This window comes from Marmota flaviventris, chromosome 2 (genome assembly GCF_047511675.1).
Source record: "Marmota flaviventris isolate mMarFla1 chromosome 2, mMarFla1.hap1, whole genome shotgun sequence".
NCBI lineage: Eukaryota > Metazoa > Chordata > Mammalia > Rodentia > Sciuridae > Marmota > Marmota flaviventris.
This window is the reverse complement of record NC_092499.1, coordinates 152222333-152510690: the sequence shown is the minus strand read 5'-3', so window position 1 is coordinate 152510690 and position 288358 is coordinate 152222333. Positions and strand designations below refer to the sequence as shown.

At 38.4% G+C, this 288358-nt stretch overlaps 5 protein-coding genes across 9 annotated transcripts; 3 read left to right on the top strand and 2 right to left on the bottom strand.

Moving 5' to 3' along the window:
- Positions 1-81345: 81345 nt before the first annotated feature.
- LOC114108316 (transient receptor potential cation channel subfamily M member 1) lies at positions 81346-88748 on the top strand. Its single transcript, XM_071607363.1, has 5 exons — positions 81346-81429; positions 82715-82928; positions 83970-84094; positions 85067-85238; positions 88313-88748. The coding sequence occupies exons 1-5, from the start codon at positions 81427-81429 to the stop codon at positions 88489-88491; spliced, it is 693 nt and encodes a 230-aa protein (XP_071463464.1). The 5' UTR covers positions 81346-81426; the 3' UTR covers positions 88492-88748.
- A 70777-nt stretch (positions 88749-159525) lies between these two features.
- Positions 159526-211707, top strand: Mtmr10 (myotubularin related protein 10). Of its 2 annotated transcripts, none has more exons than XM_027955953.2 (16): positions 159526-159741; positions 160316-160376; positions 171253-171389; positions 172980-173052; positions 173684-173826; positions 180388-180478; positions 186898-187072; positions 188936-189023; positions 189106-189194; positions 191883-192013; positions 193106-193175; positions 193763-193833; positions 199206-199375; positions 200111-200281; positions 207221-207403; positions 208524-211707. In XM_027955953.2, the coding sequence occupies exons 1-16, from the start codon at positions 159682-159684 to the stop codon at positions 209118-209120; spliced, it is 2310 nt and encodes a 769-aa protein (XP_027811754.1). In that variant the 5' UTR covers positions 159526-159681; the 3' UTR covers positions 209121-211707. The 2 variants fall into 2 exon arrangements, with proteins under 2 accessions (XP_027811754.1, XP_071464782.1); XM_071608681.1 differs by lacking the exon at positions 159526-159741 and adding an exon at positions 164374-164458.
- Positions 211708-212500: 793 nt separating this feature from the next.
- Positions 212501-245826, bottom strand: Fan1 (FANCD2 and FANCI associated nuclease 1). Of its 3 annotated transcripts, none has more exons than XM_071608679.1 (14): positions 245791-245826; positions 243833-245230; positions 241724-241864; positions 239386-239587; positions 237564-237797; positions 232825-232956; positions 230815-230923; positions 229243-229362; positions 226121-226285; positions 225394-225544; positions 220771-220874; positions 220339-220533; positions 219671-219799; positions 212501-212820 (listed from the first exon to the last, which is right to left on the bottom strand). In XM_071608679.1, exons 2-14 carry the CDS (start codon positions 245076-245078, stop codon positions 212683-212685), a joined length of 3066 nt encoding a protein of 1021 aa, XP_071464780.1. In that variant the 5' UTR covers positions 245079-245230; positions 245791-245826; the 3' UTR covers positions 212501-212682. The 3 variants fall into 3 exon arrangements, with proteins under 3 accessions (XP_071464780.1, XP_027811748.2, XP_071464781.1); XM_027955947.2 differs by lacking the exon at positions 245791-245826 and adding an exon at positions 245437-245738; XM_071608680.1 differs by lacking the exons at positions 212501-212820; positions 219671-219799; positions 220339-220533; ... (5 more) ...; positions 232825-232956; positions 245791-245826 and adding an exon at positions 245437-245738 and having other exon boundaries at positions 237598-237708.
- Positions 245827-251144: 5318 nt separating this feature from the next.
- Mphosph10 (M-phase phosphoprotein 10) lies at positions 251145-266570 on the bottom strand. The gene is made up of 11 exons (XM_027956004.3): positions 266225-266570; positions 265153-265831; positions 264083-264234; positions 263253-263421; positions 260709-260850; positions 259281-259348; positions 258101-258238; positions 255442-255552; positions 253521-253628; positions 251816-252046; positions 251145-251386 (listed from the first exon to the last, which is right to left on the bottom strand). The coding sequence occupies exons 1-11, from the start codon at positions 266311-266313 to the stop codon at positions 251237-251239; spliced, it is 2037 nt and encodes a 678-aa protein (XP_027811805.2). The 5' UTR covers positions 266314-266570; the 3' UTR covers positions 251145-251236.
- Positions 266571-266591: 21 nt separating this feature from the next.
- Positions 266592-286118, top strand: Mcee (methylmalonyl-CoA epimerase). 2 transcript variants are annotated; one of them, XM_027956016.3, is made up of 3 exons: positions 266592-266882; positions 274767-275104; positions 285733-286118. In XM_027956016.3, exons 1-3 carry the CDS (start codon positions 266690-266692, stop codon positions 285883-285885), a joined length of 684 nt encoding a protein of 227 aa, XP_027811817.1. In that variant the 5' UTR covers positions 266592-266689; the 3' UTR covers positions 285886-286118. The 2 variants fall into 2 exon arrangements, with proteins under 2 accessions (XP_027811817.1, XP_027811827.1); XM_027956026.3 differs by having other exon boundaries at positions 266839-266956.
- The last annotated feature ends 2240 nt before the right edge of the window (positions 286119-288358 follow it).

Below are 288358 nucleotides of genomic sequence, written 5' to 3'. Positions count from 1 at the left end.
TCTGTTGGATAAATTGGTCTATACTGTTGTTCAAATCTTCAGTTTCCTTATTAATTTTCTGTCTGGTTGTTCTATCAATTACTGAAAGTGGCATTAAAATCTCATCTAGCCTTAAAGTTGTGATCCTCCTACCTACATGTGCCCTGAGGTATGAGCCAGGAATTGGCCAACTTTCTCCTGACCAGGACAGGATGCACCAGGAGGTGCAAGGAGGTGGGGCAAGGGCAAGCAAAAGCATCATAAAATCTCCTACCATTTTGAGTGCATCTTTGCCTTGGTTTGGCATTTGCTGGATTGCTTTAGCTCTTAACTATTTTCTAGGATTCTCATCGAAGGATATAGAAAATAGCAAACCCCAGGGAGAAAAGGAAAAGAATGGACTCTTGGACTTTTACAATTTCTAGTATCTACAGCTGTTCCTTTTACTGCCCAACCGACACATTCTGCTATGACTCAGTCTCACTGAACCCTGTAAAACTCAGACCCCTATTGTAACCAGTTGCCATTTTCCTCTTGAAAATGTGCCCCTCTGCTGCTTAATAAAACATCGCTGATCCATTGAGGTCCATCTCCGTTACTTTTTCTTTCTCTTTCGTTTGCTTTCACTCATAAGTTATTTTAGTATATGTGCTGCTGTTTATTCAGTATTTTCTTGGGGAATGAGGACCTAGATTGCCATATTTTTTGTCACCACTGTTTATTGCCATATTTTTGTAACCATTTTTTTTAATTTTAGATATTCTGATAGGTGTATAGTACTATTTCACTGTGATTTTAATTTGCCTTTCCCAAATGGTTGATGTTGAGTGATATTTTCATGTACTTATTTGCTACTGTCAGCCCCACTCTTTCTCTTCTTTTTCTGGGACTCTCATGGTACAAATATTGTTTCTTTTGCTATATTCTCATAAGTACCTAAGACTTTATTCATTTTTTCCAGTATATTTTCCCTCTGGTTCTCAGATTGGGTCAATTCTATAAGTCTGTCCTCAACTCATTGCCTGACTCTGTCCTTGGCCATCTCTACTGTTGAATCTGTCCAGTGAATTTTTCTTTCTTTTATTGTACTTTTTTCCTTTGTGTACAGTGTTTTATTTATAGCAGTCACTCAAAAAGCATTTTCTAAGCAGTACTAATTATTATTCAAGTAGATTAGATAAAGGGGACTGAAAGGAAGGAAGGTGGGATAGGAATAGGAAAAACAATAATAGGTGAAACCCACCATCGTGCCCACCCACAAGAATGGGGTCCTATTTTTATTGTATTTTTTTCAGTTCTATAATTAACATTGGATTCTTTCTTTAGCACTTCTGTATCCTTGCTAAGTTTATCTATTTTTCATTTGCCTCAGAATTTGTAATTAATTATTGAATCATTTTCATCATGGTTGCTTTAAAAATTTCTGTCAAATAATTTCAACATCTGATTCATCTCAATGTTAGCATCAGTTTTGTTTTTCTCAATCAAGTTGCAATTTTCCAAGTTGGTATGATGAATGATTTTTCTATGGTGGCCTGGAATTTTGGCTCTTATGTTAGGAAACTCCAGGTTCTATTTAAACTTCTTATTTTAGTAGGCAGCCACCCTGTTTAGGTTTAGCAAGGCAGGTGTGACCTACTTTTGTGGGCTGTGGTTGCAATGACATCTAATTTTCAGAGCCTTTGCTGTGCTTTTTTTAGTCTGCTTGCTTTTCCTCATATTACTGAGTCTCCTATTGGTTTCTGCAGGTGCTGCTTGAGGAAGTAGAAAGAACTTCCTCAGACCAACTGTCTTGTGCCTCTAGGTGAGGAAAGGGAGTCTCCAGCCCCTAGAAGCCAAGCATGCTTCTGGGGCTAGACTCTTGTGATGGTGGGATAGCACTTGCCTTGTGGCTAGATTCTCTCTTGATAGTTCCACTCACTGTCTGGATGTATTTATCTCAGTCTTAGGGAGGTGAGAGGTTCACAGCAACAAAAACGTTTCCCGGGCTGTGAAAGGAGAGTCTTGGGTCTGGTAGGAAAGGATACCCTTTCCCTTGGCTACTGATAGATCAATCCACCCTACAATTCTGTTGCACTTGCCTGGTATTTCCAGTGGGACTCTACCTCCAACTGGAGGAGGAATGAGTTTGCCTTGACCACCTTGTATTGGCAGTGGAAACACTTGGCCTGGGTCCTGTTTTTACACATAGCATGAAGCCCAGCTCTATTCTACGTGTCCAATCCTGGAACCCTAACCAGTTCACTTTCATCTTACTACCTTTCAGAGTTCTCCTTTGGTTGTCTTTTGTTTGGGGTTATTTCCAGTGTTTGCAGTTAGAGTACATTTTGTTATTGTCAAGCAATTCTCTGTTTTCTTTAAGTACCAAATTAAGTAAGATCAACATCACTGAGTGTGAAGGGTTGGGCTCATTATATCCCTCTGAGGTGGCCTGTTTTGTGAATTTTTCTCATATTGTCCAAGAAAACCGCAAGTGGGAATTATTGGTTAGAATCTCATTTGACAGCATATAAAGAAACTAACAAGTGAGGTACTTTTCTCAGGTAGCTAGAAGCATGAAGGCGTTTGGCTTGGGATGGAAACAAGAGCTCTGTGACACCCTTGGGGGCCCAGGCTCCTACTGGCTCTTCACCCCACCATGTCTAGAAATTGATTTTCATTTTCATGCTTGAAAGTCAACCTCCCCAGGTGCAGATACTGGATTGAGTCTGTTCTTCAGGCAAGCCAAAAGGAGAGGAGGAAAATGAAAAAGTAACAAAGAGGAAGAAGAACACTTCACCACCCAGCAGGGGAAATAGGCACCTGCTTCTCCAAAGGAAAGCTCCAAGGACGGGAGCAGAAGATGAAATCCTGAGGTGGTTAGCAGTGTTCACATACCTGGCCTGACAGTCATGATGACATAGTCAGCCCTGGGTCCTTCTGGTCAAAGAATCATTGGGGTTCTTATCACTCAATGTATGGTCTGAGAACCAGCAGCATTGACTCCCCAGGAGTTTATTAGGAACTGGGTGTTAACATCCTTAGGAGACTGCCATGTACTACCAATTGAGATGGGCAGGCCTATTTCACATCTCTTACAGAAGACATCATGAGAAGGTCATGCCATTCCGGGGTCCAGGTAGACTGCAGACCAAAAGCCCCTGCCTCTGGATGCCCTAGCTTTCACAATTCTCTCCCTAATGAGCCTTGTTTGAACACTCTGGTGTCCACATTGGGGCTCAAGAGGCAAGTATAGACAGTCAGGTATTTGTTTGAAATAGTTTCACTATAGCCCGGATTGGCCTTGAACTTGTGATCCTTTTGCCTTCCAAATAGGAGGGATTACAGTCATGTACCACCATGCCCAACTGATAGTAGAATGTTGATAGAGAAATGCAGGGAGTAGGTGTAGATAGTAGGGTGTCACTGAGTGTCACTGTAAAGGGAAGGAATGATACAAATGCTGAGAACACAGATGGATGTCAATTCTGGACTGTTTATCATATCTTTGCCATATTTTAAGTTCATGATCATAAATAAAATTTTAATAATTAAATTAAAAAAAACAAATAAACATTTTCTCTATACTATTGTATTTTTCTCTCTCCCCTCTTAAGTAACCAACTGAGTCAGCTCAGTGTGTTACGTTGTGTATTGGATTCCTGGTTAATTGCCTAGGGTATTATTGGCTAGGACTGTCACCAAATACTGCTTCCTAGAATAGTACTATTACCCTCCTTAGTTATCAATGTCAGCTGGTAAGATTGATGGGTCTTATTAAATAATAAAACGATTTCAGAACCCAGTTCTTCTTCTCTTATACCTCAGAGTCACCCACAAATGTGCCCTAATGCCCTAATTACTAAGACCCCTTCTTCTGGCCTTGACCCAGGGTCCTTCTCAAAGCATAAAGATCCCAGAGATAATGAGAGCTAACCCAGCCTGGCACTTGTGCCAGGGTGAGGACAATGGTTAATCCCTGGGGCCAAGACCTATAGCTCCTCCTTGGGTTTCTCCAAGTTCCTCCACAAAGGGAAGCACCCTACCGCTTTCTTCAGGCCTGGCAGTACCAGTTGAGTAAGGAGGTGGGCCCACTGAACAGAAAAGGGAGTTACTATGCCTCCCATTTAAGGCTGCCTTGCTGGGGGGATTAAGAGGCCCCTGCTATCACACATAGAAGATATTCACTCTTCAGTGAATCCTTGGTCTGCCCAAACCACAGCCCTGATCATGGCACACCTGCCACTGGGATTCTTTTTCCTCTTTCTATCAGGGTCTTCATCTTTTCAAAGTTTAATGCTATTTCTGTAATCCTGAGTTTTGGAGGGTTTTGGTCTTCACAGCCAAGCATGGGTTCCCCAGTGCATTAAACAAAGTGAGTCCACCAAGAGTATTTCTTCTCTGAAATTCTCATCTTGAGAACCTTCTAGAATTTGATTTAAGATTGAATGAAGAACATTGGGCAATGTATCAAAAATCAGAGATTTCAAGGAGTTCATTTGAAGTATGTTGTGCTTTTAAGATGAGTTCATCTGCTTGCTCTTTTGTTAATGGAGAGAGCGCAATCACTAGATTCTGTCAAATTTAAAGGTGGGTGGTTCTTAGATTTTTACATACAAAAAGTGTGGTTTCTTTTTAACTATACAAGCCTTAAGAAGGAGCTGAAACAGAGAGATGAGATGATGAAGCAACCTTTAGTTACTCACTGCAAATGTCACCAAATAGCAAAAAGGATCCTGCAATGCCTGCTGTGGGCAAAAAGTGAGAAAATAAAGAAGAGGTGACTCAACAACTCAGCAATAGTAAACTAGAACCAAAGTCCCTGTAGTGGCTATAGGGGAATTCTCCCCTCTGCAATCCCAGCTCCTCTTTCTTCTACAGAGATAGGAGAATGGGCTTGGAAGGAGGCCAAGGTCCACACTATGGAGGGGCCATTAGCCATGGCGGCTGGGCCAAGCTGGGTGTGTTCTTTACCCACCACTCCAGGCTTTGCCTACTTTCCAGCCCAGCTTGCACATGTAGGAAAACACAGTTGTGAATGACATCTTCACAGCCACCACCTCACTCACCTGCTCACTTTTGGGCAGGTTCTGAGCCCCCTCATGCCTTGGGCTAGGCCAAACACACCCAGAGCTGATGCCACATGGACCCACCAGGAGTTCCTCTAGAAACTCATTTTGGCAGAGCAGCAAATGGGCATCATGAGAAACTAAGGGGTGGGAAGCAGGAATGATTCTTGGGACATTGGGAGCCAGAGGGAGACACACAGTGGGATTGGGGGTAGGAGAGTACCTCCTTCAGGGGTATATGGACAAATTTATATCCCCCCAAATCCATTCTGTTTAGGCCCCAACCTTCAAAACAATTGAATTTTAAAAGATAATGGCCTTGAAAAAGGTAAGTAGGTTACGATGAAGTCTGGGGCCCTGTTCCATTTTGTCCTTATAAGAAGAGGAAATTAGAACGCAGACACACAGAGGAAGACCATGGGAACACAGAGAGAAGGTAACCTCAGCAAGCCAAGGAGATTCGCCTCAGGAGAAACTAATCCTGTTGACACCTTGCTCTCAAGACTTCCTGCCTCCTAGAACTGTTAAGAAAATAAGTTCTCTTGTTTAAGCCACCGAGTCTGTGGTATTTTGTTATAGTATGGAGTTAACTAATACAAGAGATGCTTCAGGAAGGTTGTCATATGGTTCCAGGGGAGGGATTAGGGGAGAGGCCTGGAGTAGGAGTGAGCCTCACCCCCATCTTACCTCTCTAGACACATCTGTCCATACGGATAGACACAGGCCCTCCTCAGTGCCAAATGAACCAATGGTTCCCTGGCCCTAAGTACTGACCATCTTCTTTTTCACTCTGGATGTGGTAACCAAGGCCCTAGGAGTCACCAACACAACCTAAGAACCATGGTGAGATCACTCCCTGCTCACTTCTTTCTGAGAAGTCCCTGAATATCTCTTGGGGAAATGACTTTTTTAATATTTGCAAATATTTATTTGTAGTCTTAGTACATGGTTATAATTGCCAAGTAGGAATGTGTGTTAGTCTGCTTTCTGTCACTGTGACAAATACCTGAGATAAAGAAACTTAATAAGGAAAAAGATTTAATTTGGCTTATGGTTTCAGGTGTTTTAGTCCATGAGTAGCAAAAAGAAAAGAAGGGCCTAAGATTCCAATATCCCCTTAAGGGCATGTATCCCCCAATTACTTAACTTCCTCACACTAATCTCATATCTTAAAGGGTCTACTACCTCCCAATAATGCCAAAGAGTGATGACCAAGTCATTAATACATAGGTCTTTTGGTGACATTCAAGATTCAAATATAGAAGGATATCTCTGTCAAATCCTGACTCCTGAACCCCTCAAACTGAAGTTGGTCATGTCCCAACCTCAGCTCTGGGGGAGACATGCTGTCTGTGGGGAAGTTCTGAATCATGGCAGCTTCATGGTGTCTCAAGATATGCTTGGGAGTGTGGACAGAACTTGGTTGTCCTCAGCCTGCTAGAAGGTGTGTTTGTGGGAGTCCTTCCATACACATTTCCTTTGGGGCTAAGATGCAGTGACGGGATTGGCGAGCTCATCCCACAGAAGTAAAATGATGGGCACATGACACACTGTCCCCTGAGGCCTTACAAGTGCAGTCTCCAGTCTCTGGTTTGTCCTTGGACTTAGGAGTAGGAAGGGAAGGGAGAAGAGACCCAGGGTAAGATACAGCAGATGTGGCACCGTGCAATCAGAGTCTAGAGGAAGCCAGAGGCTGAGGGAAAGAACTTCTGTGAACTCTCCTGCAGAATACAGTTCCCTGGATGGCCTTGGATGAACCAGATCTTCTTTTGTTTCCTGTAGTTTTCAGAACGACTGCAGAAATATACTGAAAATGCCATGTCTTGATGTAAGAAGGAACTGGCCAGAAGAGCCTGGACAACGTTCTCCTCCCTCCTAGAACAGGATGGACTACAATACTGATCTCAGTTACCCCCAGGGTATAAAACCCAAGGAAGAGCATTTTGACAGTTTCTCAGCTGCAGTTCAATGCAGGCCACACAAACAAGACTCTATTTTCTCTGTGCAGCTTTCCTGAGTCCTGGAAGACTGTCTCACCAATGAATGCTGGCAATGAACTCTGTCCTTTGCAAATATCACGACACTTGACCAGTGAATGTTAGATGAAGCAACATATGTCTATAGATGCCAAAGTTGGTCACAATAAAAATGGCCAGTCTGTTAGCCTCAAACCTTGATCATAGCAGTCATATTTCACACCTTAAATGATGGAACCTCCTACAGTTTACAAAGGACTTTTATACTTATTAGGACTTATCAAAAACGAAGAGCTACATGGGGCTTTGACAGCTATCAGGAAGTAAACCCTCCCAAAGCCCCACAGCTCCAAGTGGCAGGACCTTTGCTGAGCCTGGGTACTCTCCTAGCACAGAGTACATGGGTTTTTGAGCAGCCTCCTATCTCTTGTCCTGTGACACAGGGGCAGGAGGGCAGCCAGATGGGTCACAGAGATGAGGAGACTTCCTCTCTCTGTGCTATGGGATAACTTTGGCTATTCTCTCAATACAGGTGCTCTCAACTTCCACTTAGGGACTCAAGCCCTACAGGCTTGCCTTTAATCCTGATTTAGGATGCTTCAACATGCAGGAAGCTTAAGCCTAGGGAACAAAGCAAGAGTAATAACATTTAGGCTTAGCATGAGGTTAATTCTTTTCACTATTTGGGGTCTGGAGATTTCTAATGGCGCACTTAATGGCACATAAGCTCTTGTCATCTCTGTTTCTGCAGGAGATTCCAGGCCACTGACTTTTAGAAACAGCTTGCTCCCATGTGAGAAAGAACCCTCCTGCCAAAGTCTCCCAGCCCTGACTTTTCTTTGGATGCTGTTCCTATAAGACTGTGTTCTTCATTGGCCCCAAACCCGCAAAGCCTTTCTATGTCCTGAAAAACCAATCATGGAGAAACCAGTTGTTTCTCCATGTCTACAGTTGTTTCTCCATGTATTTTCAGTTGATTGGTTGAATCCACAAATGCAGAACTTGTGAATATTAGTGTTAGCTGTACATGCATTTGCAAGATAGATTACAGGTCATCTGGAAGAAGGAGAAGGAAGAAGAGAGCCACACAGAGGCGGAAAAAGAAAACAATAGATAGATGCAGAGGAGGAGATTCAGGCACTCATAGCAAAAATGACGTCCTTAGAAAAATCAGTGGCTCCTACCACTATATTTGAGGTGATGAATGCACAGCCTGAGCTGCAACACTCAACCCTGGCACACAGAACCGACCCATTGCGCAGTTCTTTATATACTGTCTGGGTTTCTTCAATTGTGTTTTCAGCACAGAACACCAGGCAACCACAACCACAGTCAGCCCTCAGTACAGTTCTGCACCCATGGACTCAACAAACTGTGGATCAGCAATATTTGCACTGAACATGTACAGACTTTTTTCTTGTGATTATTCCCTAAACAATACAGTATAAGAACTATTTACATAGCATTTAAATTGTATTAGTTGTTAAATTCATCTAGAGACGATTTAAAGAATGCAGGAGGACGTGCATAGATTCTACGCAAATAATATATCATTTTACATAACTGACTTGAGCATCCACAGATTTTTGTAAAAGGCAGGGCAGGGAGGGGGGATCCTGGAACTCATCCTCCAGGGAGACTGAGGGATGACTGATTTTTGGCAGGTTGAATCAGAGTCGTGATTTTATTCTGCCTGGTTAATATTTACAAGTACTTCTTCCTGGCCAAAGGGACACTCTCTGGTGGTCAGGATTATGTTTTTCAGAATGAAAGTGAGCCGACAGTTTCTAAAATGGATGTCATCAATCATTAGAGCTCATGCCCCCTGAATCAATTCCTCCTGTGCCTTATTCCCAGGTTCAGCAGCTCAACCCACAGTGTCCTGGAGTTGAAAGGTAAAAAGCTCCATCAGGAGACCCTGGTTCTTCTTTGTCCATAATTCTGGGAAACAGAGCCAAGGATAAATTTTTTTTAACAAGTTGGAAGGAGAGTCAGCAAGGACTCCAGGAAGAGTTGGATGGGGTTGAGGGAAGAGTCAGATGAAGGAAGAGAAGGATCACTTCCAGTTCCATCTCAACCTAAAGGATGCAGGCAGTATCTATATGGAATGATTCAATAAATGCAGCTGATAGAGTACTGGAATGGGGCCTTCTAAACCAACTACTGGTTGAAGTTTCCCCAGACTAATGTTAATGTAATCCCCAACTTAAAATGGTTCAAATTACTTTTCTACTTTTTGATGGTGCTAAGGCTACATCACTCGATAGAACTATACTTCTAATTTTAAATATGGATCTTTTCCCCGTAGTAGCGTTCTCTCTCCAGTGCTAGAGAAAGGATCAGTAAGCCACAGCCCAATGCCATCACTGGGGATGCCTGCTCTGATCTAAACACAACCCTGTCACCCCAGGAATTCCAAGAAACTGAGATGAACTTGCATCTCATCCAGTTTGTCTGTCTCAGTCCAGCACTCAGGGGGGTCCAGGTCTTGGTAGAGGCCCAAGATTCCTACAGGGGCCTATGGCATTCCTACACCGACTACTGACCTTGCCCTGTTCCCCATCCTCCTGGCTCTGCTCAGCCTGGCTCACACCTATGTTATCACAAGGAGTGGGGAAAAGTTCCTCTGGTTGTGAGCTAGGAGACTGACTCTGTCAGACACATGCGTTCCTCCTTCATCATGTTCTTCTTGGCCTGGTGTGACCTGTACAGTCAGGTCTGTGGGAAACTTCTCCAAGGAAGAAGACCTGACATAATTTTGGACTTAACATCTACAGTCAGGGTTGGATTAGGTCTAGATTTCAGTGACAAGAAAGACCCTAAATTTATAAATAAGGCATAAAATATAGGGAACAACAAAGCATGAGTCACATGACTAATCGATTCTGATCGACAGTTCCCTGACCATGCAGCCCTATATGGGCTCCATGGTGGCACCTATTCAGAAAACAGGCGTGAGCAAGGCACCCAAACCAGGACAGAGAGTCCATCCCTGGGCATCCGCCTCTTCATCCACAGGAGAATGCCAGTCTCAGGAGCCAAGGCCTGAGCCCACGTGCCAAAGATGAGATTGGGGAGAGATGGCAGAAAGGCCAAGACCCAGTCACGTGCCAAGGCTGTCTGTGTTCTCGCCTGGTTCAAGGTGAGTGCTTCTGGCTTGAACCAGAAGAAATGTACAAACATACAGTGTGTACACAGTACACAGTGTCTGGTTAAGCAGAATGTCCCATTTCTTTTTAAAGGAAGAGAAACTACCATTTAAGCAAAAGAGACCAGTTCCTTCTCTGCCCAGTGAAAGCAACCAGGCCTTTTGGAGCACATTTTCTTTGTTCCTGAGGGACTCTCTTTACTAGCAGCCCTGGAAGGAAGTTGAACAAAGGCCGTGTCTGCCAGAGTCTCTTCAATATGCAGAGCTCCAGGGCTGCTGGAAAGGTATGCAGGCAAACTAGAAGGGAGCCAGGAAGGACACTGAAGAAAGGGAACTACAATCCTGCCCCCTTTTCTTATAAAAGAAAAAATAAGAAAATGAAAAGATTAAATTTGTAATTCACATACGCATATAATTATATACATATCTAATTATAGTCATTACATAAGTCCTACCTTAATACACTGCATTTGTGTAAAATCAAGAAATGCACAAAAAGCAAAAGTCTACCCTGCCCCACCCCCACCCCCATCATCCAATCCCAGCTCCTCTTGCCAGCTCCACTCTTCTCAGTTGTTTTGTCCTTTTCTGACTCTGGGCCATGAATTTATAAGAGAAAGCATCTGGACGGACACATAAACCCAAGGAGGATGTGGTTTGTTTGGGGGAGGATTTCTGGTCTTTTGCTTTTGTTTTGTATCACTGGTATCGTAACATATGTACTGCGTGCAACTTTCAGCTTCCACTTAACAATATGTCTGTCTGGGAGATCTTCCAAGCCACGGCACAGATCCACCTCATTCTTTCAAACAATGGCCTAATATTTCTGAATATGGATGCACCTTTGTTTGCATATCCTTCCCTCTACTAATAGACACCTTAAGTTGTTTGGTTTTTTTCCCCACTACTATACTTCATTGTTTATCATATTCATATATTTTTGCCTCTATGTACAACTGTCTCTCAGAGGTAGATGAACAAGAAGTGCATTTGAATATTTATGGTTGCGGCTATTTTCCTTCTGAACTAGTAGGCAAAAATTCTTTGCACATTTAATGTTTTCCCTTTATCTAGAAAATTTTGAAACAGAAAATAAATAGCACCTAAAATATCATCACCCCGAGATAACAAACATTACCATTTTTTGTGACCATCTTTGCTTTTATTTCACAGTACGCATGCATCTATGCACACGGATTTCTGGTAACGGGACTGTAACATACATGCATTATATAAAAGTTTAAACATGTTTTTAATGCAGTCATTTTTCTTTTAAACTTCTCTCTCTCTCCCTTCAACTCCCCACCTCCCCCAAGCACTAATCTTTTTAATCTATTATGGACTTCTGGTTAAGCATAGTGGATTGAAAATATGCATTAACCTCTGCTCCCTCTCAAAACCCCACTAAAATGACAGCAAATGGATGACAAAGGCATTATCCCTAAAGGACAAAGGGATCAGCAGAATCCTGGACAGCACTCGGGAAATGCTGCGACACTAAGGAAACTGGAAGCAGATGAGTTGACCTGTAGTTGCTGGTTTGGCAGGGCAAGCAGAACCAGAACCTGACTGCCTTCAAAGGGAAGCTAATAAGACACAAGCAGATTTGTAACTGATGATCCCAGAAAGCTTCAATATTTAAAGGCATCTGAAACTCCTCAGGAAAATATGAAAATGAGAGCAGTTGCAAGTCAGCTCAATAAACAAGAAAATCTCCAGATCCCTCGTCACCCCACCACCTCCAAGTGACTTCCCTGCCCTACCTCACTGGAACATAAAATCTGCTACCTGGAAAGGTCTAAATCTAGGTCTGTGATGTGGGAACACCAGGCACAGGCTAGGAAAAAAAGGATCATTCTTAATACAGGCACAGTTTGGTGTGAAATGCTTGGCTCAACTTCTTACACTTGGGAAACCTGGCAGACAGACATCTTCCAAGGAGGCAAAAGCATTCTTCTTTGCAGGATCTACTTCATAGATAAGTGTTAGGCTGCTTTCTGTTGCTATAACAAATATCTAGGAAAATAAATTTATAAAGAAAAAAGGTTTATTTGGACTCACAGTTTTAGAGGTTTCAGTCCATAATAAGTTAGCCCTGGTGCTTTGAGCCTATGGTAGGACATCATGTTGAGGGCACATGATGGAGTAAAAATGCTCACCTCATGATCAGGAAGTGAAAGAGAAAAAGAGGAAGTGTTTGGAATCCCAATATCCCCTTTGAGGGCATGCCCCAATGACCTGAAGACCTTTCACTAGGCCCCACCACCTAAAGTTCCCACCACCTCAGGAGAGCACCACCATAGGGACCTTTGACACTTGGGCCTCTGGGGAATGTTCCAGATCAAATTATAACAACAAAATATCCAGATAGTAGCAGGCCCCCAAATACCAGGTTCATGACCTGCCCTTTATCACTGATATCATTGGTCAGGTCAGAATTCCTGTTCTTAAAAAGAACTAAGAAGAGTCCCTAACAGGAAAAAACAGAGATGGAAAAAAAATCAAGTGAAAACAAACTAAAAAAAAAAAAAAATAGAAATGAGGAGTAGAAGGAAATCATATAGAATATAATTAATATCTTCATAGAGACAAGAGAGGTGCTGCCTCTATGACACATTTCTAGACAGTTTCTAAAAATTAGAAAGCAAACAATAGCTCTTGAAAATTAAATAATTCAATAGCTAAACTCAACCTAACCATTGGTTGAGTGCCCCTGAGTTCAATCCAGGAGGAGGAGGAGGAGGAGGAGGAGAAGAATTATTGAGAAAACTGAGGAAGGGGGAGGCAAAAATTTAAGAAATAATAATAATATTTCCTAGAACTGAATAACATGATTTTCTTTCATGTATCCACCACAATAGACCAAAAACAAACAAACTAGGCATGGTTGAAATCTCAGATTCTTGGAAGGCTGAGGTTGGAGGATTGCAAGTTTAAGGCCAGCCCTAGTAACTTAGCAAGAACCTCTCTCTAAAAAATAAAAAAGGCTGGGGATGTATCTCAGTGGTAAAGCACCCCTGGATTCAATCACCAGTATTTGGGGGGGGAACAAACCAAGGGACATCATATTGAAATTTTCATACACAAGAGAAAGAATGTTAATCTCTAATAGAGAGAGAGAGAGAGAAACATTCACAATATCCTGGCACTTCTCAACACAACATGGGAGATAAACTTGATGAAGCTTGGTGTTCTGAGGAAAATGATTTCAAGGCTGACATTTTATCCTAGCCAAACAATCTATCAGAGATGAATGGAGAATGAAAACATTTTCAGACATGCAATATCTCAAAAAATTTATCTCCCATAGATTCTTTATCAAAAAGATATTGAGCATCTAATAAGGTAGCAAATCAAGGATGAGGGTTCTTCCTCAGGAGCAAGGTGAAGGGAAATCCCACCATGATGGTTTATGCGAGTCATGGTATTCCAGTTGTGAAGAAAGACTTGCAAGCCATCAGAGTGAATCAATCTGGTTTCAATGAAGAAAATGGAAGACATGTGTCACCAATTTGACAGTATTAAGAGTAATATTATAGATAAGGCACAGAATTCAGTAATTAGTTCATAATGAAACACAGAAAACTGATTAAAGAAAGGAAAATTCAACAAGTGTCAACTTCAGGCAAAACAAAAGGCTGGAAGGAAATAATAGAAGCACTATGAATTATACATTAATAATCTCATAATCAAAGCCATGAAAACACTATATATTGACTTAACTCTAGAACTATGTTATCACCCCACAAAGAAGACTTCAGGAAAAGCATGGATGGGGAGTGGTGGGGAGAGCTGATGCAACATCTTTCTCTTCCTTAATAAAAAGTCAGTATATCTTTAACAATGAAAAATAAAAGAAATTTAAAACATGTTAGAATATGAAGGTAAATATCAAAGAAACAGATAAGTGAATTAAAAATTATTATCTCTGAGCCTGGAACTGCAAGTTTTCATTTGCAGGTCATGTAACTGTTTAGTACACATGTATCATTTTGCTAAATATTAATACTAGAATTAAAACATCCACACTTTTTTTCAGAGTTTGCATAAATATTCACTAGATGGATAGACCAGTAGATACATAAGCACATCTGTATCCATATGTGTGTTTTTTTATAAAAAGAACTACATCATATTATATACAACCTTCTCCTTTTTGCAACTTGTTTTCTGTAATCATATATTATGAAAGTCTTTCCAAGTCAACTGGTATGGAACCACTGTTTTTGAAGGTTATATGTTATTCCTTATGTACCATGATTTATTCAATTATTTCTTTGAAGGGCACTGATTTTGTTTCCAGGTTTGTTTTTCCACTACAAACAGTGCTACAGTTAACATTCTTAAATACATATGTATATATTTTAATATGTTAGAGCTTGAAGTTCTCCTATGGGATCAATTCCCAGGAGAGGGTCAATGATCAAAGATTATGTGTACTTTATTTTATTTATTTATTTATTTTTGCAGTGTTGTAGATTGAACCCAGGGCCTTGGGTCTCCCTGAATGTGGGTCAGGCTCCCTACCACTGAGCTACATTCCCAGCCCCTCGCAGATTTTAGTTTAACAGATATTTCTCAATTAATTTCCAAAAAGTGTTCCAACAATGAAAGAGAATATATCTCTTATTAAGGCCATCTTCTATATTCTTTAGTAAACGTTTGTTGTTGTTTTCCTCACGTAGATCTGACAATGCTTTTTTGCTAGATTTTTTATATTTTTTTTCAACTTGATGAAAATTATTATCTAATCAAAAATGCTTGAGAACAGGAGACCTAGTCCTCTTTTCTGATTTGACCTTGTATCTGGCCATCTGGCTGAATCTTCTTATTAATTTGAATAGCTTATTTGCTGGTTTTCATGGCTCTTCATGGACAGATTTTTAAAATTCTTTTCCTATACTTATACTATTTCTCTCTTGCATGATTATGATCTCTGGAAAAATGTTGAATATTATGGGGACAGTGGACATGTTTATTCTGTCCTTGACATTTGTGAGAATATTTCTAATATATCACCAATTAGTCTGATGACTCGAGAATACCTCTAATTTCCTGCTATGAAAGGTTGCTAAGGTTTCCAGTTGTTTTTGTTTTGACAAGGAATTGTCAAATGTGTTTTTTGGTTTTTTTTTTTTGGTGTTGGTGGTTTGAAGTTGTTTCTCTCTGCCCCCTTTATCTTTCGTTTTATTTTTCTTTCATCCTCTCTTTCTCCCTTCCTCCCTCCCTTCCTTCCTTCCTTCCTTCCTTCCTTTCTTTCTTTCTCTCTTTCTTTCTTTCTTTCCCCCTATGGAGATGTATCATATGACTTTGGCATATACCAAGATGACCATAGAAAATTTTTTGTCAATTTGTTAATAAGCTCAACTATGTGAATGAATTTTCTAGTGTTGAGTCATCTTGGTATTCCTAAGAATAAGGTGTAGCCGTGCGATCATGTGGTATTGTTCTTTTAGAACTCCAGTAGATTCAATTTGTTACCATAATCTTCATGAGTTTTATATCTAGTTTCACAAGTGACCTGGCCTAAGAGGACTTTTCCTTGTCTCATTTTGATGTTAGGATTGTGCTAGCTTCAAAAAACAAGTTGGGGACATTTCCACACTTTCTCCATGCTCTGAAAATTATAAATATGATAGAACTAGGCCACAGTGAGTCTAACAGATCCAGGATGGGCCCCAAAGAGTCCCAGAGAGGGAGGTACATGTTAACCAAGTGATGCTATAGACCTGGGTGCAATGGTGGTGTTTTAGTACTGCTGAGAACAAGAGAATACAGTGATGTCCAAGGAGCATGGCAGGTCTATTGTGAAGCAAAACCAGACGCTGGAGTAAAGGGGAGGCAGGCAGAGGCAGGACCCCCAAGGTAGAAGAGGATTTGGGTCAGTCTAAATCCCAAGGAGGGCGTGGTTAATCAGAAGCAATATGTGACCAGATCTACAGTTTTAAATGATTACTCTATATTGAATAGTTGTAGACCATGTTGATCTTCAAGCTGTCCAGGAGACCACAATGTGGAAGTGGTTAGAATAGGGACCTCAGGGCACAAAAGTCATATTAGAGTCTCCAAGGCCTCTGGCTTCATATCTTCCTGATGAGATACTCATCACTGAGATGGGAACCTGGAAGAAGACCAGGTCTGGGAAACAGACCAGAGAGCAGTCAGGGAAATGCTGAGTTTAAGGCACATGGCTTTGAGCTGTGCAGATGAGGAGTCAGCTCAGAAAACAGGCACAAAGTACAAAGCCCAGTGGGGTGGTCTGGGTTGGAGGGTGCCACTGGGGAATTATCAAATGTTAATAAAGCTGAGCGCCAGGGAGAAGTCACCTAAGATTGGGGAAAGAATAAAGGCTTGCACAGAGGCTTCAGGAAGAGTTACAATTTAGATACAAAAGGATAGACCATCCAGGGTGTTGAGGACTTTTGGACCAGGAAGAAAACTAGGACAGCCTGATAAGAAGGTATCAGCAGGGTCCAGTCCTTCTTGTAAGGCCACAGAAAATAGGACTAAAACTATACTAAACACAGCAACACAGAAGTCTCAAATCATCCCTGAAATCTGCTCCACCCACAGCCTTCTCCATCTTATTTGAGGTGACTCCATCTTTCTAGGAGCTCTGGCCTAACACCTTGCTGTTTCCTGACTTATGTCTCCTTATACCCCACATCCTTTGGCAAATTCTCTTGGCTCTACCTTTAAAATACCACCCATGACACTGCTGCCAGTTCTGCTCCAACTACCATCACACCACTGAGTAGGAGGCTCCCTATTTCCACACTGCTCTCTCTAGCTAGTCCAGCCCAGAAACCTCCATGATCTTTCACACTACAAATCAGATCATGAATTGGGAACAAAACCCTAGGTCCTTCCAGGCGCAGTGGTGCACACCTGTAATCCCAGCAATCTGGGAGGCTGAGGCAGGAAGATCTCAAGCTTAAAGCCAGCATTAGCAACATATCGAGGTTCTGTCTCAATGGCTTCTAGGGCCTGCATGATCATCCCCCTGTGAGTCCACCCTTATCCCCTCATGCAGCTTCCAGCCACCTGTACCTGCTTAGTTTTTTTTTTTTTTTCAAACATGCCAAGAACACACCCTAGTCAAGTTCTTTGCCCAGGCCATCCCAATTCCTGCTCAGTGTGCTCCTTCACCACATACTCATCCCCGATCATTGCTTGAAGGTCTTCTTCTGAGACTTTTCCTATTTAAAATTGCAACCACTCCCACTCTGCCCCTTCTCATTGCTTTCTGACCTCATGGACACTCACCAGCCTCCAGCATGCTGTATATTTTATTGTTTAAGGTGTCAGCTCTCCACAATGAGATTGGTTCCAAGAGGACAGCGATTCTCACCTTCAGTTCACCACTGTGTCCCCATCAACTGGCAAATACAATATGTGGCTCATATTAGAAGCTCAAAATATATGGGTTGAATGATTGAAAGAAGCAGTAAGAAGCAAGGGCTGGAAAATGGAGGTCCAGCTCTGCCCAGTTGGGGGATATGTTGTAGAGAAGGAACCCTCCCCAGCCCCTAACCCAGACTCTGAATGGTGGAGGCCATGCCTCTACTCTCTCTGAACCTCCACAGTTGAACAGACCCCTTGGATTAAAAAACCAGACACTGAGATGGAGAACCCTAGTTTGTGGATTGTGTGGTCCCAGCAACTTATCTTTTATTTATCTTCAGCCTGTTCATCCTTCAAAAATTTATCTATGCCAGTAGGAATACACAGCTCTGAGCTTGTCTGCTCCTCTGCACATTGGAAGTGATGCATTTGCCTGAAGGATGCACAAGAAAGGCCAGCAACAAGAATGACACTCAGGGCAGGTTGGGGTGACCTGTGAATGTAGCTGGGCCTGCCACATGCCTACAGCAGAGAAGTAGGCAAAGAGCTACTTTGCCCTTTAGAGAATCAAGGTAGGCACGCCTGAAATAGGAAATGATGAAGAGCTCCCCACATGAAGCAGTATAGAATGGAAATAAAACTTGATGCAGGATATACATAAAAATGCACATCAGTTCTCCAAAGTAACAGGGAGGAAATACACAATAATGACTTGCAGGAAGGATTCTTGACCCACAGCCTGGGCCTGGTGCAGATCCTTCCAAGATCTGGGGTCACCCAGGTGATCTCTAAGACTCCATGGGGTCTGGTTGCTGCCCTCCAAGGGATTGCCAGCCATGGAGGGCTCTCCTCTTTTGCGATGTGCCTTTCTGGATGCCCAAATCCTTCCCATTTGGCCACCCTTTGCAGCCACCACTTTCTCAAAGTAGATTTACTTTCAATCGCCATTTGCTAAATCTGTCCGCTATAAACCTTTGGGGGAGGCCGAGATTAATCCTGATTACAGATGTTATAGAAGAGAGTCCAGGAGCATCAGCAGGGCGGGAGTCAGGCAGGAGTGGCCAGCAGGAACCAGTCCCTGCTCCTCCTGGACTGACCCAGCTGCCTGCAGGCCTTACCCCAGGCTTGGGACGCCCTTACCTACCAGCAGAATGTGGCTCTGTTTTGCTTTGCCTCTGCCCACAGGGTGAGGGGGCAGCCCCTTGCAGTGGGCCTGCTACAAGGGGGATGCGGGAGGCTTGCTCATGGGCTCCCTGAAGAAGATGAGCAGCTCATTCAAGCGGGGCTCACTCAAGAGCTCCACATCTGGGTCCCAGAAGGTGAGTAAGCCTTGTGGGGGGCCTGCGGGCAGAAAGACGGAAGGACAGAGGGACACAGGGTTCCAACTCTGTGGTCTCAGAATGCTGCATCAGCAGACGCCTGTTTTTCAGACTGTGTGGAGGTGGGCATGAGGGGGTTGAGCATTTAGATATCCAGCATCAGACTCTCTTCTTGAGAGATGGCCCATATTTCCTGCCACTGTGCCTGATGCCTGTTGTTTCAGCAGCTCCCATTTTTGTGTGGCTCACCACACCCATAGGAGGTGTCAGGTGGATGTGAGTCATGCAGATCCTTTGTCCTGCATGGGCAAACACATTCTTGAGTCAGTATTTGTGGGTTTTGCATAGCTCTATTGCCCATGATGGGGACGCACCCTTAGCCCTCCATGACTAAACTTTGCTTGCCCATCCCTTTTTTTTTCCCTTCATTGGATATTTGTAGGAGTACTGTGTGGTCTCTTGAGGATCCAGGATGATCAGGGTGTGGATCCCACCCTCAGGTCAGAGGAAAGGAGATGGTCATTTGCTTCTAACAGAATGGAGGGCCCAAGTGACCCCTAGAGAAGTTCTCAGGAGAGCAAACCTTTATGGAAGGGTCTTTATTTGTCCTCTGGACAGAGCTATAGTACAGTGTGTGCCAATGTGAATCTTAGACTTGCTTTTCCCAGATGACTGTAAGTCAACCATGGATATGGTGACCCCGAGCACCCAGGCTGCAATAAATGACTCTTTGGGCCTAGGTGGCCTGGAGAGATCACTACCTCACCTTGCTGCCTTCAAGTGGGGGGCAGGCCAAGCAGGATCTCAGTCCAGGCCACACTGGAGGCCCTTGGGTACCTCTTGCCAAACCCCAGTGGCTCAGAGGGAATCTCAGCTTCTTCGGGGCTGTTGCCCATTGTGTTTAGAAGAGGGAGCAGTATAGGAACATGCCTTGTGTGGTCAGAGAAGAAGCTTCCCTTCAGGAACACTTTCTGAGCAAGGACACGCTAGTCAGTGCCCTGGCATTGGGGAAAGAAGCTGGTGAAGCATGAACCAGGTGAATACCTGGGCCAGGCAGAAAGCTCAGCAGGCTGCAGTCTCCTTATCCATTAACTGGGGTATGGCAGAAGTCAGGCCAGGTGTTTGCAAGACTCTGACACTCCAAAACCTAAAATGCAAACAGAAACAATAAAAGACTTTCTTCTTAAAGAATTAAAGCTTACCCCTGTTTCAAGGATAGGAAAGATCTATCCCGTGACGGGGGTGGGGGCTCCGAGGCAGGCAGGCACATCTATCTGCTTTCCCATGCATGAGTGAGAGTCAGCATTATTTTTAGAGACAGTGCACACCAACTGTCTTGTGTAAATTAACATTCACGAATCTACCGCCGCATTTGGCAGGAACAAGAGACTGACTAGCTGTGCAGCCAGGGCCACATGCCTCCGTGTGACCCCTCCCTCCCCAAACACAAAGCCAGCCCACACTGTTCTTGCTGATAAGCTCTGAAAAGGAGCAGGCTTTTGTTGTTCTTGAATTTGATGTGTCCTCTTGACCTCTTCCTGGTATATTGCTTTATGAATAGTCACCCCCACAACACACACAACCAATAGGGTCTGGGAGCAGGGAATTCAACTAGAGGAAAGAAGCACTTAGATTTGGGTCAAGATTGAAAAACAGCACCTCATTTACACACTCACACATGTGCGCACACACACACGCACACACGCACACATGCTCATAACCATTCCTCCAGGTCAGAACACTAAAATTTACTTCAAATCCAGGAGCAAGGATGATCTTGCCCTTTCCAAGGGGACCTCATCCCCTGGTGCTACATGCCAAACTCCTACAAATGGACTGGCAATGTAACTCAGTGATAGAACATGTGCATAGCATACATGACGACCTGCGTTTAATCATCAGCATCACAGAAAAAAAAATCATAAATCCCAAACTTCTACAAAAGACAAAAGCACAGCATAGTTAAAAGTCTTAATGGCATAGTTGGCCCTAATGCCTATTTATAACAACCTTCAAGCCACAAATTAAATTTACTGATGGAAGAATGAAAGATAATACCTATAGTTTGTCCAGGAGCTATTCTTTAAGGAGGTGGGTACTAGGAAGCATTCACAAAAATCACACAGGCACAAACAGATTGTTTTTCACAATTTTCTTACATACTTGGCCCTCCTTTGACCTCTTGGTACCAGTTCCCTGTTTCCTAACCAAAAGCTACACCTTCTGCCCAGTGTTTACTAAAACACACCAGCTGCCCCATGGGAAGAAACAAACACAAACTACACTCTACTAGTTTTCTGAGGGTCGTTTCGACTGGCCCTGATTTAGTAAAAAACTGACTTGACCTTTTGTCCTTGGCTGGTTGGCTCTCCCCAACTGGGAGTTCTTCTCTTGGTCATGACCCACAAGGGTGCACCTATGGAGTCCTAAGGCAACGAACAAAACCCAGTCACCTCTGGGGCTCCTGGCGCTCCAGCCCTCAGCAGCCTGCTTGCTGGGAGTCCCCACTGGCAAAAACAATCCCTCTTCCAGGAAAAGCCTCCAAGCGTTCATACGGGAAATGGAAAATGTGATTTCTTGTCTAGCACTTCCATCCCTGTTCACATTTTATTTTGCTAAGAGATGCATTTAAAGTTTAGAGTTGAAGATCAAGATCCTAAACAAAATGAAATAATAATAGAACCTAGCAATTCTACCCTAGATTCTATCTTGGAACAATTCTGGCACATGTGCTCAAGGAAATATGCAAAACCACTCATGTCAGCATTGTGTGCTACAGAAAACCAGAAGCAACCAAATAGCCCAGCTATAAGGGTATGGATAGGCTTTTGTTCATTCAAACAATGGAATACCATACATCACTTAAAATGAATAAACAAGCCACCTGTATCAACATAGATAAATCTCAGCACACTCTGTTGAATAAAAAATAAGCCCCCAAAGCACACTACTTATAGAAAATATAAAACACACAAGGAAATCCTAAATAAAGACATATATTTCTGCAGGGTAGAGATGGTTGGCTCTATCTGTAATGTTCTTTCTTTTTCTCCCACCCTTCCTCCTTCCCTTCTTTCCTTCCTTCTTTCTTTTGAAGAGAGTAAAAAATGTAAGCACATATGGAAAGTTATTCCATCCGTAAAACAGGATGTGAATCTTCACCTGTTCTGTCTATGATTTTGAAACGAAAGGAATGTTTTCATAATTTAGAATTGTTTTCACACTTTTAAAGCAAACCATGGGGAGAGTGAGGGTCAACCAGTATGTTCTGGGTTGGGGGCTGCTCTACCTGCTACAGCTCAGCCTCAGGGTCATTCTGCCTAAGGCTGAAACCCATGATACACTGTTGTTGAGAAAGGACTCCCACAAACTTGGCCTGGCTTATCTGAGTTTCTTTCTCTTAGTAAGTACAGCTTTGCTTGCTCTAGAGCTGCCGTCAGGGGTCTTGACCACAGAGCTTACCCTCTGCAGTCCACTGCCCTATGGCACAGCTGTAGCAGCAGGCATGTACCCAACTAGGATACAGGGGACTGTCATTCACCTCAATAACTAGGCACTAGGACCACATCTGGCTCCTCTTGAGGTTATGTCACCCCACTTCTCAGAAGGTGTTCCTGAAATTGTGGGAATTTCCATGTACATCCATGCAATCTGTATTTGGAATCAATTGAATGCAAAATTCCACACAAGTCGAAAAAATTCCCATCCTGGAGAAGGAGGGAATCCTGGTACCCCTGTCCATTCCCTACTCATTGGTAAAGGCCTAGAAGGCAACAGACCCATCACACCCTCGCCCATCTCTCTAAGGCTTCATATTACTCATAGAATAATATCCAAAAATCCCGTCGTGGTGATGGGCCAGTTAATTGTTCTGCTGAATTCTCAGTCCACTGTGCTTTCATACAATGCAATAAAGTGGGTTGCTAAAAAAATGAAATTAAAAAAAAAACCATAAAATCCAAGCCGTAAGGTTTTTTAAAATTATGAAATCAAATATTTTTGATTCCTTCAAATTGCTAAAATCATGTCTAAATAAAGGATCTCGCTTTCTCCTCCCTCCTATTATGGCCAGCAGTTAAGTTTGCAGTCCTTGCTTAAAGCACACCTTGAGTAAGAAAATCTCGGGGGATCTGGACATCCCATTCAATCCTCCCCATTGAATAAACCAAGTCACCTGTATTAAACCCTGTGAAGCAGGGACTCTGGTCCTCTTTCAAGCTGAGGAAGAATCTCAGAGGTAGGGTGCCTGGTCCAAGGGAAACACTGGACTCCATTTCCCCCAAAGGTTCTGCAGTCTGCTACTTTGGAAGACACAGAATCTCCCAGGGCAGTGGCTCCTGGAGCTGCTGAAGATATCTGCACCTAAGCCTGGGGAAACTCCTGCAGCCAGCTCCTGCTGACCCATGGACTCCAAGTTGAGCAGGTGGCCCCACATCTGTGGGAATACAGGACTCTGGCAGGCACTTACCCCCTAGGAACCATCCCCAGCCCCACACACCAGAACAAAGCTGCCCAGGCAACTTCCCTTGGGTGAAGGGGCCCGGAGCCTGAGCGATATGGTCAAGTCCCTTGAGTTGAGGTGGGGGTGTGCCATAGAAGACAGACCAGTTGGTTGCCAACTGTCCCTTCAGCCACATGACAGCAGGCCTTCCCAGGGCCACCATGTCCAGCACCCTCTGGTGTAGCCCCCACCTACCATATAGGCATGAACCCCATTCTCTTGGATTTCCTGCTCTTCTGTGAGCCTTTCTTTTAGCTGAGCAGCAGGAAGGTACTTTCCTGGTTCTCTGACCCCAAATGACCAAGGTTTCAAACTAGGTTAGAGGGATGGGAAAAAGGTATGGAATGGGCCAGGGTCATTTTTTCCCTAGGCACATAGCCCTTGGAGAGCCAGAAAAGCGGACGAGAAAAGAATCTATGAGGGAAACATGAGGTGGGGTAGACTGTCCCAAAGGACAATGTTCACTAGGGTTGAGGAGGTGGCACAGGTGACAGAACTGGTATGGGGTGAGCAGGTTTGACAGAGCTTACAAGTACTACCAGATTGGCCAGGGCTGAGATACACCACTGGTCTGGACTGTGCTTGTGGCTGTTCCTAGTTCTGCCCTGATGGAGCACTCCCACCCCCAACACACCTGCTGAATTGCCAAGGTCTGGAGACCTGTAGGGGAAAATGCTTAGAAAGGAGAAATATGTGCCAAGGAACTGTGTGACCCCAAACGGGCCACCCTGCAGGCTGCAGGAGAAGAACACAAGGGAAAACTCTTAGAAAGGGACTGTGCAAGACAGAAGGCAGCCTGTGAATTTTGGAGAAAGGTCTGGCTGGGAGAACCATAAAACATTTGGTTGCTTTGTTTAGTTGGCGTGAGAAATAAGGGGGAAGGGTAAGAGGCTTAAGTAAAAACCCTGATTAGTTGGGACTGGCTTAAACAATTGAGGCATCTCCCTCTTCAGGGCCCCACAAAAGTCCCTCAAGAACTTAAATGAAATGCACCCTGGGAACACCAGCCCCAGGGCATGCCCAGTCCCAAACCAGGGAAAGCAGAGTCCCCTGTTAGAGTTCTGCAATGCACAAAGCACCTAAGGACTGTTAAGTCTTGCAGAAGAGAAACCTCCATTTAACTCAGAGTTCCCTGCAGAAACTCTTTCCATGTAAAGTTTATATGACCATTTCTGGGTCTCAGGCCAGGAAACAGCACATTAGGCTACAGGAAACACGAGACTGAGAGTTAGCTCTTGAGGATGAAGTGGAAAAACAGCTCCACTCCTGACTTTCTGCACAATAAGAGAATGGGGCTCCTCGCTTCACCCTCAGGCTCTGCCCCAGAGGGTGCAGCCAAGCAGAGGATGTCAAAATGTTTAAGAAAGACAAAAATGAAAAAGATTTTGCTGCCAAAAGTTATTACCAAATCATCAAAATTCACAATAGAATTGTTCAAATTTCAGTATCAACCAACTTGGCAGAATATCAAGACAGAAAAGACATTTAAAGATGCACATGACACCATGGCACAGTAGTCAGTGCTTCCAAGAGATCCAAGTAGTTCTCAATTTATTCTCAACAACCCACAAGGGCAGCTTTTGGTTCTGATGCAAGCTACATTAAACATAGAAGTATGCAATTGCTGAAATATTTGAAGCACTTGGTTTTCTTAAAACCAGTCAGAGAACACACACATACCTGCTCCCTCATCTGAACTGGGGTGCTACCTTCTTGGGAACAGAGCTAGAAGTAACTCATCAGAGACCAGGATAAACTCTCAGGAGTGGCAGGGACTTCTGAAATACAAATCTTCCACCCATATCTACCTCAAAGCCAACAGGAGCCTTTGACTTCCCTTCTCTGTCAATTCATACATTTCCAAACACAGCCTAGAGTATCTCCAAGGCCCAGGGAGCTATAACTGCACCCTATGCTGTTGGCAACCTGGAACAATGTCCCCCACCGTGAGCCAGGGCCCTTGGCAGGAGGTCTTTCCTCCAGGCTCTCTCTGGATTCCTATCTTCCTCCCTGGTTCAGAAGCAATTATAAGAATTGCTCCTGGCCTGGCCTCCCCAGTCCTTCTCTGGCATCCTGGTACCTGTCCCCATTCACCCTCAGGTCCTTCCTGGGCACAGCTGTGATGTGGCTATCAGGCTAACCAAATATTTTCTGCCCTGGTCTGTCCAGACTGGTCACGTCATCCACGCAGGGACCATTCCCATCGAGGGTCCAGCCATTCTCAACCTCAGGGATGGCCCTTGCACTCGGGGATTTCATTTCCTGAGTGTGTGGAGAGTTTTGTGCTATTTCCAGGGGTGCTGTACAGAGCATCTGTAGATTGTCCCAGGACTGCAAGAGGGGAAGCAGGAAACCCCTGGATGCTCACCCTGGCTGTTGGCTCCCAGTAAGCTCTGAGGAGCATCAGGCCACCCAGCTATCTTACAGACAACAGAACTGAGACCATTCTAAGGTAGTGTCCATGTGCTGATTAAAAGCAGATAGCCACCTCCTGCTTCTATGGTTTCTGGGGCGGATTAAACACTTTTGCTATTGGAGATGGAGCATCTTGCCCATGAATGTTCTTACCTAGGTGGAATGACAGGCTTCTGAAATTGCCATGTGCACAGCGCTCACTAGCTGCTCTTTTGTCTTTTTTATTGTCCCTGGTGAGGCGTGGGAGCTTTATGATGAAGCATTTACTTTCTTTCCTTTCACAGAACAAAGCCACTCCTCCACTGAGGGAGGTCTTGACACCCCATTGAAATTCACACCCTCACAGCTGACTAATTCATTTCTAGTGCATAATGTGGATGGTTGGACTTTGATTTACATAATCAGAATGAAACCTTCTCTCCTACACAACCCAGGGTGCAGCTGTGTCAGAGTCCCTTGCTGGAGCTGGAGGGTTGTAAATGTACAATCTCACTGTTCACCTCTAGCTGATGAACACATTTCCAAAGATCAAGAGCCCGGATTGTTGCTATATTAAAATGCTGAGACTGGGTAGATTACAAAGGAAAGAAGTTTATTTTGACTCATAGTTTTGGAAGCTAGAAAGTCCAAGATCAGGCAGCTGCATCTGGTCAGGACTTCGTGCCCCTTCAGAACATGGCAGAGATCAGAATGGCAAGCTGTTGCATGCAAAAAGCAACAAAACACAAGAGGCAGTCTAGTTTTATGACAATCCATTCCCTTGAAAAAGGCATTTATCCCTCTTAAGTCTAATCACCTCTTAAAGGCCCCACCTCCCAATTCTGCCACAATAACTATCAAATTTCAACATGAGTCTCAGACGGCTCAGATTACATTCAAATCACTGTCTCTACTATTGGATCCATTTCCCTTGAGGAAAAGTTGTCTTATGGCTTTCTCCCTTTGATAGATCCTTGGGGTTTGCTCCTCTCCCTTCAAAGACACATTGTTTTGAAGATCTTAAAGACCGAGGTCCTGAGACAGGCTTAGTGGTCTCTGTCCCTTCCCATTGTCCCTCTTTGGCCTCTCTCTTCCTGGACACATTTCTTGAATATCAGCCCCAGACAAGATGTCAGCAGACCAAAGGTCATAAACTGAAGCCATCTACCAGGCTGCCACCCCTAGGAGGCAGTTTGACAGCTACCCACTTCCATGGGAATTAGCCCTGCTCCCTTGGCCCCTTTCAAAACAGAATCTGTCCCAGGAGTGTCTTACCTGCTAAGAAAAGTTAGAGTCTCCCAGCCCCCATCAGTTTATGTGTATCCTTGGAAATATTCCCTCCAACCAATGAATGCAGGATGGGAAGATCCAAGTTACTCTGAGTGGCACCAAAAGACTGACAGTGGACCACATGTGCACTGAGGCTCACCAGTGCCCCCAAGGCTCAGCTCAGAGACTGCCCCAGCAGCTAATCTGAGAGCCATGTGCAATGGTGGAAAAGAGATGCTGGAGACTCTCATCCTAGTCTCAGTTCAGCATTGTGGCCCTGGGAAGTCATTCAACCTCTCTGGTACTCAGTTTCCTCATCCATAAAATGAAATGGTTATTAATTTGCCTTTCCCTGGGGAAAAAAAAACTCATTTTCTACATATTCTATGCCATTTTAAAGACATTTTTTAGCTGTAGATAGACACAATACCTTTATTTTCTTTCTTTATTTTATGCCACGCTAAGGATCTAACCCAGTGCCTCACAAGTGCAAGGCAAGCGCTCCACTGAGCTGCAACCCCAGCCCCCTATGGCGTTTTGAAAACACCCTTGTAACAAGTCACAGATCTACTGTTTAGAATACCAACTCATAAACAAACCAAGACCCCCTGGTCAGCTAGCGAGTTGTTCCTGGAACCGTGGCAACCCCACCATGTGTTTTAATAAAGGTACATGTTTGTTATGGTTCACTCAACAAGCACGTCTCAGCACTGCTGTGTGCCCGGCAGCTGGAGGCCAGGTCTAACGATGACAAATGAGAAGACCCAACCCTCCTGGAGCAGACATCCCCGTGGGGTCCAACAGAAGATGAGCAACTGCTGTGGAGAAATACAGAGCAGCAGAGGAGCCAGACATCCGAAGAAGGGTTACATTGAGCAAAAGCCTGAAGTGGGTGAGGGCGGGAGCCAGGCAGACACCGGCAGGAAGAGCATTTAGGCCGAGGGAGCAGCCAGGGAAAAGGCCTGCCAGCAGGTGTGGGTCTTGGGAGTTCAAGAATTGAGAGAGGGGCAGAAGCAGAGTGGAGAAGGGAAGAGTAGAGAGGGGTGGGGAGGGGAAGGCAGGGAAGGGAGAAGTCATACAGGCCTTGTCCACTCCCTAGGTCACTGTAAGACTCTTAATGCACTTTGCTTTGACCTATGATGAAGTTTCTGGATTCAAGAGTTAAAGGGGTTTTGTCAGGAGAAAGCAACTTGGGATTTATTTTTTTTTAGGAAGTTGAGCTAACTATCCACCTGGGAACATTGCTTCAGAAGTGTATGATGATGGCAGATGAGTTACCTGGTAGAGATTGAAGGCTGGATTTACATTGAAGGCTGGACATTCCATATGCTTGCAGGATAATAAAGTATTAGGAATGCCTTCTGATTTTAAATAGTGCCGGGATGTATATTTTGTAGTCAAAGATAATAGTTCTTTTGTTCATATGGCTAGCATGGAAGGGGCGGGTGGGGGGGAGGCACAGTCATGTGGAGTCATGGAGACAAGGTCTGGGTCACTGGGTGCCTCCGGCTCCCTTGGAGAGCCTAGGAAGCCTGGCTTGGAGCTGTTCTCCCCATCACCCACCCAGAGGAAGGGTCACAGCTCTCCAACCCTTATCCTCCCACACTGCCTGGAGAGACCCCATGGCCACACATTATAGGCACAGAGTAAAAGGGATTTACTGGCAGCCTTGTCTTTATTAAAACAGAATCCCACATTTTCAACTCTGTAGCTTTATTATTACTTCACTTATTCTTTCAGGAGTCTTCCTACAAATTAATAGATGTAAATCTAACTCTATCTTACATTTCTGGTTATTTCATCTACACATAAGTCCTTGAGTGCAATAGAGTCTTCTTTTTTTAATTAAAAATTTTTATTTAGCTTTGATTTTTTTAAATTAACATTCAACATGACTTTCGAAGTATGTTAATGGGATCTGTCTTTATACTGTTTGGCTTTCTTCTTTCTTCCCAGGAAGTCTATATTAGCTTTGGGGGTGTGTAATGCACCTTAATTCTCTGATTAAGTAAACTTGTATGTGTGTATGTAGAAAGTATACATATGCCTAGGGTTTTCAGCTGTGTTTGCTTCTACAGATGGGATTATGGAGAAGGAAAAATCATTTTTCCCTTCACCCTTTATGATATCTTAGCTGAGACTCCCTCTAAGAAAAAGCTGATTGACACAAGAAAAGCAAACAGTTTAATACTATGTATTCCTCCTGTATACATGGGAGATAATCCAGAGAGAAGAGTAGTTTCAAGAGCAGATCTCAAACAGTTGTTTTAAACTTCGGGTTTAAATACAACTGCTCTTGAAATGAAGAGGGTGCAGGGAAAGACTTGTAAAAACAGGATAAGTCTTGTTATTCAGATTTAGGTTGGCGCTTTCTCCCCTGACTGTATCTTGTGGTTTAGAGTCCTCTTCCTGGCACAGGGAAGAAGACACTCTTATAAAATGGAGATTCATTTAAAGACGTAAATTTCCCTTACAAAAGGGTCACATCTACTCTGTTTTCCGAACTTTTCTTGTGTTTGCGATTTCCCAAAATAACTGGTTCAAAATAACTATTAAGCCAAAAAGGCATATTTGGTGTGGCCTATTCTGGTCCCCTATATCATATATTGAGGAGGCATGTCCTGAACCTTGTTGGGATCATAATTAGCACACACGTCTGCATTTTAGAACACAGATGATTTAAGATTCTTAGAAGCAGCCCAAACCCTTCATTTGGGGAAACTAAGGCTCAGAAAAAGACGTGCTGAACTTGGTTGGGCCTATCCCTGCCCTACAAGGCCCATCTCAACCTGTCCTAGGCCTGCTCCTGCCCATTTCCAGCGTTCCAACCACATGGGCTCCTTCTGCTCCTGCTCTTGCTCCTGAGAGAGGCTTTTGTACCCTCTCCCTAGTGCCCTCATCTCAGACAGCCACTGGCCCACTTATTCCACTCCACAGGCCACCCTCATCTGAATCAGCCTCTCCCATGACCTATATTTCCCCTCAAAGCCCTATCACCACCTTATGTGATGTACCTTCTTGATTCATTCTCAGGCTTAGTAGAGTAAAAGCTCCAGAAAACAGGACCTGTCTGGTGTCCTAGCTCAGCAAACAAGGTTACATTTGCAGGTCTCACAGGTCTGAGAATTTGTCTTCCATGAGGCCCTGTGCTGGGTCAGGCCTTTGCACAATGTTCACTGTTGCTCTTTCCCCTCATTTCCTAATTGCTGCCTGACTCCCAGGGATAGTCTCTCCACATCTCTCCATGGTCAAAGAGAATCTCTGATTAGGATAGGAAAAGGAGTGAATGCATGTGCCCTCCAGTTCACCGGCCCAATGCAAGAAACCAGGTGATGTTCAAAGATTTTAGAGGTCTCCAGAGGATTCTCTAATCCAGGGAGAGCTTCCTTCCCTATATTCCCTGAGTCTGCTGTAGCAAATGTGCTTTTTGGCAGTAGTTATCATGGTTACTAACAAAAGGAACATCATCAGCTGGAAGCATTCAGGGGCTCTCATTTTGTTGTGTAGCCAGTGGCCTCTCCATTACCATATTAGGGCTCCTTGGGTAGCATGTGAAAGAAGTGGACTATGCCTGGCCATGTATGTACTGGAATTTGGGGCCAGAGTGCTGAATTAATGAGCTAAGCACATGCAGTGCCATTGCATGGTCACTATAGACTGGGCTGAGAAGCCTTCAGGGCTAAGTTCGCTTTGCACACCTGCACAGCCTTCAGAGGGTCTGGGCTCAGCTCACTGCCTGCAAGGCACTGCCCACTCCGTCCAGCCTTGGGGCCAGCTGAGCATCTACTAGACTTGTGCTTCTCTCCGGTTGGGCTCACAGGTCCTTTCCCACCTGGCCTTTACACAGGAACTTGTTATCCAGGCCCCGCCCAAAGGAGCGCCTCCTTCTTTCCACAGACTGCCAGGGTGACCCCACCCTTCACCAACCCCTCCTGACTGCGCTCCAGGTCAGGTGTGGATGGTGGGGAAGTGACCTGGACCTCTTCAGGGAGATGGAGGCCCCTCAGTCAGGAGATAAAATGAGGAGCCTCTTCCAGGGCCTCCCTGCAGAGGGCGGGAAAGAAGAGCATGTATTCAGCCACGTGGTTGTTCCAGACTGCACCCTCTCAGTCCCACAATCCCAGGACAATGGGCACTGGGAGCTGGCGCTCAGGGAGGGTAATCCTCATAATGGCCCAGGCAGTGGTGCAGCAGCTGGCTCCGGGTAATGCTCCCTAATATCTGCTTTCATGTGATTAACGGCTGTGGATAAAACCTTGATCCTGGGAAAGCAGGCCCGACTGCTAAACCCAGCCACGGGTATCACTTGTATTGTGCTGGGAGCCTGGAGTCATTTCAGTGATTTACATTTTAACCAAGCTATCATTTTAACATGTAAGGAAAATAAACTAAGAAGTAGAGAACTAAATTCATAGACAGCCTAGGCACGGGGCAAGAGGGAGATGGGACTGTGCCTAATATTGGAGATGGGAAACAGCTGGGGCCCAAGGGTCCTCACACTTAGCCAGCCCAATCAGTGTCCCCTACTCCAATTCCCCTTGGACTCATAATATTTCTCGAGGCCTGTCCTTGACCACTCCAGGATAACCAGTAGTCTTACCATGAGCTGTACCACGTGTTATCTGTCCCTATATAGTTTATACATCTTTTCTTTTTTCTTTTGGTACTGGTGATGGAAAGCTCTACTTTTGAGCTACATTCCCAGTTTGTTCTTTCTTTCTTTCTTTCTTTCTTTCTTTCTTTCTTTCTTTCTTTCTTTCTTTCTTTCTTTCTTTCTTTCTTCCTTCCTTCCTTCCTTCCTTCCTCTCTCTCTCTCTCTCTCTTTCTTTCTTCCTTCCTTTCATCTCATTATGTTGTGAAGGCTTGCTTACCCTCCTATCTCTCAGCTTCCTGAGTTGCTTGGATTTCAGGTGCCCAGTCACCTGGCCTGGCCCAGTCAACACATTTTCTGCTACAATGTCATTTCTTCCTCACCTCAAGTCTGTGATCAGGGGAATGGGTACAGAAAAGTCAGATGCCAGATAGGAGCCCTGTGGCAGATCTTGGAGGCTCTAAATGTGACTGGAATTAACCTTTGGATGCTGAGTCATGGAGCTGTGCCCAAGGACCCCAGGGATCCCAGAGAAGGGCTCAGGCAATCCAGCAGCTATGGCAATGGTTGCTTTCTGACCTCTACAGAAACATCCTGATATATAATTGACCCTTTATATCTATAGGTTTGAATCTGTGGGATTCAACCATCTGTGATTCAAAAGTATTGAAGGAAAATATTGTGTCTGTGGTGAACATATACAGACTTTTTTCCTTGTCATTATCCCCTCAACAATATAGTATAACAACTGTTTATATAGCATTATAATGCACTGGATTATGATTGTAATTAAATAAACTGGAGATGATTTAAAGGATGTGTACAGGTAATTCAAACATTACATTTCATATAAGGGACTTGAACTTCTGCAGATTTTATCCTTGGGAATCCTAGAATCAAATTCCCTTGGATACAAAGGAACACAGATATTGTACCCTACCCCCAAAATTCCATCCTTGCCAAAGACCAGGCCTTCCTGGGACATAAAGGAGGTAGGTGTTTGGGTTCCCAAATACAAGTAGGAAAACTAAGGCTTGAGGAGCTTGACAAATCTGCAGAATATCCCTGACAGAGCCAGCCACTGGCTGCATTTCAGTCAAGGAAGCGTATGGGAGCCTAAGGCCATTACACTGTGTTCCCCAGTGTTCTTTAACCTCTGGGAATCACACACAAGTGTCACATGCCCCCAAATGGACCACAAACCACTGACACACACATCTGGGTTATCTTTAATTTACACTAAAACTGTATTTTTGGATTGTAGAATACACATGTCTTTTACTCCTTTCTGTCCCTCAACCCCTTATAATGCCCTTCTAACTAGTAGTATTGGTTTGAACCATTTTAAGTTGCTGTTTGTGCAAAGTCAAAGATAGTCAAATGGCAGCGATTTCTTTTCTTTCTTTCTTTCTTTTTTAGAAAGTTAGCAAACTAGAGCAAATTATTGCAGCTGAGTGACGAGTTGGGGACCAGGACAGTTCTGGAGATCACCAGATGGGGGCAGCAGAGAGCTGAGCTGGCTCACAGGCAGGTCTGTCAACAGCACTGCAAGAAAAGTGGCCCATTAGGGTATTAGCAGATGACTCAAAGTGAAAATGAGCAGGCTGCCTGAGTACTTTAGCTGGACAAACTGACCAATAAGCAAAAGACTGGGCACTGTTGCTCTGACACTAGCACCAGCAGCTCATGGCTTGGTGTCTCCTGCCCAGTTTAATCTGCCAAATTCTCAAGGCCAAGCCTCCTAGACAGGACCTACCAGCCTCTTCCTGAACACAGTCCACAGTAAAGAGAGACAGCCAAAGAAGTGCCACATAATACTCCAAAGGCTAATCACCACACTAGTCTTTGTGTCTGAGACACTGAGCCCACATTTAACAATGTGTCTCATGCAGCTTTCCTTCCCAATCCTGAAAGCTCCCAAGGAGCCTTGGGTGGCTTCCAAATTTGTCAGGTTCCATGAAAAATAAAAATGCTAACCTTATTGTTTAAAATAAGGTTACTGAAAGCAGAGAAGCCCTGGCCAAAAGAGTGGAAAGGGGAGGCACAGATTGGAGTCCACAGACAAGGGCCTTGTGACAAAGATATGACTTCAGTCCTAGCTTTGCCACAGACCAGCTGTGTGATATCAGCCAAGTCACCACCTCCTGGGCTCAAAGCTTCTCATCTGCAAGACAGAAGAAAGGATGCCAACTCTTTCTTCCTTACAGGATTGAGAAGGACTCCTGGAATAGATTCCAGTAGCCACCAGGGCCCCACTAGGCATCACTTTCTTTTAGCACATCAATCGTATTTATGTCCTTGTATTCTACCACCTGAGAGGCCAGCACCTGCCCTAAGACTTCAGAGGATCCTCAGGTTATATTTTCCATGGTTGCTACCTATTCCTCTGAGTTCTTGATGTCCACCCTCTACTCCTTCCCTGCAAGGCCTCCTGAACCTTCTGCAGCTCTTAACACCCTATCCTTGCCCAAGTGCAGAACTGAATGCTTTGTGACTTCCACCCCCAAACTCACCCTCAGTCAAGGCAGTTGAAGGAGGCCAAGTCCTAACAAAGGATGGAGAAGAACTACAGGATCTACATGAAGTGTTAGCATCACCATCTCCCTGTCCTGGGCTGTCCCCAGTATCTGTCTTTCACTGCCCTAGAGCTCTGGCCCCTCTCCTACCTTCCCCTCCGAACCCATGACACCTCTTATCTCTTATACAACTGTGTTGTTGCCATTGTTCTGAATTCTCCCTTCTAAGCTCTATTCCTCAGAATTTTGTCTTCCACAGAAATTCAACTATTAAGATGCTTTTCTGTAGGCTGGGAGGATAGAGCAACAGTATAATACTTGTCTACTATGAATATGGTTCTAGGTTTGGAAAAAAAGCGGGGGGATACTTTTCTGCTAAACTAAAGGTCATCTTCCCTTGGGGCCTGGTAAACCTTGGGCAACTCTAAATTGCAGCCAGATGGCAGTTGTCCACACAAGGCCCCAAGTGGCAGAGGTTTGGAAACATGTAACTGATGAGGCAACTGAAGAGATCTCCTTAAGCTATGCTTTGCAGTGGTCCCTTGTCCACTGCCAAGGTCAGGAGTTACTCAGAAACACAGGAGAAGTGGGTAAACTTAGGGCCTCAGCTTCAGGTATTCATACACCAGTTCCTTGGGCAAATCGCTTAATTTCCTCATCTGAGAAGTATAAATGTTGGCACTCTTTCCACTAACTTCTGCAGTTGCAGTTGTGAAGATTGTGAAGATGGCAAGACAAATGCATTTGTAAAGTGCTTTGAAATTAAACCATTTCCCCTCTGATTAATGCTTGGTTAAAATCTGCTAGCAACTCACCCTGCCAGAGTTGGCTCCCTCCTCTCATTTCCTGGCTTCCTGGCCTCCTCAGCAAACCCACAATAAGGAACCATAGGTACTTCTGGGATTTTGTTCTCTTTCTCTCTCTCTTTCAATCAAACCCAGGGACTTACTCATGCTAGGAAGGCACTATATCTCTAAGACTATAGGTACTTCTGACTCTACTGAGGGTTAGACAATTATGAAAGGAAGAGGGGTGAAGGGGAGAAGAAGGGAATCTTTACTGAGCCCTTGAGTCCTAGTACACATGCACTAATCACAAGAGTTATCCATGAGAGAACAACACACTCCCACATGTATTTTTCATTAGCCTTCTTGCAGCTGTTGAGTGTGATTTTCTATGAATTCAAATCTGTATCCATATTGATTTTTTTCTCTGTTTATTGCAAAGCAAGATGTGTTTAAATTTCTCATTATAATTTCTTCTGTGATCTGCTAATATTGGCTTTGTATGTTTTGAAGCTATCTTATTAGCTGTATATTCATTTAAAATCCTGATAACACCTTGGTGAACTGAATCTTTCCACTTTTCTCTGCATTTTAGTTACTTCTTTTGCTTTAAGGTCTATTTTACTTGAAATTGATTTTATCTTTTAGCATCCTTTTGGTTTCAAGCTCACTATATCTTCATATTTTAGGTGGACCTTCTTTAAATAAAATGTGATCGTTTTTTAAAAAAAATAAAGCATAAATATTTTAGACTTTTATTTAGAACATTTTATTGCATTTACATGTAATATAAATTCTATCAAGGTTATATAAATCCACCATCTTACTATGCATGTGCTTTATATTTGTCCCATTTGTTCTATATCCATGTTTCTCTTCCTTTTTGACTTCTTTTAGATTGGCTGAATAGTTTATTATTATGTTGTTATGGTTTGGATGTGAAGTATCCCCCCAAAAGTTTCTGTGTGAGACAATGCAAGAAGGTTTAGAGGAGAAATGATTGGGTTACAAGAGCCTTAACCCAATCAGTGAATTAATCCCCTAATGGAATTAACTGAGGGCCAAGTGAAAGCAGGCAGGGTGTGGCCAGAGGAGGTGGGTAATTGTGGGTGTGCCTTTGGCAAGTGGAATCTCTCTCTGCTTCTTGATCATTGTGTGAGCCACTTCCCTCCACCACATCTTCTGTCATGGTGTTCTGCCTCACCTCAAGTCCCAAGGAATGGAGCTGGCTGTCTCTGGACTGACCTCTGAAGCCATGAGATCCCAAGTAAACTTTTCCTTCTCTAGGATTGGTCTTGTCAGTCTTTTAGTCACAGAAGAGAAAAATCTGACTAAAACATATGCTTTTCTCTATTGAATTGTAAGTTTTGCACTCTTTTCATCACCAAATCCAAGTCCTCCTTGATTTTCTATGTTCTCTTCTAGATGTTTTATAATTTTGTGGCTTGCATGTAAGTTCAGGGATCTACTCTGAGTTAATTTTTGTGAAAGGTGTAGGGTTATTGACTGATTTAATTTATATTTGCATATGGTCTAGTTGTTACAGCATTATTTGTTGAGAAGACCAATGCTTCTCCATTGGATTGCCTTTTCTCTTTTATCAAAGATCAGTTGATCATATTAATGTGTCTCAGTTTCTGAGTTCTCCATTCCATTCCATTGATCTTTTTGCCCAGTATTTCACCAATACCATAGTGTCTTAATTACTGTACCATCATAGGAAGTCTCGAAATTGAGTAATATCAGTCCCTTTTGTCTTTCTTCAAGTATTTGGGTCAGCTACTCCAGATCTTTTGCCTCTCATTAGTTTGTCAGTTTGTGAATATCCAAAAATAACTCGTTTGTTGGGAATTTGAATTTATAGATTATGTTGGAAAAAATTGACATCTTAACAATATTGAGCTTTCCTATCCATGAACATAGAATAGCTCTCCATTTATTTAAGTCTTTAATTACTTTCATCACAATTTTGTAGCTTTCTTCATGTTGCACATATTTTATTTGATTTATTACTAAGTCCTTCATTTTTTTGGGGGGTGGTGCTAATGTAAATGGTATTATGTTTCTTATTTCAAAGTCCAATTATTCATTACTAGCACATAGGAAATCAATTGACTTTTATCTATTAACCCTGTATCCTGCAAATTTCCTGCTATTGCTTATTAGTTTCAAGATCTTTTGTGTTAATTCTTTAAAGACAATCAATTCATCTGTGAGTAAGAAGTTTTATTCTTTCCTTTCCAACTGATGTACTTTTCATTTCCTTTTTAATCTTATTATGGAGGCTAATTTCAATGTATGCCAAAAAAGAGTGATATCCTCTAGAAAGGAGGGGGAAAATCTTCGCTTCATTCCTGATCTTAGTGGGAAAGAGTAGTTTCTCACCATTCAGTATAATTTTAGCTGTAGATTTTATTGTAGATAATTTTTATCAAGTTGTTGAAGGTTCCTTTATTCCTAGTTTTCTGAGAGTTTTTAATCATATGTGTTTATTGAATTTTATCAAATGTTTTTGCTGTATCAATTGATATGATCATGTGATTTTCTCTTTTTTTAAAATTAAATGATTTTCTCTTTTTAATCTATTAGTGTAATAAAGCATATTGTCTAATTTTTGAATATTGAACCAGTCTTGCATACCTGGAATAAATCCAACTTCATCATTTTTGTATTGCTACATTCAATTTTTTAATGATTTGTTAAGGAATTTTTGCATTCATGAAAAATATTGGTCTATATTTTTCTTATAGTGTCTTCATCTAGTTTCAGTTTTAGAGTACGATGACCTCTTAGAAAGAGTTAGAAAGTGTTCATTCTTCATCCATTTTCTGGTAGAGGTCGAAGAGAACTGGTGCATTTTCTTCCTTAAATAAAGTATATAATTCACCAGTGAAACCATCTAGGCCTGGTGCTTCCTGTATTGGAAGTTTATTAATTATTTACTTATTAATTTTCTAGATATGGGACTACTCATACATCTACTTCTTTTTATGTGAATTTTGATAGATCTTGTCTTTCAGAGGATTGGTTCATTTCATTTTAGTTATCAAATTTGTGGACATAGAGTTGTTTGTAGCATTCCTTTATTATATTTTTAATGTTTATGGAATCTGACTTATACTTCTCTTTGATTTCTAATATTAGTAATTGGTCTTCTCTCTTTTTTCTTGATTAGCCCTGGGTTTTATCATTTTTATTGATCTTTTCAAAGAATTAATTTTGGTTTTATTTACTTTTTCTATTGATTTTCTGTTTTATTTTTATTGATTTCTGCACCATTTTTAATTATTTTTTTTCTTCTGCTTACAAAAGATTTAATTTTCTCCTCTTTTTCCAGTTTCTTAAAGTGAAAGCTTAGATGATTGATTCTAGATCTTTCTTCTTTCCTCATATATGCATACAGTATGATAAATTTCTAAGCACTGCAGTGAAGTACATCCTAAAACTTTGCTAAGATATTTCATTTTTATTTAGTTCAAAAAATTGTGAACTCTTCTTGAAATTTCTTCTCTGATCATGTGTTATTTGAACTATGTTGTTTAATCTCCAAGTATTTAGAAATATTTCAGTTATCTTTCTTTTATTTTTTTCTGGTTTTATTATGGTCATAGAGCATATTTTGGATGGTTTCTATTCTTTTAAATTTGTTGAGGTATTTTTTTTCCTCAGAATGTGTTATCTTGTGGTGAATGATCCCTGTGAACTTGAGAGGTATGTGCGTTCTGCTGTACCTGAATGAAATATTTCATAAGTGTCAATTAGATCCAGTTTATTGATGGTGCTGTTTATTTCAATTTTATTCTTACTGATTTTCCTGTTAGGTTTATAAACTACTAATAGAGATGTTTTGTAGTCTCTAACTAATAGTGGATTTGATATTACTCCTTGCAGTTTTGTCAGTTTTTGCCTTATATAGATTGACACTGTGTCTTTTGGTACTTATACATTAGGGATTATTATGTTATTTTGGAAAGTTGACCCTTTTATCATTATGTAATGTACTCTTTATCCCAGTAAGTTTTCTATTCCTGAAGCCTATTTCTCTGGAATTAATATAGATACTGTAGCTTTCTTTTGATTAGTGTTAAAACATGGTACACATTTTTACTTTTAATCTATCCATATCTTTTGTAATCAAAATTGACAAAATATAGCTGAGCCTTGTTTTTATTATCCATTTTGACAATCTGTTCTTTTAGTTAGTGTATTTATACCATTCACATTTAGAGTGATTAGTAATATAGTTGGATTATTATCCACCATATTTGTGATATTTTTCTAGTTATTGAATTTTTCTTTCTTTCCTAATCTCCTTTTTTTCTTCCTTGACTCAGTTTTACTGAGCATTTTATGTGATTCCATTTTCTTTCTTCTTTTAGAACATCAATTGTCACTTTAGTGGCTGCCCTAGAGTTTATAGTATACATTTACAGTGAATGTAAATCCACTTTCAATTTATACTATGCCACTCCATGGGTAGTGAGTGTAAGTACTTTGTAATGGAGTATTTCTACTTCCTCCTTCCTGTCCCTTATAAATAACATTGCTGTCATTTGTTTCAGTTACCTGTGGGCTGTAACCACATGATATATACTGTTGTTGTTAATAGTTTGAAATTATCCATTAAATCAATTAGAAATAAAAAAAGATTTTATTTTGCTTTCATTTATTCTTCATCTAACACTTTCTTTATGAAGATATGAGTTCTTGACCCATATTCTGAAGATTTCTTTTATTTATTTATTAATTTATTTTTGACCAAGCAGTTGTAATAGTGACAAATTCATCTAGTTCTGTGGATCTGAGCAAGTGTTTATTTCTTTTTTTATTTCTGTAGGACATTTCTCTGGATATAGAATCTGGGTTGTTGGTTTGATTTTTCAACACTATAAATATTTCATTCAAATTTCTTCTCTCATACAAGAATGCTGATATAAGTTATGTTTTTATTTGTTTATGGAATTTTAAAATTCTTTTGTGCAATGGACCAAATGTTTGTGTCCCATGAACATGATTAGGATTGTTGATCTTATAAGAACCCAGAGAATGAGTTAGCTATTTTTCTAGCCTGTGAGGACACAATTGGAAGTTGCATGCTACAACCCAGAAGAGAGCCTTTATCCAACCATGAGGCACTCTGATCTCAGACTTCCAGTCTCCATAACTGTGAAAAATAAATTTCTGCTGTTTATAAGCCACCCAGTCTATGATATTCTGTCACAACAGCCTGAGCTAAGATGTGCTATTTCCCTCCACTCTTTTCTGGAAATTTCAATATGAAATGCCTACATTGTGTTCTCCAACTTCCTTGGGTCTGTAGTTTGGTGTCTTCCCTTCATTTTGCAAAATTCTCAGCCATTGTTACTTCAAATATTTCTTTTATTCCTTTTCCCTGTTTCTTCTCTAGTATTCCTACAATACTATGTTACACTTTTTGTAATTGTTCCACTGTTCTTGGATATTATGTTGCTTTTTTATTATTCTTTTTTTCCTTTGCACTTGAGTTTTAGAGGTTGTCCTTGTCTCTTCTAACTCATTGATCCTTTTCTCAGGACTGTTCAGTCCACAGGCAAGTCCATCAGAGAGACTTTCATTGCTCTCATAGTGTTTTGGATATCTAGAAGTAACTTTTGATTTTTTTCTTAAAGTTTTCATCTTTCTGATTGTGTTACTTAACTATTCCTGAACATTGTCCATTTCTTTCATTAGAGCCCTTTGCAAAGTTTGTCATTTTTTGTTGAAAGGCAGACACCAAGTATGGGACAATAGGAAATGAGGTAAATAGGGCTTCAGGATGAGGGTTGTGTTTATCTGACCAGGAGTTACACACTGTGTTTACTGTTTATTGTGGTTGTAGTTTGGGGCCTTGCTTTTCTTTATAATCTTTTTCCCCCTCCCTGTTATTTTTAGGTTCCCTACAAACTCACTAAACAACCTGAGTTGTGATCTTTAGTTGTGGCAATGCTAAGTCATTGGGGGTGGGGGGTGTAGAGAAGCATCCTGGAGTGTTATGACTAGATCTCAGTCTTTTTGAGAGTACATATCCTCAGGCTATGGCTTTCACAAGTGCTTCTCAGATCTCGCCCCAGCTACAGAAGATAGAAAGCCTACAGGGAGCTGGTGTTGGGTATATTCCTTCACCCACATCAATTAAGTTCCACTCTGGTCTGAATGTTTATGTCCCCCCAAATTCATGTGTTGAAACCTAAATTCCAAAAGTGCCCTTTAAGAGGTAGGTATGTCATGAGGGTGGAATCCTCATGAGTGGGATTAGTATTCTTATAAAAGAGGTGTAGCCAATTTGGAAAGCAGTATGGAGATTTCTTGGAAAGCTGGGAATGGAACCACCATTTGACCCAGCTATTCCCCTTCTCGGTCTATTCCCTAAAGACCTAAAAAGAGCATGCTACAGGGACACTGCTACATCGATGTTCATAGCAGCACAGTTCACAATAGCAAGACTGTGGAACCAACCTAGATGCCCTTCAATAGACGAATGGATAAAAAAAATGTGGCATTTATACACAATGGAGTATTACTCTGCATTAAAAAATGACAAAATCATAGAATTTACAGGGAAATGGATGGCATTAGAGCAGATTATGCTAAGTGAAGCTAGCCAATCCCTAAAAAACAAATGCCAAATGTCTTCTTTGATATAAGGAGAGTAACTAAGATCAGAGTAGGGACGAAGAGCAGGAGAAGAAGATTAACATTTAACAGGGATGAGAGGTGGGAGGGAAAGGGAGAGAGAAGGGAAATTGCATGGTAATGGAAGGAGACCCTCAGGGTTATACAGTGGAGGGGGTAGAGAGAGAGGAGGGGAGGGGAGAGGAGAGGTGGGGAGGGGGGAGGGGGGAGGATGAGAAAGGCAGCGAAGCACAACAGACACTAGTATGGCAATATGTAAATCAATGGATGTGTAACTGATGTGATTCTACAATCTGTGTATGGGGTGAAGGTGGGAGTTCATAACCCACTTGAATCAAAGTGTGGAATATGATATGTCAAGAAATTTGTAATATTTTGAACAACCCACAATAAAAAATTAAAAAAATAAAATAAAATAAGTTAATTAGCTGGATGTGTGTAATCCCAGCTACTTGGAAGGGTGAGGCAGGAGGATCGCAAGTTCAAGGCTATTCTGGGCAATTTAGTGAGACCCAATGTCAAAATAAAAGATAAAAAGAGGTGGGGATATAACTCAGTGGTAGAGTACTTGCCTAGCATGTACAATAGCAATAATAATAATAATAAGAATATAATTAATTTAAAGTTCTTTTATGAGTATTGTTATGGTTTGAATCGAAGATGTCCCACAAAGGCTCAGGCTTGAAGGTCTGGCTCCCAATGCAGCAATGTTCAGAAACGGTGCTTTTGTGAAATGATCATGAGGGCCCTGACCTCATCAGAGGAGATTTATCCATTGATGGATTAATAAGGTGATGGCATTATTGGAAGGTGATGGAAATTGTAGTGGGGTACCCAGTTGGAGGAGAAAGTAGATCACTGGGGGTAATCTTGTCCCTGGTCCCTTTCTCTTCCTCTGTCTCTCTGCTTCCTGGTTGCTGTGAGCTGAGTGGTTTCCTCCACCATGCCCTACTGCCATGATAGTCTGTCTTACCTCAGGCCCGAAACAATGGAGCTAGTCAACTTTGGACTGAAACCTCTGGAACTGTGAGCCAAAATAATCATTCCTCCTGTAACTGTTCATTTGATCACAGCAAGGAAAAACTAGCTAACACAAGTTTAAAAAATGTTGACCATTTTTAGCCATTCTGAGTGGAGATGAAGAGGACTACAATTTTTCATAAAGGAATCTCTGGGCTTGTTGAACATGTCATGGAGAAGCCACTGCCTTCTCCTCATCCTGTCTCTTCTCCATTCCCAGGTGGAAGTCCAGCCCAGACCCCAAAATTTCCTAAATCCCTGTCTTTGGGCAGTGTTCCATTCCCCACACCCAAAGCTGACCTGACATTAAGGCAGTGGTTTCCAGAGTGGGTGAGAAGAATCCCCAGAAGTATTTCCAGTGCTAAACATGTCATCATATTTGTGTGTACACAGAGAAAAATCTTTGGATGGTAACAAAATAAACCAAACCACTTACTACCAAATTTAGACATGTGGAAACTGTAGAGAATTTTCTTATGTGGGAGGGAGACTTCACTATAAACCTGTGTGTGTTTTTTTAAATGTTTGTGACATGTGAATATATAAATTGTTAAAAAATTAATTACAAATAAAAATTATTTTTATTTGCAACTTTTACAAACAAGAGCAAGATATTACATTGGATCACATTTGAGCTGCAGGTTGGGGCTGGCATCTTCACTTGGTCTACAAGGCTTAGGTCTCCCTGTGGGGTGAATGAAGCACAGGCAGAGGGGAGGTGTTGACTTTCCAGCAGACTTGTATCAGCAGCTACTAGGAGAGGCAGAGATGAGAGCCTGAAGCAGGAAGAGGTGGCCCAAGAAAGCCAGGTGGCCCACAGTGAAGCAAGCAAAGGTAGGGAGAGGAAACTTGGAAGAGCTTTGGCATCATGGCAGCCAGGTGAGAGTGAATGGGAACCTCAGGAGCATACAACCAGATACACCAGGTGTGTCACCCTATGGGGACTGTAGCAAGCACAAGAGCAGAGATCCCAAAGAGAGGAAGCTCAGAGTGTGCAGCCACAATCCAGAGTGGACATCAGCAGGGAGAGGTCTAGGGCACGTAATGCTCTGTTGCATATTTACAGAGTGCCCTCTAGGCCAGGCCCCTGGGGACACATGCACTGTGATGATGCCTCAGGGAGGTCATGGTCTGGTGTGGAGCACAGGTGAGGACACCAAGGTTCCTATTTATGGAAGCAGGTGCTAGAACAGAGGTGCTCAGGGAAGAGGCATGGTCCCCAGTCTGGGTACATTAGGGAAGATTTCCTGATAGGGATGCTGCCCTTTGTGCAGTATGAGTGGGCCACAGAAAGGGAAGCCCAGGCTTAGCAAATATGCTAGATAAAACACAAAGGCCAGTAACAAGAAAGATAAATCCATAGGGGATGTTTGAAGAGTTCTGCAGGGAAAGTGGGGGCAGCTGGTTCCATGGCTGTGGGAGTGGAACAACTGAGGCTGGGTTTGCACAGCATACCAAACACAAGTGGCCCTTCAGAGAACTGGTGGCCACAGGAGAGTGACCAGAGCACCCCCTGACATTGGTTCTCTCCAGGTCACCCCAGGATCTCAGAGGGGAGAGCTCAGGAAGCAGCCTTTCTCCCTGGAGCTTGAGGTGGGAGGGGTCGGGAGTCAGGGAAGTGTGTCTCCCCCTCTCCTTCCTGCTGATTTAGTTGAGAGACTAGGACCCATCAAGTACCATTCCTTAGGTAAAGCAGACAAAGAGCAGAGAGTCTCAGTGGGAACATTTCTCATTGAGCCAACACTGGGAAATGATCCCATCTCACCAAAGCCAAGGGAGCCTTCAATAGGGACTATCAGAAACTTTTTCCAGAACTTCAAATAGGTCCTCAAAACAGCCAGTGGCACCTCAGATGGTTTAAGCTCATGGCTACCCGAGGATAAGTCTCTGGAGTCTTTCCTTGTGCCACTGTGGATCTAAGTGATAGTCAGAGGTATTCCAAAATAAAAGGAGATTCCAAAGATAAATGAGTTTTGAGTGATGCTCTTAGCCAAAAGTAAGGATTCTTCTTCATTGAAGAGCATTTAATATCCTATTATGCACTGTGGATCTCTAAGAGGAAAATACAGTATGCTGAACTGCCCAAATTCAGTTCACTGAGGAATCATTATAGGAGAATGCCCAAGCCCCCAAGGAACCCAGTTTAGAGAATATTGGAGAATGTTTTCCCTGGGATGATACAATACTACAGGGGAGACCGTTTCTGAGCTAGGAAGCACTCAAAGTAGACACCACTCCTCTTCATCCTGGCCACTTGAAAATAATATAAAAAAGCTAATTGATTTCTTGGGAAGAAGGAACTGGCATAATGGAAAAGAGAAACTACTGCTAGGCAAAGAACTGGGAGAATTTGGGACTAATTGCTAATCTGTTTAACCAGGTTGTCTTATTTGTTCACTTCCTAAATCAACTGGGAAAGAAAGAATAAGCTTTAACAAGTATGTCAGAACCCCTCCTGCTGCTTCCCAGTCTTGTAGAACTTGCCTTTATCCACTGGATGCTCTGTGAACTCACACTTTCTATTTGTTTCCCTAGCAGCCTCCCCTTGGCCTGTGTTTTAGAGAGTTTTTCAAATAGTCAAATGATTAAAATACAAAATCTTTCTACTAGTTTAAGCAGAAGATTCAAATAACACAAGTATTCTGAGAACTTTTTGTTTAAACTTTTTGTATAAAGTTTTTTCTAAGATTTATGGCATGTACCCCACATTTTCTTTCTCTTTGGGGGTGATTTTCTTCTTATGGATCACTGTCACTAAATTGGGCAAAATCCAAATTTTAGTAGTGGTGAAGCACTATTCAAAAGAGATGAGACCAGTAGGTGATTACCTTGATTATTATGAACTCTCAGGTTCCCACAGGGCACAATGTATGAAGTAGAAATGGTCATTTGTGTGCCAGGTGCCAAAGAGGAGCACAATGTGCTGAACCCTCACAAGAACTCTGAGACATCTTTCAGGGTGATCTGTGAGAAGACACAGCTGGCTGAGTGGAGTTCATGCTCGTCGTTTTGTGCCCCAACGATTCTGTTCTTTTCCTGCGGTCAGCTGCTATAAACAAAAGAAATTTGCAGTCAGACTTGATTTAAGCAAAATAATCTCTCATTATGGTTCCTGCCCAAATTTCTTCTAAGGAACACAGACGTCTTGAAGAAAGAAAAGTTTGAGTTGACTTGAATGTAATTAGATCCACATTTTGGGAGGTTCGCCATGGCTCCAAAGTGAAGATTTAAGAGGCATTAGTCACGGAGTTTGAAAGTCCTCCATTAGGTCCCACCAGAGGGCAGAATGTTACTCTCAGGCTTGCTTGGATTCCAGCACAGTGACACACTGGGACTTCTGACATGTGGATGGTGGAGTTGTGGATTAACGGGATGTCAGGAATTTAGTGAGGAGAACCAGCTCAGCTAAAGCTTCCTCCTTGGAACTTCTGGAAGCTCCAGCTGTGACCCTTCATCATGGCAGGGCCCAGGACATACCCACATGACTACACCAGTTCTTGACACTCGTACTATCATGAGACATCTACAAAACTTTAACATAATGTACGATCTCCACTGCAAAGCTGCCAGTTTTATTTTCATTGTAGGTCATTCTAAAAATTAAAAAGTGTTAAATGATTGGCAGGTTCTTTTCACCCATGTGTTTGTTATTCCAGCACACGTCATCTGACAGCATTGCAACATAACCCACTGAGGAGCAAGAAAATAAAGAAAAAAAGAGCAAAGAAAAAAAATGTAAAAGAAAACTCTTCTAAGCAGATAGGAAGTCATTGCCCAATTCAGGTGTTCCTGTAGATATCTCCATGGTTGATTCTCACAAGTCTGTGTCTTCCCCTCAGGAAAAGGGGCACACTGGAGCTTCTAGCTCCCATCAGCCTGGAGCTGCGTGGAGTGGAGAAGTGTGGTGTGGGAGGATGCTGCCAATGTTAAATTACTGATGTGGCCTGGAATCCTTTGAAGAGTAACCAGCATGTTTGGGCTAGCAGGGCCCTTGAGCTCTGTCCTCATACTACTTAGCTAAACTGGTCTTCTCACTAGCAAGACCCTGTGCCTCTGGACATCTTAGATGAGGGGCTTCCAAAGTCCACATTCCAAATGCCCAAAGACCTTACTTTCCCCCAGGCAAGAAAATTTAATTTATTTACATTACTTTTTTCTCAGTCTTTGGAGAAATGCAGGCAAAATCCATGGCAATCGAAGGCATTGGTAGTAAACCTCTTGATCTTTGCCTCCTCTAGATACCCATGTATTTATTTTTATAATTATCTTTTGTAACAACAGCAACTATTTAAGTTACACTCTGGCCTTCTTCATTCACAGAAGCATTGTGAGAAGACGTATGATGTCAATTTACAAAGCCAGTGTATGTTTTTTAATCTTCTATTTCAGCTTCTTTATTTAAGAGAGAGTCTGCCAATTGAGTCATTTGTAAGTCAAGTCTATCTTGTTTTAAAATATAAGTAAATAACTCAGAAACATGGAAAGCAGAAGCCTACCTCTGCAGCCAATCCCAGGAGCAATTTAATATTTGGCACTGACATATCTTATCTCAAATAAGATTTTGAAAAGGAAAGTGTTTGGATTTGGACTTCCAGGCCAGGATTTCTTAGCCAGTGCCAGCCTGAGACTCGCATTTTTCAAGTCTCCCTCAACCTGCCTTCTGTTCTTAGTTTTGCCTTTGGTCTTCCCTACTATTGCCTCTTATGGCCCCGGAAACCATGCTCTGATTTTGTATGATGCCCTGCAGTCTTCCACCTCCTGCTCTTTTGCCTAAAGTGCCTCCATTCCTCAAATCTGCCCCCGAGTGTCCCACCCAAACTACATGCCCAGTCGGAAAACATCTGTTACAGTTTGAAATGTTCCCCCAGTGGCTCCTATATTGAAGACTTGGACTCCAAACTGCAGTGCTATTGAGAGTTGAAGGAAACTTTAGCGGGTGAGGCCTGGTTAGAAGAAAGGAATCACTGAGGACATGCCTGTTGTCCCCAAACCTCCCTCCCCCACCCCCCACCTCCCACTGCCTGCTTCCTGGCCACCATGAGGTGAGCAGATTTTGGGGGAAATGATTAAAGCAACAGTAAGGAAAATAACTGCTGTGGATTGTAATGCAGTGAATATGTTCAAACTCACGAGTTCGTACTGACATTCTGAAAAAAGAAACACATTCGTCATCATGGGATGATGCCAAGAAACCAACTCATTACACTGGAAACTAAATTCACTTCCCTGCCCTTTCTATGCAAACTCTACATCAGAGTAACCAAATCCAACCAGCGCAACTTTCTCTTTTGAGATGAATTCCAGCCAAAAGCTGAAGAAGACAGCATCAAACTAGAAGATCTCCATTTTACAAGTCCTAGTGGTGGTATAATGTCTCTAGACAATCATCATTGAATTCTGCTGATGTTACAAAAGGGACAACTAGACATTTTATGTCTCTCGATGGAAGGAGAGTATCACCAATGAAAGAATCTAGTGGCAAAATCCACCTTGAATCTGAACAAGCTTTGACTGTTGGTCAGGAAATTCAGGGAACCAAGGAGCATGAGAAACATCACTGACTTTCCTCAGAGTCTGCTTCCAGAGCGACCTAAACCCAGGCCCCCTGGGTTTCCATCACCATCCCCTGCCAAACAACCTGGCTCCCACTACCTTCTCTCAATGGTAGTGGAAGCTACCTTCACTTTCACATGAGTGAGTGCACAGGTGACCATCCCAACACCTCTCACCAACTGTGACCATCTTCTTAACTCTTATACACATTGTCCTTATTCCTTACCCATGACAAGAAGGATGCCCACCTCCAAGGCTGGATGTGGATCAAGTGGGTTAGTATTCAAAGAGCAGGTAGGACAGGACTTGCACACCATTACGGCTCAACACACATCCATACAGTTAGTTAGTGCTTTTGCTGATGGTTCAGTTGCCCACTGGACACATAAGGATTCTCTGACACTAACAGCATCTCTCTATGGTTCTCATACATGGTTTCCATGTACCAGTTCATCCAGGTGACATGCACAGAGGATGGTGCCTCTAGGGTGTAGGCATTCTGCTCAGGATCTGCTCCCACCAGTGCCTCCAGCTCAGTGCTGTCCAACAGAAACATAATGTAAGCCACAGATCAGATTTGTCATTTTAAATTTTCTAGTAGTCCGTTTTTAAAAAGTAAATAGGAGCAGGTAAAAAAAAATAATAACATTTTATTCAACTTGATATAGCCAAAATATTTCAATATGCAATAAGCATGAAATTTTCATCAGAAGTCTTGGTAATCCCATGTTTCTTTTCTACTCAGAACCTACCTCAGTTCAGGCTGGCTTCATTTTGAGTACTCAGTAATCACGTGGTTTGTAGTCCTATGTGGGACATCACAAGTCTCAGTTTTTAAGCTTCATCGTGCATGACATGGGGAGGAGAGATGACTTCTTTGGGAAGCCTGGGGCACCCTTTTTTACATATTATATGAGAAAGTCCTATTTGTCTAGGAATAGGTCCACTCCCCAGAGAAAGACTTACTGTCAGGTGACAAGGATGGGACTAGTCATTGGTATTGACCACTGTAGTACTCCAGCTTTCTGTTACTGCAACAACAAAATGCTTGAGATAGGCCACTTACAAGGAGGAAAGTTTTGTCTCATAGTTGGAGGTTTCAGTCCATGGTTGGTTGGGCCCACTATTTTAGGCCTGTAATGAGACAATATCTCATGGCAGTGGCATGTGATAGGACATAACTGCACATCTGGTGGTGGTGGTGAAGCAAAGAGAGAGACAGAAGAGGAGGGATGACGTTCTAATAGTCCCATAAAAGGCATATCACAAATGACCCAACTTCTTTCTACTAGGCTCTGTCTCCCAACAGTGTCATGGGCTAGGGACTAAATATGTCTCTTTTGGAAGACATTCAAGATTCCAAATTATAGCAACCATCAGGTTACCATGCTTTTCTGCCATGACGGGCTGACCTTTGGCTTTAGTTTTCCATGAGCCCTTCTCTGGCATCTCCCAGGCTGATTACTGATGTCCCAGCAACACTCTGCCTCCAGAACTGCCTCTGCCTGTGCCGTCAGAACTATAGCCACTTACCACCCTCCTTCTGACTCTGAAAGGAGTCTGCTACAGCCATGAGTCTATCAGGTCTCTGGAGCCAAACACGAGTTGCCAAGAAGGATGGCCCAAGAGTTGGGACAAGGTTGACACTGTGCAGTCTTTTGTGTGGCTAACTTGCCCAGAGGGCATGTGAAGTGGAGCAGGATGGGCCCAGATTGTCAAGTTCACTCCCTGAGCTCTGGGGGACACAGTCTGAACCTGGGACCACCCTCCCAGACCCTAAGTTTCAGGAGGTGACACCTGACCCTATCCATCCTGAGATCATATACACCCCAGCACAGCGTGTGGGAAGTCAAGCTTTGCCCTCCCACATACCCGTGTGTGCCCATTCTGTTTGGACTAGCTTGTCAACCTTTGGTAATCACAGACCTAAGAGAAGCTAATGAAAGAAAGGACAGACCTTCCTTCCCAGAAAATGGCCCGGCTATGTGCACAATCCTGCATCCATTATGGGAGTTCAGACACTTCCTGAGCCCCCTCAGTGTCCTTCTGGGTCCGTTGTCACCTCCTGAAACTTTGGGTCTGGGAGTGTGGCTCCAGGTTCAGTCTGTGTCCCCCAGAGCTCAGGGACTGAACTTAACTATCTGGGCCCATCCTGCTCCACCTCACATGCCCTCTGGGTAAGTTAGCCACTCATAAGCCTCAATGTCCTCGTCTGTGGACATCTCTAACTGCTCTTTCGTCTGAGCCATCTGCATCTCTGCCAGCTCCTTTTTCAGATGGTGGAGGCAGCCCATGCCCAGAAAACTTCCAGATGTTTGGGGAAGACACAGCACCCCCCACCCCAAAAGAGAGAGAGGTAAAGGAATATTTCAAGATTGGTGTATTTTCCTTATAGTTAGGTTGAGAAAACTCACTAAAAGCTGAAATAAGAATTCACATAGCAAATACAAAACTCCCACCATGGTGGTTTTGGGGTGACTCTGGATATCAGTCAAGCAGGCTGCTGGTAGAGTGGGGATTGTGAGCATTTAAAGCATCCAGACAGAGATAAGAGTCATGTGGGGCTCAAGCTGCATTTGCAGCTGTGTTCACCTCGACCTCTGGCCCAACTTCAGATGGCTTATAAAAGGATTAGCAATAATTAGTACCATGTGCCTCCTTTTCCCAGTTCACCAGGGCCTGGGCACTGCCCTCCTGATGAGGGGCTTCTGGAAGAATGATTATGTCCAATTGTCTCAATTATGCAAACCAGGCTGACATTTCTAGCAGGGGAAGGTCTGGCTGGGGTGCAGGAGGAGGTAGGGGAGCCACTTCAAAGGGAATGCTCTAGCTGCCCCGTATCTCTCAGGTCCCAAGGCTGCTTTTGTGGGATCCCACACTGAGTGGCCTGAAAGTTTGGAGCCTGGTTTCCTTTTCTGGCCTGGGAGCTAAGTCATGGGGCCATTGCCTCACAGAGATCATGAGGGCCAGTGCACAAGCGCTCACATGCTCCTCATGTGGATTGCTCCTCTTAAAGCGTGGGCCCCCCCTCACCCAACTTCCTGCCCTGGCCCAAGGAGGAGGCTGGAGGACACCAGGCTGCACCCTTCACCCTCCATTGCTGTGGCAGGTAAGCTCAGACGTGGGCAAGCTCCTGTTCCCATATCGCAGGCTTACTTCCCCGGGACTTCTTGTTCCTCTTGTGCAAAGGGAATGGGTGCGAGATCCGTGCTCAGCCTGAATTCCAAGAGGTTCTCAGCAGGCTAGGTCCACCAGGTTGATTGGCTGAGGGAAAAATCTCAGAACAGCTCAAATACTCTGAACTTCCCTCGGGGCCAGTTTCTAAAGGCAGGTGCCAGGGATTCGCTCAGAAGCTCCAGCTCCAGGGTCAGGTGTCTTGCCTATCGTTTCTCAGCATCTTACTTCCACATTCCTTCCCTTGGAATCTGCATCTTCCTTAAAACCTCCCTCTGCAAGGAAACTCAGAAGTGGGCAAGGTGGAGTTTATACCTGTAAGCCTTTATCCCATGATAATTTTAACTATGAAAGCCTTGGGGGAAAGATTGGATATATTACACTGGGTTTTGAGGGGAGACCTGTGGTCTCTCTCAGTGCCAGTGGGAGCATGATTTTTTTTGAAATTGGTGTTTGGAAGGCAATTCAGCGGTATGTGCCAAAGACCAGCAATTCCTTGTCTAAGAATCCACCCAAAGCAAATGATCCTGAAAGTATGCCAAAATTTACATAGCATTGTTTACCACCATGCAACATGTTGAACAATCCAAATGTCCAAAAATAGAAGATTTGGCACATGAATCATTGTCTGCCCTTAGGATAAAAAATATTGAGCCACTTTTAAAATGACAGAGAAAAAAGCACACTGATTATGTGCAAAGTGACCATATTTTTTATTCTATGCACATGTACATGTCTAATCTATTCATAGGAAAAAAAGCCTAGGAATACATGAAAATGTTATTGGTTGTTATTTTAAGACGGAGGCCTTGGAGAAATATTTATTTATTTATTTATTTATTTTTACATTTCTCTTTCTTTCCCTTCTTCTTTAATTATTTTCTATGACTAATACATTTTCTTCTTTAACAAAAAAATACCTTTTTTAAAAAAAAAAACTTAGCAAAATTCTCATAAATAGTGGGGGAGGTAAGGGACAAGACAACATCTGCAGGAATTATACTTGGGTTGACAAGGGATAAGAATTGAAAAATAAAGGTGAGAAAAGGAAGATGAGAAAAATTTGCTCAGTCTGAATTAAATATGTAGAGAGGATTTAAGAAAGGAGCCCAGCCTCTCTGTGAGTGGACTTGAAGAATATGGGTTTGATTTTTGGGAAGAGTTGTATCTGCTAATGTTCACCAAATACTATTTTTGGACTATCTAGCATTAGTTTTAACTCAGGGCATTGCAACTGTATTTGTAGCATAAATTGGTCACTTTGCAACTTTTTTGAGGTCCCAGAAAATGTCACTGGAAACACCAACTAGTGTTGAATGTGTTTGCTGTAATTGTTTATGTTTGCTTGATTATTGTCTAAAAGAATTCAGAATGTTGTTTGGTTTGGGTCTTTGAAACCTCATTTATTTGCTTTGCAAAGTTGATAAATAGTACAAGAAATGGAATAACAAATTTACTTGTCATCTTCCTTCTTAACTGAGTGAAAATAAAACAGATTTTCTAAAATCTGATATCCCCTCACTTAAGGCATTAGAGTTTTTAGAAAATTCTTTTATTTTGGTTAAAAAAAATGTTTTCAAGATGCTCTATAATTTGTGTGTGTGTGTGTGTTGTGTGTGTGTGTGTGTGTGTGTAAATTCTGAACCTGGGAAATGAAAGACTTCAGCCAGAGAAAAAATAAGTCCCAATCCCTATTGCCTTCCACAACTTAGAGGTTAATGGAATTCAATGTCTAAAAACTTCCATTAAAAAGACAATAGTCAGGGGCTGGAGCTGTGGCTCAGTGGTAGAGTGCTCGCCTAGCATGTGTGAGGCACTGGGTTTGATCCTCAGCACCACATAAAAATAAATTAAATAAAGGCATTGTGTCCATCTACAACTAAAAAAATTTTTTAAAAAGTCAGTAGTCAGAGACACATTACTATTAGTGATATGCAAAGGGAACTGACCAATCAGTATCTACCATATCTCTCCTTTCCTAGCTCCAAAGTTACATTTGGCAATTGGTGAATGAATTACAACATCCACTGGGAGTAGCCAGGGTCCAGGAAACTGGTTGATCTATTGTTCTAGACACACATCACACAATTTTCCCAGGCTCCTGTCAAGAGCATCTTTTGGTATTGATCTCACTGGTTTCCAGAAATTGTCTCCAGTTACTATCCAACTGGGAAAAAATGCATTTACAATGCTGGAGATGACTTTAAGAAAAGAGGCTAGGACTGGAGCTGTAGCTCAGTGGCAGAGCACTTGCCTAGCACATGTAAGGCACCAGGCCCAATCCACAGCACCAAATAAAAATAAACAAATAGAACAAAGATATTTTGTCCATCTATTAAAGGAAGGAAGGAAGGAAGGAAGGAAAGAAGGAAGGAAGAAGGGAGGAAGGAAGGAGGAAGGAAGGAAGGAAGAAGGGAGGGAGGAAGGAGGAAGAAGGAAGGAAGGAAGGAAGGAAGGAAGGAAGGAAGGAAGGAAGGAAGGAAGGAAGGAAGGAAGGAAGGAAGGAAGCTAATGTCAACCACAGGATTTCCCTCTGCCAGAGGCCTCTTCACTTCTGTGCATTCCCCACTATCCCTGGCCTCCACCCCACCTGGTCTTCCCCCTCCATGAACATGACAAAACAGTTGTTCTCTTCCCTCAATGCAACTTTTCTGTCCCATGTTCATTCCAGCAGGGTTAGGACTTCAAGGTAAAAGTGACGCCCATGGCAGGTGGCTTCTTTCCGTGGCCATAGGCTCTTCCTGCAGATAGCATCAGGACACGCAGATTCCTCTAGCATGGAGTGGTGGAAAGCATGCAGGTCAGGAATCAAGGCCAAGGGTCCTTTTTGCTTGTTAATCATTGTAAACATAATGCATGAATATGTAATGTAAAACCAGACAGAAGAGTCAAGTGAAAATCTTTCTTACGTGGTTCCCCTCTTCACTGTCTCCCCTTGCTGCTGACTGTGCTTAATGGTTTGATGGGTATCATTCTAGTCTAATAGAAATAGCACGTGAGCCACCAACTTAGTTTTAAATAGCATAGTATCCAGGTTAAAAAAAATTAAAAACAAATAAGTGAAATTGACTTTAATTCTATACTTTGTTGAACAATATATCCAAAATATTACCAGGTCAATATGTAGTCTATATCAAAACTTATTAATGCCCCTTTTTGTAGTAAGTCTTCAAAATCCTGCCAGATGCATTCTTAGGCTCTCATTTAAGTACAGTGAATGGTATTTTGCCATCTTACACTTTCACTCAGAGCATATCTCAATTGAGACCACATTTCAGGTGCTCAACGGCCACATACAGTCACTGTCTACTTTGTTGGACAGATCAGCTCTAGACTTTTTCATATCAGGAAGCTTGTCCTGTCACACTACACTAGGTCCTATCAGACTAATCTTAAAAAAATTAATAATAGAGACATTTTATACTTTTAGAATGGTTCTATTTTACTCTTTTTAATGATTTCACAGTTCACCATTTGGTACGTCATTATTGGTCTAACAAGTCCCTAATGTTAGCTAATGAGAGAAAAGAAGGACTGGCTATGCAAATATTAACACCTCACAGGTCTAGCCCCTGGCACTACGGTGCAACAGTTTCCGGAGTCCTGGGAACTCTTAGTGAGGAATCCCAGAGATGGGGACCTGAAGGGGTGGCAAAGGTCAAAGAGCACTGTAAAGGAGAGATTGCCCATGGAAGCCAGGTGGTAGAGGAGACTGGTCCTGGACTCTGTTCTTCTCTCCCGTAAGCACTGAACTGCACCCTCCTAGTTCCTGAAGACCAGGCTGGCACTTAGGAAAAAAAAAAAAAGCATTCAGGAATATAGTCATTTGCCACAAAATGACATTTTAGTCAATGACAGACCATATATATGACAGTGTTCTCCTGAGATTATAATGGGGGGATAAAAATTCCTATTGCCTAGTGAAGTCACAGTCATGGAAATATTACAGCACAACACATCACTCATGTATTTGTGGTGACGATAGTGTAAACAGATCTACTGCACTGCTGGTGACATGCAATTATGGATAGTGTATAAGACTTGACAATGAGAATAAATGATTAGAGAGTAGTTTCAATATTTACTACATAATACTTTTTATCATTTCAGAGTGTACTCTTATTTCTTAAGAAATTTACTGCAACAGTGTGCCTGCCACGTTACACTAGAAGCAGCCTCATATATCTAGTATTTGTGTACGTACACCGATGTTCACAACAAAATTACCTCGTGACACTTTTCTCAGAATGTGGGATTGCACTGAGTGATATAGGACTACAGTGTGTGAAATGTCTGCATGATGTTTAAAGAATAATAAAACAGGTCCTTGTGTATTGCCACCAGGTCCTGCTCTTCTGATTGCATTCCTTGCCTCCCAGAGATAGCATTGCCCAACCTTGCAGTGCTTTGTCCCTTGTTCTTATCTTCTGCTTTGAGTTTTATTTTTTTAAATAACTTATTGAGATGAAATTTATAAAATAGGAAATTAACCACTTTAAATCGAACAGTTCAATGGTATTTCTTGCATTCACAATGTTGTGCAACCACCTCTATCCATCCAAAACACTTCCATTGTTGTTAAGTACAACCCTGTATCCATGAGCAATTTCCCCCCCTTTCTCCCTTCCTGCTCCCCACTCCCAGAAATCACAAATCTGTGCTGTGTTTCTATGGAATCATTCTATTCTAGATGTTTTAATTTAAATGAAAGCTGACAATATGTAACAGTCTGTGTCTGGATTCTTTCACTCAGCATAATGTTTCCAAGGTTCACCCATGTTGTAGGATGTTTGAGAACCTCATTTATGACTGAATAATATGTCATCGTGTTTATGTACCACAATTTGTTTATCAATTCATGCGTCCATTGTTGGACATTTGAGCCATTTCCACCATTTGGTTATTGTGAATAGTACTACTATGAACATGTACTTGTCTGGGTTCTGTTTTCAATTATTTGGGAATATACCTACAAGTAGAATTACTGGGTCATATAGTCATTCAAATTTAACTTTTTGAGGAGCTGCCATCTAGTTTTCCAAAGTGGCTACAGCACTTTGCATTTCCACAAGCAATGTATGAGTTTCCAGTTTTTTCACATCCTGGCAAATACTTGTTACTGTGTGGTAGTTTTTTGGAGGGAGTGAGAGGGCAGTTATAACCATACTAGTAGGGGTGAAATGGTACCTCATTGTGGGTCTTAATTTGCATTTCTCTAAAGACTAATGATGTTGAGCATCTTTTCATGTGCTATGGGCCATTTGCATTTCTTAGAAAACTGTCTATTCAAGTTCTTTGCTTACTTTTAAATTGAGTTGTCTTTTTGTTGTTGAGTTGTAAGAATTCTTCACATATTCTCAGTACTAGATCCTTGTCAAATATACAATTTGCAAATATTTTTCCCACTCTATAGGTTGTCTTTCCACTTTCTTGATAGTGTCCTCAGATGCGCTTTTATGCAGTTTTTAATTTGAATGAAATCCAGTTTATTTTTTCTTTTTATTTTGAACTTTATCTATATTCCTAAACAATATGTTGTTCAACTTTACTGCTTTTTGTATCATATTGAAATATCCACTGCCAAATCCAAGGTCATGAAAGTTTACCCTTATGTTTTCTTCTATGAGATTTATGATTTTAGCTCTTACATTTAGGTCTGATTCATTTTGAGTTAATTTGTGTAAGTGACATGAGGTAGAATTTCAAATCCACTGTTTTGTATATGGATATCCAGTTTTCCCAGAACCATTTGTTGAAAAGACTGTCTTTCCCATATTGAATGCTTTTGGTAACTTTGTTGAAATTCATACGTGGATTTATTTCTGAACTCAAAATCCCCCCATTAGTCTATATGTCTATTGTTATATAAGTTCCACACTGTTTTGATTACTGGAGCTTTGAAATTTTAAAATTGGGAACTTTGAGTCCTTTAACTGTTTTCCTGTTTTTTTAGATTGCATGGTCCATTGAGCCATCTGCAATTCCTTATGAATATGAGAATCAGCTTTTCCATTTCTGAAAAGTAGGCCACTAGAATTTCGATAGAAATGGCATTGAATCTTCAAATTGCTTTTGGGCAGTCCTGCCATCTTAAATTGTCACGTTAAGTCTTCCAGTCCAAAAACACAAGATTTGGGGGTGGGTGGTGGTGGGGGAAGCGAGGGGGCAGTTATAGTGTGTGCCTTTTTAATTTCTTTCAGCAGTGCCTTAAGAGTTTTCAGTGTACAAGTTTTTCATCTCCTTGATTAAAATTATTGGTAGAATTTTAAAATGCTATTATTAGTGAAATTGTTTTCTTATTTTCCTTTTTGAATTGTTTGTTACTGGTACATAGAAACATAACCAATGTTCTTGTAATAATCTTGTATCTGGAACCTTTGCTAATTAGCTTCTGCAGTTTTGTTTTGTTTTATTTATTTATTTTGTGTGTGTGTGTGTGTGTGTGTGTGTGTTCTTTGGCAACTTTCCTTATCATTTTATTTTGAACTTTATCTATATTCCTAAACAATATGTTGTTCAACTTTACTGTCATTTGAACTTAACATAGATGGGATCACATTGTATATGTCTTTGGTGACTTGTTTTTTCTGCTTTGTTATGTTTTGAGAATCATCTGGGTAGTAGTTATAGTTTGTTTTCATTGCAGAATGATATTCTCTTGTGTGAATATAAATATAAAGTACTTATAGATATTACCACAGCTGCGCATCTAAATTGCTCTTCATCAGGGCTCTTATGAATGATGCTGCTGAGCTCATGCTCACGAGGTCTCTTGATGCACATACGCACACATTTGCTGGGGTAAACTTCAGTGTGGAACTGTTAAGCTATAGAGCATGTGACTGCTCTGCTTTCTGAGACAATGCCAAAAAGGATTCTGTCCTCCTTCAGGGGAGGAGCTCAAAATAAAATGTCCATTCTGGAGAAAACATTTTGAATCTGCCAGAGACAGTTATGTGATGAGGGACAGGACTGTGGATGGGGGTCAGATCCAGCTGTCTGGACATGCTGAGGGCTGGGGCTGGGGCTCCCCAGTAATAGTCTATCTCCAAGAGCATATAAACCTCCTCAACCTCAGTTTCTCTGTCTGTAATACCACATTGAGGGAGCTCATGATCTTTGTAGACCACCTCACCTGCCCATACACTCTACATCTCCATTCTGTGGGGTAGCCACAGTGACCAGCACAGTAGAGAAGTGAGATACAACATTCAGCCTTGTTCCTGCTGGCTCCACTTCCAAGAGCACCTTTCCCTATGGCTCCTGCCCTGGCCATTTCTCTTCATCCCATAGAACGCAGTTAAATGTCCTCTTCAGCCCACCCCAACCCAGAAGGGCCTCCCCAGACTTCCAGAAATACCTGCCCCTTCCCCGGCCTCCTCCCAGCCCACTGTACTTACCTTTATGGGGTCCTGAGGGCTGGCCCACTCAACACATCTGGAACCAGCAAAGCCCAACATGTGGGGAGCTTCCTGAGTTAATAGAGGGGACCATGTGAACGCAGGGCTTCTTTCATGGCCCAGGCTACAAAGGTCCCACTGACCTTCTAATGATAACTTTTTTTTTTTTAACATAACTTTCCTGTGTTTTAAATGCTGAGTAGTGTGTGGGAACATCTATCTATAAATATATGACCAGCTCAGACCTTGAGTCACTGGTCATTTCAGAGCACTGTGGTCAGGACAGCCCTAGAGGAACATAGCACACACATATAAATCTGTTTGGGACAGCTTACCTCACTCAGCCTCCTCCATACCCAGGCTCCTGCTGTTTTCCCACAGCCTCCACCCCGGGCCCTGCCTGCCAGAAGTTCTTTCTCCCTGCTGCCCCCAGGATTGGTCCCTTTAGGAGTACCCAAAATGCCACTTTTCCAACTTTTCCTCAAATCAGCCCCAGCCCCATTCTCTAGACCCCACAATTGTAACTTGACCAATCTACTAAACAAAAGCTGAATAGGACAGATGCTGCTGACTTTATTCATGTGCCCTGGATCCAGGAATCCATTTAAAATGGATGATGACAACATCCTCACAGGACAGAGTAGGCAAATACAGTCATGTGCTGCTTAACAACAGAACTCAATCTCCAAAATGCCCTGCTACACAATTGTGTCATTGTGTGGACATCATAGAGCGAACCTACACAAACCTAGGTGGTACAGCCTACTACACACTCATGACATATGTGTGGTTTAGCCTATTTTCCTAGGGCCATGATGAACGAAACAGCATGAATTAAATGAAGCACAAGAAGAAATGATGTAGTCAAAAAAATGCAATCAAGAGATGCAGTAAACATGAGATGTGAAAGGCTAGGGTGGCATGATATAGCATGCTGTTTTACAAGAAACTTTCTTTTTAAGTACAAAAAGAACACTCTAAAATAACAATTAAAAGTATAGTATATAATATTTAAACATTTTATAGAATCTGACATTATTAAAATAAATTCTTTATAATTTCATAAAGTATATAATTACATAATTGCATAGCTACAATAAAACAGTATGAGGTATTAAAAAGCATGGCATAGTAAATACACGAACCAGTAACATAGACGTCGATTATCATTATCAAATACGTAATACAGAGTTGTATTTTCTACACTTTTGTACCACTGGCAGTTCCATAGGTTTGTTTACATCAGCATCACCACAAACACAAGTAATGCATGACGTTATGCGATGTTAGGGCTGCAATGACTTCACTAGGTAACAGGAATACTTCAGCTCCATTATAATCTTACAGGACCACAGTCATATATGTGATCCATCATCTGCTGAAATGTTGTTTTGTGGAGTGTGATTGTACTTGTCGTGGGAAAACAAGCCAATTGTGTTAACTAGCTTCCCCTTGCTGTGACAAAAAAAAAAAAAAAAAAAACCGACAAGAAGTTTATTTTGGCTCACAGCTTCAGAGGTTTAGTCCGAGCTGAGTCAACACCCTTGTTCCGGGCCCAAGGTGAGGCAGAACATCATGGCGGAAGGGAATGGTACAGGAGGACTGGCAACAGGGGAAGCAGAGAGAAAGGGAAAGGGGCTGCAGAGAGGACGCAATCTCTCCAGGGCACATCCCCGGGGACCCACCTCCTCTAGCCAACCCCACCTACCTACAGTTACCACCCAGATAATCCTTTCAAACCAGGATGGACTAATTAGGTTGCAGAACCCATAATCTAATAATTCCACCCCTGAATATTTCTACATTAACACAAGAGCTTTGGGGGGACACCAAATACCCAAACCATAGCAATAAGATTGACATCTGATATTATTAAAACTTACAAAGGAGCTGTGAGTTCTGGAGGGAAAGGTCTCTGTCTCATCTTGGTGTCTCTGATGCAGGCCTCAGCTTGACTCCTGGCTCCACCAACCCACTGGCCTGCTGTTCCTCGGCCATGGACTAGGGACTGAAGACAGTGTATTCAGAGTCCACCCAACCTTTAGATTCTGAGTATTTAAACAGAAGCTGAAATCTGATCCCATTTCTGTTATATCAGTTAAAGCTTATTTAAGAAACTTGAAAACTGTTTACTGAGCACCAATCACTGCCAGACATTGGACTCTTAAGTTTTACACACTTAATTATAAATAATCCTTACAAAACCCATGGAAAAGTCAGCATAATTATTCCCATGTTACAGATAAACTAATCAAGGCTCAGAAAATTAACCTGGCCAAGGTCACAAAGACAAGAAGAAATGGCAAATCGGGCACTGACTGATGTCCAAATCCAAAGTCCTCCTCTGTCCATCACACTATTTACTGTATTTTTTATAGCAGGGTCACCTTCAAAGCCTTATCCCAAAGAAAGTAACAGTAAAGCTTTTAGGTACCAACCAGACCCCTTGAGAAGATTTTTTCCAGGGTGTAGTTTTATGCGAGAAATACCTCATGGAATCAGGCCAAGAAAACAAGAACACCTGGTACAGGCACACATGGGAATCTAAGCAGCTGATAAAAAACGGGGAGGGGACTCTCCGTGCAATGGTTCAAAAAGATGCTCACAAATCTTGCTAAAGTCTTATTTCTAAAAAGTTTTGGACAAAAGTAAGTGTGTTTGAATAAGAAGGAGGAAATATCTGAAGGGCACAGGTCAAACAGTGATCAGGGGTTACTACTGAAGGATAGGATTAGAGGGGGAAGGAATAAGAATTACTTTCAGTTTGAATATTAGTATAGTTGTTCCTTGATATCCTCAGGGGACTGGTTCCAGGGCCCTGCTTGGATACTCAAATCCTTGGATGCTCCTGTACCTTATATAAAATGGTGCCTGCAGTACTTACATGACCTATGCACATCTTCCCATATACTTCAAGTCATCTCTAAATGCCTTATAATAACTAATATGATGTAAATTGCTGTGTAAATCATGGTTTTACTGTATTATTTAGAGGAAGATAACCAAAAAAACCCTGCACATGTTCAGTATAGTTGTATATTTTTTCATATATTTCCAGTCTAAGTTTGGTTGTATTTGTGAATGCAGAACCCACAGATATAGAGCCAACTATATTCACAATACATTTTACTGAATACATATGAGTTTAGGGCGTTTTGTTTGTTTTTAAGCAAAAAGAGAAAACACACACATCCCATACCTGCCACAAGTGGCCCCTCTGCCCTTGGACAGACCAGGTGTCTCCTCCATCAAAAGGGGCAACCGGAAGTGCATCCTATAGCACTGTGGGCTATAGGATGCACTTACACATTTTGAGAACACCTATTTAATGAAAAGGAGAGATTAGGAGTCCCTAATCAATTTCCAGTCCTTGGAGAACTAAGGCTCCTCCCAGATTTGCAGTGAATCATCCTATGGGGGCTTCAGCTCTTCATATCCTGGTGTTACAGAACCCAGGTTGATTCTCAAGCTGTCCCAGCCCTCATCCACCACTGATCCTGGAATGTGACATTCAACACAGACTATGTGTCCTCACTGATCTATGTATAAGTTTTGGGGCTCCACAGTGTCATCATATACATGTACCAAAATATTCTTATATAATTTGAACCAAGTGGGAAAAGTTAAGAGTTCTACAATCAAAATCACGACTACCCATAAAGCATCAAATTGCCCAAGATGTTGGCATAATATCCCCAACCCTCATCAGAAAGCCACCAGTGAGGAAAATGCTGCCCACATGATCCAGAAACTAGGAGCTGATTGGCAATTAAATTTTCTGTTGCACAATAAGGCAAAGTCATGAAACAAACATCAGCCTGCCTCTGAAATTTTAATAATATTTACATCATGGATTTTTTTGATATTTATTTTTATTTTATTTTTTAAAATGACATTAAATGGTGTTTATTTTAAATATTGAATTTTTGGCCCATAGGTGAGTGCTTCAATCCACCTCACCCTAACCCCATCCCTGCCCATCACCCAGGAAAGCCCAGGAGCCTGATGGCATCATGCCACTTGGCAGCCTCCAAGCATATCTACAATCAGACTTTTGGTTGGCAGATGCAGATTTTCTGTCCCACTATTTTGCCATCAGAGTCCTCTCCTCTGACTCATTGCCCCAACACTATGACTTGAAATTCCTGGAAAGGCCTCAACAGATGTCAGGAAGTTAAGCATAGCATGTGCAGTGGATCTTTCACTGTGTCTCCAAGTCCAGGGTCTGCAATGGAGCCCAGAGTTCTGCCATTTTTTGTGTATGATGCTAGGGATCAAACCCGGGGCCTCACACATGCTAGGCAAGCACTCTAGCACTGAGCTACACATCAGACCCTGCATTTTTAATTTTTAAATTTTTTATTGTTGTAGAATACACATGACATAAAATTTACTATATTAGCCATTTTCCATTGTTTGCTGGTGTTAAGTGCATTCAAATTATTGTACAATCAAGTTCAAGAATTATTTTCATCTTATGAACTGAAACTCTGAACTCCTTAAACAACAATTCCTCCAGTTCCTGGCAACCACCATTCTACTTTTTGTTTTTATGAATTTGACTCCTATAAGTATCTCATATAAGTAGAATCATATAAGATCTGTCCTTCTGTGACTGACCTACTTACTTTACTTGGTGTAATGTCTTCAAGGCTCATCCGTATTGTAGTCTATGTCAGAATTTCCTTCTTATTTTTTTTTAAATCTTCCATTGTATGAATATACCACACAGTGTTTACCCATTCTTCCATCAACAGATGCTTGGATTGCCTCCACCCTTTGGCTACTGTGAATAATGCTGCTATGAATACAGGTGTTTAAATACCTTTTCAAGACCTGTTTATAATTCTTTGATACAAGGGATAACCAGGAGAGTGCTTTATTACTGAGCTACATTCCCAGTTCTTTTTTTTTTTTTTTTCAATTTTGAGACAGGATCTCACTAATTTGATGAGGATCTCTGTAAGTTGCTGAGGCTGGCCTCCAACTTGCAATTCTCTTGCTTCAGTCTCCTAAGTCACTGGGATTACAGAGGTATGCCTCTGTGCCCCTGTTTTTTAAGTCTTTGGGGCATGAACTCAGTAGAATTGGTGGATATTTGCTAATTTTATGCTTAATCTTTGAAAATCACCATGTTACCACAATGGCTATACTATTTTATATTCCCACCAGCAATGAGCAAATATTCCCATTTCTCCATATTCTTTCCAACAATTATTACTTTCTTGGGATTTTTTTTCCCTCAGAGTATCCATCCTAATGGGTGTGACATGATATATCTCATTTGTGGTTTTGACTTGTATTTCCCTCATAATTAATGATTTTGAGCATCTTTCCATGTGCTTACCCATTTGTATTTCTTTGGAGAAATGTATACTTGAGTTCTTGGCTCATTTTTAAAATCACATTGTGTGTTAATCAGCCTCTGTTATGATAAGAAAATATCTGAGTCAATTAACTTATAAAGAGAAAATGATTATTTTGGCTCATAGTTTTTGAGAGTCCAGTCCATGATTGGTAGGCCCCTTTGCATTTGAGCCTGTGGCAAAACAGCCCAAAGTGTGTGTGGCAGAGCTCACCCACTCACCTAATAGCCAGGAATAAAAGAGGAAGGGGGCTGTCCCACTAACATTGTCTAGGGCACACCCTAGAGATCTCCACTAGGCCCCACCTCTTAAAAGTTCCCCCACTTCCCAATATCACCACCCTGGGGACCAAACCTTTAAAAAATGAGCCTCAGGGGCCACTCAAGATCCAAACTATAGCAGGTCATTTATTATCATTGTTTGATTGTAGAAGTTCTGTATGCATTCCAAATATTAATTCCTTATCAGATATATGATTTTCAAATATTCCTCCCATGTCATAGATTGCCAGACACTTGCATTTTAACAAACTCCTCCTCAGGTATGCTAGCACAGAATCTGTAGACTCTTCCTAGAAGCAAGTTTCTGAGGATCAGGACCTGCAGAGGAGCAAGACCCCAGCTGGAGAAGATGCTGACTCCATTCCGCATTTTGGGTCTATTCCAGGAAAGGCAGCAACACTGACCTGAACACCCAGAGACACAGGTCTCTAGAGAGAGAGAGAGAGAGAGAGGAAACCTGTAAGAATCATGCAGGTTCTAGCACCCAGAAACTGGTGACTTTCCCCAATTCCAGGGTGAGGCATCACTGGGCACCACCTCTAACAAAAGCATGATACCAAAGAGTAGGGGCTACCCAGCATCCCATCCTGTGATGGCAAGAGGGGCTGCTTGTGTCTATAAAGTGAAATTAGGATTAGCAGTGCCTGCCTGGCTTATTTGTATGTGATCGAATACATGGGATCAGAGAAGTCTAACAGTTCCCTGAAATCAGTCTCCCTCAGATAACAAGGGAAAACTGTATTTGCATTTGATCAGAGCTAATTAGTAACACCCTGTATTCAACCCAAAAGTTCAATAACTCCACACTCATGGCAAGACCAGCCTGGCAAAGTATGACAGGTACTCTTGGCATCTGGCCAGAAACACCTTGAGTTAGAGCATTATCTTACATGATTGGCCTTTGAATCACATAATAACTCCAAAAACAAATGGGCATGGACTCACATTTTAGATAAGACCCAGATAATTTTTTTAAAATCTATTGTTTAATTCTTATAAGACTTCATTTTGTGATATTTTCACTGCTCTGAATTAAACTACTATGTAGCATTAGAAGCACATCCTATGATTCCATTACTTACAATTGTAGATTAAAATATGCATAAGTCCAAGACGATGGACCAGAAACCAGCAGCACTAGTGGAAAATGATAATTTTAGTGATGCCACAAATACACCCAGAGTGTGACTGTAAAGCTGGACATCAGAGTTTGTTGCAGATGGGGAGACCCTGGATTCAGGAGCATCCTCATATTAACAGAGAGACTCTTGGCACAGTTTATTTCTCCTCCCTTTTAAAACAAACTATGTTTTCTTAGAAAATTCAGAATATAAAATATGGACAATAGAGAAATTAAGAAAAATTCTGCATCCCCTATCAAAACCACAAGGTGAATAGTTAATGAATTTCCTTCCTTTCTTTTCCTCTTGTTCTATATTCTCTTTAAAAAGAACAATGTCTTCATAAGAACACTATTGACAATAACTAAAAAGCGCAAACAACTCAATCAATTGATGAATCCTTGCAATTGATTATTACTGAGGCATAGAAGAGAATGAAGTTCTGACATGTGCTGCAACATGGATGGAGCTTGGAAACATTATGCTCAGTGAAAGAAAGCCAGGCATGAAAGGCCACATATTGAATGATTCCGTTCATATGAAATATTCAGAAGAGGTAAATCCTTAGAGACAGAAAGATTAGAGATTGCCAGGGGCTGGGTGCAGTGAGGGAGGAATAGGAAGTGATTGCTAATGGGGACAGGAAGTTTTTTTTTTTTTTAGGGGTCAGAAAAATGCTCTGGATTTAATAGTGGTGATCTTTTTTTAAATATATATTTTTAATTTGTTCTAATTAGTTATACATGACAGTAGAATGCATTTTGACACATCATACATAAATTGAGTCTCACTCCAGTCTACAGCCTATAACTATGGGCCACGTTGTAAAACACTCATCAAGGTGAGGAGCTGCTTTGCCATTCGTCTGGTTATACATGATGTAGAGATATACAGGTCATGTAATCATACATGCACGTAGGGTAATAATGTCTGATTTATTCTACTAACATGCCCCCTCCCCTCCCTTCAGATAGTGGCGATCTTTACACAACCTTGGGAATATACTAAAAGCCGCCGAGCTGCACACTTTAAAAGGTGAATTTCAGATATTACGGATTTTATCTCAGTTTTTCAAAAGAGAAAGTGAAAAGAAAAATATCCCTTCCTTGGTTCAAAGATTGAGCTCTGGTTTCTAGGACTCCAGTCCACAAGATTATCTCAGTGTCCCCAGAGCAAGGCTCCTGGAATAGAAAAGAACTGAAGACCTGGAAAAGGGAACTGTGACTCAGGGGAGGGGTTGTCTGTGACAGCATCTGACGTTTCTTAAAAGCTAACTCTGTCATATTCCCAGGGACTATGAAGGTAAAGCACAGGAAATCTAGTCTATCAAGAACTATGTCATTTGGGTCTCACTCCAGTCTACAGCCTGTAAATATGGGCCACGTTGTAAAACACTCATCAAGGTGGGGAGCTGCTTTGCCATATGGTACAGAGAGGCTGAATTTGACCTGAGTGTGTCCCTAAGGGGAAGAGCAGGGAGTCTCAGCCAACATACCAGAAATGGCCTGCTGGACCCAGGCCATGACCTCCAAGGGCAGTGGTGGTAAGTAGGCGGGAGGGTGGAGCAGGAAGGAATGATTGTGGGTTTTCATCCTTGTGCCCATAAGGAAGGGAGATTTGTGCCAGTGCTTTAGCTGGGGAGTTTGTTTAATTCTCTGCAGTGGAGAGTTTCCAGGCATGCAGGTGCTGCCTCAGGTGGGGCCCACAGGTATCCCTAGGAACCAGGCCAGGGCAGATCCCAGAGAGCTATCAGTGCAGAGATGGGGACCCACAGCACCTGTAGCTGTGGAAGAATACCAGCCATTGTTTCTACATGGAGAGGGCTCTCAAGAAAAGCCAGATATCATAATCTCCCTCTTGGTTAATAATGACAGCTAATTGTACTTTATATACAAGGGTCAAACCAAGCTCATGTGTGGGCCATATGCAGCAGTGGGTGAGAGTTTGAGTCATCCACTTTAAATATACACATGAAACAAGTGGTTTCTTCTGGCTAAACTGGTCCACAAATCAGTCATTTCACTGTAGGGTTTGCTGTTAATTTTGGCTCAAGAAACAGCGCCATTGAGTAAACAGAGACTCATCTAGAAAAAGAAAAAAAAAAAACTAGTTTTTATGTTTGGAAGCCACTTCCCATGGTCCTATCTTCCCAGACCAAAGGTATACACTGTCTTTACAGCAGACCCCCAAGCCTCACCCTTGTCCCTGCTCCAGCCTACTTTAGAGTGTGCCCCACTGCCTCCTGTTCTCACCTCACATGGTGTAAATATATTTTAGATGGTCAGATTGTTAAGTCTCCCCCATATCCCCTCATGCCCCCTGGCTTCCCACCACCACCCATTTCTCAGCTCCCTTCACAGAAAAACTTCTCACAGAGTGACATTTGAAGCCCACACTTCCTTAGCCCTTTCATTCTAAATCTACACAAATCTAGAGAATGATGACAACATGTACCTGGACCACCATCCATATTATACAGAAGACAACTTGGATGTGTTGTAGCACATCTCCAACTCCCCCCACCTCAAGGTTCATCACAGACAGGTGGTACCCAGCAAAAGGGTCATTTAGTGATAACTAAGATTCCCACTTAATTCCAGTATCTCCCAAATACTACACTAATGGTATCCCAGGTGAGGCTCTTAAAACATTCAAAAGCATTTCCATTTCAGAAATGAGAAAAATCATAGCTCAGAGGACCTGAGAGTTGTGGTGGTGATGCTGGTGTTTTGTCCCTAGTGTGACCTCCTCTGTGCCTTCACTCAGGTAGACAGATATCACAGCTGGGATGAACATCCTCAAGGGCAGATTTTAATCCCCAATACAAAGCATTTCCATCATCTCTCACTAAGGCTTTCAAAATGACCATTCCTGGTGAATAAGAATATTTCACAGGATGGGGCATATCTCTCCTAAGGTAGAGGGATCCAAAGGGGCTTGTACATGAATCACGGGAGGCCCTGCCCTCCTTCCTTTCACAAGGACATGTTTTGCAAGAATGAGATGGGTGATGCTTACAAAGTCCAACCTGCAGTGGGACACTGTCACTCTAGAACTTGTGTGACTGATTTCTAAGCAGTTGGGAAGCATCAGTTCAACAATTTTGTGGCTGTTGGTTACAACCATGGCATTTATTCAGCACTGGAGTGTGACAAGAGGGGAAGAAGGAATGTTTGACTAAGGGGGCCCTCCACCCATTGCCTTTCACCTACCTTAGCCTCTGAGCAGCATTCAGGAGCTGAGCTCCTCCCCAGGTGAGCAAAGACTCATTGAGCACCCCAGGTCGGCTCCCTTCTGTTGTGTGTTCTCTGCTGGGCAGGTGTGAGCTCTAGGGATAAGGCTGCTGTACACAGCATCAGGGCTGAGAAGCACGGCAGTGGTCCATCAGATGATTCATTCATTCAATCATTAAAAGGCATCTAGTGGCTGGGGTTGTGACTCTGTTAGTAGAATGCTTGCCTAGAATGTGCAAGGCTCTGGGGTCCATCCCCAGCACTGCTGGAAAAAGAGAGAGAGAGAGAGAGGAGAGAGAGAGGGGAGAGAGAGAGAGAGAGAGAGAGAGAGAAGGCATGGAGTATGGACTGTTCATCAGGAACTCCTGGAGGCACGGGTAATATGGCAGATCACTGAGAAGGGAAGAGATGTGTGAAGGACAAGGAAGCAGGAAGCCGGGGTGAGATGAAGAGTCAAGGGAGCCTGACTGAAGAGAAGACATTTTGAACACAAGCTGGAACAAGGGGAGAGCATGGTTTGTATGTCTTGCTTCCGGAAAAAGAGTCTGCAGGCAAAGAATGGCCCCCATCCCTCTTTTTATCCTCAGAAAGTTCTATGACATTTCTAGAGACTCGGTAGTAACATGTCGTGTTGAATTGAAGATATTCTCCTCAACCAAAGTTTAAAAGAAAACAAAGGTTAATATTAAAGCAAAACACTTCACTCCTCAGGGAAAATATGTTAGTCACATTCTAGAACTTCTGTGGGAGGAGGGAGAGGATTTTCAGTGAAGCAGAAGGACTGTAGATGCCAGCTGCACTTGCCCAGAGCCACAAGCAGTGGCTGGCACTCTGCATCCTGAAAAGCCCTCCTTTTCAGAGTTTGGAAGGCAACATGTAAGGCCAATGCCCTGCTGAGAAGTCGCAGATATACTGCACAAGCAAGATAAGGAGGAGACAGGGACACACTTCTTATGATGGAGGTATTTAAACGTCAGCCGTGACAGAACAGACTTAGTAATAAGAGCCAGGGGCACAGTACTGCTCCGGGAGCTTCTTCCTTAATTTCATGGCACAAACCCTGGAGGACAAGAGCCCTGTGCTCCCTTTGATCATATGGAACGCGAACCTAGGAGCTCAGGGGCAAGACTTAGGTTTTCTAAATTACCAGTGTTGACACGGGTTTCCTTGGCCATGCCTCTTGCTGGTACCTTATCCTAGGGTGACTGAAAAGGACAGAAAGGAAAGAGTCCATAGGGCGGGAACATAGGACAGGGCTAAGAAAGCGGGCCCCAGAGTGGGAGCTGGCAGCGGGAGATTGAGTGACAGAACTGAGGAGAGGCACAATAGGGAACGGGCAGGAGGGGGCAGGGCCGGTGGGCGGGGCGGGCAGGGGCCAGCTGGTAGTGCTCCTGTCCTTTGAGCCTCTGCTGTGCTTCCTTAGTCTTTCCTTCTTTCACTGGCTTCACATTTTTTAAGGGCACAGGTCGGTTATTTTGCAGACTCTCTCTCAATTTGGGTGGTCTGACGTGTCCTGATCAGATTTAGGTTATGCATTTTTATTCTTCTCAGTACATTTCCTCAGGAGCCTCGTGGACTTTGTTCCATTACTCGTGATTCGAGTTGTGTGTTAGATGCTGTTCACTGTATTTCTTTACTATCAAGTTTCTAACTCCTTCTTTGTAATTCAGTCGCACTGAGAGCAAACTTATGACCTTTGACTTTCTGAGTCTCACTTATTTAGCATAATGCTCTCCAGTTCCATCCATTTTCCTGCAAATGACATGATTTCATTCTTTTCCATAGCTAAATAAAACTCCATCATCTGATTCAAATGTATGATATGTCATGATCATTGTACTGTCATGTGTATCTAATTAAAACAAATTTTAAAAAAATTTAAAAAGAAAGAAATCAAACTACTTGAATTCATGTAAAAATTAAAAGCAAAATGCAGCCTGTAATTGAGTTTTTGGATTAATTAAAAAATATTGGAGAATTAAAAAATAAAATAAAATAAAACTCCATGAGTATATATACCACATTTTCTTTATCTATTCCTGTGTTGACAGACACCTAGTCTATTTCCATAATTCAGCTTTTGTGAACTATACTGCTATAGAGATGGGACATGGGTGTGCATGTATCACTCTAGTGTGCTGACTTCACAGACATATCTTCTGTCTCTGTGGCAGAGTAACCTACTAAAGAGAGTTTGATATTTGTTTAGAATTCTTATTGTCTTTAGTTGGCATATAGTCCAAATAGTATGACCCCTGTGTTTTTATAAACAAACACAAGTATGCTCTCCCAGTTTCTCTGGGAAGTGAGGCATGAAATGCAAAAGGGGAACGCATATTTCCTTTCAGTCAGAGAGCGCTCTGCTTTGCTATTTGAGCTGGGCTGCTCTTATATTCCACATGAGAAGAGTAGGCCGAGGACTTCTGAGGCTCACTTCTCTGCACTTTATCCTCTGAGTGGACGCTTTCCTCTCTTTAGTACAAATGTTTAGCACCAATGACATAGTGTTCAAGCAGTCATTATTTGGAGGGAAATAATAACAGTGTTGCTTTTGAAGGTCCCTGAACAAAGTTTTATATTATAATCATTCCAGTTATTCAAAAAGAAGCCAATTGATCAGCTGTTTCTGAGATCTCCCAGAAAGGCTCTCCAGGGAGGGACCTGAAGATTCTACCTGTAAGACTGGAAATGGCTCTTGTGAAGCAACAGTTGGGTATCAAGTTCTTGACCTGGATCATGTCAGGGGGCCTCTGTGACATTGTGTTGTCACTAGGAGGCAGCCTCCGAAGAGACAAGGGAATCTCCAGATCAGCAGCTTTGCCCTGTGGTGAGGCAGCAGGAAGGCAGCACTGAGGCCAATTCCACTAAACACCTCACGTCATACCCTCGTCTCAGATCATACTGTGATTCTGCCCAGGGAGACTGTGGGCAAATTACCAAGGACATCAGACTGTGCTGGCCATAGATTTTCTAAGATCTGACTCAGGATTTGTATGCTAACCATCTCCATTTCCAAGCATCTGCCAAACAGTCCACTACTGCCCCCAGAGACATGCACACAGACACAAATACCAGACACATACGCATACCACACATGTCATACACAAACCACACAATACATTGTACACATACCACATACATAACACATACCACACACTTACACCACACAAACACATATACCCCATAGATGCATGACACACATATACATACCACACACATAAATACCCACTCACATAAACACTCATCACACACCAGCGTACACACATTCATTCACCAAGCATACATCATACACACACATACATAGACTCAAATACATCATACAACACACATGCCACAAACACACAAAAACCACAAATGCACTCTGAGCCTGCCTTCCACCCTACTCTGCCAGGGACTTCTGGGTTCCTGCACCTTTGCCTGCTGGTACACCCTGCCCTCCCTGAGAAGGCTCTTCCCCCTCTCTCCACCTACTGACTCCCACAGTCCTGGGAGACTGTTGGAATCACTTTCAGTTTACAGCTAGCAGCTAGAAGCTATGAGCAGCTCGGAGTGCTTGAAGAATCTACACTCATTCAGGCCTGATAGGAATGCCTGCAGGATGGGATGCTCTGCTCTAGCAAGCCGTTAGTGAAACCTCATCCTTAGCACTTGTGGTTAGTGTTGCCAAGCTGCCAGGCCAGGAAACTGATAGCCAGGAGCTTCAGGCATGAAACTCCTAACTTAGAAAACCCTCTCCCCTAGGGACAAGGACCCTTCCTGATGATAGCAATATTTGGAGCATCCTCATAGAGCGGTTACATTAGGCAGAAGATGATTAGCTTATGGATACTGGCACGCCCCACTCGAACCCTATAACAATTGTATGCATTCCAAAAATAAACTGAGCTACTGGACGACAACTTGAGGATTGTCTCCTGCCAGTTCTCTCACCAGCTTCCAGAGTCTGTGTGTTGATTCCGTGTCTCTACCCCACCCCCACCTCCCCACCCCACCCCCTGCGACTGAGGTAGCAACTAACTGACCACACAGTGCCAAGAATGTATGCAGGCGAGAGAAAGGGATTCAGTTTCATTTTGTTGCATATGGATTTCCAGTTTTCCCAGCACCATTTGTTGAAGATGCTATCCTTCCTCCATTGCATGCTTTTAGCCCCTTTATCAAATATAAGGTAGTTGTAGTTTTGTGGATTGGTTTCTGTGTCCTCTATTCTGTACCATTGGTCCACCCGCCTGTTTTGGTACCAGTACCATGCTGTTTTTGTTACTATTGCTCTGTACTATAGTTTGAAGTCTGGTATCGCTATACCGCCTGATTCACACTTCCTGCTTAGAGTTGTTTTTGCTATTCTGGGTCGTTTATTTTTCCATATGAATTTCATGATTGCTTTCTCTATTTCTACAAGAAATGCCGTTAGGATTTTGATTGGCATTGCATTAAACCTATAGAGAACTTTTGGTAATATCGCCATTTTGATGATGTTAGTTCTGCCTATCCATGAACAGGGTATATTTTTCCATCTTCTAAGATCTTCTTCTATTTCTCTCTTTAGGGTTCTGTAGTTTTCATTGTATAGGTCTTTCATCTCTTTTGTTAGGTTGATTCCCAAGTGAATTCAAAATGGATCAAGGAGCTTGATATCAAATCAGAGACGCGCCGTCTGATAGAAGAAAAAGTTGGCTACGATCTACATACTGTGGGGTCGGGCTCCAAATTCCTCAATAGGACACCCATAGCACAAAAGTTAATAACTAGAATCAACAAATGGGACTTACTCAAACTAAAAAGTTTTTTCTCAGCAAAAGAAACAATAAGAGAGGTAAATAGAGAGCCTACATCCTGGGAACAAATCTTTACTCCTCACACTTCAGATAGAGCCCTAATATCCAGAGTATACAAAGAACTCAAAAAATTAGACAATAAGAGAACAAACAACCCAATCAACAAATGGGCCAAGGACCTGAACAGACACTTCTCAGAGGAGGACATACAATCAATCAACAAGTACATGAAAAAATGCTCACCATCTCTAGCAGTCAGAGAAATGCAAATCAAAACCACCCTAAGATACCATCTCACTCCAGTTAGATTGGCAGCCATTATGAAGTCAAACAACAACAAGTGCTGGCGAGGATGCGGGGAAAAGGGTACACTTGTACACTGCTGGTGGGACTGCAAATTGGTGCAGCCAATTTGGAAAGCAGTATGGAGATTTCTTGGAAAGCTGGGAATGGAGCCACCATTTGACCCAGCTATTCCCCTTCTCGGTCTATTCCCTAAAGACCTAAAAAGAGCATGCTACAGGGACACTGCTACATTGATGTTCATAGCAGCACAATTCACAATAGCAAGACTGTGGAACCAACCTAGATGCCCTTCAATAGATGAATGGATAAAAAAAATGTGGCATTTATACACAATGGAGTATTACTCTGCATTAAAAAATGACAAAATCATAGAATTTACAGGGAAATGGATGGCACTAGAGCAGATTATGCTAAGTGAAGCTAGCCAATCCCTAAAAAACAAATGCCAAATGTCTTCTTTGATATAAGGAGAGTAACTAAGAACAGAGTAGGATCGAAGAGCACGAGAAGAAGATTAACATTAAACAGGGATGAGAGGTGGGAGGGAAAGGGAGAGAGAAGGGAAATTGCATGGAAATGGAAGGTCCTTCAGAGTTATACAAAAGTACATACAAGAGGAAGTGAGGGGAAAGGGAAAAATAATACAAGGGGGACAAATGAATGTCAGTAGAGGGGGCAGAGAGAGAAGAGGGGAGGGGAGGGGAGGGGGGATAGTAGAGGATAGGAAAGGCAGCAGAACACAACAGACACTAGTATGGCAATATGTAAATCAATGGATGTGTAACTGATGTAATTCTGCAATCTGTATATGGGGTAAAAATGGGAGCTCATAACCCACTTGAATCAAAGTGTGAAATATGATATATCAAGAACTATGTAATGTTTTGAACAGCCAACAATAAAAATAAATAAATAAAATTAAGAAACCAAAAAAAAAAAAAAAGAATGTATGCAGGAGACAAGAATAACAGAGCCTTTTGATATGATCACTTCCCTCCTTTGAACCTCCATGTGAGGGTGCTCCTGATGACTGAGGATAAGAAGACACACACAACAAAGCCAGCAGAGGCCGTTGTGGCATCCGGCATGGGTGCGGCCACTGCTCTAGGACCCAGCCCCAGCTCTGCTGTCCCTTTAGCTTGGTGTCTCCTCCACCCCTCATTTGCCATTTCCAGATGGTGAACAACACTTGTCCTGTAGTTCATGTCCTCAGAAGTCCCCACAACACCTTGCACAAAAAATATCTTCAACAGATACGGGTGCTTAGGTTCAGCAAATGGGAATCATATATAATATGTTCCAAGCCTTATTACTAGCAAGGCTTAAGTCCACCTTGATTGGAGGTGACTATTTAGACATATGCCTGTTAGTGTCATATTAGTTTTATAAAAGTAAAATAATGAACTCTGTCGATGGTTTGTGGATAGATCAGTCTAATTTTTATTTCTTTCTCTTTCAGGGTCAGAAAGCTTGGATAGAGAAAACATTTTACAAAAGGGAGTGTATTTTCGTAATTCCCAACACCAAAGACTCAAACAGGTAAGTTGGGATCCATAGTTAAGATATTATTCAGACCTGGGAATATCAACTATTCTCCTAGTATTTGGGGGAAAGGAGGAGATGAATCAAATAGGGTGACCAGAATCTAGTCCCCAAATTAGTCACTAACAAGGCAGTCACTGAGCTAATAAGTTTCTTTGTTAAGATATAAATAGCCTTAGAAAAAAGTGTCTATCACTTTCTCTAATATGAACTCTCAAAACCAGATGGTCCTACAGTGTTCCTCTTACCCTTAATGAGATCAAGAACTTGAGAATTTTGGACAAATGTCCAGGGTATCTTCTGGGCTTCCTCAATAATTTCATAATTTAGATGAAAAGGAATTTCCATCACAGGACAATATGGGTGGTTAAGGTAATTAGATATAATTTTCTTAAAGGGCTTAACTTGTACACAAATGTCAAACAATTTCATTCACATATATGAAATTTCATCTGTTATTAGCTGAAGATAAGGCCTTCTGAAGTCATGCAAGAAATCAGAGATGGATTTAACTAAAACATTTCATTTCTGAGGGAAAAAAACTTGTAAGGCTGAGTTTAGGGATGGGAGAATTGATTTATCCATATATTAACCATGAAATCCATCTACCTAACTGATTTTGAAGTGCACAGACTCTTAGAGATCACCTGGATCAAATTTTACACATGCAATCACAGTTTCCCCAAGAAGTCCCCAAGCTCCCCTGCCCCACATACTACCCTGCACATTCTTCTTCCTACTTGAACCCCAGTGATTGTCCCTCAAGATAGAAATGCCATTATGGTACAATGCCAGTGATCACACAAGTCTTTTCTTTATTGTCCCTCTTTATTTTGTGGCACCTAAGCTCTCCTTAATAGTAACTATCCATGCTAGCCCCTGTTAGCACCTGCCAACATGACAGCCTGCCACACAGCCAAGTGGTCAGGCAGCAGAAGAGGCAGAAGAGCTTCAGGACTCACACACATATCTCCTCTGTGAGCTCTATGCATTCTCTAGCATGGACTCCTAAAATCTAGAATTTAAACAAACAAAAACTATTTAAAGCCCCTGTGAATAGTCTCAAAGGCAAACAACAAAGGGAGAAAAAAGCTTATTCAAGGAAATCTACTGAAGTTTGGTAGAAGAAATCTGTGGAATTTAAACAAAGAGAGTTTCCCCAATCCCAGCTCAGCAAGGTGGAGACTCTACTCTGTTATAGCCTAGAACACAGGACTCCCTCTACCCTCAGCTCCCAATCAAAACTCCTTTGTCCAGAGAGGAGCAGGACTCTGGCATTTCTCACTCAGTCCTCTGCTACCTATTGTTGAGGCTAAGTCCTGGGTGAGAGCAGTTGAGAGGTGAGAGCTCCCTTCCATCCAAATCCCATGTACATGAGCAGCAGCCAGAGAAAATAGGAGTAATTATACTGATTTTTGGAGAAAATAGACATTAAGGCAAAAAGTGTTGCTAGAGATAAAGAGGATTTTTTTTTTTTTTTGGTACCAGTGATTTAACCCAAGGGCATTTAACCACTGAGCCATATCTCCATCCCTTCTTAAATGTTTTATTTAGAGATAGGATCTGGCTAAGTTGCTTAGGACCTCACTAAGTTGCTGAGGCTGGCTTTGAACTTGTGATCCTCCTGTTTCAGCCCCCTGAGCTGCTGAGTTTATGGGCATGCATTAAGAGGAATATTTTTAAATGAAAAAGGGGTCAACCCACTAGGAAGTTATATGCAATTGTAGACATATATGTGCCAAAATAACAGCATTCCAAAATACATGAAACAAAATAACAGCATACCAAAATACATGAAGCAAAATTGACAGCAATAATGGTAGATGTAAGTAATTGAACAATAATAGAGTCTTCAAAAATCCCCTTTTCAATAACAGAACCCTTGGAAGATCAACAAAGGAATAAAAGACTTCAGCAACACTATAAAGCAACTAGACTTAACAAACATCTATAGAACATGCCACCCAAGAACAGAATCCACATTCTTCTTAAGTGCATGTGGGAAGATGCTCTGAGCTATGTTCCAAAATAGACCATATGTTAGTTCATAAAACAAGTCTCGATAAATTTAAAAGGGTAGAAATAATACAAAATATGTTCTCCATCCATAATGAAATTGGAAATAAGAAACCAATAAGAATGAAAAAGTTGGGAAACTCATAAATATGTGCATATTAAAGCCACATACTCTTAAATAACCAATTGGCTCAAAGAAGAAATCAAAAGTGAAATAATGAAAATGTCACAACATGCCAAAACCTAAGGAATGCAGCTAGAACAGTGCTGAGAGGAAAAAAAAAATTGTACTTGTAAATACCTACAGTAAGGAAGAAGAAAGTTTTTAAATAAATAACCTAACTTTTTACCATAAGAGACTGGGAAAATAAAAACCAACTAAGACTAAAGCAAGAAAACAAAAAAATTCATGTTTAAATTGGACTTCACTAAAAAGAGAGAATAGAATAGATAGTCTATTCTATTCTGTTCTATTCTATTCTCTGCCCTCCATACTGGAGAAAAGAGAATTTTTGATAGAGAAAATCGATGCCATCCAAAACTGTTCTTGGAAAGGATCAAATAAACTGACAAACCTTTAGCTAGATTGATGACAAGAAGGAAGACTGAAGTGACTTGAATAAGAAGTGAAAGGTGAGACATCACTACCAATTTTATATAAACAAAAATGAGCACAAGGAATATTATGATTTGTACACCAATGAATTGGATAATTTTCATGAAATGCACAAATTCCTAAAAAGACCAAAACTAACACAAGAAGAAATACACAATCTGATTAGACTTATAATAGATAGAGATAGAGGATAAGTAATAAACAACAACCACCAAAATTCCCTGCTGGTAGTTGACTAGTAATCAATAAAGTACAGGTTCTGGTGACTTCTCTGCTGAATTTTAAAAACCATTGTAGGAAGAGTTAAGATCAATTCTTCACAAACTCTTTCAGAAATAAAAGAGAAGAGTATATTTTCCAACAAGTTCCATGAGGCCAATACTATACTGATACAAAAAGTACAAAACATTATTTAAAGAAATTAATAGAGACTTAACTAATTGTGGAAACAAAAAAAAAAATCACAGATTGGAAGATGTATCATTGTTAAAGTGGCAATACTGTCTAAATGATATGCAGATTTAACTCAATTCCTGTTAGAATCTCAATTAATTTCTTTGTAGAAACTAACAATCCGAGTGTAAAGTTCACACATAATTGTACAGAACCCAGATAGTGGAAACAATATATATATATATATATATATATATACATATGTATATATAATATAAATTTTGATATATATATATATGATTATATCAAATATATATGACTTTGATATATATATATATGAATATTTCAAATATATATGAATATATATATATATCACATGTGCGTGCACACTTACATAAGGGATTTATATCCAGGACATACAAAGAATTTTTACAATTCAGTGATAAAATAGGTAAATAATCCAAGTTTTTTAAGTGGAACTTGAAAATGTTCAGGTGGAATGTTCAAGTTGAATGGCAAAGACTCTGAATAGACATTTCTCTAGGAAAGATATTCAGATAACCCAAAAACATATGAGATGCTTAACATCATTATTCATGAGGGAAATGCAAATCAAAACAACAATGAACTCCTACTGCACACCTGGTAAGATGGCTAGAATAAAAATGTCAAATAATCAACAGTGCCGGAGAGGGTATGCAGAAATCAGAAGCCTCATACACTGCTAGTGAAGATGCACAGTGGTGCAGTCCTTTTAACCTGTGTGGTGGCTCTTCAAATGATTAAACATAATGTAACCATATGATCCAGTATTTCCACTCCCAGTAGAAGAAAAAGTATGTGTTCCCACAAAAACCTGTATATAAATGTTCATAGCAGCATTATTCATGGTAGCCAAAAAGTTAGAACAACTCAAATGTCCCTCAAAGTACAATAAAAAGTTTATCCATCTATATATTGGAATATTATTCAACCACAAAAGGGAATAGTACTGACATGTGCTTCAACACGGATGAATCTTGAAAGCATGCTAAATGAAAGAAGACCTCTCTCCACAAAAACTTCATCTTATATGACTCTACTTATATGAAATATGTAGAAATCTGCAGAGATAGATGTATGTAATGTAAAAAGACCGAAAGTAGATTTGTGGTTAATGTTGTCTGTGGGAGGGAAGTTCACATGTAGTTGGGGATAGAAGGTAGATGTTCAAGTGGAATGGTGATTTTCAAAATGTACAATTTCGGAGGTGCTGAAAATGTTCTAAAATTGACTGTGGTGGTGATTGCATATATCTGTTAATACTAAAATCCATTAAATCATACACTTTAAGTGAGCAAATTGTGTGGTATATGAATTATACATCAATAAAGCTTTATTTTGCTGGGAGTGGTGATACATGCCTGTAATCCTTGCAATTCAGGAGGCTGACACAGGATGATTGCAAATTCAAGGTTAACCTGGGCAACTTAATGAGGCCCTGTTTCAAAAAATAAGAGATAGGGCTGTGCCTCAGTGGTAGAGTGCCCCTGGGTTCAATCGCCAGTCCCCTCCACCACCCCCCCCATGCACACACACACAGTTTAAAAAGAAGGGAAGGTTGGGAAGGAGTGGGGAGGAAAGGAGGAAAGGTGAGGGGGAGGGAGAAAGGGAAGAAAGGAGAAAGGTGAAGGAAAGGAGGAAAGAGAGACAGGGAGGGAAGGAGAAAGCGAGGAATAGGAAGAATAGACATTTCTCTAAGGAAACCTGGAATGGTGGCTCATGCCACTAATGAATTATCCAGAAGGACAGGAAGAAAATTCCAAGGCTGCCAGCATGAGTACAGAGAGCACATGCACGTGCTCACACATATCGTCCAATAAAGACATCCTCTCTTGTCCCAAGCCCACGTTTCCCCAGATCTCCCAGTCCCTGGCTCCCCCACCCACTTGCTGGTGTGCATGACTGCCCTCAGGAAGTTCCTCATCCCAGAAGCAGACCTCCCCTCCCTTCTTTCCCATGTCACTTACCCCTGGGTCCCATCTGCAGCAAGACATCACTCCAGGCTACTGCTTGGAATTCTGCTGTTCTTCCAAGCAGACATTTCAAGTTTTGGTGGATCTAGTTCACATAAATACGTGGCAGCTGAAAGTGACTGAGTGACAAAGGAAACCCTAAGCTAGGCTGCTAGGAAAGGAAGCTACACAAGAATAAGGATCCTGCACGGAGAAAGCTGGAAGAGAGAACACCATGAGAGCACACAAGGCTGGCTGAGTCATGGAGAGATGCTATAGAATGAGATCCCTGAAGCCAGGAGGTTATTGCCCAATGGGACAGCTGCACAGGGCAGGAAAAGACATACTGGTGCTTATTGGAATACTTCCAATATTACCGGGTAGAGAAATGTTTTACTAAGTTCTGGAAGGTCAGAACTTTTACTAAGTTCCTATGTTCAGAGGGCATGATTGCATTATATCACAGAATATTCAGTAATGTCCAGAATGTTAAGCTCATATGAATGTCATCAAGACATCAAAAATATTTAAAATATGTCCAGCAAGGAAAGGTAGTCATCCAATATAAATAGAATAGTATATGAATAGATAAGCATGGATTATCTATCTGGATAAGTACCTCTGATTGGGCCCAACTCACCTATTCAGGTTAATTTACTTTTGCTAATAGAAGGGAAAGGAGAAAAATGTTTTTGAAAGACTCTGCTTTACCCAGCGTGGTGACACACTCCTGTAATCCCAGTGACTTGGGAGGATAACAAGTTGGAGACCAGCCCTGGGCCACTGAGCAAGACCTGTCTCAAAAAATAAAAATGAATTCAGTAATAGAGTGCTCCAGGGTTCAATCACCGGTACAAAAAAAAACCAGAAATGACAACAAGTAAAAGACCTTTCTTTGCTTTTTTTTTTTTTTTTTCAGGTGTTGCTGTGGTCAACTAATCAACCAGCATATCCCCCCTTTGCCTAGTGCAACACCCAGCAAAAATGAAGAGGAGAACAAACAGGCGGAGACTCAACCAGAAAAATGGTCTGTCAGCAAACACACCCAGAGCTACCCAACAGATTCCTATGGGATTCTTGAATTTCAGGGTGGCGGATACTTCAATAAAGCCATGGTAAGGGGGGGCATTCGGACATGATGCCATGGGAACCACAGCTTTCATCAGAGGCCTGTCCCCCAACTCCCAGCTACAGATACCTTCATGGGTTGTGTGGTTCAGTTCCTCCTAGATATTTCACTGCAAAGCCAAGGAATATATCTGTGTTCATGGATTTTTAGCAATGAGACTTGGAAACTGGACATCATTGTATAGAACATGCAGTATCTCAAAGATTCCAGGCGTGTGTTACCTTTCAGTCAATTTGGAATAATACTCCATGTGCCCAGTCAGACCATTTTTGAAATTTCATTTTATTTCACTAGTCTGAAATCATCACTAAAATAAAATTCAGATGTATTCCAAATACCACAATACAGGGTCTTCTGGAATAGGGACCCTCTACATATTAGCAAGACATGAAGAAGCAGCTTATAAAGACTAAGGTCTCTGATCATTAACTCCTTCACCTTGAAGAGGTGGTCATATTCAGATGTGGGACCACAATCTTCTTTCCCACTCACTCAATAATATCCTTGTCCAACTTCTTGAATCATTGTTCTAGCTAAGCTAGCTTTGGAATTAATTCTTCCAAGGTTACTGTTGCCAGATAAAATACAGGATACTCAGTTTAAATTTCAGAAAAGCAACAGATTATTTTTTTAATACAAGTATGTCCTAAATATTGCATGCTTTATTGCATTTAGTAGAAATATTAAAGTATTTTTCATTATTCATCTAAAATTCAAATTTAACTGAGTGAATTAGTCTGTTCAGTTGCTATAACTAAATATTTTAGACTGGGTAATTTATAAACAACAGAAATTTATTGCTCACAGTTCTAGAAGCTAAGAAGTCCAAGATGAAGGTGCCAGCATATTTAGTGTCTAGTAAAGTCTCACTCTCTGCTTCATAGAAACTCACAAGAAAGAAGGAGTAAACAAACTCCCTTGGACCTCAGGGCATTATTATTTAGCTTTTAGGAGGTGAGTTAGTCACTCCTGTAAGTTAATCTATTAATATTTGCATTGGGGATAAAGTTTCAATATATGCGTGTTGGGGAAAGACAAACATTTGGACCACCGTATTGAGTATCCTGTATTTTTATTCATTAAACCTGACAACTCCTCCCAAAGTTGCCTTTAGTCACTCAGCTACAGACCCACATAGGGGTCCCTGGGACACAGAGAGAGACAGACAAGACAGACAACTCCTACCTGGACATGAGCAAAAACCCTGCAACCCCTCTGGCAAGAGAAGCAAAACCAAGAACAGGTGCTGAGCATCACACACTCTTTTACAGTATATCCGTGTATCCTATGACACCAAGCCAGATTCCCTGCTTCATCTCATGGTGAAAGATTGGCAGCTGGAACTCCCCAAGCTCTTAATATCTGTGCATGGTGGTCTCCAGAACTTTGAGATGCAGCCCAAGCTGAAGCAGGTGTTTGGGAAAGGTCTGATCAAGGCCGCCGTGACCACAGGGGCCTGGATCTTCACAGGGGGCGTCAGCACTGGTAAGAGCAGGCCCTTCCTTCACTGTAAATGTACATACCCAGAACTCACTGTGGACCCCCAAAAGCTTCCTAGTAATAATGGTCAGAAGACAAAATATGTTGCATCTTGATGTTAATTGTGACAAAAGTGAAGTCTTTATTCCATAGATTAAAAAAAAAATTTAGTATGATGCATTTTGTTTAAACAGCAAATGTCATAATTCTGTTAGCTTTCTGTCACTACAATAAATGCCTGAAACAATCAACTAAAAAAGAGAAAAAGTTTATTCTGGTTTACAGTTTTAGATGTTTTAGTCCACAGTTAGTTGGCTCCATTGTTTTGGTCCCGTGGTAGTGTATAGGTTCAATTCATGGTGGGAATACATCAAGACCAGCAACAAAAAAGAGAAGAAGAATAGACTGGAGTCCTGCAATCCCCCTTAAGGGCACATCCCCAGTGGCCTAAAGATTGTACACTAGGCCTCACCTCTTAAAGTTGCCACCACTTTCCAACAGCACCAAGTCAAGGGCCAAGCCTTCAACACATGGGTCTTTGGGGGACATCCAAGATCCAAACCACACAATAATAATAGTAACAAAAGTAATATCTCTGGGTCAACTACTATGCACATTTCCTTGAACTGAGCCCTGGGTGAGCATCATATTCAATTAGACTGTTAAAAACCCTTTCTCCAGTTCATGGTACAGTAAACTGAGGCATAGAAAGGTTAAGGAACATGCCAGGTGGTCTGGTTCTCACCTTTAGCTGAATACAGTCAAGGACTGTGAAAAAAGACCCCAATGACATTCATCTTTAGGTTTTAGAAACATGTACAGTAAGTCCCTGGCCAGTTGCTTTGGTTTGTTTTTGTTTTCCCTTTTCAAGGAGAGAAAGCAGGACTAGCAGTTAGTATAAGCTCTGATAAAGAGAACTATGTCTCATTCATCCCTGTTCCATAGGGAATGTAGGGGTTCATAGAAGTTGTCTCTGAAGTTCATGACTGGTGGTGTGATGTGAGGGGAAGTAGAAGTGACTAAAATGTGACTCATGGCTGCTCACAGGTGTCATCAACCATGTGGGGGATGCCTTGAAAGATCATTCCTCCAAGTCCAGAGGCCGGGTCTGTGCTATAGGAATTGCTCCATGGGGCATGGTGGAGAATAAGGAAGACCTGGTTGGAAAGGATGTAAGTGTGTTCTCTGAAGACATTGATAATTTTTAAAAACTGAAGTCTGTATTTTTCAATAATTATAGATTCACATGCAGTTGTAGGAAACAAAAAAGAAAGCTCCCATCCACCCTTTGCCCATTCCTCCAGGTTTTGCATCTTGCAAAGCAATAGTACAACATCACAGTCAGGACAGCGACATACACTCAAGGTACAGAACATTTCCATCAACACAAGGATCCCTTCTGTTGCCCTTTAATATCTATATCTAATTCCTTCCCACCTCCATTTCTTCCTTATCTCCTGGCAACCACTAATGTACCACACATCTCTGTAATTTTATCAGTTCAAGAATATTACATAAATGGGATCATACAGTATAAAACCTTTGGAAAATGTTTGTTTTTTTTTTCCACTCTGCATAACATTCCTCCAGATTGTCATATGTATCAATAGTTCCTTCCTGGGCTGGGTGTGGCTCAGTGGTAGAGCGCTTGCCTGGCATGTGTGAGGCACTGGGTTCAATCCTCAGCACCACATATAAATAAATAAAGGTATCATGTCCATCTACAACTAAAAGTATCTTTAAAAAATAGTTCTTTCCTTGTTATTGCTGAGTGCTAGTCAAAGGTATGGACTTATCACAGATGGTTTGCCTATTTATCTGTTGAAGGTCATCTGGGTCATTGCAGTGGATCAATTATGAATAAAGTTTCCAAATACATTTGTGTTCAGGATTTTGTGTTAATATGAATTTTCATTTTTCTGTAATAAATAGCTAGGTATACAATTGTTGGATTGCCATTATCTAAAAATAATTATGTTTTTGCTGTCTTAATAGAGCAATTGGAAAAAAACTTGAATAAGTAGGATAGAGAAGTGAGAATGGGTTTAAGTGTAGTCATTACAAGCACATGTATTCCATTTGCTTCCCCATTAGTCTTAATATTAAAGTTCTGCAGCTCTGATTCATATTGTGCATTTTGTCAGGTAACAAGAGTGTACCAGACCATGTCCAACCCTCTGAGTAAGCTCTCTGTGCTCAACAACTCTCACACTCACTTCATCCTGGCTGATAATGGCACCCTGGGCAAATATGGTGCTGAGGTGAAGCTGCGGAGGCAGCTGGAAAAGCACATCTCTCTGCAGAAGATTAACACAAGTAAGTTCTAGCCAAGACCACAGTACCACCATTGGACTGACACCACGATCATGAAAACCAAGCTGAGAAGGAAATTGCCCAAGGCTATTGAAAGCTTTAACCTTGATTCTTGCTAGATCAATAGAAAATGACTTATTTAGACCTTATGTCTTAGCCACCTGCCAACATGAATTCACTGAGCTCCATGTGATGTTTTGCTCCAAGTTCACATGTTGGTGCAAGAAACAACCTTGCTGTTGTTGTCATGGTGATGGCAGCACTCATCATTTTGCCCTGTGGTTCTTTTTCCCTGTAATTACTGTCATTATTTTTTAAACGTTTTAACAGGAAAAAAAACAATTCTCACTCAAAGATTTAGTATGATTTCTTACATCAAATAGTAAGTGTTAAACATTATTAAATATCTCTATAACTCTGAGTATCTGACCCAGACTAAGATGACCAGAAGGGAAGACCTATAGAGAGGGCTGCAGGGGCTATTTGCTTCATCATCCTTGCTGTTCAGGTGCACATCCCTAGGGGGAATAGCCACTGCTGGGAGACATTGGAGCTCAAACTAGAGATAAAAGAAATGAATCCAACCAGAAGAAACAATAAGAACTGGTTAGAATTAAAATAACTGGTGTACTCTTTTTGGACATGCCCCTTTTCCAACAATCCTTACTGTCAAACAATTGCTAAAGGATCCTGAAGAATATTCTGTTTTTACCATAACTGGTGAGGTTTTTGTGCAAGGCAATCTAGGCCTGTTAAATGATCTTTGTAGAGCATAATTTAAAGGATTGTGATACTGCTTAAGTAGTTAGAATGGGGATGACCTACTGCAAAAACTTGTAGGTTTCTGAGCAACAGATCTTGATGGATAAATTGGTTGAATTGGTTTTTGTTCTTAACATTTTTAATTTTTCTGGACCTGAAAGTTTTCGTGTTGGCCAACTTCACTTGGTCATGTGACTTGTGGGCTTCCCTTTGTCATCCTTTGCCTAGGGCTTTGAGTGGGGCAGGGACAGCAAAGGGGTGCTCAGTCGTCACCTCCCACAGCATGCAGCTTCAGGAAGTCCAGCCTAAGCCAAGAAGAACCAGTTCCATTATTTTTCTAGAAAAGAAGGTGATTTGGCCACCATATTTCCTAACTTGGGTTGGAAATCTCAAGGGCAGAGTTCATGCCATCTCAATCCATTTTCCAGTATCTCTTATTTAGGACTTGGTATAAAACAGACTTTCATTGCTTATTTGCTGAAATGAACCTAACTGTAATTATTCCTGTACAAGACAGAAAAATATCTCAAACTATTTAAGCATCCTGACATAGAAATGCACTGTGAAAGCAAACCACAAACTCTGACTTCACCTACTTGAAACTCTCAAATCTTCTCATAACCTTTGCTAGAAGATTTTATGTGAAGCTCTTGAGAACTGTGGCATCAAGGATACTTTTCTTACTTGTTGTTTGCTAACGTTAATCAATTAATTCACATCATTAACAGACATCTGGTGAAACAGTCTCAGAGTACAGCCAGCCCTGCATATCCCTGGGCCCTGCCTCCAGGGATTTGAACAACTACAGATGGGAAATATTCAGGAGTAAAAACTGCATCTTTACTGCACATGTACAGCCTTTTTTTCCCTTATCATTATTCCCTAACCAATACAGGATAATAATTATTTACATAGTATTTGCATTGTATTAGGTATTATAAGTCAACTAACAATGATTTAAAGTGTATGGGAGAATTGTGTAATTTTGATACGATAGTATAACATCTTATATAAAGGGACTTGAGTAGCCTCAGATTTTGGTATTCACAAGGGGCAAGTCCTGGAACCACTGAGGGACAACTCTATAATTAGTCCTGGTCAGTTCTTTGAACATTGTGGAGAAGGCATATTTGTCACTCTTACTATCCACTCACTCAGAATTCCAGCTTCCTAGAATTCCCTGTCACTTCCTGCTTCCTAGAGCCCATTCTGCTGGTTTTACAAGTTATTAGCATGCAACTATTGTGTTCTTAGAGAGTCCTATTATCAGATAATAGGTTTTTTTTTTTTTTATGGGAGAGGGAATACTCAGGGAATAATCCTTTAATCAATGAGCTAATAGTAGTCAGTGTGTTTGTTTCTAAGATCATTTATGGGTTGATTATCCCTAATCTGAAATTCTCTGGACCTGAATTGTTTCAGATTTCAGAGTTTTCAGATTTGGGAATACTTGCAGAGACTGTACTAGGTGAGCATACCTCATCCAAAATTCCAAAATCTGAAAGTTGAAACATTCTCCATATGGGCTTTCAGATTTTCAGATTAGGGTTGCTCAGCCTGTACTGCCATATTGTAGGCACTGAAGGCAGAAACAATAACAGCAACATACCATATTTACATGCCACTTAAAGTTTGCAATATACTTTGATAGCCAAAGATTTTCTTCCATTTTGGATCTCTTGCTCCTTCAAGAGAGAAGGGGGTCTTAGTAATTATTCACCTTTTACAAATGGTCATCTAAGTCTCATGGTGGTTTGGTAATTGGCCCAAGGGTGTTTTTGTTTTGGTTTGTACTGGGGATTGAACCCAGGGGTGTTTAACCACTGAGCTATATCCCCAACTTTTTATTTTTTACTTAAGACTAATTTGGGAAAGACCAGGGACTGAAGTGAGCTCTCCTGTTTCTGGCCTAGACCCTCCTTTCACTGCTTCATTCTTTAAGGGAAAGCCAGTCAGGTGGGAATTTCAGACCCCTAGGGCAGGACAGAGAGGGCAGAGTATAGTCCAGTGCTTCTCAGGGCTCACCTGTATGCCAGGTGAGTTATACATGGAGTTCAACCACAGGGGAGTCAGAAAGTTTAGGATTTTTGAGTTTCTGGGTTTTCCAGTGAGACCATAATACAAGGTTTGAATGCAAAAATGAAAACAATCACGATATTCCTGAATTCCTTTCCACCTCAGGGTAAATACTAATACCACCTGGAGCATCTGTCAAGTTGCAAAGTTTGTACTCTTCACCATGTTTCAGGAATTAAAATGAGACTGTAAAAGGTGCTAAATGTTGGTCCGAACAGTGAATGTGGTTTGTGTTGCAGGACTGGGGCAGGGTGTGCCGGTCGTGGGCCTCGTGGTGGAAGGGGGCCCTAACGTGGTTTCCATTGTCTTGGAATACCTCCGAGAAGACCCTCCAGTCCCCGTGGTGGTCTGTGATGGCAGTGGACGAGCCTCGGATATTTTGTCCTTTGCACACAAGTACTGTGAAGAAGGAGGGTAGGATTTCTGATGTGTGTTGAAGGGTGGGTTCTTAATGCCTTGTTAGGCCAAAGAGAACATCTGAAGTGATCTGCTTAGACATTCCAAAAATGCTTAACCGAGGAAGATTTGCTAGATCTCCTCTCCCATTCCTGTCAGGAGCATCTTGTTTCTGATAGAATTCTCTCTCTGGAAGAATACTCTCCTTTCCAACTTCATTTTCCTTATAAGGTTTACAACAAGGCTGGAATTTGAGACAAGTGTGAATGCATTTTTTGACCACGGTGACTTTTTTTTTTTTTTTGTCTTCTATGCAGAGATACCCTCCTCCAATAGTTTCAAATAAAAATTACCAGATGAATATAGAGATGTCTGATTGATTAAAAAATGAGTTGAACTTGCTTTGTTTTGTTCTCTTTTGCATTTCCTTTGAACAGGATAATAAATGAGTCCCTCAGGGATCAGCTTCTAGTTACCATTCAGAAAACATTTAATTACAGTAAGACACAATCACATCAGCTGTTTGCAATTATAATGGAGTGCATGAAGAAGAAAGAACTCGTAAGTGTCTTGAATTTATTTCCAAACAATCTCCACAGAGAGAATTATGTTTCCTTTTCTAATTCTGCCCATGTGTGCTTGATGGAGTTGTTCATATTTTAGTTCAGCCTCTTCCAAGAGGCAGTTTACAAATCCACACTAAATTGATGGTTGTGTCCAAGTGATGGAAGCAAAACAAGCTCGCACAGCGGCAAGTCCCAGGTGCTTTCAGACGTTAGCAAATATGAGGTGACATCACACAGCTTAGTGTTTCAAAATATGAATCAGATTTAAAGACTTGGGGGAGAGCAGCATATAACACCCTTAGATGTGCTTACAAAGTTGAAATCATTTCACTTTCCAAATGTCATAATTGTTTCCCACTTCTTACTTCCTGTGTTCATAGGAAATGAGAACTCCTTGTGCAAATAAGGCATCTTTAAATTTTTTAATTTAAAAATTTCCTATAAATATGTCCTATTAGATTAGATATTCTTTTATCATCTCAGGTGGCTATTTGGATATTGGAGTGTAAACCCTGAATGGGCTTCCCCTTCTCAAGGGCTGGAGCAGATCACATAAATCCAGGCAAGCATTCACAGTCAGTAAGAGCGAAGTTGTAACTCCTGGAAATCAAAAAGACTTGATTTGGAATTGTTCAGTTCTCTGAATCATCTCATCACACATCAGTCTCTATGGTTGTTTTTTTTTTTTTTTTTTTTTAAAGCACCTCTACCCTGACTCTTGTTTTCAACTCTCTCTCTCACTTTAACTTTCTTCACAATGCACTTATTTGCAGGTCACTGTGTTTAGAATGGGTTCTGAGGGTCAGCAGGACGTGGAGATGGCAATTTTAACTGCACTGCTCAAAGGTGAGCTCTCAGGAAATGGTGATTCCTGTCCTTTCAATGCCAGGCTGCCCTGGGGCCATCTCTCTCTTCTCTAACTGGGGATTGTGTCTGTTGGTTTCAGAACGCTGAGCCAGCCATGCTGTCTGGAGTAATCTCAGCACAAAACCACACTAGAATAAGACTCCAAATGGGTTTCTGAAGAGCAGGGGTCTGTAGGTGCCCATGGACCATGGTGGGATGAAGTCAAAACCATTTCCATTCGTAACTGCTCCATTGAGGGCTTCTATTCACAGTGTAAACATGAACTGGGGTTTCTTTGCATTACTGCATTCTGCAGGGCTCTGTTCAATTTCCCTATCCCGCCTATAATGACAGGCTTGGAACAGGCACTTGTGAGACAGCTTCTGCTCTGGGATGCATACTTCCTTCCTGCCTCTCAGCTAGACTGGGGCCATGAGCAGGGGGTCACTGTGGGCTGGCTGCCTGGCAGTGCCACACTGGTCTTCATGTGGGCCAAAGGGCTGGTACTCTTGAGAGGGGTGTTGCCCCTTGGCCTGGCCTGGCAGATATCTGGGCAATCCCAAAGTCCCTGCCCTTTTGCAGATGTTCTCTTGAGTTACTAGATTCTTCCTCTGTTCCTCCATGGAGATGATACAGAGCTGACTTGGGAAGAAATTGGCTCCACCTTCTTCTCAGGAAGCTCTTGGAGAATGTGGAGTGCTTAGCCTGGGCCTTAGTAGTAATCAGGAGTGAAAGCAAAGGCAGCAATTAGTTCCAAAGGGCACATCTGCTCACTGCCCAGCACCTGCCTAACCCAGGTGATCCCAGTCATGGAGTGAAAAATCACTCTTACTTCTTGCCTTTCCAGGAACCAATGCATCGGCTCCAGATCAGCTGAGCTTGGCACTGGCTTGGAACCGTGTTGACATAGCACGAAGTCAGATCTTTGTCTTTGGGCCCCACTGGCCGGTGAAACTAAGTGTTTTCAATCCTTATCATTTATTGTGACTTTGTAAAGATGATATTAGTACGTTCCCCTTTGTGACATGGATCTCAGGAAATAATCTGGGGTTTCTAATGATCTGATGGGTGATCACTAAGATTATTAGATGCTATTTAACTTCAAAGAACAAAAATGAATTAAGAGCTATGAGCACTAATTTCAGATTCAAACTGATCTTCTTTGAGGAAACTAACCAAAAAATCTTTTATCATTGTTGGTCAAAGTGGGTCTTTACCCTTTTAAAAAGGAAAAAAGGAAGAGAGAGAATAGCTCATTAAAATTAAATACAATACTTCCAACCATGGCATTGATTTTTCAATTATGTTCCATGAAACCCTGGAGGCCTAGAGAACTATGTGTGTGAGTTGTGTATGTGGTCTTTCTGTGTAGCATTTTTAGTGTTTGTGGTGTGGTTTAATTATTGTATGCCACATATGTGTGGGCTGTGTGAAGGTGTGATGTGTGGTGTGATGCATATGCAGTTTAGTGTGTGATGTCTGTGTATGTGTGTGTAAAGTATGGGGGTGGGGGTTTAGCATGGATGATATGTAATATGTGAAGGAATGTCTGTGTGTGAGATAAGTTGTGGATATGTCATGTGAATAAGGGGGTGTCTATGTGATATTATGACATATTAATGAGTAATGTATGGGGTATGGATGGTATAGTGTGTGTGTGGTTGGGGGATATTTTGTTTGTTTATGATTGTGGAGATGTATAGTGAGGAGAGACAGAGTGTGGGGTAGTTGGAAAGTACAATAAGTGTGTGTGATGTGATATGGGACAAGCTGTGTGTGGGGGTGGGTGTACATGGTTGGGGGATATTTTGTGTTTGGCTGTGAGTGTTAAAAGTGGGGATACATATATATGAATGTATGTATATATGTATATAAATGCATACAGGGGCTGGGGTTGTAGATCAGTGATAGAGCACTTGCCTAGCATGTGTAAGGCACTGGGATCAATGCCCAGCACTACATAAAAATAAACAAATAAAATAAAGGTATTACTACAACTAAAAGAAAAGCTGATTTTAAATAAATAAATGCATACATATAAACATACATATATATTGATTTTGTGTATGTATACATACAGGTGGGATGTGTGTGTGTATGTGTGTAAATAATGGCCATGTGTTATAAGCAGTTCTGGGCCTCTTATTTCTTTAGTCAAAGCAGCTTCTTTGATCTGTTCTTCAGATTTGGTTTCAGAGTGAATTTTGGTTTGCAAAGGACTCTCCTGCTTATACATGAGGGTAGGGTATTTAGAGGATTCATGTCAGGCTTTTTAAAATCATATTTCTCAAAACATGCCTAGAATTTTGCTGTACAAATGCACTTCACTTTTTACAACAATTTTTTTAATCAAACGGGTATGAACAATTTATGAATAAGTCTGTTAAAGAAATAAGGTGTTGGGAAAAGGGGTGTTTGTGCATGTTGCTTATTGAATTACCTAAATTAAGAAAAATGGTATGATACCTTAAACACTTTAATTTCTTTCTAATATTTTGGTTTCTCAACTCTTGGTAAAGGAATTCAAAGCAAAATGAATTATTTCATGAATGGCTATGAGACAGAATGCTGTGGCAGAGAACCTAGAAGATTCCAGAATGAATTGCAAAGGAAGGGCTTGATACTCAAGAATATCTTGAGAATTTCTGTTTAGGAGGAATGTCCCCCCATCCAGTATCTTTGATTTATTATTATTATTTTTTGAGAGAGAGAGATAATTTTTTAATATTTATTTTTTAGTTTTTTCGGTGGAAACACATCTTTATTTTATTTGTATGTGGTGCTGAGGATCGAACCCAGCACCCCGCACATGCCAGGAGAGCGCACTACCGCTTGAGCCACATCCCCAGCCCCACTTTATTATTTTTTCAGGCAGCTTTCCAGGTCATCTACAGAGAGAGAGAGGAAGAACTATGTTTTCCAAATTACAGAAAGAGCTAACCAGGGATCAGTCGGAGCACTTGGTGACTTACTCTAGAAAAATGGACCTGCCTGGCCTAACTTGACTGCCTGCATCTGATCCTCTCGAGACAAAGGCAACAAGTAATCTGAAGAAAGTATCTAAAACTCAGACAAGCAATCGTTCATGCCCCCACCATAGAACTAGAAAATCCACAATACTGTGTTTGTTTTATAACTTTTTTCCCCACTCAATATTATTAGTGTTAAATGTTTTCCAGCCATCTTTCTAATGCTACTTTAATAAGACTTGGTATTCTTCACTTTCTATTTTTCAGTTAATATATAAATATGGTTTTAAAATCAAATAATGAAAATGAGCATACAACCACAAACAGAAGCTTCCCTGCCCCACCTCCCAAATAATTTAACTGACTCTATTGTTTCCTGGCAGTTGCTTGTGTACATCGACAAAATACGTTTTATCATTGTTTCTTGATTAATTACACATATAGACATATCCGCCAATTCTTCGTTTGGAAATAGAAGGATGAGACTCTCTTGCACTGCTTCCACCTCTCCCTGCTCCTCCTGGATTTGACGGTTACCTGTTTAATTGTTTCACTGGTCACCTTTATAAAAGTAAAGAATACATGACACCCTCCACTTGTTTCATCAATTTCAGACTCTCATTTTGTAAAATGAGGAAATCAACTTTATATTTCTCCTTATACCATCAGCCTTCCTAAAATCAGCCTTGCTGTTTATGTGGCCAATAATGTTTACAAACCATTCTTTAATCATTATTAAAAGTTCTGTCAATATCTTGCTCTGTAGTCATCATGGAGCTTTCATACTTGGCCTCTAAAAATGGAGACACCAACAGATTTTACATTGTCCTGATTGCTGAAAGATTGTTCACTACTGAACCTCATAGTAAACTTGAACTCAAAGATAAGGAAAGGCATTTCTAGTTTTTCTTTGCATTTCTAATTAATTCTCTTTTTATCTTCTTAATTTGCCTTCACATCATTAAGACTTTTCTATTGTTTTCATCATTACTGTTCATTTCTTAGAGAATCTTTCAAATCCTATGATTTCAAACCCAGCTGTCCTGGATGCTCTTGAAGTCTATTGCACCACTGTTGGCTTCAGATATCCCTTTACTTGTCTATTCTTTTCAAGACTCCATATCTTTCTCCCCTTCAGATTTTTTCTTTTCATTTTTCTAGAATAAATCATCAAGTAGTTTTTTCATAGATACGGAAAGAGTATTTTTCTGTGTCTTTACATGTCTGAAAAAGTCTGCCACACTCAAGACTGATGATTATCTTACGATTCTCATTTGATTATAGATGAACCATTGGTTTCTCTCAGATATACTTGAAAACTTGCTCTTTAATTCTTGGTGCTTTGAAATTTCACAAGGATATGTCTTGCATTTCAAACAAATGCAAATGGAAGTGTCTAGAGAATACAATTTCAAGCACTCACATCTCCAATCATGTATGCATTCATTTTGTTTGACTGTCAAAGTCCCGTTTTTACTGAAGACCCAAGTCAGTTCTGTGAAGTTTTCTTCTAATGCTTCTTTGAGTTTTTTCCCTTCATTTCCTCTCTCTTTTTTCATCTAAAATTCTTGTTAGATAAACATTTAGTGGTGCCTTCCTCCTGGACTGATCTTTCATTTTTTCATTTCCATCTCTATCATATTTCTATGTGTTTTTTGAAAACTACTCAGTTTTTTATTTAACTTTTATATCAAATTTTAGGCAATTGTATTTAAAATACCCAAGAAATCTCCATCTCATAGATGCATATCTGGGGATACAAATTGGATTTTAAAAGTTCACTTTTTTCCCCTGAATGATTTCTGTCTTATCATTAGTCAGTAGCTCCATTTGTTCATTTCCCCCCCTTTCTGTTGTGTTATTGACTTTCTTAAGTGTTGTAGACCCTTGGTTACCTATTCAGAATGGGGGATGGGATTGCTGAGTTAGTAGGGGAACCTATTTTGCTAACAGGGCTTTTCTCATCCCTGAGGGGATTGAAATGGAATTCCTCATCTAGGAATGATGTGTACTCTTAGTATAACAGAGAGTTTGTTGTAGGAAGGACTTAAGAATTCCAACACAACAAACCAGTCCTGGTCTGATTTGTTGCACTTTACTAGTCAAATTTCTTCATTTCATATCTTCTATTATTTAATGCAAAAATAAAAGCTTACTGAGAGTATAATGGTGGTTACTAGGGGTGAGAGTGTGAGGGATAGAGAGATCCTGGCCAAACAGTATACAGTTTCAGTTAGATGGAGAAATCAGTTCTGGAGATCTATTGTACAGCATGGTGTCTATAATTAATAATAATATATAGTATATTTGAAAATTGCTGAGAAAGTAGATTTAAAATTTTTCATCACTAAAGTATAATAAGTATGTGAAGTAAGAGGTACATTAATTAGCTTGATCTAATCATTCTACAGTGTGTACATCTATGAAAACATCACATGTATGCCATACATATGTCATTTGTCACTGGTAAATAAATAAAAATAAAATGAAAGGTGCCCCAATAAAGCCCTTTGTTAAAACACGATTTTAAACATAGCAACAAAGAGAGAGAAATGTTTGATAAATACAAATAATAAAGATTTTTATGTATTTATATTGAATCATAAAAAAAATTGGGTTAACAATTATTGAAGGAAAAAAGTTACATTTGGTCTGAGCAAAAAAGAGGGAGGTCTGGAAACATCATGACTGCTGGACACTTTAAAGACAAAAACTATCTGAGTCTTTTTAGTCACCCTCTCTGAGGTTTGGGGAACATGAAGAAATGTCTTCTGACTTTTCAGGACAAGAATTATTTCCAGTTGTGGACATGAGGCCTGCCCTGATAGAACTGTGAACTCAAATTATAAAAACTAATATAAAAGATATTAGGTAATTATAAAAACTAAGATAAGAGATTCTATCTTTCATAATTATTGATAATATCTACTGATGATGTTTGAGTCATACACTGAGTTTTATCCCATGTATTTGAACATTACTGGATTCACCCTCCCAATTCTGAAGCAGCTCTAAATGTCTTCATTTTATATTTGGGGGGATGAGACCCAAGAAGTTAAGTGATTTTTTCCGTATGTTTGCTCAAGAGACTTTTAAATAGTACACACATCAAAGAATTCCAAAGAGAAATTTTTAAATATTTTGAATTAAATAAAAATGTAAGTGCAACTTATCAAAGTTTGCAAGATGCAGAAAAAGCAGTGGTTTGAGGGAAATATCTAGCACTTACATATCAGAAAAGAAGAAAGTTTCCATCTATAGAAATTGGAAGAAGAGTAAATTAAATGCAAAGCAAGCAGAAGAAAATAAATAACAAAAATTTGAGTAGAAATCAACAACATTGAAAATAGAAAACCAATTGAGGAAATCAACAAAATAAAAATATAGTTTTATTAAAAGATCAGTGAAATTAATAAATTTCTATCCAGGCTAATTAAGAAAAAAAAAAGAGAAAAGACTCAAATTAGTAATACCAGAAATGAAAGAGGAGACATCACAAAGATTCCATGAACATTAAAAAATAAGAAAAAAAATATTATAGACAATATCTCTAGCAAGTGATTGTTCAACCCATATTTGAGGTTGTAAAGGAGTAATTCCTCTCTCTGGATGTGGTTTATGCCATCTCACATTCTTTTTAAAGTATGGCATTCACAATTTAACACTCTATGTTAGGTGCAATCTCACCTGCAGCCCTGAGGACGGTCACCTGCCTTGTGCTGTCTCTACACTTTGGGAAATATAGAAACATACCATCTTTTCACACAATTTAAGTTTTATCTGCAGAAAATCCAAAGAATTTTCTCATGTATACCACCTACTAATCCACATGTCCTTCATCCTGGAGTTAGCTGTTCTTGGATCAGATAGTGATGTTGTATTTAAGCTTGCTAGATTCAGTCCATCATGATAGCCTGTCAAGATATTTAAAATTCTAATTATATCTTCCTTCTTACTTTCCTCAGGACTAAAGAAATGACTTAAGCAGCCTGTCCCTCTTTCCAGTCTATCCCTCTTACTCTTTGAGATTCCTCTAGAAGCTTCACTTACAAGTTATTTTTGTTGGAAGAGCCATTTCTAAAAGTGATACCTAGTACTCAGTCTCAACATATAAAACAGATGAGAAACAAGCTCAGTTCATTTTATAAGCCACCTTCCTCCTAGAACCCCCTGAAACCCCTCCTCAGAACTCAAAGCTCTGCTGGCCCAGACTCAAAGCTACTCCTATGAGGTTACAACAGTGCTTTTAAAATCCTGGACATGACCCATGAAGGCAGAGAAGGTGAACTTACCTGGGAACTCTCTTCCAATGCCTGACCACATCTTTTCCGTCTTTTCACTCTCCTCAATAGCAAAGTTAGAAGCCACAGAGAAAAGGAATTCTGATGATTCTCATTTGCTCAGCAGCAGCAAATGGTGGAACCAATCTCTTCTTTCATCTTCTTGAGGCAAATCAAACTTGTGTTAAAAAAATTCCGCGTTTTCACTCATTCATTTGTTTAGCAAATGTTGGTTGACTACTTCTTGTGTGTCAGGTCTTTGTTCCAGATGCTGCAGACTCAAGGGTGAATAAAACTGACCTGCTACAGCCCTTATTGAACTCTCCACAGGATCTTGGGACTGACTTGAGGGTGGGGAATGGGCAAGAAGAGGGAGGAAAATGTGAAACAGGTAATCAAATAAATACTGGATTACAAATTGTAGCGAGTGTTGACATTGAAAATGCATGCTGCATTTTTAGTCAGCTTTTTCACTGCTGTGACTAAAGGAGCAGACCAGAACAATTGTAGAGGAGGAAAAGTTTATTTGAAAGCTCACAATTTCAGAGGTCTCCATTCATAAACAGTTGGCTTCATTCCTCGGGGCTCGAGGTGAGACAGAACATCAGGGCAGAAAATGTGTCAGAGGGAAGTAGCTCACATGGATGATCAGAAAACAGAGAAAGATTCCACTCTCCAAATAGAATATATATATATATATATATATATATATATACTCTACAGCCACACCTCCAATGAACTACTTCCTCCAGCCGAACCCCATCTGCCTCCAGTTCCCATTCAGTTAATCCCATCAGGGATTAATTCACTGATTATGTTAAGGCTGTAGCCCAATCATTTCTCCTTCAAACCTTCTTACATTGTCTTACACATGAGCTTTTGGGTGTTGGAAGGGGGCTACTTTGTATTGAGGCACCAGGGAAGGGCTCTATGGGGGAAAAAATGAATGAACACTGAGAACCGACAGGTGAATAAATGTTGGAAGTGAGGGGTGGGCACCTTCCATGCAGAGGGAAGGGCATGAGAAAAGGCTAGGACAAGGAAGAGCCCCAGGCATTTTCAAGAAAATAAGAAAGAAGGAAAAAGGCCAGGGTGGCTAGAATGCAGAATGATAAAAGAATAACTCAGGGTAGGCTACAAGCTGGCTAGCATCTGTGCACTGCAGAGTCCTGCAAATAAGATCCAGGCCCGAAAGCTGAGATCTCCGGGCTTGGAGATTCACTTCAGGGCTTTTCCTTTTTAAACAATAAACATTTATTGTTTCTGAGGGTCAGGAATTTGGGAGTGACTTAGCTGGGTAATTGTGGTTCAGGGGCTCTCATGAGATTGGAGTCCAGCTGTAGGCTGGGGCAGCAGTCATCTGAAGGCTTGACTGGGGCTGGAGGACTCACTTCCAGTGCAGGTCACAATGGCTGGCACATTGACGTTGGCTGTTGGATAGAAGCCTCAGTTTCTCCCCATGTAAACTCTCTGCAAGGTTCCTTGAATGTCTTCACAATATGGTGGCTGGAAACTTTTGCTTTTCCTTTTAGTCTTTCCTCTTTGCTTCCTTCTATTGATGTTATTTTTGTTTCCTTTTTCCAATTTTTTTTGTCATAATAAAATACACCTGATAAAATGTACCATATTAGCTATTTTTAAGTGACGGTTCTGTAGTATTAAGTACATTTATATTGCTATGCAGCCATCCCCAACATCCAACTCTAGAAACTTTTCATCTTGCAAAACCTATTAAAAATAACTCCTTGTTATCACCATCATTTCCTGGCAACAAACATTCTACTTTCTGTTGTGAACTTTAATACTCTATCTGGATAAGTGAAAATTCACACAGTAATTTGTTTTTTTGTAACTGGTTTATTTCACTTGGCATAGTGTTCTCAGGGTTCATCCATGTTGTAGTGTGTGTCAGAATTTCCTTCTGTTTTAAGACTGAAAAATGTTGTACTTTGCATATATACCACACTCTACTTTGTTGGACAGTTGTGTTACTTCTATATTATGGCTATTGTGAATAATTCAGCTATGAACATGGGTGTATAAATATTTCTTTGAGTACCTGCTTTCATTTTTTTTGAGTACATACCCAAAAGCAGAATTGATGGGTCATATGGCCATTCTATGTTTAATTTTTTTTCTCCCTCCACCCCCAGTACTGGAGTTAGAACCCAGGGCTCCACACAAGCTAGGCAAATGCTCTACTACTGAGCTACAGTACCCAGGCCTTTTTGAATTGTTGTTTTGAGACAAAGTTTTGCTGAGTTGCCCAGGCTGGGATTGTAATCCTCCTGCCTCAGCTTCTCTGGTAGCTGGGGATTATAGGCATGTGCCATCATGTCAAGCTTCTATGTTTAAATTTTTGAGGAATATTCTTTTTCATAGCAACTGTACCACTTTATTTTTTCACCACAGTGCACAAGGGTTTCTTGCCAATTATTGTTGTTTTTTGTTTGTTTGTTTTTTAAAATAGTCCTCCTAATGGGTGTGAGGTGATTTAAATTTGAATTTCCCTAATATTTACTGATATTAAGCATTTTATTAGACATTCGTATATCTTCCTTGAAGAAATAGCTAGTCAAGTTCTTTGCCTATTTTTTAATTGGATTAGTTTTTGTTGATGGTGAATTTTAAGAGTTCTTTATATATTCTGGATATTAATCCTTTATCATATACATAATGTAAAAAAATGTATTCTCTCATTTGTGGGATGACCTAGTTGATAGTGAGGTTTTGTTGTTGTTTTGTTTGTTGTGGTGCAGGAGATAGAATCCAGGGCCTCGTGTATGCAAGGCAAGCACTCTCCCACTGAGCTACGTCCACAGCCCCCGTTGATAGTATTTTTGATGCACAAAACTCAATTTTTTTGTGTGAAGTCCAATTTGTTTAATTTTCCTTTTCTGCCTTTGGTGTCATATTCAAATCAAGCCCAATATTGCATGGTTTTACCCTGCGTTTTCTTCTAAGAGATTTGTAGTTTTAGCTTTTATGTTGAGGTCTCTATTCATTTTGAATTATTATTTGATATTTGTTTATGGTGTAAGATAATGCTTCAACTTCATTCTTGTGCCTGTGGATATCCACTCTCCTAGCACCATTTGTTAAATTCTGTGTCACTTTTTATTCAAGACCATGATAGTCTTACTTACATGACAACAGTTAAGATACTCTTTCATCCACATCTCTATGTTGACCAGAAGCTACACAAATGCACACACACTTCCCATAATGTAATCTCTACTACTTCATACTACTTAGGAATTTCAAGCAGGAACATTATGTGCTTCCTTTTATATATTTAAGGATCTCTCTGGAAAATGCACTGGGTGGGTACAATAGTGGATATGCAGGGTCTTGTTAAGGGTCTATTAGAGTAATTCAGGTGAAAGATAGCTCTTGGGACTAAAGCAGAGGCAAAGAAAAAGACAAAATTGGACAGAATCGAGCAGCATTTAGCATGTTTCATCATTGCATAGATTAATCATGAGAAGGGCAGTAAGGAAGAAGCAAGATGTCAGCAATGACTGACAGTTTTCTGACTTGCACAACTGGTAAATTATGGTACCACATGACTGAAATGAGGGCCACTGAAAGGGTAACAGGTTGGAGGGGAGGTCTCCTGAGTGTGGTCTTGTACATAATAAGCTTTGCTCTGTTTTGAATAAGATTTGTCCCCCATAACTTCATGTGCTAGAAGTTGCCTTGGTGTGGCAGTGATTAGGTATCTATAGGGTCCTATTTCAAGGTAATTGAGTCACAGAAGCATTTCTATCCAAAAGGACCAATGTGGTTCTTGCAGGGCCCAGATTAGCTCCTGTTAAACCAGGTTGTTATAATTAGAAAAAGACTGGATCTTCCCCAGTCTCCAGCTTCCTGATTTGCCTGTGATTGGTACCACTAGCAAGCACTCCCACCACGGTGCCATCTACCATGATGTAATGCAGCCGGAGGGGCCATCAAAAAAGCTAGTGCCTTGGTATTCAGACTTTCAACCTTCAAAGCTACAAGCTAAAATAAACCACTTTTCTTTTATTAAGTATCCAGCTTCAGGCACTTTTCTATAAAAGCAACAGAAATTTGGCTTAAACAAACTTGAAGAGTCTATGAGACATGCAAGTAGAGATGACAAGTAGGCAGCAGAAACTCTTGGGGGTGGGGTGGAGACTGTATCTAGCCAGGATAGGTTGTTTACAAATAAATGATGGCTGGTGGTGTGGTCAATGAGGTCACCAAGGGACAGAGTAGAGTGAAAGGGAAGGGGATTGAAGACAAAAACCAGAAGAACTTTGCCACTGTGAATCAATGGCCAAACAAAAAAGAGGAAAGTTGGGAGCCTGTGGAGCTCAGGAAATCAAGGGAAGAGACTCAGCAAGGAAGCAGGTGGTAGAGCCAGATGCTCTGAAAACCCAGCACAAGGAGGACAGGAAATGCTAGACACAAGCACAGTCATCAGTGACCAAAGTCATAGCTGTGGACAGACAGGGAAGAAGAGTGGAGCAAGTGGAGGAAAGAATAGAGGGAGAGAATGTCCATGGGCAAAAAACTCACCAGAAGAGTTTGGTTGGAGGAGAAAGCAGGTGAGGTCATCATCAGGAAAGTCAAAGTTCTTCAAATGCTGACTGTGTGTCTGCAACAGGATATAATCCCATGTTTCTCACATAGCCAAGGGCAAGGTCAGGGTGAAAGTCCCACTTCTGTTCTCCCTCTGTTCCCTTGAGTCTAGAGCACTCTGTGCCCTTGATGTCTCCAGTCTAACACCACATTGTATACAGCTCCATGACACCTGGCAAAGCTTCTTTACCCAATCAGTAAGTGCTCTGGTTCATGTTTATATCCTGACAAACATCTGCAGTTATATCCATTGTCTCTGGCCCCTTCACTATCAGGTTCTATCATTAGTCAACCATGGGAACATCTCTTCAGTGCCTTTGAACTTAATTCTAAGCACCCTTTCCTTTGTGTAAAAATACATGTCAGTCAAATATGTCAGCCACTTCAAACACATAAAACCATTGCATCAAACCAAGTATGTATTGGTGCACGTGAGCAACAGTGGTTCACAATCAGGACCATCTCCATCAAATAACCAGGCCTGCCACATTGGTTGTGTAAGTGTATACACAGGTGTATATACATATTTGCACTCATATACATGTTCATGAGTGCAGTGTGTGGGATGTGTGCATGTTTGCTGTATGCATGGGCATGCACTGTGTACATATGTGAGTGTATATGACTGTGCACATGTATGCCGCCTTCATACATGTAGGTTTATGTGAGTTTGTGTGTACACATGTGCCATGTGTGAGTGGGCATGCTTATGTGCTCTGTGTGTGTTTGAGCATACACAGGTGGGGTGGGTCAGGATGCTTGATATAGGACAAGGGTCAGCCTTAATACCTTTTTCCAACTCTGCTTGCTGTGAACTGCAGCCCCTTGGAAGTCTGGCCCCTCCGGTGGATACTAAAGCCACAGAGAAGGAGAAGAAGCCACCCACAGCTACCACCAAGGGGAGAGGAAAAGGAAAAGGCAAGAAGAAAGGGAAAGCAAAAGAGGAAGTAGAGGAAGAAACTGACCCCCGGAAGATCGAGCTGCTGAACTGGGTTTGTGGAAAGTCCTTGCTCTTGATTTTTGGGATCCAGGAGACTGGAGTTGGCATCACCTTACTTCTCCAGTGGTAGGGGCAGTTCTTGTCGCCTTTGTTTTAGTTCTGTGAGGGCCCAGAGTCCCAGGAGGCAGGGATAAATGATTGATGGGAACATGTCAATATTTCAACAGAAATGACATGCTCACTGTGATGCAGATGTCAGCTGTCAAAGACACCACACATTTCTGCTTTGGGAAGAAAATGCCACTAGGAGAAGTGGTGCTGGTCATCTTAATAGTGGCTGTCTTTTCCTAGCCGACATGCAGATGCTTGATGCATGGAAAATAAGCCAATTATTACCACATAATCCCAATTCACACAGTAAAACCTTCTTGAAAGATAGAGCCTGTGATGGGTATGTGAGGGCAACTGTAGCTGTCTGAGCTGGAAGGCCAGAGCCACATGTGCATGGTGGTTCTCCAACTTGCTGCTGCCAGGATATAGTCAAAACAGGGCCTCTGCAGGGGCATGTCCTTGCCATTGTCATGGTCCTGTGGCTGCCACGAGGGTATATGTCAGTCAAGAAAACAAATGAGAGAACTGAACAGAGCAACACCAAGATGATGTTGAATTTTCAAATCTCTTCAGTTCATTTTAAAAGGGAGAGAATCCTTTGTAGGCTTTGATAGGACACATAGGAGTCAAAGTGAGAAGAAAAGAGAGGAGATGAGGCCGGTTTACTCAAGTCAAAGAGCATGGAGAACTAGGGGCTAGGAACATAAGCACATTGGTAGGGCAATTGTGTAGCATGTGTGGGGCCCCCGGGTTCTATCCCCAGCACCATAAAAAAAAGAGAGAGAGGTAGAAAGGGGTGGGGGAAGAGGGAGAGAAACACAGAACCACATTCTGAATATTCCAAAATCTTGAGGTTTCGAATACTCTTTCCATGATGTTTCCAATTGTTCTGCCTGGTGTCTCTCTGAGAGGCCATTTATGGGCTCTCCTTTCTGGATTCATACAGGTGAATGCTCTAGAGCAAGCGATGCTGGATGCTTTAGTCTTAGATCGAGTTGACTTTGTCAAACTCCTGATTGAAAATGGAGTGAACATGCAACACTTTCTTACCATTCCGAGGCTGGAGGAGCTCTATAACACGGTGAGTGTTCTAGAAAAGGGGGTCAGAAAAGAGCTAGCCCTATGAATATTTTTATCACTGGTGTATAATATGCATAAATGTGTTCAAATTATCAACTAGTGCTGTGCCTAGCCAGACATTCTCTTCTGGAGTGGTGAAGATGCTTCTTGACTTACAATGGATTTATGTGCCTATAAACACATCATGTTAAAAATATTATAAGTAGAACATGCATTTAATGTAGCCATCCTACCAAATATCATAGTTTAGCAACATCGAATGCTGTAGAGTCTTGGTTGTTTTCCTGTGGTCATGGGGCTGTCTGGGAACTGTGGCTCACTTCCACTACCCGGTATGGAGAGTGGAATAGACTGCACATGACTAACTTGAAGAAAAGATCAAACTTCTAATTTCAGTTTCCACTGAATGCATCTGTACCACTTTCACTCTATTGTGAAGTCTCACAATTGATGACAAACTATCTAAGTCAGGAATTCTCTGTATGAACTCTTATTCATATTCAGGAGATGAAAGAACCTAGCTTCCTAAAGTCATTAGTAGTCTGATAAGCTACCAGGGGTCATTAATCACTCTTCCCTTGGGACCTTCACATTTTTATCAGGCTTTGGTGAAAAATGTACAACTAAGTTTTCATACAAGGAGCTCTGCTGCATTAGAATGGAAGTGTCTGAATGAAGTCCCCTTGGTTTTGTGTATATTGCAAGTTTTGAGAATATATATTCTTCCCCATTCTAAGATTTTAAGTGGCAGAAATAGTCCTCAGCAGCTGCTTGCTAAAACTTAGTGAATCTTTAATGCTATATTGGGCACTGTAATATATTCTTTAAAGTAATTCAACAAAAAGTATCTTACGTACCTTTGAAGGTGACAGATACTTCCTAACCAAAATCAGTTCTATCTCCTAAAACAAATAGGCTGATAATGGGTTATACTCCAACTCTCGCAGGTCATTAATTCTATACAATAGAGCAGAATTTTGTTCTAAGAATGAAAGAAAAACTTATTTAATATGCCTAAATGCTTCTCTTTCAGAGACTGGGTCCACCAAACACACTTCATCTGCTGGTGAGGGATGTAAAAAAGGTCAGTCCATCCACTGTTTTATAATCCTTACCTATTGTCATCTTTCACTAAAACAAATTTCTTAAAAGTGGGTTTTTAAATTTCCAAAATGTGTTAGCTTCTTGTTATTGGATGCATGGGACATAACAAATATCTTCATAAACTAAAAGAGAAAAGGAGAAGCTTTTTCCAAGTTGATTGTGCATCCCCACATGATAGGAATGTGCTGGATGGCTGCTTGACTATGGATGGTGCCATGGCCAAACCAGGGGCAGCAGCCAGCAAGGACCTTGCCTGCCCTCCCCTGAGCACCACCATCCCCAGGGCAGCCTTATATACCTACTTTGGGATCTCTCACTCATTCACTATGCCTCTTTCCATATGTACCAACAGGAGGTCCTTCATTAATTCTGTGTGTCCTGTAGATTGCAGCAGATGTCTTTGGGCCTTTCTGTTCCCTCATTGTTAAGCTATAGCTGCTCTTCTCACTTTCCACCGTTTCTGACTACTTGCAGTCTGTGTTCTTATACAACATCCCTCTCTTGGTATTCTAGTGTGGTATTTCTTGTGCCCTCTTGCCATAGGTTATAGGATTAGATTAGGTTCAAAGGAGAGTGATTCATTTTGTTAAAATGCCTGGCCCGCAGATTTTGTAATATGTACTTGTTTTCTGAGCAATAGAAAATAACTGAAATCAAAGAATAGGGTTTTCAGCCAGAGTCCTAGATAGTTTTCCCAGATTTAATACAAATATTTGGTTCCAATAATATATGAGAATGTGACTTCTACAGAGATTCATGAAGCAAAACAGAATCAGTGGATCTGGGAACTAAGAGGGTCCTCCAAGATCCTCTGACTTACAGCCCTGTTTTCCACATAAGGATTCTGATTTTTCCCCATAGAACCCAGCTGGAAGATTGATTAGGAAGGTCAAACTTTCAAAAGTGATAGTTACCCTGGTTCAGGCCCAACAATTTCCCAATTGAACGGCTTCAATAATCTCCTTCTACCCTCTATATCCAGCTTAAAGTCGTCTGAAGTTTCTCAATGGGCCACAACATGAAACTCAAGCTCCTTCCAAGGAACATGCACCCCACTGGGCCTGGACATGTCCACATCCCCTAATCTAACCTATCACATCCCTACCATACTGTATACTGACCCCACCTAACTCTCTGGTGTCTGAGGAGTCTGTGTTCTGTCCTGCACCACACTGTGCTCACCTCTGCAGCATTCTTCTACCTTCTCACCTGTTGTCCCTGCTCCACCTGCTCCAAACTGCCTTAGAAGTTCTTCCTGGAACGCTTACTCACCCTTACAACACCCACCTAAGCAGACTCCAGCCACTCCTGTGCATTGCATATTCTACTGCATTGGGGCTGTTGACAGTTTTGCCACACAACACCTGGCTCCCTAGAGTTCTCATCACTAATAAGAAATGTGGTCAAGGATCACAATAGGTGGGGAACAAATTTGTAATGCATGAGTGAATTTTTTAGTTAATGTGGCCTGTCCTATTTTAAAGGAAGTATGTTTGGAATGAGTAATGGTCACGTGATGGATCCCAAGATACCACCATCATTTCAACCATATGAAATTAACCCATCAATAAATGGCACAGAGCAAAAATTCCTATACATCTGGTTAGCTCTGCTCCCTGAATAAGTCAACCAGCCCAGGATGTGAATGAGTGACTATGAGTACCTGGGGCACCTCTGTTCTGTCTATTCCTCCTCTCTCCCACTGACTCTGTCTTAACAGACTCTCTTCCACATTGATACAAACTGTTCCCTTCACCACTCCCAGACACACCAGATGGTATGTAGTGTTTGTATTATTGGGTTTCCCTAGAAATAGACTGGACACCATGAAGGCTTTCACAAGAAAATTCCAGTCCCTGGGGAAATTCTGACCTCCCATGGCCTCCCATGAAGTCTTTCTCCTTTGCATTAAATCTGGCCCCTGCCCCATGAGGCTGGGCTCTTCTCTACAGGCAGCTACTGAAGCACCTGCTCATCCAAACTCCTCTGCTGTGTGCCAGCTACACCATACCATTTCCTCACATTTACACATGAGAACTGCAAACTGACATGTTGGGCCACAATCTTGCCCAATCGTTAACCCTATAGTGATATAGACTTCTAACCCTTTCTTCCTGTTAGAAAAGCTTAACTCATTTTCTGGAATCTGATTTAAACCAATATCCCCCTCAATCACATGACCAGAGATTGAATATTGTGTAATCACTCATCTATGACATGTCATGAACTCCCAAGTGGAGATGGCCACTTATGCCAATGTATGAGATGATGTCTGCACTGTGAATGAGACAAAAATCTTTTTTTTTTTTTTTTTCTTTTTTAAAACAGAGCAACCTTCCACCTGATTACCACATCAGCCTCATAGACATAGGGCTTGTGCTGGAGTACCTCATGGGAGGAGCCTACCGCTGCAACTACACTCGGAAAAGTTTTCGGACCCTATACAACAACTTGTTTGGACCTAAGAGGGTACAGCTCAGTGGCTGTGCAGTGTTTTGTGTTTCCCAAAGTGACATATGGTTCCTTTCTGTGCTTTCCAACAACTCAGACTATTCAAAGCCAAAATCTTTGCACCATCTTCCAACACAAATTTCCAGCCTCCTGCAGTGACTGCCCCATGTGAGGCCTCTCCAGCCTTATGGATGGCCAGCTTCTTGCACCGTCCTCCTCCCTAACCCACCCCTTAGCATGTCAGCAGCACAGCAAATCAATTGCATCTGCCCTCCTTTGTCTGCGGTTACCTTCCTCCTGAGAAGACAGCTACAGTCTCTCCTGCCTCCAATCCATCTGACCACCCTTCCACTGTAGCAACCATCATCTTCCAAAGCAAGGGACACAACAGCACACTCCCTGCCCAGATGCACTCAGGGTTCCCTGCTGCCTGAACAACCATGGCCAAACTCATTATCACAGCATCCAAGACTCTCTGCCTGCTGTCCCCACCCTGTCACGGTAGACTATATTTCTCCAACAAAATTGAACTTTATTCCTGTGCTTTCCATGGCTCATCCCCCTGATTGTACCTTTCAAAATTTTCCTCTCACCAAAAGCCCAAGTCTAAAGTCAGATCTTTCACAAAGTCTTCCCTTCACCCCCAACTCCATAGCTCCGTGTCTGGATTTTTGTTAGGACACTTCTCTGGTTCCACGTGCAATAAGGATAGGACATGTCTGCTTATCTTGCTCCTCAACTGACTTCTGCCGACAGAAGCAGTTTCCCTATGACAGCATTCCTTTCCCTTGGATATTGTCATTATTTAGTAAAGATACAAAGCATTTTAATCTATTACTGTCCACTATTAACAATACTACTAATGTAGCATACACATTGCTACTATCTACAGTTATCTCAGTAAATTAATATATTTTTTTTCTCTTTCATTACGCAGCCTAAAGCTCTTAAACTTTTGGGAATGGAAGTAAGTAGACTGTTTTCAATAGTTCTATGATATATATTTTGATCAAATATAGATAAACCTTTTAGTTTTGTATTTGCTTAGCACAAAGTTTGTTTTTTCATGACTAAATCTACTACACAACTCGCCAAAATCTCCTTAGATCACTTGGTTCTATTATATATATATTATATATTATATATATATATATATATATATATTATATAAAAGGATCATATACATTTTTTGAAAAGGTTAAAACTACCCAGTTCATTTTCTGAATTCACCCAACCAGTTTCCAAAGCAAACAAAGATTAAGCAAATGCTAAAGACCAGTCTCAATTGTGAATACAGAATTAAGACCTTCTATACTGAATCCATACAGGATTGAGATGCTACTTAACTCATGAGTTTATTTGAGGAGAATCTTTACAATAGCTGATCTTAATATTCTGCTTTGTGGAATTTCTTCCATTCACTTAAATATTTTGATGTCTGGTGCTTTGTTTTTAAAGTTGCTTATAAAGGCATTTCTACTGCTTTTGTCCTAGCTTGAGGGAATTTTAGCAGACTTTTCTGGGTTTTCTAGATATAAAATAATACTTTTGTTGATAACCATTTTGTCCCTTCTTTTGAATACTTTCTCTTTAACATTAATTTGTTCATATGGTAGAATTTTCAGAATACTTTTGAAAATTAATGGGGATAATAAAAGACAACCTTGTCTTATTCTTGATATTCATAGAAATGACTTCAGGGCTTCATTCCTTAGTCATATAAACATATAAACATGTCATATCTTTTTCCCCCTTTGATTTATTGATATGATACAATATATGAAGGACCTAGCAATATTAAATTACATTTGCATTCTTGGAAATTTTTAATTACTTGTTGAGGACTTTAAAATATTCAACTGAATTTATTTTGTTATTATTCATGATTCTAAAGTTTTATGTAAGTGACATCATTTTCTAGTATTTTTATTTTTGTTGTTGTCAGTTAATTGTAAATGAGTCCATTCAGGCTTTTTTAACTGGGGTAATTTATATTTTCCTAAAAATAATTATTTTCTCTAGACTTTCAAGTTCATTGGTATTAACTTTTACTTAATATTCTAGTCTTTGTTAATCTTCTCAATATTTATAGATGTCTGACATTTCTCCTGATTTAAATATATATATACGGCTGGGGATATAGCTCAGTTGGTAGAGTGCTTGCCTCATAAATATATATATATATATATCTTTTTTTTTTTTTCCTTAACCAAAGTTGCCTAATTATCTTCTTGGTATCTTTGCCTTATCAAGCAACTTTTTTTTTCTGTTTCTATTTTGTTAATGTCTGCTTTTACTTTTATTCATTCCTACCATGAACTTTCTTTAGAGTTACTGTGTTGCTTTTATTGATTCAGTCTGAAAGTCAAGTCACTTATTTCTACTCTTCCCTATATTCCAATAAATGCATTAAAGGTATAAATTTTTACCTGGGCATTGTTTTCATGGTATCCCACAGGTATGAGTGAGTATGGGCAGCAACCTTCATTGCCATTTACTTCTAAAAAGCTTATAATTTTCTCTGCAATTCAAGAGTTATTTAAAAGTTTCAATTTTCCAGATACTGACTGTTGTCATTATCTTTCTGTGGTTGATTTCTAATTTTATTCCTTGAATGTAGACCTCAACATCACCGAAAAGACAAACAAAAAATAACAATAATGCTTTCTGGTATTGGGGGGGAAATCTTAAAGGAATTGGGGTATAATGCCTGGTTGATTTTTATGAAACTCTGTGGGTACAGCTTTTATATTAATCCATCAAATCAAACTTGGTAATTCTTCTGTTGGATTTGCTTTTATATTTACTATTGTTTTTCAAACTCATTTCTAAGTGAGATATGTTTAAAGATTCTTACTACGATTATAGATGCATTAATTTCTCCTTATACTTCCAGTTCATGTCTTTTGTTATTTTATTGGGTTGTTATTATTTTCCTTATTAATTTGTGTCAGGCCTTTGCATTTTAGGAAAATCACTCCTTGTTTGTTATATCCTCTTTCTGGCAATAATTTCAAGAAAATTAGTAAACAATTAATATTTTGACAAAATGTGTGCTATTATTGAAAAGTAGGTTTATAGGACTCTGTTTCAAAACTTTTGTTAACCATTAGTTGATTTTTATTTTATATATTCTTGAACATGAAACTGTTTTTAAATTTCTATCATGCCAATTTTTAATCCATATAGACCAACCTTCCCTAAATTATTGTGACTGTATTTTACTTTGACAAAATTAGAAAATTAGAACAAAAACATTGAAATCTGGGGCAAGATGCTATAACTCATAAGAACTCTGTCATTGGTGAACAACTTGTGATAGGAATTAAGAACCACATTCCCCAGGGTCCCCCAAGGCTCCATCCCATTCCAGTTGTGTGAATGTAGAGAAATTTTTCAGACTTTGAGCCACAATTTTATCCTCTGAGGGAATGGAAGGAATTCATAACCTTTCAGAGTCGTTGTAAGAATAAAAGTACATAATTGGGCTGGGGATGTAACTGGGTGGTAGAGTGCTTGCTTAGCATGTACCAGGGGGTGGGTTGGATCCTCAAAACCACTGAAAAGACAAACAAAAAACAATAATAATAATTGATTGGAAAGCCTGTACAAAATAGCAAATACAATCATCCCTCAGTATCTGTAGGGGACTTGTTCCAGGATCCCTTGAGGATATCAAATCTGCAGATGCTCAAGTCCCTTATACAAAATGCTGTGGTATTTCCATAGGATCTGCATACATCCTCTCCAAATATTTTATATCATCTCTAGATGACTTACAATACCTAATACAATGTAAATATTGTGTAAATAGTTGTTATACATTATTATTTAGGAAATAAGGACAAGAAACAACAAAGTCTATACATGTTCAGTACAGATGCATTTTTTTTTCCCCAAATATTTTCAGTCCAAGGTTGGTTAAATACAAACATGCGACCTTGGGGGTATTGTATCTGTTTCTGTCATTCCACTGAGTACTAAGTCTTAACCTGAAATGGCTGAAACCTCAGACTTCCAAGCAGTTCCCCCAAGCCTGACCTGCCTTTCCTACAGAGCTTGCTTGCTCCACTTTCAGAAACATTCTCCTAATCCCTTTAGGAAATGGAATGTTGGCCTTTTGTTTGCACCACATGGGGGAAAGGACAGTGCTCATTCAAAATGGAATGTTTGCTTTCTTAAAACATTGGAGCGAAACCTAAAACATTTGCCTCTGTCCCTTTTTGCATTTTTATATTAATTTCTGATTCAGCTATGTCTGCAAATGAATGTTAATGTTTTGCTGCATTGCATGACTTCCCTGAAAAAATAAACTGTGGTCTTTACCTGTTCCATGATGCTATTTACATTTCATTTTTGCTTGAGTTTTGCTGCATGGCCTCATTAAAGTCTTCTTAAAACCCTACTAACCCAGGGGTAAAAGTTATGCAAACAGCAATGTTTCTTCTCAGCTTATTTGGTTTTAGATGGTTTACTTATAATAAATGTGTATCTTTTTTAAAAAATGAACATGCTGAGTGGATACTTGAGTTGTGCTGAAGGAGTCTCTTTATTACCTCTGACATAAAGGGTTCCCTCTCTGCAGTAGTTCTGAACCCTTTATTGCACATTTAGGAAAAAACATGGAAAAAAAATGTGTTTTTCCTCCCTTCAGGATGATGAGCCTCCAGCCAAAGGAAAGAAAAAGAAAAAGAAGAAAAAAGAGGAAGAGGTCGACATTGATGTGGACGACCCCGCCATGAGTCGATTCCAGTACCCCTTCCACGAGCTGATGGTGTGGGCCGTGCTGATGAAACGCCAGAAAATGGCAGTCTTCCTCTGGCAGCGAGGGGAAGAATGCATGGCGAAAGCCTTGGTGGCCTGCAAGCTCTACAAGGCCATGGCCCATGAGTCCTCCGAGAGCGAGCTGGTGGATGACATCTCCCAGGACTTGGACAACAATTCCAAGTTAGTGTCTAGAGGAAATTTCAGGGTCAGGAGAAACGGTTGTCCTGAACACTGCCCCTTTGCAGGGAGGGTGATCATTGTATTTTCTCACTTAAACATGTTTATAGTCAACGCTTGTCTGTAAACTGCTTTGCCCATCACATTAGTATTTTTCCTTCTATCTCTGGGGTATTTCTGGGCTGTCACTGTTTTAGGTTATTACCTTCTCATGAAAATTATTGAAACCCAATTCTAATGCAAAAACAGTGAAACGAATTTCCATGAAGAAACACACATTGATGGGGTATACAATTTTAGTGCACCTGTGCCTTCAACTATGAATGTCACAAGAGTTGCTTAGCAAGAGGAGATATTAAAGAGGATTGGAGTTGGGTATTGCTTATCTGCCATGTAGGTTAATTTCTAATAGAGCCCAGCAGAGTTGGCTCTGTTGACTACTTACTTCTGAGGACCAGGGCAGAAGCATATCTCAAAATGGCTTCTTTTTCCTTCTCTGTGATGGAAACACTAGGAGATTTTTCTCCTTTATGTACTGTGAGAACCTGGTCAGTCTCCCGGATGTAAAACTCACAGAAGTTCACATTTCTGGGTTTCCCTGGGGTTTTTAACTTCTGAACTTGTCCACACTGAGTTTCCAGCAATTCATCAGTTACAACTCATGGTTCACACCCCAGTTCTGGTTCCTACAGACATTTCTGCTCCAGTAAACAATGATTTTTGTACTTGCCTGTCTGTCCCTCCAGTTCTGGGTACAGCAGACTTCCCCATGACCTCTCTTCTCTGATGGAACTGAAAAGAAATGTTGATTTTTCAGTTCATTCTGACTTTTCTTGTTAGGATAGACTAGCCACTTCCAAATTCCTTAGACGCCAGACTGGAGATCTGAAGTCCCAGGACAACTGGGACTTTTTTATAGGCACAAAAATTTGGAACAGACACAGACACAGACAGCTCTGCCAACATCTAACATCTTTGTTTTCTGAAACCTGTGGCTTTTGTTTTGGATTTGGTGATTTCTAAACTTACTAGCCAATTCCTAAATATGAGGAATTCAAGACCATTTAAAAATGGGGACACATTCACCCCTTGCTTCCAGGGTAATGCGTAGGACTCAGGAGGTACTGTGACAGCATTGTTCTTCAAGGAACAAGGAAGGCTACTCCCCATACATAATTCTGCTATATTCATCCTTAAGCTCATAATTGCAATAAAATCCCCTATCAGATGGAAAAACAAAAACAGAGTGATCACTGTGTGGCCATAGCTTTACCAAAGTCCACAACAGAAGGTCATAGAAATGAGCAAAGATTATGGCTATAATTAAATATTTAAATTAAGGCCCTGTGGGAAAGGGAATAAATTCTATGTTCCATATTTCAGTTTGTGTCATCTTCTCCATGCCTCCTCAACTTCTATCATTGTCCTCTCATTAGCAGTTAGGGCTCTGTGAAAATTTTCCTTTGTTCTGAGCCCTATGAGAAATATGCTTTGTGTCTGTCATGGCACTGACAATGTTGAATTCTTTTTGTTGTGGTGGTGGTGCTGAGGATTGAGCCCAGGTCCTCATGCATGCTAGGCAAGCACTACACCACTGAGCTATTTTCCCAGTCCTGAATTCTCTTTCATTCAATGCATTATTGAATCATTACACACACACACACACACACACACACACACACACACACACACACAAAATGTATGGCTTGATAACTGTTCACACTAGCACCCAGATTAAGAAACAGAACCTAACAGGCACCAGCAAGCTTCCTGGTGTCCCCTTCAATGTCCACCTTCCTCCCTATTCTTCACCCCCAAGAACAGCCTCTGTTCTGACTTATAACCCCACAAGTCCTGTTTCTGAACTTGCCTTTGCTGTCTGTTCTGTCTGCTTCCCTAATCTGTGCACAACTTGAGGAAATAGACTTTGTCTCCTTGTCTGTGTCCTTGGGACCTGATGGGCAGTCTTGGAGTCAACCTAAAGCTCTATTTGCAGCAAGAGCAGTCATTCCCCATCCTGACTGAGCACAGAGCCCCTGGCCCTGGCTGTCCTCCTCTAAGGACAAATCTCAAGAGATCCTTGCTTTTAGAGGACAATGAAGTCCCTTCTAATTGTAGATTCTGTGTTCTGTGCCTCCCTGTGCCCTTGTGACCACATCTATCTAAGAAAAATCCTGTGGCCACTGCAGCTTCACACCCAATTCCATCTCTTTAACTCCAGAGACTTTGGCCAGCTTGCTGTGGAGTTGTTAGACCAGTCCTATAAGCATGATGAGCAGATTGCCATGAAACTGCTGACCTATGAGCTAAAAAACTGGAGCAATTCAACCTGCCTCAAACTGGCTGTGGCGGCCAAACACCGGGACTTTATCGCTCACACCTGCAGTCAGATGCTACTGACTGACATGTGGATGGGAAGGCTTCGAATGAGGAAAAACCCTGGCCTGAAGGTATGTGTGGCATGGCCATTAGACTGCCCAGATGACAGTGATTAAATGACATCTGTTGAACTCTGACTCTCCCTGAGGCAGAGCTAAGCACCCTGTGAGTTATTTCATTTACAGTAGTCACACTGGTCCAATTTCGCTTTCCTAGGTTTTAGTTACCTGAAGTCAGCCACAATCCAAAAATATTAAATGGAAAACTACAGAAATGAGTAATTCATAATTGGGGTGAGGGGTATTATTTTTCAATGCCAGGGATTGAACCCAGGGCCTCACACATGCCAGGCAAATGCTCTACCACTGAACTTCATCCCCAGATCCTATTCATGAGTTTAAAATTACTCACTGTTCTGATTACTGTGATGAAATCTCTCATGATCCCACTCCATCCCACCCAGTAAGGAATCCTTCCTTTGTCCAGTGTATCCATGCTGTAAACAAAATCAGTAGTAGCTATCTTGGTTATCAGATCAACTGTCACAGCTTTGCAGTGCTTGCATTCCAGTAACCCTTATTTTACTTAATAATGGCTTTGAAGAGCAAGAATAGTGATGCAAAGGAGGCACCAGGGCATAAAACACAGAAGGACAGTTTAGGTCTGGTACTATATGGCAATACTGCAGTCTTATAATCAAAACAGAATATATAGGGTTCAGTACCATCTAGAGTTTCAGGCATCCACAGGGGTTCTTGAAACATATCCCTCATGATAAGGGGAACTACTATATACCTCTGAGTAACCCCATGAGAGAGATGATGTGACAACCCTTGTCTTACAGATAAGAAACCTGAACCTTTGAGATTAGATAACTCTCCTAGATCTTAGTGGATCAACAAAGAAACTGAACCCATGTGGGCTAATGCCAGAGTCTCACCTAACCAACATAGCTGGCTTACAGATCTCCCTAACACAAGCAATGCCTTCATCTGCTACCCACCATAATTAGTCATGCACCCTAGACAGGTCATCTACCTACCATTAAAGCAAGGACCTTAGCTTGACTTCTATAGAGTCCCTCAAACTCTAAAACTGTGTGCTGTTACTTTAATTGGTAACATTTTTATTATATGGGGCTTGTGAGAGAATACAAAGCTATGAAAAGGTTTGAAAAGCATGCAGTGGGGATAAAATCATATTGCAATCAAACCCTACTTGTGTGTTTACTACTCTTATACACTAGGTTATCTTGAGAAGAGACTCTAATCTTAGGGTATCCCCCAACTATCTAATGGTAATATTGTACCTATTTTATGGGATTTTTATAATAAGAGAAAAAAAAAAACCAATACAGGTTGTATCCTATATCCAAATGCTTGGGACAAGAAGTGTTTTAGATTTTTCTTTCTTTCTTCTTCTTTTTTTTTTTTTTTGGTTTGGATTTTGGAATATTTGTCTATACATAGTGAGATATCATAAACTTCATTTATGTTTCACACATACCTTATACATATAAGGCCATTTTATGCAATATTATTAGTACACCTGCATTTTGACTGTGACATATCACATGAAGTCTGGTGTGGAATTTTCCACTTTGTGACCAGCACTCAAAAAGTTTCAGATTTTGAAGCATTTCAGATTTTAGGGGTTTTTTTTTTTGTTAGGGGTGTTCAACCTGTATGTTATACTTCATAGCATAGTTCTAGCAAATGGAAGGTATTCTGTTTCTTAGAAATATGAATGTTGTGCCTAACTGTCCATTTCTACACTAAGCTGATTATACATAACTTTGACTATTAGTAAACAAGTAGTTTTTGGAATACTAAAAATAAAGAAATCCTACAGGTTTTAAAGAAACAGGTCACACACAAAGTTATGAATATCAGATTGACATCACAGTTTTCACCAATAATACTGAACTCTAGATGGTGGCAGTAAAACAAGACCTTGACAGTTCTGATGGGGAAATGTTCAGAAGCTGAATTTAAAAAAAAAACCACATGGTCCAGCTATTTAAAACAGATAAAAGGGGCCATGGATTGTAATTCAGTGGTACAGTACTCACTTAGCATGCATGAGACCCTGGATTTAATTCCCAACACTGCAAAACTAAATTTTAAAAAATAAATAAAAAGATGAGAACAGAATATCTATTTTAAAAAGGAAAAGATTCAGAGCTGGGGCTGTAGCTCAGTGGTAGAGCGCTTGACGAGCATGTGTGAGGCACTGGTTTCAATCCTCAGCACCACATAAAAATAAACAAATAAAATAAAGGCATTCTGTCCATCTACAACTACAAAATTTTTAAAAAATAAAAATAAAAAGGAAAAGATTTACATTCTATACTTTGTACATCCCCATTCAGAAAATTACTTCAGCTGGTATTCTAGGGAAAAAAGTTAAATATTTGTTATGGTTTAGATATGAGGTCCCTTAAAAGCTCATATGTGAGATGTGGGAGTTTAGGGATGAAATGATAGAGTTTGACAGCCTTAACCTAATCAATGCATTAATCCACTTGACTGGATTAGCTGGGTAGCACTATAGACCAGTAGGGTGTGGCTGAAGGAGGTAGGTCACTGTGGACATGACTTTGGAATATACATTTTATACCTGGTGAGCACAGCTCTCCCTCTGCTTCTTGGTGGCCATGTCCTGAGCTGCTTTTCTCCACCACTCTCTGCCATGATGTTCTGCCTCATCTCAGGCCCAAAGCAACGGAGCCAACTTTCTATGGACTGAGACCTCTGAAACTGTGAGGCGTCAAATAAAATTTTCCTCCTCCAAAATTGTTCTTTTCAGGATTTTTTGGTCACTTGAGCAGAAAAGCTGACTAAAACAATATTATAAGTAAAGAAAGTAATGTGAGGCAGGGCGAAGTGGTGTGCGCCTGTAATCCCATCAGCTTGGGAGACTGAGGCAGGAGGATAGCAGGTTCAAAGCCAGCCTCAGCAACAGTGAGATGCTAAGCAACTCAGTAAGACCCTGTCTCTAAATAAAATACAAACTAGGGCTGGGAGTGTGAGCTCGGTGGTTGAGTGCCCCTGAGTTCAATCCCCAGTACCACTGCCACCCCCACAAAAAAGAAAAGAAAAGAAAGCAATGTGAAATGGAAGAAACAAGTCCCACATTTTACAAATTCCCATATTAAACCCATGCAGCAGAGAGAAAGGCAGTCAGAGTAAATAAATACAAAGTGTCAGCAGAACCCAAGAAGAAAATATTCAAGAAAAATAGCCAGGCATGGTGGTGCACACCTGTAATCCCAGCAACTCAGGAGGCTGAATCAGGAGAACTGCAAGTTCAAGACCAGCCTCAGCATCTTAGGCCCTAAGCAACTTAGTGAGATCCTGTTTTAAAATAAAAATGAAAAAGGGCTTGGGATATAGCTCAGTGGTAAAGTGCTCCTGGGTTCAAGTCCCAGTACCCCACCCCCCAAAAAAAAACCCACAAAGAAGAATAGAATTGACCCCAATAAATAGATTGAATGATTAAAGAGCCACAAAGTATCAGGGATATAGGTTAAGGAAACAAAAACCCATTTATATTCTTAACAAGAAAATAGAAGGGGAGTCTAACTTTCAGGAAAAAACAAAAAAAATACACACAATGTAAAGGTTCTATATGATTCAAATTCAAATTTGGGATGATTTGAGCAATTGGTAGAGTGTAGAAACACATTGATATAAATGCCAATGAGTTCTCTATCTGTGGGCCAGAATATCCTCTTATTGTCCAGGCTGAGCTCAATTAAGTCTTATTCTTTGAGTCACGTTAGCCTTCCAATTTTCTTCACATATTCCTATATATGTTGAAGTTATTTCTACATAAAATACTTATAGTCTACTTCACTAGTTATTAGTATATTTTATTTGTTTATACTATTTTATTTTAATTTAAAGATTTGCTTACCTTACTTGTTTCACGCAGTGCTGGGGATCAAACCCAGGGCCTCATGCAGGTAACCATTCCACCACTGAGCTACATCCCAGCTTGATTCACTTGCTCTGAAACTTAATATAAGAATTTTACTTTTTTAAAGTCAGGATTATGCATGATGCTGCTTACCATTTATCTAAAATTTAATGAATAGTCTTAAATTTTGCACTGTCTTTAATTCTACCAGTGTACAAAACACAACAAGGCATACAACACCAGAGCAGAGATAAACATGATACAGAGATCTTAGGTTACTGACTAGTGTCGAAAGTTATAATTTAAAAATTTTAACTATATGATCAGTCCTCCTTACCTTGCCTGAAAGATTTGCATCCATGAATCAAAACAACTCAAACTGAAAATATTTGAGAAAAAATTTGTCTTTATTGAACATACGCAGAGTTTTTTCTTGTCATTTTCCCCTGTGAAATACAACATACCAACTATTTACATGACACTTTCATTGTATTAATTATTGTAAGCCATAAAGATGATGTAAGGTATAAGGGAGGAGGTGCATAGGTTTTATGCATATTACACCATTTGTTGTAAGGTATTTGAGCCTCTGTGGGTCTTGGTATCTTTGTGGGAGCCAAACTCCCATGGAGTTTGAGGGACAACTGTACTAGAGAAATTTTTCTAGAATTTCCAAAGCTTATAATGGATTCATTTCTCATCATTCATAGGTTATCATGGGAATTCTTTTTCCCCCCACCATCTTGTTTTTGGAATTTCGCACATATGATGATTTTTCATACCAAACATCCAAGGAAAATGAAGATGGCAAAGAAAAAGAAGATGAGAATATGGTCAGTGATACCCTTGATCTTAAGAGTATCAATTAACTCTCATTTTAATGATTCTTGATATATCTGTTACCATGGATTAGACATCGTACTAACTGGGGGGTGTTTTTAGATTCTTTCTTTTTAAGGGTGCCCATGTGCTATGGTTTGTTTCATTTCCCAATTAGCCACCATGCCTGCCACGTACTGTGTTCTGTTTTCCAGGATGCAAATGCAGATGCTGGCTCAAGAAAGGGGGACGAAGAGAATGCACACAAAAAGCAAAAAAGTATTCCCATTGGAACAAAGATCTGTGAATTCTATAACGCTCCCATTGTTAAGTTCTGGTTTTACACAGTAAGCCTACCTCCTTAGCATTTACCATTTAGCCTGTTTTGAATATCAAGATATGTTGGTAACAACAAAATCTTCAAAGGCTTAAAATTGTGTCTAAAAATTTACTGAACTGAAATGAATTCTTAAAAAAAAACAGTACTAATTGAGAGCTTTAACTAAAATTGAATCCAGATACCCTGTCATATATTATATATATATATATATATAAATATGACCAACCTTTCCCAAAATATAACATTTCATAAAGCAAAATAGTCAAACTGTGGATATGACTCAGTGGTAGAATGTTCAACCAGCATGTGTAAGACCCTGGGTTTAAACCCCAGCACCATAGTAAATAAATAAACAAACAAACAAATAAAACAAATTAGTCACATTCTATTTGCTTAAAATGATTTTTTTTAAAAAAAAATATTTAGTAATAGAAACTTAGGGAAATCTAATTTTTCATTTTTCACTGAACAGGTGGGATTATTAGAAGGGTATGGCTGAGCCCAGATCATAAACTCCTAGGATAGGGAAGCAAATCAAGACCTCTCTAAAGTGTTCATCAAACTGACTCATTTGGCAGCACACTCTCTAGTGTCCAGGTCTCCACTGCTCTGAGTGTGGCTTTCTGCTAACAAGAGCAGAAGAGGAAGTGGGAGTAGAAGGAAGCACCTGTGAGTGAAACTGGCTATCTGCAGGCAGTCCAGCAGAGTTGACCAGACACACTGTGGCTTGGGTATCCATATCAGTTTGGAGGAAGGACAGTATTTTTCATGAAATCCCAAGCACCGAGCCACAGTACACAGCAGTGTGGCCATGGCACTGTGATTCCATTAGTCATTGGGCCAGGAGCAGGTGATAGGACAAGGTCATGGATGGGACAATGGATAAAGATGGGCAGAGGGCAGAGGAGAGAAGGGGGGTTGCCCTGGAAATCAACTATGGGTCTGCACAACCAACCTCTTGGAAGCCCTATCTGAGGATGCAGCTGAAGCCAAGGCTACCCTCAGTTTCTGGTCAGAATCAGTTGAGAATCTGGGGTTTATACAACCTAAAGTACTGCTCAGCACTGAGGGAGGGCAAGGCCAGGAGTCTGACAGGCTTTTCAACCTTAGGCCTCATACAGACAGTCTTGATGCTCTCTCTGGATGTAAGAGAGATGTACAGTTTCTGGGGTATTCTAACATAGCCCAAAGATTGAGAACTTTGGCTCTAATCCTCCTGTAAGGAGGAAATATTTGTCTTTGTCTATTTTACATTGCTGTAACAGAGCACTTGATACCGGGTAATTATAAGGAAAAGAGATTGTTTTGGCTATAGTTCTAGAAGTCCAAGAGCATGGCACTGGCATGATGTCCTTGGAGGAGGGTTTCACAGTAGTTCAACTCATGATGCAAAGCCAAAGGGCAAGCAGCCATGTGCAATAGAAAGGGAAGGGCAAAGGAGCTGACCTGTTTTAAAACAACCCATTATCACCAAAACAAATCCATTCCTGAAAGAAGTAATCCCGTTCCACTAGAGCAAGGACTCAGTCCTCCTGAGAAATGGCATTAATCTATTTATGAGGGCTCCCCATTGCCTAAAAACCTCTCAGTAGGCCCTACCACCTCTCAACACCTTTTGGGAATCATAGGTCAACATGAGTTTTAGCAGGAATCACATCCAGTGAGCCACAACCCCGTGAACACAGGGGATGTTACCTACATCCTGGTAAAACTTATTGAATCAGGAGGGACAGATCATTGGGGAAAGAATACTGTCAAATCACAAATACACAAATGCTAGACTCTTCCTACAAGACCTCAGAAAAGGATTGTGACAGTGAGGAGCCCCAAAGCTGAAGTTTTCCCAGGTTGGTAGTGAACTAATCTGGGAAAATCAGCTTCAAATAAACTATTTCCACCCCATACCTTACTCCGTATGCCTTGCCTCACCCTCACCTCCAACTCTACTTTTTTTTCTTGCCAAAAAAAAGACAGAGAACCTGTGGTGGCCACCAAATATCACAGATTTGTTACTGGTAGTCAAGGGGACTCCTAGGTCCGTCAGCTCCATGGCCTGGGAAGATGATCTCGTCACATGTCTTCCCTTCTAACTTCTGTCTGTCAATAGTGGAGAGTTTCATGAAGGCAGATCAGTAGAGCAGAGGAGAAAGACCGGGGGCTGAAGGAGGAGAAGGAAAGAGAAAATCCTGGGGAATGATATTGGCCAAATTATATTGTTATATTGTGTTCATATACAAATCTGTAACAACAGATCCCACCATTATGTACAACTACACTGTACCAATGAAAGTATGGAAAAAATAATGGAGAGATTCAAGAAGGAAATACGTGAGGTCGGGAGGAGTAAGTAACATTTTCCAATTTCCAAGAATATAGGAGGGACACCAGCAAACTATTCAAAGTTTCCCTGTGTGTCATAATTATTGCAACTTCATAATTTCCCCATAAGGATGACAGTACCAATAAATATATTGTCATGTAGAAAATGAAATGCCATTGCCCTTATCATGCTGAAGCATAAAATACCTCCAACCTATCTCAAAGCTCTCTATCTATACTGGTGATGTGCAGAGGGGGTATCCTCTAAATAACTAAGTCCATTTAGAAATTGAAAATTCACTTCAGAAAATGTGCCATGCTAAAAATAAGATTTCAAAACCCGATTCCAAGATTCTCTCCTCAAACATTGCTAACAGCTTTTTCTTTCCTCCAGATTTCATACTTGGGTTATTTACTGCTGTTTAACTATGTCATCCTGGTGCGGATGGACGGCTGGCCCTCTCTCCAGGAGTGGATTGTCATCTCCTACATTGTGAGCCTGGCATTAGAGAAAATACGAGAGGTGATTACTCCAAAGGCTTGTCTCTGCCACACTAAGTACTGGCTCCAATTTCAAGTTTTATTGAAAAACATTTCATGCAAATGATAGGTACCAGGGCTCTTTTCTTTTGAGTATCATCATCCCATGTTTATTCCATTCACTTGTTTTAAATGTGTACATCCTCTCCATCCAACTGAACTTGAACTTGTGAATAAAAACACAAGCTAAAATAAATTATATTCAATAATAAAAACAGGTCTAAATGCATACAAAAGCAAAAGCAAATGTTGCCAGCTACTTGAGATAAACCAATCACTATACTGGGTACACATTTGGCTTCATATTCTGTCACCTTAAATTTGAGATTTGGATCACACTGTGTACTTGCATGGTGCAAGAATGTATAAAAGCAGGGCCCTCAATGAAGGGAGCAAGGAAAACAGGCCAGAGGAAGGAAAGGAATCAAGAGAACTGTGGTTTCCAGTAGAATCTGTCCCCAGCTTAATCCTGCAACGGATCTGAGATGATTAGACACTGTAGAATCTGTTCCACCTTGAGAAAAGGGAGTGGAGTGTTGTGTGCACATCAGTCTGACTTTGGCACCCACCAGAGAGGCGATTACAATTGCCCAAGAACAAGCCTCCCATAAGGGGGCAGGTATGGGCCTAACAGCAGCACCTGTAGCAGATGGGATGATCACACCCACCTGGCAAAAATCTCCAGGTGATCTATCTCGGTAAGGCCCAGAGCATCTGTTACAGAGGGAATAAGACTTTCAACTGAGTGTTAAAATAGAACAGATACGGTCTTACACTTGGATCTTACATCACAGAGGACTTAAAATTAAAATGAAATGCCAAGAAGCCAACTTCTGCAGGCGGCACAGGAAATGTGGGCCAGGTAATTTCTGATATCATCCACAGGTTTGAATTCACTATATTCATTTCAAAAGAGGAAGCTTGTATCCAAGCAAAACATGAACTTGAACTGAAAAAATCACACAGCACAATTTCCTAACCTTTCTCCAAATAATACAGAACCAATACTATTATTTTGTGATTACTATTGACCCTTTTACTGAACTGTAAAACTATGTCAGTTAACCTCATCCAGGCATAGTGAGTTTTATGTCACAGGTCTAATGAGAGCCTGAGAAAACAAAAGAGTGCTGAATCCAAGACTGTACAATCAGTTTTCTACAACTACTCTTTCTTTTCTAGCTGGGCTCCATTAAAATTTTGTGCGTGCTACAACTGGGACTTTCCAAGTGGCCCACCTGAATGGCCTCTAGTGCAATTGTGCTCCTGCTGGGCATCAGCCCTGAACTAAGATATGTTATTCCAGAAGCCTGCCTCCCATTTACAGGAAAGAGAGGCATCCATCAGCCAGTACAAAAGGATTGTTAGACTAGGGAATCCCTTCTATGTTGGCAGATCAATAGTCATCACCCCATCCTAGGCCTGAGACCCTGGAATCTACCCACAATCTGCAGAACTAAAGGGATACCCTGGCATGGCAGCCCTCCCGCCTACTGCAGCGTCACTGTGTGCCCATGCATGCTGCTTGCTAAATATTTTCCATTTTACTCTGGGGAAGTCTCCTTTTAATCAGTGGTGATTTTGAAAGGATAATATCTCAAGTAGGGGAAAACCTGGTTCAACTTTCCCCTGACTTGTCGTATTTAAGTTGCAAAGGAATTTTGGCAAATCAACCATTTCCTAGCCTCATTCTGCCCATGTGGATCTCACCCCCACCACACACACACACACCCCACACCACTGTGTAACCACATAGGATTCATTCCTGCTCTAGACTTTTCCTCTTGTATAAGTCTGGAATGTGGGCCAACAGGCATGTGTCCAATAATTAGAAAAGAAATCAAAAGGCAGCTGCTTTAATTACAGCCAGAAGGAGATAATTTGGAAGGCATTTCCTGAGAGTTTATGAAACCCTGAATCTATGAATACAGAGGATTCCATGGAATTTCCCTTTCTAGATATCTGTCTGCCTGAGAAGATTAGTGTTCTGAGGTCTTGAGCAGAAAAGAGACCAGATGCCCTGGAATGTTCCACCAACCTTATCTTTCCAAGATTCTGAAAAAGACAAGGCTTCCAACAATGCACTCTTAGTTTATTGTTCTTTTCGGTTTGTTTTCAGATCCTCATGTCAGAACCAGGCAAACTCAGCCAGAAAATAAAAGTGTGGCTTCAGGAGTACTGGAACATCACTGATCTTGTGGCCATTTCCATGTTCATGATTGGAGCAATCCTTCGCCTCCAGAACCAGCCATACATGGGCTATGGTCGGGTCATCTACTGTGTGGACATCATCCTCTGGTACATTCGTGTCTTGGACATCTTTGGTGTCAACAAGTATCTGGGGCCCTACGTGATGATGATTGGAAAGATGGTTAGTAATGATTTCACATGAGTAACCAGGGATATTTTGTACTGTGGTTAGGATAAAAGACCAGGCCTTGGGTGTGGCTTTCTTCAGTTTCTTCTGGATTTTCCTTTGCAGATGGTTTCTTATAGGAAACCTTTGCTTTGAAATACACAGTTCTCCTACATATTAATAACAATAAAATCTAGTGAAAATGAGCTAAGGGCTTACTGTACACACACACCTACATATATATGCATGCATCTCTCAATATATATCAAGCACTCAATGCATACATCTTTTTTCTTTCATATAATCAGTTACTTTCATTTTTAAAAAATTACTTCTGATTTATTATTAATAATTGCATTTTGACAGTAAAGTAAAAGAAAATATCTTCTTCTTTTATAAGAGTTTGCTTCACCTTACCAGGGCAAGAGAGAGCATCAGGTTTTGATGCAAACAGAATTCAGTAGCAAGATAGGTATCTCAAAATATTTACCCTACACCTTGATGACTGGAAACATTTTTAGCATTCTTTAGTATAGGAACCTGGATTTGATAATTCTATGAGGTTGCATCTACTTGAATGTTTTTATGGCAAAAATATGATTGACAAACTCCTAATCTGTAGTAAAAGTTAGAAACAAAAGGGACCCAGGGCTATTTCCTCACCTGTACTCCAGACCATCTCCAGCTCATGAGCAGCATGGAGCAGACACAGGTACTTCACGTGATTAGGCCAAGACAGATTTATTGTGAAATTTACTCTGAACAAGTCATAGAATATGAAACTAAACATGAACCAGCTGGTTATCATTACATTACCTAAAAAGCCTCAGTGTTAGCACTAGTACGAGAAGAAAGGAAGCCTTCTAAGTGTAGGAATAACTCTTTATAGGGGGAATGGCTTTTAGACAATTTCAGTAAGGGCCCTCATCCTCAGGGATGTTCAAAACTAGAATTTCTATCATTTTAGCATCCACAGTAAACAGAGCATTGTTCATTGTTGCCACTCATCATTTGTATGATGTATGAATAAATACTGGTGTACACTTTCAATTTATTTCTCAATTATCCTTTTACCTACTTACGTATATCTCCCTTTTGCTCCTTGTTTTCTCTCACAAACTCCCATCTTTTCTCAATTCTTCACATTTACAGTTGCTATAAGAATATCTGTTTGCAGAAGTGTTAGTCATATTTCCATTACTGTAACGAAATACAACCAATAAATGAAAGGAATTATTTTAGCTCATCATCTGACAATTCATTGGCCCAGGTGCTTTGAGTCTGGGGCAAAGCAGCACATAGTGGCACAAACACATGGTGAGGCAATCCCAAATCACAAGCCAGGGGGCAAAAAAGAGAAAGGAAAGAGCCTGGGTTCCAATATCCCCTTCAAGGGAATGCCCCAATGACCTAACTTTCTCCCACTAGGCCCCCCGCCTCCTAAAAACTCCACCATTTCCTAATAATGCCACACTGGGGACCAAGGCTTTATTTAACACATGAACCTTTGTGGGACATTCTAGATCCAAACTATGTCAGTGAGCAATAACAGAGGAGAGGTCTGATGGAATAGGAGCTGATAAAGATGTTAATATTCTAGAAGAAGGTATATATGTTGTGTGGGATAGAAAAAAACAAGTAACCCATGGTTGGGAAGGAAAGAAGGGAAAGAGGCTTTTTCCATCCTAATGAAGCATTTGTTGAGTCTTTGGAGAGAGCAATGAACAAGTATGAACTTGGCCCATGAGTCAAGGCAGTAATGAATCATACATTCTCCCTACTCAGATGATTGACATGCTCTACTTTGTGGTCATCATGCTGGTCGTGCTGATGAGTTTTGGAGTAGCCCGTCAAGCCATTTTGCACCCAGAAGAGAAACCTTCTTGGAAACTGGCCCGAAACATCTTCTACATGCCCTACTGGATGATCTACGGAGAGGTGTTTGCAGACCAGATAGACCGTAAGAATAGAATTCATAGTAAGATTCTCTTCCCTGCTTCTGAGGCAGATGATCAGATCCAAATTAATTGAAGATTATGTATTAATTTGGAAATAAAGCATTTCTTTTTCATTCTGCCATAGGCATCAAATTATCTTATGAAAAAATAAGTACAGTTTATGGAATATAGATTTTTTGAGACCTAAATCATTTCTTTTATTCTAAAACCCATTCACTAGAATTCTGAAAGATTCTCACTTACTTCAAGGGAAAGACATCCCTGAAAGACACTACATGAATATAGTTCCAATGCCAATATCCCAGGTTTTCTTTCATCCCAATGTCTTCCCCCCAAGGATGAAGCTGGTAGTTTTATTTCAGTAGAATGAACCTGAAAGCATGGTAGGGAGCTAATGCCTCTCATCATTCTCCTCTTCCAGCCATCAAAGCCCATTTTCTATATAGCGATCCATTTCTTCTTCACTACTGGTCTTGTTCTTTAACTTCTTAATGTATTTATCTTTTAACTGACAATTTATTTTACATATTTATGGGGTACAGTGTGATAATTCAATACCTATATACAGGAGTGCTATTTTTATTGTCAACAGTAACCTGGATGGTACTAGAGCAAATGAGTCACAATCCTCCACTGACTTCTGGGGAATATAGACCAGCACCTCTGCAGGCTGAATTGTTAGGTCAGCGTCTCCTGAGTTGTAGGGACATAAAGTTCAAATGTTCTTATACCAATTTCATCAGGACGGTTAAGTCTTCACCAGTGAACAAGGTGCTTTAGTCTTATTTTCATGTCAGTACCAATGTTTTCATCTACAAGTTGTATTTTACCATGAAGCAATATAATAGTATGTCTGATGCTTTTGAAGTTCTGCTGTATGTGAACAGAAAGTTTCAGATATCTGTCTCTTATGTGAAACACAGGTTGTCAATAGATATACTGCCACTATGTTAGACAGATAACAATGTGACTCAGTTTATTCTTTCTATCTTGTATAACATGATTCTGAACACATTATTATTACAAATATCACAAAATCAACTATTGGATGTGTTTGTAACTTGATAAACTAGAACATAAAAATCTAATTAGTTTTGAGAGATTATTAGAGTAAGTAAATGTGCATATTTCTTAAAACTTTCTGGACTCCAGACACAAGCTACAATGTTTTCATTGTTCAGTTTTTAAAATTAAATTGAGTAATGAGTGGAGATAACGAAGTAAATTTAGAGCTATATTATTTTCAGTAATACCATTAAATGTAGGTTTTCAATTCTTGATCCATTACATAATAATTCTTGTATAACATGATTTGTGCTTATGAGGTGCTTGTATTGGAATACAGGAAATGTTTGATTGGTTGACCAGTAAGATAAAATGATCATCTGCCAATAACATTATGTCTTTTTCATAGTATGTTTAAGTAGTGAGCTTTTGCTGTTACATATGTCATATGGTAAAATAAATATTCATAAAATGCATTTTTTAGAATTAATAATGTGTACAATTTTTCTAAACAGAGCAATTTCCAAGAGAAAATCCATAATTTCCAAGCTTGAAATATCTGCATTTCTTGACAGCAAAACAGTTATTATGCTTTACTTTTCTCTCAACTATCATCTTGTTTTCTTTCCTCCCCTCCTGTCACAACTAAAAAACAAAACAAACTCCTGCTTTCCAATCATTGTATAGTCTACGCCATGGAAATTAATCGTAAGTTTACGTGCAATTGATGATCTGAATTCATGAAATGTGTTTACTAAACAGCTTTTTCATTACCTGATTACTGATATTCTTATACTGTTTTCAAATATATCTTTAGTTTCCTGGTGATAATGATTTTTTAAAATGAAAGTTAAAAATGAACAAAGTATAAATTCAACATTGGGATTATCCTATTTTTCCCCTCTGAGAAACAGATCTCCTATGATAAAGGTGGCATTTCAAATGAGCACAGAAATAAAAGATTATTTTTCATATGTGGTCCCAGAATAGTTGATTTGAGAGGTTAGTGGGTTCCTTACCCCACATTCTAGAATGAAGTTATTTTCAAAGTTAATGTACAAATATAATCAAAAAAGAACCAGAATACAACATAAGTTCATGTTAAATACTTAGAAGACATGACAACTTTCTAGTAGATAACTATTTGGATGACATCATAAAGATGGATTTGTCTGTTTAATCATTAAGAACTTTTGTGTTAAAAAAATAAAGAAATGGGAAATGTTTATAAATACGACAAACTAAAATTGACTACCTCTGTGTGCAGATATGAGTTTTCTTTCCTTCTTCGTATTTATTTTTTACTGGAAAATTACTGTACAAGAAATAAGAAAAATCATATTAAAAAGGAAAGAGGCTATCTAATTGCATGTTATGGATATTATTATTTTCTTATTATATGTAAAAAGCAAGCACACAAACGCAAACATTTCTTTCAGCTCCTTGTGGTGAAAACCTCTATGACGAGGATGGCAAGAGGCTCCCTCCCTGCATCCCAGGGGCCTGGCTCACACCTGCTCTCATGGCATGCTATCTACTAGTAGCCAACATCCTGCTGGTTAACCTGCTGATCGCTGTTTTCAAGTACGTGTCATGGCTGATGACCATGCCCTTACATTTATTGCCTTTTAAATTTTTGGTTTAATCTCAGAAATCACCCATGTACCAGGTATTTGCAAAGAAGCTCATTAGGGCTTTCATATGAATAGAATGGTTGTAGTCTTTTTGATTCAACTTTAATCAGTCTAATGTATTCATAAATCAAGAGTTGGCACTTAAATACACTTAAATTTAATCTTGATTCGTAATTTAACACTGTAGTATTTTAATCTAATCAAAATGTTTTCTTAGGCAAAAGTTCCCTGAGAGATTTGGTCAAGTTGTGCTTTTCATTCATGATAAGAGACACAGAAAGCAAAACTAATTTCAGACACTGCTACAATTACTATAACATATATTCTTATTATTTGCAGAATAAATGGTCTAAGAAAAATGGTTTAAGTTACTGAATCAAGCTTCTTATAAAATTTGCCCACCTGGCATAATATGATGAATATGTTGACAATGCTTAATAACTTGAAAAATTATTTTCACTTCTAAGATGAAAAATATGAGGGAAAAATACTTCATGGAAATTTAAATCTTAAAACTAAACAGAAGAGAACCTGGTCCTAATGCCTGGCTTGAGAGATGAGAAAACTAAGGTCACAAGACAGTAACTGGCTTTTCTAAAGTCCCAGTATTGGAAGACCCTACAATCCTGTGCTTATGATCTCCCATTGGAAGCTAAAACAAAATAAAGTTTGTACCTATCCCACATCCTAAATAACATGCCTTGAATCAAATAAGTTCAATAGTTGATTCAGTTATCAACAAATAAAAGTCATCATTTAGTTGTTTGATTAAAAAAGTTTATATTTCTCAAAATTTCCTCGGCATAGACTATGGTGTGGTTTATGCAAGAAAGCAGGGGGCAGCAATTTAATACACTTAATTGTTAATTGTCTATATGAGTAAAATATCATTAAGTGTAAATAATAGATTGATAGATAAGCCAAACAAACATTGATAGATAAACCAAAAAATTAGATAATCAAGGAATCAACTAACACTAAAAGCCATTTCATTGTGTATTTTAATTTCAATGTCAGTAACTGATTGCTTTGGGAAATCACAATAAAAAGTAATATGTAACATGTTTTCTTTTAAAAGCAATACCTTCTTTGAAGTAAAGTCAATATCCAACCAAGTGTGGAAGTTCCAGCGATATCAGCTGATTATGACATTTCATGACAGGCCTGTCCTACCCCCTCCAATGATTATTTTAAGCCATATCTACATAATCATTATGCGTCTCAGTGGTCACTGCAGGAAAAAAAGAGAAGGGGACCAGGAAGAACGGGACCGTGGACTAAGTATGTTCAGGACTTTCCATTTCTATTTTGGGTTTATTTTTAAAAAACTCTTTCCACTGGACACCAACATAGAAACTCCCACTAAACTATTTACATGTGTGAAAAACACAACAAACCAACTGCTGTGCTTTTCAGAACGCTTCTTGTTTTCTGTTGATTTTTTTTTCTATTGTTGTTCATTTATTAGTAATTTTCATGTTGCTGAAAGTCTTCTCATGGAGATAAGCTGAGAGTTTTTAAAAATATCTCTTCTATATACATGTATATATGCATTCAGTGTTCCTTTCAAAATGTTTTAATTTGTTGCATCTAAAGATGATGAGAAAATAATGCTATACACTTTTTCATAAAAGACATGCAAAAGATTTGCTGAGAAATATTACTTCATTTTGCTTTCTTAATAGATGTAATCAGGGCTGTTTGTTTTCTTTCTTTTTTTACCAAAAAGTTATCATTTTGCTCCAGTAGAAAGACCATTACTACACATGACAGCCCCACCCCCTTAGCTAACAATCAATTGGAAGAGTCAGAGAACTACCTACAAGGGAGCTTACTTAAAGTTGTGTTATGAAATTCGCAGTGATGCAACTAAAATGATTCTTCAGGGATCTGGCTTGGTTTTCACGTGGCCAACACTTCTCCCTTTATGCAGAGCTCTTCCTCAGCGAGGAGGAACTGAAGAGGCTGCACGAGTTCGAGGAGCAGTGCGTGCAGGAGCACTTCCAGGAGAAGGAGGACGAGCAGCAGTCGTCCAACGACGAGCGCATCAGGGTCACTTGTGAGAGGTGCGAGCATGTGGTCCTAGGCCAAGGGTTCGCAGACTCCCGCCCCTCCTTTGAAGAGGGATGTTAAAGCTTATTTCAGCCTTGGCTCTGTATTCTCCTGTTGATTCGGTTTTAAGAAGTTTTCCCCAAAAATAATGTGAAAGTTACCAGGTGGTGACTGTGGATTGTACACAGAAGTAAATGATAACATTTATTGCAAACATTCAGGCCAAAAAGGCCCCTTCCCAAGTGTGGGCATTTACCCCATTTAAGTTTAAAAAAACAAACAAACAAGTTTTGCATTATTGGAGTGAACTGTAAGCCAGAGAAGCCCTCTTTCACCCTGTATTTGTACAGGGTGTTCCTTTTGCCCAGCATAGCCTTCCCCTAGGGCTTGACCTCCTCATCCTGCCTCGCTGCCTGTTGCTGTATTTGAAACATCCTTCCTAACCTTGCAGTCAGAGGTCAAGAACCCCACCTCTGTGCTCCCATGAGATTGGGACCTGGGTGGGATGAGGTCTGTTCCCCATGAGAGTGGAGTCCTCTAAATTAGAGTGGGGTCTTCCAAACACCTTTTTTCTTTATAATTTTTTATTTGTTCTAATTACGGTAGAATTCATTTATGCACTTTGATATGTCATACATAAATGGGGTATAATTTCTCATTTTTTGATGGTGTAGAGTCACATTGGTCATGCAGTCATATACTTACATTTTTATGGGGCAACCACTCAGAAGACACACTAAGTCCAAATTTTAAACAAATCAAAGAATTTTACTGTACCTATATTATCCTGGCCAAAGATGCTTCTGCCATGTCCAAACAGCCTTCTGATAGAAGTGTACTGGGCTGTCTGAGGTTCCAATATTAAGGAATAAATCCACATCCTATGGAATCTGCAAATTGCAAGCAAGCAGGATTCAAGGGCTGAGAAAAACAGTAGCAGAGCAGAATCAGACAACCACATCCTGGGTTCAAGCACAGTTGTGGTTGTACATCTTGGGTTGGAGTACGTTTACAGATGTATGAAGCACAGAAAAACAAATTTTTAATACTTTTTAAAAAACAGCTTATATAACAGTCTCACATGAGAACCATAATGGAGTTACTATGGCTATATTTACTATTTTATTAATCTATATTTTTAAATCTATAATCTATAACTTATTAATTGTATTGATTAATTCAGATCATAACATACATAAGGTAATAATGTCTGTTTCATTCTACTATCCTTCTTATCCTCCTATCTCATCCTCTCCCTTCACTCCCCTCTACCTAAAGTAACTCTATTTTTCCCAAGGGCCTCCATCCCCTTTTTGTGAATTAGCATCCACATTTCAAAGAAAACATTCAGCCTTTGGTTTTTTGAAATTGGCTAATTTCACTTAGCATAATATTCTCCAACTCCATCCATTCACTAGCAAATACCATAATTTAATTCTTTAAAGCTGAGTAATATTCCATTGAATAAATATGTCACATTTTCTTTATCCATTCATCTACTGAAGGGTACCTAGGTTGGTTCCATAGCTTAGCTATTGTGAATTGAGCTTCTATAAAAATTTTTGTGGCCAAGTCACTATAAAAGGTTAATTTTAAGTCCTTTGGGTCTAAACCAAGGAGTGGGATAGCTGGATCAAATGGTGGTTCCATTCCAAGTTTTCTGAGGAATCTAGATACCACCTTCCATAGTGGTTGCACCAATTTGCAGTTCCACCAGCAACATATGAGTGTACCTTTTCCCCACATCCTGCCAACATTTATTGTTGCCTGTATTCTTAATGATCGCCATTCTGACTGGAGTGAGATGAACTCTTAGTTTTGACTTGCATTTGTCTAATTGCTAGGGATGTTGAATATTTTTTCATTTTTGATCAATTGTATCTCTTTTTCTGTGAAGTGTCTATTTAGATCCTTAGCCCATTTGTTGATTGGGTTATTTGGTGGGTTTGTGTGTGTGTGTGTGTGTGTGTGTGTTTTGAGTTCTTTTTATAGCCTAGAGATTAATGCTCTAACTGGGGTGAATGTGGTAAAGATTTTCTCCCAATCTGGAGGCTCTCTCTTCACATTATTGATTATTTCTTTTGCTGAGAAGAAGCTTTTTAGTTTGAACCCATCCCATTTATTGATTCTTGATTTTACTACTTGTGCTTTAGGGGTCATGTTAAGGAAGTCAGATCCTAGTCCAATGGTGAAGATTTGGGCCTACTTTACTTCTAGTTAGTGCAGGGTCTCTGTTCTAGTGCCTAAGGCTTTGATCCACTTTGAGTTGAGTTTTGTGCAGGGTGAGAGAGAGGATTAATTTCATTTTGTTACATGTGGCTTTCCATTGTTCCCAGCACCATTTGTTGAATAGGCTTTCTTTTCTTCAGTGAATGTTTTTGGTAACTTTGTCCAGGATGAGATAACTGTATGTGTGTGGTTTTATCTCTGTGTCTTCTATTCTGCACCATTGGCCTACATGTCTGTTTTGGTGCCAATACCATGCTATTTTTGTTACTGTACCTTTGTAGTATAGTTCAAGGTCTTGTATGTGATGCCTCCTTCTTCACTTTTCTTGCTAAGGATTGCTTTGGCTATTCTGGGTCTCTTATTTTTCCAAATGAATTTCATGGTTGTTTTTTCTGGTTCTATGAAGAACGTCATTGGGATTTTGATAGGAATTACATTAATTCTGTATAATGCTTTTGGTAGTGTGGCCATTTTGACAATATTAATTCTGCCTATTTAGGAGCATATGAGATCTTTCCATCTTCTAAGGTCTTCTTCAATTTCTTTCTTCAGTGTTCTGTAGTTTTCATTGTAGAGATCTTTCACCTCTTTTATTAGATTATTTCAAGTATACATCCTCAGGACCCCAGCAGAATCATCATAGTCCACACGATAGTGCTTAATCATGCCAAAAGAATGAATTCATGAGTGTGTAAATCCATGAATGAGTAAATGAAGGCTGAAGGTCCTGAAGGGACAGAGTGATATTTTTTGGAGCTTGATGACATTGCCTTACCCTAAATTGGGAAAGAGTAACCAGCAAACTTTAGACAAGAACAATAAATCCTTGCTATGTTTTTTAAAAAATCATAATCTTTTAGAATATTATCACTTACTAAAAGCAATTTAAGTTTGTTAAATATCTTCATAACTGATAACACATAGTTCTAATGAGTTTAACTCTCAATATGGGTGTAATGAGCATGGAAAAGGAGACATGACTAAGGGGATTCTAGCTCATTCTTGTTTTTTTTTTTTTTTTGAGTACTCAAAATTAAAATGCCCTGATACAATTGGATATGTATATTGAAAAACAAAATCATGGTAGGACTTCAAAAAGATATTTCAGCAAACAAGTACCAATCAAGAGACCCAACATTTACATCAGAATTCACAGACATACCTTGAAGTTTCCCTGGTATGTGCCCAGGCAATTGACTATACCCTAACCCACTGGAGGGGAGAAGTCTCTGACAGCTGACCCCTTTCCTCTCCTAGTCCCAGTCATTTTGTAATCCAACCAAGCCCAACCAGCCAAACTCAAGTGTTACCTACATCAACTTTTGGCCTTAGTAAGGTACATTGTCAATAAAACTTTGAAACACTTATTTGATATTTTAACAATAATTGCTAAACTTTCAATATATAAAAATTATTTCTACATAAAACAAGTTATCCCTTGTAGATAGTCTAAAAATTTCCACCTTTTAGTTAGATATTAACTTGAATTTAGTCATAGACAATCATTTACAATGGAAATTGTGTTTTGTTTTTCTCTACCTCTCCACCTTCTCCCTTCCCGCAGCATTGTTTGGATTTTTACCATTCTTGGAACAAGGCTTCAAGAATGTGGTTATCAGATCACTACCAAATTGCATTTTTCTCTTGGGGCTCTGTGCATACGTAATAGAAATTTTAAAAAAAAACATACTACTTCCTGTTTCCCTTGGCTCAGGTCCCCAAAAGTGATGGGAGCACATTCCTGCCCCTCCATTTCCTTTTATTGACCTTGTCTAGGCTGACTCACAGGTGAATGCCTGAGACAAAAAGGAGTTTGGGGAGAAGGGAGCTTCCTTCCCTCTAATCAGGCCAGCTAGGGAGTAAGGGATAAGGTGGAAGAATGGAAGGAAAATTAGTTATTTGTACCTAACTTTCAGCACCTGTTATTACTTTTAATATCCATCTCTGAGTATTTGGACATTTCTTCTAATTCTTCAATATTCTTGATATATTAATTTGATTTGATTTTCTGTATCACCATTCACCATTTGATGATTCTCCTGCTCTTCTCTCAGTGGTGTGTGCACCATCCTAGTGCAGGGTCTGGTTAAAAGCACATCATTCCCTTCCCTGTTTCCCTATTTCCTGAGAACCTTTTCAGGAAAAGTTTCCTGAGACAGCAATTCTCATAACTCATTCATACCAACATGTTCACAAAGATGTTCTGAAGGGTATGTTGAACGATTCCGTGTGGGAACCAAATCTGTAGCTTTCTCCTACTGCTTGGAAATTACAAGTAAAATTCTAACAATTTAACCACATACTCTTATCATAAAATGTCAACATTTTGTAAGACCCAACATTTAGTCCCTCAGTAAGAGATTTTTGAGATGATTCAGTATTGAGTTAATGTAACATTGAGTTGCAGCACAATATTTAAACCAAAGCCGTACCCAGCATGCCCACCTGGATCTCAGAAGCACTTCCTCACAATTCTCCTTCCAAACTTGGACATTTCCTGTGCTATGGGCTCTATGAATGGTATCATCATTCAGCTAGTTTAGCAAGACAGACAGTGGCAAGATATTGTGGCACCTCCCTCTCCCTCACTGACAATCAAGTTCCCCTTGCAGGTAATGTAGGGTCCACTCACTTCCTGTCTCTGCTGCCAGCACACACTGAGGTCTCCATACCCCTTTCTGCTCTTTGAATCCGTGTTGCATTCTACAGTCTCAAATTGGGTCCTGTGCCTCTCATCCATCAGCTCCCTTTAAAGGTCTGTTCTCAGGGCTGCAAGGCCCTGCCTTGTCTCTGGCCTTACTCTAGACTGTTCTCACCTTCACGCTCCATATTCCAAGTCTTGGCCTTTTATTTACTAAAAGTTCCAAGTCATTCCTGCCACACAGGGCTTTGCACATACTGTTCTTTTTGTTTGGTACACCACACCCTTTCTCCCTGTTCATCCTTTGAATCTCTGCTCAAATGCCAGTTCCTGATGGAAAACTTCCCTTGTCACCTCACACCTTAGACTGGCTCAGGATCCTTGGTTTAAACTCCATGGAGTCTGACACCATGTCTATATTTTGTTTGCCAAAATTATGTCTAGCATATGCACATCTCCACATAGTAGGAAGGAGATTTTGTTTTTGTTTTTGTTTTTGAATGAATGCATGGATGACTCAAAAGTTTATCTCTCCTGACTCAAATACAAATTTCTATCCTATCCTCAACCAGAGTATCAAAAAAGAGGGAATCAACTATGCTTCCTCTGGGTTCAAAACACTGATTTTCCTGTTAGGAACCAGGAACAACCTCAAGTTACACAGGTTTATGGAGAAATTGCCAGGAAGAATACTTAATATCAGCAACACCAAAATAAGGGCTGGTGTTGGCAGGCAATGTCTGCTTGAAGGGACGACCTGAGACAATCAAGAGAGCCAGTGGGCTGAAAACATTTGATAGATAACTTCTGCTAGCACAACCAAGGTAGAACTTGTCGACCTGAATATTCTATTTTCATCATACCAGGTAAATAACTAGTTATATGTATCATCAATTTGAGCTTCAAGACTCCTTCTGTGTCTTCTATAAATCAACTTTGAAACACATTGTTCTCTTTATGGTTCAGCGTCCCTTATCACACACAGGTCTACAGGTTCAAGACCAATTAAGTTGGAAAAAATCTTTCCTAACAAAACTTAGTCAGAGTTTAACTTCTCAAACAAGAAGGTATATATTATCCATTGTGTTTTCCTTTTTTCTGTGGCTTCATGCAAGCTTAGCACCAAATCTAATGTTTGGTTAGAGTAAGTACATTAGACTAGGTTTTTAGAATGTGTGGTATAATTTTCAAAATGTATAGAATGCAATTTTAAAATTATATTTCAATACAGTTGGCCCTGTACTTAAGGAGATATCGATCTTAGACTAGCCAAACCTATCATAGCAGATTCTTATTCTGCTAAAATATTCTATTAGGTGGTTTTTGGTCAGATTTGTGTATGAGTCTGGGTTAAGGTCTCATACTTGCTGAAGGTTTGATCAGCAATATGTGGCTTTGAAATATTTTTGTTTGATATCCTCTTTCCATGTGAGTTGAAAAAGAAGGTGCTAGCAGAAGAAACCCAAACAAGAAGACAAGCTAGTGACTAGAAGAGGAATGGAACAGAGATCAGTCTTGGGAGGTGGATGATGTCTCAGATGTAAAGAAGGACATATAGAAAAGACAAATATGCAGTGATGGGAAAGTCATTTGGGGTTGATCCCAGCTGAATGTCATCATCTTATAAATTAATAGAAGTCAAAGATGTTTAAATGAAAGGAAAGGAGTGGAATTAATGGAATTTTAATGTTCACAGTAAATGACAATCTTGTTACTCATCCGATTTTGAGAGCCAGTTCAGAAAAAGATGCAGACATCAGGCAGATACAGATAAAAATATCCACTTTATTAGTCATAAAAGTTTACTGGAGGGTGTGGCTGACTTCTTTCCAAGAACACATCCAGAAGTGAACATGCCCACTCAGTTACAGGCAGCAGTGGCCCCTGCAGCCTCCTTCTCATGGGCTGAGTCAGCCTTCCCACTCAGCTTACCATAGGACCAAGACAAAGTGAGAACCAAGTTCCTAGCAGGCAGTTCATTTTCAAAGACAGAAATAAAAGCATGCTAGTGTCCTGATTCCCAAACTCCAATCACAAACGCAGTCCTCCCTAAAAAGAAATAAACTGTTGGAGAGAGGTCAGGAGCATTAATCTAATGAGAAGTCTAGATACAAAGAAAGAAAAAAATGGTAATGAGGAAAAAGTACCCCCAACCCAATCAAGATTATGGTCATGAAGTCAGTAAGAATTTAAGTCAAGTGAGTTTACTTTTAGGGGAAATATACTAGGAAAGAAGATTGCTTCTCAGGAATACTGAAGATCCAACTAAAATTGAATAACGTGGCTTTGGATTGGGTCAGGTCATTGTTGCTCCCTTGACTTTCATCAGTTATACTTTATAGTCCAAAGGCAAAGATGCAAAAAGTCAACACACATAGGGCAGGGAGGTTGAAGGGCCATCTGTGCTCCTCCAGGTACCGTTTTTTCCTTGCTCAACCCTGGAGTCCTGATAAGGATAGAAGATGAGTTTGGATAGGCACTATTGTGTTAGAGGTAAGGGAGAGAAAACCTGAGATATTAATAAGGCTCCATTGGTGGCCAACCACAGAGTCTGACCCAAATAGAAAGTGGAGCATAACCAGAAAAGGATAATGATTTAGAACACTTGAATTCTAGAAACCCAGGAGGTTTGAGTATGACCATGTAAGTATATGTAAATAACATAGAGCTAGAATTCCATAGAGCTTGATGTCCTTTTAATAACTATTCAGTATGTTGTTTATTACAAAGACTGAGAAAACCAGAAGATTTAAGACTCCAGTCTTGTTCTTTTATTAGTAGTCTTCACTCAGTTTTTCATATATAAAAACTCTGCAAGTCAGCACAAGGTTCTTTCCTGGGTGTTCTCCCTGTAATTACTAAATTTAAAAGACAGTCTTATATAAGGAAATAGATGAAAACTAAAATAGCTGGGTGTAAAATTTAGAATGGTTTAGACAATGTTATAATCTATAGATCTGGAATAAAATTACAAGGTAGGAATAGTCTTAGAACTCAAGGGTAAAACATGGAGTTCTTCAAGTATGAACTAGACCTAATGCCAATAACATCATGTTGTTCATGTGAACATTTAATTCGTCATTAAGGAAATGGTCCCATATAATTTATGAGATGCCTCATGTAGGCAAAGGGTGATTGTTTTACATAAAAAGATGACTGCACATAAAATAAGTTTTAATAACTGGCTTAGTACAGGACTCCAAATGTCTAAGTCCTATCCTTTGGAAAAACACATAAGGATTCTTACCATGAGCACATGAATTTGGACCTCATATTAAATAGATTAGCGTTTATTCAATGTCCAATAAAATTATGTGCAGGTAGTCTTTTGGAAGTTACTACAAAAGTTCTACATATACATAAGTTCCATACTGTTGCGTTTATTAGTATTTCAACAAAATCGAAAATGTAATCTAAAATGATTTTATCAAAATGTGTTTTCATTCAACTACTTTAATGGTAGTGTTATTGCACTCAAAATCAAGTACTCTTAGTAATAGATATGCCAAGATATAGAGAAGATTTGCAAAGACACCTTATTTCACATAATTGTATATTTTACAGTTAATGGATACTTTCTTGTGTACAATTCCCTTTAATTCTTACAACACCATCATGCTACACATATTATTGTTGTTTTATAATGGACTCACAGTGACAGGCGCCTGATGAAGAGAAGTTGGAGGGGCAACTTTATCCCCAATTTGAATATGAGCACATCTCAAAAGGAACCCTGAGGTTGACAACATCTTAATCAAAAACAACCTTGCTGTTTTTCCTGAAAATCAAGCTAAACAGACAAAAAGAGTCGGGATATACAATGCCAGTTGTCAATCTGATACCATTATACTGCACTTTCTAGATTTAAAAAAATAAGTATATACACATGTGAACATGCACACACATACACACCCACACGCACCAGATTTTGAAACCAATTAGGGCAGTAGGTACACCTTTTTAACAGAAGAACCCAAAGACCAATCTATACTAATCTCTGAATCAAGCAAAAAAAGAATCCAAAGGGAGTGGGAAACACAGCGATTATTGATCAAGGCCAATTAAACAAATTAGGTTATGGGCTCCTCAGTGACTTTAATAGGAACACACATGAATCAGTGAAGGGCAGGGTAAATAGTGCCATATATCAAGTGGTACTTAAAATTCTATTCAAAGGCAAGAGAATGATTAATTGGGGCCCAGTATATAGATTTCATTTGTTTATAGTTTCCTTTCATATTAGAATGCAGAAGGCCAACACTTGGGAATTGTTCTGCAGGTCTGCCAGTTGAGAAACCATGAGCTTGGTGGTTAGAAAAATGGCCTTCATGCCTTTTTTTGAAAGTGTTCTTAAATGGAATAATTGTTGCTGTTAAGTGCTACCATAATGTGCAAAACAAAAACCTGGTACTGGTACGTCATATAATCTACAAGCAAATTCAAATACAGAAATAGTTATGAAAGTCAAGAACTCAAATTGGAGGGAAATGGCAAGAAGTAGATCTGAAAAGAAATCAATTGGTAAGAAAGAACACTTTGCATCACAGAAGTATCCATCATCCCAAGAAATAGGTCCTTTGAGTTGAATACTAGTCATGTAGAAAAAAAAATTATACATGATTAGCCAAACAATTTGAAATATCCAGGGAGAGTATTTATACATTTTTATTTATTTTTTTTTATTTTATTTTTTTATTTTATTTTATTTTATTTTACATTTTTAAAGAAATATTATTTTGAAACTGTTCAAAACCATACAATAAAGAATGCAATCATGTTAATCTAATTAAATAATATCTAAACCCAGGATAGCAACACATTTATATGTAATGATTAGGTCTTTGGCAACACCCAGACAACTTTTATTTATCCGGTGCTTCTACAAACATCAGAGGTAGCTGCAAGTTCTAGAATAGGTTTTCCCAAATCAGGAATACCACATGCTTGGTGTTTGAGATCCTCAAGTTCTAAGAGAATTTCATTTTTTTCCCATTTTGATGATGATGGCATATTTGTGAAGGATATTGGAGCAAATTTAAGGATAAAGAACCAGACAAGGCAGAAAGGGAGGACAAGGAAGGTGAGTTCTGGAGTTCACAACTTGATTTTTATTGTAAAGTATAATAACTGAAATGGAAATTTTTCTATTAAAGATCAATAGTGGATTTGAGCAGGCAGAATAAAGAATCAACAAATTCAAAGATAATAAATATGATGTAATTATATGCTGTCTACAGTGATTCATTCCAAATAGTTTGGAAGAAAAATTATTCAATGGAAACAATAACCAAAAGAGAGGTGGAGTGACTACATTAATATCCAAAGTAGCCTCTAAGATAAATATTGTTACTAGAGACAAAGAAATGCATTATATAATGATAAAACAGTCAGTCTCTCTAGAATGTAAGCATATGTGCACCTGATAGCAAAGCCTTATAATATGTGAACTAAAAACTGACAGAACTGAAGGGAGAAGTAGACAGTTCTACAATAACAGTTGGAAACTCTACTACTCCACTTTTACCAGTGATAAAACTAGACAGAAGATCATCAAAGAAACAGAAGACTTGAACATTTCTTTGGCCAGTTTAACCTAGAAGATACTAATAGAACATTCCACTCAACAACAGCAAAACACATATTCTTCTCAAGAACATATGCAACATTTTCCAAAATAAACCAAGGAGTAGGCCATGAAACAAGTCTCAAAAAGCTTTGAAACATTTGAAGTTGTATATTTTCCAACTACAATGAAATTAAATTGTTATTACAACAGGAAATCAAAAATTCATTAATATGACAATTAACATACTATTAAATAACAAGTGGATCAAAGAAGAAATCAGAAGAGAGAGAACACCTCAAGGTGGGTGAACAAATATGAAAGCACAATATACAAAAACTTTTGGGATGCAAGAAAAGCAGTACTCAGAAAGATATTTATAATTGTAAAAACTTGCATTTAAAAAGAAGAAATATTCACAAAAGCATTAGAACTGAACTAATGAATAAACCATTACAAAGGTTAAGACTCACCACTGGAGGTCTGATCATCACTGTAGTCTTTGAAACTAAACTGAAATTGGAATCAGCCATAGAAAGCATTTTGAAACATGCAGACTGAGTCTAATTAGATTGATAACCTACCAAAACAAAAATATCAATATTCCCCATGGGAATTAAACAAGACTTCAAGTCACATGATAAAATATTCCAAAGTTGGATGTAATTCAAAGTCATTTGGGATATGAAAAACCCAGAAAATCTCAACTCACCTGAGAAGGAGATAATCAATAAGTGTCAATGCCAAGATAACACAGATAATGGCATTATCTGACAAAGACTTTTAAGTCATCTATTATGAAAACATGTGAACAAAATTGCAGAGTCTTGAAACTAATGGAAAGTATGGATGTATCAGGAAAAAAATAAGAATTAGAACCAAAGAAAATTTTAGAACTTAAAAATTCACTAGATAAACTCAATAGCAAAACAAAGATGACAGAAGAGTTAGTAATACTGAAGATATTTCAATACAAATTAACTAATTTGAAAAATAGAAAGTAAATTGACTAGGGGTGGGGCAGCCTCCAGGAACTGAAAGACAATAACAAAAGATAAAACATTTTTGTCATAAGAATCCCAGTAGAAAAAAGTGTGTGGTGCAGAAAAACTTTTAGAAGAAGTAACTGAAAATTTCCCAAGTTTGGTTGAAAAACATAAACTTGTAGATTTAAGAAATTTAGAGAACACTACACAGAATTAAATCAGAGATATCTACACCCACATCTTAGAAACTGCTGAGAACTAAAGACAAAGAAAAAACAGAGAACAGCTCAAGAAAAATGACCCTTTACTTCAGGGAATGGTGATCTGAATGATAGCAGATTTCTCGTCAGAAACCACAGAGGCCAGGAAGAAGTGGCACCATGTTTTTAAAGGGCTGAAAGAAGAGAACTGTCAACCCAGAATTCCATACCTAATAAAACTATCCTTTAGGGATGGAGAGAAAATAAAGACATTCTTTTTGGGGGGCGGGGGTGGGGAATCAGGCATTGAACTCAGGGACACTTGACCACTGAGCCACATCCCCAGCCCTATTTTGTATTTTATTTTGAGACAAGGTCTCACTGAGTCGCTTAGCACCCTGCTTTTGCTGAGGCTGACTTTGAACTCATGATCCTCCTGCTTCAGCCTCTGGAGCTGCTGGGATTACAGGCATGCGCTCCTGAGCCCAGCTAAATAAAGACATTCTTAGACAAATAATTCATTGCTTGTGGAGCAGGTCTAAAAGAATTACTATAGGAAATTCTGCAGACAGAAGGAAATATCAGAAGTAAATATGAAATATTAGGAAAAACAAGGAAGAACATTTAAAATAATAAATATGTTGACAAATATAAAGAAGAATATTTTATTAAGGTCTTTAAAGTATATTTGTTAGTCAAAAAAAAATGGTGCCAGCTAAAGATGAAAATTGGCACACACATGTAATCCCAGTGACTTGGGAGGCTGAGTCAGGAAGATCACATACAAGCTTGATGCCAGCTTCAGCAACTTAGCATGATTCTTTCTCAAAATCAAACAGAAAGGGCTGGTAGTGTGGCTCAGTAGTAGAGACTCTCTGGGTTCAACTCCCAGTAACTCCAAAAATTAAAAAAAAAACCTGTCATATCGTTTGATGAGATTGATGATATATGTAGATGTATTATATAACCACTTTAACATAAAGGGATATGGCAAAGAGAACTTTATAGAAGTAATGTTTTTTCATTCAAATTGAAGTGGTAAAATATTGAGGTTAAGTAAACTTTGAAATGTTACTACCTATTTTGTAAACCTTAGAACTATTACTATAAAATCTCTGTAAATGATGTAATCATGTCCCAACTATTTTCTGAAACCAGCATTATCCTGATATCAAAACCAGATGAAGAGGTTGAAAAAAGAAAACTATGCACCAATGTAGTGTTCATCGTCATGAGCATAAATACAAAACTTCATAATAAAATACTAGCTGGTTCTAGCTATAATCAGGTAGTTTATTGCAGGAGTGAAGGATTAGATCAATATTTAAAGACAATTGATGAAATCCATCATGTTAACAATTTAAAGGAAGCCCCCACATGATTATATCAATTATCAATAGGTACAGAAAAAGTATTTGACAAAAGTCAACATTCATTCATGATAATAAAAATAAAATAAATTTTAAAACCTCAGAAAACTGGTAGAAGGTGATAAGTAGAATTTACAGAAAAAAACACCCTGCACCAACATGTAAAACTAAATTATTTTTTCTTAAAATTAGGAATACGAAAGGACAGCCACTCTTATCCATGGCTATTTAACAGTATGCTGGAAGTCTTAACCAGTGCAATAAGGCAAGAAAAAGAAATAACAGACAAACATCTTAAAAAAGGAAGAACTAAAGCTTTCCCACTTGTAAATGACACAGCTGTCTATATAAGAAAATTACATAAAATTGTTAAGTAACGAAACTAAACAATGTCCTAAAAGGAATAAGTAAATTTATCAAAACTACCAAATAAAAGGGCAACACACAAAATCAATTTTATTTCTATATACTAACATAATTGAACTTTAAAAATTTTTAAACAACACTGAGAGCTCAAAAAGAGTTCAACAAGAGCTCTGACAAAATGAAATACTTAGGTATATATCTTATAAGACAAGAATGCAATCCAAATGCAAAATACTTTAAAACACTATTAAAAGAAATAATTAATGACTTAAGCAAATAAGGAAATATATCATATTCATGTTTTGAAAGATTCAGTATAGTACAGATTTCAGTTCTCCCCATATCGATATTCAGATTTAATGCAATACTTAGAAAAATTTCAGCAGGATATTATGTAGTTATGGGCCAGAGGTTTTTAAAAATTAAATGGAGGCTGGGCATAAATGTTCCTACCAGCTCTTTTCATACTTGTCCCCCAAATGGAAACAACTAAAATATCCTTCAAAATGTACTGAGGCTTGTGCAGGTAAATGGATGGAGTTGGCAATATCATGCTAAGTGAAATAAGCCAATCCCCAAAAAACAAAGGCCAAATGTTTTCTCTGATATGTAGATGCTGATTCATAATGGGGCGGGGCAAGGGAAGAATGGAGGAACTCTGGATTGGGCAGAGGGGCTTGAGGGGAACAGAAGGGACATGGGGATAGGAAAGATGGTGGGAAATGAGACGGACATAATTATCCTAGGTACATGTATGATTGCATGAATCATGTGACTCTACATCGTGTACAACTAGAGAAATGAAAAGTTGTGTTCTGATTGTGTACAATGAATTAAAATGCATTCTGCTGTTATGTATAACTAATTTGAGCAAATTTTAAAAAGGTACTATAAGTACCTTCTAACTAGAAACACATCTTTAGGAGAGAATTAGCTTTATTTTTCTTATTGTTTTTTGGAATATTGTAATTATAAATAATAATGGGATTTGTTGTTGGAGTCTCATATGTATACAAAATGTAACAATATCATTTGGTCAGTTTCATTCCCCAGGACCTCCTCTTTCTCTCTAAGAATGAAGTTTAATTACAGGGAAAGAAAAGCAAATCACTTGGACTTAGACCACTTTGGTGTTGTATGCTGTGCTGAAAATATTTTCCTCTGTGCTAAAAGAAAAGCTGAACTGAGACTTAGAAAACTAAACAAATAACATGCTTGCTGATTAATCATATCCCACTATGAGATCTGTCATAAATGATGGTTTCCCTTATGTTTTCCTGCTATTCAATATGTAAACAGATGTAGGACTTTTGTCAAGTTGATTGCCAGATAGCCTGTCTTTTCCCACGTGAAATGGAAACCACTGTTTCTTGGATTTTAAGGTTTTTGAAACATCTTTTCATAATTGTGGGAAGTCTCAAAATATGGCTAGGAATGAAGATAGTTCATCATTTGTCCTTTTTGTAAATTATTTCAGACATAAGTGAACCTCAACTCCTTTCTTCTTTCTTCTTTTACACATGCTATAAAAACAGCCAGGTGGTGGCATGTACCTATAGTCCCAGCTATGTAGGACCTGAGGCAGGAAGACTACGTAAGCCCAGGAATTTGAGACCAGCTTGGGCAACATAGGAAGACCTCATTTTGAAGCAAAAGCCTCACTACAGCCTCCCTTGATTCGGCATAAACTGTTTAAAATGTGCGATCTCCATGCTGTTTACAGGCTTGAAACAAGCAGCTGATGATTTTTCTTAACCAAAGCCACTTCATAAAGCATTGTTTCTCCCACAGCTACAAGGAAGGGAGTGGCAGTAGGAATGGAGGACTGAGACATTAAGAAAGACTTTCCCACAGGGTTTGGTAGCTAATTCAAGGTTGGAGGGAGGAAAGGGTAGAGAGGTGAAGGGTGAGAGCAAGAATAAGAGAAACCAAAGGATACTAAGACTTTGAGGTTTCTTTTTAATTTCTGGATGTTTGGTAATGCTGTTATCTGAATTAAGCAATACAGGGGAAAAAATAAGGGGAGAATTATAAAGATCTGAAAGGAAAGATGCTTATCTCTGTTTTACCAGTTTGCATAGCTACATTATCTCTGACTGTAGTATTTGTTAAAGGCAATAAATTTGACTGTTAAAGAGGCACAGTGGCTTTAATATATAAGGAATCTTGGGTAATAGACATGAAGGGAGCAAGGAGCCATTTGAAAGAGAACATCAAGTCTTACTCAAAAGTGATGGAAAGTGTACAGTAAGTAGTTCTGTGGGCTTCTGAAATGCAAGATGAGAGAGAACTCTTAAAACCTACAGGTCTATTTAAAAGAAGGAAATCAGGACTTCTCATTCAAGGTGAATTTTTGGTCCTCCCCGGTGGCAAACTTTCAGGAAGCCATACCCTTCCTGGCTCAAGTGATGTGGCTTCCGAAGGGGCATATAAATAGTTTTCTCCCCAAGAAAAAAGTTAAGAATAGAAGCCGGGGCCCTGCCACATATCAGAGTGCAGCTGTCAATGTAGCCAATAGAAGAGCTACATTAGCTAAAGTGACAATGCAGCTGCAGAAGCAGCAGGGTGTGTGTGGTGCCCAGATGGAGCCAGGCACAGAGCAGAACGTTTTCAGTGCAAGCACTGTCCAAAAGATAAGAAAAGGGGGGTCCATCGTGTGTTAGAAGAAAGCAAGCAGAACAAGTGAGGTATGTAGCAAGGGTAGCAGAGTCTTTCTGAAAATAAACTACCAGCCAAGTGACTACAGAGATTGTCTTTTTTTTCTTTTCTTTCTTTCTTTCTTTTTTTTTTTTTTTGTGCCAGAAATTGAACCCAGGGGCACATAACCATGGAACCACATCCCCAGCCCTTTAAAAAAAATTTTTTTTTTCCAGACAGGGTCTTGCTAAGTTGCTTGGGGTCTCACTAAGCTACTGAAGCTGGCTTTCAACTTAAAATCCTCCTTGTCGCTGGGATTACAGGCATATGCTGTTGTGCCCAGTGAGACTGTCCATTTTTAAGAAAGGTGTGAGAAAAAAAATCAAAGCATATGGAATCAGATCAAGTTGTTGCCTTCACACAGGGAGAAATCTGCTGGAACAGACCACCATACTGTTCAACTGGGAGCCAGGACTCCTATGCCCATCCCTGGAACAAATTCAACTTATTTATTAAGTTGTTGGGTTGGTTGGTTGGTTTTTTGATAGTGGGGATTGAACCCAGGGACACTCTACCACTGAGCTACGTCCCCAGCTCTTTTAATTTTTTATTTTGCATTTTGAGACTGAGTCTTGCTAATTTGCTTAGGGCCTCACTAAAGTTCCTGAGGCTGGACTCAAACTTGGAATCCTCCTGTCTAGCTTTCTGAATCACTACCATTACAGGTGTGCACCACTGCAGCTGACTACAAATTTAATTTTTAGAAGGCAGGCTTAAATCCTGCTCATACCTTACTACCTGTTTGAAAGAAATTGTACTGTATATGTTGGAATATAAAACAAAGTCCATTTCAATGGATTTTAGTCCAGACAACATTTATAGTTTTGTAGGCTATTGCCTGATCTTTCTAGGCATTTTTTAAAATTACCTAACACTAGGCATTTATAATCTGCCAAGATCTTTTCTTGTGTAACCTCATTAAAGGAATATTAAGTAAAAAGAGTAATTTAAAGTTACTGGCATTCTTCAGACAATTAAATGGTCTATTGTCATTCAAGCATATCATCTGATAATCTGAACTTAATTATTAACAATTCATTTTCTGAACCCCTTGAACTTGAATAAGGACTTTATTTTAACCATTTATTGCTGATGGTTATAGTTAAAATTTCAGAGACTAAGTGCTAGCACATTTGGTCCTCCATATCCATGGGCTCTGCATTCCTGGATTAATAAACCTCAATTTGAAAACATTTTTAAAAATTGCATCTGTATTAAACATGTACACTTCTTTTCTTATCATTATTCCCTAAATAATTCAGTATAGCAACTATTATGGCATTTACATTGCATTAGGTTCTGTAAATCATCTAGAGATGATTTAAAGTACATAAGAGGATGTTGTGTAGGTTCTATGCGAATACTATAGCATTGGATATGTAGGACTTGAGCCTCAATGAATTCTGGTATCCATGAAGGTACTGGGACCAATCTCTTCCAGAAACTGAGGTAACAATTAAATCTTTCTTTATTACTAGCGACAGTGTGATATATCAGCTAAGGTAAAATGACTGGAGCAAATACAGGAGCTAAATTATACTCAAATCCAGCTCCACCACTGATTACCTGTGCACCCTAAGGCAAATTACTCACACTTCCCATGACTTAATCTCCTCATCTCTAAAATGGAGATGATAATAATAGTGCCTATCTCACAGAGCAGTTGTAAGGATTAAGGAAGCCTAGAATAGCACCTGAGCAAGTACTTGTTAGTGAATATGTAAGGTACTTGGCAGTATAACTGACACGTAGTAAGCTATCTATGTATTAACTATTTTTCGATTATTTCCTGATATGGATATGTAGGACTTAACTTCACAGACATTTGAGTAGTTATATTAGAGATATTCAAAGATGCCCACCATGATTCTCAAACGCCTGAAAGATCATATAACAATGATGTCATCCTTTTATTTTTTATTATTCAGTTATCTTGGTTTAACAAATATATCCCTTTTGTATTTCAGAGTTGAAAGCATGTCAATGAGGCTGGAAGAAATCAATGAACGAGAAAATTTTATGAAAACTTCCCTACAGACTGTTGAACTTCGACTTTCTCAACTCGAAGAATTATCTAGCAGAATGGTGAATGCTCTTGAAAATCTTGCAGGAATTGACAAGTCTGATCTGATACAGACCCGGTCCCGAGCTTCATCAGAATGTGATGCAGCTTACCTTCTACGGCAAAGCAGCATCAACAGTGCCGATGGCTACAGCATGTATCGGTATCACTTTAATGGGGAGGAGTTATTGTTTGAGGATTCCTCTCTTTCCATGTCACCAGGGACAGGATTCAGGAAGAAAACTTGTTCCTTTCGTGTGAAGGAAGAGAAGGACTCAAAAATACACCTACTCCCTGAACGCCAGGGAAGCCTTCACTTTTCTTCAAGTCCAAGCCCACCAGCAACACCAGACCGCAATCGACTTGGGGTAGACAACTCCAAGAACACTTCAGAACCCAAAGTAGGTCCAAATATTGGGATTTCAACTGAAGGTGATGAAAGACAGGAAGACTCTAAAAGTGCAGAAACGGTTTCTCCAGATTTAAACCCAACAGATGTTATGCACGGACAGAACAAATCAGATTTTCCAAACACTCAGTTAACAGTAGAGACGACAAAGATGGAAGGCACAATTTCCTATCCCCTGGAAGAAACTAAAATTACACGCTATTACCCCGATGAAGCAGTCAATACTTTTAAAACAATGAAGTCCAGAAGCTTTGTCTATTCTGAGGGAAGAAAGGTGGTTGGTGGGTATAACAAATGGAATGCTGAGTACAGTTCAGTCATTGACCAAGCGTGCCCCTCGACAGTTCAGCAATGGACAGCCGAGTGGAAATATCAGGTGCAGAAGATCACACGGTCTCGTAGCACAGATATCCCTTCCATCACGTCAGAAGCTGCAGTGCAAGCAGAGCATAAAGAGCAGCCGACAGATAGCAGAGATGAGAATTATGTTTCTCAAAGTATCCCTCAAATCTCTCATTTGTCCTTCACTGTTACTGACAGAATGGAAAAGGAGAACTCATTGTCTGTGAAACCAGACCAAACTTTGGGATTCCCATCTCTCAGGTCAAAAAGTTTACATGGCCATCCTAGGAATGTTAAACCCCTTCAGGACAAATTAGACAGGTCCGGACAAGCCAGCAGTGTAAGTAACCTAGTGGTTGTGTCTGCAACTGCAATGGAAGAACAAAAGGTTGAGCATGAGAAAACTTCCACAGAAACTGAATGTTGATATGTTTTGTTTTGTTTTTAAACCAGTACCACAAACGGGTGCCATCATGGCCATCTAAATACCATCAATTGCTGAAAATGTTTTCATTAAAAAATACTGGAAATTTGAATTTAAATTTCAAGGCACTACATTTAAAGTTGTATTTTGTTAACATATATTAGCAAACTGAGTCTTTTTAACTGAAGCAGGATCAAATGAAAATGACAATATGGCAATATAGATAAACTGATTAATCAGCATGCAAAATTAATTATTAGGATCTTTTTATTCCTGGGAGCCACTGAGTAGCCTAAGAAATGCCTTTCAGCATGTAAATCGCCATCAGGTCACCTAAGAAGTAAGCAAAAATGGAAAAAAAAAAGCGGGGGGGGGGGGCGGCTGAGAGGGGATTTAAAATAAGATTATTATGTGCAAGAAGAAGTGGGAAGGAGCCATACAAGTCATGAGTTTTTTGTTTATGTTTCAATGTTTTGTTTTTAAATCGCACAATGGGGGGAAAGTACACAATTATATCAAACACACATCACACTCTAACAATTTAGAGTGACCAAGAGTTTTGTTAATGTGTAAAAATAAAGTATTCAGTATGCATCTGCCTGTTGTCATATGGTCATCAGTAGCAAACACAAATCAATTATATCTAGGTTATGGTTTGTGTCAAAGCTATAGCTAAGACCTAAAGGATACACAATCAAGAACAATATAGAGATGAATCTCCAAAAAAAAGGAGCTTTATTTAGGAAGAAAGAATTGGATTGCAATCAAGGACATACATGCACAAGCCGGGTGGCTTCTGGTACGTCCAAAGAACAAAGGAAACATTGGGGGTTTTATTAGGACAGAGAAATCTATGAAAGTTAAAATAAAAGAAAATTCATTGACACTTTCCTTGCTTTGGAAGCTGGCAAGCTTTGACTGGCGAGTGGAGGCATTTGTATGCAAAGCTAGTCTTAAGGTTCTGATTGGCAGGTATGTTGTCAGTTGCTAAGCAGAATCTTAAAGCCAGGGCAGGCTATTCTACTGAATTGGGTCCATGGCATAGTTCTGGATGCAGGCATCTGTGACCTGAGTGTTTTCCTTTTCCCACACCCTCAACTTATTTTAGTGAGGTGTACCAGAAGTGACTCCAGTTTGTATAATGAATTTTCAGAAAAACAAACACCTATCACAGTATTAGCAACCCATGCAAGAGTTCAGGGGCAGAGGGAACTGACTAGAAACTGTTAAGGTCAGCACTACTCTTGACAAAAAGGAGTGGAGGGGGCATTAAGGGCTCTTCTCTGGCTAGAATGGAAGTTAAAGTTAGACTCTAGGTTCTCATACCCCCCAAATGCAACACTTATAAGGTCTCTGGAGGGGGGTCTCTGGAGTACACAGACAGGGACATCATCCTCTCTGGAGTCACTGACAGCTCTTACTTCACTAAGAAAGAACCTTTGGATAGAGAGTATCTAGGAACTGGTGTAATGGTAGGCAGGGGACATGTCAGAAAAGGGAGATGATCATAAAAAAAGAGATCAACACTTCCCTTCTCATCAGAGATGCAGACTATCACACCCAGGAAGAAAGAAAGGCATAGACATACAAAAAGACAGATGGAGACACAGACACATAAAGTCAGAGACAGAGAAACAAATGAGATTGTGGTCTATTCCATGGCAGAGGCTTACTGAAATTATGCAAAGGTAGTGATCAGAGATGGAATACCTACATGTAAATGATATTTTTTCTCAAAATAAGATTTGAAAATTTAAGGACTGGATTTATCATAAAGGACTGATCTGCCATTGCTGGGTCATGTGCTCTGAAATTTAATGAACAATAATATTCACTTAATAAATGAAACTATTAATTGTATGTCTACTGGTGCATTGAGACTATTTAATCAATCCTGCTACACACACACACACACACACACACACACACACACATATATATACATATATATTTTTTAATTTTTTATACTTGTAGATGGACAAAATGCCTTTATTTTATTTATTTTTACATGTTGCTAAGGATTGAACTCAGTGCCTCCACATGCCAGGAAAGTGCTCTGCCACTGAGCTATAGCCCCAGCCCACATATGTATATTTTTGACTCACTGCTTACCCATATCATTTTATGTCTTTCAAAAATCTTTCGTTTTTGTAACAAAAACACTTTCAGTCTTTTGTCATATCCTAGGGGGGAAATAACATATTTCACAGACTAGGTAGGGAAACCTATGACTATTTAATGGAACTGGTCCAAAGAGGGTAAATCTTTTCTTTAAAATCCTCCATTTCTATTTATTACACAGCCCCCCTTTTTTGAATTCGCTCCCACTTTGCCTCAGGTATGAGACCCATGTCTCCTTCCCTTAAAATCTTGCCAAGATTTGCATTACCTATCTCCTGTCAAAGTGTTAGTTGAATGTGAGTTTTGATATAGTGTTTTCTCAGAACTTCTGTCTTACAGATCCAAATGAGTATACATTCTGATGGTGGAATTTCAGAACCTGTGGCAAGTCAACTATTCTTGAGCACCTTAAACCACACCATATAGCTATTTATGTACTTCACCAACACAGTAGGACTTAAGTATTGAGTATCTTTTATTTAGAACTATGTGACAGTCTGCTTGTTATGACATTACTACATTATTAATTATTACATGATTGCTTCCAATGTCATTACGATTTTTTCCTAACTATAGAGAAGCAAATATTAGGAATTAATGTTCAAAGCTAGCAGTACCTAATACATTAAAATATAAAAACACTTCATATTTTCAAATCATTTAATATGTAACTGTGTAAATAAATAAGATTCAAGGGGAGAGTTCATATACAGGAACATGTTTAAAAATTGTGCAGCCATGTTTTAAAGTTACTGCACTTGAATTTCATTATAGTTTCACCACCTGAATGTTCATTAGCAAGCACTGTATTTTGTTTGTTTGTTTGATGTTCTTTTTAAAAATTTGAATGTGCATTGATCTGCTGATCTCTCCTTTCTTCCTTTCTCCTTCTTACAATTCATCTGTTGAAGAGCAGGGGCCACTTGTCTTGAAAAATTCCTCCAGTCTAAATTTTACTTACTGAACACTCATTAGTAGTTTGAGGTGTTTTCCTGTTCCTGCATGTTGGCTTATTTAGGTTTGGGTTTATTCACATACTTATTTAGACTTAGGTTTGATCCTTTTGGCAAGGCTGTTTAGGTGGTGTTGCTTCTCCCATCACAAAACACCTGCACCTACATGTCATTTCGTGAATTCAGCAGCTGTTGATGCTCAATGCCTAGATCTTTGAATTCATAGGAGGCTGAAAGTATTATTTGTATTATTCAAACTCTATTCTTTTTCTTTTATTGACTGTAATTCTTCCTAAAGAGATGATTCCTTTCACCTACTAGTTAATTGCATAGCAGTGCAGTTCATACAATACAGTAGGCTAATGACTTTCCCCCATATATCTGCCAAATTTCAAAATAATAAATTTGTTATTTATCTTACTCCCAAGATGACTGATATGGTTCTGTTTCTTAAAAGCATCTTTGCTATTTTACGGTTTTAAACATGTAGGTTGTGCTTCAATCCATTCTAGTTATTATCCTCTGATATTTTCTTCCTTTAAGTACTTTGACTGTGTTATTCCCTTTTGTTCTGGATAAAGCATTGCTGCCCCAAAGTCTGATGATAATCTAATTTTCTTTCACCCCGAAGTCACTTTCTCTGTGCATCTAGATAACCAAAGAAATGTTCACATTTTTTAAATTTAAAGAACAACAATTTTAGAAGAATGTGTTTTAGTGTTGTTAAGCCTATATATATATACACACATATATGTAGCTTTTCACTTCTTTTGAAATATTGTTTGTAGTATTTGTTTGGTTTCCTTATTTTCCTCCTCACCTTTTTGTTTTTTCCCCCTCTATGGACTAGAGACTCCTGTTATCTGTATGGTGGATCCTATTTGTATCTCTTCAATGTTTGCCACTTTCTCTCTGTTTTCTTTCATTGCTTTTTGACCTTTAAATTCTCTCTTCCAGCTGGGCGCAGTGGTGCACATCTGTACCCAGCTTGGAAGACTGAAGCTGGAGGATTGCAAGTTCAAAACCAGCCTCAGCAACTTAGTGAGGCCCTAAGTAACTCAGTGAGACCCTATCTCAACATAAAATATAAAAAAGGGCCAAGGATGTGGCTCAGTGGTTAAGTGCCCCCCGGGTTCAATTCCTGGTACCAGAGGGGAAAAATTCTTCTTCCTTTTCATCTACTTCTCTTAATGCACAATCAGTTGTGTTTATTGGTCCTTGGGTTTCCTTTAGTTTACTTTTCATTTCAGAAATAATTTCTTATTTCTAGTTCTACTCATTTCAAGTGTTTCTAGTTCTGATTTATATAGTTCTTTATGACTCATCATGTTCCTTTTTTTTTTTTTTTGGCTCACTTTAAAATAGTAGACGGTAATTTTGATTTGCTTAGAAAGCACATCTTTCTGGTGTGCTTTTGTTGTCTGTAGGAATGTTATTCTGTTCTTGTTCTCTTTTGGTACAATACTTTTCTAAGGGATTTGACTTCCATACTTTCATGTGGTTATTTTTATGTGAAATTGTTTTCTTGAACTTTTTGAAGGAGGTTATTTGAAGAATTTCTTTTCTAACTTCTGTTAGAGAACATCTTCTGTTTTTATCTTTTTTTTTTCTTTTTTTGCAGTGGGGATTGAACTGAAAGGCACTTACTTGACCACTGAGCCACATTTCCAGCCCTATTTTTTTGTATTTTATTTAGAGACAGGGTCTCACTGAGTTGTTTAGTGCCTCGCTTTTGCTGAGGCTGGCTTTGAACTCACGATCCTCCTGCCTCAGCCACAGGATTACAGGTATGCACCACTGCACCTGGATTTACCATGTATTTAAAATATTTTTAATTAAAAAAATTTAAATTCAGCTTATTTTTGGAGATAATCTTTTTCTTCATTTTTATCTGGACATTCTCTTGCCTTTGTCTCTGTTGTTTGTTTTGCTCAATATGGTTTCCATGCTGGGAGTTAGTCCTCGGTGTAGGTCCTTCTCCTAGAAGGAATTCCCGTAGATTTGTTTCCAGAGTTCCTGCAGTTATATTATTCCAGCCCTTTTAGACTTTACCATGAGCCCCTTGCACTCTCATGTTTTGGAGAAGATAAATACCCTTCCTATTTCTGCTGTTGTTCTCAACCTAACTGGCTGGATCTTATAGAAAATACTTTTTGGCTATTTTGAAGTTTTTCAGATGCTTATTGATTTCCTTTATTGATGCACAGTCACTTTATGACAGCCCTTGGTTGTTAGTACCACATGCTTCTATATTGCAAATTGTGGGATATTGGGTTTTGGTATATATTTTGTCTGCTTTTATGTTTAGACTGAAAAACTGATGCTGCTGTTATCATCCCATAATTCTTCAAGAAACAGATTTTGTAAGTTACTTATCTTAAAGAACATATGCTGAGTCAGTGACATCATTTTGTAGAAATGATATACAACTATTTCTAACCTCTTCCACTGCTATCACCATCAACCACTTTTATCTAGACTATTACAGTAGTTCCTCAATTTGCAGCTTCTCTCTTGCTATAATACTATGGCAGCTGGAATCAGGTCATATGACTTTCAACTCAGAACACTGCAAAGCTTCTCAGCTCTCAAGGCCTATGTGATCCAGCCTGTTGTTTCCCTCAAATCTCCTCTCCTAGTGCATTAGGCTGCTTGAAACACACAACAAGTACTGTCCCCTGAGGGTATTTACAGTGTTAACCTCTCAGTCCAAAACACTCTTCCTTCTGATTTCCACTTGGCTTGCTTTCTCACTCCTTTTGGTCTCTGCTCGAATGTCATCAATCAGAAAGACCTTCCCTGACCATAGCTAACATATGTATGTAGAAATATATACATTCCCTTTTGTTTCCCCACATTATTATTCTTCACAGCACTTGTTACCATATGACATGTTAAATGTGTGTGTGTAAATAATATCTTTCTATCTAGAATAAAAGTGTCGTGAAAATAGGAACTTCTTTGTCTTAGGATTTTAAATAGTGCTTGACACAAAGTTAACACTCAATGCAAATTTGCTAACCAATCGAATAAGTGACTAAATGAATATATAAATTATCTAGCACCTAACATTCAACAAATGTTAGCTCTTTCCTTGTCAAGGAAAAGGAAGTAATCTTTAGGGAATGTTACTATTCCCTATGTTAGAAGAATCAATAATAAAAACATGTACAAGTCGGGAGCAGAGGCACATGCCAGTAATCCCAGGGACTCAGAAGGTTGAGACAGGAGGATCACAAGTTCAAAGCCAGCCTCAGCAAAAAGTGAGGCACTAAACAACTCAGTGAGACCACCCCGTCTCTAAATAAAATACAAAAAATAGGGCTGTAGATATGGCTCAGTGGTCGAGTGCCCCAAAGTTCAATCCCTGGTACCCCTCTCCCCCCAAAAAAAGAAAACATGTACAGTCAGAAAAAGATGAAGCAGGTCAAAATAGTGACATTACAGCCCCCAAGAAGGGGATGGTCAATTATATAAAACATAAAGCAGGCAATGAGATCACGATCTAGGAGAAGTCTCCAAAACCAGTGCTATGGCCTGAATTATGTCCCCCCAAAGTGCACACATTGACACCCTAATGCCCAATATGACTATATTTGGAGATAGATTATTAGGAGGCAATTAAGATTAAATAAGGGAAATGCTAAGGAGTAATACTGGCCAAATCATATTGTTACATTGTGAGCATATAGGAATTTAACAATAAGTCCCATCAATATATACAATTATAATGTACCAATAAAAGTGTGGAAAACAACAGAACTTAAATTAACTCATAGGGATGAAGTCCTAATTTGACAGGATTAGTGTCCCTATAAGAGACACTGAGAGTTCATTATCTAACTGCCCCTCCCTCCCCATTCTGTCATTTAAGTTACTAATCTGTACTATTTTGTTATGACAGCCCAAGCAGATTAATACAACTGGTTATCCAGAAAAATCATAAAATTTGGTGCTAAATCAATAACAAATCTGGAAAGCAGAGTTTTTCTATTTTTTAATTCTATGGTCACATACACATGAGAATTGTAGGTCCTAAGGAAACCTGTACAGCAAAACCCAAATCACAGAATAAGCCATAGAAGTATAAGGAAGAATCCACAAAATGCTTGAAGACCATCTATGGAGAAAAATCCATTTAATGTAGGGAAATAACAGAATATTCATAAAGTAAAAAATATGTGCACAACAGTGTTTCCACATGTACAATACAATAGAATTGACATTGACAACTGTGGTTCCTGGGCAAAATGGATACATGTGTTACTCAAACAGGTTAACCAGAAAGATCAGCAGGGTTCCAAATCTGGAACAAGTTATTTCAGAAAAAGACAACTTTTGAATCTTTGCTTCAATTTTTTAATATTAGCAACACTCGTCTGTATGACTGTGATTCGCACTGGCCACATCAGAGATTCCCCATGACATTAATCACAAAATTCTGGAATGGATTTTATTCTTCAAAGTATAACAAAGACCTACTGTCAACCAGTAGACTCACCAACATCCACCACTCTGGCCTCCTCCCACCAAAGGCTGCTCCATTTAAAAACATTGGGTTTAGAAATATACTTGACAGGTTTAAGTTCTTTGCAACTAACAGGCAGATTGAAGTCCCCTACATGGCTACTCTTGCTAGGTTTTTGATCATTTATCAGCTCTTTACCATCTTTATATGTGAGGATGGGCAAGGAAGGAAAGAAAGGCAAATTGCTTAATAACTTCTTCCACATTAAAGCATAACAAGAAGATTAGAAATTAACTAAACTGAGCAGTCTAGGTTGCTGGCCAACATCCCAGTCCCTACAGCACACACCAAACCTGAGCATCCCAGAAGTCAGCTCAACTAGTAGGAGGTCATCCCCGTGTCAAGTTTTTAACAAAGACAACAGAAGGGGTGACAGAAGAAAATCTTCGCCAAGTTTGAGAACTTTGGAGGGGACTTTATCACAGGCAGTCCAGCCTACACTGAATGGTCACTTTTGGCTGCACGGGTGTGGGTCCTCCACAGCGCGCAGACGGTGTTACTGCTTGAGTCCGGGGAATCAGAGTTCCCTTCCCTCCACCCCGGGCTCCTCACTCAGGGCTTCAAAAACAATGCTCGCCCAAGCTGATGACTAAGAGCAGCACTTCAGGGAGAAGTCCCGGAGGAGGGCGTCCGGGGCGGGGTCGCTATAATAGGGGGCACTCAACGCCATGGCCTGGGGCCGCCGCAGGAGCGCCCTCCCAAGGCCGCGTTCTGAAGATGGCTACCCTGCTCCGCGTCTAACGGTGTCCCCTCTGCGGGCCCGGCAGCCGAAGCTCAGCTCAGTCCTTGCGTTCCGGCGTCAGCTGGGCCTACAGGCTGGAAGTGGCGAACCGCCAGCCCTGCGCAAGCGGTCTCTCGAGGCGGGGCGCCGGGCTCCTTCCGGGGATGGGCCCGGGCGCCCGCGTAGGCCGGCTCTGCCGCGGCTCCTCCCCAGTCGGGCGGGCGCTCCGCTGTGTCTCCGCCCTACTGTCCGCCCGGCCGGGCGGGCAGCAAACTGGGCCTGGGCGGCCGCTCCGGGAGCTCTAAGGCCGGAGGAGTTCAGAGGCTTCCAAGCTGCGGCTGGCCCGCGACTGGGCCGGGGCGAAAAGACGGCTGCACCATGTTCTCCCTCAAGCCGCCCAGACCCACCTTCAGGTCTTACCTTCTGCCGCCGCCCCAGGTAAACATCCCCCTCCCCGCGAGCTGTCCTCTCCTTGGCGCTTCCGGGGAGCCGAAGGGCCGAACACCCGGAGCGGAGGGACCCCGCCAGGCTGTGTCTGTCTGGGTGCTCCCCGCCGCGCGGTTGTCTGAGTCCCGGGGCGCGGAAACGCGCCTCTTTGGGAGCCTCCCCTTCTGTGGTAGAAACTTGTGAAACTCTGCTGCAGCCATTCTCTCTACTCGAAGTCTTGTCCTAGGGAGCGTTCGGAGCCGGGTTTGTTTAGTTCCTAGCCCGGGCAATGGTCCCCACTGTGACCGCCAGCGTGATTGCTGCGCTTGTGGGCATCTGGTAAGAGGAGGTTACTGTCATAAGTGTAAACACTTGGAACAGGTACAAGCGATTTTAATGTTTTTTTATTGTCAGGCTCCCACGGCCAGAGTGAGCAGATCTCGGTTAAGACGTGAAAGAGTTGAAGTGGGAGAATGTGTGTCTGTCGCATGTGTCATCACGTAGAAAACAGAAAATTGCCTTAGTATCTCCTTTCTTATATGAGAGGGAAGTTTCGATTTTGATTAATTTTGTTAATGTATTTCAGACTGACGATAAGATCAATTCGGAACCGAAGATTAAAAAACTGGAGCCAGTCCTTTTGCCAGGTAAACTTTGGAGTTCTAAGAGATTCTTTAGTAATGTGTTTTGGTCTTAGATTATTCTACCGACTAGTATCATGTAGTTAACTTCCCTCTTCTATTTATTTTAAACTTTCTCCATTTAAAAATCTGATGACCAAGGGGAGAAAAAGTGTGGTTAGAAATAATAGAGTTTCATAGAAAACTGTCAAGAACATGACTAACTCATACTCTGTTTTGTTTTCTGAAATGTTCTTTTTGAAAAGAAGTATATCTTTAATTGCTTGGGTAGTGAAAGTACTTTTTCGCCTTTCATATCTGTCAGCAACCTAATGCGTTTGTGATTAATAGTCAGATCATCATTTTAATGTATTTTGATAGCATGAAAAGAAGCTTTTATTATGTCTGTTTCTCTGTACTACTAACAAAGCTTAGTGAACTTTGAATTACTTAGTTAGCAATTGTTTTTTGGAGTTGTCAGCTGTATTTGCAAATTTTTTTGTTTCAATTTAGAACAGGATTTCCCAGCAGAGTCATTATTGACATTTTGGGGTGGATAATTCTTTGTTGTGAGGGGCTGTCCATAATTTAGCAGCATTCCTAGCCTCTCCTACTACTAGATGTCAGTGGCATCCCTATCCTTTGCCACTAGTTTTGGCCTAGTTGCCACAACCAAAATGCCTCTAATCACTGCCACATCTTTGTGCATGTGTGTGCATGTGCATGCACAAATTACCCTGGGGGACAAAATCTTTTCCAGGCTGAGAATCATTGTTTAAAACAAAATTTACCTTAGAGAACCTTAGAGATAGAGCTAAGGAATGGTGATAGATAAGAGTTTCATTTTAGGATATAAAAAATATTGATTGATTAGTATTTTGAATTGTGTGATAATTATGTAAGAATTAGGAAAACTCAGTTGTTTAATATGATTAAGGGAAGTAGCCAGATACTTAGGAAAGCCTGTTTTAAATCTGAAATAAAATCAAATACCAATTGTATGGCTGCTATCAACATTTAAAAATGTAAGTTAATACTTAGAGCCAAATTTAGTGAAGTAACTAGAACTTTGGAAGTAGTAACTGAATAAATATGGAAACTTACAATTTTAAAATATTAAGTAGGAACAAATGTGTTAAAAACATTGTCCCTGTTCCATATGGTAGATACTCTTAAAAAAGTTTTTTTTTTTTTTTAACTTTATCATGGGAGTTAGTTATAAATATTTCCCCTTGATTTTGTTAGCACTTTTCACCCAGTGTTTACTAATTAATCTTTACACTTTTCCTCAGAATGAACAATAGAATTACCAAGTAACCCTTGCGCCCTGTTTGTGTGCTCTTTTAGTCTTAGTCACTCTAGGCATTTAAAAGGTAGTGGTGGGAAACAGCATTCATCTTGAATGATTGCCTGCCTATGAGCTCTTGAACTTTGGCTTGCTTGTCTTTAACAGGGTGGTTCATAGGCTTTCATTCCTCCTTTTAGATTATGCTTTGACTCTAATAAACAACATGGTCTTAACTATGGGTACTAATGCTTGATTTTTAAAAAAAAAAAAAACAGCTTTTAAATCTAAGGTATGCTTATGAAAAATGTTACTTAGTATCAGAGAATTTTCTTTCTCATTGAAGGTTTATCTATTTTTTAAAATTACTAAAAACTTCCCTTTCTTCTAAAAAGTCAATTTTCTAGGGAAGAGTTTAAACCCAGTTCCTGACTACAAGTTATTCTTGTAGAAATATAAGCTAAATCTGATCCTCTTTTAGTCATGTTATGGGACTCTCTGACCTGTGTTGATTTTTCTTGTGTTGAATTTCATGTCACAATATGTACATGCATTTGTGATGGCTCTGTCATCTAATATTCTATTTGCCTCTGACTTAACCTTATAGAGCACTGAGCCAATCCTAAATTATAGTGTTTTTTGTCCCCCTGACTTCTTCTGTTCTTACCTCCTTGTTCTGGCTTTCTCAAAGTCTTCCTCATTGTGTTCTTATTTTTGCTGTCCTTTTGTGGTCTCTGTTTCCTGCTTCACCTGTCATGTCACATTGTGTGACTACCCGAACCCTACTATTGGCCCTTGCCCTTCTTTGGCCTGTAGCCTATTACTCTACCCATGAAATCTGGAAGGCAAGTAAAAAGTTACCTTAAGACTAAGAGCGGCTAGGGATATAGGTCAGTGGTAGAATGTGCCCTTAACATATGCAAAGCCCTGGGTTTGATTCTTAGTACTGCCAAAAAAAACAAATACCAAACAACCAAAAAAACCATAAAGGCTATGATAGGGCTTTTACTAAGAGGGATTGAATAATATAGTTCTGGCCTTTATTGAACTCAGAAATCAAGAGAAAACTTGGCCAAGTCACCTGTGGATTTACCTAGGCACACAGAGCAAGGAGTGATTGTTTGGAGGTATAGTATTGCATGCTGTACTCCGGCATAATGCCTTTCCAAGGGTATTCTACTTCAGTTGCCCGAAGTTTGAACTTTTAATTCCATAAGCAGATGAAAATTAGAACACAAAATCAATTGTTTATTTGTGTGCAGTCACTATGTGCTCTGTTGGAACTTAACAAGGCTAAATTTAAGATGTTCTTATCTTTTATTAAGTAAGGAAAATTGAAGAAAATGACTAGTAATTTAATTTAGATTGTGGTTTATGTTAGTAATTTTCAGCTTCCCTGGTTCATGAAATTCCTTAAGATGAGATTGTATGTAGTTCAACTTCAGGGTCCTGATGTCTAACATAGTGCCTGAAATGTGATAGATATTGAGATATTTATTGAGTAAATGACTGAATCAAGGACACTTTAGATCATCTGCATAAACTGCTTTTTTAACCATGACATACACAGACAGGCCAACTCTTAGATTTAGAGTAAGAGAGACTTATTTCATGTGAGACATCTCAAGAGAATTATATCTGAGCCTGTAATTGAAATTTGTCAAAGCAGTTATACTTCATGTAGTCCTTCTCTTTATCACTCTTTCATTACATGAATCTTTTTCTTGGAATGACTGTATTGTATATATGTAAAGTTGCTCTAATACTTTTAGAAAATTGAGTATGAGAATTTTAAAATGTGTGTACTCATGTATATGTTTATGTTCCAGTGTATATTCATTAAGAGCATGTAATGCCAGACTGTGCTCCTTTCTTTTATTTATAACTGCTGGACTGGTGGACAGATTCTGTGAACCTCTTGGGTGCCAGGTTCAGGAGAAGGTGCTGGAAGTGTAATGTGGCTGGATTGCAGCAGGGTCCAGGGTGCTTCTAGCTGCCTATGGACCAGGTAGAAGATTATATGACTTGGATCAGAGGTTCCCATATTTCAGCCGAGGCCTCACTATTTTTCCTTAGGCTGGTATTGAACTCTTAGGCCTAGTTGATCCTCTCCTTTAGTCTCCCAAGTACTGGCTGGGTGATGTTTTGCCAGCCCTTGGTCAAAATGAGAAAATTAATGAATGCAACTTTCTTCATAAAGCTAAATTAATTTGATTTAAAGATTTGTCCTTTATTCTGAGATTATATCCTTCTAACTTTTTTGGGTATATTTATTTTGTTAAATGATGATCATAAGCCAGGCCCCGTGGCACACACCTTGTAATCCCAGCAGCTCCAGAGGCTGAGGCAGGAGGATCACAAGTTCAAAGCCAGCCTCAGCAAAAGCACTAAGCAACTCAGTTTTGGGTTTTGGGGTGTGTCTCAGTGGTTGAGTGCCCCTGAGTTCAATCTTCATTAACCAAAAAAAAAAAAAAAGGATGATCATAGTAGCAATAGTTTTAAAAATATTTTTAAGTTGGCAAAATATAATATGTTAGTCCCCTAAATTATTTTGTGCATATCTAGTTTGAAATCTAAATTGGAAACCACTGGGTACAATTACTATATTGGATTATACAGTATAATGAGCACTTATACAGAGAATATCAATTCTTTTGTCTGCCTAGAAATTCTTCCACCATCTTCCAAAAAATGCATTCTCTCTTTTTTGATGAATTGTTCTCACCCAATCTACCCCAGCCTAGGGTTCTAGTGTGGCCGATGAGGATAATAACCCACCCCAGACTAAAAGCATGAACACATCTCAGCTTCTGGATATTTTCAGGTTGGTATTAAGGGAAGAGATCCTTTTAGTAATACTGCCAGTATCCACAATTCCAGAAAACCTGTCCCAAGGAGTGAAGGACACTGAGGGAATGACTGAAGGTGTTCAGTTCTCCGGGTTTTATTGTGCTTGAGCTTCAGCTAACACAAAAGCCACAGAATTCTCTTTTTTTGCCAGCCTAGATTTAGGCATGTTTCTCATACTTCTGGCTAAGATATTTAACTAATATGGTTTACAGGTTAATTAATTCTTATAACAGCTCTGTCTTTAAGATACCAGTTTATTTTCATTTGACAGGTGAGAAAAACTATAGTTTGCAGAGGTTGAGTAATTTGCCCAGTGTTATGAGGGTAAAGCCAGAGTTCTATATTTGGCACCTGGGCTGTGCCTTTACTACGGAGTAGCACAGCTTACCTTGCTGCACTGTGACATTAGGGCACAGATTTATGCTTTGGAACTGTAGAGGAGCAGATTGGATGTCAGCCTAGAGGGAGTTCTCTAGTGAGGTAAAAAGAACTCTGTCCTTGGCTGTGCCCTTTTCGTAGCAGTGACAGATTCTGACCCTGCTTGAGAAGGAACTTTCAAACAATTTTAGTTGCCAGAAAATGGAATGTCTTGAGAGGCAGTGGACTTCCTGTCACGGGCTCTGCCAAAGCAGAGGCTGGTAGAATGCCAGCAGCTTTGTGATGAGGATGTAAGGTTTAATCAGGAGTGGGGTCTGATGGCTTTTTCTGCCTTCTAACCTCAGGACTTGATCCTTTTAAGGATTTAGGAGATAGAAGGGAGAAGAGTCAAAATGTTATAACTGACAATAATGAATTTCTTTGTTCAGCAGGCATTGAATGCATGTTTAGTGCTGCCTGGCGGTAGGGTAAAAAGCTGAAATGAAAAGATGGGGGTCCTGCCTGTAGACAGTTTCAGTCCATTTGCGAAATGGTTCAGTAGAGAAGCCAAAGGTTGTGAGAACTCAGAGGAAGGTCACCTAAGTCAAATGTGAGGTAGGGTGAAGAGTGTTCACAAAGGCTTCTCAGGAAGTATTTGTTCTCTGAATCCTGAGTGCCTCCTAAGCCTTGGCCACTGTTCTAAGGCTGTGTGTCAGCTCACTTCTTTCTCCTTCCCGTCTACAATGCTAACAGCAGTTTCATTATTGAGATGAACTATTAGATTGATAATGAATACGCTGATTGTCAGAGCCTTTTGTAGTCAGATCAGAAGAGCATGGGCCATCTGGAAAATGAAAATAGCCATTGTTGTATAGATTCTTGTTTATCTTTTACATTTTCACTCTTTGGACCATTTATATACTGTTCTTGATTTCTGCCTTACCATAAATCTTATTTTTGAAGTTTAATTGTGAATACCTTAGAAGCAAAAGGACTCTTTTGTGGATGTTTTATGTAATGCTTTTTTTCTTTTTTTTAAGGAGGAGATTTTTACTTTCCTTTTTTAATTTTAATATTTTGTACCTTTCTGCTTTTTTTTTTGGTGTGTGTATGTGTGTGTGTGTGTGTGTGTGTGTGTTTGTGTGTGTGTGGTACTGGGGATTGAACTCATGGCCTTGTGAATGCAAGGCAAGCATTCTACCAACTGAGCTATATCCCCAGCCATCCCTTTCTGCATTTTTGAGTAGAATAGTTACTCATCCTGTTTAAATCCATGGGTTGAATTATGCTTTTGGCCTATATACATTCCACAGGTTAATTAGACATTATGGACAATGATACTTTGCCTTTAACTGTTTTCCAAACTAAAATTTATGAAAAATTTATTTCTATTTGCGACATATAGATTGACCTCCTAATTGTGTAAAGTGTTATAAAAGATATTATGACATGATTTTTTTGGACCTCAGGGAGTTAAAAACTTTCCTAGCTAAACCATTGGAGATGTTACCTTTGTATTTTCCTTTTTTATATTTCTTTACAGATGGAAGGGTCTTGAAAAAATAAACTTTAATTTTTTTTTTTTTATTCCTTCCCAACCATGGTAGAAACTCTTGGTTCGTCTTCTAATCTAGAAAGTGTTTTATGATGCTTTTTGATTACTCCACACTGAAGCTAATTTCCTGATTACTTTATCTTCCATGAGGTCTCCCTGTGAGTTCCCATAGTGACATGCTGGGAAGTGCCTGATGGTATGAACAGTCCAACTTTGCTATTGGCACTGAGCAGGAAGCTCAAGAAATGAGCAGAGTGCAACCCACCCCTAGCATGTCCTCCGTTACCACAGAAAAAGTGAAGAAGTACAGCCTCCATGAAAACTCCTCCTGGAGTTTTAAAGCTTTTGTTATGAATTTCCTTTTCAAGGTCGCCATTTTGGTCTTCTTTTTCACTGCCATGACAAAAAGACCTCACAAGAACAATTAGAGGAGGAAAAGTTTATTTGGGAGCTCACAGTTTCAGAGATATCAGTCCATAGAGAGCTGACTCCATTCCTCAGGTCCTGAGATTAGGCAGAACATCATGGTAGAAATGTGTGGTGGAGCTGGATAACAGGAAGCAGAGACACAGACTCTACTCACTAGATACAAAATATATAACCCAAAGGCACGCCCCCTGATCTACCTCTTCCAGCCATACCTGCCTTCAATTACCACTCGGTTAATCCCTGAAAGGGAATTAATTCAATGATTGGGTTAAGGCAGTCATAACCCAATCATTTCACTTCTAAACTTTCTTGCACTGTCTCACATATGAGATTTTGGGAGACACCTCATATCGAAACCATTATAGCCACTAATTTAAAATGTGAATAAGAATAATCTCAATATTCTTCACACATCCTGCCTAAGAAGAGGCCCTTTTGTATCCTGTCTTTCTTTGCTAGCTTTCTGGCCCACAGTATTATAGTACAGGGTAGTAGCTTATGACAGCTCCTATTCCTCTATTTTTTAACATTATGAGCAGATAGCTTGTGTGAGCAGAAAACACATTCTGCTGAGTGCCACAACTCATTGGTAAGAATGGAGTCTTTTGAACTGCCTCTGGTGGACACATTCCTAAAGGAAGATTTTTCTGTTCTCATCCTGGTTCTAAGTTGAACTTGAAAGCTTTCTAAGTGTTGCAGGTGGAGAGAACCTGCCCTTAGACAGGAAGTGCCTAATAGCATTTCCTAAGCCTTGTTTCACATAATTATAAGAATTCTCACTTAAATGTCTATCTCTACAGGAAATCTTTTCTGTAAAGTGGCACATAGTAAATGAGGGTGGCTGTATCAGTAATAATTTAATTTATAGAAACAGCAGTTTGTTTTTATCCCATGGAGCATGATTTACCATCCCCAGGACCTATTAAATGCATTCTCTTTTTCTTGGACTCATCCTCACCACCTTCATAAGGCTGACATTTCACTTGTACATTGGTAAAAGAGTCAGAGAAGAATGTCTGTCCAGATGTGTGCCTCTTAAATGAAATTGGCAGATGATGCTAGTGTGGCTACCATGTTCTGTCCTGAGAGCACGCCATCCCTTTATTCCCATTATTTCCTTTGTTCCCCATCTCAGGAACCTGAAATCCTATGGTATGTATATGCGAAAAATAGGTATGAATCATAAATGCTATAACTGAATAAATTTTTGAAACAATATTTTGCAAGTCTTTTTCTGGATTAGTTAACTAGGTAAGAAAGGTGACACAGTATAAGGCAATATAGGTCATACTTTGTAAGCCAGTAGTTTTGTATTGGGAAGTCATTGTTAAAGGAATATGTCCTATGTCTGAACTGGGAATAATTAGTTTAGTTGTTTAAGTTGAGGGCCTCTTATAAATGGTAGCTAAAATTGAAGGGAAAGGGTTGAATATTCAATAATCCAGATTTTGATAAGGGAGCTGATAAGCTTTGTGTTCAAGAAACTAGAAGATTTGAATTTTATGTATTTGAATTACTTAATGAGTTTCATGTCTTTTTAAAATTTTTTTTTTTGTTGAGTTGGACACAATACCTTTATTTTATTTATTTACTTTTATGTAGTACTGAGGCTTGAACCCAGCACCTCACATATGCTAAGTGAGCGCTCTACTGCTGAGAGCCCCAACCCCAGCCCCTCTTTTTTATTTTTTGTTAGAATTCATTTAAGATCAGTACCTTGGTGTTTTTTTGTTTGTTTGTTTGTTTTAATAATAGGGATTGATACCCAGGGTGCTTAACCACTGGGCCACATCCTCAGCCCCTTTTTTAACTTTTTATTTTGAGACAGAGTCTAAGTTGCTTATAACTTTGCTAAGTTGCTGAGACTGGCTTCAAAGTGATCCTCCTGCCTAAGCCTCCTGAGCTGCTGGGATTATAGGTATTCGCACCATGTGGCTATCTTGAATCTTTAAATCAGTTTTGGTACTTGTTCTATCTCATTACAGCACATTTAATTTTATGCAAGTGTAGGGAAACAAGTACAGATAGCCCTCTAAATCTGTGGGTTACAATTTGTGGATCCAACCAACTACCAATCAACAATATTCTGAAAATTGCCCCTGTACTGAACATGTACAGACTTTTTGTCATTGTTCCCTATACAATACTGTATAAGTATACAATACTGTATTTACATAGCCTTTATGTTATATTAAGTATTCTAAGCTAGAGATTATATAAAGGATGTGTATAAGTTATTTGCAAATACTAACCATTTATATAAGGACTTGAACATCTACAGATTTGGGTATCTGCAGGGTACTAGAATCAATCCTCCATAGACACCACAGGACAACTATGTTGGATTTGGAGTCAGAACACTAAGTTTCAAGTTTTACTTCTTACTGTTTTTAAGATCTTAGGAAAGTGATTTAACCTCTTTGGGCCCAGGTCCCTTATCTGTGTATTAAAGAAAACATCTGCCTTCCTTACCTTACAAGCTGTTGAATTAAGAAAAATTCTGAGAAACTCCCTTTGCTAGATTTTTATTGCTTTCTATGCATGTGTAGGCAAGCAGTGGCAGTTCTGTGATTTTTTTCCCCCTCTATCTTCATATAAGTTTACTTAAAACAGTGCTTGGCTACTCAGCCATATTGAATTACTGGTTTTTGTTCTGTTTAGAATAGCTTCTGTCCAACTGGTGGTGGTTGTGTGGTAAACCAGGGTACTAAAGTGATTTTATTCATTTATTCAGCACTTGCTTAATAGACACTTACTATGTGATAGATATTGTTCTGTGTACTAAAGTTTCAGCATTGAATAAAAATTAGTCCTTTTTTTTTTTTAAATATATTGTCAGGGGGCATGTAATACTGAGTGTGAGGTAGGTATTAGTTTAAGTATATATGTATATACAATTATAACTGTGATGAGTATTACAAGTTTATGGTACTGTGATAGGAAGCATTTAATCTAGGCAGGCATATTTTTAAGGCATTTCTGAGATAGTGATTAAGCTAAAAGAAAGAATCTTCCAAAAATGGAATCATGTTTAAAGACCCCGCAGATGGAAGCCCTGTGGTACTTATGAGGGCTTCATAGATAGCTGCTGTGGTTAGAGCAGTGAGGGTGAGGAAGACAGCTGAGGCTGGCCAGGCACACAGGGACTTCAACCACTTGAAGGAGGCTTGTGTTCAGAATGGAAATTTTCGTAAGTGTTTTGAGCCAGGAATTTGACATGAGCATGTTGGAATTAAATTTTCAAGTAAGTGTCAGGAAGCTGTGCTTAAAACTAGCCTTGTGAATTTTTAAGAACTTTGAATAGAATTATTTTCTAACTCAAATTTATTGTAACATTTTTGTTAGAGGGTTGTTGTTAGATTTTTTTTTCATTATTCATGAATTGGTAGGTAGGGATTGTCAGTAACAGGTCCTTGTCTATCACTATTAAGGGTTTTTATAATGATAGAAATAGGCAAAGTAGATCAGCACCCTAACTTTTCTGTTGTTGACCATGAAGACTGATGGCTTAGAAATGTTGTTTGATCTAACTAAATTTTATATCTTAAAATTAAGATTTAATGGTAATTAAGCTTTAAATAAATTATAGAAAATTATTCTTTTCAAGAGCAAATTTTAACTTTTGGTTTCTTCTATTTATCTCTTTAATATTTCCTTTTAATTTAAGCTATATTTTAAAATTTTATCACCTACTGAGTTATAATTTGATTAAGGAAAATAAATTATAAATTTGACTTTATAGATTTTTAAACAAATAAAGCTGAATGCTATTCCTCATTCTTTATAAAAGGGATCAAAAGCCAGGCCCAGTGGCACATGACTCTATTCCCTGCATTTTGGGAAGCTGAGGCAGGAGAATCACAAGTTTGGAGCCATCCTGGGCAACTTAGTGAGAACTTGTCTCAAAATTAAAAATATAAAGGGCTAGAGATGTAGTTCAGTGGTAAAGCACCCTTGGGTTTAATCCCCAATACTGGAAAAGAAAAAAAAAACCTAAAAGGGATAAAAAATATGACTTAAGAAAACAAGTCACATGTTAATAAAACACAAATATTTTATCAAGTAATACTCCAAAGGAGAGGGTTTAGCTTATTTCTTCTCCTTTGAACAAATAAATAATGAGAGGTAATATAGCAGAAGTAAGGAGTGCAGATGTAGGATAGCCTTTCTAGTTCAATCAGTTCAGACCCCAAAACTCTTTTTGCCTCAGTTTCTGTACCTTACAAATGGAGAGTGATGCCTTGTAACTGTTTCTGTTGTGAAGATACAAAAGCACAGTGTTTAGCACCTAGTAAGCAATTTGTGAATGTTTTTCTTCCTGTCATCATTAAATCAAGAAATTTTCCTTCTAGGTCATCCAATGATTGTTGACATTTTATGGTTTTAATCGTAACTCAGTCCAATTATTTTTTGTTGTTATTTTTAAGGAGAAATTGTTGTAAATGAAGTAAATTTTGTGAGAAAATGCATTGCAACAGACACAAGTCAGTATGATTTGTGGGGAAAACTGGTGTGCAGTAACTTCAAAATCTCCTTTATTACGGATGACCCAATGCCATTACAGGTGTGTTTTATTTGTATACTATTTCACTGTGTTAAGGATTCACCTCTAAGCAGAACATATTTGTTATATAAATCACAGGTATAAAAATATAATAAATTTATTGATAAATGATTATCATAATGTTGGGAATATATTAAAATTCAAAAAAAGGTAAGCAGACTTTTGGGATTTGCTTGAGGAATAGAATTAGATGATTTTAAGTTACCTTGTTTTGTTTATCATCTGTGATCATTGGTTATATATACTTTTCAATAAGGGAGTTATTTCCTCCCTTCCAAATCTTTTAACTTATTTATGACAGTAAAGATACTCTTTTAAACTAGTCATGAAGAGAAAAACTCATTTATTTAGTAAATAATCTTGTAAATGCTGAGCATTTTACTGATTTCATATTTTTTAAACAAATAATCCTTTCCCCAAAATGTCAAATTCTAGTTTCTAGTATACAGTAAGAGTGAAAAAAAAGTTGATAAAATGATTCTTTAATAACCCTTTTTGCCATTTTATATTCTTACTGCAAAGTAATAATTCTACATAATTTTAATTTTTTTTAAAGTCAAGCATTTATTTGATTAAATTAAAAATCCTAGACTTTTCTCTTAGCTCAGTTGTATTTTGCTTTGCAAAGTGTTACACATTTTTGCCTCTAAGATCTTATAGCAATGATTGTTCTCTAATGAAACACTTTCTTACTAACTATGAACTTGTTTTGAATGGTCTGTGAGTAAATTTCATATAGCCATTCATTAATTTATCATAATATTTCCTGTATATTTGTGTGTTTGTTAATATATATCTGTATTTAGACTATGTTTGAGGTCTTTAGAAATATCTAATAGATATGGATACTAGCTTGTTTTGATGTGCACTTGGGTTTTCCCCTTTGTTTTTAGCTTCATTAAATGATCTCTGGCCCTAGACTTCACTGTCAATGAGAAGCATATACCTTGAATAGCTCAAATCTAGTAACAATAATAGGAAAAATAAACCAATGCTATACCAACAGTAGGTTAATTGTGTCAGCTATGTCTTTAGTTTGAAATGGAAACAAATTATTAGCAGGTAAAAACAGTGAGCTCTAGTTTACCAAAAGCTTTTTTGAAAGATTTTTATTTCTAGTAGACTTTCTATTCTAAAAAATAGTTACTTTTCCTCTAAAATATTCACTGTGAAAATCAAGTATTTTACCCATTAAAATCTGGTGACATAGCAGTCCTTCATCTTCCTTACTTTGTGAATAGTTTATCTAGCACCAGACATGCAAATGTTTGCCTGTGAAGTAATTAATCATATTACATTTCTTGGATATTAACGTGGTATTATGGTGTACTTTTCAACTTAATTTCCATTGTTAAAATGTGGGAGAAAGATGGAGAGAACATGAATACAACATACATTTCTTTCCTCTGTGCTACCAAAGTGTGTCCTAAGATACTGTATACTTAGAATGGTCCTGGCTATGTATGCAGAAGTTTTTTGTGTATTTTAAAGGTAGTAGTCACACTTTCCCATCACGTTTAAAGGTAATGCTTATATTACTGCTGTGAGATTAAGGAAAGAATTAATGTGAAGATGATTTTTTTATTTCAGAAATTCCATTACAGAAACCTTCTTCTTGGAGAACATGATGTCCCTTTAACATGTATTGAACAAATTGTCACAGGTATGTAGTATTCTGCATGTATTCCCTCTCAAAATTGAAGCTGAGTGTGGTGGTGCAGAGCTTATGGGATGACTAGGAGTTGCAGGGGACAGCCTAAGAGTATAGCAAGACCCTACATTTTTAAAAAAAATGTAATTGGTCTTTAAACGTTGATTCCATTCTGGTGTATTCCTTGAAATACTTGAGTTGAAATTTTATTTCTGTAGGTTTAGGTTTAGTTTTACCTATTTTTTTTTTTCTCCTCTTTCTCTCTCTCTTTGAGTTCCTGGAAGTAGAAAAAAGAGAAAGAAGTCAAGAAATTATTTTAATATGGGGATATAGAACTATTTTAAAATGGAGATATAGCTTTTTATAGTTTCTAAATTTTATTCTCTTTTTAATAAAAATTCTAACCACTAAATGTGTCTAGATGGTGGTGGTTTTGTGCAAAGAATCTTTTATCTTCAAAAAGCAGAGTTAAAACTGACCCCTCCCCCCACAAAAATTCTAGAGATTATAGACAAATATGAAAATTTTGGAGAACTAGTTCTCAGGTGATGGGGGACCTTGAAATGATTTCCCCTAAGAATTTTACTGAAGTGTATGAAAGTGTAAGTAATAACATTACATTTTCTTTTTTCCTCTTTTTTAGTAAATGACCATAAGAGGAAGCAGAAAGTCCTAGGCCCCAACCAGAAATTGAAATTTAATCCAACGGAGTTAATTATTTATTGTAAAGATTTCAGAATTGTCAGATTTCGCTTTGATGAATCAGGTCCTGAAAGTGCCAAAAAGGTAATACTGTTAAGTTTTATGAACTTTGGATTCTGTGCTACATTTACCAATTTCAGTTCTGTGTAGAAGTTTTCACTTTCAATTGTTCAGATTGTTTTTAGGGGAAGTTATTGAATACTTCCTTAATTAAAGTCAAAGCCAAGAATATTAATAGAACTACTTCCATGTATTAGTTTATGTCAACTCTAAAGTACTCTATATACTTTTTTTTAATCAGTTCCTAAAATATTAAAGATTGTCATGGAAATTAGCATGTCTTTTCCATTATAACCATTGCTAGCTAGTTTCTTTCTTTCTTTCTTCTTCTTCTTTTTTTTTGTTAATAAGGTTGAAAAGTTGGAGAATATACTGTAATTGAGGTTTGATAAGACTTTTAATATAGCACCACAGAACCTTACCAACAAACTGAAAGCTAGATTTAGGTTACATAAGGAATAGTAATGTTTAGTTATAGAAGAGGGCTAATAATTATTAGTGGTTTAAAGAAAATATTAATGGATTAATTTGAGTGATACTTGACAGGGACAACTCAAAATTATGAACTTTTTAATTGGCTTTTTTCTTCCCTGCCTTCCAAGGAATGTTTATTATCTACTTGTGGAGTAAAATTCAAGAGCAAAAGTCTTCACTTCTTGATTCCATGTTTTTTTTTTTTCCAAAGGAATGAGGATGACAGAACTAATGCCTCTCAGTTCCAGTCTGATGTAGCAAATGCAGAAAATAGTAACAGAATTTCCAGAGGAAAGTGTTCTCCCATGTACCAGACTAGAACAACAGTGTCTTAATGGACTAGGACTTTGCCTTCTCTTAGAGTAGAAGCAGTCTTTGGGCCAGCAAGAGCACATTAGTTTTTCATGGTCAGTACACTCACTGCAGTAAAGTTTCTGTTGATATCAAATGAGGCTGTCAAAAAGATCTTGAGGCAGGTATCTTCATATACAATGGTTATGAGGTGGTTGATCTGTTTTTAGAATTAGAACCAACAGTTTCTTCACAGGAAGGCAAACATGAGGTGAAAATGCATGATCACTGGGGCTGTCCAGCAGAGTGATAGCAAGCCTGTGGCTGAAAGTTTTCAAACCAAATCTGTATAGCTGTTTCTCAGAATGCTATATTTTTGAAAATTTTACTTGATAACTTTTAAGGTCACATTCAGCCATTTGATTCTGTTACATGTGATTGTGGCGTTTCCAATTTGAGATGCCTATTCTTATATAGAAAAGCTTTAGAATTGATTAGATAGTACACTATACATAAAATGTCTAGCCAAGTTACTTTCTCAGACTTAAATTTATATTTATATTTCATTGACTAAAGCAGCAGGAACCCTTTTATGAAAATGTTAACTTTAAGATATATAGTATCTCGCCAGGCATAGTGGCCCACAGCTGTAATCCCAGTGACTCAAGAGGCTGAGGCAGGAGGATCACAAGATCAAAGCCAGCTTCAGCAATTTAGTGAGGCCCTAGGTAACTTAGTGAGATCTTGTCTCAAAATAAAAAGGGCTAGGGATGTGACTCCATGGTTAAACAACCCTGAGTTCAAATCCTAGTACCAACACCCCCCATACCCCCAAAGAAAAAAAAAATACATAGCATCTTAAGAATAGGGACCACACAGAACTTGTGAGATCAAGTTAGGATAAAATTTTTAAAATGAAAAATTGATATATTTGGGCCAATACTCCTACCAGTTAAACTCTCCCACTCCTACGGTATATTTTAGAGGACAGTATTTTAGTAAATGGAAATCATAATTATTTGTCTTATGTCTTGAGACTTAGGTCTTTTTGACAGGTGAAGCAGTGTCCTAAAATTTGCAAGTTAGAAAGAAAGGTGTAAGATGCAGTTTCTTTCCCTGAAGGGTTTCAGTCTAATTGAGAAAGTAAAGCAGAAACAAATGAATATTAAATAACAGTGCAAAGTGGTAGCACAAAAGATGTCCTCCCACAAATGATTAGTTGCCAAGTGAACAAAACATAGTTAAGTGCTCTCTCTGTAAATTCAGGATCTCCCTTGATTGTTGTACAGCTGGTGAATGATAAAGTCTTCATTGACACACCCACATAGGACAAGCTAGTTCCCTTTCCCAAGAACAAGTTTCTGACAAAAATTCTTTGCCTGTTGTCTTTTTTTTTTTTTTAAGAGAGTGTGAGAGAGAGAGAGAGAGAGAGGGAGAGAGAGAGAATTTTGTAATATTTATTTTTTAGTTTTCGGCAGACACAACATCTTTGTTTGTATGTGGTGCTGAGGTTGGAACCCGGGCCGCACGCATGCCAGGAGAGCATGGTACTGCTTGAGCCACATCCCCAGCCCCAACCTGTTGTCTTAAAATATAAAAAGCACGTTACCTCAGGCCTGAAGGAAGTACTCTTTGTATTTTATACAGTCATGAGGGAAAGTAAAAATGTATGTAGGGAATTTTTTCTCTGATTCTTACGTTTTCAAACACAGAATTGAAATCATATGTGGTTACCAAAGCTTAATGGATTTGTGAGTTAACAAAAAAATTCTGGCTTACTCTTATTTCAATTAAAATTTTTTTTTATCTAAAATTAGGTAGTAATTCAGAAGTTATGGCTCATTTTTACCTTTGGAAGCTTTTGAATGCTAAATTTTCTCTGGAAAATTGTTTTATAAGTTGTTTAAAAATTATCAAATGTATGCTTGGAGTTCTCTGGGTGAACTATCAATTTGTTTTGAAATATCAAAAGCATTTAAATTCTTGTTTGGAATATGAAGTCTCAGAATACTAAATTGATTCATATTTTATTAAATGTTGCTCTAAAACCTGTCTAGTTGGTTTTCTTGCAATGTGTTATGACTAAATTAGATCACTTTGTGCAGCTGCATCCATTATCATTCATCCTCATTGTCCTTGGGCTGTTATGGGAAAATAATGATATTTGGGAAAGGTTTATATGAAGGAAGAAGGAATGTGATGTTAGGAAATTGGACATCTAATCTCGTAGCAACTTTGAGGTACCCATTTCCTTTTGAAGAATTCTTTACTTAAAACAAGGAGGAAAAAGGATTATTTTAAACAACTTATCATTTTAAAAATATCGATAGATGGATGATGTTAAGCTAAAGATATGCCTTTTGTCTCTAATTTATTCTTAATTTAGTTAATTGTGAACCACTTGTTCAGGCATGCTTTCTAGAAGTGGATTCAGTTAATCTAATTAAATAACAGGTTGGCCTTTTTCTGGTCTATCATTTTTGCCAAGGAATCAGATACTCCTTGTTGGCTTTCAGACCACAGAAATACAGGAAACCAGTTTTGGTAATAAATGTGGTGGAACTAGAAATTTAAGTGTCTCCTGGATTTGAGCTTCTCAGTGCTATGCTCCCAGCTGGTCTTAGAAGAGAAATCATCAGCTGTAGTGCTGGAGTTTCTCTAAAATTTTTAATTGCCTAGGGAATACTTGCAAAATAAGAATAATTTTGTGTGGAAGTGAGACCTACTTTTGAAAAGTCTTTCAGGAACTGAAGAAATGGAAGCTAGGAATTCAGACATAGACTTTTAAAATAGTATTATGAAAAAGTACAAAAGAAAGAATATCTGGCTTTCTTTCTCTTCTCAGAGTGTTCCACAGTAACAGCATGAATGTCATCTAGACACACAAGTTTGTATGTGCCTTTGTATGTACCTAGGATGCCTTTTACTTAGGTTATGTGAAAATAAGTTATGCTCACTTGTAATTACACTACTGAACAACAGATTTAATTACCCCCAGTCCATAGTACAAGAAAATGAACCACTGTGGAAGTCATTAAACTTGAGTTTCAGTTTCACAATAATTTTTATAGTCTTCTTTAAATGTAGATACTATTGGACATACTCACTTTTTTCCTAATTTAATGTTATACTATTATTTTTAAGGAGAGAAATAGACTGTTTGGGGTTTGCTTTGCAGATAGGCTTTTTTTCTTTTTTGCCTCATAGCCACAAAAAGACATGTTGCATTATCAATGATCTGTGAATCTCTTTTGCATAAACAGGGCATGTGACTGCTTTTTAATTTTCTGAGAGATGGAAATATGCTAGTATTAGTGGTCAGGAGCATATGCATTAATGTTAGTGACTAATTTTGTTGACTAGTATTTTTTGCCACTATTTGATGCAGTACACCTTCAGAAAGCTACTGAAGTGATGCTACAAAATGTGGAAGTCTTCAGATCTTTACTGAGTTTGTGTAGAGAGGTCTTCTTGGTCTTCTCTAAATTTTTAACATGCTTCCCTCTTCTCTTCACTATAAAACTTCATAGTTCTCTTCCCTGCTTCTTTAGCATTTATAATTATCTAACTTTCCATTTTTGTGTTCTTGTTGATCTTGTTTAGTGTCTGTCTTCTGTTAGTTTAATGATGACGTAGATTGTATCTGTTTTGTTCACTGCATCCCTAGGGTTTAGAATATGGTAGATGCTCAATAAATATTTGTTGAATGAATGTGAAATGTAGCATCTACCCTGAAGGAATTGAACTCAATGATAAAAATATGATCAAGGACCAGCTACGTGCTACTTTTTATCCATACTCATGAAAATTATGTGTATACCTTGAATGAACAGCTATATAAGCACTAAAGAGGTACTTTATATTGGAACTGTCATTGCTTGGAGACAGTAGGGGTTTCTGGAATTAATACTCTGACATTGGCTCAGTCTAGCAAGGCTTGGGAAGAAAGTAGTATTGAACAGACATGACAATTTCCAAGAAAGCATGGTTGGTTGAGAAGGGGAGAAGGATTTTCCAAGCAATGAGCATGACAGGAGATGCCTGGAGCCAAGTCAGACAGAATGTGTACAAAACATTTTCTCTGACCACAGACTACTGAGGGAACTTTGGGAAGTTCAGAGCTATTTGGTGAGGAGAGCCAGTTTTGTGATGGAACAAGAATTAGGAGATTTAATTTATTATGCAAGTACCTGGGAATCACAGCAAATAACAATTATTAGCCAAAATTTTATCTATAGAAGAGAATTCTTAAGTCTTGGGGATTTATAGAATGTAGGAAAGCCCACTGAGGTGCCATAAAGTGAGTATGGTTTAACGATGTGGCTATGGCAGTGTAGCAAAAGGGACAAACATGAAAATTTCTAGTGAAAAATGCAACAAAGCTTATAAACTATGTATCTGGCCAAAGGAATAGGAAGTAATGAGGACCTTATCAAGGTACAGATTTTAGTAGTTTTTCTCTTAGAAGTACTTAAAGGAAGACTATTGAACAGATTAAGGATGAGAATGTATATACCCGTCTCCTAAATTTTGTTAAGTGGGATTCTCACAGAAGGCTCTCTAAATAAGCACTGAAATGTGAAATAAGTCCGTTTAAGGAAGTTGCCTTTTTTCTTTTTGGTCAAAACTCATGATAAATTCTGACCCTTTGGTTGTATATTTCAATTTAGTAAGATAGGATATGCTCATTCTTTATAAGATTTAAAAATGTAGTTTAAACAACAGGCTGACACATACTTACAGGTTAATGGAATTTGCCTTCCTTTACTCCAGACACCACTGATTTGACATGAACTAACAACTCAAATTTTCTTGCTTGCTCACTGTTGAACGTATATCTTTCTTGATTAGTGCTTTACTTTCTAACTTAATCTTTTAAAATAAGGTCTTCTGCATTTCTTGCTTTGCATGTGTCTTAATTTCTTCTTCCTTCTTTGTTCATTTGAAGACATTTCTCCCACAATCTAGTAGGTTTTACACATACAGACAATCGTTCTTCATTCTAACCAGTTGCAGTTGAGAATAACAACCATATTCCACAGAGTTCCTCTGAAGGCCAAGCATGCATTAAGATTGTTAATACTTGCAACAGCCTATGTATTATCTTCATTTCACAGATGAGCAAACAAGTTAGGAGACAGGAATTGACTGCACATGGATTGTGCAGCAAGGACTTGATTAGAACTAGAACTTAAGCCCTGATCTGTTTAACTAGAAAACTGACATTTTCTCCAACACAGAGCACAGTCTCAAACCATTTTATGTAAACTTGTTTTTTTTTTTTTTAATATATATATTTCTCTGTACCATCTGTTTTTTTTTTTTTTTTTTTTGAGTTTCTTGTTGGTTTTAACTATTTTTTGATTGTGGTTTCTTTATTAAATTTAAACCTTGTTTCAGCACATGAGGTGTAAACATTAAAATTTCATGCCTTATATTAAGCCTAAAGGTCCACCAATATTGAAACTTTTTTTTTTTTTTGAAGTGAATATGTTGTCATTACTTTTTGGAAAATGCTTCTTTTGCATTCAAGTTTCATTTATTAGAATAAAATTATTTTACAGTTAAATTTCAACTTAGCATATACATACTGAATACTTATCATGGACCAACTAAAGATTAAACAATGTCTTGGGAGCACAACAATGAATGAGATATCTGGCCTTCAGGAGCTCCTTCACATTCTAGGTCAACAGAAAGCATGTAAATAGTACTGTAGTCATTGCCCCAGGATGATGCTCCCAGTGACCAAGTCCTTATTGTACATTTCATTTAACTAAGTGTGTTAAAATCAAATTCTAAATGTAGAATTTTTCCTAGGTATGCCTTGCAATAGCTCATTATTCCCAGCCAACAGACCTCCAGCTACTCTTTGCATTTGAATATGTTGGGAAAAAATACCACAATTCAGGTAAATATGAAAATATTAAATTTGTGACTAACTTTACATGTGTAAATTTTATTCTTATGTTTATCAGAAGCCTCCATGAACATGGGCTTTAACAACTGTAGAATTATTAGCTTCATAATTGTTAGAAAAGTAAGCACTATATACTGCAAAAGCCAACATATGCCATATTTTTTCCTTGAAAAAAACCTGGAAAAACTTGTAAACAGTTGAAAATATGGGCTCATAAAAGTCATATATTTTACCTCCAGTCACTGGCTTATATTTTACAGTGAAGAATATATCCTCTACCCTTTTTAATTGGTAGTTTGAGTCAAAGTAATCTTAACTTTAAAAAGAGTTGAAAGCATATAAACTCTTCTGGCAATGTGTGATTTTATGCAAAATTTGAAATGCTTCAAAACTTTTGAAGTTTTGAAGGGGAGTTCATTAAGATTGTCAAAATACTGATTTTATATTTGTGAATAAAATTGCAGAGAGGAAAATGAGCATTTTGCTAAAAATACAGGTAGCTTCTAGGCAGTTTTGTGACAGTAAAATAGTTTTGTCCATATTTTTGTGTCAGCCATGATATCACCAAGGAAAGTTCTAGATGATCATGTAATTCTGTACATCCTGTTTATATGCCATGTAATTTTTAATCAACCATGTTTTAAAATTCATAAAAGGATAGAGAAAAGAGTCCATGTTTCCTATTAGCCCCCTTGTTTATTAGCAACTTGCACATCAACTTGCTGACTGAATCATGTGTTCTCTCACTGTCTAAGGAAGAAAAATAAACCAATTGTGTATTTATAGTGAAGGATCCATTCACGCCAGCATAGCCTGGGGCTAACAGATTATTAATTGTACTGGAATTATATAGGTATTACATTAAAATATATCATTGAAATAACCTGTATATTTAAAGTATTCCAGTATCACTATATTGTAAATACATTAAAACGTAGTATAAGTACACAGTGTCCACAAATGCATATGGTATAACTACACTTTCATTACTTTAAAAGATACTAATCAACACTAGAGATGATGTATGAAAATAATGTGCACAGAACAGCTTTTATCCTGGACTGTATAGAAATTGAACAACAAAAATATTTAACTTTTCTTATTAAAATGTATATTAATTATAGCTTAGGCTTGAGCAACACAGTTTTTTTAAGTTTGTATTAATAAAAAGTAAATTCACTTATTGCTTAAAAATAAAGCAGTATAGAGCCTGTACCATTAGTCATGTAACTGTTTCTTTGGATCATCATCAGGCTACAGAACGATGATCATCAAGGTTATCTTCAATTAGATCCTCATATAGAGTTGCAAGAGAGTAGCTGAAATGAAAGTTTCAAGAGGTACAGGGTTGTAGGAGATAGTCTTCAATTTCCTAGTTCAGTTTATTTTTAATATAGCCCAGTTCTTCATGCTACTTTTCTGACAGCAGTGATTTAGTTTCATGTACAGATCCATGATTTCTGCAAGAATATAATTACTTGGGCTCAGTAAATACAGTCAGCTTCATTATACAGTTGGAAACCTGATGCCTGCTTTACTGCTTTTCACATTTTCCTTTGTTCATTCCTGTGGGCATCTCTGGTTTATTATACTTTAAATAGTTTATCGATTCATAACTCTTTTATTCCTAGATTTTCTGCCAATCAGTTCTTCTCATTTCTTTATATAACTTGATAAAATTTGATGATTAATACTTAAAATATTCAGGAACACTTTTTGTTATTACATCCTTCGGATTCCTTCTTCTTCAGCAAGTACTTCATAAACAACACTGGCCAAAGTTTTGTTCAGTATCTCCATAGGGTACCATCTGTTAATATCCTTCCATGCTATTACAGAAGCATAAACTGCATCTTTAAGATCAAAAGAAGCCTGAAATTTCCACACACTACAGTCAGAATTCATTAATTTGAGAGTGAAAGATGCCCAATAATCCACTCTTGAACTTCTGGATGGCACCTTGATTCATTGGCTGGATTAAAGAAGTCCTTTTTGCAGGCAGGTAGGTGATAAAGCTGTTTGCACAATTAAGATTCAAAGTTGGAAGATGTCCCCTGCAGTTATCTAGGAAAAGAATCCCTTAGCTGGCCTTAAGCGTTCTGAGGTATTCTTTCAGACCCAGTATCACATTAGTAAAAACCAGTTCTGTACAGGAAGATGTGTTGCTCCTACAGGCTTCCAGACATTTCTCACAAACAATAATAATTCTGTTTTTCTCTTTTAACTTCAAAGAAACTATGAGGATTCTGTATTCCTCAGTCAGATTATTATTGGGCAAATAATGTCAAAAGTACAGATTCATCTTTGTTATTAAATTGATAAGATGTCAGATTATGCTTCTGGACTAAAAAATTGAAAACCTCATGAAGTTGTCTGTAGGCTCAGCATCAGCAACTCCAGGTCATAACAGACATGCTTATAAATGCTGTGTGATGTAATCTGAAAGTATAATGTAGCTTCACATCAGAATATATGACTTTTCAGTGAACATTGTTAACTTTATATTACTAAAAAGTAACACAAATCTTGATATTAGATTTTTTAAGTGCTTATTTGAAAACTATGTACACAATCTATGTCAAACAGTGTAGGAATTTTCCACAGTTGTCACTTGTCAGTTCTCTAAAGGGTCTCAATATAGCTCTAAATGATTGTGACTAATGCTCTAATCACTTGAATATTGGTAGTTCTTAACTAGCCACGTGCATCAAAATCACTGGAAGAGTCTTTAGAAATACAGCTATGTTGACTGTGGCACAGGCCCATAGAATGTGCAGGTTAAGAACCATTTTGTTAACTCACCTATTTTGAAGTTATTAATGATCACAATTCTCTTTATATCTTCTTCACCGTTGTTTTTTACTTCTAATTTCTGCCTTACGATCAAAATTATAGGCTTTCTTTTCACATGTTGACCATTTTTAATATCTTTTCTTGATATTTGCTTTAGGCTGTTTTAAGTGTCAGTAGGATCAATTAAGTAGAAGTTCCTTAAAATAATCTCAACAGTCTAGGATTAGACTTCTGAAGTATATCACAGAAGATGGCCAAGGCCAGAAGCATTTAGTAACTAGTTTCGCTTTTATTCTGCTGAGGAGCTGTGTCATAAAATTTCAGTCAGGTAATTGTCAGAGAAGCCAGGTCTCCTGAGATGACCCACTTTGCCAGTTTGATGCTCCAGCCCCTCAGGGTGCCCCACATGGAGTAGGCCACTGGCATTAGGCTTTGGGAGCTTTCTGGGCAGCATTAGAATTTCCAGACTATAAAACCACATTGAGAATCTGCTACCCAATCAATAGTGAATTCTCATTGAAGAAAATATAGAATGTATAAAGGTCTAGTCCCAGCTGTTGAGAAATATACAGGATTTGAACATGAGAAACATTTAAAATAACAAACAACACAGGATCCTATATATGCTTTCACTTTATGTTCAGCAAAATCAGTCTGTTCTTGGATAAATCTGGTGGCTAAATTTGGCCAGAGAAATAATAGCACATTTTCACCTTAATTATTAAAGTCTGTAACTCAAAACACTAAAAATTATTCAGTTTTAGACCCTTAGCTAGTGGCATACTACCAAACTGTTCACAAATTCACATACCTGTTCCAAAATCTTTAGTGTGTTTGTTACGCTTCCTTTTTGATGGTATAGTTATCCCATTGTGTGTCCAGGACCTGTGGTACAAAGTTGAATAGCAGTAATGCTAGCAGGCATTGTTTTTGTCTTTGGTTTTAATGATAATGCTATTTGCAAGGTATTTTTGATAAATACCCTTTATCAAGTCTAGAAAATTTTCATTTAAAATTTTAAATTTTCATTTCATTTGATGAAGGCTTTTTTTTAAAAATCACATATGTGTCAAACTCTGTCAAATGGTTTACTGAATGAATCGATTTTCCCCCTTTAGTCATATGATAAATTGCTTAGATTTTCTAATGTTGAATAGCATTCTGTGTTTTGGTGCTCTGGAACACTGTATAGCTTCAGAATTACCTGAAAAGTCCATGCAGACTTTGTGTTCTGGAGAGCTGACAACTCCCAAGTCACCCAGCACATTTCTAGTTGTTGTATTACCCAGAGAAAATGCTGAGATAGTGTGAATGTGATGATATAGGCTTATTAACACATTGATTCTTAACACACTGACAAAATCAGAATCAACTGAGTTAATTCCAATGCCATATGAACGATAAAGTGCAGAATTCCTAATGTGACAAATAAAACTTTGCATGGTCAGCCAAGTGCGGTGGCACACACTGTAGTCCTAGCAACTTGAGAGGCTGAAGCAGGAGGATTGTATGTTCAAAGCCAGCCTCAGCAAGTTAGCAAGGCTCTAAACAACTTAGAGAAACCCTGTCTCAATAAAAAAGGCTGGGAGTGTGTCTCAGTTTTTAAGTGCCCGTGGGTTCAATCCCTGTTACAAAAACAAAACAAGTGTCCCTCCTGCACTGTCTACTGGGATAACCACTAGCCAAATATATTTTTAAGCACTTGAAATGTGGTTAGTGCAACTGAAGGACTGGCTTTTTAAAATTATTATTTCATTTTCATTTCAATTTAAATTTAAATGGACACATGTGGCTTGCTAGTGGTTACACTTTGAGGCAACACAGATCTGGAGTCTAGGCCTTATCTAATCTTCTATCCTGCCTTCTACCACCTCTTGCATCCCTTACGTTCTAGCTGAATTTAATTACTTGATGTTTTACAATTGTACTGTGCTTTTTAAATGTTCTTCTCTGCCCAGCATGCCTCCTTACCAGCCACCTGGAGACTTATGATTCATTCCTGAGGACTCTATTTTAAGTGTGGTCAAGTCATGAAGCCTTTCTTGGCCCAGCTTTCCTCAGAAGAGTTGGGGCTTCCTCTTCTGTATCCTCACTGTACTTAGACATCCAGTGCACTGTGATTATTACACTTAACTCCCTACTGTCTTTTTAGTACTTTCAAAGTAGAAAGCACTTATCTTTATCTTTATATTTATCTTTCTGCTCTCAGGCTTTAGTACATTATAGGTTCTCAGAAAATACCTGACTTATACCAGGAGTTAATAAATAATCAGTAGAAATGGGCAAGGCTTGTTCGTGGGAGAGTTTTTTGTGTGTCTACAGGGAAGTATGGGACTTGGGAATAATGGTAAATAAACCATTATATAAGGCTCTTTGAATTCAAGAGAAGCCATTTAGGTTTGCTTGATTCTACCAGAAAATGAGCATGATTGAAAGTTCTGGGCAAGAGGCTAAGCATCTTTTCAGGGCATTATGTCTTGTGTTAAGCCACTGGTGGATTCAAGTACAGAATATCCAATCAGGTGTCAGCCTGGCAACTTGACACAGTTGGCAGCCTGTGGCATCAAGACACTGGGCCATGAAGAATTGTAGCATATGTCACCCCAGAGCAGATCTGCCTTAATATTGAGGCAGCTTCTTTTTATCTAGCCACTTTGCAGGTGCTCCCAGCTGTGACTGTACTCTTTTTTTAGGGAAGGCATCTTGCTAATTCAAGCCTGCCCGCCCCCCACATACACACCAGCTGAAATCTCCATATGGGACCAACACTCTAGTGCAGTATAAACAACTTTGTGAGCTTTTCAAAGGCAAATGGAGTAAATGCAGGATACTAAGAATTTTCTAATGAGTAGATAGATGAGAAATTGGTATTAGAAAAAGGAAAGATTAGGAGGGCTTGAGAACAGAAATAATGGTTCATTTTTTCAGGCAAAATATGTGGAGAAAATAAGCAAATATCTTGGGCTTACCCCATGATTTGGGTTAGGAAAAAATGGGCAGGCAGAGGGTGGTCAGGAATAGTTTTTCTAGAATGATAATGATGGAAGACAATTGGAATATAAGGATAAAATATATGGAGAGGAAATATGGGCAGCAGGCATTCTTCATCATGTCAGAAGGTGGTCAGTAAAAGGAAGGAAGAAAAATATGTGGCATAGTAACTAGAGTGGAACCTGTGCAATCAAATTAAACTAGTTTAGGAAACAAGCTGACCTGTTTGTGTTTGAAGACAGAGGAGATAGAGCCAGTAGAAATAAAATCAAAGACATTTAAGGAATGGGGAAAGAGTTGGATAAGGATGAGACTAGTTAATTTTAAATGGAAAAGGTAAGACTGTTCTTGGAATATTGAAAGATAAAGCAGGGATGAGGTACCACATCAGAGCATGGATGTGGCAGGAGGCACAGAAAGAGAAGAGCAAATGTGGCCAAAATGTAACTGTTAAAATTAATAATATTGGGGCTGGGGGTTGCGGCTCAGCAGTGGAACACTCACCTAGCATGGGTTCAGTCCTCAGCACCACATAAAAATAAATAAATAAAATAAAGGTTTCCTGTCCAATTACAACTAAAAAATAAATTATTTTTAAAAAATTAATAATATTGCTTTTCCTGCAGCTAACAAAATTAATGGAATACCCTCAGGATGTGGAGGAGGAGGAGGGAGTGGAGCTAGTGGCCAGAGAACTCCACTATTTGAAACTTACTCTGATTGGGACAGAGAAATCAAAAGGACTGGTGCTTCTGGGTGGAGAGTTTGTTCTATTAATGAGGGTTACATGATATCTACTTGGTAAGTCCAATTTTAACAATATTGTATATAACTAGAAGTGACTTTTCTGAGAGGAATAATAAAATTCTGCTGCCTTTGATAACTTTCAGGTTATGGTTAAAAGAATATTTTTAAATAATGTTTTAACAGATATATTATTTTAAAGATAAGGGCATTTTTACATTTTGTAGTACCAATATCCTTTGAAAGAAGTTGACATTTATTCCTTATTGTCAAGAATAATTTGATCAGTGCTTGTTTGTATTTTATTTTGTAATCATCTTTTAAAGTTGGTTTGTTCACATCAAAGTCCAAAGACGTTTATGCTGAATTTGCTTCATATATTTCTTAGCCTTTTTAATGTAAATGGTCTTCTCCTACCTCCTTTATACTTAGCACTTATTTGCAAACAAAGCCAGGTCATTTGTTCTGTAGAATTTTCCATTCTAGATATTGCTTGTTTTTTCCTTGTGATATCCTCTACCTCTTGTATTTCCTGTAAAACATTAGCTCTAGAGTTGCAATTGGATCCAGTTTTAGTATTTTTGACAAGAATGTTTCATTAGATGGTACTCTGTGCCTCCTGGTATAGTAAGTCCAGTCTCCAGCCAGTCATTTGGTGTGTCTGTGTGTTTCTGTCTCTCTCAGGCTGTCTCACTTTGTCTTTCTCTTTCTGTGTCTGTCTGTGTACTCTCCACCCCCATACATTTGTAGTGCTCACTGACCAGTAGGCTGTAGAGCTGTCAGCCTGCTTCATCCAGTGCAGATTTACCTTTTTTATATCAGGGTTTTAGCTGCAAAAATAGTTTTCACTAAGAGTGAGGATGATTACCTAATCCATCATTTTATTAAGGATTAATATTAGTCATATTCTAATTCTGTCATCTTTTGGTTTTCTATCAGATTTTTTTTTCCCAGCAGCTCTATAATACCCTAAATACAGTTCATACAAGAAAAGCAGTGTACATCTTTACTTTTTCTCCTTTACTTACAGCTTTTTAGAATAGTGAGCTAGTTCACTAGAATCCTTCATAAGTGACCAGGATTTTTTTTTTAATTTGTCTAATATCATTTAGTACTGGTGAAAGTTTTGGAATGTTTTAAGATCATTGATATCCTCAGTGGTTCATTCACATAATTACCTTAACATGTGCTACCCTGTTATTACTGGTTGATCCAGTACTGGGAACTTTGGGAACTTTTAAGTGTACAGATCTGGGAAATGTATGTTGGGGCATGTAGCTGTTGTCTTCCACTTCCTCTTGAATTTGACCTGTGTGGCCATTCTGTCCTGGTATACATGTAAGAAGCATATTATAGGGCCTAAATAACCTGCTTCTGTCCACCTTCCAGGCAGAATGAAGGAAAAAAGGAGTTTTTTTTTTTTTTTGAGGTTGCAGTGAGCACACCCACTAGTAATTGTTGTTTGGTCTGTATCCTAGAGTCTGAAGATGCTTTAAAGGGATGAATAGGATAGACGATGAAAATAAGAGAACAGTAGCTAAAAATTCTTGGTAGATTTATGGGGTTTGTTTTGTTCACCTGGCATTTTCTTACCCATAGCCTTTCAAGAGAGTGCATGTTTGATTAGTAGTCTAGCTTGTGTTTGATTAGTCTTCTGGAAAATATTTCATTTTAAAGAATTTTTCTCATGCTGTAAATTTTAAATTTGTGAGAATTGACCACATCACAAATTACAGACTGAGAAGTGCAGGATCATTAGTGCCCCTCACCAACGTGGCTATTAAGTGGAATACACATTAAGTAGGGATAAATTTGTTTAATTATAGATGAGTTCTCCACAGTCCATTGTTCTGTCTTTGAGTACAGGACTCATGTATGATCTCTCTCTCTCTCTCTCTTTTTTTTTTTTTTCCTCTCCAGCCTTCCAGAATACTTTGTAGTGCCAAGTTCTTTAGCAGACCAAGATCTGAAAATCTTTTCCCATTCTTTTGTTGGAAGAAGGATGCCAGTAAGTGCTTTCTGTTGGATGTGATTATTGCTGATATCCATTGTTTCTACCCAGTGAAGTACAGATTCTGTCTCTCTTGTAGCTCTGGTGTTGGAGCCACTCAAATGGCAGTGCTCTTGTGCGAATGGCCCTTATCAAAGATGTGTTGCAGCAGAGGAAAATTGACCAGAGGTAATTGACAATTGATCTTTGACATTTTAGGAAGTTTTACTTGTCATAAATAGGTTTAGTAAGTCTCTTACTAATTGCAAATAGTTGGCATGGTCTTATTAGTTACCATCATATATTCTATATAAGAATTGCCATTTTGTAAAAAATATGAATATATTAAAATTAAAAGTTATAGTCAATATAATTTAATTCTTTGGTTTATAAAACACCTTTGTACCTTATTTCATTGGCATTTTGCAATAATATTGCCTTTAACAACTTTCAGAGTACTTGATTTCCAGTTGACACAGTTCAGAATAAATCAAACTTTTCTTATGGTGCAGTGTGTTTTCTTTAGGTCTGTGGCGTCATGATACCTAAGACAGTGGTTTTGAAACTTTTGGAAATATTTTAAAACAAGTTTGGCAGCGTCTGCTAGTGAGCAGTAACCTCTGTATCACTGAAGTAGAAGGCATTTCTCAGATATCCTCATTGCAGTGGGCACATTCTTAATAATTCTCACTATAATGCCCTTACATTCTCAACTGCTGCTGCTTTCCACTGTCCCACTGCCCCTTTCCTGACCACCACTCTGTGTCCTCTGCAGGCCCATCCTTTTCCTTCTCTAGACATCATATAGAATCTAAGGCCACTTCCTCCTCATACTCTATGTTCCCTTCCTAATGAAGATCACTCAGGTTGTGGCTTTAATGATCACCATATTTATATCTCCAGTCTAATTTGACATCTTTCATATGGAGATCTCTAAGGCCCTTTAAACTCATTATGTCCAAAAACCAGACTCAACAATATGGCCATCATGCCTCCCCCAGCCTGCTCTCAGAAACTGAGGGATTAGCCTTAATGTCTTCCTCTTTCCTTTCCTTCCCCATCTCCAGTCCCTCATCAGATTTTGTCACTTCACTTTTCAGAAATCTTATAAGCCCATGTGCTTCTATGTAGCTTTGCCCTATCCATTTGCCTTATCTATGATTTCTTCCTTCTGGGTCCCCTCTCCTCCAGGGCTCTAGCTACCTGGATGTATCCTAGTCTTTTTGCTTTCCTGACATTTTCCATTGCTCTTCCTTCTTCCTGTGCCACCTTCTTTATGCTTTTCTGTGAGTATACTTCACTCCATCCACTTGGTACTTGCTCCTTCTTTCTCAGTTCAGATTCTCCTCCTTAAGATAAACCTTCTCCAATCCCACAAAACCAAAGACTGTGTTCTCTAATATGCGGATGCTAATTCATAAGTAGGCAGCGGGGTGCGGAGGGCACACTAAGGGAGAATAGCATTATCTTATATTAGGTAGAGGAAAGTGATGGGAGGGGAAGGGAGGGAAGGGGATGTGGGAATAGGAAAAATAGTAGAACGAAACAGACATTATTACTGTATGTATATATGTAACTACATGACCGATATGATTCTGTAACATACACTCAGAAAATGAAAAATTATATTTCATCTATGTATATCAAAGTGCATAAATACATTCTACTGTCATGTGTTACTAATTAAAACAAATTTAAAAATTTTTTTAAAAAGATAAACCTTCTCCATGTCCAAGATGAGATCAGGACTCAGTTCTGCGTGTTCTAGAGCCCTTGAACCTTTTTTCATCACACTTGATTCTGTCATACTACGAGTTGTGTATTACAGTTTGATTCCTGATCTCTTTCTCACTAGACTGTAGACCCCATGGTGAATGTGTCTGTGTTATGTACCATTATATAGTTATCCCAAGAAAGCTCCTAATATTTATTAAATTTCTTGTTGAGTAAATGAGGAAAAAATGAACAGATCTTAGAAAACAGACTTATAGAACATCCAAATGTCACAGTTTGTTTTTGGAACAGCCTGATCTTAGGGTTTTTTCAACAGTCAAAAGTTGAAAGTCACATTTGCCAAAGCAAGTAGCTGTCAAGTTATCTTGAAATGACCCTTAAGTTTTCTAAAAAAAAAGTACAACCATTCACATTAATCCTTATTTTAACTTTATCTTAATCCTGTTAGATGGATTTTACTTTTATCTTTATCCTATTAGAATTCACTGACCCTTCTGTTATATATACTTCAAGTTTTATTTTCACTAACATGTACTATTTAAATGCTCAGTTAGGAATTTTGCCATTAAAAGAAAGATTGCAGCACTACTGGATGAGAGTTAATTAGAAAACCTTATAAGCAGTGACCATTTTAATTATTTAATTTCTTAGACTAAGTATTATTTTAGTACCCTGGGTTTTTTAGCAATCCTATTCTTTATAAATAGTACAGATTCTCTTTGTTGTCCAATCATCTGCACATTTTTTTCCCTCAGAAGAAAGGTTTCTATAACAGATACACTTGTTTTCCTCCACAGGGCCTTTGCACTATCCTTCTGCCTACAGTACTTTCCCCTAGATTTTTGTGTCACTCATCATGAGAGTTCAACTTCAGTATCATTTTCACAGAGGAACCTTTTGCTGACTGTATAACATAGTCTGTAGTTACTTGATTACATCTTCCAGAGCATTAACCATAGCCTGTTATTTTTCCATTATTTATCTTACCATCAACCAGAATGTTATCTCCATGAGGGTAGAGACCTAGCCCATCTTGTTTATATCTCTATTTCCAGCTATTAGGATAATGCTTTGATTTAAAGTACTCAATAATACAAGTCGAAGAAATTACTGATTATTAACTAAAGAATTTGTCTTTATTAGGATTTGTAATGCAATAACTAAAAGTCATCCACAAAGAAGTGATGTTTACAAATCAGATTTGGATAAGATCTTGCCTAATATTCAAGAAATACAGGCGGCATTTGTAAAACTTAAGCAACTATGCGTTAATGGTAATTTCCTTTTTATTTTGTCTATAGATGTAATATAATGACTAGAGGGATGAAGAATTATATGAGAACTGTCAGGAGAGGTGATGTTTCTTAAAAACATAGAAATAGGTATATTTAAGAAGACTGTATTTTTTTCAATTTACATTTTATTGTATGAGACTGCCAACCCCCAGAAAATGAAGTTTTACACTGCTTTCTATTTTGGAGAGAAAAAAATGAACCTTTTAAATCTCCTCCAAATCATGAAAGTTATAATAGAATATCTTTACAAAAGCATTTGCTAAGTAGAGCACTGTATTACCTTACAGATTTTAATGCATATAGTTACATATAATGACTTGATATGGGTCTCCATTAAAGCCATATTGTAAGTATGGCCTCAGAGTTCTAATCTCTGTTTGAGCAAACTCTTAAGCAGTTAGCAGGTGCCCTGAGGAAGTCACATTAAGGTATATTTAGCAAAAATAGTTCCTCCTTGAGAGAGCCCCTGTATCACCTGAGAATCAGGAGAGGTGGTCTTGTAGTAGGTCTGGAATGTGTGTGGGCACTGGCCTCCAAGGAGAGCTTTTCAGGGGCAAGGTATTTTAAAAACACAGTACCTTGAATGATTATCCACACCCTGGGTGGGGCAGTAAAGGTGCCCTCTCGTGCCTACACTGGTCAGCCCCCAGTACAGAGAAAGACAGCAGGGGAGGACAGAACTCTGCAGTAAGGAAGCTGTGAGGTGGGGCCTGGACAGCTATTTGCACAGTTCTGGAGTACCTAAGTAGAGGTGTGAGCTGACCAGGAAGACTGGGAATCACAAACTCTCAGGAGAGAGAGTTAAGTCAGACTCATATTTCCCTGAAAGAGCCAAAGAGTAAAAGGGATTTAGGGAATGCTTTGTTTTGCTTTTTAATAGAACTGTCTTACATGTTTACTAAAGTAAAAATGCATGATATTTTCTTAAAGCCAACTTTTAGTATTAGAAACTATGCTGTTGTATCTCTTAACTCTGATTACCAATCATGTAAAAATAACTTTTAAAAGCCTAAAAATGTGTTTGTGTGTATGTGTATACACACTTAAATATACCTGCCATATGTATTACAGAGCCTTTTGAAGAAACTGAAGAGAAATGGCTGTCTTCACTAGAAAATACTCGGTGGTTAGAATATGTCAGGTTTGCCAACTTCTTCCTCCTTTTTTATTTTAACATTTTATTTTGAAATAATTGTAGATTCACAGAAGGTGCAAAAGGGATAGAGAGAACTATGCACTCTTCACCTGCATCCCCCAGAAGTAACATGTTAAATAACTGAAATATAGAATGATAACTATGAAATCAACATTGATTTCACCAGTTTATGAATGTTCTGTGTGTGTGGGGGGGGTGTGCATACACATGTACTTCTGTGCAATCTTGTCACATGTATAGATTCACAGAACTACTACTATAGTCAAGGTACAGAACTATTCCATCGCCACAAGGCTCCTTTGTGCTGCCCCTGTTACAGTTGGGTCTCTACCTCCTTCTCATGAATGTTATATAAATAATCCCTTCCTTTTTATAAAGGGTTAATGATTTTCCCAATACAAAAATCATAAAATATACTCAGAAGAATCATATAAATACCAAAGAAATTCATAAACATTGAGAATATAAATGTATATAATGAAAGTTGAGTTTTGCTTGATTCCATGCACTTTTAAAATATATTTGTGCTGGAATGTTGATATTTAACAGTATTTTTCCCTTTCTCTTTTCAGGGCTTTTCTTAAACATTCAGCAGAACTTGTGTATATGCTAGAAAGCAAACATCTCTCTATAATACTACAAGGTAATTTAAATAATTCCTGAAACACCATGCCAGCCAGCTTTGGTGATTGATGGTTCATAGTCAAGTAAATTACATCAGTTTTAGCTATCTTTTTTTTAATGTGATTTTTAAAATTTTTTTCTTTTTTAGTTATACATGACAGTGTTTTGATACATCACACATACATGGAGTATAACTTCCCATTCCTGTGGTTGTATGTGATGTGTCATGTATTCATATATAAACATAGGAAAGTTATGTCTAATACATTCTACTGTCTTTCCCATTCCCATTGCCCCTCCCCCCCACTACCCCATGTCCAATCCAGTGAACCTGCATTCCTCCCTCCCCACTGCCTATTGTGAGTTAGCATCAGCATATCACAGAGAACATTCAGCTTTTGGTTTTTTAAGGGATTGGCTATTTCACTTAGCATGATAGCTTACAGTTTCATCCATTCACTGGAAAATGCCATATTTTATTATTCTTTAAGCCTGAGTAATATTCCATTGTGTATATGTACCACATTTTCTTTATCCATTCATTTATTTAAGGGCACCTAGATTGATATAGTTTACCTATTGTGTGTTGAGCTTCCATGAACATTGATGTGGCCACGTCCCTATAATATGCTGATTTTAAGTCCTTTGGATATAAACCAAGGAGTGGGATAGCTGGGTCAAATGATGGTTCCATTCCAAGTTTTCTTTTTCTTTTTTTTAATTGATTTTTTAAAGAAAAATTTTAAATGACAGTGGAATGCATTACAATTCTTATTACATGTATACAGTACAATTTTTCATATCTCTGGTTGTATATAAAATATGTTGACACCAATTTGTGTCTTCATACATGTTCTTTGGATAATGATGTCCATCACATTCTACCATCCTTGCTAATCCCCTGCCACCTCCCTTTCCCTCCCATCCCTCTGCCCTATCTAGGATTCATCTATTCTTCCCATGCTCCCCCTCCCTACCCCAATATGAATCTGCCTCCTTATTTCAGACAAAACATTTGGCATTTGTTTTTTGGGGATTGACTAACTTCACTTAGCGTTATCTTCTCCAACACCATCCATTTACCTGAAAATGCCATGATTTTATTCTCTTTTATTGCTGAGTAAAATTCCATAGTGTATATATGCCACATTTTTTTTATCCATTCATCCATTGAAGGGAATCTAGGTTAGCTCCACAGTTTAGCTATTGTGAATTGTGCTGCTATAAACATTGATGTGGCTCTGTCCCTGTAGCATGCTGTTTTTAAGTCTTTTGAGTATAAACTGAGGAGAAGGATAGCTGGGTCAAATGGTGGTTCCATTCCCAGCTTTCCAAGGAATCTCCATACTGCTTTCCATATTGGCTGCACCAATTTGCAGTCCCACCAGCAATGTATCAGTGTACCTTTTTCCCCACATCCTTGCCAATGCTTATTGTTGTTTATCTTCATAATAGCTGCCATTCTGACTGGAGTGAGATGATATCTTAGAGTAGTTTTGATTTTCATTTCTCTGATTGCTAGAAATGATGAATATTTTTTCATATATTTGTTGATTGATTGTATATCCTCTTCTGAGAAGTATCTGTTCAGGTCCTTGGCCCATTTGTTGATTGGGTTATTTATTTATTTTTTTTTTTCTGATGCTTAGCTTTTTGAGTTCTTTATATACCCCAGAGATTAGTACTATATCTGATGTGTGAGGGGTAAAAATTTGCTCCGGGGATGTAGGCTCTCTGTTTACCTCACAGATTGTTTCTTTTGCTGAGAAGAAACTTTTTAGTTTGATTCCATTCCATTTATTGATTCTTGGTTTTAATTCTTGCTACCTTGCTCTTGGATAGGCAGAATTAATATTATCAAAATGACCAAAAGCATTATAGAGATTTAATGCAATTCCAATCAACATCCCAATAGCATTCCTCATAGAAATAGAAAAAGCAATCATGAAATTCATCTGGAAAAATAAAAGATGCAGAATAGCTTACACAGTCCTTAGCAGGAAGAATGAAGCAAGTGGCATCACCATACAAGACCTTAAACTATATTACAGAGCAATAGTAACAAAAACAGCATGGTATTGGCACCAAAACATACTGGTAGACCAATGGTACAGAGTAGAGGAGACAGAAACAAACCAACATAATTACAATTATCTTATATTAGACAAAGGTGCCAAAAACATGCAGTGGAGAAAAGATAGCATCTTCACCAAATGGTGCTGGGAAAACTGGAAACCCATATGCAACAAAATGAAATTAAACCCCTATCTCTCACCATGCACAAAACTCAACTCAAAGTGGATCAAGGACCTAGGAATTAGACCAGAGACTCTGCGTCTAATAGAAGAAAAAGTAGGCCCTAGTCTTCATCATGTGGGTTTAGGCTCCAACTTCCTTAATAAGACTCCCATTCCAAGTTTTCACTATATTGCTTTCCATAGTCGTTGCACCAATTTTTAGTCCCACCAGCAATGTACGAAATTTCTCCCACATCCCTGCCAACATTTATTGTTAATTATATTTTTGATATTTGCCATTCTGACTGGAGTGAGATGAAATCTTAACGTAATTTTAATTTGCATTTTTTTAATTGCTTGCGATGTTTATTATTTTTTCATAATATTTGTTAACTATTTATAATTCCTCTTCTGTGAAGTGTCTGTTCAGTTTCTTTGCCCATTTATTGATTGGGTTATTTGTTTGTTTGTTTTGTTGGTATTAAGTTTTTTGAGTTCTTTATATATCCTGGAGATTAATGCTCTATCTGAGGTGCAGGTGGCAAAGATTTTCTCCCATTCTATAGGTTCTCTCCATGTTCTTGATTGTTTACTTTATTTGTGAAGAAGCTTTTTACTTTGATACAATCCCATTTATTGATTCTTGATTTTACTTCTTGTGCTTTTGTGGTCTTGTTGAGGAATTCAGTTTCTAAGCTGACATGATGGAGATTTGGGCCTACATTTTCTTCTAGTAGGAATGGGGTCTCAAGTCTAATACCTAGGTCCTTGATCACTTAGAGTTGAGTTTCGTACAGGGTGAGAGTGGTCTCATTTCTTTCTATTACATATGGATTTCCAGTTTTCCCAGCATCATTTGCTGAAGAGGCTGTCTTTTTCCCCAATGTATGTTTATGGTGCCTTTGTCTCTGTCTTCTATTCTGTGCCATTGGTCTTCATGTCTGTTTTGGTGTCAGTATCATGCCATTTTTGTGATGCCTCCTGCATCATTCTTGCTGAAGATTGCTTTGGCTATTCAGGACCTCCTATTTTTCCAAATTAATTTCATGATGCCTTTTCTATATCTATGAAGAACATATCAAAACCTTAATAGGAATTGCCTTAAATCTGTTGTTTAGTGCTTTTGGTAGTATTGTGATTTTGACAATATTTTCTCCTACTCTATGACTTTCTAAATATTTTCCTAATATCTTTTGAAGCACTAATTTTAAAATTTGGTGAAGTACTATTTATCCATTTTTTTCTTCTTGGATCATGTTTTTGATGTCATATCTAACAACTATTTTCCTAATGCAAGTCATGGATATTTTTTTCTCTATGTTTCCTCCTATATATAATTTTTATAGTTTTAGCTCTTACATTTAGCTATATGGTTCATTTTGGATGAATTTTTGCATGTGTTCTGAGGGAAGAGAGTAAATTCATTTCTTTTACATATGGGGATATTAAAATGTCCAGCACCATTTGTTGAAAAAATGTCCTATCTCTATTAAATTGCCTTCACACATTTATCAAAAATCATTGACTATAAATAGTAAGGGTTTATTTTTGGACTCTATTTTATTCTATTGATCTTTGTCATTTCTTTTGCCAGTACCAGTACCACACTGAGTACTGTATACTTGAATAGTAAGTTTTGAAATTGAGATGTGAGTATTCCAACTTTGCTTTTGAAATTGTTTTGGCTTGTTTTTTTGTTTTTTTTTTTTTTTTTTTTTTTTTTTTTTTGTATTTCTGTATAACTTTCAGGCTCAGAAAAAAACAAAAAAAATTCTACTGGGATGTTGATATAGGAATGTGTTGAACCTATAGATCAGTTTAGTAAGAATGCCATCATATTGAATCTGCCAATCTGTGAGGTAAATGTCTGTGTTTATTTAGGTCTTCTTTCATTTTGTCAGCAATATTTTATTGATTTTTATTATATAAGTCTTTTGTTTATTAAATCTCAAGTATTTTTAATGGCTGTGATTATAGTTTTCTTAACTTCATTTTCAGGTTTATTGTGTATTCAGATTGTTACTGTGTATAGAATTTTTGTGATCTTATTGAATTCATATATTAGTTCTAGTAGTTACTTTGCAGCTTCCTTAGGATTTTTTATATATTGAATCTTGTTGGCAAATACAATTTTTATATCCTTCATGATTTTTGTGCCTTTTATTTCTTTTTCTTGCCTAATTGCTCTGGCTAGAATTTCCAGTACACAGTACTATAGAAGTATCAAGAGCAGACATCCTTATCTTATTCCCAATCATAGGGGAAAGCATCAAGGGTTTTACCATTAGACTGCTATTATAGGTTTTTGATCAGATTGAAGAAATTCCCTCTATTCCTAGTTTGCTAAGAGTTTTTATCAGGAATGAATGTAGAATCATGTCAGATGCTTTTCCTGCATCTAATGAAATGATCATATTGTTGCCCTTTATTCATAGGATATATTAATTTGATTGGCAGATGTTAAACAAGCCTTCCATTCTTGGGATAAGTCCTTGGATTTCTGGAGTAATTTATTAACATTTTGTTGGTAATTTTTACATCTGTAATTATAAAGGATTTTGGTTGATAATTTTCTCATTTCTTTGACTGGCTTTAATATCAAGGTAATCTAGTCTCACTGAAAATGAGACAGGAAGGAAATATTTGTTACCTTTTCCAATAATAATGAACACTCCTTCTTCCCCATTTACCTCTGAGTCATTACCATGTGGAGTTGTAGTAGGAAGATTACATTATACTTAATATCTTTGACAGTAGTAGAATGGATTATACTTAATATTTTTGACAGTAGTAGAATGGATTCTATGAGGATTTTTTTACAGTAAACCCTTGAAATGTAAGAATGTTGAGGGGTTAGCTGCTATTATTTGGCAAATATTCATATATAAAAAACCATCTAAACATTGTTCTATGTTTCCTCCTATATAGAATTTTTATAGTTTTAGCTCTTACATTTAGCTCTATCGTCCATTTTAAAATACTAATTTATCTAAAAGTCTACAGTGTTTTATACTTGCTAGAATCCAGTATAATTTTCCTACGTAGATTATTTTGAAGATAACCTTTGCATAGAATACTGAATTATCTAGTTTATCTCTACTTCCCTTCACCATTTCTGTTTGTTGTCATCATTTTCTTTCCATTTTATTGACAGAGGAGGAGGGAAGAGACTTAAGCTGTCTTATAGCTTCTCTTGTGCAAGTGATGCTGGATCCATATTTTAGGACAATTACTGGATTTCAGAGTCTGATACAGAAGGAATGGGTCATGGCAGGATTTCAGTTCCTAGACAGATGCAACCATTTGAAGAGATCAGAAAAAGAGGTAACAAATGTCTAATAAGAGTTTATAATAACTATGTAAGTAAAAATCACTTTTGGAAGGTCACATTTCCTTAAAATGAGGTGCATGAGTTAAGAACTTGAGTTTTTTTTGGCGGGGGCATCCTTGTAACAGCTGTGGGGTAGTGGCTGCCTTGAACCCAAAATTAGGCTGTGGAAGGCCCTATAGTATCTTATGGGCCAGACAGTGGGGTCAATTTTTACAGGGTGTTTCAGAGAGGACTATTTAACCCATGGGAACACATTATAAGAGATGTTGGCAGTGGCTGCCCTGGGCCGCATACCATGTGGCCTAGAGCCTGATACCAAACTGTTTTCTGAAATTTGGGGAAGTTTTCTGAATGCTGAGCCCAGAAGGTGAAATAAAAAATTAGTTATAGAATTTGGTAGAGTGTTTTATGTTCTAAAGAACTGTTTCCAAGACATGCTTAAACACATATTTTGCTCTTCCCCATTCATGCAGTGGCAACCTGCTCATTAGTTTGCTTTTCCACTTTAGCTTATACTTAACAGGCAAATAAAGGTCATGATGTTTATCATGATCAAACATATTTCTTAGGTTTGACATAGATATGTTTGTTCTGTTCACACTGTCTTGACTGAACGTAGGAGCCAAATGTTTTAGACTTAGCTGTTTTCTTATAATCCCTTAATAACAGAAATAATTTGGAAATTAATGTGAACACCATTAAATAATCTCATTGTCTGTATTTGCCAGTCTCCCTTATTTTTGCTCTTCTTGGATGCAACATGGCAACTGTTAGAACAATACCCGGCAGCCTTTGAGTTTTCTGAGACTTACTTAGCAGTGCTTTGTGACAGTACCCGGATTTCACTGTTTGGCACCTTCCTGTTCAACTCTCCTCACCAACGGGTGAAGCAAAGCACAGTAAGTGACATGGTGGCTGTAGCTATGTGTTTTTTTGTCTTTTTGTTACTTACAACTTTGAAATGTAATTGAACTATAATTAACAGCGTGTTTTTAAAAGATTACTCTTTCAAGCTGAAATTTTTGAATGCATTAAAGACAAAACCCTAGAAAGTTATTTTTAATTGCTTTTTTAAAATTGCTTTTGAAAATTATTTTTTATAAATGAACATTTTGGGTTTTCTCTAATTCATAATAAACTAATTTAAGAATATGATTACTTTGGGGCTGGGGATGTGGCTCAAGCGGTAGCGCGTTCGCCTGGCATGCGTGCGGCCCGGGTTCGATCCTCAGCACCACATACAAACAAATGTCTGCCGAAAACTAAAAAAATAAATAAATATTAAAAAAATTCTCTCTCTCTCTCTTTAAAAAAAAAGAATATGATTACTTTTTTAAAAATTTCATATGTTCCTTTTAGTTATATATGACAATAGGATTCATTTTGACATAATTATAAAAGCATGGATTATTATTTGTTCTAATTCAGTCCCCAGTACCCCAGTATTTCCCCCACTCTGCGTTCTCTTCCCTCTACCCAACTGATCTTTCTGCTCTTTACTTTGTTTGTTTAAATTAGTGTCTGATGGGTGTACATGATGGTGAGATTCACTGTGGTACATTCATATATGTACAAAGAATGTTAGGTTAGATTCATTCCACTCTCCCTATCTCATTCCTCCTCCCTTCTCTTCATTCCCCTTTGTCTACTCCACTAATTTTTGTTTTTAAATCCCTCTACTCTTACTTTGGATTAGTTTCTACATATCAGAGAAAATATTTGACATTTAACTTTTGGGGACTGGCGTATTTCACTTAGCATGATAGTCTCCAGTTCCATTCATTTACTGATAAATGCCATAAACTCATTTTTCTTTATGGCAGAGAAAGACTCCATTGTGTATATATTCCACATTTTCTTTATCCATTCAACTGTAGAAGGGCATCTAGGTTGGTGCCGTAGCTTAGCTATTGTGAATTGTGCCATTATAAACATTGATGAGTCTGTGTCACTGTAGTATGTTGATTTTACATCTTTTGGATATATACTGAGGAGTGGGATAGCTGGGTCATATGGTAGTTCATTCCTAGTTTTTTAAGGAATCTCCATAATGCTTTCCAGAGTGACTGCACTAATTTGCAATTCCACCAACAAGGTATGAGTGTACCCTTTTTTCTACATCCTCAAATCTCAGTGTACACTGTTTTAATTTTTATTTTCCCTAATTGGCGGAGATATTGAACATTTTTCATATATTTGTTGAATATTTGTATTTTTATCTTTTCAGAAATGTCTATTTAGTTCCTTTACCCACTTATTTGATTGGGTTATTTATTTTTTGAGTTCTTTATATATCCTCAATGAAATTGATCTGTTTAAGCTTTTTATATTCTCATAGTTCAGTTTTGGTTGGTTATGTCTCTAGGAATTTGTTAGTATCTTCAAGATTCTCTAGCTTATTGGAGTATAAATTTTTAAAATAGTTTCTGATGATCCTCTGGATCCCAGAAGTGTCTATGATGATATTTCATTTTACATTTCAGATTTTGATAAGTTGAGTTTTTTCCCACTTTCTTTGGTTAGTTTGGCTAAAGGTTTATCAATTTTGTTTATCCTTTCAAAAATCCAACTCTGTTTTGTTGATATTTTGTATTTCTTAAATCTCAATTTCATTGAGTTTGGCTCTGATTTTAATTATTTTCTGTCTTCTACTGATTTTGGTGTTTGTTCTTTTTCAAGGCCCTTGAGATGTAATGTTAGATTATTTACTTGGGTATCTGTTTATTTTTTAATGTGTGAGCTTGGTGCTATCAGCTTTCCTTTTAGGACTGCTCTCATATTATTCCTGAGCTTTTGATATGTTTTATCATTATTCTCATTTATTTCTAAGAATTTTTTAAATTTCTCTCCTAATTTTTTCTGGTATCCATACATCATTCAAAATTGTATTATTTTAATCTCCAGGTGTTAGAGTGCTTTCTATTTTTTTTTATCTTATTGTTGATTTCTAATTTCATTCCATTGTGATCTGATAGAATCCCACTTATTATCTATTTTGTATTTGCTAAAGTTTGGTTTGTGACCTAAAATATGGTCTATTTTAGAAAATGTTCCATGTCCTGCTGAGAAGAAAGTAAATTCAGTCATTAATGGATGAAGTATTCTATAGATGTTGGTTGGGTCCATATTATTATGTTTTTAGTTCTGTAGAATCTTCACTTAGTTTATGTTTAGATGATCTATCCACTAATGAGAGAGGTATGTTAAAGTCACTCAGTATTATTATACTGTGGTTTATTTGATTCTTAATATTGAGTGTGTTTGATGTACATAGACGTTCTATTGTTTGGGACATAATTATTTATGATCATTATATTTTATTGATGTATGATTATCTTAAGCAGTATAAAGTGATCTTCTTTGTCTCTTCTGATCAATCTTGGCTTAAAGTCCACTTTATCTGATATGGGAATAGCTAGCTCTGTTTGTTTATGAATCCCATATAAATGGTATGTTTTTTCCCCATCCTTTCACCTCCAGTCTGTGGATGTATTTTCCTATGAGGTGAGTCTTTTGCATGGTGTTGGGTCCTTTTTTTTTAACCCATTTTGCCAGCCTGTTTCTTTTGATTGAAGAGTTTAGACTGTTTACATTACTGTTATTGAGACAAGATTTTTATTTCCTGCCATTTGGATTTATTTCTAATGTTTAAAAATTGATTCTCCTTTAATTGATCATTATTCTAGTTTAACTCCTCCCTATCCTTTTTAAAAAAATTTTCATTTCTTCTTCATGAAACATTTGGTATGTTTTGTAGTGCAGACTTTCTAGTTATGAATTTTTTTAGCTTCTGTTTATCATGAGAAATTTTTATTTCATATTCAATTCTGAAGCTTCATTATGCTGGGTATAGTATTATTGGTTGGTATCCATTTTATTTCAGAGCTTGATGTTTATTATTCCAAGCCCTTCTGACTTTTAGTGTCTGGGCATTGAAATCCAGATTGGTTTACCTCTATATGTGACCAGTCATTTTTCTCTTGGCAGCTTTTAAAATTCTATCCTTATACTTATATGTTAGATATTTTTACTTCAATGTGTCTTGGAGTGGATCTTGTATATTTTGTATATTTGGAGTCCTATATGCCTCCTCTATTTGAATTTCCATTACATTCTTGAGGTTTGGAAATTTTTCTGATATTATTTAATTGAAAAGATTATGCATCAATTTAGCTTGTATTTCACAGCTTTCATCTATCCCAATAAATCTTCAACTCAACCTTTTAATGTTATCCCATATTTCTTGAATATTCTGTTCATGGAACATCTTTTCTTTATGGTTGACTTTATTTTCAAGGTTATATACCATGTATGAAGACCTGAAAATCTACTTTTAATGTGCTTCAGTCTATTGGTGATGTTTTTCATTGAATTTTTAATGTGGTTTATTGATTCTTTAATTTTAAGGATTTCTGTTTGGTTCTTTTTCAGAATCTCTATCTTTTTATTGATGTGATCTTTAGTGAAAGATGTATTTTCTCTGATTTTACTCCTTACATCTTCTTCTAATTAATAAAACATTTTCACTATGAGCTTTCCAAATTCTTTCTTTGACATCTGCTCCACTGTGGTATCAATGAAGTCAATTGTTGAAGCATTATGGGTTGTTTGGGATGGTTTGTTTCCTTCCTTTTTCATATTGTTTGTATGTCTACCCATCTATTGATTTAGTTCTCACTTTTTAAACAAAGGACTACTTTGTGAGCTACTTTCTCTTAAAAGCCCTCTCAATTCTGCTTTTCCTGTGCTGCCTTCTTACTGTGTTTTGAGAAGTTAGGGATTCACTGCCTAACTCACTTCCATCGTTTTCCAGTCCACTGATCAAGAATGTAAATTACTTTAACCACCTTATGTGTTGTGCTTTGGGATTTATATTTTCACATTTGGGTTGGTTAATAAAAATGGTGTTGTCTGAAGACATTATTTCCTAAATCAGTGAATAAAAGGTGTGCCATGTAAGATCATTTCTCTTTGAGAGTCAAGGAGCAGGAAGTTTGGAGATGAAGTGTAGAGGCCGGATATGGTGGCACATACCTGTAATCCCAGTTACTTGGAAGTCTGAAGCAGTAGGATTGTAAGTTTAAGGCCAGCTTGGGTAAATTAGCAAGGCCTGAAAAATAATTTAGAGAGGCCCTGTCTTGATAAAAATGAAATGACTGGGGATATAGCTCAGTGGCAAAGTGTCCCTGAGTTAAATCCCCAGTTCTAAAGAAAAGAAATGAAGTGTAGGTACAGCAGTAGATTGAAACTCTGGGCATTCCCTTAACCATGTGTTCTCAGAGTTTCTTCTGTCACATGGCATTTCACTTTTAGGTATGGTTATAACTATATGATAATAGTTTATTGACCTACAGTCAGAATCAGTTAGTATTAAGGAGAATCTCGTGCCAAACTAGAAATTTTCTCCTGCTTGATGTGTGTAGAAACCTTCTGAACACAGTTGTATCTACCTTCCTGTGAGCCAACAAGTCTCACCCATAAATACTACAGTGACCAGGGAGAGAAATCAAAGGGAGGCCCATATAAGCATGAGGGAAACTATATGAGAAGGGGATTTTCATCACAGTGAGCCCTGGGGTCTTCAGCCTCAGTATTAAGGTCCTGGTCTAGAAAAATTCTAAGCCTCCAGTTCGCTCAGGAATAAACCTGTGAGCCCGGGTTCATCATCTGTAACTTAGATCCATCAATCTAATAGTCATGTTTTGGGCCTCATTGTACAAGATGAAATGTTTTGTAAATTGTGAAATATTTTGTAAATTATTCTGGAGAGAGAGGAGTTTTTCTGGATTGTAGGTATGAAAGACAAAATGGAGTATTAGTACTCACAGTAGGGAGAATTTCATTAATGAGGAGCATCCCAAAGAAAAGGACTGAATGTGGGGTTTGATTATAGAAGCAGAAAATGGGCTCTGTGAGGGAGAGTGGAGGCTGGTCTCATCTCAGGCATGGAAGCCAGTTCTTAGAACACAGAAGGTAAGGAGGGAAGGCTGGCCCAGCATTGCCACTCTTGGGGAGCTCAGGGCTCAGAGAAACTAAGTCCTCTCCATGTTTTAGATTGAATACCTTGGGAAGGAAATTTATATAAACCTGCTTTCTTAAAAGGATTGAACCTTTCCAAAAACTGAACTGAGAACCAGTGATGAAGAGAGCTACGTAAAGCTGGTAAAGCTTACTTATTCCTAAGATAATGTTCTTCCAGTTCCTTGCTTTCATTTATTACACACTGTCATCATTTTTGTGCCTTTCCTGAGAGCTCATCCTTTCCTGGGCTCTGCTTGCCCCTCGGCTCTCTCCACCTTTTCCTTTGCTGCCCTGTGCACACAGCTGTTCACCCATGCACACAGACACACAGTGGGAGCTTGGGAAAGGGACAAGGGACCAGGATGCCTACCGCCACATTTGACTAAATGTCCAATGAGAGGACATTGGCTTTGGGGTCCTGATGACATGGCATTGCTTTGGGTGGACTCCTGAGTGAAGAACTTGGGCCCAGAGATACTGTTGCTTATCCCTACTACTTGACTAGATTCTGGATATGTCAAGATTTACTGACAAATAGATCTTTATTAGAAATAAAAGGTAGAGTTTTTATAGTATTGCATCTGCTTTCTGTTTCATGTCATAGTGCTGTATTTATTTTTTTAAATTTGGCTATTTCAAAAGTTGTTTCTCAGACACATACTATCAGGAATCCCTCCTGGGTACTAACATAACTGCTGTACTCTTCCCCTTCTACACGTTTGCCATAAGCCAATGGTAGTTCCTGTTTTTTCCATTCTGAGGCCACCTTGGACATTAGTGGTCAGGAGCTGTTTGTGGAAAATCTGATTTTCCTTGGAGATACACATTTTCAGTTTTCATATTTTTTTAAAAAAGTGATTGTTTTTTATATACTTTGCTAAGGAATTTGAGGCTTCTGTTTTACTTGATTTCAACAATTTAAAGAAGATGGGTTGTTTTTATCCATCCATATATAGGACAAAATTTCAAATAACTAAAAAAAAACCTTTTAAGTACATTTGCTTAATGAATTTTTAATTATTTAAAATAAGAATATTTTCTAAAGCTTCTTAAAAATGCACTGCCATTTCATAGGTTAACCATTTTTTGATGATTCTAAGCCATCATTGCAGTAAAGAATATGCCTAGCTGTGACACAGCCACAGTCTCCTAATTGCTGTACTTTTAAAAATATTTATTCTTTGCATTTTTACTAATTTATAAAAAAAAAAACTTTATTTTTGTTTTGTAGCAAATTTGGAAAGTATTGAAATATATAGAAAAGAAAATAAAAATCAATCATTTCCTACAATCCACAAACTCAGTACTAGGTATTATTTCCTCTAGGGAACTGTTATGCATAAACTTGAGGTAGCCTGCGTTAGTTAAGATGAGGGTCCTTTCTCCACACTGTTAAAGGTGAATGCTTAGTTTGAGTTTTCTGGAGGCTGCCATCCAGAGGAGCCCTATGCCCTCCTCCACAGTGAGGGCCTGGATGTCACCCCATGGCCTTAGGTTGCCTCCATTTATTGTGGTGAAAACCAGATCACCAGGCTTCATCATTCCAAAGTAGGGCCTTTGGCACATTCTAAGACTTTTTATGGTATCTTCTCTTATTAACATCCTTATTGTCTTCCTGGTTTGAAGGCTGGGAGCTCGATGAAGAGTCTGTTGCATTTGCTCATAGGGCAACAAGTACTGTTCTGGGGGTTTTAGATGCTCTAGTTCAGAACCTTTCACCTGCATAATGATGAGGGCTCATCAAAAGAAAGGAGCCGAAATGAGAAAATCTTTAGCTGTGCATCCTTTCACACATGTTCAAATGTTTTACTTTGCAGGAATTTGCTATAAGCAAAAATATCCAATTGGGTGATGAAAAGGGCTTAAAATTCCCCTCAGTTTGGGACTGGTCTCTTCAGTTCACAGCAAAGGATCGGACGCTTTTCCACAACCCCTTCTACATTGGAAAGAGCACGCCTTGCATACAGAATGGCTCAATGAAGTCTTTTAAGCGAACGAAGGTTGGTTGTTGGTTTTGTTTTGTTGGTTTTGTTTTGTTGTTGGTTCCAATAGGGCACCAACAACAAAAACCTTATGTTGGCTCACACATAACCAAAACATCTTTTTCAGAACACAGGTATTAAAAGTAGTCATTCCATTGATCTTTCTTCTAATTTTTGTCTCCCCAAAGACAGTAGAATAAATCTGACCTCACATTCCTACATACATATACCACAGAGAATCTCACCAACATGTACATCCATAAGACACGAATTAAAAAAAAAAAAAAACAACTAAAATAGCAGAAAGATCAGTAGAATAGAGGGAAGGGAACAAGGCGTGGGAGGAAGGGATGGGAAGGGGAAGTGCTGGGGACTGAATTAGAACAAATTATACTGCATGTTTTTATAATTATGTCAAAATAAATTCTATTGTCATGTGTAGCTAAAAAGAATCAATTAAAAAAGGGAAAAAGAAGTTGCTATTTAGAGGTACATTAATGAAAGCCATAGTCAAAGATGACTACTTATTTCTAGAAAACTTGAAAGAATATAGCAAATATGATAAACTGCAGATCTCACTAAAAGAAAATAAACAATTCTTAAAAAAAAACAACAGTAAAGTCACTTCCCAAGTAACACTGTTAATGCAGGGTTTTGAGGGATCATTTCCTTTTTTACTAATGTAACCATATTTGACTTTTCTTCTTGATGTGTGAGGCTCACAAAGCCTAATCAGCAACTGAGAGTTGGCAGATCATATTTTGTGCCTAGAACCCTGTTTTCTGAAACACATCTAGTCTGCCCATTCTTTCTAGAATTAGCCAAGCCTAGTTTTGTTGTTGTTGTTTTTTCCTAACTCAGAAGCCATAAATGTGCACTCAAGGATTACTCATTCACCTTCCTACCCCTATTCAGGTGTTAGAGCCTTAAGGAGAGTTAACCCCTAAAAACAGTGTTATTCCAGGGAAGGAGAATCGGAATAAGCGTTAAGCATAAGGGAAGGAATGAAAATGTTCTCTGCAGCTGAAATTCCATCCATGTTCCATAAATACTGAGTTTATGTTTGCCATTATACCTTTGGTCTTTCTTAAAAAGGGACGCTCCAGGAAAATAATGCTAAGATCTCTCTTCTCTGTAGAAAAGCTACAGCTCCACACTAAGAGGAATGCCATCTTCTATAAAGAATGGAATCATCAGTGACCAAGAATTACTGCCCAGGAGAAATTCATTAATATTAAAACTAAAGCCAGACCCACTTCAGCACACCGACAGCCAGAACAGTGATATGGAGCAGTATTTTAGAGAATGGTTTTCTAAACCAGCTGACCTGCACGGGGTTATACTGCCGCATCTCTCTGGAACACACATAAAACTGTGGAAACTGTGCTACTTCCGCTGGATCCCCGAGGCTCAGATCAACCTTGGGGGCTCCATCACCGCCTTTCACAAGCTTTCCCTTCTGGCTGATGAAGTTGATGTGCTCAGTAGGATGCTGCGGCAGCAGCGGAGCGGCCCCTTAGAAGCCTGCTATGCAGAGCTGGACCACAGCAGGATGTATTTCAGAGCCAGCGGCCCTCATGACACCTCCGGGACACCAGAGTTTCTCTCCTCTTCCTTTCCGTTTTCTCCTGTAGGAAATCTGTGCAGACGAAGTATTTCAGGAACGCCATTAAGCAAATTTTTAAGTGGGGCCAAAATATGGTTATCTACTGAGACACTTGCAAATGAAGACTAAAATGTAGTATTTTCTGAACATTTGAAGGGAAGCTCTATAAATTTTTCCCTCTGAATCAAAAATTGTTAACCTAGGCATTTAAAACTGATAATTTTATATATAAGAATAATAGATGAAATTTGCACTAATATTTTAAAAATATGTTGAATCACTCTCCCTTTACAGTGGCTTTAAGAGAAATGTAATTTTTGTTTTTTATGTTCTCTAGCATTAGAGTTCTTTCTGGCTTATTTTAGGTGATGTGCAGACAACATTCTCCATTCTTTTAACTATGATCAAACCAATCAGGTTTTCTCTACTATATTTATTTTGTCTGCATAATCCATTCTTTGTACCCCCTACTAAAGCTTACTAGATACTTGGTTGGATTACCAACCTAAAGAAGTAGACATCAGGAAAGTTAAGAAATTAGTATTTAGTATATTTCCAGGAATCTCTAGGAAAACCCCCAAAAGACTTCAGTAGGTATTCCTGTATTTTTTCTGGTCACTTTCTGTTTCTCAAATTGAGCTCAATTCATTCATTATTTTGAGACCAAATTTATTATTTTAGATCACCTTGTTTGGGTACTTAGATTACTGTGTTTTGAAATCATGAGCTTGCTTTTAACTCCACAGGACTAACTTTAAAACAGTGTGTACTGTAACTTTCAAGTATTCACTGTAGATAATAAAACAAGTGCCTTTGACATTAAGATATGAATAACACAGGAAATCTAATTTCACTTTTTAAAATTAGGAGGTTAAAATACTGAAAATAGGTTTTTCATACTAAGCTTCATAACAGTAGCCAGGAGTTCCCAAAGTAAATTTCTGTCCCTTTGAAAATCACTGAGGACACAGCAGCCTGAGTTCTAATCCTGAGAAGTTTGTCAGGCCATCCAGCCCTAGCTCTGGCAGACTGGTTCCTAGACAGTAGAGTGCTATCTGCATAGACCGCAAGGCCTGCTTGGAGGCATCCCTGGCTTCCCTGTCAGCATTCCCAGCCTGGTGAAGTGTTGCTGGCAGGCACACCATGGAAATAACTAGTGAAGTCACAAGTCAGGGCACCTGCACAGAAGTGCTTCTCCTAAAGTTCTTAATGCTTACAAATAAAGAACAGGAGAAATAAAAGTGTACTTCTCTCAAAATACTGCTGTTCTAATACAAAGAACTCCCTCACATGCTTTCCTGACTTTTGACAGCAATATTAAGAGGAGACCAATAAATTTAAAAAGGTATATTCCTGATCTGAAATTCCCGTTTTCAAACTATAAGAACCTAGCCAAGGTCCAAGCTTAAGCTCCTTAAAATGGTGCTGCTGGTAGTGGCATTTAGTGCCATTCCCCCCAACAAACCCTCATCTGCTTAAAAGATACATGTATTCAAATCTGACTATGTTAAAGTTCCTTAAACTGCCATCTTAAGAATTTTGAAAAAAAAAATTATAGTGAAGTATCTAGTTAGCTTATTTCCTTTCCCCAAACAAGTTTTTTTCAGGATAGTTTTACCTATATGTGTACTAAACAGCTATTTCTACTTTAATTGTTTGCCTTTTAAAAATTGTTTTTTCTTAAAAGTGTCTTAGGAAATTTATCATTTTGTGGATAAACGCAATGTTTTTAAAGCCAACTTGTTGCGTAGAAAACAAGAACTATTTTCAGTATGTACAAATAACATTATTGTCACTAAAGATTTTATAATCCTTGATTAGAAACCAGCCCCAACCCTTTTAAGACACCATAGTATTTTCTGCTATTGAAATTTTAATAATAATTCCCCCTTCTTCACTAAGCTGCTTTTTTATTATTATAAATTGTTCTAAATTTATTTTTTGAATTGAACACCTATTTCTGTATAATTTTCTTTCCTCACACATTTATTTCAACTCCTTTAGATTTTTATGTGTGTGTGTGAATTTATAAGTTTAAAAAAGATTAGGTACTATTAATACTGTTTTAAAATAGAAAAATGCATATTTTTGTATGATAATCAAATGTAGTAAAATATGGGGTTTGTCTTATTTTTACTGAATAGTTGTTATTATCATGATTATTGTGTCACAGTTCATTGTGCATAATATGAAAAACAACTATTAACAGCCTTAAGTCTGGGCCATTATAAAGCTGCTTGGCATCTCTACGAACAAAAATGACACTGTGGTGACAGAAATGGTAAGTATGGCTGCGTGCAATGTACCAAAGAGAGCTCAACACCCCTAGTCCCCGTGGCCCTGTGGAGCCTGTGGTGATGGAATCCAGGCAAAGGCCAGATGGCATTGGACTTCCTAGTGTTGGACTTGAAGATGTACAGTGTCTCACTGTTGTTTTATGATGGGAACCAATTTTAAAACCAAAATTGTCTGACTAACTTTATTTAAGGAAAGGATATTAATTTGTACTAACATGGTGAAAACTGTTCAACACAACTTTCAACAAAATCTTCTTGCTGTGGCAGTAACCTCAAGTAGTAAAAACTTGACTTAGAAAACAAAACCTTTGTGCCTAAAACTGATGACTTGAGTTGAAGTAGGACGAGTAGGAAAGATCTTGTTCAGCAGAATGAATGTGAAAGAAATTTTGATGCTGAATAAAATTTCCATGAAATTATTTGTCATAATTATTAATATGAAATATGCCAGAGCACAGTGACTGAAGATGTGTAAATACCTCTCTTACCTATACATACTGCTTCATTCACACAGGGTTTTGCTTGCCCTCTAAAATGGAGTCATGATCAGTAACAATTTTTACATTTTAGAAATGGCTGTATTTAGGCCATGTGGGTAGTAATAGATCATGCCCTAACTGGTCCTTCCATTTAATAAACACAAAAACTGGGAGTTAAGTTTCTCCCAGAAGTTCCCAGTCTATGGGAGACCAAGGACTCTAGCCCACATCCTGGGCCTAGCATTTATTTAAATCACCTTTCTACCTGCTTGAGACCCAACAATGGTGATGAGCAGCCTTATTTCAACATAGAGGATGAGGAGGTACAACTGCCTTGAAAAATACTGCTCATGCTGTTGGCGATCTTGCCCTAACTGGTAATAGCAAGCATCTACAGATGCTGTACTATAAGAAGTTAAGAAATTCAAGAGAACTGTATAATTCCTGAGGCAATCTGAATCTGCACTGTTGTTTCTGCCCTTCTTGAGTAGTCACAAAACAAGAATATTTAACAGCTAAATGTGTAAAAGAGTATAGAAAGACTTGAATTCAAGGATCTTCGTTTCCAAATTGTTACTTTTATAGAAGACCTAAGCTGAAAGCTATGAACTATGTTTGCATTTTTGTTTTTGCTTTTATTTTTCTTAAGTCTAATTTATTGGCATAGATGTATCCAGCTCCTAAAATGGCCAACAGGGTTTTGACCATTTATAAAAAAGACCATTACCCACTGTGTGGGATCAATTCATGTATTTCAAACAGACACCAAGTTCTCTGAGATACAGACACTATACAATGATCAATTAGTAATTCAGGTTTATAACTGACGATAAAATCAAAATTAAATACAATGTAATACTACTTTATGCTTTTAAAAATATTACTGTATAACTAAATATTCCCAATTTGATGGCTTTAGCTGAGGCCTTTGCTCTTAGCTCCAACTGCAACCACATGGCAGACTTCTACTTCAGCCCCCAACTTCTGCAGTTCATCCAACCAGATCATTTGCTTTTGTGAAAGTCGATCACTGGGGCCTTTAACTTCTACAAGCTGGAAGATAAATTTTTAAAAATTAGTATTCTACTGAAACTTTTTAAAAATTAGTATTTTACTGAAACTGAACAGTTACCCAGATGTTAGCTATAGTCATTTTCACTGACAATTATTTATAAATGGCTTACTCTATTACACTACTCTTTACATATACAAAGCAATACATATGTAAAAAAAATTGAGAAATATTTCTGTTCTGTAGAAACTAGGCAGTTATTCATAAGGAATTTGCAAATTGATTCTTAGTATAAAATTATTGAAAATTTATTTTAAAGCAAATATTACTGTTATTCCCCTATTTAAAACCATCTAATTACTTGTTATATTTACAACTGAATCTAAATTTCTTATCCTAACCTACAAAACTAGGATCTGGGCCCTACCAATCATTCCAAAGGCCTCCTTTCAGATTAACCTATGCCCTTTCCAAGGGCCCTCACACTATTCCTCTATTAAAGGACATTTCTCCCTGTTTTTCATATGCCTGATTTCTTATCTTTCAAGCAGCTTAAACCTATCTCACAGGTCCACCATATCTCTAAGGAGATGGATAGAGCTTCATGTACTTATTTATTTCATGGCAATCTATAGATATTTTTATTACAGATCAGTTCCATAAAGGCAGGAGCTCTGTCAGTTCTGTTCACTGCACACTACTGAACTAGGAGACAGAAATAAAAACAATCCCAGGGGAAGTATAGAAAAAACTTTATAACAGTATTCTGTAGCCTAATGGACATTTAGAGTCCCCAAAGGAGAGAGAGGAGAAAAAAAATTATTTTTACTGAGTAATGGCCAAAATTTTTCCAGATATGATGAAAACTAGAAACACAAAACTTTAATGAACCCAAGCACAGAAATATCAAGAATAGTACACTACACTAAGAAATACAATGATTAAAAAGTATAATCATCAATAAAGGGATTATCTTGAGAAACAACCAGGATTTTTAAAATTCTAGCTAGAAGAGAGTGAACCAGTATTTTAAAAGTATTAAAAGAACTGTCAACACAGAATTCTGTGCACAGAGAAAATAATCTTCCAAAAATAATGACTAAATAAAGACTTTTCAGAAGTCCTACAAGACCTAAAAAATATGATTGGAAGACCCCTGCTTCAAGAAGATGTTAAAGGAAATTTTTCAATTAGGAAAATGATACCAAAGGGAAATGTGGATCTGTACAAAGGAATAACAAGCGATAGAACTGGTCTACGTGTGTAAATAGACCCATTAATTATTTAACTCAGTTGCAGAAAGCAAAAATAATGTGTTACGGAATTTGTTACGTGTAGAAGTGAAATGCATGAGAACACAAATGCTAGGAGGGAGATAGATATAAGAATAATCTGTTGCACAGTTATTCATACCATACATGAAATGGTGTAGTATCACTTGAAGGTGGACAGTAACTTTTAAGATTAGTACAACCATGTAAGAAATAACAGTATTCTGTTATCCTAAAAGAAACTTTCTTTTTTTTACATTAAATTTAAATATTCCAGACACCACGATTAAAGGCAAAAGTTAGGCTGGATTAAAAAGACTAAAAGGCAAGATGCAATTATATGCTGCCTATAAGAAACTCATAGAAATATAAAGATAAAATAGGTTAAAAGTGAAAGAATGGAAGCCAAACATGGTGGTGTACACCTATAATCCCAGTAGCTATTTTGGAGGCAGGAGGATCCTGAGTTTGAAGCCAGCCTCAGCAAAAGCAAGGCACTAAGCAATTCAGTGCTGGGGATGTGATTTGGTGGTCAAGTGCCCCTGAGTTCAACCCCCAATGCCTCCCCCCAAACAGTACAAGTGTGGAAAAAGATGTATCATATTAACACTAATCAAAAGAATGCTGAGAAATTTGATTTCTAAATTTAAAAAAAATTATCAGGAATAAAGGAAGGGCATTTCAAAATGATAAAAGGGTTGATTTGTCAAAAGGACCTGACAATCCTAAATTTATGCATCTAATCCTAATTTCAAAATGCATGAAGCAAATATTGATAGAGATGCAAGAAGAAACATACAAATTCACAGTTATAATCAGAGATGTTAATGTTCTTCTCTCAAAAGTTTATAGAGCAAGTTAATAAGGAACAGTAAGGACACAGAAAACTCAAATAACAGTATAAATCAACCTGAGATAATTGATTTGACATTTTAAAATACTGTTCCTCTTTCCCAACAAGTTAAACACATATTTAAGTTTGCAAACAGAAGAGTCACCAAAGCAAACCGTGTAAGTAAGACTATATAAAACGTCTAAGTCTCAATTTTGCTAGGATCCTAGTCAAATAAAACATGCCCTTTGATTTTAGTAGGAGGAAACCACAAATCAACAGCTGAAAGATAACTGGATAAATTGACTCACTTGTAATCAAGTCGTGGTTCAAAAAAGAAATCAAAAGGGAAAGAAGAAAGTTGTGGGTTTTTCTTTTTTCTGTTTTTCTGGGTGCTAGGGAATCAAACTCAGGACCCTGCATACAAGCACTCTACTACTGAGCTACATCCCCAGTTCCAAAAAAGTATTTTGGACTGAATGAAAATGAAAACAACATATCAGATTTGTGAGATTCAGGTAAAGCAGTGCTTATAAAGAAATGTATAGTGCTAAACACCTTTATTAGAAACTTTTTAAAAATTGTTCTTTTTAGATATACATAACATTTTGACATATTATACACACATGGAGTTTCACTGGTTGTGTATTTATATATGAACATAGGAAAGTTATGTCTGATTCATTCTACTGTCTTTCCTATTCCTTTCCCCTCTCCCTTCTCTTCATTTCCCTTTGTCTAATCTAATGAACTTCTATTAGAAAAAGAAACTTTCTTTTTCTTTTTTTGCAAATGACAAAGCAAATTTACTTCCCAAATACATTGTGTTTTCCTATGAATAATCCAATATAATCGACAAAGAAATAATCAGTAACTTTATTGAGCATAATAAGTAAGTTTAGGAAACCGACCAAACATAATATTAAGGTGTAACCATGCACCAGTACTACATAATTAGAATATGATATTTGAAACTGGACTTATAAAAAGAAACTTTCAAAGTAATGATTACAACTTCCTCTCTAAGAAACCATAAATAACAATTAAATCCAAAGTAATCAGAAGAATGGAACTTATAAAGAGAAGTGCAGAAATCAATGAAACAAAGACATTAGAGAAAAATCAATGATAACAAAAGCTGGTTCTTTGAGAAAAATCAATAGAATTGATAAATCTCCCACCAGATAGGTCACAAAAAGAAAAGATACAGACCGCTAATATCAGAATAAAAGCATGATAGAAATAATGATTCTACAGATATTTAAATAACAAGGAGAAACAGGAACAATTTTATGCCAAAAAAATTCAACAACTTACATGAAATGGACAACTTCTCAAAAGACACAAACTCCCAAAGTTCAATCAATATAACATGAATAGCTCTATGTTGATTAAAAAAGAAATGTAGAGTTTTGAAGTTTCCCAAAAAGAAAACTCCAGGCCTGTTAGGCTTCCCTGTTTAATTCCACCGAAGATTTTATGGACTAATAATAATTGTAAACAAACTATTCCTGAAGACCAAAAATGTTATTTTCCATCCCATTCTATAAAGTCCAGTAATATATTGCCCTGAAACCAAAACTCAACAAAGATATTATAAGAAAACTACAGATCAATATCTTTCATGAATATATATGCAAAAATTATAATATTTTACAAAATCAAATCCACACTTTATCACAATTATTATGTGAGGCTTATCTAAGAAATGCAAGTTAGGTTGTAAGATTGAAAAATCAAGTAGTAGAGCATTTACCCAGCATACAGGAGGCCCTGGGTTTGATCCCCAGCACTGCAAAAACAAAACAAATAAATAAAGATTCCAAACCAGGCTCTTCTGGGAAATGAGGCACAGTGAAATCACCTGGAAGATGAACCATCATGGCCCAGAGGAACTGCAGAATCTTCAGAAAGACTTTAGGATACAGAATAAATCTATCTGCATTCTGGGTACCAGAAGAGAGAAACTTGCTGAAATGATCTTAAAAACAATCCTAGAACTGAGCCAGTTTTCCAAAGTGTTTCCAGTTTTCTCACTGGCTGGAGAAAGCTGACTTTTGATGAGGAAGCCCATGATACTGTGCATGAAGCAGTGGTAGACATTGTAAAGTTGGATGCTTTCAAAGTCACGATGTTGGATACTGTTGTCTGGGTACCAGAAAAGTACCCAGGATGGAAAAATTTGTTTGACTAAGATTATGTGCTAAAGTCTGCCACGTTATCCAGAGTAGAAGGGTGCAAACATTTCAACCTGCTTTTATCCAAAGGTACAGATAAGTTGAGCAATTTTTAATATGTACAAGTGGAAGCCAGGGCTAAAGAAATATTTAATTTTATTGTTACTGAGTACTTAGGCCTGGAGTTCTATTAAAAAACAGGCAAGAATCTCACTGGAGTGAATGGTCGATCGGGAAGTTCTTGAGACTCTTGGGCCTCTGGCTGCTCTTGGCCTGTGGTAACTTGTGGCTAGAGTGATGTTGAACAGCTGTTGAGATCAAGCAATGAGTAGATGGAATTCTGAATAAAAGGGCCAGCCAAGACTTGAGGAAGCCAACAGTTTCCTTAAGCCATAGCCATAATGAAGAAATGCTTCTTACTGTGAAGCTCAATACCCATCACCAATTTCTGGGTCTAAGATGTCTTTACTTTTGTCACTTCAGTATCCTCAGCCACCCATATCCAATCAAGAAAGGATTGTGTTCTATATCACTGGTTCAAGCCTGATTGTACACACCCTCACTCACACCCTTTGAATCATAATTTGGGGGATGTGGACACAGCAATCTGTAGTTTTCTGTTGCTTTTTTTTTTTTGTACCAGAGACTGAACTCAGGGGCACTGGACAACCGAGACACATCCCAGCCCTATTTTATATTTTGTTTAGAGACAGGGTCTCACTGAGTTGCTTAGCACCTGCTATTGCTGAGGCTGGCTCTGAACTCAGGATCCTTCTGCCTCAGCCTCCCGAGCCACTGAGATTACAGGCATGTGCCACCGTGCATAGCAGGAATCTGTAGTTTTCTTTGAACTTCCTTGGGTGGTTCTGATAACCACTGTTTGGAAGGCCTTATGTACTATCTCAATGAGTTCTGCTGTACAGTTTACAACAGTCCTGTCTTTGACTTATACAAGTACTAATTAACTATACATAACTGCTTACCTGACTATTGTGTGCCTTTTTAACTTCTTTAGAATATGTAATAAAATATTTAAAGATTCAAAAACCAATGTAAATTATGTTATTAACATAGTAAAGAGAAAATCATATAATAATGTCAAATTTTTAAATATTTTTCATTGCAGATGGACACAATGCCTTTATCTTATTTATTTACTTTAATGTAGTGCTACGGATCAAACTGAGTGCCTCTCATGAGTGAGGCAAGCACTCCACCACTAAGCCACAACCCCAGCCCTAATTTTTTAAAAACATTTGACAAAATCCAACTAACTCCTGATAAAAACTCTTAGAAAACTTAGACATAAAGGGAAATCTCTTAATCTGATAAAATGTACTTACAAAATATCTGCATCTGACACAATACTTAATAATGAAAGACTAAGAGCTTTCCCTTAAGATCAGAAACAAGGGATGCCAGTCTTCCCACTTACAGTCTATATAGGAGGTTCTGCCAGTGCAATGACTGATTGCACTTTCCTGACTAGGAAAGAGGAAAGAAAATATCAATACTAGAAAGGAAGAAATTAAGACTCTCTTTCTTAGCAGACAATCTGAATGCTAATGTAGAAAATCCAATGAAATACACCAAAAAATTTTCAGAATACAAATCAGTGTGCAAGAATCAACTATATTTCTATAAAGTAGGAGCAAGCAACTGGAAGTTGAATAAATAGCATCAAAAATATAAAATACTTAGAAAGGATCAATTTATATTTTAATTTCTCTTAGAAATGTTTTTAGTTTTCAGTGTTTAGGTTTTGTATATCTCTTAACAGGTTGATCCTTACTAAATATTTTATATTTTTGATGCTGCTTATTCAACTTTCAGTTTGCTTGCTGCTACTATATAGAAATATAATTGATTCTTGCATATTGATTTGTATTCTGAAAACTTGATATGTACTTTTATTAGTTTAAGGACCTTTTTGATATCTGACACCAAAAATATGATCCATTAAAGAAAGGTAAGCTGAATTTTGTCAAGATTTAATAATTCTGCTCTTCCAAGAAAATGAAAAGAGAAGCCATAGACCTAGATGAAATATAACCAAGACTTGTATCCAGGAAATATATATATATCATATAATATATATAATATACACACAAGTTTATTTTTAATCTCGAAACTCAATAAAAAGCAACCAACCAACCAGTGCAGCATATCAGGGCAGGGTTCAGAGTAGGCAAGTAATGTACCCCATGGACAACAACCGAGGAGGTGCTCACTCTCAGGGAGCATAGCAAAGCTCTTTGTGTCTATACCCTATGGGACCCACTCCCTCTGAGTGTGTGCCGGACCTGGTGACTTATTCTGAGAACAGAAACAGCAAGAGTGATGGATTGCCCCTTCCATGATGAAGGTGCAGGAGACCTGGCCTTCCATCAGGCTCAATGGCTCCTCTCACTCACCTGCTCTGATGAAACAAGCTACTTTGTGGTGCACAGCCTAAGGGAGGACACCCCCTGCCCAAACCCCTGCCCTCGGCCCAGGAGCTCTTGAGGAAATCAGTTTTGGAAGCAGCCACACAAGTAGTGTCTAAAGTGAGGCCTCTGATTCAGCAGCAAACAAAATTACAAACATAACTTTCCATTCTGGTTCCACTGACCTTAAAGCGGTGATTCTGGGAGTTCCATACCACCAAGTCAGGGAGGCCCCCTCGGCAGTGTCGGAAGTCAGCAGCCAGTCGCCTGCACACACCACTGAGGATGGGACCCCCCAAGCAGGAGACAAGATCCTGAACACAAAACACATGAATAGTTAGCCTCTTTCCTTAGGCGGAGATCCTCAAATAGGCTTCAGCAACTATGAGACAAAGAACAACTCCAGAGTAGTTCAACAGAAATGGATTCCAGGTACACCAGAGGTTGTTTTGCTGCTTATAGAGGGACCAGAGCCACTGCCAAAAATCCCCACTAATGAACTCTGGGGAACCAGTTCTCTTCAATCAGTTATCAGGCTTCTGCCCTGTGTGAACATCCTGGGGAACATCTGAGGAAGAAGGAACTTTAGAGTCAGAACTCGGGAATATGACTGCAATGACTCATAGAGACCAGTAGTTAAAAAGAGACAGAAAAGAGTCCTGTCAAGCAAAAAGAAGCTATCTGTGTGTGTGTGTGTGTGTGTGTGTGTGTGTGTCCCTCTCTTTCTTTCTCTCTCTGTCTCTCTCTCTCACACACACACACCTGTGTGCATTTTGATAGTTGCCAAAAGGACACCCCGGACCAGGGAGACATCACTTTGGGACCAGCTCTTGCCATACAGATGAACTGTTACCTGAGCCTGCCGAAGAGAAGTGAAGCGGTCCCAGCTGACAAGAGAAGCCACTCTGCCTTCCTGGGCCTGCCATGTGGCTGCCACCCAGGCTCGCAGGTTCTCTGCAGGGGCACTGTGAATCATCTGCAGTCTGGCCTCAAGGGCTGGGCCCCTGCTGGTGAAGAAGCTGTCTGTGCACAAGTCCAGTGGGGATGCCTGTGTCACAGAGAAAGCAAGCTCTCACAGCATGCCTAGAGAGCAGACTCCTCAACAATACTCAAAACCTATGCAATTTGGAAAATGGCCAGTTGGTTGAAACATTCTTCTTCTCAAAAGGTTTGCAAAAATTATCTGATATATATAACCAATATGAAAGGAATTTATTACACAAGTGGGTGTGAATCACAGGCGCATGCAGAAGGGTCTCCTCATGAGGCAGCACTGACGACTTACCTGGTAGGCGTTTCTGAAGACGTCTGGTATCCCATCCATGAAGATTATATCCCACAGAAGGAGGCCATACAGGGTGCTGAAGGTAGACCCTTCTCCATGGATCCCTGCAACAAATCATACACATGGAGGAAAAATCAGTTTTGTCTGTTTTCTTTTTCGAAAATGCCACTGTTATCTGCTGCATATTCAATTTCAAGGAAATAATAAATATTTTTAGTCTGAAGAAAATGCTAGTTTCATGCCATTCCTAAATCATTTTCTTATACTATATTATTTGCATACAGAAGCCCACTGAAGGGTGAAAATCTTAGTAATCATGGAAAAGTTCAAATGAACATTGCAAAGCCACAAAGCAGAGTTTTTCACTTTGGTGAATAACCTAAGGAACATGTTATCTTAAAAATAAAATATATTAATAATAAAAAAGCAGGTTCCCTCCTCAGCTCTGATTTAGTGGTGGAGGCTGAGCTGGGTGCAGAATCCACAAGCAGGCTCTGTGTCAGGCATCCCCCAATATCCCTCAAGAACATGTCCATAAAGGGACTGACAGGAGGAGACTGGGGAGCAGTGGCCATGTCCACACCCCCAGACTTAGCAGGTGCTGCTACACTTCACCTCACTTACCTACACACTATGTTGCTTTGGCCTGAACAAGGTCTTCCCAGTGTTTCCAGTATTCAAGGCTTTTATAGAAGCTTTCAGTCTTAAAAACCATTTAATTTAGATACTCCATCCTCATGTCCCACACACATTACTAACTGGGAAACCACCTCAGAGAAAGAAATAAAGTGCCAGATCACTGAAAGCCAAAGGCAGAGTCCATAACCGGATAAGAGTGGGCTTTGGCTGTTTTGCTAAATGGGATACCATTAAATGGGTTGGTCATTCATCCACCAACCATTCTTTACCTCTCCTTTGGCTGATATTTTTCATTCCATAATAAAATTAACTTAATTTTAAAAAAATGGGTTTTGGCATAGCCCCATACCTCTGTCCCCAGAGAGTTCCTGTTTGCGGAGCTATTCTAAGCTGAGCTTCTCTGTATATCACCACACCCAAAAGGGAAGGCAACCACATGGATACCTCTCTGCATATTACTGCTTTGGCTAAAGGAGGCACCAAACAACAGACCCCACTTCTGACACACTATGCACACTGGCAAGAAAGTTCCTCTAGCTGGCCAGACTCTTGACACTGCAGGCCCTGGTCCACATGTGTAAGGCCACAATGAGCACAGGGCAGAAAGCCGAGACAAGACAACACCACTCATCTGCTTGGAAGGCTGGCCTGAGGGGCTGCTTGCTCACTATGTGCCTTCCTGGGTCTGCCATGTGGCTGCCACCCAGGCTCGCAGGTTCTCTGCAGGGACACTGTGAATCATCTGCAGTGTGGCCTCATGGGCACAAAAAAGTGCTCTTAGGACAGAGACCAGAGTCTCCATCAGCAGCAGTATATGACCTGTTCCTCTGTCCTGCATTCCTGAGCTGTGCCAGACTCTTTGTTCTGTCCCTGTCTTAGTTCTAGCCCCTGGTCTCTGCAGCCTGTCTCTATGATTCAAAAGAACAGAGGCAAAAACAGGACTTGTTTGGAGCCACTGGCTAAAGCCTTGAACTTTACTAAAAAGCTTTGTACCAGGATACTGGGCTCCTGTCCTGCCAGGAAGAAAGTTAGGCCTTGACTTCTAATCAGCTTCCTGTCCTTTTGTATATACTGCTCAGTCAGGAATATGGAGGCCAGAATTGTTCCTGAACTTCTTGGCAAGCCACATGATGCATGTGGACTCCAACTGAAGTCATTTTTGGTGCAATCCTTCTGAGAAATTCAGAAATAACCATCCCTAAAGGGGTTTGAGATTACCCTTATGTGAAATCCCCTCTAGACTAAAGCCCAGCAAGTATTCAGCTCATTTTCATTGCATCAATATTAAAAAATGAAAAATATATTTATACAGAAATATATTTTTATAAAAACTATTTAGTATTCTATGAAGAGAATTTTCCAACTGTTTGTCAGGGTAACGGCTTGGTTTACAGCCTGCCCTTTCTTTCAGCAACTGCCCAGCTTTCACATCTCCTATGACATTATCTGGGAGCTGGAATTCTCATTCTGTTCTTTTCTGTCTAGCCTTTTCAGGCCTATTGTATCTCTGTTTTCACTGGCCTCCACACTTCCTCCCCAATAGCATCACCCTTCCCTATAATAAAGATTATATAGATTAATCTTAGCACTCACCAGAAAGAAACCCATATTTTATAAAATTCTATCTTGTAGTTATCCTTCTAAAACTGTCATTAATCTGAACACTCACATGATGCTGAAGTGGAGTAATGTCTTTGATTTTTACCTATCTGAAAATATCAGAGTGTTTTTCACACTAGTGACCCTACAGCACAGGCACAGGGAAAATGCTGCCTGGATGTGAGGATGGGAAAGATTTGTCCCCAGGAGTGGCCCATGTGAGCTGCAAAACAAGTACCATGAGAGGACACCTGGGGTCAGCTTCCAAATTCCAGGGGAAATCGGTAGGAAAAGAGAGAAAGAAGACGAGAGCTGGGTGAGTTTTGAAGATCAGAAATGTTTTCCAGTTTTTTTTTTTTTTTAATTTTTTTTTTTTTTTAGTTGTAGTTGGACACAATACCTTTATTTTCATTTGTATGTGGTGTTGAGGATTGAACACAGCACCTCACGTGTGCTAGGTGAGCGTTCTATCACTGAGCCACAACCCCAGCCCCAAGGTTTTCCACTTTTGCAGAGTCATGGTCACTATCCTCCATAATAAAAAGTTTCATAAAAATAAAAAATCAAAACAAAACATTAGAGCCAGGCCCTCAGGGTATCTCCAGGACAACTAGCCCTACTTTATTCCTTATCTTAAATATAGAATAAAGGAGCTTCCTCTGTAATTCTTCCCTCCTTGATTTACTTTTATTTTTCTACTCAGTACTAGATTCTACTAAGGGCCAGGAATGACAATTTTATTTTACCAATTATAAGGCAAGTAAGTGCTCAATGTCTTCACTTGACCCTGAACCTTAGATAAAGCACTGAATTTACAGTTCATTCTCTGAGACCAAAATCAAAGAAAGAATAAAAGAGGGGAAGAGAAGCTGATGTTGGTGAATACCCAAACAGAAGGAGTTTCTAAGTGACCTAAGAAATGAGTCAGTTATTTTGTAAAAAATGAAACCCTTATCTGTTGTTATGTAATAGTGCTTATGACAAGAGACATCCAAAGCAGCTCTCATTCTGAGTGACTCCACAAACAAACAGCCTGCACAAGCAGGATCCAACCATAACACATGTGGTCCACAACTGTGTCTCACTCCTGGGAGGTACAGCCATGGCCAACAGGCCCTTCTGGGCTGTGGTACGGGAGGGCTCATCCTCTATCATGTCTGTGCATACAAGGAAGAAGCCCTAAGAGGAAAGCTAACACCTCAAATCTACTAACTGAGTGAAATGCCTGCAACAACCATGATATGAAAAGGAAGAGCAAGCACATTTAAACTAACTCATGTATATTTTTCTCAAATGGCCAGTCCCAGCTCCAAAATATGAACTTTGTCATAGTCAAATGTGCACTTCCTCTCTTAGACCTGCTCGGCATATTCATTAACTCACCAGGTGGAGCCCCCAGAGATTGACTGAAATACCCTAACACTCTTAAGAACAGCACACAGTTGGGCAGGAGGCAACCAGAGGTCAGCTCCACTCATTCTTGAGTCGAAAGGTAGAGGGACAATGGATTCTCCAAGGAAATGAGGTAGCAGGACTTGGGGTCCAAGTTCATTACTCTAGGAGGAGCAGATCCTTCAAGCTCCTTTCATTTATGACCTGATTCTGGGTCTGATAACCCTCTCAGAAGCAGCCCAGCCCTCAGTCCCTGCACCAGGTTTGTCATCAGGCAGCCTCTCTGGCAGTCCTCTGCCCTTTCTTTTTTGTTTTATACCGGGGATTGAAGTCAGGGGCACTTGACCACTGAGTCACATCCCCAACCCGATTTTGTATTTTATTTAGAGACAGGGTCTCACTGAGTTGCTTAGTACCTCACGGTTGCTGAGGCTGGCTTTGAACTTGCTATTCTCCTATCTCAGCCTCCCCAGCCGCTGGGACTGTAGGCAAGTGCCACAGCACCCAGCATCCTCTGCCCTTTCTTACTGCTCACTAACAAGCTATGACAGCAAAGACAGTCTCTAATGTCCCACCAGAGAACACTGATCTTCACAGGCATTAGGTGGGGAATACTGGGGAATGGGAAGAAGACCCCCTTTAAAAACTGTAGCTAGTAAAACTCTTTTCTATACCCCTTGATCAACAGTACCTTTTTTTTCCCCCCAGCAGTACAGAGGATTGAACAGGGCCCAGTATATGCCAGGTTAAGTATTCTACCAAGGAACTACATCCTCAGCCCTTTTTATTTTATTTCAGTATAGGGTCTCACCAAGTTGTTGAGGCTAGCATCAAACTTGTGATCCTCACAAGCAGCTGGGCCCGGCTTAGCAGTGTATTCTACCATGGGCAGAGGAAAGAGAGATGATGGCAACCCATAATTGACAAACCATCAGGAAATGCTGTTCGCCTACACGCTGATTGTCTGGAATAGGTGAAATGTTTTCTGTTTACCCTGGTCAAAGCCGTTGCATCTGTAATAGTCCAGCGCCAGCTCCTCCACAGAGCATAGTACTGTGGTGGGGTTAGCAGTATCCCCAGACTCCATGACAAATACAGACTTGCCCATCCCACGCTGTGGGCACAGCCTGCCCGTGATGGTCACCTGGGACAGCAACAGAAGAACATCCATTAGCTTCACTTCACCTCAAAGTACCTGTAAACCTGCCGGTAGAATCCTGGGGATAAACCTTCCTAATGCTAAAGCTGTGCTTTTAACAGAGTACAAAGTGTGTGACCCACACTGGCACATCTATAAGGTTCTGGCCTTTGGAAAGCATCTGTCATGGGAGGAACTCTCCAGATCCCCCATTTCCAGGAGAAACCACCAGATGTTCTGAGCTCCTGCTCAAAAGTTCAATCACTTAATTCAGGTGTGACCACACCAGCTGACCCATTCTTATTAGGGAGAGAGTATTAGAGTGAAAATGGGAGCAATGGCCATGTCATTATCCAAAATGCACATTAGACTGTTCCATTTCCTAATAAAAATGCACACTAAAACTGTTCTTAGGTTGCTTTCAGTCAGGAAAACAAACAAACAAGAAAACGTGTTTAAATCCAAAGCACACAAAAAGGGCTGAGGAGGATGATCAGTTGTAGAGCATGCACTTAAAACCACAATACCCTGGGTTCAATCCAGTACTCAAGACAAACAAAGCACCCAAAGGAAACTACTTACATGTTTAACATCTTCGACAGCAATTTCTGGCAGCTGATGAAAGAGGTGCTTATACTTTTTACAGCTTGGAGACTCTCGCAGGCGCATGGCTCTCTGATAAAGTGAAAGACGGTGTCCTGTCCTTACCTCTGGATCTGCCAGCCCTTTAATAATGCACTTGATAGCCTAGTAAATAACATGTCACATATCAAGATCCTAAAAAACCCTAAGGCAGCATCTACTAATTTAGCTTAACAGAGTAAGAAAATTTCACTACTAATTATTCAGTTTTACTAATATGCAAGTAAGCAAATAGCACTTCTAGAGATACAAGCTATTTTCTTAGATCTTATTCTGATATTTTTAACATACAGATTAACTATAATCCTCATTGTTAAGTGCAGGAGCACAACCAGCATGTTATTCATTATTCATGGGGACAGAACATCCCATGGCCCCTTCCTCACCAAGAGCATGTCCCTCAGGACATCCCTGCATCATGGGCTAGAAAAAAATTTAGAGGAACACTTGGGTCTATGGTTCTCTGAATTTCTTCTGAGTGAGGGGCAGTGAAAGAAAATGTGTCCCACCCTTGATCTACAAAATGAGATGAACTCCACAACAGGCACCTAGGAAACTGACCAGTCAAAACTTCTAGGTGGCTCTCATGTAGAGTCAGGACCGCAGAGCTGGGCCCAATTCCTTATTTACAGGAAAGGTACCTAGAGTTTGGAGGAGTGTAACATGTTTCCCAAGGTTGTTCCAAGTTGGACAAATAAACAAAGAGAAATACTGAAAACTAGAGAAAGATACCACTTTATTCCTGCTACGATGGGTGAAATCAGAAAATAACAAGCGTTGGCAAGGATATAGAAATTGAAACCTTTGTTCCTTGTTGATGGAAATATAAAAACTGAAAACACTCTGAAGAACAGTTTGGCAGTTTCTGAAGCAACTAAAATAAAATTACCAAAATGACCAAAAAATCCACACCTAGGAATATTCCAAAAGAAATCAAAACAGGGACATAGACATACACTTGTACATGCATGTTCATGGGGGCATTATTAAAAACAGCCAAAAGGTGGAAGCAACCCAAGCATCCGTTTATAGGTGACTGGATAAATCAAAGGAGGTTTATATACAATGAATTATTTATAATTCAGCCATAAAAATGAAGTTCTGACATGCTGCAACATGGATGAAGCTTGGAAACATTATGCTAAGTGAAATAATTCAGACACAAAAGGGCAAATATTGTGTGATTCAGCTTTTCTGAAATATACACAAGAGGCACATTCACAGAAAGTAAAGTGAGGTTTGTGGAAGGAGAAAACAGAGAGAATTTACATAATGATTACAGAGTTTCTGTTTGGAGTGATAGACACTAGAGTAATGCTTGTACAACATGGCATAATCAATGCCACTGAATTGTACACTTAAAATTTGTTAAAATGACAAATTTTACATATGTTACATATATCTTACAATTAAAAAAATTTTAAAAAGAGAGAAAAGAAACTGAAATATCAACGAAGGCTCGGGCCATGAGGAATTGAGGGGATAAAAGGAGTCAACAGTGAGATCGTGCCATCTGAGAGTGTTCTGTACCTTGGCAGGAGACAGCAGGCAGCAGAGGCCTGGAACAGGGAGGGAATAGCCAGACTAGCTCCACCCTGGCTCTGGGGCCCCTGGCTGGCCCCTGACAATCTGCAAGAATAAGCACTCTTGCTAATGGCTTCTGCTCTAGGGACTGACATAAAGCACATAAGGAATAGTAAGTAACATGATCATGAGGGCTGTGAGTGTAGCCAGTGAGATTGCTGAGAAAGGTTAGAAGGAACTATAAGTTTCTTACTATCAATCAAAAATAAGCTCAGTAGCCTATCTGCCCCTGTGACTCTGAGGGAAGGCTCCTGTGAGCAGCACTGTGAACCAGGGAGAGAGCTGCAACATCCTTGAGCCTTTACGTGAAGAAAGCAGCAGCAAGAGCACAAGCTTTGTCTCTTTCACGCTTGGTGCTGGGCCAAGAGACGCCTTCTCTTGCTACTGTAGCCTCAAAGAACATTGGCAGGAAAGGGGGCACCATGCCCACCTCCACAACAAAACAGCTTCCAGTGGCTTTTCACAGGTACCTGAAGTAGCAAGGCACTTTTTCAGTGGAAGGCAGCAAAAACACTACATCACAGTTCCACATTCCATGGCCAATTTTTTCCACTCCTGTATCACCCTGATTCATTTAATATGCCACTGGAAAAAACAAAACCTCCCAGAGGCACAGTTCCCTCCATTCAACTTGAATTCAGGCTGGAATGTAGACAGGGAGGGGGACCCACAGGCAGCAACACAAAGAGCCACTGTTGTCGCCTGGCTCAGCAGCAGCAGCTCTGAAGCCCCACCCTGCTGGATATAGTGGCAGCAGAATCCCTCTACTTCCAAGTCCCCAAGATGCCCAGAATAGGGAGCCCTGGTGCCCTCAAGAGGTGGTGGCCTGATTACAGTTGAGACAACACATGTCCCAGGGGCACAGCAAAATACCTCACAGAAGTACAAAGAGTTATTCATAAAGCACTTGCAGTTAAGATAAGGAAAGTAACATTTCCGTCAAGGCAACAAGCAAATAAAATCACTATTTCCAAAACAAAAACATTACCTTAGGTACTGGGGATGTAACTTCCTGAAAATACTTGCATAGCATGAGTAAGGTTGTGGGTTCCATCCCCAGCACCACAAAACAAAAACAAAACAAAACACACTGTTGTGAAGGCACCTGTTGAGGACCGATCGTCTCCCGAGTTCTAGATTCTAACTCCTGAATCCCAACACAGTCCACTGTCAACCCATCTTCTAAATAATGGAAGAGAAGATAGCAGTCTCCTGTCTTTAAAGGTTGTGGTATTTCTACTTGGATTGGAAGAAGTCAGAATGTTAACAAAAGAAATAAATGTTCTAATTATATTCAGAATATAACAGGCTGGAGGTATAGCTGCGGGTATAGCTCAGTGGTAACTGCTTGCATAGTAAGTGCAAGGTCCTGGGTTTGACCCCCAGCACCAAAATGAATGGATAAAGTACTTAATAATTTGCCATATTTAAAAAACTCATTCAGAAGTAACAAAAGCATTGGGTATATTTTTGCATACCGGTTCCAAGCGCTTCAAGTGCTGGTGTAAGTTAAGAGCCAGTCGATCCCACCATCTGCCTCTGCTATCAGGGCAATAAATTTTCTGTGACAAAAGGTTTTCAAGTTCCTTAACAGCTTCCTATTGCAACAATAACAGAGAAAGCCCATTAGACTTAAAAAAAAAAAAAAAAATTCAAGTGTAATTTTATTTAGAAGACACCAGGACCATAAAGTATATTTATAATGCGTATCTTTCTAAAGCCAAGGATCAGGGCTGACAGAAGAAGTGCTTGGAGATGCCCTTCTGCAGTAGACATGAATTCCCTGAGGTTTCCTTGTTTTATAGACAGGTCATCTACAGGCTAGAACTGGGTTTTTGGTGGCCGTGGGTACCGAAGGACATTCTCTTCAAGTCACACTGGCCAGCACAGAAGCAGAAACACTGGTCAGGGCTGAAAAACTTACATACTTATGGGAACCCAGCAGGTCAGAGGACCCACAGAAAGAGGAATTTAAGGCAGGCAGGCCGGTGATAACGGGTGTGCTCATCCAAACACTCCACTTCAACAAGAAGACTCTCTGGTCAAGATATACGTAGACACTTCAGTCATTCTTTTTTTGGGTGGGGGGGTGTGGGTAGGGGCAGCAGGTACCAGGGATTGAACTCGGGGGCACTCAACCACTGAGTCACATCCCCAGCCCTATTTTATATTTTATTTAGAGACAGGGTCTCACTGAGTTGCTTAGTATCTTGCTCTTGCTGAGATTGGCTTTGAACTAGCAATCCTCCTGCCTCAGCCTCCCAAGCCGCTGGGATTATTGCTCTTGCTGACGCTGGCTTTGAACTAGCAATCCTCCTGCCTCAGCCTCCCAAGCCGCACCACCACATCCAGCTCTTCAGTCATTCTTAATCTTCTGTGGTTCATATCTCTTTCAAACATGTAATGTTTACCCCAGAAAAATACAAAACTCTTGTATACATGCAATTCTGGGGTTCACAGATGCCCTAAAACTCATCATTGATATTCTTTGAGATTAACAGATCCCAGGTTAATACCCAGCTTAGTATATCCTCTTCACAAAAATATCATTCTTCAACAAAAATATCAAGTACAACAAAAGGGAGCTCTGGCAACTTCACTATGTTTAGTATGAAAACCCAATCATATTTCTGATTTGTAACTGTAGATTATTTTCAGATAATCCATGGCAGCTGACAGGGAAGCTTAAGGAGACTTGAGAGTTCCACCTCAGTGATTTGGGGAAATCTCCCAAGTCCAAGTCTTGCACAAAGTTCTGAAAGAGATTGAGTCGTAGGCTGTAGAGACCTGTCCATGATCCCTACTGGGCTTTGTCCACGACCATTCCAGTACAGTGACTCATTAACTCACGAGCAAACAAAACAGCTGTTGGTCTTCAGCTGTCCTCTTTCTACTAACCCGAGAGACAGCAGGTTACTTACATTAAACACTCTCATTGTGTTACTGTGTGATGACCATGTATGCAGCAAAGCAGAGAGCCTAGTAGATTTCCTTCACATGTTTATTGCTGCCGTCTCAGAATAGGGTAGGGGAGGGACTGGTGCTCTAACCTCATACATGTGAAGTCTCTGCAAGATTTCAACAGTCCGAGACAAAATCCTTGTATATATCCACCCGACTGTAAAACACCGCAGAAAGAGTGGTAATTCCTCATGGTATCTAAAATAAAAATGTATACCAGTACATTTAGTTTATTTGTTATATACAATTATAAGTGAAAAGCAGATCCAATTCCTATATATTATTTTTTATTTTGTTCTTATCCTAGGGATATGAACCCAGGGATACTCTACTACTGAGCTACAACCCCAGCCCTTTCTATTTTTTACTTTGAGACAGGGTTTCACTAAATTGCTGACGTTGGCCTTGAACTTGGGATCCCCTTGCTTCAGCCTGAGTAGCTGGGATTCTAGGTATGTGCCACCATACTCAGCTGAATTCTTGTCTTTTAAGTATTCTAAATACTTCCAATTGTATACAATTTCTTACACCACAAACCTACATTCTCATAACTAGTCACCCTATCCCAGGTCACTCAGATGGCAGAGAGAGATGAGAACAATATGTAATATTCTAAATCAAGGTCAGCAAACCCCAGCCCACAGGGCAAACCCAGGGCCAACTCCCTAATTTTCTAAGCTAAAATGGCTTTTACCTTTTTAAAAAATATATATTATAAAATGTATTTTGTATTTCTTTTTCTGTATGCATTGCTATTACCTATTTTTGTTTTTAACCAACACATAAACCCACAAAAACTGTACAAGTTAGTGGAGTACTATGTATTGTTTCGGTGACCATGTAAAAATCAGGTTAAACATACCTATCTCTTCAAACATCAATTATCTGTTTATGAAAAACACATTCAAAATCCTTCTAATTTTTTGAGATGAACAGTTCAAAATTTCTTTCTTTCTTTTCTTTTTTCTTTTTATAGTTGTAGATAGATGGACAGAATGCCTTTATTTTACTTGTTTTAGTTTTATGTGGTGCTGAGGATGAAACCTAGTGCCTCATGCATGCTAGGCAAGAGCTGTGCCACTGAGCTACAGCCCCAGCCCACAATCATTTTCTTTATCAAGCTACTTCTTACTGCTATCAAACTATAACTTAGTACTCCTTGGTCAACTTTTCTCCAGTCCTTCCTCCTCCTAGAATTTTACCATTTTAAATAAAATATACCAAAAGGAGAATAATACCCCAAGGCATGTGAAAATTAAAATGGAACTCAAATTTCAATGTCTATATAATACAGTTTTCTAGAACACAGCCATGCTCATTCATTTCTTTCTCTCCAGTACCTGTTTCTACACAATGGCAGAGTAAAGTCGCTACCACACAAAATCAAAGCCTTGAGTATGAATTCTCTGGCCTTTCATAGAGGAAGGTTCTCAGTCTGTTCTACAGTAATCTAACTTCCTGACTATGATTTTCATTATAAATGTTTCCTAAATGTTTTTCTGAAAGAGGCACTGATCACCATACAACAATAAAGGAAAACATTTCTTAATAAATACCAAAGATGTTTAAAATTTATTAAACTAAACAATAAAAGATCACACTTTGTGCTCTTGGAACTTTTAGTGCTCACTTACACTGTCTTGAGTTTTCACTGCAAAAACCTACCTATTACATGCCACATCTCTGTCCTGCTGCTGGGTTTCCCTATCATTTAAATTCAGCTCTCTGATACTCAGGGAAGCCAACACGCTCAAAGATGGGAAGCTAAACACTGAGTAAGTATTCACTTGAATGTCTATTGTTCAAGGATCTGAGTTATATAAAATTTGCTTAACTCTTCATGGGGAAAACATTCAAAATCCAGTAGAAACTTACAGCTCTACCCTGGTTTGACCAAAGACCAACTGGAGCATAATATTCATGAATAAAATTACCTTGAGTAGTTGGAACAAAATGATCAACAATAAATTTTGGCAGGTATCTTAAAAAAAAAAAAAAATCTTGCTAAAGGTCTGGCTCAGTGGTAGAGCTCTTGCTTAACATGTGAGGCCCTGAGTTCCATTCCCAGCACTGAAGAAGGAGGAAAAAAAAACTCTAACCTTAGGGAAGGGTGATTTTTCAGTTTGTTCCAATCCCTTTTTGCCCTTTGAGAGAGCTCCTTAGCTTCTTCCCAGTTCCCACTGGCCATCGCGGTAGAAATGTCACTCAGCATGTGCGCAGCTGCTGCATATCTGGGGAAAAATGCCATCCAAATTTCAAATGTTAAGGAGTGTTTCCATAAAAATTACTGCATCCTAGCTGCTAGATCTAACTCTGAAGGATAAAAGTGTGTTTTTTTAAAATGTGAAGGTTATTTAAATTTTATTCTAGCACTAATTTAACATAACTGGAAAGGCCCTAAAGAACTGATATAGGCTGCCCAATTTACACTGTATGATAACATAATACATTTCACTATATAAATGTGATGTGATATTAATCAGTTCATCATTCCTAAGTTTTGAGATTCTTCCATTCATTCAACAATTTGGCAGCCACCAAATAAACACATAATTGACTTCAGAATTATAAGAAGATGTCAATTTGATAATTTAATCATTTGCAGTCAAAGGTAGCCAGAGGTATGCATTCCAAGTTAAGAGAATTACTTAGAGGTTGGGGTTGTAGCTCAGTGGTTGAGCGCTTGCATAGCATGTGTGAGGCACTGGGTTTAATCCTCAGCACCACATAAAAATAAAATAAAGGTATTATTTCCACCTACAACTAAAAAAATAAGTGTTAAAGAAAAAGAGAATTACTTAGATTATTTCGAATATAACTAGGAATTCACTGTAGGAGACAGCAATGCTGAAACTTTATACACCATTTAGCTGAAAAAATATGACTTTTCACTTTTCTAGATATCAAAATTAAAAACATTTGACCAGTGGATTCCGTAGCACTTTTGAGTACATATTCACTGTATTTGACTCATGTCTTAAAGCATGTAGTACCAGTATGTACAAACACTACACATTAAGAGGAAAGGAAAATGACTCCAAATGTAAAAATCTGCTTACAAACTCTTAGATCTAATAATTTCATGACTTTGCAAATGGATAATCCTGAGGTAAAAAAAAAAAAACAAACAGAAATCACAACCTGCTTGATCCATACTCCAATTCCAAGAGGCCACCTGAAATCATCCCTGTCAAACTTCACCCATCTCCTTCCATCAACACCAGGCCAACCCTTGTCACAATCTGGACTCATCATGTGGTGCCTATCACTTATCTGACTCAAACTGGAACTGCTAAACTGGGAACAGCATTCTCCTTCACATCCCCAGGTTCTTCCCTCCACCCTGCCTTCTTACACAGGACACTCCAATGGTCTCAACTCAGGGCTGGGACACATAGATGAGTCCCTTCCACTGACTGCGAATCCCAAATCATTCTCCTACACACTTGGAAACCCACATTCCTGGGAGGCCCCTGCCTCCCTTAGGGCATGTGACTCCTGGACAGATTATCTTCTACCATTTTCTGAAACTGCTACCTACTTCCTTTCTCTACCTCTGTTTCCTATAACAATGGCCTGGTGACTTTGACATCAATGAGGGCAAAGAGCACTCTTAGATCCTAGACCTTCTCACCAATAATCACTTTTCCACCTGTCTTCCACTGCCAACGTGCCAACAGCTGTGGAGACTTCTGTCTCCAATCTACATGTCATCCTCAAAAACCTTGACTTTCAGCATTTAATCCACTAAGCAAGACCCACCCCCCACAAAGCTTTCCAGCTCATTTATTGCTGATAATTCCTCCCACTCTCTAAGACCGTAGCTGGTACTCTGACCATCATTATCTATCAGTCACAGGTCTCCTGTCCTTACAGCCTGCATACCCAACCAGAGCATTTTAGCCTAGCTCTCCCTGAGAAACACGCCTTGTTTATCTGGGCCACAGTCATGGTGTGCACACTGACCACTTCCTCATAGCCTGAGCCCAGGGCTCTGAATGTTGCTGAAGAAAATACATAACCAGGCTGACTGGTTTTGCTTGACTCATCACCACAGACTTCATATAAGCACTTCCTTCCTCAGCTTATCTACCTGCTCCCACCACCAAGGTCAAACTAGCCTCTCTGTGGCTTCTCTTGCTCCCCTCCAACTATGACTCCATTGGACGCTTTGGTTAAAAACAGGAAATGGATTGGCTACCTGCCTAATCTCTTCTACAGCTTCCCACTGCTTAGAGAACAGATTCAGTCTATTCACTAGAGCTTAGAAGCTGAGTATCCTCTGACCCCTGCAATGTTGGTCCGTAAGTAACCTCCCCTTGCACCACTGACCTCTCTCCCGACCTCCGGAGCCTTAGCCAGAGACCTCTGGAATTTCTCCAACTCAGCCAGTTCTTTTCTGCCTGAAGGCCTGTGTATACACAGCTCACCTCATCACCTAGAAGCAGGGATCCAGACTCTTATAGTTTAGATATAAGGTTTCCCCAAAAAGTTCATCTGTGAGACAGTGCAAGAATGTCCAAAGGTGAAATGCATTATGAGAGATGCAATCTAATGGCAGATTGATCCACTGATGGATTTACTGTGTGGTAACTTTAGAGAGGTAGGATGTGGCCAGAGAAAGTAGTTTACTGGAGGCCTAACTTTCGGGTATATATTTCATCCTTGGTGAGTGGGCCTCTTTCTCTGCTCCTAGTTGCCATGTCCTGAGCTGTTTTCATCTACCTTGCCCTTCTGCCATGATGTTCTGCCTCATCTCAGACCTAGGGCTATAAAGTGAGCCATCAATATACTGAAACCTCTGAAACCATGAGCCAAAATAAGCTTTTCCTCTTCTAATTGTTTTTATCAGGTTTTTTAATCCCAGTGATGAAAAAGCTGCCTGAAACACAGACCCTGACATGCCTACCTCCTCTCTATTCTTATGTCTTGTTTTCCAGGGTCACGTTCCAGGGCCTCCCCCACAACACTCTCTACAAAGTAGAATTTCTCTACCTTTCCCCTCAATTGTCAGGGCACTTTTCACACACTACAGTTATTCTGTTTACTACCTACCTCTCAAGGGAGATGTAACCCCATTATGACAGCAACCCTACCTTGTTCACTGCTGCAATTCCACTACTCAGGGACATAACAGATTTTTAACACTCAATCCATTTTTACTGAATAAATGAGGATCAATTATTTCATGTACAGAAATGAGCAGAAAGGGTTCCCAGGCTACATATCACATTCCAGCTACTATATAATATGACCTCTTCCTGAAGTCAATTAAATCTGATTTTATTTATCATGCTAAGGCCCTCTTCATAACGAAGAGAATTTTAGTTATTTTATTACAACACACCTACTTTCTAGAAGGAATAGGAGATGGTTTATTTCTTCACCATAGTCCTCTGACTTATGAACTTGTCAACTATGGTTTTGTCAATCACTGGACTAAAAAGCAATTCTCATAGATATAACAGTAAGAATGACAATTACAATAATAACTAACATGTACTAAGTATTTTGCAAAGGTCAGGTGGTGAGCACTTTATGTGTGCCCACATATATCTGTAAGAATATACTATTATTCTCCCCATTTTACAGACAAGTATGCTTGTCTGAGTGGTTTCACAGATCATGAATATAGTGAAACTGAAACTTAGCTTCAGAGTACAGCGCCTCATAAAAGGGAAAAGCACAAAGCCACTAATAACAAAAAGGTAAAAAGAGGTAAGATAACTGAAGGTAGAGTAGAGGAAATAGCCATGTTAAAAGATCTGGCTAAGAGCTGGTCATGGTGATGCAAATGTGTAACCCCAGAAGCTAGGGAGGCTAAGGCAGGAGGATGTGGCTCAGTGGTTAAGCACCCTGGGTTCAATACCTGTACCAAAAATAAAAACAAAGATTTGGCTAAGAAAGTTCCATTTGAACCCAAGTAAGATATTAAGCTTTCTATCAGCTAAGGTAAAATAGACTAAAATCAGTTTATACTAAACTGATTAAAAACTAATTAAAAATTGAAATTGTTGAATAATTTCAATAACTTACTTACCCCCCCTGCTTTTGGTAATGCTGGGGATACAACCCAAGGTCTCATGAACATTAGTCAAACCTTCACCACTGAGCTACATCCCCTCAATAACTTACTTTTTCCTCAATAACTTACTTTTTAAAGCACATGGTTATTCTAGACAACACTTAAAAAACTTTCTCAAAAGCAATATCTGAATCAATTCAGTTAACTTTGAGTCATAAATCTTAAATCAAGAATCAAAAGTGACATTTTAAAATGCAAAATTTTTTTTATATACAAGTTGTTTTGTTTTTTGTTCTTTTTTGTTTTGTTTTGTTTTGCCTATAAAACCTTTTATCAACCCCTACTTTTGCTGATCAAACCAAATTTTCACTAAAACCATGTACTAACATAAATTAGTGAAAAATTATTATTAGTGAAAAAGAATAACACTTTATCTGAAGTGTTATTCCTAGGAAAACATTCATTTTCCACTTATTCATACTAACAACATATTCACAAGGCAGGATTGTTTAAAAGTCTGTATTAAAAAATTGCTTCCTGCCCAAACTATTTGGGAACATAAGTCAGGGAAAATTTTTGTAGCTCTAACTAAAAACACATTGTTTCTGGCAACCATAACCTAAGCACATTTCTACATTTTCCCTGAACATTAGAAATGCATGTAAGTAAGGCAAAAACTAAAAAAAGGAAAACTTCAAAAATGGTTTTGGCTATGAACTTAAATGTTTCTACTTTGGCTGGAAGGAAAAATAATAAAATCTATTAAATTTTCATTTTACACACAGATATTATAGTGAGTTAACATGCTCCTACCTGATAAGATCTTCTCTGTCTTGAAAAATTTGTGTTTTCCGATTGACAGTATAACTAGGAAACTCCATTCGGCCGAGACTGACCAACAGCACAGTAGAAAGCTGACCTTGACCACCACAAGCAGCTTCTTCATCTTCCATGGCATCTGTCAATGAAAACAGTAGCAAGATCCGGGAAAACACAGCCCTAGGGCCTTTACAGACTCGTAGTGACTGTCCAGCCAAATCTTTGGCTCTGCAAAAATATATAATATAGAAATGTCCTTCTGGTTATTAAGCATTTAAATGTCAGATTTTGCATATTAGTCTCAGGTACAATAAAGGTAAATGGCACTCATTATCCTAAACCTAAAGCAAATCTACCACCTCCAACCATGTGAAACTTAACCTCTCCAGAGCTCAGAGTCCCACTTAGGGACACAGGATTGATTGAATTTATGTCTTCAAATGGTTTCACATATGGTTTGGCTCAATAAAAGTGTTTCCTTCCCTAACCACAGAATAGGATGAGGTTTACCATGGTCATGAACACTTAAAATATCAAGAAAACTCATAAAAGTAATATCTCTTCAACATCACCAATTCTCAGCTATTGATTTTGGTAGCAATTTAGATTAAAGAATAAATATTTATTTAAAATGTCACTAACAAAAGCTCTTGGTAAGGCAGCATCATTTGTGTACCTGGAAATGGTACAAATCTGTACCAAGGTTTGGTGCTATTTACTAATGTACAAAGTAGTCCAGAAACATCTCCATTCCATGGTCATCTCAGAGAGAATTCAGTTCAATTCTGGATGTCGGCAGTGTGGGTTTGAAGGTCTGAATTAAAGTCTAGAACTTGTAGCAGGGTTTCTCAGCCTCAGCACTACTGTATTTAGGCTGGATAATACTTCGTTGTCGGGTCTATCTCATGCCTCAGATGATGTTCAGCAGCATCTCTGATCTCTACTCAATGGAAGCCATTAGCACCAGCATCTCCAGTGATGGCAACCAAACATGTGCCCAGATGATGCCAAATACTCCCTGGTGGTTAAAAATCACTTGAGAACCACTACCCTGGTAAGGACTTCATACCAACTCATCCAGAAGATATGAAACCAAAAGCAGACAGTGCTGCATACCTGGGAGCACTATAGAGATTTAGTGCTACTATCAGAGACCTGAGGGAAAAGAGTAGGGCTCCTATCACACCATCATTTTATTGAAAACTATTCATCTATACAGACTGTCAAAAAGTACCCACTTCTGCTGGCCACAGTGGTATATACCTATAATCCCAGTGACTCAGGAGGCTGAGGAGGAGTCAGATTCATCAATTTAGCAAAATCCTAAGCAACACAGTGCAACCATGTTTCAAGATTTAAAAATTACCTAAGAATTTACTGTCTTTGTTCTATTGACTATTGTTTTTGGTGCTAGAAATTAAAATGGTTTTTTTTTGTTTTCTTTTGTTTTGTTTGGACAGAGGATTGCACTCAGGGGCACTTTACTACTGTGATGAATCCCAATCCCTTTTATTTTTTTATTTTCAGACAGCATCTCACTAAGTTACTGAGTGTGACCTTGAACTTGTGATCCTCCTGCCTCAGCCTCCTGAGTCACTGGGATTACAGGCATGTGCAACTGAGCCTGGCTAGTATGATCTTAAGCTTAAAATAAGCTAAAAAAGAACCTAAGTTATTATAAATCAGGCTCTTTCAGGCTTCTCAACCTAATTTCAACTGAAATAAGGATTACAATTATAAAAAGCATACAATCTACAATAAGTTAGCACTTGTTATCAACATTTTAAATAATTTTACTCTTATAAAGTGAACAAACCTTTTTAAAATCACTGCTCTGATTCCAGACTGACTCTTGCCCCAAGTGCAGACTGAACGCTGTTTGGCCAATTTGAGAAAGTCATCCACTAGCTGCTGTTTCTGTCCATTGGGATTTACCAAGTGGAAGGTCTTAGCCAGAGTTTTCAGCTCAGGAGCAGAAAGAAGTTCAAGCACTTCAGAGAGTTCTTGCAATTCAGATTCTGAAATAGTTTTTTTAAAAAAAGTGAAAAATTGTTCTAAGGAATTTTACTACTTTCTACTAAGTAGAATAGTAAAAGAAAGAAGGAAGTATAATGCCTTCCACTGTCATATATAAATAAAAAATAAAAAAAAAAGAAGGAAGCTTAGATAGATACAAATAAAGTGAATTTTTACTGTATAAAATTTAAGTAGTTTGCCAAAACCCAAAACTAATTTGGTGAGTTTGCCAAATTCTCTCCATTAAAGACCATGGAAAATAGATACATCTTAAAAGTTCTGAAATAACAGAATTTCTCACAAAAAGGAAAATGTGACTACAAAAAAGATACATGTGGAAAGCTATTATCGTTTGGGCATGCTGCTCAAATAGATTACTTGACTATACATTCCCTATCTTTGTCATTACAAAACCTCCAAAAGGACTTTCCAAACCAGGTTAGAGTGATCATCCTCTTCTCCCCACAGTCCCTTCCCTGCTCACGTTCTTCAGACTGGAAATCCTTTCATTGGCTCACTCATTTGGCACACAGAAATCATACTCTGCTTTTACGGGCCCCAGACACCACACCAGGCCCTACACATTTGGCCTGGCTGGTCTCTGCCTAAAAGACACTCACAGTTTAAGCAGTGCCTTCTTACACACAACAAATATTTACTAAATGTGCACTCATGCCGGGTGATGTTAAGACCCTGGGCACACTACAAGGTCTTTTGTGGAAATTGCCTTTCCATAAGAAGCTTACCTCCTGGCATAGTAAATAAAACAATGATTATACGTTAGGTGGTAGTAACTACTAGAAGAAGAAAGAAACAGGTGAGATAAAGGGAGCCTCACAGGGAGGCTGGCCGTTTCACACAGGGTAGTCAGGCAAATTTCTGATGAGCTAACATGGCACAGAGGTGAATGGAACCAGGAATAAGCCACGTGGTCAGACAATGGAAACTCTCCTACATGGAGGGGATATTAAGGCCAAGGTTCTGAAACAGGAGTGCACTCAGCATGGTGAAGAGCACTGAAGCTGTGTGGCTGCAGCAGAGGGAGTGAGAGGGAAGCCACAAGGTCAGAGAAACAGCCAGAGAGATGTTGCATCATCAGTAGGGCTTGGATTTGACTGAGTGCAATGATGAAACATCTGGGTTCTGGTTTTGTTACTGAAAGGTTATTTAAAGGTAGGTCACAGCAGCAGTCAGCTGGGATGCTGGTCAACCATATCAATTTATGGAATCTGCCCAGATCTTTCCCATCAAGTAGAGATCAAGATTCCCTTTCCCAGGTGGCCCTGATGTCAACAACATGTGGGAAGCAATGCTCCATGGAGGGCCTCAGATTCTACTACCTAACTACTCATATCCAAGCTCTTTTGCTGAGCCTCCATGACTTCCCCCCATGTTCCCTATGTCCATCCTATCTAGCCCCACCCTAACATCCTAACTTCATCTTTACCTGCTGCTCTCCCATAACAAACTCTGTCCCAAAGGAACCATTTGGCTCAATTTGCTTATTTTGCTAAAATGTAAGCAACCTGAATCTAAAGCTCACCAGTTTTCGTTTTCCTCATAACGAAGTTTCCACACAATATCATGTAAGTAGGTATTCAGTGAAGACTACTGACAAGACAACCCAGGGTATCATTGGAGAAGACATATTCTCCTTTACTGTTTACATAGGTTTAAATCAATTAAAAATTCTCCAGGCAATCAATGCATAAGAGCTGTATGTGTGTGCACATGTGGGTAGATGAAGTTTTTAGAAGAAACACATATTTCAAATAAGCCAGCCTTGTTCTTTTATAAAGATGGAAGAATCTGAGTAAAATTACTCAACTTCTTGCTGGAAAGACAGAGACAAGGAGGGATGCATTTCTTCTGTGGCACAATCTCTACCTGGGTGATTTCATGGTCTTAAAACTGCAAGTCAGGAAAGCAAGAGCAGACAAGTTTTCACTGTCCTGGTGGTCTTATCTCATCACATGAATAATCTGTTGCACTAAGTTTAAAAACTTGATTTTAAAAAAGCAATTACTATTACCAGGCAGCAACCAGGAGATGGCACCATACTAACAGTACCATCATTCTGCAGAAACTGAACTCTTCAGGTTACCATTTCATCTTTCAGTATCATCTACTGATCATACCTGTCTGGAGAAAGCCTGCGTGCTTCAATTCTTCAATCACAGGTATTAAGTCTGAAGCAATCTCTTCATATTCTAATTTATTCATCTTAATCCAGCTTAATTTACGTTGAAAGAGCCTTACATATAACTTCTGACCACTAGCTGTGATAAAGTTAAGAGAAATAGGAAAAATATTACTTTTTCTCAAAAACAATATACAAATTACCCATTTACTTTTAAAATTTGAAGTGAGTAAATATACTATATTAGGAATATACATTTTCTTACCTTATGTATAATGATATAATTTCATATAAGTCATTTTACAAAGTTCCAATTTAGTAATGAACATGAGTCATTTTAAAACTTCTAAAATCAAATCCCCCTATTTTCTAGTCAATATTTCTTCTTCCTAAGATAAACCCTACCTACAATTCTAGTTATTTTGTTCTCTGCTTTCAGTTTAATAAACATTAGTCCATTTAGGGCCAAAAATAGTCTGAATTTTCCAAAACAGTGCCTAGCTTAGATAGGACAGTCATCTCTACCTCAGAGTTCTATTCCAACTTACATAATTAACCTGTTAGGTCTATTTCCTTACTACTTGAATTATTTTTAAATTTCTGCCACCTCTAAAATAATATTATAGCTTTTAAATTTTTCTACATTTTCCTTTCTTTCCTTTAAAGAGGCAGCTTTTACTTAAGACACATTGTATGTGATTCTCCATGGAAAGCAATACAATGAATTTGTTAAACTTGCACAAGGTAAACTGTTCATATTTTCCAGTTATATTGAGGCCCAGATCCATCAACTACTCAAAAAGTCACATAAGCTGGGCATGGTGGCACACATCTGTAATTCCGAAGCAGGAGGACTGCAAATTCAAAATCAGTCTGAGCAACTCAGTAAGACCCTATCTCTAAATAAAATATAAAATAGGGCTGGGGATGTTGCTGAGTGGTTAAGAGCCCCTGAGTTCAATCCCCAGTATCCCAAAAAAAAAAAAAGTCAATATAATCAGCACCCATTCAAAGAACTGTGGCCAGTCTGGATTAAAGAGCCAATATGATGCCTTTATGTCCATACCCAGGTGAGACAAGAATGAGATGGAGGCTGTATGGACACTTTACACAACTTGCCGAGAGAAGGGCAAGTCACCTGTTAAAAAATAATACAAGGAATATCCTGATAATTCCACTGTGTGTAGTTTCTTAAATATTAGTAGTAGCTGGGTGTGGTGGTACACACCTGTAATCCCAGGTACTTAGGAGGCTGAGGAAGGAGGATCCCAAGTTTGAGGCCAGCCTGGGCAACTTAACAAGACCCAAACTCAAAATAACAATAAAAGCATTAAATATTAGTAGCAATATCTAGGATGTTTTTCTTTTAATCAACTGAAGAGACAGACACGCCCATACTGCACAAGAGGACAGTGTGAAAACCATGTAAACAGTTCAGCCACAAAGTAAGCTATTTCGACCTTGAAGTGATTCAGTTCTAGAACCATCACGACCCTTTGTAACAGGGCAGCCACGCCAGGGTGCCCTTTTCTTCAAACCTGCAAGACCAACTTGGTGCCACCACTGGCTAATGATTTAAGGCACAGACTAATATTTTTAAAGGTACCAATTTAAGCCTGAGAGCTTCCATTTTCTCTACAACCTGACTTGAAGAGGTCGAGTCCAGGAATCTAAACACTGTTGGAAAAAATTGTGCCTCAGATTGGTTTGTTATTTTTCCTAAATTTTATATTATTTTACTTTCATTTTTGAGGAAATGAACTGTGAAAACAAAACAATCTAACAGGAAGCTTGATTACATGCCTAAAATGCAAAGTTATGTTTTTTTTCAGTATATTTTTAAAAAAATCTGGCAGGGTCATTTTACATCCATCAAACATATCTATAAAGGAAAAAACAACTGCTTCCATGGCAATCCAAGTACTGCTTGCACAGTAGATAGCACCTATCTGCATATCCTTGATACAAATCTTATAGGAAGCTCGGATTCCCATTTACAAAATCACAATGATTTCTACTAGTCATTAGGTCACTGCCCATCACATCACCCTTCAATTAGGACAGCAAATGGAAAACAAAAAATTGAAAGCAAACAGGCTGAAGATACCTGATAATTGAAGAAATTTACTTATAATTCCCTTCTCCTCTTCATCAAAGAGCATCATATCATCTTCATTCTCAAGTACAGCTTTCAGTACCACATGGAAATTCCGAAGATAGTAAGGATGACTCAGTGTTTGAGGCATCTTATCAGGAACACCACAGCTTGACCCTTGCTCCACAGCAGTGCTGCAAGTGATTTTACTCTTTAAGTCACTCTCACCTTCCAAAACTTCTTGAAAGTTACTCCACTCAGAAGCAATTGTAGAACTTGGAAAATTTGCCTCTGAATTTGACAACTGTGTTTTAAGTTCTGAAACAACAGTCATTTCTACTTCTTTACAATTACATGCCTCACGTTTTTCAACACCTTTATCATCTATAACTTTGACATTCTCTTGCTTTACAAGACTATCTTCTGAAGTATACTTTAAATTATTCCCAAGGAATAAATCTGGAGAAAATAACGTGGGAACTTTATCAGAGAACCCAGGGGTAAGGGTGAATTTCCCACATTTCTGAGCAGTCTTTTGGCTTTCAGCTTCCACTATTTTATCACCTTTTACCATAGGTTCAGAAATATTCTCTTCCTTTAGAGAAACACATGTAAAAATATTTTCTTTTTGAGAACTGTTCTCCAAAATTTGATCCTTGTCAATTTCTGAGCAGTTAGCAATCAGGCTTTTAACAGCTGTGGATGTGGAACTCTGTAGACAATTATTGGTAAATTCCTCATTCTTACTTAGTGACTTTTTAGCCTTTATGTATTTCCTGGACAATTTAGATGACAGGCTTCCCAAAGAAATGACTTTCACAGAATGATTTCTCAGCTCATCTTGATTTTTGCACACCAAGGCATCAGTACTTTTAAAGTAAGGACTGGTCTGCTGTTTTGCGCTCATTTTTGCCAAACCACTTTGGTGAGGGATTGGACTTGTCTTTGGTGGTGACTTCCTTGGTCTTACATCTTCTAAGGCAGTATTCGTTAAATCTACTGTGGTCACATTTGAATTCATTAAGTTAACCTGTACTGGATTCGTTTGAATGACATCACCATTGTTAGCACACATTTCATCAAGGTGCTGGTTTAAGTTATACCGGGGCACCATTTTACTACAAATGGGGCAAGCAAGTTTAGCAGGTGGTGCATTATTAAAATACGAAACAATAGAGTTAGATGAATTTTTTTTAGTTTTGTTGATTGATAAGCTTCTCCGAGGTCTTTTTTTGTCAGGCGATTTCCCTTCTGACATTATGAGTATTAGAAAAATTGGGTAATCCAAGTAATAAAACACAGGCTATTTCTGGTGAAAGATAGCAATGCTTTACTTTTACTCTTTTGGCTTGAACTAATAAAAACGGGGACTTTATGTAACCTCATGTTATTCGTTTAAATTTCTTCTTCCTACAAAATAAAACACATATGGGTTAAAACCATCTTCATGAAATTAAACATGGAATGTCAACATTTCCTGGGACAAGAGAACCCTAGGCTTGAGACAGAACACGGAGGCTGCACGCAATTTTAATGTGTCTTTTATCATAAAATAACATAACTAGACTTATAAGGTTAACTTATAAAGTTAAGACCGTTTTAACATCTAAAATTACCCGTTTTTAAAAAGGGATTTTTTTCACTACTCCAGATCCTTCTATAAAAGCACAGCATCCGTAACATTTTCCGTGGGAGATGGTGCCCATCGGGATGGTTCCCCAGGGCAGCTCCCGCCTCAGGCCTGCACAGACGAGCGCCCACAGTTGTCGCGGGGATCTGCAAACACGCGTGGCTGCCACCGCCACAGCTTCCGCTGCAAAGCCCCTGGGGGCCAGAGAGCACCGCCAGAGCAGCAAGGCCAAATCCGCTGGAACCTGGGTAGCGCAACCGCGGCCACGCGACTGCCCTGCGTCCTCCCGCCCTGCGCCCCTCCCCTTCCTCCCTTTGAGCGGGCCCTGAGCTCCACTCACGATTTGTCCCCGCCGCCCCGACTTCCCTCCAGGCTCCGCGCGCTGGCACTCTAGGCATTCCCAGCCGATCTAGCGTCTCGATTCCACAGGCTCAGCAAGAGGAGGCTCGAGTGATCGATCTCCTTTCCTTGCCTCCTAGAAAATCCCAAACTGATGGGCTCACACTAGCTGTGACCCTGAGGGAGGCCTAGATACCTCCTAACTTTCACACTTGGGCAGTGCGCCCCAGCACACATTTTCTGTGGCTGAGTAGACTTAATATATGTGGTAACAATAGCAAAAGGGAGAAGAATGCAAATGAAACTATACTATTGCATGGTCTTACTTTTTAAATGAAGAGGTACCATATTAATTCCAAGTAGACTGTGATAAGTTTGCATATTGTAGTTCCTAGAAAAACTAAAAATTAATGCAAAGCGGTAGAGCTAAAATATTAGTGGAGAAACTAACATTTGATAGTAAAGAGATAAGGAAAGGAGAGCAGGAGAAGAAAGCCTAAGACTTCTCCTGAGAGAAGTCTATGTTACCCTTTAAAAAAAAAAAAAAAGGGTTTTTTTGTTTGTTTGTTTGTTTTTGGTTTTTCTCTAGATGTAGTTGGGCACAGTACCTTTATTTATTTATTTGTTTGTTTTTATGTGGTGCTGAGGATCTAACCCAGGGTTTAGCACGGGCTAGGCGAGCTCTCTATCGCTGAGCCACAATCCCAGCCCATAAACTCTGCTTTTTATGCTTGCCTCCTCATGCTTTCCTAAAGTCAGATTTCAACACGTGAGGGAGCAGAACTCATCACTGGTAAGCAACCAGAGGTATCACAAACATACAGTATTCAAATACTAACCAAAATAACTGTAATGCTATATTGAAACAAAGTAGTCTTCCTGATGGGCGTAACTACCAGAAAAAAAACAAGGTCATTTTATAGTCAAGTCAAAAGAGGCAATTCATAAACAAGGCATCAAAATCATAAACAGGCATACACCTATTAACAAAGTTTCTAAGCAAATGAAAAAAAAAAACTATACAGAAAGAAATAAGTAAATGCTAGAACTAGACAAAAAAATCAGTAAAGATACAGAATATCTGAAAAATAAACTGTCAAAGCTTTGGACTAATTGAAATATAGAACATTATACTTAACTGTACACATTTCTTCCTTTTCCCAGTGTTACAGAGTTAATAATTCTGAAGCTACTTCCTGTATATTCTAGGCTTGTGCAAATTAATAAATACATTGAAGATAATGAAAACAAGTTTTCTTACTGTGGAAAAAGGTGTTACAAATGTGGAAACAGTGAAAGCGAGATTGTAACTTATGGTGGTGTTTAATTGGAATTGGAGGTATTGGTATGAACTCATGAATGGCATATGTATCACATATTCCCCCAACTTTTATCCCCATAGGCACACAATCATAATTTTCTGCCTCTGTTGAATGGGCCTAGTAGCAATGAGACACAAGAAATTGGGCTATAAATATCATTCTCTATTAGGGAAAATGGGCTCCTTCAGAAAATGACTGATTCCAAGGAAAGTAAAAGATAAGAATGGAACATATAATAGCAACAGAAAATAAAAATGCTCAAAGAACAATAGGGGCATATCAAAAGGACTCAGGAGTAAACTTCAAAAGGTCTTCTGCTGTTCAATTCAGAGACAATTAGAGCATCAAAGCAAATAATGATAAAGAACTATAAAGCATTACATAACTTAAAAATCAGATCCAAATTGAGATAAATAAATGAGAAGGGAAAGCTGCTCCTTATAGTAGAATGCCAACCAGTTTGTATAGAAGAAATAAATCAACAACTGATGCTGTAATTGGTAAGTGAAAGTTTGATGAGGAACAGATATTTATAGCATCAAAGTGTCTTCCTCATAAGTGACCAATTAAAAAGGAAAATATTAAATTTCCAGTGGGGAAACCTGGTGGCCATTACCTTAATCAAATGATCATTGCCATTATTAGCTTCATTAGAACAAAATATCTTTATATGAGGCACTGAAGACATCCACTGCTGTGGTTTTCCTGCCCACATTGTGTAACCTAGATCTAATCATGAGAAAATACGAATCAAAATCTGTACACTTAAAAAATGTTAGTGAAGAAAGACAAAACTCAGGAACTTTAACAGGTAACTGGAAAACAGAGACACGACAATGAAATACAAGTGATCTTGGAATGATCCTGGACTAGGAGGGAAAACTATGAAGGATACTATTGGGACAATTGGCAAAATTTGATTATAGGCTATAGATTATATAATTTTATTCATGATTTTGATTATATTGTGTTGCTATGTAAGTGAAGGACCTTATTCTTTGGAAATACTCAGGTATTGATAGGTGAAGGACCATACAACTTGTTCAGAAAAAAGAGAATGAGGCAAATGGGGCTAAAATTATTAGAATTTTCTGGAATTTTAAAATTTCAAAATGTATAAACCTCTTTAAAATGACGCACAGGGGGCATGGGAGTGTAACCCAGTGGTAAAGTATTTGCCTAGCATGTATACAAGGCCCTAGTTTCAATTCCCAGCACTGAAAAAAATGAAAAAAAAAAAAATACACAGGGGGAAAAACATGACAAAATACTCAATTTTACCAACAATCAGAGACACACAGACATGCAATATTTTTTACCCACTAGAAGGGCAAAAGTATTATTTTAAGTTCACCAATAACAAATACTGACAAAGATGTAACAGAAGTGCAAATTTTTGCAACTAATCTGGAAAACAATTTGGCATTGTTTTAGAAGGTCCACCTAGCAATTCTATTCTTAGATGAGAGCTAAATTTTTAACACTGTGATCAGGAGGTCAAAACGTCATATTCATCATAGTGGAAACTGGACATCAATGTGTTCAAGAGAATGGGCAAATAAAATTATAGTATATTCATACAATATTATGCAGCAGTAAAATGATGCATAATTTCAAATACACATAGTTGTCTCTTTGGATCTGTGGGGGATTGGCTCCAGGATCCTACAAATACCAAAATCCATGAATGCTCAAGTCTCTTGTACAAAATGGTGTCATGTTGCATAGAATCAAAGCATGCTCTCCTGTATTCATTAAATAATCCCTAGATTAATTATACCTAATATGTTATATAAATAATTGTTATATTATTTATTGGGGAATAACAAGAAAGAAAAGTCTGTACATGTTCTGCACAGATGCAATTTTTTTTCTTCCCAAATAGCTGGGATTACAGGCATGTGCCACTATTATATTTTTGATCCAGCATTGGTTGAATCCACAGTTGCAAAACCTACAGAGGGATGACTATATTTTGAATGAATTTGAGAGAAATCAAATGAAAAAATAAACCAAATAAAAACACATTCTATTTTCATAATTCAAATGCTAGCAAATGCCCAATAATATATTGCCTTGAGATACATGCTTGTGTGATAAAATATATACAAATTGAAAGGAATGATGAACAGCCCACTCAGATATAACCACCATTTATTTCCTCCTTAGCTCTCTCTAGTGATGAGTGAAGTATTGGGGAGGTGCCCAAGTGTTGGTTTTCAGGTTAAGGGTAGTTTCATGAATGTCCTATTGTATTTCTCATGTATATACAAGATGTGTGTAAATATTCTACTACAATGCATTTTTTTTTTTTTTTAATAAGGGAAGGATTTTTCTGTGGTTCCAACAACAATGCCTGGCCTCTGGTACAAACAAGAATCTATAATGAATATAAACTGTAGAATACATCAAATATCACATTGAAAAAATGAATGGACTGACACATCTTTCCTAGAAGTGAAGATATTAAAACACAAAGCAAATATAAAGGTGATATAAACTCTGTGAATACCTAATTATCCTTGGACAGATAAAATGAATCACCTCTCCAAGTCAACACCTAATCCTGACAAATAAAATAATCAAGAGAAAGAGAATTAAGCCAGTAATGAGTAGAAACTGGAAAGCAGTTGTAACTTCAAAAGAACTACAAAATATAAACTCCTAGAGCGATGTGATACTCAAATCATCACTGAAAAATACCACCTTTGCTAAGCCTAGGAGACCAGAGGATACTCAAAGTACTTGGTTAGATGATGAAGGTATACTAGTGAACTCTATTTTATGTTTTTAATATTTATTTTATTTATTTTTATATGGTGCTGAGGATCAAACCCAGGTCCTCACACATGCTAGGCGAGCACTCTACCGCTTGGATTAAAAAAATTACAAGTCAGTATTTATAGGTGCTATAATCTTCCAAATTCATGTGTTGAAACTTCATGGTCAATGTGATGGTGTTAAGAGATAGGACTATTAGGAAATGATTAATAATAGCATAGCCCAAAGGGATGGGATTTGCACACTTGATAAAGAACTTGAGGGAGTGAATTCTGACCCCTTTTGTCCTTTTGCCATGTGAGGACACAGGAACAAAGCACCATTTTGAAGCACAGACCCATTACCAAACACCAAACTTGCTTGTCCTTTGACCTTGAACTTTCCGGCCTCCAGAGTTATAAGAAGCTAAATTTTATTGTCTATCAATTACGCAGTCTCAGGAATTGTTATAATAGCTCAAAAGGACTGAGAGTTGGTGCTTAATTGAGCTCAGTATAGCCTAGTTCTTTCCAGCTGAAAACAGCTTCTGCATTAATAAACAAACTTCCACAGGATTTTTTATACTGGCCTCTGTAGACACTAAACCAGAGGGCTTTCCCTGTTGCTTTGGGTGAATCCTGTTCTCACTCTCTACTCACATGGGCTTAGGTTTTAATGCATTCCTATGAAATCATAATATGAGATCATACTAGACAAATACATTTTTCCTGAATGGGGAGGTTGAAACAATGAGCAGCTAGTGGTCAGAGCCAGCTCTCTGCAGACTGTTAGTTCACCTTCCTGGCTGTATTGAACTTCCATCACTTTTAGATTATACCTGTCCTCTCTGTATCTGATTACAGACAGTAATCTGTAGTTTAGTCTAACTCTTTAGTCAGGTAACATGGGTTCTTTTCCAAAGAGAAAAGGTATAAATGAATCAAAATGCTACTGTTCTGTTAAATGATATGACAGTGGGAAAAGAAAGTCAAGACCACAGCATAGACTTCTACTGTGGATAGCTGGGGGTGAAGGAGGTGGCTGGCTTTGTACCCTCCTCATCCTACAGACCAGTTATGATTATTAGCTGGCATGCATGAGCTGGACTATCCAGAGGGAGAGAGCTCAGTAGGATCAGCTCAGGCAGCATCAGTATAGGAAAGGCCTAGGGAGTTAGGTCCTGCCTCATATCCAGAAAAACCCAGGCAGACTTTTCAAACGTGTTAAGAGTTTGTTATTGCACATGGTAGAATTCTCAAATATCCTCCATTAATGCAAAGAAGGATCTCATTAATTTTATTATAAAAAAAAACAATGACAGAATATAAGCTTATACATTAATATATATATTATATTCACAGTATACTATAGCTTCAATTTATGAACAGAAATATCCTGTTTTTTCTTCTTTTTCTTTTCTGTTTTTTTGGCATCACTGATTTGCATTTTTACTTGATCTTGTAATTTAGAAAAGAATGCCTGAGATGACTTTAGGGCCTTGTCTTTTCCTTCATCCTGCAATTAAAAACAATACATGCTCATACTATAAGGTATATGATTACATGGAAAAACAACCCAAAATATAAAAGTATGTTATGATTAAAACAATGTATTAAAATATAAATAGGAAAATAGACTAAAATTACAATATAATACATCAATTAGCATAGAAGTATTCCATACATTCTATACTACTCTAACTTTCTTGCAACTTAAGAGAGAGGAAGAAAAACAGGTAGAGGACCCAGATTACTCTGAGGACTCTACAGGAATAACTCAATAACGCTTAAGGCTAATGTTGCAGCTAAGTCAACAGTGTTCTCCTTAGTACCACAGGTGGGCTGTGTTGCTGGCTCAGACACTCAAGTAAAGGGGACAGCCCAATGCATACCACTCACTTGCTCTCAAAGGTCTCTGCAGTAGTTTTCCTTCCCTTGCCCTTACCTTTAATAAGGAAACTCTGCCAGTTTTGGTCAGTTGTTTCAACTTCTCTGATGCTACTGCTTTCGTGTATTTCCCTGTTTGATCTGGGTTGCTCTTTTCAAGCAATTTTCTCCGTTTCTCCTTCTCCTTTATTTTCAAACGTTTTTGATATTTCTTTTTCCTCCGTTCTCGTTTCTTGTCTGTAGCTGTTTTCTCAGCAGCTGTTTTTAGATCTCCAGCTTTATTTTTCTCCTATTAAAATATAACCACCAATGTATCAATTAATCTAACCTAATATCAACTCAGGGAATCAAAAAGTAAAAGAGGAAACTGCAATGGTAGGTAGCCAAGGTGCTGTATGTCTATGGTACAGCACATGAGGCTAGAAAGCAATCCCTGCCTATGTTTCAGACAGCTCTGCTAACTCTAAAACCTAGAATGTTTTCTTTGACAGGACAGACTCATAGACTGTTCAGCCTCCAAACTAATTACACAGGCAGCATGGAGAGTTAGATACTCAAGTTTACAGACCAGCAAAGCACATCCTCTGCAGCACTTAGACTTCAGCAAGGGCTTCAGGGAAATGCCTGAGGTTGTCCCAATAGGGTGATAATGACAACCTTTTGGGCTGAGGTCAAAGGTTCCCAGAGACTGAGGACAGAGAGGGAAGGGAAACCTCACTTTAGTAAGGATCAATTTCCTCTTTTCTCCTTAGGTGCCAGGGCTGTCACCTGCATACAGATGGAAAGATTAACATAAGGATGGCTGTAGCAACAGAAAAGAAATTGAGGAGGAAAACAGAAGGCCTGCTGCTAAACCAGCCAGAAGATGAGGGCCTAAAAGAAACCATCATTATTACATAAGGCAAGAGCTTCAATGTTCAAAAGGCATAGATTTCTTCCAATATCCAAATGTTCTATTCTACTCCAGATTTCATTGCTGATGATCATTACATGGATAGAACAAGTGGGGAGATGCTGATTAAATTAATGTTATTATATAAACAATCTGTTTGAAACTTAACATCACTGCTGATATTCGCATTTGATTATCACAAATAATTATTCTGATTGGATAATTAAAACTGCTTTTGTAATAATTCTCATACCTTTCCCTCCTAATAATGAGTGAAGATGGAGACTAGGGTTTAAATATCATAACATAGCATTAGTTTGATGACGTTCTCATTCTCCTGTATTTACAAGGGACTGGTTCAAGATCACTGCAGGTACCACAATCCACAGATGCTCAGATTCCTCATATATAAAGGTTAAGCATTTGTATGTAACTTATGTGCATCTTCTCTTAGACTTTGAACCATCTTTAGATGACTTATAATACCTAATACAACATAAATGCTATGCTAATAGCTGCTATACTGCATTGTTTAGGAACAGTGACAAGGAAAGAGTATGTACACGTTTAGTATAGATTCTTTTATTTATTTTTAAATTTTTTTTGCAGTGTCTCACACATGCTAAACAAGTGCTCTATCACCAAGCCAGATGCAATTTTTTTTTTCCCTTGAGTATTTTCAATCTATGGTTGGTTGACTCTATGGATGCAGAATCCACAGATATGGAGAACTGACTGTACCAAGAAAGAGCTAACATAAATTAGAACAAAAAATACAAATTCAAGGAAAATGACATTCAACAAAGGGAGATCTGGCAATAATCAACTAACTTCTAAGCAGATATTGAATGTTTCAACACTGGCTTCTTACCTTGATTTCCTCTGGGGCCAGGAGGGCTGCATCACTGACACTCACTGGAGCTACTTCTTCCATGGTTATAGCTGGCAGATTTGACACAACCTTAATCTCTGGTACAGGCTTGAAGAGAGATAATACATTTAATGGGAAGTCAGAAATAGCCCTAACATACACATATATAATATTTTATAGAAATTATTTAATATGTTAAATATGTTGACAGCCAAGGTCTGAAGCTAACTGGAATTGTAACAGTACTAGTGGGCAGCACAGGATGCCTCTGAAATCCTATAAGAATGAAGTAATTTAGGGTCTTTTGTCACAAAATCATTCCAATAGCATTTATTTCTACAGTTTCACATGACATTTCTGCCATATTCAAACACCAGTTCTTTCATCTGTTAATAAACTAGTCCCATCTGCCACCTATATGGACGTTCTCAAAAAATCCTATCTATGATTTTATAAAAAAGTTGATTTCTGTTAATATTATCTTGCCTTTGGTTATGGAAAAAATGCTGGCACATATACAGAGAAAGATGCAAATAAAATGCTTGTGGGAACAAGAGTAAAAGTACAGACTATTTTTTTCCCAACATTTTTTAATTGGTGCATTTTAGTTGCACATAATAGTGGGAGTACAGACTATTTGATAAAGAAATTTTCTCATCTTCCAGCTTCTGAAAATAAATCTTCATAAATATAAATATGAAATGGCATTGGACCGCTGAAAAACTAAAGCAGTATCAAAATAAATCAAACATAATAAATATGAAAAGGAGAAAATAATACAACACTAACTCAAAAGCCATTTACTTTCTGTTTTTTGTCCCCCACCTCCCCTTCTTGTTTTGAAAGTACCAAAGAAACTCAAAAGTTAACATAGGATTTATACCAATCATGCTAATAAAAGAGCACTCATGCTGGTGTTCTTTGTATCTAATTCTTACTTGTCCCTGTGAGGAACACCAAAGAATGAAGAGCAAGAGAATGACTTCAGACACTTCTATTGCCTCAGTCAGGGAAAGACTGGGGTATGGGAAAGAACAAGACTGAAACTTAGGTGACCAGGCCGCTACTGCAAAGCAGGTTAACAACTCCTCTAACCACTCATTTTCCTTTTCACAGTCCTGTGCATATTCTAGTTAATTAGGGAAGTATTTGCCCCAGGAAAATTCCCAACAAAGAATAAGCTAGAAAAACAACAGGATCCTGGATTTTAAGTAAGAGAGAAATGTCAGAATGTCAGAGAAATCATTTCTTCCACTGGACCATTTTTCAATTATTTACTAGGGATATTGTATTCTAGTCTACAATTTAAAGAAAAATATGAAGCAAAAAGAGACAGTATAAAGACAACAAAAAATGATGGCTGATGATTGGTAAATCAAGTCTACAGAGACAGCATGTGAAAAACCAATCTAAATATGAAAAAAGGAATATCAAGGGGGAAACAATACTGGCAATATACATTTCTGGGGAGAAGAAAAAAAATCTCATATATATATATATATATTTTTTTTTTTTTTTTTTTTTTTTTTTTTTTTAACTTAGTCAAGTAGATACACATTCACTCCTCCTTCAAGTCCCAAGATTTCAAAAAATGCTTGGGGGTTTCCTTGTGTTAGGAACTGGGACAGGGTGAGGAACACAATAATGAAATATCACACACATTTTGTGTCAACCTAAACATGAATAGGGAACAACCAGCCCAATCTTTGCAAGTGTACTATGGAATGAAAAGAGAACTAACAAAGTAATAACAGATAAAGGGAGGAGGAATGGGGACAGAATACAGGTCCTGAATGTAATTTACAGGGAGAAATTTTCAGGTCTAAATTCTGAAACCAAATAAATAGTTTCACAAAAGCTCAGCAAGTTTTATTAAAGTCATGTCTGCTGTATCAACACATTAAACTGTTATCACACTTACTGGTTTAGGAATGAAGTGGAAGTTTGACAGGGCATCCAATTTTAAAAAGAGAGAATCCATCATCTTCTGAATTTCTACATGTTCTGGATTTTGTTCTTCTTCTGTTTTTTGCTTAGGAAATAAGGTCAACAACATCAGAGCAAAAAGATAAATCATACTTAAAACAATAAAGACCAATGAGGACATTCCCAATTTCTTAGCACCAATCTTTCAGCTATAAAGAAACAGTGCAAAGGTAAAATTAAAGTTATCAATAAGCACTTATCAACAAGGGATGTTTTCCCTTTGGGAGCCATAGAACCACACTGCTGACATTTAGAACTTACAGTTTAATTTCCTTGGTATTTACTTCTTTCAAGAACTAAGTTACTTTCACTAGGATGGCTATAATTTAGAAAGAAGAGGGGAAAATACCAAGTTGTAACAAGGTGAGGATATGAAGAAATTAGACTCTGTGTATGGCTTGTAGAAATGTAAAATGGTATGGCAATAAGTTTGGCAGCTCCACTAAAGATTAAACAGAGAACTACCACATGGCCCAGCATTTCCACTCCTAGATATACCTTCAAGATAATTAAAAATATATACTTAAACAAAAACACTTACACAGCACTATCTGCACTAGCTAACAGGTGGAAACAGACCAAATGCCCATTAATGGATGAGTAGACAAGTTGTGGCATACAGATGTGTGTATGTATGTGTGTGTATGTATGTATGTATACACACACACACACACACACACACACACGAATGAAGACTATTCAGCCATAACAAAGAAGTACTGATACATGCCATGATCTTGAAAACCTGCCAAGTCAGTCACATATCATATGACTCCATTTATACAAAATGTCCAAAATAAAATACTAAATTCACAGGAGGATGCAGATTGGTGGTTGTCCAGAGCTAGGGTGAGGGAAGAATGAGGAGCAACTACTTAATAGAGTGGGCTTATTCTGAGACAGTAAAATGTTTCTGAAGCATAGACAAGCAGAACTTGCACAACACTATACTAAATGCTCCTGAACTGTTCACTTAATTTTATGTATCATGTCAACAAGGGAAATTTTAAAAAAAGAACTAAAGTATTAATAATAATTAGATTTTGTAGAATTATCCAAATACCCATTTGGACTATAGGGACTTCTTTCATTTTATTTATATGGAATTTGTTAAAAATTTATTTTGATTAACAACACTGAAAAAATTGACAGCAATTTTAATTCTACTGAGGAGAAAATGTAAATTTCATACATTTCTCTTTTGACCCCAAATGCTTATTCTAAAAGAATATTTTTTTTGGTTTATTTGTTTTTATTAAAACAGGAAGGAAAATGAAAGCATGACCCTGATGCCAGAGAAGCATCCAGATTATTTCTGAGGTCTGTCATCGGCGCCTGTCCAGGTACTATGCTATACTGCTTTTTTTTTTTTTTTTTTAACTTAACTCACTTTTTAAAAATTATTAAAGACAGGTATAGGTATGGTATGCACCTACAGTTCCAGCTCCTTGGGAGGCTGAGTCAAGAGGATCATTGTGAGCCCAGGAGTTTAAGATCAGCCTGGACCAGTCTGGACAACAAGTGAAACACTGTCTCAAGACAGAAAATTCTATACATGTCTTTTCACCTCATCCTAGACAATAATATCTGTGAAATCATATATTTAATTTTTATGATCCACATTACATACACAACTGTAAGGCTGATCCACATGCTGTTTACTATCACCTTGCTTATTACTTTTAGAATGGATACTGGTCATCATCCTAGACTTCTAATGGAATGGGTCTAGAATTAGCCTGGCTAATTTAATTAATATACAGGAACTCCAAAGTTCATTGTCAAAAAACATAATTGACCACTGACACTCAAGAGAAAAATAAAACTATCATTTTTACAACTTGCAATAAGTTGCATTAAGTTGTTGCAGTATTTAATTTTATCTTTCATGGTTACCAAATATTTCCTTTATTTATTGAGTCTCTTCAAAGTAGCCAGAAAACTTGATAGCAAGCATTGACTCAAGCTGTATATACACTGTCCTTCAACTACTGCCTTGGGTTGCAAGGCAGCCAGGAAGTAATTTTATTCAAATATTTCTAGTTCTTCCACTTTACAGTGTTTCAGGACACTGGTTTGCTGTTAATGCTTGAGTAGCATTAATTAATAGAATCTGACAGCAACTTTATAAGGCTCTTGCAGGAAAAAAATACCATTTAAACATGGTCACATATTGACCACATATCCAACAGACCCAAAGTAAAGACATAATTCAATTACTTAATCTTCTTGGAATTATGATCTTGTCCTGCTGTCTAACCAGAGATTACTTTGGTGAATTCACAATCATATATCAATAACTTCAAAATATCAATAAGAAATCATTTTTAAAAGTATAGCACTGTATAATAATTGCTGGAAAGTTAGTAACAGGATGCAGAAGTATATGGTGATCAATGTCTAATTGTAAAGCAAACCTCCTGATCCTAAGCATTCAGTAGAAATATCATAACCTCAATATTCCAAGCATGCTTTGTCTCACACGTATATGAGATGACAGAAGGGCCATTTCAGGATTTCAACAGTCACAAAATGAATGGCTCTCTTCTTTTGTTCCTTTCATAATAATAGCATTGCTTTGGAGGCCTCCTTACCTGGTTAAGTTTGATGTATTCTTGTTCATATATTTCAGCAAGGCTCAATTTACTCTTCTCATGGTCTAATGTTAAACGCTTTTTATACTCATATGCATCTTCTTTAGGTTTTTCTTTACGTACAACATCATCCCAAGCCTAAAATATACAGGGTAAAGTGCAGTACAAGTTAACACAATAATTCCCAGGCTTACACAAAAATTGGAGCAAAAAAGAGAGTAATTTTCAACTTAAGCAACTTCAAGTCACAAAGGATTATGAAAAACAAAGAGGACATTAATAACTTAGATATCCTTTTCACCTTTATTTTAAATAAGTCTTCTGGTTACCAACTTTAATTCCACTTTTTCTCGTCACAGTTTGTTGAAGAATCAAGCCTTGTGTTCATCTTTTCATTTCAAATTTTAAGCTACTATGCATATAGCACCCTCTCCCTTCATATCCCTGTATTTTTAGACACAAGTTCAGGTAAACATTGTACATACATTTTAAAGCCATCTCATATAGTGCATGTCATATACCTTTTATTCGAAGTTTACAAAGTTCAGGTAAACATTGTATATGCATTTTAAAGACATCTCATATAGTGCATGTCATATACCTTTTATTCGAAGTTTATAAAATCAGATCAACTCTTAAAAATTCTTTCCTAGATTACTAATATTTGAAAAGACATTCTCTTTATTTGTTATGCTAGATACTATGTCTAGACCAATGGTCCCAAGTGTGACCATGGCAAGTCAAGATACCAGTAACCACTCTCACCACTCAACAGGTCAGCAAAACTTAGAAAGGAAGATGGTGGCAATGACTTCTGATTACCTTCTCCCCTCAGGCACAATGCCTGTCTTTCCTGGGTACTAGTGAAGAGCAGAACCTCACACAATAGAAGCTGAAGACAACCTGAGACTATTTCTCTGCCACAACCCTGTGACCCTGCTTTCTATTGAGATAGGAGTCTGGCTACATTGCCCAAGTAACTCACTATCCTACCTCAGCCTCCCAAATAGCTGGGATTACAGGTACACACCACTGCACCTGGCTCCTAGTCATAAAGCTAAGTAAAGGACATTACTGAGCGGAAATGAAGAAAGCATTATTCCTCCTACTTAAATCCTCTCATATTATTTCTAAAAATTTTAGTGAAGTCTAAATTAAGTTCAATTTAATTCTTACTGACCTGATCTCGTATTCTCTGCTTAATGATATCTTCTAGTTGGAAGGTGGTTTCCTCTGTGATCACAGGTGCTAAATGAAACACAACATTAAAAAAAAAAAATTATTTTTTTATTTAATTCATTTATTTTTATGTGGTACTGAGGATGGAACCCAGTGCCTCATGCATGCTGGGCAAGTGCTCTGCCACTGAGCTACGACTCCAGCCCATACACACATTTTCATTTAAGAAGATACATATTAGTCGAGTGAGTTTCAAATTGAGGTCCTTGGACTTACAACATCAGCAACACCCTGGGAACTTGCTGGAAATGCAAATTCTTGGGCTGACCCCATACTTCCTGAATCACAAATTGAGAAGGAGAACAGCTGTCCATGTTTTAGTTCTGATGTTCCGTCAAGCTTGAGAACCACATTAGAATATATGTGGTAATAAGTGCTAATACATCTATCCCATGTAACTGGGGGCTTTTCCCTTGTTTTCCATTCTCTCTTTTGCTGAAATAAAATGGAAACTCATTTGAACTCAATGGGCACAAAAAGATGAGATGACTAGGGTTTTAGGCTGAAGTTTATAATTCAGTTGGCCATGACGGGTTGCAAGCCTCATAAACAGAGCACTTGAAGAAACCTGATATCTATCTATTGGTTTCATTAGCATAGCAATGTCAAATTTGAGCAGACTAATAGTAATACGGTTACACAGGAGAATGTCCTAGTTCCTGGAAGATACACATAAAAGTATTTAAGAGTGACTTAGAATATTACTTTCAAACAATTCAGCAGAAAAAAAAAGCATATACACAATCACAAATACATGTAAGGAGAAAAAAGATAAAAATGGCAGGGCACAGTGGCGTACATCTTTAATCCCAGCGGCTAGGGAGACTGAGGTAAGAGGATTATGAGTTCAAAGTCAGCCTCAGTAACTTGGTGAGACCCTAAGCAACTCAATGAGAACCTGTCTCTAAGTAAAATATAAAAAAAATGCTGGGATATATCTTAGTGGTACCAGGGGGGGAAAAAAAAAAGATAAAAATGGCAAAACATTAACAACTGGGGCTGGGGATGTGGCTCAAGTGGTAACACGCTCGCCTGGCATGCCTGGGGTGCTGGGTTCGATCCTCAGCACCACATAAAAATAAAATAAAGATGTTGTGTCCACCAAAAGTGAAAAATAAATATTAAAAAAAAATTCTCTTTCTCTCTCTCTTCAAAGAAAAAAAACCAAAAACGTTAATAACTGGGGAATCCAACTGAATGGCATGGCATATAGATATTTACTAAACTATTTTTTCACCTTTTCTGTATGTGTGCACGTTTTATAAAAGGTTGGGGAAAAAGAAATGTCCCCCCCAAATTTTCTATGAAAACAGAATAATACAAAAAGCACAGAAACGAAGAGTCTACAGAAGTCCAGCGGACACCATACCCATCCGGACAGCATGATCAAAGTGCAGGTTCTCCTCTAGGAGACTGTTCTCTGGTCGCTTTTGTGCTGTCACTTCCCCTTGAAGCTGCCAAGGCTTTTTTTCCAACAACTCTTTTTCTAAAGATGCAATTTTTTCATTCATCTAGGAAAAAAGACAAAAGTTTTTACTTAAAAATTAAACTTATACTCATGTAAAAGGGCATAACATTTTAAAAGTGGGAAAGAAATGTATTATTCCTCAATGTACTTGTTTTATTCTTAAATATTGGAAATTGTTTAGTAAACATTTGATGTATTTCTAGGCTCTATTCTATCCAAATGATCTATCTATTCACAATCCAGTATCAGTTTTAATTATTAGAGCATTTTAGTCTTTTTTTTTTTTTTGCCAGTGCTGGGGATCAAACCCAGAGCCTTGAATATGCAAATATTCTACCACTGAGCTATACCCTGAGCTCTCTAGTTTTTTAATACTTATTTTATTACTTATAGCTAATGTAGCCTGACTCTTGGGACTATGCACACCAATTCTCTTAACTTTTAAACGGCAACAATTATGAAGACTTTAGTGTATTAAAAAGCAGCTTGTATAGCTACCTTACAGAATGCTCTTAAATTTTCCTAACTATTCTGTTGCTCATCTGGTGATTCTTCTAGTATCTTGTGCCTTCATTTTAGTTTTTCCTACCTCTTATTTTCTTCTTTTGTGGCTACACTGGCTAACATTTCTAAAGGAATGGTAACTGTAACAGTGGATATCTTTTCTTATTCCTGATTTTAAAGAAATTTCTAGAATTTTACCATCATGCATGATGGAAGCTTTTGATTTTAAAGAGACATTTCTAGAACTTTACCATTATATATGATGGCTTTTGGACAGATGTATTTGTATCTCATGAGGAGTATAAAAATAACAATGGGCTCAGTTGATAGAGTGCATGCCTTGCATACAAGGCCCTGGATTGAATTCCCAGCACCACATACACACACACAAAATATACATATATATATATATATATATATATATATATATACATATATATATAAATAAAACACAAACAATAAAACAGGACACGAATACTGAATTTTGGCAAGTCTTTCTGACACAGACTTTTTCCCTTAACCTCTTAAAACCAAGAATCACATCAGACTTCCTAAAATGATTCAAAAGAATGAGACCCACTTGCTTTTATGGCATTATTTTTTCACTTTGTTATATGGGATTTTTGTATCATTATTCTTAAATGAGACTGAGTGTGTGTATATTTTATTTTCATCTTTGTCAGGGTTAGCATTCCATATTATAACAATTTCCCAAGAAAAAAAGAAGTTTTGAAGTTTTACTTTACTCTTTACTTAATGTGGAAATTAATTAAACAGCATTAAATTACCTATTTCTTGAAGGTCTGATATAATTTCACAGTAAAACCAAAGCTTTCATTTTGTCAGAGGAGGGTGGGAGAAATGAGGTGAGAAGACATTTATTTTCTTTTTTTAATTTTTATTTTTTTAGTTGTAGTTGGACACAATACCTTTATTGTATTTATTTATTTTTATGTGGCGCTGAGGATTGAACCCAGTGCCTCGCAAGTGCTAAGCGAGCGCTCTACTGCTGAGCCACAAGCCCAGACTCAAATTTGTTTTCTTTTACGGTGCTTTTTTCCTCAGACTTCTTTTGGAGACAATCTGGCAATCTTGAATTTAATTCAGATTCTCATACTTTTTATAATTATTCCAGTATCTTGTTATCTTTGATTATCTGCCTATTCTCATTTCTAATTGTATAATCTTTTTGCATTACAATTATTTATTTATTTATTGCTTTGCGATTCTTAATACACCATTATTCAATAATTTATCATATCTCTGATTATATATAAGGTATGTTGACATCAAATTCACATCTTCCTCATGTATTTTGTATAATGATGAGGGTCTCCTTTCACCATCCATGCTATTCCCCTTCTCCCTCCCACACCTATTCCCTATCTAGAGATCTAATTGTATAATTTTAAGGTGGACAAATGATAAAGCCAAATGACTGGAGCCACACTACCTCTATTAAAATTAAGCGACACGTCATCTACCTGAAATTATGTCATAAGCAAACAATTTCCATCAATTTGGAAGATGTGTTTGAGATGGTTTTAATTAAAATACAGGCTATATGTAACACCCACAAAAATAATTTACACAGCACTTTAAAGAGATAGGCAGCATTTTCCAGAGGAGTTCAGTTACACCAAGAGGCTCAGGGGATGGCTAAGCTGGAGAGACATGACATGGGTATATAAAGACATCAGGCATAAAGAAAAGAAACAAAGGAAAGAAAAAAGAAAAGAAAAGGCCCCCAAGGCTAAGAAATGCAGGAACTGACTTTTGCAAATTAGAAGCTTCAATGTGGCATCTACATACACTGTGCTTTAGAGTGGCTGTAAGATTTTCACTCTTAAAGGACAGTCGGTATTTCCCACAGGAAAAATATGATAGATCAGACTGAGTTCCACAGTCATGTAAAGCACATAAAACATTTCTTAAAATTACCTTCTCCTGTCTTTTTTCAAAAGAGGATTTAACTTCATCAGGATCTTTCTTTACATTTAACACATCTGTATCTTCAGTTTCTTTATCACCTGGCAAAGCAAAGGTCACTCTTTTTGAGCCTTTATGCTGTTCACTATCTTCACTTTCTTCAAGGTCATTATCCTCATCCCTGTAATAACAAAATGTGTATCAAAGGAAAAACAACTTTTCACTAGAAAACAAATACAATTTTCCTCTATTGAAGTTCTTTTGTATCTCTAATGTCCCAAATATATTCAGAACTTCCAAAGTCATTAAGTTATTTAAAAACATCAGAAGGAATTATTTAGGTAAAATGCTATGTAAGAAATAGAACAAAAGGGCCCAATATGTGCAAATAAATTATTCATCAATCTATAATACAAAGTTCTTATTTCACAGAAAGAACCTCGAGGATTACTAGCACAAAACCCATATCAGGGCTGGGATTGTAGCTCAGTGGTAGAGCACTTGCTCAGCACATGTGAGGCACTGGGTTCGAGCCTCAGAACCACATAAAGAATAAGTAAATAAAATAAAGGTATAAAAAACAGATTACCATCTTTAAAAACAAACCAAAACTCAAAAAAAAAAAAAAAAGCTCCTTTCTTGTAACAAAGGTTTGACTGTTACTGCCAGAAATATTTTTCTTCATTAACTCTAATGTTCCTTCAAGCTATATGAGATAATCTGAAATTAGAGAATCTACTATTTGATTTGAGAATTTAACTGCTTAAGACAAACATAGCTGACAATTATGAGCATACGTACATTTCTAGTTTATAATGTAAAGGATTATTTAAAATACTCACGTTTCAGAAATACTTTCTTCTGCTTCTTCTTCAGCAATTTCTTCCTCTTCTTTGTTTGAATCCAGCCCATCATCACCATTTACCATGTCTTCATCACTTTCAACTGGATCAAAAAAATCTTTGTATTTCAGATTTCTTGAACTTTTATCTGACTAAACAAGAAGATTTTAAAAACATTTAATGAAAAACAGAAAAATACATAAAAAATGCATGTGTATACATGTACTACACACACACACACACACACACATACACACACACCTTTCCTACTTTAACACTAGTAGCCAAAAATAATTAGGGGAAACTCGTAACTAGTAACATTGTTATAAAACCACAAGAACTGGAATGTAACAAACTACATGGAAGTGTAGATCCATTTGTACATATGTACATATGGCATATATATATATTGCTTGACTAATTCAACATTACCAGCCAAAAAATAATTACAGGAAACTAGTAACCAATAACACTACCACAAAACCATTAAGAACCGAGATATAATAAATTGAATGTAAGTACAGTATTTATTTATTTATTGGACACAATACTTTTATTTATTTTTATATGTGGTTCTGAGGATAGAACCCAGTGCCTCACAAGTGCTAAGCAAGCACTCTATCACTGAGCTACACACCCAGCCTGTATAGTCTTATTTATAATTGACAAAACAAGAGCCCACTATTCCTATCTCTAAATCTTTTAACTATAATTATTTCCAAAATACCCCTGCCTACATGGATCTACACTTCCATGTAGTTTGTTACATTCCAGTATTAAATATTTTCATTCCCAATTATTTTTCATGTTTGTTGAAAATATGTTTGAGGGAAACCTGTGAATACCTCTAATGTGTGATTATGGTTCTTAAGCTATCTATCAAGAGAATTATTTTGTGACAAGGAAATGATAGCTTCAGTTTAATTTCACCAATTTTTTTTCAATTGATCTAATACTTCATATGTGTCTTGATGAATTCTGAGGTGCTTAAAATCTCTCTTAGGAAACAGAACAAAATCTTAATTGAGGAGGAAGAAAGTACTCTCTCTTCTCCTCTTCCATAACTTTACCTTAAGTTTTTGATTTCTAAACAATTCTTCCTCATCTTCTTCATCAGAATCAATATCTTCAAAAAAGTCAATATCTTCTTTCTCCTCTTCATCTTTTTTTTGTTCTTCTTTTTCTATGTTCTCCAAAAAGGTCTCCATTTCAGATAGCTTAAAGAATTTGTCATCTACTATAGACTTTTCCCTTGACTTCTCTGGCTGTTTATTTTGCACCTTGCTCTGCTGTTCCAATTTGCTAATATCAAAGTCAAGATCAGAATCCTCATCACTGAAAACTGAGCTTTTCCTCTGATCAAATTTGCTTGAGTTTTTAGGCTTTTCACCAGCTTTAGGATCATTATCACCCACATCTGACACTTTCTCCTCCTCTTCCAAATCTTCTAGGTTCTCCTGGTTATCAGCCTCCATCTCTGAGCCATTCTCTTCACAATCCTGCTCTATATTCTTTGGAAGAAGAGTGATGTCTTCATTTTTAATTGTTTCACTAACTGCCTTCTGGAAGTATTGTAAAACTGGTTCATTTTGCAATTCCAGTTGTTGCCAAATTTGCTCATCATCAAAATTGTTTATCACAAGTTTTTGTAAAGGACTTCCAAGAATCCTACCATTCTCTAGTATTTTATTGAAGTCATAAAGAACTTTTGTTAAAGAAGTGAAGTTTGATGCTAATCCATCTTGAATCCTATTGGGGGAGGAGATCAAAAGACATAAAACTTATAGGTAGTGATTTCACAGACCTCTGAATTAAAAGAAAAATAAGATTCAACTCAAGTGCAAAAATAATCAAACACAAACTATGAATTTTAAGTATAGATTCTGAGTCGGGCACAGTAGCATATGCCTGTAATCACAGCAGCTCAGGAAGCTGAGGCAGGAGGATCACAAATTCAAAGCCTGTCTCAGCAACATACAGAGGCCCTAAGCAATCTAGGAGTTGTTAGGCCATGGAAGCATAAACTGATATATGGGAAGAAATAATCTATACTCCCTTTTCTTCCCATACAGAATTTGAAGGCTGCCGGCAACCCACGCCCACGTGAGAACTGGTCTCCGAGCCCGGGATACGTGCACTTACGTGAGAAAGCGTTCGGGTTGGCTGGTGGCTTTACCGACCTCTCTCAGACACCGCTCCAGGGTCCGCCGACGCCAGACCCGAGGAGCCATCGCCGTCAGCTACTCCAGATACAGCACCTCATGCAAGGGAAGAGAGCCGACCCGGAAGAGAGCTAAAACGGAAATTCCGCTGCAAAAAGGTGCCTAGCGTAACCCGCAACTCATAGCCGAAGGTTCCGTCGTGCCTAGGTTCCGGACCCACCTTAATCGGAGCCAATGATAGCGTGAGAACTTTCACTGGGCTTGCGTAGTGGGGCGGGGCAGAAAACAGAAAATAGCTACTGGTCAGTCCAGGAATCGTTGAATTTCCTCCAGACTTTATGTTTGGGTTTCCTGAGGGGCCCACAACTGGTGACGCGTGGTCGTTTTACGTTTCTTCTTTGGATACAGTAGGTGGCGAGTTTTAGAGCCCGGTGAGAGTCAAATTATGCAAGGTAACAGGAACGCACTCTTACCAGAAGGCCGGGTCTCTTCCATCTTCCCTAGGAATCCAAACACGCTCGCCACGCCCCCTGGCCGCCTTTCCCCGCCCCTTAGGTCTCTAGCCAGTCACCTCACCACGTGGCCACGCCCCTCGCCCTCTTTCCTCGCCGGCTCTGCAGCCAGTCGGGACCTAGCAGGTAGCTTCCCAAGATGGCGCGTGTGTTGACGGCCGTGGCGGGGGCTGCCATGGCGGGGGCTACGTTGGCCGTAGGTGAATACCGGGCACCGTTGGGATCACCGTGGGGCGGGGCAGGGCGGTGTGCGCCGAACCGGAGGCCCGGGGCGGAGGAGACCACCGGTGGCCAACCACCTGGGTCTAAAGCGTCCTGCCCTACGGAGCCGCCTTTCGCAGCTTCTGTCAGCACCTTAGCCAGCAGTCACTTAAAAGCGGGGCGGGGGCGGTGGTGGTTGTCTTAGTGTGCCACCCTGTGAGCTGTGTGTGGGACCTGCAAGGCAGGGGCAGATGAAAAGGAAGGAAGTAAATGGAGGAGGAATTGAGTGTTCACCGCATACCATAAGACATTGGGGAAAATATAGAAAAGAGGGCAAGTCCTGTGGACTTAAGCTGAATTCAAGCATAGATCCCCTGCAGGAACAACTGAAAGTCACTGGGGTAAAGAATACCAAAGAAATATTTTACCCACGTGCCCTAGTGTATTTATCATCTTCTATATAAACAGAGAAGTATTTTGAAACTCCTCAAGGTCGCTCCACCTCCACTTTTTTTTCTTTATGTCTACATGGAATCTGTGATGACTGATGGTCAAGTTTTCTGAGTTTCCCACTTTCTCCTCCCTCTTTTTCTTCTCTTCCTCTCTTTACAAACGCAAGCATTTCCCCCCCTAATCTGAGATTTCCTATTTGATATAAGTACAACGTGATAATTCCCAGACTTACTCCTGAACATAGTGTGGCAAATCCTTCAGCCAGCACCTTCAAAAGTGTTCAAGGAAATAGTGGTTTTGGTTTTTAATTTTTTTAGTTGTACATGGACACAATCTATTTATTTTTGTGTAGTGCTGAGGATAGAACCCAGTGCCTCAGTTTACAGGCAAGCGCTCCACCAGTGCCTCAGTTTACAGGCAAGCGCTCCACCACTGAGCTGCAGCCCCAGCCCAGGGAATAAAGTTTTGTTAGGTTTCTCTCCTAAAAAGTGCCCTCTGTAGTCAGCCTATTGAAACCTGAAGTCCTAGCCATCCATTGAAGTCCCATCTCAAACTGGATCAGTTCTTTATTGATCACTCAAGCCTTTCTCATTAGTCACAGAATTTCTTAATTATCATGTCCAGGGTTAAGTGATGAGCATCCATATGCAAAGAAAAAGTGTACTTAGTAGGTTTAGCTGTCTCAACACTTAAATCAGTTTTAAAAAGTGAAATATATGTATACACATGAAAAAAATGTTGAGCACAGTTAAAATGAATATCTAGTTAACATAATATTCAGATTTTGTTAACAATTAACCCTATTGGCCTTAATATCCTTGGTAAAATGCAGGTCAGCATTTTAGCTCACATACCATTGCACATAACTTTTTGTAAAACAACTCATAAAACAAAAAGCTGTCTTGTTATTTCTTAGCAAGACATCTCTTAGGTAATTGCATAAGCCAAAGACATTGAAAACTGAGAATTGAAAGAATGGTAAAGAATTTTAGAGGGATGAGAGTTAAACATAATCATTTAATAACATCAACTTCAATGTTTGACAGACCTGGGCTAGTGGCCCCACTTTGCATCTTATTGTGATATTGAGGAAAATCACTTGTGATCTGTTTAGCCTATTTCCTTATTTCTAAAAAGATGAGGAAAATAATATCATCTAGTCCATAGAATTATTGTGAGGATTAAATAAAATAACATTCTCACTTCATTAGTCTTTGTGATCATTATTTCAGTGGCTACAAACACTAATAGGATGAGTTAGGCTACCACATGGTACACTCCCACATCAGTATTTGTAATTTCAGTTTGGTTAGGCAGGATTACAGATTTAGACAATACTACATAGGAACATTAATGCATAAATCTTAACAATGAAATAAGCCCACAGGTCTGTACTGGAAAGGTCAGGTAAAATCAGCTAGATTTTACCCCAGGGGATTCTGTACTTCACTATTAATAAATCCCAGCTGTTAACAAAATATAGAAAATACCTAGAGATGATTTGCAACATATTAGCTTTGGGGATAATAGCCAGCTTATAGGTTCTTATAAAGGCATAATGTGTAGTTTCTATTTGTTTATGATATTAAAAGAAGTTTCCAAAAATTACCAGTCATGATCAGTGTATGTTGGAGAGTTATCATTAGCAACTAATTTTAACTCAGCAAAATGGTAAATCTGTATTTCTACACTAAAAATTAAACAGAATACTATGCTTTTAATACCTCCCAACAGCAAAACTACAACATGATATCAATCGATAAATACTCAATTACTACCAACAATGTTCTCAAATTGGAGCCCACACAATTTTCTAGAGAGAAAGGAGGTGAGTGGTCTCCTTATCATGAAAAATAATAAACTGCATTAATGAATGAAGCAGTGAATACAAAAGCACTGTGTATACAAGTTATTTTAGCTATTGAATGAGATTGTAGCATAAGGGCAATACTGTGACTGAGGTGGTACAGAGTTAACTTTCATGGGATCCTTTAAAAGCATAAAGTACATTAGTAGTCAGAGATGCTTACATTTGTAAGCAAGTTGTTAATGTAACCTTTCTAAGGGTGCCAACAATGGTAACTCTTGGTATTTATTATTTACTTTGTGCTGGGCTCTTTTTTCAACTCTTCATATATATTTACCATTTGGTTTTATGACATTCCCTATTAGATGGATACTGTTTTCATTTTATATATGCAGAAATACTGGTATAGAGTGGTTGAGTAACAGCTCAGTAACACAACTGAATGGTAAGGTCAAGGTTTGAATTAGAACTTTCTAGCACTAGAGCCCATATTCCTAACCATAAGGCACACTGCCTCTTACATAATAATACTTAAACCTAAAATCTAAATGTGAAAATAAAAATTATGTGAAGGTTGCACAACTTTGCAAATATTCTAAAAACTACTGAATTTACACCTCAAATTGGTGAACTTCATGATATGTAAATTATAAATCTGTTTTCTAAATATAATTGTTGAGATAAAGCTGTTGAAAAACTTATTACAAGTGATTAGTCACAATTTTATGACACTTTATATACAAAGTTAACATCTAATTTGTTTAAATACTAAGTACCCTTAATGAATTTCAATATAAATTCTTGAAGGTAAACCTTTATTTATTTGGAAACTGTCTGGAAAACCTAATCTGAAATGCCAAATCTGAACTGAAAGAAAGGCATGTTATTTTTAAGTCAAAACAGTAGAAGTTATTAGTAAGAACATGATTAATGAGAACTGATACACAGGAAGGTAAGAATTAAGAGTTAACATACTAGATTTTGTTTTATATATATGTATGTCTCATATACCACATTTCTGATGTGTGTGAAAGTAAGTTGTTTTAAAATGGTTATTCATCTTTACACCCTTGGTTTTTAATTCTCCTATTTTCAAGTATTTTACATGTTTATTCACACATAGTTACACTTTGTAGTTTATTTTTACAAAATAACCCTTATTGGAATAATTACAAATGATCTACTGTGGAGTTTAAAGCAGTACAATTGTACTGCACCCTTCTGAGCTCAGAGACAGAAATCTAATTCTAGAGTTGAGAGTTCCTACCAGTTGGGTGAAAATATGAAATAATATCTTTTTAAAAAGTCAGTTTGATGGGTTGGGCTATGGCTCAGAGGTAAGTGCTCACCTACCATGCATGAGGTACTGGGTTCAATCACCAGCACCACATACAAATAAAATAAAGATATTGTGTCCACCTATAACTAAAAAATAAATATTTAAAAAAAAAAGTTAGTTTGAGGGGCTGGGATTGTGGCTCAGCGGTAGAGTCCTCGCCTAGGATGCGCAAGGCCCTGGGTTCTATCCTCAGCACACGTAAAAATAAAATAAAGATAGTGTCCAACTACAACTAAAAAATAAATATTTGAAAAAAAAAAGTTAGTTTGTGAAAATCATTTCATATTATATACATATTTAAAAACTTTCAGTACATGCAATTTCAATTTGTCCATCATATCTCAGTAACACTGGAAAATGTGTGTGTGTGTGTGTATGTGTATATGTGTGTGTGTGTGTATTGTCACTAATTAATCATTAATCACTAATATATATAATACACACACACATATATATTTAAAAGCCTTTATTCCCTGATCCTTACCCAGTTTGCTTGGTCTACAGGGTTTTATCCACAGATTTTTACTGCTAGGATTATTATCATTCCTCCTCATTTTCATCTTCCTCTTCCATATCAAGGTAAAGTTCACATAACATAAAATTAACCATTAAAAAATATACAGTTACTAACAAACACAAGACTCTGGGTTAGATCCTTGGCCCTGGGGAGAAATAAAAATGTACAATTTAACAGTATTTATTACACTTGCAGTGTTGTGCAGCTGTTACCTTTATCCAGTTCCAAAACATTTTTGTCACCCCAAAAGTAAACCCATTCATATTAAACAGTTGTTTCTGTTCCCTCCTCCTCCCAGCCTCTGGCAACCATTGTTTTGCCTTCTGTCACTATAGATTTACCTATTCTAGATATTATATGTAATTAGGATCGTACAGCATGTGACCTTTTATGTCAGCCTTCTATCATTAATATTAGTTACATATTACAAATATATTATACATTCATCCACATTGTAGCATGTATGAATACTTTGCATCCAGATAATAACTTCCTTATGTAGATATGAATAATATTTCATTGTTTGTCTATTGGGAATGCTGCTACTGTGATTATTAGTGTACAAGATTTTAAATTCCTGTTTGCAGCTATTTGGGGTACTTAGGTGTGGAATCCCTGGGTCATATGATAATTTGTTTAATTTTCTAAGGAACTGACAAACCATCCCTTTACAGCTGCACCATTTTACATTTTTATCAACAAAATACAAGGGTTCCAGTTTCTCTACATACTCATCAACACTTGTTTATTTTGTTTTTCTTGATGGCTGTGAAGTAGTATCTCATCATGGATTTGATTGGCTTTTCTTTAATCACTAATATTATTGAATATCTAATATGCTTGTTGGCCATTTTTATATCCTGTCCTTTTTTTTTTTTTTTTTGGTACCAGGGATTAAACTCATGGACACTCAACCACTGAGCCACATCCCCAACCCTATTTTGTATTTTAGTTAGAGACAAGGTCTCACTGAGTTGCTTAGCACCTCACCCTTGCTGAGGCTGGCCTTGAATTCATGATCCTCCTGCCTCAGCCTCCCGAGCTGCTGGGAGGCATGCACCCCTGTACCTGGCTCTATCCTCTCCTTTTAAAGAAGCTAAATTATTGAATTTTCATTGGTATTGCTGTATTTTTTTCTATCCTAATTCTAGAATGTATGTCTTAGGGGGCCAAAGAAACCAACAAAGAATTATATTGTATTTCTGAAACCATTTCCCATCTCTAGAGAAAAGATAAACCTAGGTGGCTTCAAAATCTTAAATTTTTACAATATGAAAAATGCTGTGGTCTCTCTAACATATAAAGCAGATTTTGTTTTCTATTAAAAAAGAACCTGTCCTGGTAAATCAAATGATAAAATAGTTATAGAGGAATTCTACAGTGAGGCTTCAAATAACGTGAATTGGCCTTCATTTTCAGTGACAAAAGTTTTTTCAATATTCCTAAAGCAAAGTGGCATAGGGTATAAAACTGTTTTCATTTAAATATCCTATAATTTGTTCCTTTAACATATCTGTATATTCAAATGCTTATGATAGTGTTATATTAATTATATTAATTATTTTATATTATATTAATTAATTATATTAATTAAGGATCTCTACCTGCTCCATCTCTTGTAGAAGTAATTCTGGTAAGGACAATCCAGATACCAGCACAATATTTGACATACCCTTAAACTTTCAATGACAGTAGTGTGCATACTACCCAAAAGCTCATTAATCCTGTATACAATGTTTTTTATAATATAAATACTTCATTAAACTTCCATTGCAAGTTGCACATACAGTAAACATGAGAAGAAAGAAAGGAGGAGCAGCTTGCAATGATTTTGTTGGTCGTTAGTCTTTGTAAAGTTCATTATCACCGTGTCTCTGCAGAAAATCCCTCGTGCCACTCAGCTAGAAAATCATCATTATATATCAATAACGATAAGAATGGATGAATTTGTTGTATATCTATGTATGTCTGGTACTGTATTGTTTGGGCACCAACTGTCTACACAACAAACAAAGTTACATATTTAGTGGGTACTACTAATATTTTTTTAAATCTAAAATAACAAATGATGGATAAAAAAAAGCACATCACTTCTAGTAAAGATTGGGTATTCTTTATTTATTTATTTATTTTTATTTTATGCCATTATATAAGGATTGGGTATTCTTTTTATGTAATTTCATTTCAGTTGTACATTTATATATGTGTGTGTGTATGTGTGTGTGTGTGTGTGTGTGTGTGTGTGTATATATATATATATATATATATATATATATGCTGAGTTTGTGTGTGTGTGTCCATATATATATGCTGAGTTGTAATACATTTGGATTTCATAATAGCAGTGAGTCCATAAAACAGAACTATATTGCCCTATTGGTAATGAGAACCTTTAAGTATTTCAGTAACCCATAATATAGACTGGGGCAGGGTAGAAGACCATCTTAGGCTGAATTTTGCCTTCTACTGACTTACAGTGTATCAGGTTAAATAAAACAAAATAGTATCACTTTAATTTTCTTCCTAAAGAAAATTTCAGTTAAGAGGTATTTTATTAGCTATAGCTGTGCTGTACTTGGTACTATGTAAAGTTTTTTTCACTACCCACCTATTGTTTAAAAAAATACTGTATATGATCTTCATCTTGCTATTTCATACCAAATTATTAAGTGATATAGTTTTACATAATTATATTTAGACTTCATACATTTATGTATTTTTTCATTCTGGGGAGTTGGACTCTTTGTGGACTCCCATGTTTGTGGGAATGGGAAAGTCTTGCAGCCTTCTTCAGTTACTGAATGAAAGGGGGTTTCAACTGAATGAAAGGAGATTAGCAAAGTTCTGCCTCTAATCCTTCAAAATGACAAAAAGTCTGGTGTCAGAGGAAATTCTCATAAATTAACTATTGCCTTGATCTTTGCTTATCCCCCCAACAATGATATATTTTCCTTGGTTGATAATCATTCAAATAAAATACACATTAAAAATTATTGTATAGATATGCATTTCATGACTTTATTACAGATTATAAACAAAAAATTGTGTTTAGGTGGGAAAGAAAGTGGCTTGCTTTTATCATTAAGTGTATGTTGTATCACTGTTACATTCAGACTTAACCCCTTCAGAGTTTAACAAGTAGTTCTTAATATGCCATTATACTTCAAGTGTTACCAGTAAATATAAATGATTATGAAAAGTGTCATTCTTTGTTCAAAATCCAATTGAAGTTCAGAATTAGCAGTGTGTGTGTGTGTGTGTGTGTGTGTGTATGTGTGTGTGTATAATAGTAGGAATTGAACCCAGAGACCCTCTACCATTGAGCAATACCATAGCCCTTTTTATTTTAAGACAGCCTCTCTAAGTTGCTGAAGTTGATCTTGAACTTGTTCTCTCTTGCTTCAGCCTTCTGAGTTGCTGGGATTACAGGCTTGCTTGCACCACTGTGCTTAGCTCAAGCTCAGAATTACTTTTCTTAATTTTGGACAATTAGCTTTTTAATTCTGGGCAGCACAGAGTAATTTTAACGTAAGTTTTTCCATTTATTTCCCCTGAGTTAATTTCAATAATTAAAAAGAATAGACATTAAATAATTAATTTTCTTATGTATTATTTGTTTGGTTTTTTTAAAATTATAATTTGAAATGCGTTAATTCTCAAAAGAAGGATACCAATGACTGTTCAATTTTTCAGGGTGTTTTTCAAAATTCCTAAATCCAGTTCCAGCAGTGAGAAGCTTTTCTGCATCACAGTCCTTGCATCAGGTGGCAGATCCTGTATGGAATCTTGGTCAACTCAATCATGTAGCCATTGCAGTGCCAGATTTGAAAAAGTCCACAGCATTTTATCAGAATATTTTGGGGGCCCAGGTAAGTGAGGTGGTCCCTCTTCCTGAACATGGAGTATCTGTTGTTTTTGTCAACCTGGGAAATACCAAGATAGAATTACTTCATCCACTGGGAAATGACAGTCCAATTGCAGGTTTTCTGCAGAAAAACAAGGCTGGAGGAATGCATCACATCTGCATTGAGGTATTTTTATTATTTTATTGTTGGTATTTTAAATCTCTCATTAACAGAATGTGTTTTACTTTTTAAGACAACATGTAGTCACTGTCATCAAAAATTTTATTAAGTTCTTTAAAGGAAATAAAAATCTTCAAAGGTGAATACACATACACACACACACACAAACACGTGTGTGTGTGTGTGTATTCTCTTTCCTTCTAGAAAACTGTAAAAATAGTGTATTTAATTGAAATCTAGATTCAACTGTCACTGAAAAGGCCACCAAAGTTGGGTAAAACATAATCTTTACTCAAGGTTTTATCTATAGTAAATGTTTTCCCATGTAATAGGAATATAACTGTTTTCACTATCATAGGCAAATAGGAGAAGCAGGTGAAAGATTTTATAGGGTAAGAATTTCCATACACATGCAAAGTATTCTTTTCTTTTTTCTTTTGGTACAGGAGATTGAACCCAGGGCCTCATACAAGCTAAGCATGCACTCTACTACTGAGCTACACTCCCTGCCCAAAGTATTCTTATAATTATTTTCTGTCCTTAAAATTTTAATAACTTCTTCCTTTTATAAAAGCAGTACATTTTCAATTACTGACTGTGATTTTTAAGATCTTCTAAATTGCATTTGCTAACAATTTCTGAGAAAACACTAAGAAATGTTAGATGAGAGCATTTTCATTACAGCTCATTTATTGGTAGATATTCATGTTCAGATAACTGCCTTTTAGAATACCAGCAATGCCAATTAGGCTTCAATTTAAACTAATTTAGTAAGACAAGTCTTTTGATAATAATAGTGAGATAATTAATATTTAGGTCTCATTCCTAACCCAGAAGAAAGGTGGGTCGATTGTAGAATGAAGTTAAGGATGTATTCAGTTTGTTGTCGCAAACACATATGAGAACCTATAACATAGACTGTTCTGCGTACTTAAGATTTAGCAATGAATGCAACAGGGACCATGTTCACAGAAGGAACAGATATTTAAATAAGCAAGTAAACTATACTGTGATTAGTTTAATATTAATATATTATTTAAGATTAAGATTAACATGTGTGTCTTCTCAGTGCCCAAACAAAGGGAAGAATTGATCATTCTTACCAGGCCAAGGAGCTGGGAATGTTCTTATAGAGCATGAGTTACAATGACTGTGAAGGGATTCCCCAGATGAACAAGAGGAAAAAGGTGTTCCAGGCAGAGGGACTAGAATGTGGAAAGACAGAGTTATAACAACTAATACTTACTGAGTATCTTTTGCAGTATATGAAGTACTAAACATTCATTATTTTCTTTAATTCTCATAACTAATCCATGAGGGTGCTATTAACCCCATTTAACAAGTAAGAAAACATATTTTGTTAACTTGCCCACAATAGCATTAGTTGTAGGTGGCAAGGCTGGGGTTCAAACCCAAATTTGTTCTGATTCTAGGGTCTGCACTCTCAGCCATGAGGCCATTTGCTTTCATTGTATTAACTGAGCTTAAAATTTGAAGTGGGGGGGGCTAGGTATGTGGCTCAAGTGGTAACGTTCTCGCCTGGCATGCGCGGGACGCTGGATTCGATCCTCAGTACCACATGAAAATTAAAAAATACAGATATTGTGTCCACCGAAAAAACTGAAAAATAAATATTAAAAAAATTCTCTCTTCTCTCTCTCTCTCTCTCAAAAAAAAATTTTTTTGAGGTGGGGGAGCTATAAGGTATTAGACCAGGGAACTATACAAAGTCTAATATTTAGTCTCTATTCCATTCTCAGGAGGTTACTTTTGGCTGCAGGTTTTATCAGTGGACCCGAGGGTTTGTGTAAGCCCCACAGGATGAGAAGCAGGACCATCTGCCTTTGAATCTACTCTCCTCTCTCCCACACTGTACTATCTGGGTTCTACATCAAGAGAGCCTATGCCTTCAAAGGAGGCTGACTGTGTAAGTTAGAAGTTCAGTGAAGTAAAGAAAAGTGAAGTTCAGTAAAGTAACAGCAAATTCAAAAGTAGAGATCAAAAGGGAGAAATAATAATGTATATAAGTATAAAATAAAGGTAGGTAATAGGAGAAAATATGTAAAGTGGTTAGTTGCTACTTTAGCCTGACATCCATCTGTCATCATTCCACAACATGCACAAAAAATAATGGCTTAACTAGAGATTTTATTTTCTTATTCTCAGTCTAAAAGTGAGCTTGTCCCAGTGATGGGGCAAGTCTGTCATCTGTAATATATGACTGACAGAATTGTTCCAGGCATCACTATTTACTAGTCAGAGGGAAGAGAAGGCACAGAGAGAATACAGGACAAACAGCTTCAAGATGATCTAAATGCCAGGTGTGGCCATGTACCTGTAGCCCCAACTATTCAGAAGGATGAGTCAGGAGAATTGCAAGTTCTACGCCACCCTGGGCAACTTAATGAGACCCTGCCTAAAAATAAAAAATAAAAAATGACTGGGGATGTAGCACAGTAGTAAAGCGCCTCTGGGTCCAATCTGTAGCACCAAAAAAAGCCAAAAAAAAAAAAAAAAACAAAACAAAAAACAACAACAACAACAAAAACCACATAGCAAAATGTAAAGAAATGCTCTTATTTTCCAAGTGGTCAAAAAATCAATGACTTGTTTTGTGTGTTTTACAGATTTTTTTCATTGAGCACATATGCCAACTGAAAGGAAAATTTTATAACTTTAAAATAAAAGACTAATGAGTTAACTTCTTTTCCGCATGCTAGGATATGGTCTTCATTCAAGAAGACAGAAATTACCCCTTTAAAAAAAAAATCCTTATTTTATTTTTATGTGGTACTGAGGATCAAACCCAGTGCCTCACACATGCTAGACGAGCACTTTACAAAAAAAAAAAAAAAAAAAAAAAAAAAAAAAATATATATATATATATATATATATATATATATATATATATATCTCCTTTGTAGCCAGGTATGGTGATATGGTGCCTAGAGTCCAAGCTACATGGCAGTCTGAGGCAGGAGCCCTCTGTTGAGCCAAGGTGTTATAAGCCAGAAGCCAGCCTGGGCAACATTGTAAGATCCCATCACAAAAAAAAAAAAAAAAAAGAAAAAGAAAGAAAGAAAAAAAAAGTCTCTTCTCATTTTGACTTTGGCTTACAATAAACCCCAGGAATAAATACTTCTAGTGAACTCTGTATCATAGGTTCCCATGTGTGTGGATTTTATAGTATGACAAAATTTTCAGAGAACACAGCAAAACAAAACAAAATGGACCATTTGGTGAGATTTTTAACTTTCTATGCTACTAAAACCACCATCCAATACTAACATTTTCCAAAAGAAAGGGCATTTTATTAGAGAGAGAGAGAGAGAAAAAAAAAGTAATAAAGTGAGAAATCTTTTTGGAATAAAAGAATCCTGTTGTATCAGTCATCTTTCCATCATTGTGACAAAGTACCTAAGAAAATCAACTTACAAGAAGGAAAGGTTTATTTTATCTCATGGTTTATAGATTTCAGATCATGGTCACTGGGGCCTGTTACTTTGGGTCTTTGGTGGCAATGAACGTCATGTTGGGAGCAGATTCCAAAAGAAGCCTGTTCACTTTATGGTAGCCAGGAAGCAAAACATAAGAAAGAGAGGAGAAAAAAAATGAGGAAGGGTGGGGTTCCAATATCCCCTTCAAGAATAGGCTCCTAATGACTTAACTTCCTTCCATTAGACCCCACCTCTTAAAGGTTCCACCACCTTCCAGTAGTGACATCACTTGGGGTCCAGTCCTTTAATACAGAGTCTTGAGGGGCCATTCAAGATACAAACTAAGATACTTATCAATTAAATAAATCTACAGGTTTATTTTGGGGTTTTTCCTTTTTTTAAAAAAAGTTTTTTTCAACTGGTGAACATTTCAGTGGAGATGAGCATTTGGGAAATACTGTCCATAACAATCACTAGACTGTATAGAAACCATGCACACTTAAGGTAACATACACATTTTGAAATAATTCCCAAGAAAACATAAAAACTTCTAAAACTTGCAAAGTAAGAACAGTGTTAGGTTTGTGTAATTCACTTAGTTTTTAGCTTTAGGGGAGAGACAATTGCAACGTAAATATTTAATGCCAACATTTCATTTTAATTTTTATAGATTTAAATGAATTTGAGTATTGAATTCATTCATTATTGACATGAATTTACACCATTATAATTCTATGTAAAATAATAACCTGTTTATTAAGTCAATCAAAATTTAAAGCACTATTAAAAGTGGCACTTTATTACTTGTTCATAAAAGTTTACTTGTTCATAAAACTAGAGTTATATAACTTAAGATTAAAAGATGTTATTTACAAAATGACTTGCCTTCCAACAAACAAAATTGCATTGCCATCTTTAGATGGGGCAGCTGAGCACCAAAGAAGATATAAGACCAAAGAAGATTCTGAATTCTGATCATAATAATCCAAACATTTTTAATTTGGATTATTGCCACTTAATATACAATGACAAAGAAAATCAGTATAAACTCACACACAAGAATTTGAAGTGAGAATCTGCCCACATTTTCATTAATGACACTTAAGGCTTTAGAGAGTTATCTGATGCACAACTTTGATTGTTTGACAGACTATAAAAGCATTTTTAAAAGACTGAAAACACATTTTTAAGACTTAATTTCTCAAATAAAATTGCTTTGCATTTCTTATAACTATCGAATGTACTTTCAGCTCAGAAAATTAAGACATTTTTCTTCCATTCTTTTTATTACCACCAAACAAAACATTCAGAGTACTCTTAAAGAATTGTAAATTTTATAGCAACACTAAGAGAAGAATTAATACGATACAAGATCTTTAAAATCAAAGTTAGTGATAGAAATAGTAACAAATAAAGATGCCAGTCTAATGTTAATTAGGCATGTAAAAAAATAAACCTAACTTAAATCTTAGAGGATAAGCCCTGAGCATCAGAATTCTACATATTTATACTTGAGTAGAATGTTCTCTAAGTTGAACATTCATGAAGAAAACAGAAGTTACCAAAAGGGCAATATGAAAAGACTCATGATTATATTATGAAAAATTTCAAACATACAAGAAGTAGAAAAAATAATGTAATGAACCTCCAAACATCCATCATCCTGATTCAACACCCACACCATCTTTCTTTCCCCTTTATTAAAACTTTTAGTAATTTGCAACTTCATTTTGCCCTTATTCAGTTTGTATCTCTAAGAAGTAAATAACCATAATGGCATTATCCTGTTGATCAAAATTACAGGTAAATATTTAAAGACATCTATACACAATTTGTAAATCAAATTTTCGAGATTGAGTTACCGGTGTCTTTTTGTAGTTGACTTGTTCTAATCAGTATTCTAATAAGATTCACTCATTACATATAGTGATTAATCTCCTCAGATTCTTTTAAAAATATTAACATTTAACATTAATATGATGCAGTTGTCACCATTAATGAATAAATAATGATCTATTATGGTACACTAATGTACATTATTCAGACTTCCTTTGTTTTTACCCAGCATCCTTTTTTTTTTTTCTGGTTATACATGATAGTAGAATGCATTTTGACATCATACATAGATGGAGTATAACTTCTCATTCTTCGGTTGTATAGTTACACCAGCCATGTAATCATATATACACATAGAATTGCATATATGTCTAATTCATTCTACTGTCATTCCTAACCCCCATATCCCTCTCCTCCCTCTGTCTAATTCAAATTATCTCTATTCTTCCCTAGCCACTCCCCCTTGTGAACTATCATCCAAATATCAAAGAAAACATTCAACCTTTGGTTCTTTGAGATTGGCTTGTTTTGCTTAGCATGATATTGTCCAGTTCCATCCATTTACCAGCAAATGCCACAATTTCATTCTTCTTTCCAGCATCCTTTTTCTGTTCCAGAATCCCCTCCAGGATCACACATCACATAATCATGTCTCCTTGAGTTCCTCTTGCCTATGATAGTTTCTCAGACTTTCCATGTTTTTGATGACCTAGATACTCTTGAGGATTTCTGGCCAGATATTTTGTAAACTATCCCCCACTTGATATTTGAATTTTTTTTCTGATTAAATGAGGTTATTCTGGGAAGGAAGACCACAGAGATGAAGTACCATTATCATCACATCCTATCAGGACAAATCCTATCAACATGACTTGTCGCTGTTGATATGAACCCTCATCTCCTAATTGAGGCGGTATTGTCAGGTGTCTTCACTGTAAAGTTACCTTTTTTTTTTCTTTCTCTTTCATACTGTGCTCTTTGGAAGGAGGTCATTATGGGATGTCCACACTTCAGGAGTAGATAGTTATATCAATATGTGCTTGTGGATATTTATTTTATACTTTATCCCTCAAATCATTTTAACTTTGACCATTGAAAAACTCTTTTGTTTGGCACTTGTGTCCCTTTGGCATACCCTATGCCTTTTTTTTTTTTTTTTTTTTGAGAATTTCCTTATTTTCTGGGACTACAAGGTTCTCCAAACTCATATTCCTTACCCTAATTCTAGAACCAGTTGTTTCTCCAAGAAGCTTTGGTTCTTATTACTGGAAAACCGTGTTAGAAACCAAGATGGGATCTCTAGGTGTGCTCATTGCTGCTGGTGTGTCTTTGGTCTAGGCCCTTTGAACTAACACAGAAAGGAAATATGCGTTTATATACTGTACATTTAAACTTATGTGTAAATATTTCTATATGTAAACCATGTTGGGCTCACAAAATAACATAAGCTCATGAATTTACACTGATGTCTCCAACTCTATCACTTGAATCACTCTGACCTTTCCCTTGCTTCTCTACATAGCTCCGAATCCCAACTTGGGTATGTATATATGAAAAACTTGGCACTTACCATCTGATATTAGTGTTATTTTTTTGTTTCTTTGTTTTACTTAGTTATACATGGCAGCAGAATGCATTTCAATTCATTGTACACAAATAGAGCACAACATTACAATTCCCTGGTTGTACACAATGTAGAGTCTTATCAGTGTCCTTAATTATTCAGTTACAGTACACATATATAGTTATTGTATGAGTTTCCTGGAGTTCTTTTTTTTTTCCTTTTTTATTTATATATGACAGCAGAATGCATTACAATTCTTTTTTTGAGAGAGAGAGAGAATTTTTTAATATTTATTTTTTAGTTTTTGGTGGACACAGCACCTTTATTTTATTTTTATGTGGTGCTGAGGATTGAACCCAGGGCCTCATAAGTGCTAGACGAGCACTCTACTGCTGAGCCACAACCCCAGCCCATACAATTCTTATTACACATATAGAGCACAATTTTTCATATCTCTGGTTGTATACACAGTATATTCATACCAATTCATGTCTTCATACCTGTACTTTGGATAATAATGATTATCACATTCCACCATCATTAATAACCCCATACCATCTCCCTTCCCCTCCAACCCCTCTGCCCTATCTAGAGTTTGTCTCTTGTAAGGAATCACCACAAACTCGGCGGCTTAGCATAACAAAAATTTATCCTCTCATGGTTCTAGCCTATCCTCTAGGCTAGAAGTCCAAAAATCAAGAGGCAAAAATATGGAGAGGGGTGGGGCAGGGTAAAACACTATGAAAGGAAAAGAAAAGAGAGCATAAGAGAGATGAAGAATGTGGTCAAAAGTTCTAGCACAGGGTGGAGTCCTGGAAAGGAAGGCAAGAGAAAAATAAAATAGAAGCAATAATTGAATAGTCAACAAGGACATTACCAATCTGATGTAAGATATCAACCCATACATTCATTAAGCTTAGCAACCCCAAGTAGGACAAATGCAATAAAATAAAAAACTTAAGCATACCATCATCAAGCTGAAAACCAGGATAAAGGTCAAATCATTTAAGCAATCAGAAAAAAAAAAGACAAAAATTATAGAATAACATGTAATAACACTGGTTAAGTAATAACCAAAAATCCCTACAATTTAGAATTCTAATTTCAGCTAAGGTGGAATAACAGAGAGCAGTTTATCCTCCTCCTTGAAACATGTAAACAAACTATACAAAAGAGTGGTTGTCTGGCATTGAATGTCAAGCAGCAAAGAAAGCTAATCCCCTGAGAGAGGGGAAGCAAATAAAAGGATGCTTGCAATTTCTCAACCAGATATGGCTGAAGAGTTTCCAAGTCTTCCTTGCAGGACAGGGGAATCCAGTGGAGCTTCACAGTTTTGCCAAACTGAGAACCTAGAAGTTGGGAGTCTGAGGAAGCCTTGGTTCTTGGTTCTTGGTTCTTGGAGTTGATAATGTAATGTGCTAAAAGGAGAGAGCTGCATAGATGCTCCAGAGATCTATAGCCTTTCACATCGCCATCTGAGAATCAGGTAGAGATGCATGTTAGGAAGCTACCTGTTGCTGAACGCAGAGCCCTCTGAAAGGATCAGAGGGAACAAACATCACCCAGAGGTGGAGTGGTTTGTTCTTGCCAGTCATAGTGGAAAAACCTTGAAATACATGGGGGCAATGGGTAGAGTATTCAAAAGTGCTTTCAGGAGTAAGAAATTAGTCTAGACTAGAGACTGTTCCAATTCCATATAACAATCAGAACAAAGCTCAACAATATTTATAGAAATTTTTAAAAATAAGGTAAAGGGCTGAGGTTGTGTCTCAGCCATTGAGCACTTACCTAACATGTGTGAGGTACTGGGTTCAATCCTGAGCACCTCATGTAAATAAATAAAATAAAGGTGGGACTGGTGTTGTGGCTCAGTGGTAGAGTGCTCGTCTCGCATGTGTGAGACCCTGGGTTCGATCCTCAGCACCACATAAAAATAAATAAGCAAAATAAAGATATTGTGGCCATGTATAACTAAAAAAATTTAAAAAAATAAAACAAAGGTATTTTGTCTACCTATAACTAAAAAACTATTTTAAAAAATAAAATTGACAATGCCTGACTTTGGTGAGAACTAATTTTCCGAAGAATGATCCAGTGGGTGTGACCATTCAACCAGCTCATGCATGTTCTTTTTAGAAAAAAATTAGAGTAGAGCAGCTACCATACAAATTAACATGAAATGAACATAGTCATAATGTAGGCATGACTAGGAGTTTTAAAACATTATAGGAATACAAGTAGAATGTATATCATATGAAGAAGTCATAGTTTATGGTAACATTTAGTATTCTCACTAGTTGTTTGGTCAGTTTTAGAATTCAATATACAACCTTTGGTTTTTTGGAAATAAGATTACATAAATATTAACATGTTAGGTCTGTGTGGTGGGAAATCAGTCTTCTATTATCCCCCCATACACCCCCACTTTTGATATTTGGAATGCTATTAAGTCATTGAATTCTAGAGTGAGTTCAGATTGCCTGGGAATGTGGTCATTTAACCCATTTCCAGGTTCCCTGTCTGAGAGGCTGACTTTCCAAGATAGAGGAGGATCATTTCTTTATCATTTCCTAGACTGCAAATAAATATGAAGCAAATAGAAATAATTTAGAAGAGAATTACAAAATTATAAAAAAATTCTAGATTTTTTAGAATAACATTTTGATAGCAGTTTTTTTTTTTAGAGAGAGAGAGAATTTTTTAATATTTATTTTTTAGTTTTCAGCAGACACAACATCTTTGTTTGTATGTGGTGCTGAGGATCGAACCCCAGCCGCATGCATGCCAGGCGAGGGCGCTACTGCTTGAGCCACATCCCCAGCCTATATTTTGATAGCAGTTTAATAATGATTTTTATGTATTTCAAGTTTAAATTTCAGAGTTAATAACCAATTAATTTGGGAGGGAAAAACTCTGTTATCTCATTTTAATCTATAGTCAATTTATATGGTGGGACTATTGTTCGCTTTCCATCTATATCAAATGAATACCTGAAATAATAATTTTATAAAGAAAAAAAGTTTATTCTGACTCACAGTTTTTGAGGTTTCAGTTCATGGTTGGTTAGCCCCAATGCTTTTGGGCCTGTGGCAAAGCAGCATGTCCTGGCAGGAAACACACGGCAGTGGAAAAACTGCTCACCTCATGGCTAAGGAGCTAAAGAGGAAGAGGAAGGGACTGAGGTCCCACTGTCCCCTTCAAGAGTACATTCCTAATTACCTGAAGATTTCCCACTAATTTCCATCTCCTAAAAGCTCTGCCACCTCACAATAGCACTACCCCAAGATTCAAACTTTTACCATGTGGATCTTTGGAAGATACTTAAGGTCCAAACTACAGCCTCCTCATTTCCTTGGTTTGAGGAACACAAGGTTCTCAGGAAAAAACAATTTGTCCAAAATCACCAATATTACTTCCAGAAGAAACTATGATAAAGAGGACATACTATTTAAGTTATAACGGGTAACATTTACCCACAATGAGTTTTTTACGGCATTACAGTTGCTCACCTAAGAAGATTTAGTAACTTCATTTACTTCTCTGTTTGAGTTTATTTTTCATTATTTTTTTCCCATCCTGGGACTTGAACTCAAGAGTCTCATACATGTTAGACAAGCACTGTGCCACTGAGCTACACCCTAGCCCTGCTTTCATTTCATGTGGTGGCTTAAGAATAGTCTTTTCCAAAGGTAGAGGAGATAATGCTGTGTAAGTTCTCAAAGTTGTTTCTAAGTCGTTATGATACTATAACTTGCTATATTTATGATCTTATTTATGTTCTTATTTCTTTTTTCAAGGTGGATAATATAAATGCAGTGATGATGGATTTGAAAAAAAAGAAGATCCGTATTCTAAGTGAAGAGGTCAAAATAGGAGCACATGGAAAACCAGTTATTTTTCTCCATCCTAAAGACTGTGGTGGAGTTCTTATAGAACTGGAGCAAGCTTGATTTATATTTGCAAGAAACTTAATTAATTTCCCTAAAAACCCTTTTAAACACTATCAGAATGTATTATGGTACTGCTTCCAAAGTTAAAGACTAAATTACAGAAATATTAAAATTATGTAATATATGTACATACATATGTATAAATTAGATTTGGAAAAAGCCTTGTTTATTAAATGCTTAGGGAAAATTATTAAAATCATATTCATAGAAATAAATTACTCCCGTTTAAAATAGTAATTGAGTACAGTATGTTATCTGTTTAAAGGGTGTGGATGTGGCTGTGTGAAGCAGATTAGATGTACAAAGGAGTTATGAAAGTATACCTGAGAGTTACATGCATACATATTTGAGACAAAGCTGTTTTCAAGAATGTTAAAAACTAAGCTTTTAATTTTTAAAACAATTTTCCAAAGTCCACAATTTATTTATTTTTATTTTTATTTTATTTTTTTTAAAGTGAGAGGGAGAATTTTAATATTTATTTACTTTTTTAGTTTTCGGCGGATACAACATCTTTGTTTGTATGTGGTGCTGAGGATCGAACCCGGGCCGCACGCATGCCAGGCGAGCACGCTACTGCTTGAGCCACATCCCCAGCCCCACAATTTATTTTTAAATTAAAATTTTTTGCTTTTTATTTTTTCATTTTAACACATTAATTTATTAAATTAATTTTTAACAATTAATTTTTTAAATTAATTGCACATATTAATGGGGTTTGGTGTGATATTTTCATACATGCCCACAGTGTGCGTGCATGAGTCAAATCCAATCTTCCTTTTTCTATACTCTTCCCTCTTCGCATTTACCAGACCCTAATAATCATTATTCTACTTTCAGTTGACTTTTTTTAGCTTCCCCATACGAAAGAACATTAAATACAATTATCCCACTTCTGAATAAATATCCAAAGGAAACGAAAGCATAGCAAAGAGATACCTCTATAGCAATGTATTTCCCAGCACTATTCACAATAGCTAAGACATGGAATCAAGCCTAGGTGCCCATCAATAGATGAATGGATAAAGAAAGTATCATATATATATATATACACACACACAAAATGGAGGATTCTTCCATAAAGAATGAAATCCTGTCACAAAAAGAATGAAATTGGGGGATATTATGTTAAAGGAAATAAGCCAGACACAGACAAGTACCAAATGTTCTCTCATATGTGAAAAAAAAAAAAAAAAAAGAAAGAAAGAAAGAAAAATCTAGGACTACATGTTTCAAAGGGAACTGCTCAAGTTTATGGAGTTTTATCTCAAAATATTTGCTCTTTGGGAACAATTCATGGTCATGAGTTCCTTAGGGTGAGGTATTTGAGATATTAGGTTTAGGTGTATGCATAGGAATTTTTGTGGGAAATTTGGTGAATGATCTCTAGGCGCACAGAGAGCTGAAATCTGGCAGTAAGTTTCGGAGTAAAAAATGTCTTAAGCTGCTGAAAATGAAGATACAACATACAACATGTTTATAAAATAACAGTTTTTTTATAATGTAGTTTTTTTTAACACTTTTATTTATTTGTTCATTTAATGTGATGCAGAGGATTGAACCCAGTGCCTTACACATGCTAGGCAAGTACTCAACCATTGAGCTACAACTGCAGCCCCAAATCCAACAATTTTTAAATTTAACTCATAAATTGATAATTTAATGAAATTCTGCTTTCTTAAGAATGGAATTTGGTAGCAATATATGCAAAATAGTATATGTAATAGATAGTGTTAGTTTCCTAGAATTTACCCATCTTTTCTCCCACAATAGAATTCTGGCTTTGTTAAGTATCCAGCCTTATCCCCTTCCACACCGGGAAAGACTCAAGGTTGGACTTCTAACACTTTTGCCAATGGTGGGCTCATGGTCATGTAATCCATACCTGGACAATGAACACTGAAGAGCATTTCCTAGAAGCTGCTGGAAATGCTCTTTCCTACTCCTAGGTGAGTAGGTGAGAGCCTTGAGAAGTCAGTCTCTCTCCTACCAGAGATGAACAAGGAAACAGTTCATCCTGGTTGCTACTAGCAACCATCAATAACTATAGAAAAATTAGAAAAAAAAAGTCCTTTAGGAAAATGATGATCACTCTTAGCAGAGTTGAGAGGAAAAAAGCAGTTTTTAATACATTTAAAAAAATACATTTCCTATTGAATAATAAGTTAATTTCATTATATTTGTGGAATTTTTTAAATTAAGGAAAAATTGTGGGGCACAGTGGCACACACCTGTAATGCCTCATCTTGGGAGGCTGAAGCAAGAGGATCTCAAGTTCAAAACCAATCTCCACAATTTAGAAAGGCCTTAAGCAACTTAGTGAGACCCTGTCTCAAAAAATGAAAAGGACTGGGGATATGGCTCATTGGTTAAGCACATGGATTTCATCTCTGGTACAAAAAAAAAAAAAAAAATAAGGAAAAACAATTTTTGCTAATAATGTTTCTAAAAATTAATAATTATCCAGTATATT

Coding starts and splice junctions, on each gene's coding strand:
- Mphosph10 (XM_027956004.3), bottom strand. CDS start 266,313: ATGGCTCCTCGGGTCTGGCGTCGGCGGACCCTGGAGCGGTGTCTGAGA. Junction 260,851..263,252: donor TTGAAAAAAGACAGGAGAAG/GTAATTTTAAGA, acceptor CTTTTTTCCTAG/ATGAATGAAAAAATTGCATC. Junction 259,349..260,708: donor TGATCATGCTGTCCGGATGG/GTATGGTGTCCG, acceptor TGTTTCATTTAG/CACCTGTGATCACAGAGGAA.
- Mcee (XM_027956016.3), top strand. CDS start 266,690: ATGCAAGGTAACAGGAACGCACTCTTACCAGAAGGCCGGGTCTCTTCC. Junction 266,883..274,766: donor AGCCAGTCGGGACCTAGCAG/GTAGCTTCCCAA, acceptor TCAATTTTTCAG/GGTGTTTTTCAAAATTCCTA. Junction 275,105..285,732: donor TGCATCACATCTGCATTGAG/GTATTTTTATTA, acceptor TCTTTTTTCAAG/GTGGATAATATAAATGCAGT.
- Fan1 (XM_071608679.1), bottom strand. CDS start 245,078: ATGTCAGAAGGGAAATCGCCTGACAAAAAAAGACCTCGGAGAAGCTTA. Junction 232,957..237,563: donor GACAGAGAAGATCTTATCAG/GTAGGAGCATGT, acceptor ATTTTTCCCCAG/ATATGCAGCAGCTGCGCACA. Junction 230,924..232,824: donor AAAAATCACCCTTCCCTAAG/GTTAGAGTTTTT, acceptor TTTTTATTTTAG/ATACCATGAGGAATTACCAC.
- LOC114108316 (XM_071607363.1), top strand. Junction 84,095..85,066: donor AAGACCTGGTTGGAAAGGAT/GTAAGTGTGTTC, acceptor GCATTTTGTCAG/GTAACAAGAGTGTACCAGAC. Junction 85,239..88,312: donor TCTGCAGAAGATTAACACAA/GTAAGTTCTAGC, acceptor TTTGTGTTGCAG/GACTGGGGCAGGGTGTGCCG.
- Mtmr10 (XM_027955953.2), top strand. CDS start 159,682: ATGTTCTCCCTCAAGCCGCCCAGACCCACCTTCAGGTCTTACCTTCTG. Junction 180,479..186,897: donor GAAAAAATACCACAATTCAG/GTAAATATGAAA, acceptor CTTTTCCTGCAG/CTAACAAAATTAATGGAATA. Junction 193,834..199,205: donor TCTCTCTATAATACTACAAG/GTAATTTAAATA, acceptor TTTTATTGACAG/AGGAGGAGGGAAGAGACTTA.